The sequence below is a fragment of the Sus scrofa genome, chromosome 9 (genome assembly GCF_000003025.6).
Source record: "Sus scrofa isolate TJ Tabasco breed Duroc chromosome 9, Sscrofa11.1, whole genome shotgun sequence".
Lineage (NCBI taxonomy): Eukaryota > Metazoa > Chordata > Mammalia > Artiodactyla > Suidae > Sus > Sus scrofa.
In genome coordinates, this window is record NC_010451.4 from 64,262,133 (window position 1) to 64,510,785 (window position 248,653).

The window sequence follows — 248,653 nt, forward strand, 5'->3', positions numbered from 1 at the left end:
ATATAGATTGATGCTCTGCTTCACGAATGTGGGAGTTCACTTCTGGCTGGTGTCTGGCAGCTGTGGGCAGAGTAAGTCTCCCTGCCTGTTTGAATCAGGCATTGAAGTGTACTCTCTCCTTAGAAACCCAGTGGGCTGTCGGTTCTAAGGAATTCTATTGGTTGTAAGCCAATGACAGATACGTGTTGGGTCAGACTGCTTCCTCAGTGCTTGACCTAATGGATTGTTTAGAATGAGCACTGCTACTGGCTTGGGGTTCTGTTGCTTAGCAACAACCTGGTCCACACCCAATGCCACCTCTGTTTCTTAGTCTTCCTCAGAGGAGAAAAATGGACCGATATCCTTTCTCATGTTTGCTCTCAAGCTTGACACCCAGGCTTCACTAGACACTCGGCCTGGTCAAAGGATGCATTTTACAGTGGAAAGCAACATGATATAGATTTACAGGTTATGCAGTGGGAAGCTCTTTGCGGGGGCCCAGGCTCCCCACTTCTCAGTTATGCATATTTCCAGTTATCAGGATCCCTTCTTTTCCAATCAAGGCACTAACTTAAGCCACAGAAAGGTAATGGCAGGGAAATCAACTGTTACAATTTGGCAAGATGAAGTAATAATTTCTTGATAGGGCCCCCATCAGCTCAGAATCCCAATACTGGCAGAACAGAAAGGGTACCCCCAAAGGGATAAACTACATATTTGTCCTGTATTCTTGCAACTGGGCAACCTAGGCTGGAGATAGTCCCCTTTTTTGCTGCACTCCATGTAAAGCCTCAATTGAGAAAGACAGCACAGTCACTTAGTCCCAGGTTTTGCAGCTGTACAGTCCCCTTGACCGCAGTGATCCAGACCATGTCTAGGTTCCAGGAGGCTGAGGGTACTAAAGGCCACTGGTCACCTGTCCTGAAAAGAAAACAGCTTCACACCCCATTCCACCACAGCATAAACCCATGTCTCCTCTCAACTCGCCAGCCATGTTTTCTCTGTCAGTCTACTGATTACAAATCCTCTTTCTTATACAGTGTTATGTCTTAGTAAAGTGAAGTTCCCCAGATGCAGTGCCCCAAATGGTCCAAGATTGTGCTGTGCGAGTATTCATGTTTTCTGTCTACTTTGGAAATGTTTTAGAAAGCACGGTAGTAAAGAATCTTTTGCTTGGAAGAAGTAAAATTCACTCAAACTTGTGTTAGCAAAAAAAGAGGGATTTATGGAAAGAATACAGAGGTGTCTCATAAAATCAAAAGGAGGAAACACAACTGGAGCTCAGAAAAGATGGGAACTGGAAACTTCTCACCCTCTCTCCAAAAGCCCTTTTCTGTTTCATTGCTTCTTAAACCAACACAGCTGCCTTAGACCTAAGTTCACATCACTTCCCACTTCCAGAAAGTTTGGGGTTTCTGAGCACCCCCATTTCAAAATCCTGAGACAATTTAATTGACCCAGAGTGATTCAGAAGGGCATTCTAGCCATGCCTGGTACAAAATGCAAAGACAAGGGGCCTGGTGTTTCAGACCCCACTAGCCTCTTGTTGAGGCAATGAAAGGAGACAAAAGGGGTGAGGAGGCCTGGGCAGGACAGACAAACTGACCCACCCATCTGCCAGGAAGTTTTAGGAACCTACCAGATAAGGTCCCCTCCGGGGCCTCAGTGAACTCACCAGGGCAAAGGCTCCTTATGAAGAATCTGGGTAGAGAACAACTGAGCCTGTAATGGAGCAGCGCTCTGTGGGGCTCCTGGGCACAAGAGCCTTTTTTGTCCCCCATTTCTTGATCTTAGGAAATGGGCTTCATTCTGCCACCATAACCTTCCAAGTTCCAAGGGACAGGTTCAGACAGTTGTTGATCAGGGAGGGGAGGGGATGCAAAGACAAGAGGAACAGTCAATCATTATACAACTACAGATGTGATAAATTCATTTGAGTAATAAAAAAATTAATATGCAAAAAAAAAATCTAGGAAGAGGGTGTATAAGAACCCATTCTGTGAGCTCGAAAGCCAAAAAAAAAAAAGAGGAACAGTCAAAAACAATAGTGCAGCCTTGGAGCAGGATCCTGGTTCCCTCTCAAGGGCTACATATAATAATGTAGACATCTTGCACACCTAAGAGAAAAGTTATATTCCTTATACTTCATTTAGAAATGAATACTTTAGGGAGCTCCCATCATAGCTCAGTGGTTAACAAACCTGACTAGCATCCATGAGGACGCAGGTTCGATCCCTGGCCTTGCTCAGTGGGTTAAGAATCCAGCGTTGCTGTGAGCTGTGGTGTAGGTCGCAGAGGCAGCTCAGATCTCATGTTGCTGTGACTGTGGTGTAAGCCGGCAGCTACAGCTCCAATTCAACCCCTAGCCTCCATATGCCGCAGGTGCGGCCCTAAAAAGACAAAAGACAAAAAAAAAAAAAAAAAAAGAATACTTTAAAATCGAACTGCTTGGAGAGTCCTTCCTTGTCCTTCTCCCTGGCTTAATTGCACCCTAAATGCAATCACCCGTAAGCTAAAGATTAGGCACCCTGAGCACAATGCCTGTGGGTTAAAGATTATAAGCACATGAGTTTTTCAAGAACTTTCCTAGTTAGTTGTAATCTCTGATCAATATACCCTTTTCAGAAGTACTGTTATTCGAGGCAATAACCCAGAAGACCACCACTATGACCAGGCTGAGATCTCCTGACGTCAGCTTTGATGCCTAAAATTCCCCCAAAGAAAAAAGAATGTATGTTCGCCCCGCTCCTGATTCCTATCTGAAAACCTGTTTTTCTCCTTCTGACTGTAAAACTCGCCGCAATTCTGCCCAATGGAGGGCGCAGTCTTTAAGGCTTTAGTCTGCTGTGGCCTCTTTTGCTTGGCAAAGCAATAAAAGCTATCTTTTTCTCCTTCACTCATAATTCTGTCTGCATTTCTGTTGTCACCAGGGGACAGAGGCTGAGTTTCAGCAACAATCCTCTGAGGGACTTCTCCCTGAATACCCAAGAGATGAACTCAGTTTTTAAGACTCCAGCCATCCTAATTGTGTCAATGAAGGGTGGAAAAAGGGCAATGACAATTGTTTTAGAAACCCTCTGCTGGAGGTAGGGTAGGGATTAATATTAGTATCTTGATGGCATCAGGACTAAAGCATCCAACAATTTGAGTGTATGCACTTGGGAGAATTTGTTGAAATTCCTTTTGATTTGTCCTGATTCTCTGAATCGCCTCTTTTTTGTTTTGTTTTGTTTTGCTAGGGCCGGACCTGTGGCTTATGGAAGTTCCTAGCCTCAGGGTTGAATCGGAGCTGCAGCTGCTGGCCTACACCACAGCGACAGCAATACCAGACCCAAGTTGCATCTGCATCGATACCACAGCTCACAGCAATGCCAGATCCTTAACCCACTGAGCAAGGCCAGGGATCAAACCCGCATCTTCATGGATACTAATTGGGTTAATTACCACTGAGCCACAAAGGGAACTCCCTGGATATCCTCCTTCTATAGAGCACAACTCTGACATTCACAGACAGGATCAAACATTTTTTTGTGGGAGGAGTGGAAAATGCCTGGATTCTTTTCAAAGGAGTTGTTACAATAATGTCATAGGAATAACTACAGGATCTAAGTTCACCAAGAAACTGGGTGAGAACTACAAACCCAAGGAGTTTCATCAAAGAAAATAACCCAAGGAGTTTCTGTCTTGGCACAGTGGTTAACGAATCCGACTGGGAACCATGAGGTTGCGGGTTCCATCCCTGGCCTTGATCAGCGGGTTAAGGATCCCGCATTGCTGTGGCTGTGGCGTAGGCCAGTGGCTACAACTCCGATGGGACCCCTAGCCTGGGAACCTCCATATGCCATGGGAGAGGCCCTAGAAAAAGCAAAAAGACAAAAAAAAAAAACCATTATCCTAAAAAGGGGTGTATGCCAGATATCTAGCCTCATAATCAACTGAGGTGCTTGTTTAAAACAGTTTCCTTGGTCTGGCCCAAGAGCTACCAAATCAGACTCCCTGGAGTGAGGCAGGGCATCCGCATTTTAACAAGTTCCCTGGGTAATACGCAAGCTCACTGATGTTTGGGAACATGCACTGGGAACACTTCTGTCCTAGAACTTGACCCTAGAATTCCATGGGATAAGCCAACTTGCATCAACACTCAGGGTCTCATAACCATTTGAAAATGTGTTGAAAGCAATGCACCTCTTCCCAAAAACACGTACATGAGTATCCACATATAAGAGGTGCATACCTTTTCAAAAGCTTTTCTGCAAACCCAGATTAAGCCCCCACCCCCCCACCCCCCACCCCGCCCCCCAGCTCTTCAGCTTAAGGGAAGAGAAAGAGGGTAATATACAATTTAAGGAAGTGGATCAGAGAAGGGAGCCAGTTACACAAACACATTAAGATACTGGAGTCAGGAGTTCCTGTCATGGCGCAGCGGAAACAAATCCAACTAGGAACCATAAGGTTTTGGGTTCGATCCCTGTCCTCTTTCAGTGGGTTAAGGATCCGGCATTGTCGTGAGCTGCAGTGTAGGTTGCAGACATGGCTCTGATCTGATGTGGCTGTGGCTGTGGTGTAGGCCAGCAGCTGTAGCTCCAATTCAATCCCTAGCCTGGGAATTTCCATATGCTGTGGGTGTGGCCCTAAAAAAAAAAAAAAAAGATACTGGAGTCAGGAAGGTTTTGACCCCAACCCTGGCTTGGCCATCTACCAGCTGTGTGACATCAGTCAAGTTAATTTCATCAGGGCTTAGTATCTTCATCTGTCAAACAGGAAAATAGTATCTCTTAAGAGGGTTGTAAGGAATTTTAAATGAGATACTATGTCTGAAGCATTAACATAATAACTGATACTAGTTGATGATAAAGAGACATCTGGGAATTCCCACTGTGGCTCAGCAGGTTACAACTCCTACTAGTACCCTTGAGGATGCAGGTCCAATCCTTGGCCTCGCTCAGTGGGTTAAGGATCCAACATTACTGTGGCTGTGGTGTAGGCCGGCAGCTGCAGCTCTGATTCAGCCCCTAGCCTGGGTACTTCCATATGCTGCAGGGGTAACCCTAAAAAGCAAAAAAATAAAAATATAAAAAGTAAAGAAGAAACATCTAATTTATCTGTAGGTCAACAGGTCAGTAAATGATCAAGTTCTCTCCTGGGGAATAAAGATAGCAAGACAAATAACCTAGAAGTTCCCAGCAGGGATATACTTAAAGAGATTTAGCTGTGAGGACATGTCTGCCAGTAACTATTCTGTCCATTGTGCCGGCAACATTTTCATTGGAGAGAGTCTTTCCTCACCATTGACATGAAAATTAGGATGCAAATGTGATGAGCACAGAAGAACAAAGACTGTGGATGAGGAAAAGTAATGAGAACACAGAACCAGGGAAAACAGAACAAACATCGCAGGAAAGAGTCCGTGTCTTTAGAACTTTAGAGCTGAAAGTGGCCTCAGGGATAAGCCAATAAGCCCATTACTAACAAAACCTTCTGATCAGCCTTTTTTCTACATCTCTGTACATTTTGTCAAAGATAGTATTCACTTTGATGTTGCAAAGCCTTAGTTCGCTTTTTGTGCTTTCTCTTTCCATAAGCGAATGTTAGGGCATCCTTTTGTATAGGCAAATTGGCCTGACAAAAAAGAGCATTATAAACTGTGAAAATACAGACAAATTCTCCCAAATCTAAAATTCTCTTCCAAAAAGTAAAATAAAATTGTCTTTCGACTCAAATGTTTGACACACATAATTTAGGGATGATGGAATTCCTCAAGGCTGGAGGGGAGCAGAGTTCATTCTTCCATCATCAGACTTTGGGAGACAGGGGCCACTGCTCTCTGGAGGGCAAGGCCCTCGCTGGTCCCTCCTTCCAGAGAGTTTGGCCCTGGAGCTGAAAGCTGACTCCTCTTTCTTGAAAGTCTTGTTGGGGGAGGTACGGGCCGTGCTTCCAGGTACCCACCTCTGGCAACTAAATTCCGGGCTTTTGAGGGAACTGAGCCAAGGTAAAGGGGCTTGAAGGGTCAGAGCCCAGGCAGGACATTCTGGAACACTGCAGATGTCTGAGTGCTAGTACTCCACACAGCTGTTCCTGATGGCACCACCTGGGCATGCCTTGCAGGTGTTACCCAGGTAACTGGGTTTGCCTCTTGGCCAGTGTCAAGGTAAAAGACAAAAGAAGCCAAAGATCAGGAGAAGGAAGGATTTGTTACTTACAAGAAGTAAGGAGAACACTGGGGATATTTCCTGAAGCAGTGTCTTCTGGAACAGCCAAATGGGGGAAGATTCCACTAAGAATAGAAACATATTCATGAAGGGGATTGAACGGAAGAATTCAGCATAGAATTGGGGCAAAAGTCTACAAGTGTCCAAGCTTTAGTTGACTGAAGTCATAAGAGACAGAAAGGTCAGTATCATCATCTTTAAGGTGCCGGTTGATCTAGTGGTTGAGCCTGTGAGGGGGCTTTAAATTCTGCAAAAGAGCTCAACAAAATGCTTCAGGCTAATCTTTACCATTGAACAAGAACTGGGAATCTTTGCAACTGATAGTTACTTTTCTTGCCTGATAACAGTCATCTGTACTTTTGTTCCCTAAGCTTATTATTACTGAGACCTTTTCAAAGGCATATTGTGGCCAGGCTTAGATGCCAAAAAGGCTTAGGCCTAAAATGGCTTCCCTTATGCCAAGAAAGCCATGGCTAGTTCTCTTTCTCCAGAGGACCCTCTATCTTTCCTGCTTACGTAGGGACTTTTCTCTACACTTCCTGCTGTTAGAATCTCTCCTGGGGGAGTTCCCATCGTGGCTTAGCAGAAACAAATCTGACTAGAACCCATGAGGACGCAGGTTCAATCCCTGGCCTCGCTCAGTGGGTTAAGGATCGGGCATTCCCATGGGAGCTGTGGTATAGGTCACAGACACCGCTCGGCTCTTGTGGGCTGTGGTGTAGGCTAGCAGCTACAGCTCTGATTCGACCCCTAGCCTGGGAACCTCCATATGCCATGGGAGTGGCCCTATAAAAAGACAAAAATAAAGAAAGAAGAAAGAAGGAAGGAAGAAAGAAAGAAAGGAAGAAAGATGGAAAGAAACTGTCCTGGGCATGGACCAGGAGCACCAGGGCCACCTTCCCAGGGCCTCCCTTATTCCATTCTCATCTTTCTAGAAAGGAATTGAAACCACTGTGAAATGCCAGAAGACTAGCTTTTGAAACCAGGTTGTTATTATGAAAGCTCATTACTCTCCACCCTATCCAAAAACACATGACCCAACATAGTCTTGCTTCCAAACAGGCCAGCTGTGTGGGGCAGATGCTCTCGGTTTCAGGGCTAAAAAGTGAGCTGCTAAGAAGAGTTCCTGGTGTCAGTATCTTTATCTCAAGAAATGAAATCCACCAAAAAAAAAAAAAAGAAAAAAAAAAGGAGAAACTATTGGAGTTCTCTTGTGGTGCAGGGGATCAGCAATCTGACTTTGTCATTGCAGCTTATTGGGTCACTGCTGTGGTGGGGGTTTAATCCCTGGCCCAGGAACTTCCACATGCCAAGGAAGTGTGGCCAAAAAAGATAGAAAGAAATGAAATTAAATCTGTCAAATGTGCATTATGCTGCTGTCCTCAGAGCCTCCAGAGTCATTTATTAATTTATTTAAACCATAATTGAGGAGTTTCCACTGGGGTGCAGTGCTTTAAGTACCCGGCATTGTCACAGCTATGGCATAGGCTGCATCTATGGCTCAGATTCGATCTGAGGGTCTTCCATTGAACTTTCATTGCCAAAGAACTTCCATTGCGATGTAGCCAATAACGAAAACAACACCTCCCACCCCCACCTTCAGTAATTAAGCTCCTAGTCTATGCCAGGCGCTGGGTTAGGTGCTCTGGAGGCCAACATGAGTAAGATACAGCTCCTACTCACATCTTGAAAGGATGGGATCTTTTTTTTTTTTTTTTTTTTTGTCTTTTTGCTATTTCTTTGGCCGCTCCCACGGCATATGGAGGTTGCCGGGCTAGGGGTCCATTCGGAGCTGTAGCCACCAGCCTACACCACAGCAACAGCAACACGGGATCCAAGCCATGTCTGTGACCTACACCACAGCTCACGGCAATGCCGGATCGTTAACCCACTGAGCAAGGGCAGGGACCAAACCCGCAACCTCATGGTTCCTAGTCGGATTCATTAACCACTGCACCACAACGGGAACTCTGAAAGGATGGAATCTTAAGAGCTTTCCTCCAATACCATGAAATTAAGGCTGCAACTTGTATTAATTTGGTTTCAACTCAGGCAAAAGAGAATCTGAGAAGGACCAAAATCAAAACATAGCTAAGGCAGGGTGGTCTCAAGAACAGCTGAAACCTGGGATTTGAACACTGTTCGAATTGTGTTCCTCTCTCCTCTCTGTGTCTGCCTGCACATCCAACTCATTCTCTCAGTAGAGACAAGTCCTGTCCATGAGCAAGAAATCAAGGCTGGTGTTAGTCCCTGAGCTTAGTGTTTTCCAAACTCTAACACGTGAGAGTGCTTAATTCTTCCCTACTTCCTATTTGAAAAATTGGGGAGAGGCACCTTAGTCCATTTTGTGTCAGGTACCTAACTTTTGGCCAACCATCTGGTAAACTATATGCCCATTCCTAAAGAAGAAATTTACATGTTGGGGTAAAGAACAGCAGAAAAGCCAAAGGTGGATAAGTGTCTTTAGATCAATCCCAAAAGATGAGCCATCATTTTCTTTCCTGGGTTGGGTTGCCAAATATAATACAAGGTGCCCAAATATTACATAGGACATACTTATCCTAAGATAATTGTCATTCATGTTTATCTGAAATTAAACTTAACTGGGTATTTTATTTATGTATGTGTTTACTTATTTATATTTAAAATCTGATAGCCCTATTCATGGAGCACTTCAGAAAAAAAAGAGCAGAGGGTTCCCGTTGTGGCACAGTGGAAATGAATCTGACTAGTATCCATGAGGATGCGGATTTGATGCCTCGCTCAGTGATGCTGTGAGCTGTGGTGTAGGTCTCAGATACAGCTCAGATCCCGAGTTGCTCTGGCCATGGTGTAGGTCGACAGCTGTAGCTCTGATGATTCAACTCCTAGCCTGGGAATTTTCATATGCCACAGGTGCAGCCCTAAAAAGCAAAAAAAAAAAAAAAAAAAAAAAAAAAAAAGGGAAATAAGTCTAATTGCTGGGGTAGTTAAGAGCTGTTCAGTTGTAGGAGAATGCCTAAAGATTCCAGCTTAGCTTCTTTGGTTGCAACCCTCAGAAACTGACTTGGGCTAACTTAAGCAACAATAAGGATTGTATCAGAAGGCTACATGGTAACACCACTTCTTTGCACAACTCTCAGGATGGCATGTGAAAGGTACCTCCTGAAGTTGTGCAGTGTGGTTGCTTGATTACAGAGGGGCTCCCAGAATGAGAGCGGGACTGGGCAACTATGCCTGAGAAGGACAGGACCTAGGGCCCCCCATCATGCAGCCTTTCTACCTGTTAACTCCAGCATGCTTCTTCCTCTTCAAGAATGTATATTGAAGTATTTCTTTTGTGGTGCATGGGGTTAAGAACCTGACATTGTCTCTGTGGGAATGCAGGTTCTATCCCTGGCCTCACTCAGTGGGTTAAGGATCCTGCATAGGTCTAATCTAATGTTGCTGTAGCTATGGTGTAGGCCAGCAGCTGCAGCTCCCATTCGACCCCTAGCCTGGGAATTTCCATATGCTGTCGGTGTGGTCAGACAAAGAAAAAAGAAAAAAAATATATATATATGTGTAGTCTTTTTAGGGCCACAACCGAGGCAAATGGAGGTTCCCAGGCTAGGGGTCAAATCGGAGCTATAGCTGCCAGCCTACACCACAGCCACAGCCACACCATATCCAAGCCTCCTACGTCTGCAACCTACACCACAGCTCACAGCAACGCCGGATCCTTAACCCACTGAGCGAGGCCAGGGATCGAATCCTCAACCTCATGGTTCCTAGTCATATTCATTTCCTCTGAGCCAGGACAGGAACTCCTGAAAAAGAATAAATATTGAAATGCAGGAGAGAGTGACTGAATTTGCTCTAATTAATTAATTATACAAACTCTGCTCAAAGTAGTGAGAATTCATTCGTCAAGACAATTCAGCCCTACCTGCCATAAATCTTTTTGTCTGGGACACAACATTGGGCTCCCGAGAGAGGAGCACACTTCAAGTTTGGGTCACGTGCCTAATCTTTGAAGAGCGCAGGTGTGGATCTCATGGCAGAGGCAATAGGCACTCCCTGAAGGGAAAGCATGATGCTGTGAGCAGAACAAGGCAGAAGGAATGCTCAGGGGTGAAAACCAGCCGACATCCCTTTTGATGACATCTGTGTGTTCTGTCCACATCGAAGAGCTGGCACCACATGGTCCTTGCCCTGAAGTGCTACAGACCATGGCAGGAAAAGCTGACCTACTGCAGACATGACTGATCACTGAAGCAGTCCCTCAAGCTGGTGAGTCCCCACAACGGTGTCATGACAACTGACCCAGCAGAGTCAAATGTGAAGATAAAGGAAGATTTGTCACTAATACTCCTCAAAACACTTTTGGAGGACTCCACCTTTTAAAAAACAAATTGGAATAAATTCAAGACTACGTCCTCAATAATGTCACTCTGCCTCCCCTGCGTTGCAATAAGCATTCCTGAGTGGGAAGGAAGGGTGGGGGTAGAACCAGTAAACCAATGACCGTGAACACCTGCAGCCATCAAGAAGTGACCACCAGGAGTTCCTGTCGTGGCGCAGCGGAAATGAATCCAACTAGGAACCATGAAGTTGCGGGTTCAATCCCTGGCCTCGCTCAGTGGGTTAAGGATCTGGTGTTGCCGTGAGCTGTGGTGTAGGTTGCAGATGCTGCTCAGATCTGGCGTTGCTGTGGCTCTGGCGTAGGCCGGTGGCTATAGCTCCGATTTGACCCCTAGCCTGGGAACCTGCACAAATAAAATAAAATAAAATAAAATAAAATAAAATAAAATAAAATAAAATAAGTGACCACCACTCTTACCTCAATAAGTGATCCTGATGCTTAATTCCCTGTGAAATCGGGGTGGGTGGGGTGATGTCTTAGAGCTGATTCATAGACATAGGTCCTTCATATGTGCATCATTCATTGAGGATAGGATAGGGAAGGGAGAGGAGACATGTCTGGGATGTTTAGAGGACAGCATGTTACTCACCAACTTTGGGGAACATCAAATTAAATACTACATGTGAAACACTCAGAACAATTATGGATGCATATTAACATCTCAGTAAGTGTTGGCTGTTATCGACAGAGGTAAGGTAACAGTTCAGCTGCTATTAGCAAAGGTCATGATAGGAGTTCCCATCGTGGCTCAGTGGTTAACCAATCAGACTAGGAACCATGAGGTTTTGGGTTCGATCCCTGGCCTGGTGAGCTGTGGTGTAGGTTGCAGACGCCGCTCAGACCCCTTGTTGCTGTGGCTCTGGTGTAGGCTGGTAGTTACAGCTCCAATTCGACCCCTAGCCTGGAAACCTCCATATGCCATGGGTTCAGTCCTAGAAAAGACAAAAAACAAAAACAAAAACCAAAGGTCATGACAATAGTGGCTTCACTAAGACAGAGTCCTAGTATAAGCAGCCCAGGAATGAATTTAGCAGTTTCACAATGCAGGAGACCCAGTCTCATCCTATCTTGTCACTCTACCATCCTCAACATCTGGCTTCCACCTCAAGATCTAAGATGACTGCTCCACCTCCCGCGATCACATCCAGATTCTGGTCAGAGGGAAGAGGGAGGAGGCAAGTGGAGTGTATGCCGTTCCCTTTAGGGTACCTCACTCACATTCCATTAGCTAAAACTTCATCCCAAAGCCACAGCTAGCTGCAAGGGAAGCTGGGAGATGCAGTCTTGAGCTGAAGAGGCAGGTGCTGAAATTTTGAGTTTTATTACTAAAGGGAAAAGGCATGGATACATTTTCTTTTTTTTCTTTTTGGTTTTTAGGGCCATACCCTCAGCACATGGAGGTTCCCAGGTTAGGGGTCCAACTGGAGCTACAGCTGCCACATACACCCCAGCCACAGCAACAAGGGATCTGAGCCGCATGGGTGACCTACAGCACAGCTCACAGCAATGCCAGATCCCCAACCCACTGAGCGAGGCCAGGGGTCAAACCCACATCCTCATAGATCCTATTCAGGTTCGTTAACTGCTGAGCCATGAAGGGAACTCCCTCCCCAGGATGTACTTATCTTATAACTGAGAGTTGTGTATATTTTGACAGGCTTCATCCAATTCCCCTCTCCCCACCCCTGCCTCTGGTAACCACAAACCTGATTTTTTTTCCCATGTGTCTATCTGTCTCTTTGTTTGTTTTTGAAGTATCATTGGCTTACAACTCTGTTTTAGTTGCTGGTATACAACATAGTGATTCATATTTCTGTGTGTTTCAAAATGATCACCATATAAGTCTCCTTCTTTCTCTTCCCGCATGATGTGTTGCCTTCCAGGCCATACCCCCACCCCCATCATACGGCTGGAGAATCCAGGAATCCAAAATGGCCACCCAGATGTTCCTAAGGTAATTTCACAACTGCCCCTTGGAAAGAGAGAGTCTTTTGCAGTTACTGACACATGAAAACTAGACTCCCCCATGGCTGGCCCCAGAGGTCCCCCCAGAGGTACAGGGCCATCCTCTTCAGATCTGCACATGCTTCCCTCCTCTTCTCAGGGAAGAGGAAAGAGGGAGTAATGGCAACATCACTAATTATTAGAGAAATGCAAATCAAAACTACAATGAGGTACCATCTCACACTGGTCAGAATGGCCATCATTAATAAGATAAATGCTGGAGAGGTTGTGGAGAAAAGGGAACCCTCCTATACTGTTGGTGGGAATGTAAATTGGAACAACCACTATGGAAAACAGTATGGAGGTTGCTCAGAAAACTAAATATAGAGCTACCATATGACACAGCAGTCCCACTCCTGGGCATATATCCAGGCAAAACTTTCATTCAAAAATATGCATGCACTCCTATGTTCATTGCAACACTATTCACAATAGTCAAGACATGGAAACAACTTAAATGTCCATGATGGATGACAGATTAAGAAGATATGATACATATACACAATGGAATACTATTCAGCCATTAAAAAGAACAAAATAATGCCATTTGCAGCAACATGGATGCAACTAGAGATTCTCTTACTAAGTGAAGGAAGTCAGAGAGTGAAAAACAAATACCATATGACATAAACAATATGGCACAAATGAACTTATCTATAGGAAGAAAAGGTCTCACAAGCATCAAGAACTGGTTGGTTGTTGCCAAGGGGGAGGAGGGAGGGAGTGAGATGGACTGGGAGTTTGGGGTTAATAGATGCAAACTGTTACATTTAGAATGGATAAGCAATAAGGTCCTACTGTATAGCACAGAGAACTATATCCAATCACTTGTGATAGAATATGATGGAAGATAATATAAGAAGAGTATGTATATATAGTATCATAAAAACAATTTTTTAAATAAAAAGAGGGAGCATTGGGCTTGGCCCCAGCATCTTTCAAGAGACAACTGGCCTGACATGGAACAAGTCAGTCCCCTTTGGCCTTCACTCCTGGCCTGGCCCAACTGGACAGTGACCATTTCACTGCACACACTTCCCTTCCCATGCCTCACCACCAGCTAATAAAACTCTCCCTGCTAAACCACACCCTTTCTGGCTGGGGCCAGCCACAGCTGGGTGACCCCCCCCCCTTCCCAAGCCATGCCTTCTTAATAACACTCTGAAAGAGGAAAGCTAACTAACAACCCCTGTTCTGCTTTGATGAGCTGACCCTGCTTTTTCCAGTCACAAGGACAGTCTGAGGCCAAATTTTCCATCCAGGGAGAGAGGAGGGAGTGAGGGCAAGCTGCGGGGGAGGCGGGTAGCAAGGGGTGGCCACACGGCTAGTCTGCCTCCCACCTTCTTTGGTTTGAATTAATGGGTGCCTTAAGCAACAGCAGATGCAGCCCGGTTCTGAGAGGCCAGGCACAGCTCAGGGAGAAAGGCAGAGGGAGAACACATTTCTGTTTAATGGGAAACAGATTTGAGAAGGGGAAAATGAGAATTATAGAGGAATGAAACCCCAGAAATCCCAGCAGAGTAGCTGGCAGCCTGCCCAGCGGGACCTCCCACGAAGGCCTGTCCACCACCCCACCCGGTCCCCCTCCAGAGGGCTGCATCCCCTCGAGCACAGCCCTCTCACTGCCCATCTTTCCATCTGACTCTCCCAGAGGCTCTGTGAGGCAGGCTGACAGGAATCACTATCTCACTAGGTCAAGGAAAATCCTCAGCCTGAGAGGTTACATGATTGTTCAAGGTCAACAGCAGAAGAGAGGAGGAGCCTGGGGGCCTGAGACTTAACTACAGTGATGGCCTTGCCAGGTCCCCCCAGCCTGCAAGGGATTTGCATGTATTTGCTTAAGTTATGCATCAGTACAAACTCTTTTGCCTATATTTAGATGTAATGAAATAACTTCATCCTTTTTAAAACTGAGATGGGGGCTATTTTAAGGTAGCCAAAGGTTACCTACTCATGTATCATGCATGCAAAGCTGTATGGAGGATTACACAATCACACAAACAATCCTACAACCACACAGGATCCCCAGGAAAATTCTTCTTTACTTTTCCACCACTAGTGGAGAGAGCACCCCTTCCTCACTTTAGATCACTCCCTCTTCCTCCCAACAATTAAACCCTAAGGAGGGGTTAATAGTATTTGCTATTAAGAGAAGCACTGACCCCAGTCTAGCAATGAAGGAAATCAAGCAGGGGAACAAATGCAAACCAGGATTTGAGACTCTTTCTCCTTTTTAGTCTCTTTGCATCAGCTTTTACGGTGTCTGCATGTGAGGGCCTACTGGGTGTCAGGAACTCTGCTGGGTGCAAAGGCTGCAAAGTTCTCAGAACAGAGGCAAAAATTGATTATATCAGTATAAAGTGATATGTGAGAAGACAGAATTATGTACCGGTGCTTGGGAACACCAGGGAGAAGCACTTGGCCCCAGGAATGGGCTGGGAGTTCATGGAGGGTTTCCAGGAGAAAAAAAAAAAAAACAGCTAAGCAAAGTCTTAAAGGATGAGTAAAAACTGGGGGAGACAGCTACAGGAGGGGAGTGGTGAGGGTCTTCTGGTGGAAAGAACAGAGTAAGGATGGTATGGAGGTATGAAATAGCAAGGCAGGACATGGTCCCTGGGCAGGGACCAGGCTGAGGAGGGCCTCGTGTGACTCCTAAAATTTCCCCCCAAACTGGGTTAGCCTCTTGGCGGATTTCCAGCCAAAAGACACAACCAAGACAGAGATGGAGAGAAGGAAGGATTTATTACTTTCAGCAAGTAAGGAGGACGTCAGGGCTCTTTCCCAAAGCAGTGTCCCCCCTAAAACAGCAAAATGGGAGAAGGTTTAAGCTAAGGTTATAAATAGGCATATTCATGAAGGGGCTTAAGCAGAGGAGAATTCAGTATAGAAAGTGGGCAAAGGCTAACAGAGCCAAGCTTTGGTTGATTGGAGTCAGGAAAGGTCAACATCATCATTCCACCTTCCTCCACTTGTTTGGGGGTCTTCGTTCCTGCAGAACAATCCAAAAACATGTATTTGATTGTTGTGCATACCCACTGAGGAAGAACTAGGATTCAGTGTTGCTGAACTATTGTTTCTTTTACTTCTTCTTTTTCTTTTTTCTTTTTTCTTTTTTTTTTTTTTTGCTCTTTTTAAATCAAATGATGTACTTATATATTCTTTTTTTAATTGACATTTAATTGTTTTACACTGTTATGTTAGTTTCTGGTGTACAGCAAAGTGATTCAGATATATAGATAGATATAGATGATACATTCTTTTTCATGTTCTTTTTTGTTATAGGTTGTTACAAGATATTAAATATAGTTCCCTGTGCTATACAGTAGGACCTTGTTTATCTGAACTCTTATTTACTGACTGCTTTTCTTTCATTCCGGCACTCCTTCACTTCTCTTAAGATCATTAATTACTGGAGTTCCCGCTGTGGCTCAGTGGTTAACGAATCCAGCTAGGAACCATGAGGTTTCGAGTTCGATCCCTGGCCTTGCTCAGTGGGTTAAGGATCCGGCGTTGCTGTGAGCTGTGGTGTAGGTCACAGATGCGGCTCGGATCCTGCATTGCTGTGGCTCTGGTGTAGGCCGGCGCCTATAGATCCAATTTGACCCCTAGCCTGGGAACCTCCATATGCCGAGGGAGTGGCCCTAGAAAAGGCAAAAAGACCAAAAAAGAAAAAAAAAAAAAAAAGAAAAAACAATCATTAATTACTAAGACCTGTTCAAGGGCTAGCATTACAGCCAGGCTTAGATCACAAAATGACTTAAGCCAAAAATGGCTTCTCTCATGTCAAGAAAGCCATGCCTGATTCTCATTCTCAGGGGACCTCCCCCCCATCTGGTTACAAAAGAGGACATGGAGGCATCAGGTCCTGCAGACCACCATTGCTCTATAGGCTGGAGTGATCTGGAAGCAGAAAGGATAATACTGCAGTGATATGGAGACCAAAGAAGGGCAGAATCTTTTTCTCCCCCACCTCAGCCCCCTTCTCCTTCTCCCTTCATTGGAGACTCTGTAACGCTAGCTGCTTTCAAGCTCAGGCGACATCCTGCAGCCTCTTAAGGATTTAATTCAATTCAACAAAAGCTCATTGAACAGCTACTCCTTATAAGGGAAAGGGGAAGAGAGGAGATCTAACAATTATTGAGTACTTAAATTGCGTTAGCAGAGTGTTAAGTGCATTCATATGTAATCTCATCTTCAGTCACAGTCCCCTCAGCCCTGAGAGTCTGGGTCATTTACCTCTAGGGCCCTGAGAGGTCAAGGAATTTGTCTGAGCATTCGTTCGTGGTGCGAGGGGTAGTGAAGGATGCAAACCCGGATGTATCACCCTATCTCTAAAACACATCATTCCTCCATGAGCCCAGGAGGTTGAAAGTGATGGATACATAAGCTATTTTAAGCAAAAAGGGAATGCACTGGCTTATTTCACTAAAATGCACATGAGTCAGCTGGCTCCAGGCACAGCTAGATCCAGGAGCTCAAACGATGTCGTCAGCTCTTCCTCGCACTTGCTTGTAAAAGAATAAATCCATCTGTCTCCCATTTAAGTTCATCCTGGCTCATATGTAAGAGCATAGATTAATAGTTTTGGGGGTCCCACAGGCTGGGTTCAATTCTTGGCTCCACCAACTGACTCGCTGGGGACTGAAAACAAGCTGCTTAACCCCTCAGTGCCCTTATTTTCTCATCTGTAAAATGGATATAATAATAGTATCTGCCTCATAAGTTCTAGTGAGGAGTAAATGAGATCATCCACACAATGTGCTTGGAATAGTGTCTGGTGCAAAGTCAGCTCCAAACATGCCAGCTAGTATTTTTTCTGTCCCTGCTTCTTTTTGTGGCAGGCCTCATTCTAGCCTGTGGCCTCCTCCAGGTGGCCCAGAGAGAGGGCCACAGAAAGCCCAATTTACATCATCCCCACAGCTTCTGGTTTCAGAGGAAGAAAGACTTTTCTCAGTGTATATATGTAGCATATCTCAAGGCAGACTCTTTGGTTCTGCTTAAGTCATGTGCCATCTCTAAGCCTGGGAATGGAGTATTTTCACTGGCCAGCCTGCATCTTCATAATTGACAGCCGCACTTGGATCATATAGACATAGAAGGGGGATCTCTTAGAAAGCGGGGCGCTGTGAAGACAAAATAATGTGTAACGGCTAGGTGCTATTATGAAGGGATATGACAAGAAGACAGGCGAGGCACAGCCTCTTCTCCATGAGAACTTATATCAAACTAGAGAAGATGAGGCAAAAACGTAATATTAAAAGGCAAAAACGTAATATTAAAAAGGTTATGGACTGAATATTTGTGTCGTCCCCAAATTCACATGTTGAAACCCTACCCACCCCCCATATGATGGTATTAGAAGGCAGTGGTCTTTGAGGTGTGGTTAGGTCATGAGGGTAGAACCCTCTTGAAGGGGATTGGCGCACACATAAAAAAGACTCAAGAAAGCTCCCTTGCCCGTGTTCTACCATGTGAGGTTTATAGCGAGCAAACTCCATCTGTGAACCAGGAAGCAGGCTCTCACCAGACACAAGGCCTGCCAATGCCATGATTTTAGACTTCCCAGCCTCCAGACCCATGAGCAATAAATTTTATTGTTTAAGCCACCCACTCTACAGAAATTTTGTTATAGCAACCTGAATAGACCAAGACAGAAGACTATGCCAAATTCCATAAAAGGAGGACAACGGAGATTCCCTGCAGTTTTCATGAAAGTGGAGATCACATCTGGTTGGGTGAATCAGCACAAGTCCTGTGAAGGAGGCAGTGTTTAAGTTGGACTATGAAGTATGGATGGAAAAAAAAAAAAATGAAGTATGGATGGGGTGTCGGTTCATTCAACATGAACAATGGTGTTGGGGGACATGGCCACCTAGGTTGACAGTATAGGGTGTAAAAAATAATCTTTAAAAGTAAGGTTAGGAGTTCCCATTGTGGCTCAATGGTAATGAACCCAACTAGTATCCATGAAGATGCAGGTTCGATCCCTGGCCTCACTCAGTGGGTTAAGGATCTGGCGTTGCCATAAGCTGTGGTGTAGGCCAGCAGTCGCAGCTCCAATTCAACCCCTAGCCTGAGAACTTCCAAATGCCACAGGTGTGGCCCTAAAAAGCAAAACAAAACAAAACAAAACAAACGAACAAAAGGCTAGAAAGCTGAGCTATAAACAGACACAAAAAAGCAGGCCAAAGTTAAGAATCATTAGATCAGGGGGCTAGAGAGGAAACAACTACAGATAGACATTGAATTGCTGAGACTGAAAACAAGAGTGTGCATGGCGCAGAAGACTGTGAGTCATTTGGAAAGTCCTGAAGTTACAAGCATCATCAGCTAGGATGTGGAGAAGCAGGATAAGCAGACGGCCAGATGGCAAAGATTTTTAAAGAAGAGTCTTAATTCTTGATCCCAAATGCCCTCCAGAGACTTTTACATGACTCATGTGAATGCCAGTTAATCCAAGTGAAGCTGGCTTTCCAAAAGTAATTTTATATCCATAAGTATGCAACCATTCATTCATTGACTCATTTATTCACTCCTGCACTTAACATTTGGTGGGCATTGAGCTGGGATCCAAGGCACAAATAAATGAGATTTGGTGCCTGAACTCAAGAAGCTTGCTACCACTTCGTTCACCCCTGCCGGTCACACACCATAAACTGATTATCCTTTAAGTGGTTGGTTCCCCACTGGACTGGACATTCTAGTCAATAAATGTTTTTGACTGATTAATTGTATCTCTATCCTCAGCCGCCACTTGGATTGAGAGACTTTAATGAAATAATTTAATTTCCATTATGAACTGTTTTGCACAGAATCTGGAAGTCATGATAGGAAGCAAGGAAGGAAGCTGAGCCCTCTTCATGAGAGAAGCAGCAGGTGTCATTGGAAACTGCCAGTAAAGATCGGGTTCTGTCTGAGGAAAATGTCAATTTCATATGGGGAGAGGAAGGGGAAGGATTATCCAAGATGAACTTCACAATAGAAGAGGATTCACATGACCCTGTGAAAGGGGCTAATAGAGAGGCTGAGAGGGAGGGGCAGGGGCAGGGAAAGAAGGGTGTCCCTGGTGGGTGGTAATTACTGTGCTGGGATAGAGGGCTAGAGACAGAGACCAGAGCAAAGGGTCTGTGCTTGAGGCAGGTGAGAGGAGCGCAGGAGGCAACAGGTTACAAGCAGATAATAGGGGAGTCAGGAAGGAGAGGGCTGAATGGGAGGCACGTGTGGGAGAAGAAAGATGGACCAAGAGTTTTTTGACATTCCACCCATGAAGAAGAAGACCTATCATTACTCTGCCTGCAGCCAGGCTGGCCTGTGACTGCGTGGTCAATAGAATACAGCAAAAGCGATGCTGTGCCAGTGCCAGGCCTAGGCTTTAAGGGGTCTTCCTCTTTGCTCTCCTGGAGCTCTGAGCAGGTCCGTCTTCAACCCTGACCACCTGTAGTCCTAAATAGCCTGCCACCATGGAGATCCCACCATCCCTCAGTGTCGAGCTCAAATTGGTTACCAAAGACCCCAGCACTGGTGTATTTTCCCCTAGTTTCCCAGAGCTGCTGACTTTCTCTGCCAGAGTAGGTTTTACTTTCAAAATACTGCCCAGTGGTGGTTTTCTTGCCTTCCGATTGGGAACCCATTCAGTTCTGCACTTGCCCCTGGTGTCCCATTGAATTTTCTTAATGTAGCCTGAATCCACTTGGTGTTCCTCCCATAGACCTTAACCCCTCCTTGAACAGGTACCTCCAGGACCATGATAGGGTCCCCTGGACCAGTCCTGATGCCTATGGCTGACGATAGGTGACCAGAAGCTACACATCTGCTGTATTTCTTCTGTGCTCTTGTCTGGTTGACACAAGTGACACCTCCCTGGAAATCCACTTGTTGCCCCAATTACTACCACCAGCCTTTAATCTTCCTTCAGCTGCTCTCTTCTCTTTCTCTGTTTATTCATACTCTAGATCTTTCCAAAGGAGCCCTAATCTCTCTGGCAGACCCTATGTCTTCAGTAACAAATGCTCTAGAAATGGGTAAAGTGAAACTGCATGGGGTGATGGGGACAGAGGAGGGACAGAAGGGGACAGATGAGTGCCAGCCTACCTTCCCCTTGCTTCCCTTCTCCTCCGGCAGCTTCCTCAGATGGAAGACAGAAAGGTAACACTCATCATCAACACAGCTCATCATTTTCCCTGATCACAGTCTGGGAGAAAGAAGCCACTAAATCCACAGGTAGGGGAACCTGGGATCAGAGTAGAAATGTACCCTGTCCAAGAGCATAAAAATAGTCACATGCCACCCAAGCCTCCTAGTTCCCAACCCAGTTCACCCTTTTTTTTTTTTTTTTTTTTTTGCTTTTTAGGGCCACACCTGTGGTATATGGAGGTTCCCAGGCTAGGGGTTGAATTGGAGCCATAGCTGCTGGCCTACACCACAGCCACAGCAACACCAGACCCAAGCCATGTGTGCAACTCACACCAAACTCACAGCAATGCCAGATCCTCAACCCACTGAGCGAGGCCAGGGATCAAACCTGCATCCTCATGAATACTAGTCAGGTTCATAACCTGTTGAGCCACAACAGGAACTCCCGTAACCCAGTTCACTCTTAACTGTGCTATTTTTCCATGTCTGACGATGCCACGCATTAGCTCTAAGACAAATAGTTTACAAAGGGTCAGATTCTAAACTTGGTTGAGATGAATGAAATATAGTAAATCTTGCTCTCAAGAAAATAACATCCCAGTGGGAAAGAAGAAGTTAAATCCGACTACTGACAATGTTTTATTAAGCATCAACTATGTATAAGACGTATATTAGGAACTGATGAAGATACAAAATGAGTGAAACATGGTCTCCTATGCTCAAGCAGGACACGTACAAGTATAGATACAACTAGATATAACTAGCCACGTACAACTAACAGTTAAAAAATAGAATGTGGGAGTTCCCATTGTGGCTCAGCCGGTTATGAACCCAACTAATATACATGAGGATACAGGTTTAATTTCTGGCCTCATTTGGTGGGTTAAGGATCTGGTGTTGCCATGAGCTGTGATGTAGGTCACAGATGCAGCTCAGATCCCACGTTGCCGTGGCTGTGGTGTAGGCTGGCAGCTGAAGCTCCAATTTGACTTCTAGCCTGGGAACTTCCATGTGCTGCAGGTGCAGCCCTAAAAAGCAAAAAAAAAAAAAAAAAAAGGAAAAGCATAATGATAAATGTGGGTTGCAGGGAGTACGTGCAAGGAGAAGGTGAAAAGACTGGGGATGCATCTATGCACCATATGGCCTAGGTCCCCATTCCCGCTGTGGAAGAAACACTACTCCCCAGGCCAATAAAAAGATATGCAGGAGTTGCTCACTGCAGCACTGTTACCAGCACCTGGGACAGTAAACATGGTATGTGCATTTGATGGGATACTGTGCTGTAAAAGGTACACATGACAACATGCATAGGTCTTAAATCACTACTATTGAGTGAAAGAAGAAACAGGTTTAGAGCACAAAACTCATGATGCAAATTAAGAATGCACACACAGGAGTTCCCATCCTGGCACAGTGGAAACGAATCCAACTAGGAACCATGAGGTTGCAGGTTCGATCCCTGGCCTCACTCAGTGGGTTAAGGATACGGCATTGCTGTGGCTGTGGTGTAGGCCAGCAGCTACAGCTCCGATTAGACCCCTAGCCTGGGAACCTCCATAGGCTGCGGGTGTGGCCTTAGAAAAGGCAAAAAGACAAAAAAAAAAAAATGTATATATATATATATAGCTCTGGGAGTTCCCTCATGGCTCAGTGGGTTAAGGATCCAGCATTGTCACTCTTGTGTGTGACTCTGGTTATGGTTATGGCCCAGGTTCAATCCCTAGCCCAGGAACTTCTGCATTCCATAGGAGCAGCCAAAAAAAAAAAAAAAAAAGAATACACATATATTTCTATCAGCATATGAAAGGCAGACTGATGACATATAATTTAATGCACTAAAGTGGGTGTCTATGGTGAATGACTTAACAGGAGTGCAGGTAGAAAATGATAAAATAGAATAAAACACACGCCCAGCCTAGAACGATGACTTAAAGGATGTAATTAACTGTGTTTCCAAGGGGGGGCAGAAATAAAGTTATTTAAGAAAAGTAAGAAGCCCTGTTTGGAGATAAATTTGGGCAGAGATCTCAATTAACGAGATGGACCTCACCCAATCAATCACCACCTTATATTTCCTTGCCAAAACCTACATTTCCATTATCTGCCAGTTTCCGATTCCCATGATTTGGCCAGACTCTTCCCCCCCTGCAGAGGTACCAGAACCAGACCCTGTAAGCCTCCTCTTCTGCGTCAGCAAACCTACCCACTCCCCTACCACACTGGCTCCTGTGCAGTCTCCCCTCTTTCCACCTCACAGCTCCAGAGTTCCTCAGCTTGGTCCTTAAATAAGGAGAAAAACGAGCCAGACTGCAAAGTGCTTGTGAATACTTACTGACTGTGAGGAGAGAAAAACCTGAGTTCAAATCCAGGCTCCAGAAACTTACTGTGTGACCTTGGGCAAATTACCTAACCTCTCTGAGCTTCATTTCTCCAAGTAGCAAAAAGTACGTAACTACTGTTACCTCACAGTGGGGTTGTAAGGATTAACTTAGATCACGTGTAAAGCACAAAACAATAGTAGTCCGTTTGTTTGTAGATGAAATTCATAGGTCTGGAAGGGACACACAGCAACTGGGGTCTGGGTCTTCATCCCAGCTTAAATGCTGATCTATGGTGCAACACTTCTAGCTTCCTTTTCTCAAGGTCCTGCTCCAATCGCTTCAGTTTTCACCCATCCTTGGGCTCTGCTTAAGCAGGATCTGTTCTTTTTTTTTAGAGCCGCACCCATGGCACATGGAGGTTTCCAGGCTAGGGGTTAAATCGGAGCTACAGCTGCTGGCCTACACCACAGCCACAGCAACGCAGGATCCAAGCTGGGTCTGTGACCTACATCATAACTCACAGCAATGCTGGATCCTAAACCCACTGAGTGAGACAAGGGATTGAACCTGCATCTTCATGGATGCTAGTCAGAGTCATCTCTTCTGAGCCAGGACAGGAATTCCACAGGATCTGTTCTTATCACCAGACTCCCAAGCTCTCTAACCTTGGCAATGCTATAGTTTGACTGCAGTGAGAGCTGCTCATCCCTCAGACCTCAGTATTCCCTTCCCCTTGACCATTTGCACCCTGTGTGCTGTAGAAGAAAGCCCGATTCTCTTTCCAGTGCTGAAGGGAGATGAACACAGCCCAGCCTCGTGTCTCAGGATGACTTCTCCCATCTGCAGCACTCTTTGTGATGGGAGCTCCAAAGCAATTTATCACAATAATGATTGCTGATTCTACAGCATCAGGGTGACTGATGGCCGTGATCCCTCGAGCTTGTCTTCCCCAGCTTTCTCTTTCACTAGAGAGCAATTGTGCAGAGTGGTGGTGGGTGGGGGTGGCTGAGTGCTTTGAGGAGTGTACACAGTTGCAGCTCAGCTTGTGACCAACCCTGGGGCAGGAGGGACCGAGGTGGGGGGTGCAAAAATAATAGTCAGCTGAGATGGCTCTTGCAGAAAATTCACAGTCTCTGCATTCAGGTGGGTTGTTTCACCTGAGTGCCTCTGATGTACACTCTTCAGGCAAAAACATCCCCCGCTGAAACGGGGAAAGACAGAATGATAAATGTTACCTGAGCATTAGCAGAGAGGTGGATCAGGAAGAGGTTGTTCTCCATGAACCTCAAGGACAGACCAAGAGGAAACATGGTTGAGCTGCTGCAAGACGGATTAAGGGAGGCTTGAGAAAGGTGCTAATCTAGCTAACAGAAAGCAGTTCAGAGTACAATTTTATTTTCTAAAGAGACATTCTGGAGTTCCTGTCATGGCTCAGTGGTTAATGAATCTGACCAGGAACCATGAGGTTGTGGGTTCTATCCCTGGCCTCGCTCAGTGGGTTAAGGATCCGGCGTTGCCGTGAGCTGTGGAGTAGGTCGCAGACGAGGTGCGGATCTGGCATTGTTGTGGCTGTGGTGTAGGCCGGCAGCTACAGCTCCGATCAGACCCCTAGCCTGGGAACCTCCATATGCCGTGGGAGCAGCCCTAGAAAAGGCAAAATAAAGACAAAAATAAATAAAGAAATAAATTAATAAAGAGACATTCTGGACATAATTCTTTTTTTTTTTTTTTTTTTCGCTTTTGCTTTTTGCTGCACAAAAAAAATAAGTTGATTTATAATGCTTATATTAGCTTCAGGATGCTTTTTTTTTTTTTTTTTTTTTTTCTCTTTTTGCCTTTTCTTTGGCCACTTCCGTGGCATATGGAGGTTCCTAGGCTAGGGGTCTAATCAGAGCTACAGCTGCCAGCCACAGCCACAGCCACAGCAGTGAAAGATCTGAGCCGCATCTGCAACCTACATCACAGCTCATGGAAACACCGGATCCTTAACCCACTGAGCGAGGCCAGGGATCAAACCCGCGACCTCATGGTTCCTAGTAGGATTCGTTAACCATGGCACCACAACGGGAACTCCAGGATGCCTTTCTTTTAGATGAAAGAGGATCCTTGCCCAAGGTGGGGATGGGGTTCAATAGTTTATGCTTTGCAACTTTCTTTTCTTTTTCTTTTTTTAAGAGACAACAGAAATTTATTTCTTATAGTTCTGGAGGCCGGAAGTCCAAGACCAAGGCAACAGATTGTGTCTGGTGAGGACCTGCCTCCTCGTTTATGGCCGGATGGCCACCTTCTCCCTGTGTCCTCACGTGGTGGAAGCAGCAAGGGAGTTCTCTGGGTCCCTCTCTGTCCCCCTCTCTCTTTTTTGCCATGCCCACTGCATGTAGAAGATTTGGGGCCAGAGATCAAACCCGTGCCACGGCAGCGATCCAAGCCACTGCAGTTGGTGCCTAAACTCAGCCTCTGTCCACGAGAGCCGAATGAAAATTAGAGAGAGTTTTGGGCGAAGGAGAAAAAAATAGCTTTGTTGCTCTGCCAGGCAAAGGAGGCCACAGCAGGCTGATGCCCTAAAAGACAGCACCTTCCTTTGGGAGAGGACAGAAAGTGGTTTTATAGTTTGGGGAATGCAAAAATAAGACCCCAGAGAAGGGTCAAGGGAGATGCAAGCTTTTACTCTTCTTCAAAGTTGGTATTTAATGGCCCCAGGACTGGTTCTGGTGGTCTTCCTCTCTGGGTTTCCTTTGTTGGGGGAGTTGGTTCCTGTGTCTGAATCCACTGAGGTTCAGATTCTTCATGTCTCTGCACGAGAAGGAATTCAGTGAGAGACAAAGTGATAGGCAAGAAAAAGATTTATTAGGATAGGATGCTTGTGAGAGATGCAAGCAGGCAGGCATGGAAGCTCTGCCTGCTTTGCAACTTTCTGGGAAGCTCAGGATAAGAAGGAGGGAGAGAAGGTAGGTAGGTCTCAGCTTCAGGTCCCAATGTTCTCTGATAACCCCAACCTTGTGACAGCCCAACCAGCAGGATGGCAAACAAGCCTGTGGAGATCTTCTCAGCTCCTCCTGAGCTCTGGTGTAAGGGCATGGAATTAGGAGATGTCATACGTTGAGGAGGGTCCCCCCAACATTCATGACCACTCGAAAACTCACTCAGACGGTGAGTTTATTTGGAAATAAGGTGTTTGCAGGTATAATTCATTAAGGATCTGAAGATGATGTCACGCTGGATTCAGGGAAGGCCCACATCCAATGACAGATGAGAAGACATACAGAGAACACCACATAAAGATGGAGGTAGAGACAGGGGTAATGTGTCTACAAGCCAAGGAAAGCCAGAGATGCCAACAACCACCAGAAGTTAGAAGAAGGACAAGGGACAGATGTTCCCTCAGAGCCTCCAGAAGGAACCAACCCTGCTAACCCCTTGACGTCTTTTTTTTTTTATTTTTGGAAACTCTGTGATAGTCACCATTCATGACCTCAGGTCCACTTTTTAGTAAGTCATTTTCTTTTTTTCTTTTTTTTTTTTTTGCTTTTTAGGGCCACACCCACAGCATACGGAGATTCCCAGGCTATGAGTCGAATCAGAGCTACAGCTGCCAGCCTACACCACAGCCACAGCAACGTAGGATCCGAGCCGAGTCTGTGACATACCCCACAGCTCACGGCAATGCTGGAGCAAGGCCCAGCTGAGCAAGGCTGGGGATCGAACCCACATTCTCATGGATCCTAGTTGGATTCATTTCTGCTGCTCCACAACAGGATCTCCTGACCCCTTGACTTCTGACATTTGTCCTCAGAACGGTGAGAATAAATTTCTGTTGCTTTAAGCTCCATGTTTGTGGTTTCATCAGCCCCAGAAACAATTTCAAGGGAATGGGGGAGAAGGAGTCCAGAGGTGCTCCAAATGACCCCAAAGTGCCCTAAACTTTAGGTGCTCTCGGTAGAGCACCTTCAGAAATTAGAGATTTATTACTCATGTCTCCCAATCTCTGCTTCCTAATGCCTGCCGCAGGCACATGCAAACCCCAACTTGAACTACTCTGCACCCCTGAGCATGGCTGCAGGCCCAGCCTGAGGGCTGCCTCCTCCTCCAGCATATCCCCTCACAGCTTGGGGCCTCAGTTTGCTGGGTCCTCCCACACACAGATTCCTCGGAGGCGCAGGATAAGAGGTGACGGTCCACCCTGGGTCTCTCACCTGTCTGACCTCCAGTGGCCAGCTTCTCACTCTTAGCCAGGGCTGCCAGTCACAGTGGTCCCTCCAGCCTGAGCGAAGCAGGGATCCCCTGGTGTATGGTTGAGGGAAGTCAAAACCAGTAGAACCATGATCCCAGACCTCAAAATAGAGACCTCAGCGAACCACCACCAAAGAAGGCACTTTTTTTTTTTTGTCTTTTTGCCTTTTTCTTGAGCCGCTCCCGCAGCATATGGAGGTTCCCAGGCTAGGGGTCGAATTGGAGCTGTAGCCACTGGCCTACACCAGAGCCACAGCAACGTGGGATCTGAGCCACATCTGTGACCTACACCACAGCTCATGGTAATGCCAGATCCTTAGCCCAATGAGCAAGGCCAGGGATCGAACCTGCAACCTCATGGTTCCCAGTCGGATTCGTTAACCACTGTGCCACGATGAGAACTCCAGAAGGCACTTTTTTAATCCATTGTTTCCTGCCATAAGGATACCTGGGAAAGATCTTTCCTTTAAACAGAGTGTATGTGTACATACGTTTGGGAAGAACATTCCAGAATGGACAAAGGGCCCAACACAGAGGCCTCTGTAATGGCAACCCTCCAGATTGCACTACTGCGTAAGAACAGGCCTGGCGTCCTGAGCCATCCTCGCCTCCTCATTCTGTGCTCATTCCTCGAAGACCCTACCCTCCTCATAAGCAGTTCTCAGCCACCTCCTGGAGTGGCTTAAAATTATCACAGTCTCAGAGATCCTCTGTGGTTGAGGAACCAGTGCTGTCACTGCTGTGGCCAGGGTTCAATCCTGGCCCAGGAGTGAAAGCATGATGAGGGCATGGCCAAAAAAGCAATAAAATGATCACAGTCTCAAAGCTGCCTTACCCTGCTCAGAGCCATGGTGGTTGCCAACTGTCAAGACTCAGCCCTCTCTGTTCTCCTGGGTGGGCTTCCAGAGAGGAGATGGGTGCTGTCTTTCCTTCCCCGGGCTGGGGTGGGGAGATGCGGGGTCTGGGCCATGACACCTGGCTGAGGGTGAGAGAGCTGAGGGTGAGACCACTGAGAGCAAAGGGGCAAGAGATGAGGAGAAGGCAGAGGGAACACACCCCAGAGCCTTTGATTTCCTGGAGGCAGAAAGCCAAGCAGATCTTGACAGATACCTCCTGGGAGCTATGGGCTCCGCAGGCATGGAAACGAGAAAGGCCAGACTCAGGAAGCAAAGGATCATGGTCATGGCAACCACGTGTTTCACTGCAAATCTGCTTCCCTGTCCCTGCCCACCTTCCACACATTTGTCAGTCTGTGTCCCAGTGTTTGGTTTGGGACTGTGGCCACCAGAGGCGTAGCTGTCTTCCACCCACAGCTAGTTGGAATCGGCGCCAGCCCGGAACGCTAGGCTTGGCACCCCCAGCCAGCACCCCTTCTTCCACTCAAGCCCCTGACTAACCCATCAGGGGAGACTGTGAGCACGAAGCCCAGGGGCCCTACAGCCCTTCGGCCCTCTCATCCTGCCTTCTACCTACCTGCTCGCTAAGTACATTTGACATCTCAACAAGGAAGGGCTGCTCCGAGACCCAGAGGAGGCCCCGTGTCTGTTGTCTGGCCACACTGAGGGAGGGCTGAGCTCCCACCACTAATGTTAATTGCAGGACCAGGGCAGTGTCAAGGTTGTTCGGTTTTAAAACTTTATGCAAGGAGTTCCCGCTGTGGCACAATAGGATTGGCAGCATCTTGGGAACGCGGGGATACAGGTTCGATCCCTGGCCCTGTACAGTAGGTTAAGGATCAGGCATTGCCGCAGCTGTCTTAAGTTGCAGCTTCAGCTCAGATCTGATTCCCGGCTATGGTACTCTATATGCCGCAGGGTGGCCAAAAATGAAAAAAAAAAAACAGAAAATTATGCAAAAATATCTTCAGAACCTCCATGATTCTCAAGCAAAGGGACTCTAGTGGCCAAGACAAGGGACCTTAGATCAAAGACGGGGCTAATTCATTCCAGAGGCACCCACTTTGGGAAAGACCAGAGGGCTGTCAAGACTTGCTGGGAATGGGTCTTCCTGGAGCCCTGGAGCGTTGGTTCTGGGAAGACGTTATGAGCACTCCCACTTGCAAGGGGCCCTGCTGTAGGGAGACAGCTTTACTAATTACTAATAAAAGTCTTCTATTCTTAATGAACGGGCTCAGTTTTCTGCCTCCCACCTGGTTGCTTCCCATGCTTTCTAGGAATGGGGGAGTTCCAAGGTTCAGCGGGTGGGAGAGACACCCACCCCTGGCTTTCACCCCTTTTTCCCTGCCCATCTGTTCCTTTCAGGGAAAAACCAAGGAGTCAGGGTTCTGTCTTTTTTTTTTTTTTTTTTTTTTGCCTTTTCTAAGGCTGCTCCCGCAGCATATGGAGGTTCCCAGGCTAGGGGTCTAATCGGAGCTGTAGCCGCAGGCCTACACCACAGCCACAGCAATGCCAGATCCGAGCCGTGTCCTCAACCTACACCACAGCTCATAGCAACGCGGGATCCTTAACCCACTGAGCAAGGCCAGGGATCGAACCTGCAACCTCATGGTTCCTAGTCAGATTCGTTAACCACTGCGCCATGACAAGAATTCTGGAGTCAGGATTCTGGTCTTCTTTGTGTGAGTGTGGGAGGGGAGGGGTCCTTAAAGCTGCCAGGATAAGAAAGCGAAGGAGGTGGAAGGTAGAGGGAAGTTACGCCACCTTTGTTTAAAAAAAAAAAAAAAAAAAAGGAGTTTCCGTAGTGTTGCAGCGGAAACGAATCCAACTAGGAACCATGAGGTTGTGGGTTCCATCCCTGGCCTTGCTCAGTGGGTTAAGGATCCAGCGTTGCCATGCGCTGTGGTATAGGCAGGCAGCTGCAGCTCCAATTTGACCCCTAGCCTGGGAACCTCCATATGTCTCAAGTGCAGCTCTAAAAGGACAAAAGACAAAAAAAAAAAAAAAAAAAAAAAAAAAAAAGGAGAACCAGGGAGTACTAGATTCCTCCAGAAAGCTCTTGCTTCCCTTATCTGAGGGGCACCTCTGTTCCCTCACTGCTGTTCTGAGCTCCCGCCCCGTTTCCCAGGAGAATGTTGGGACCAGCTCAACATTTTATCCTGAGCTATTTTGAGGGGGGAAGAGGGGGGCTGAAGCTGGTGGTGGAGCCAACTCACTCCCTTCTCTCTGGTTCCCACCATCCCCTCCCCCATCCGTGTTTTGGGGTTGCCAAGGAAACCACAGAGCCTATCTGCTGCTTCTGTTCTGTTCCTGTCAAGCCCAGGAAACTTTCTAAGGCCAATTCAGTGGGAGCGCTGTCAGAGCCCGAGCCGGTCGGCAAGGAGAGCCTGCTCCTTCTTGAAGCCTCCTGCATGGATGTCCTCCCACACAGCTGTACACACGCGCGCACACGCACACAGGCTTGCACTGCCCACACACACACACCCGCGGTTCCAATCGCCCAGCCAAACCTAACGGGAGGAGAGAAATGAAAAACAAATAGGAAAAAAATGTCTGCCCCGGCTGCCTCCCAGTGCTTCCATCCTCCTCGGCTCTGAGCCCCGTGGAGCTGGCGAGCCCCCCACTCAGCAGCACCTGCCACCTCAGGCTGGCCAGTCCAGGGAGAGCTAACAAGTCAGGCTACCTGATGGGACAAGTCCTGGGGAATAGGAAGAGGCACCAAGCAGAGAAAGGGATGTGTTGGAATGACCTAGAAACTCCATCATAGGAGTTAGAGTGGAGTGTGACCTCCAGAAGGTCACCTAAATACATCATCTTCTGTCACAGTGTATGTGACCTCAGGCTTTCCAGAGGTTCCAAAAGTGAGGCAGGGAGATCAGCTGAAGAACAGTGAGAGGCAACTGGGTGTAAAGTGGACCATGTTAGCATCTTTCTACAGCTCCTAAATCCCAGAACTAAAGCCAAGGTCATCACCAAAGGACTTTTCCAGTGAGTTGAGCTGTCTTTTTTTTCCACAGGAGGTAAGCAAGCAGAGAATGGGTGCCCATTGACAAAGCTACTACAAAGGAGACTCCCACTTTGAGTGGGAAATGACCTCTGAGGTTCTGGCAGCAGGAAGAGTCCAGAGTCCATGGTTCAGAGTCCCACATGCAACAGGCCCTCTCAATGCATGATGGCTGAGGGCAAGGGGCCAAGCCCTCCTTCCACACTGGCATTCACCAGTGCAGCTGACCTTCCCACTGACCAGCCAAGGGCTTGGTCATTGTTTTTCCTGGAGGGCTTGAGACTGAAGAGAAGATGCCTAAGGAAAAACCCAATGGAAGGTTTCTGGCTGTTGGAATTAAAGAGCCACAACCGCACAGGGTAGAGACCTTGACTATAAAGTCAGTTTCTGCTTGAAATGAAGGTTGTGTCTTGAGAACCAGCTTAGAAAGTGGCTTTGCTTTCTCAAAAACCAGAGGCAGAGAGGCAGTCTCTCTGGTGATAAGGAAAGGAGGTTTATATCAGAAGAAAGCAAAGTTGAGGCGATGCTATAAACTCCTTAGGGCCAGGGATAGCGGTGTGTCCTAAACTCCAAGCTCCTGAGAACTGTTATACCACCTCCGCTCCATGCAAGGATACCCTGCAGAGTGGCGGATACAAAGTCTGTCTGGAAAAAGCAGCTTTTTTTTTTTTTTTTTTTTTTTTTTGTCTTTCCTAGGGCCGCACCCATGGCATATGGAGGTTCCCAGGATAGGGATCTAATTAGAGCTGTAGCCGCTGGCCTGTGCCACAGCCACAGCAATGCCAGATCCGAGCCACGTCTGCAACCTACACCACAGCTCACAGCAACGCCGGATCCTTAACCCACTGAGCAAGGCCAGAGATCAAACCTGCAACCTCATGGTTCCTAGTTGGATTCATTAACCACTGAGCCATGATGGGAACTCTGGAAGAAGCATCTTTTTGCTCAATCTCCCTCCGGCACAGCCATGGCCCTGCTCTAATCCACTCCCATATTGATTTCTGTGATCTTCCTAAAGTCTCACCATGACCCTCCCTACTTAAGCTCTTCAATGGCTGCTCATCTCCTCTGAGGAAAAAGCAACTGTCTTAGCCTGGTTAACAAGCCCTTCTGGGGAGTTCCCATTGTGGCACAGTGGTTAACGAATCCGACTGGGAACCATGAGGTTGCGGGTTCAACCCCTGACCTTGCTCAGTGGGTTAAGGATCCAGTGTTGCTGTGAGCTGTGGTGTACGTTGCAGATGCACCTCGGATCCCGAGTTGCTGTGGCTCTGGCATAGGCCGGTGGCTGCAGCTCCGATTCGACCCCTAACCTGGGAACTTCCATGTGCCGTGGGAGCAGCCCTAAAAAAGACAAAAAGACAAAAAAAAAAAAAGCCTTCCATCATGAACCTCTGCCCCTCTTCCTGTCTTGCGAACCCCTTTCCTTTACATCCCCCTGTGCTCCAGCTGCCTCCCCCTACCCATCTTTCCCCAAACCCTGCCCACGACACTTCTTAGCTTCCTCCAGACTCTTCCCAACCTAGACCAGACAGGAAACTTGGTTGCAAACAACAGAAACAAATTTCATTAGAAACAAATTTCATTAGATGAGGCAGATAAGGAATGTTCTGGAAAGATAAATTCTGGTGGCTCAAGAGTTGAGCAGCCTGGAGCAGCAGCTCCCACCACAAACAGGAACAAAGGGAGGCTAGATGGCAGAGAACACTCCAAGGTCAATGCCACCGGCATCTGGTTGGACATTGCTCCTGGTTCTGCCACTTCCCCACCCACCCTCAATACCCCCTACTCCCCTCTCCCAGACTAGCTACCTGCTGCTAAGACTCTAGACCAGACTGTCATTGCTGTGAGTCCCAATTGTTCCTGCCCCTCCTGTCAAAGTCACAAAGACCCTAGTAGAGGCATGAGATAGGCCTGAGCTCAGATTCCAGGGCCCCCTCTCTCGTCCCTCTACCCTTACTCTGCCCACACCCATGCTGTGTGGGAAGCAGGGAGAGAAAAAACCCTCACCACCGCTCTCCTCCGCCCTACCCAGGCGGAATCCCACCTGCACTGAGACTCATATGGTAGGGAATTCCCTCTGAAATGGAGTGCTCAGACACTGGACAATCAAACACATGACAAATGTCCACTTCACTGTCTCCCTGTCTGCCTCATCAATGCCTGCTCATTCCTAAAACGTCACTTCTATAAAACCTTCCTCCAACCTAGGTGGGCTCAGGGGCTCCCTCCATGTTCCCACGGCACCTGGTACCTGCCTCTACCAAAGCTTTCTTACTTTATTCAGTTTGCAGATTTGTCTTCCTCTGCAGACCGCGAGTTCCTTGGGGGTCTCTGAGCAGGGCACACGCATCCATGACTCCTTGACTGTACCCACTGGGTGGCATTAGTGGGAGCTCAGAAATTGACAAGTCAATGACTAAATGAATATATACCCTGAGGCTCCCCACACGGGAGCAGATCGGCTTCTAACACAGTGAACACCTGGATGCACGCGATGAAGGGATACTTACTATAGAGATGGGGTGCCCAGGAGAACTGAGGAGCAAAGCTAGGTTCCTATGCTTACAGCTATTAGAGAAGATAACCTGTTAGCAAGTGACCTTCTTCCCTAAAGGGCTGTGAAGGTACATTTTCCAAAAGACACTCCAGAGAGGGGCCTGGGAGGATGTGCGTTCCACTGTAAGCATGAAGTCTTGGTTGCTATAAATCCGGAATTGTGTGGGCTGAGATGAAAATGCTTTATAGTCATTAGGCCCCATTGTGAAGGTAATTATATAAAGTCCTACTGCTGACACCTGGGCCAGGAGTGGGCTGGAACTGCCCTGAGTGGCCCCCACAGGGAAGAAGAGTGGGAGAAAAGCATCTGGAAAGATTTGAGAGGGGAGCAAGAGCCACTGGAAATAGAAGAGAAGAAGCAGGAGAACAGAGGAAAGCAGCAGCAGAAGGAGCACGCAGGAGGAAAGCCTGAGGATACGGACAGAGGTGGAAGGTGGAGCAGGGGCTGGGGCCAAGTGCTGGATGATACATACTGACAGAGAAAAAGGCGGCCTGTGATGACGCATGCTGCCGCCTGGAGAAGGGAGCAGAGAGGCGGGTGAGGCCACAGTGAATACCCACCTCAGGTGAGCAAACACTAACTAGTGCCCACTATGCTCCAGGCACTGTGCTAAGGGAAGCAAAAGATTTCTGGAGGATAGAAAGGGATAGAACTGTTGACAAACACATGCCAACCCCTTACCTGCCGGGGTTTAGAGAGCAGTGAGGGAGATGAACACAAAAGCCAAGATTTTAAAAATCAGTAGATGGGTAGATACACATAAGAAAAAGATTGCAGCGGGAGTTGCTGTCGTGGCTCAGTGGTTAATGAATCTGACCAGGAACCATGAGGTTGTGGGTTCGATCCCTGGCCTCACTCAGTGGGTTAAGGATCCAGCGTTGCCGTGAGCTGTGGGGTAGGCCGGTGGCTACAGCTCCGATTGGACCCCTAGCCTGGGAACCTCCATATGCCAAGGGTGCGGCCCTAAAAAGTCAAAAGACAAGACAAAAAAAAAAAAAAGAAGAAGAAGAAGCGGGGCATTGAACCTGAAGGGAGAGATGGTGGCTGGAAATATGTGGGCTTCATTGGCAGAGAGACAGTAGTGCTAATGGATGAAAGGGGATGAGCTCTTCCCACGAAAATGCACACGGCCAAGCAGTGGGCCCAGGCTGGACCCCTGAGAAACTCTACTGTTTAAGGGTGCGGGAAAGGTGGGCCCTAAGGGGGATGCAAAAGGGAAATCAGAGAAGTAGAAGGAGAAACAGAGGAGATTTAGGCCAAGGAACACAACCCTTCAGTAAGGGATGGGACAGCAGGGCCGGAAGCAGGAGATAGGTCCAGAAGGTAAAGACTGAAAAGTGGCCCCTGGAGTTTGCAGAATGGAGGGAACGGATGATCTTTTCACACACATGTGTTTTGTGGGGCAAGATGGAAGCTGGTGAGGCAAAGAGCATAAGAGTTCCTATACTATTCTTTTTTTTTTTTTTAATTGAAGTACAGTTTAATTCCTTTACTCTTTTTTTTTGGCCACACCCACTGCATGTGGATGTTCCCAGGCCAGGGACTGAACCTGTGCCACAACAGTGACAATGCCAGATCTTTAACCACTGCACCACCAGGGAACTCCCTGAATTCCTTTATTCTTCTTACAACTTACATCTTTGTTTGAAATTGCATCAAAATAAAAAGCTTGCTTAAAAAAAAAAAAAAGGATTTTTTAAAAATAATAATGCGGTTCAATGCAAAGATCAAACAATTCTAAAAGGTATAAAACAGAAAATGAAAATCCTGCCTTCTCCCTATTTGTATCCAAATCCCACCCCTCAGTGGTAAGTTTACCATTGTTGGTAGTTCGATGGTTTCCTCCTAGATCTGTTTTGTTTATGTATTTGTTGTTACAAAAATAGAATCATACTATACATCCTGTTTTGCAAATACGTCACAGGCATTTTGTCATGACAAAATATTTCACTTTCATTCTTCAATACTGTACATTTTTCTATTGTATGGATACACAAAAATTCATTATTAATTTTGAAATTTAAAAACTCAAAAGTTGGAGTTCCCTTCATGGCTCTGTGGAAATGAATCTGACTAGCATCCATGAGGATGCAGGTTCAATCCCTGGCCTCGATCAGTGGGTAAGGATCCAGCGTTGCCATGAGCTGTGGTGTAGGTTGCAGATGCAGCTCGGATCTGGCCTTGCTGTGGCTGTGGCGTAGGCCAGCGGCTATAGCTCCTATTCAACCCCTGGCCTGGGAACCTCCATATGCCGAAGGTGAGGCTCTAAAAAGACAAAATAAATAAATAAATAAAAACTCAAAAGTACAGCGTATAATATAACATTCTTCTATGTACATTTTAAATAACTGCTCACAGTTTGACATACATGTTTCAGATTCTTTTTTAGAATATAGTAGGCTTGGCTGATATATGATTGAAAAAACACAGGGTGGTTGGAAGTTGCCTAAAAATGCAAACCTGACCTCATCACATCCCTGATTTAACCCTCTAGGGTCAGGGCAGTCTCTACAGTATGGTGTTCCCAAGCCCTTGGAACCCCAACCTATCTCTGCTTTTGCTCCTGGCCCCCCCACCCTCACCCTCTCCTTAGCCAGGGTAGGCTGTTCAAATTCCAGCACTTTTCTTTTTCTTTCTTTTTCTTTTTTTTTTTCTTTTCTTTTTGTTTGTTTGTTTGTTTGCTTTTTAGGACCACATCCATGGCATATGGAAGTTCTCAGACTAGGGGTCGAATCAGAGCTGCAGCTGCCAGCCTACATCAAGGCCACAGCAATGCCAGATCCAAGCCTCGTCTCTGACCTACAACACCCCTCAGGGCAACACCAGATCCTTAACCCAGTAAGTGGGGCCAGGGCTCAAACGCACATCCTCATGGATGCTAGTTGGGTTTATAACCAGCTGAACCGCAAGGAGAACCCCCCCAGCACTTTTCACAAGGCTTTTTCGCATGTCCTTCCCTCAGACCCATCCCTCTGGCTAAATTGATTTCCCTACTCCATCCTGTTGCCCCGCTACCATTCCACCTGGGGAACACTTAGTCGTCTTGAGGACACAGCTCGAGTCATGTGGGTGCCTTCCCTCACTGCCCTCCACTTCCACCAGATAGGATTGGCCTCTCCCCACTTTGGGCCCCACAATGTCCTCTACTTGTCTCCATCACAGTGATTTTTTTTTTTTTTTTTTTTTGTCTTTTTGCCATTTTTTGGGCTGCTCCCTCGGCATATGGAGGTTCCCAGGCTAGGGGTCAAATCGGAGCTATAGCCCCCGGCCTATACCAGAGCCACAGCAACACAGGATCCGAGCCACATCTGTGACCTACACCACAGCTCACAGCAACACTGGATCCTTAACCCACTGAGCAAGGCCAGGGATCGAACCCGCAACTTCATGGTTCTTAGTCAGATTCATTAACCACTGAGACACAACAGGAACTCCCTCCATTACAATGCTTTTATCTTTTGCTCTCCGCTGTTGACCTGTCGACTGCCCGCCCCCAGACTAAAATCTCTAGAGAACAAGATACATGCCTGATTCATCTCCAACTCTTTAAAGCCTGGCACACTCAGCAAACCCTCTTCCAATAGCCTTGTGGATTCCTGAAGCACTGGTGACACAGAAAAGGATTCAGTGGCCCCAGCCTGACTGTTTCTGGAGGTCTTCAATCATGACAGTGCCCAGGCCCACTCTCGATCTTCCATGGCACCTGCATAAGCCCTGCCCCACCTGCCCTGTATCCTGATGGAGCTGTGCAGTCTCAGGCCTCCCCTGCCCATTCCCAGACTCACCTGTCCACGCTGCCAGCCGGATCCCCTCTCCACAGAGTCACCAGGGAGCACTCAGCGGAGCTCATTACTTAACGGTCAATGGCCCAGGCTCCCATCTCCCCCAAGAGCCCACAGAGGCTGCTTGGAGCCCAGCCCCAATTCTGTAAGTGGAAAGCGATTTGTGCTTATTCCCAAGATGAATCATTTTGTTTTAATTGCCCGTCCTTTTGCTGGCACTGGCACTGGCACTGCCACAGCTGTCTGCTCTGCCTTTTGGCCATCTGTTGGCAGGATGCCCTTCCAGGCCCAGCTAATCACCAAGAAGAGAGGTACAAGGAGGAGGAAGGACAGGGAGCCACCCAGAAGGAGCAGGGGAATGGGCAGCAATGAGCCAAAGCTAATGAAGATGACACCATTGTCCTTCTGGAGCCCAAGCAGAGATTCTAAACAGGCAGAGAGCAGCTCTCAACTTGAGGCTCCATTGGGGGGCTGCTCCAGAGACCAGATGGCTAATGTGGTGGAAGCCCCAGCTTTCAGGAGAGTCTCCCAACCTGGGTGACCTGAGAGGCCAGGGGAGGAGGAGCCTATCAATGATCTGGGAAATTGCAGGAGCCAGAATTAGTTCCCTGAATTTGGGCATGAAATGGGTTGCATGTTTGGAAGAAGCAAATCTATACCTATTTCCTTCTCAGACAGCAATTCCAGGAGAACACATAGAATGGCAGCCATGCTTCCTTCCTATTTAGAGGACTCATTCTATTTTTTTGTTTGTTTGTTTTCTGCTTTCTAGGGCCACACTTGTGGCATATGGAGGTTCCCAGGCTAGGGGTCCAATCGGAGCTGAATTCCTAGTCGAATTCATCTCCGCTGAGCCACAAGGAAACCCCAAGGAGGACTCATTCTAGTTCTGGGGGGAAGAGTCGAGCCTGCAAGATGGAGACATCCTGCCCAGACTCCAGCCTCTGCCCACGATGCTGGCACTGGGCCCCACCAAAGTCCAGGGCTCAGGCTGTAGGCACTCCCTCTGAATGAAGACGAGCCCAGCCACCCAGAGCCTGGGGAGTGCTCACCCTGCCTCCGTGGGATGAACTGTAACCTTGCCCAGGTCCTGAGCTGGCTGGAAGGGGAAGGGAGGGAAATGCTTTGCAAGAGAGGCAGGGAGATGGAATGCCCTGAGGACGCTGATCTCCCTTTCTAACCAGCTCGCCAATCAGGAGGAACCCAGGATGCCTGCGGCAGAGGGATGACTTAGATGACCTCGGGAGGACTCTTCCTGCCCAGGAGGCTCAAGGAGCCTCACAAACATGACCTGAGCAGGGAGAGTGAAGGAACTGTAGTCACTTACTCCCTCTGGGAGAGGTTCTCTCCGCCCCAGCCCAGCCATCTCTAGAGATTCCACGAGGCTGAAGGGAAACGCGTGTGTGATAACACAAAACACCCACTCAGGGAGTTCCCATCGTGGTGCAGTGGTTAATGAATCTGACTAGGAACCATGAGGTTGCGGGTTCGATCCCTGGCCTCGCTCAGTGGGTTAAGGATCCAGCATTGCCGTGAGCTGTAGAGTAGGTCACAGGTGCGGCTTGGATCCTGCGTTGCTGTGGCTCTAGCATAGGCCGGCGGCTACAGCTCTGATCAGACCCCTAGCCTGGGACCCTCCATATGCCGCGGGAGCGGCCCTAGGAAAGGCAAAAAGACAAAAAAAAAAAAAAAAAAAAACAACAAAAAACTCACTCAGTATGGCAGGCTGCTCTTGGTTCTTTTCTGCCTTCTCTCTTTTTTTTTTTTTTTCTCTGACCTTCATTTTTATTTTATTTTATTTTTTAATAATGTTGATTTTTTCCACTGGCTTACCATGTTCTGTCAAGTTTCTACTGTACAGCAGGTAACTCAGTCACACATACATATATACATTCTTGTTTTCACTTTATCATGCTCCATCATAAGTGACTAGATATAGTTCCCAGTGCTATATAGCAGGATCTGCCTTCTCTTCACCTCCCTACCTCTTCAGCCCTGCAACACAATGCCTGGCCCCCCACGTGCCCTTCCTCCTATGACCATGGCGAACTCTGCAGTGCTAAGCCTCGAGTTTGCTGAGAAGAACCCTCTCTTTGACTGTGTTCTGCCTCGACAGAGGAAGGAACAGGCTGATATTTCCACAGCAGGTTACTGAGCCTGCTGGGAAGCCAGGACCTCAAGAAAGTCTCAGGGCAGAGAGATGCGAGCTTCTCTCCAAGGGAAGAAAGGATAGGAGATTCACAATAAATATTTTCCAAGTGCCTACTATGCATCAGGCACTGCTCCAGGCATAATCGGATGTGTGTACAAAACCAGCAAAGTCTCTACCTCTTGGAGCTTCCATTCTACTGCAAGGTCAGTTCTGGAAGGTCAGAATTATTCCAGGCCTCAAGAAACAGCTCCTGAGCTCCCACCAAGCCTTGAGAGGAAAATGGAGTGAGGAGTAAGCCAGGACTAGTCCTGGGGCCTCCACCTCCAATCAGCAGCAGGAGAGGAGAGAATGGGCACCGGCTGTAACTCCAGCCCTGTGTCCTTGTCCTCGCAGAGGACTTGTCAGGGCAAAGGTTACTGTGATGACTGGGGAATCGAAGAGGAGTGTTGAGTCCCCTCCTCTCCCCCCCCACCACCTCAGCCTCTTCCACGAGTGTCCAGCTGACTGCTCCATTCCTGGCTTGGGGTCTTGAGTCAATGATGATCAGGATGCCTTGTAACCTGTCCCTTTGATGCAGCCGCTAGGGACAGAAACTCATAGGGAACACCGATCTGAGTTCCAAAGGTCCAGGTGGAAGGAAAGTAAACAGGAAAAAGCTGTGAGAGCATTAAACTTAAGACTGCAGCTGCCTAGGTTAAACTCCATGGCATAATGGGTGTGAAAGCTCCAAGCAGAAAGCCTGATATGTCAGTACTCAATGAATATTAACTTTCCTTGGAGTTCCTGTCGTGGCTCAGTGGTTAACGAATCCGACTAGGAACCATGAGATTGTGGGTTCGATCCCTGGCCTTGCTCAGTGGGTTAAGGATCCTGTGTTGCCGTGAGCTGTGGTGTAGGTCCCAGACGTGGCTCAGATCCCGTGTTTCTGTGGCTCTGGCATAGGCCAAGCAGCTACAACTGCGATTCAACCCCTAGCCTGGGAACCTCCATATACGCGGGAGCAGCTCCAAGAAATGGCAAAAAGACAGAAAATATATATATATTAACTTTCCTTCCTTCCTCCCTTTTTCCTTTCTTCTCTCCACTGGACAATGCCTCCAATTCAAATCACTTACAGCATCCCTGATAGTAATGAGATTCATAAAATTTCAAATTATAGGAGCTTTGCCCCACCCTTCTGGGTTCAGATCAGAGAGTCACATATCCCACCCTCTGTTAGGAAACAGGGAGCAATAGCCCTTGGAATTCTCCCACCCCCACTGAGGCCTTTCATTCAGATTATCTCACTCCTTTGGATGTCCTCATCGGTGTGTCTCATCTGCCCAGAATGTGGCTGAGATAGGGCTGAATAAGTCAGCCATGCCCAGCCGCCCTTATGCTCGCTTTCCCCTGGCTGCAGTTCCAAGGGCCCAGCTTGGCAGGTGTCAGACAATGCACCAAGGACCTCTCCCTGAGCCCGTGCTGGGTCCTGGCATCAGACCTCAGGCCCTGACCTCTTCTCTGCCTTTTCTACTCTTCATTCACTGCTAATGAATCTCTTCTGCATGAATTCTTAGCACCTGCAGATACATGCATCGATTTGGAAGACACCTTTATGTATCGCCATCAATTTTAAAGATAACCAACAGCAGCAAGCTTAAACTCTAATGTAAAATAACAATAGTTCCAGCTCACAAAACACATTAGCCTCCCAAAGGCATTCTGAGCACTTAAGTTCTTTTCTGTACAGGCAACTGTTGCCCTCAATCTCAAGAGAGTGAGACAAAGTGAAGCCAGTGTTTGTTTTGGAAAGCAGGGTGACAAGGAGATGGGGCGGGCTGTGCTTATTTGAGAATGTGGGAGAGAGGAGCTAGAGTTTGGAAGTAATCCGTAAATGCCTTCTGTTGCATTCTTCCTCGTGGGGCAGGACACAACACACTGGTGAGAAGAGGAAAGCAGACACCCACCCCCACCCCCCACGCCCCGCCATGGCCGTCTTGGTTGTCCTCAGCGCTCAGCTCAGTGCCCCAGAGGACATGGGTACAGACCCCCTCCCTACTCTCCTGCACTCTCCAGGCTTCCAGGAGTCTCCTGCCCGCCTCTGTCTTTTCCCCACCACTCTTCACCATCCTCTTCAGTACCAATTTACTTCTTCCCCTACTCCACCCTAGTCATAAAAGCTTGAGGGGCATCACTCTCAGAAGCTGGAGACAGTGACCATGGACAGATCGGTCCCTTCCCTATCAGCCATCTTGCCCTCTTCAGCCAAGTCGTAGTTCTCTTTTTTTTTGTCTTTTTTTTTTTTTTTTTTTTTTTTTTTTTGTCTTTTTTGCCATTTCTTGCACCACTCCCACAGCATGTGGAGATTCCCAGGCTAGGGGTCTAATCGGAGCTCTAGAAGCCGGCCTACGCCAGAGCCACAGCAACGTGGGATCCGAGCCGTGTCTGCAACCTATACCACAGCTCACGGCAACACCAGATCCTTAAGCCACTGAGCAAGGCCAGGGATCGAACCCACCACCTCATGGTTCCTAGTCAGATTCGTTAACCACTGAGCCACGACGGGAACTCCCAAGTCTTAGTTTCTGAGGAGTTCCCGTCGTGGCTCAGTGGAAATGAATCTGGCTAGCATCCATGAGGACGCAGGTTTGATCCCTGGCCTGGCTCAGGGGGTTAAGGGTCTGGTGTTGCCGTGAGCTGTGGCATAGGTTGCAGACACGGCTCGGATCCCACGTTGCTGTGGCTGCGGTGTAGGCCGGCAGCTAAAGCTCCAATTGGACTCCTAGCCTAGGAACTTCTATGTGCTGCGGGTGCGACCCTAAAAAGACCAAAAAAAAAAAGTCTTAGTTTCTGCCTTGGCCTGGCTCCATCCCTCTCTTCATGCTGGGCTCTGTCCTTGGTCTCAGCAGGAGGTGATCCGTCCTTCCTTAGGCCCAGCTGCCTTCCTACTGGCAGCCCACCCATCACCCTTGCAGACAGGCCTTTCCGCAGCATCCCTCCCTGCCACTCAGTCTCATTCCCCTCTTCTTCTCTTATTCTATGTCTTCATCTCCCTTTATGGTGTGTAGAAACCTGCTTTCAGTCAGACCAGTGGTTCTCTTCTGTATGCGGGTAGCCCCTTGTCTGACCTGACTCACTGTACAGCCAGACAGAATTATTCATTAGCAAGAGCAAGCCAGTGAACTGACTGCATAAACCACGTGGGTTGGGGGAGCTGTTTCAATAGCTCTATGAGCTACCATTCCAACCAATTAACATACATACCATACATATGGTGGGGGTGCGGGGTAGGGGTCTCCGTGGGAGGCAAGCTGAGGACTGGAGAGAGGAGGACACTGCATTTGAAACTCTATTACTCCCAGATGTGTGTGTCTGGCTAAAATGCTTGATTTCTCAGGGGTTCCCTAATCCCATAGGAAAAAATAGTGATTTTTTTTTGTCCCATGGTTTCCCAGGCATCGTAGATCCTCTTCATAAAGTGCTTTGGAGGGTTTTAGAGGAAGAAATTTATTCAATTTTAGATGAATTTGCTCTGCGCTCACTCCACCTTTCCACCAGCCCAGGAACTCCCGGCAGGAGGCAATTTCCTAATCAGTCAAAACCGAGCTCAACCCCTACCCCACCCCCACCCTATATACCCAGAAGGCAGGATACAGGGAAAAGTAAGTAGCTCTCAGGGAGGAGCTCCATGCTGGGGACAAATGGTCTCTGCCCTCAGGAAATTTCCAGTCTGGGGGGGTGGATGAGTAAAGAGAAGAATACATTCGCAAAACGATAATGACACAGGGACCCAGCAATAGCAAACAGTGGTGACATGTCTTCTTCCACTGAGAAGGTATAGGACAGTGATGGGGACAAATGCAGACGATGGGGATAAGATGTCACCACCAAGGCCCACTCACCTGGCCAGCGACCCCCAGCTCTGTCTGGTTTTTCTGATAAGAACCCACAGATAGCATTCCCTTGGGCCACAGCCCCAGATTCAGATCCCTGATATTGCTACTTGCAAAGAACTAAGGATTGCCCGAGGGCAAAGGGCCAGAAGTTTTTCCAGATTACTCTTCTCGTGGGGGCAACCAAAGCCTTCCCTGACAGTCAGAGGGGAAGGCCAGGAGGCTGGTATTTGCTGGCCCAGCTTGCTGTGGCCCATCCACTCCCATTGCAAAGCACTTCAAGAGGCCTGAGGGCCCACTGGGTTCTGTCTGGCCCGGCCTGGGCCTGCTGCAGTAGGCAGGAGAAAGTACTCAAAGAGAAAAATAGCAACATGATGGGAAGATGCCAACCCGGTGATTCCGGTTCTAGGAGCTTCCAGCACAAAAAAAACTCATTAAAATGCATGTTGGGGAGTTCCCACTGTGGCTCAGCAGGTTAAGGACCTGATGTTGTCTCTGTGCGGATGCAGGTTCAATCCCTGCAGATCTGGCTCTGGCATGGGCCTGCGGCTGCGGCTCTAATTGGACCCCTAGCCTGGGAACCTCCATGTGCTGCGGGTGCAGCCCTAGAAAAAAAGGACAAAAGGACAAAACAAACAAACAATGCAACTGGGCTCAAAAACTCCAAGGTCCCAGATCCCCACCCCTGCTCAGCAGGAGGGCTGGATGCGGCCTCGGGCCACAAAAGAGAAAACTTGAGTAGGACCCAAAGGGGCTGTTAATAAAAACCACTAGGGGTGTGGCCCTGGGGCTTGTGTGTGTACATACACATACCCTCTCATTTACATAGATTTACCAAAACTTGCCTTTTTTCAGATACACGCCTAGACTCCTGAAAGCAGAGATACATGATTTTAGATCCTGAAGTACCCCGTAACCTCCCCTCCACCATCCACCAGAAAGTCAAATGAAATCACTCATGATCTACCCCACCCCAACTTGGCTTGCCTCCTGCAGGGTGGACTTCTCCCCAGAAGCAGTCTAGCCAGGGCCCAGGGCTGGGGCATAACCGCACCATGTGCATTTTTCCCGGGAGGGCAGTGGCACCAGCAGCCCAAGACTGCCCTCCCTGGATCTGACCCAGTTGCTCTGGGGAGACCTGTCTGCCCTCTTTCCCTTCTCTACCAGTCTGATTTCATCATGAAGGTTCTTAGCTCTAGCCTGTCAAGCTAGACGTTTGGTCCCTGAGCACAATGCAACCTGGGTACCCTCACCTGCCCCCTAGGAGGACCTGGACCACAATTCCCCCTGGTACCCCTTTCAACCTCTGCCCCATACTCACCTCCTCCAAGAAGTCTTCTCTGATTAAATCCGTTGTGTTCTAAATGGCACGGCTCCTCAGCACTCAGGAAGAAAATTGCTTTCTATTTATTGCTTGTTGTCTGTGCTTGTGTTGGGTCTGACTCATGAGAGCTCCAGCTCCCCCATTAGATGAGAGCTTCCTGATCCTCCAAACAACATCCTCTCCCTCCAGGGCCCTGTAGAAGCCTGTCCTGGGAGTGGACTCAGAAGGAGTCCATTGCCTGGCTCACACAATTTTCAAGGCCTTGCTGTTGGTTTGCAGAGGACCCTGATGGAGACCAGAGGCCTTGGGAACTCGGAGAAATGACATGGGATTAGAGGCATTCAGGTTCTAAGAGTTAAGAGCTTTTCCCAGAAATGACTGTCTAATTATCAAGCATGGCCTCCGTGGAGAGCAGCTCCCTGTCTGATTTCCAAGGTGGGTGATGCTTCCCGCACCTTTCCTTGAATTCTCTAGGGAGAGTCATCTCTGCCTTGAACAGAGCCAGTAAGGTGAGGAGTACAGTCACACAGGGGACCTGGAGGGGAGGAGTCGGACAGGAGAAAAGAAGAGGGAAAGAAAGGAGGCTGGGGAGGATTGGGGTGGAAGATAACAGAAAGAAAGTGTGCTGGAGTTCCTGTCATGCCTCAGCAGTAACACACCCAACTAGTATCCATGAGGACTCGGGATCCATCCCTGGCCCTGCTCATTGGGTTAAGGATCTGGCCTTGCCATTAGCTGTGGTATAGGTTGCAGATGCAACTCAGATCTGCTGGCTGTGGTTAGGCTGGCAGCTGCAGCTCCGATTCAATTCTTAGCCTGGGAACTTCCATATGCTGCAGGTGCAGCCCTAAAAAAGGCAAAAGGAAGGAAGAGAGGAAGGGGGTTGGGAGGAAAGGTAATAAGAAAAGAAACAGAAATAAAAACTGGCCAAAGGCAGGGGGGTGCCTATGACAGAATCAGAAACTAGACTACAACAAGGACAAAGCTATAACCATATCTCCAACAGGAGTTTAAAAAAGTGATGGAGATGGGGGCTGGGAATTTTAGGATTTTAGCACCTATTATGGACCAGTGGCAGTCTGCACATTAGATCATTGAACTTGGAACACCCCATGAGGTTGACACTATCATTAATGTTTTTTTCACAGATCAGGGAACCCCAGAGTAGAGAGGTAACGTGACACCCCCAGGACACAGAGCTGATACATGTCGGGGCTCAGGTTCGAATCCAGGTCCAACTCAAAAGCTTGCACTCTTGGTGTCACGCTTCCCCAGCATGAAAGCGCTCTCACTTGGGCTGATTTTTTTCCCCAGAATTTCAACAAGCATGAAGTAAGTGCCCAGCACTATCATAGGAGGGGTCTCTGCCCTCACAGAATTTACAGTCTGATTGGTGTAACCAGAGTTCCTTTGACTTTTGCTGTCTTAGGCTTGAATCTTCAGGCCAGACAGGATCCCCCTAAAATGGAAATAACTATCCCTTTGCTTCAAGGTCATACCCAAGACATACAAGGAGGGGAGGGACTATAAACCTCTTTCTTGGTCCCAAACCTGAATCCATCAAGTCCTAGATAGGGAAGTTTTCTTTTCTATTTTTGTCCTTTTGCCATTTCTTGGGCTGCTCCTGTGGCATATGGAGGTTCCTAGGCTAGGGGTCTAATTGGAGCTCTAGCCACCAGCCTACGCCAGAGCCACAGCAATGCGGAATCCAAACCACATCTGCAACCTACACCACAGCTCACGGCAATGCCGAATCCTTAACCCACTGAGCAAGGCCAGGGATCGAACCCGCAACCTCATGGTTCCTAGTCGGATTCGTTAACCACTGAGCCACGACGGGAACTCCAGTAGGGAAGTTTTCTTATGGAAATTCTTAGTCTGCTCCAAGTCCTTAGTCCTTTATAAGGGTGTATGTCTTGGGAAATGGAATCAATAAGGAAAAGAGGGTGGTGGAAAGGTTGTCTGGTGCAGAGGTCTCTTCCTGTTGACTGATCAGACAGGGCAGGAGGTGGAGGAGAAGGAGAGAGGCAAGCAGAGAGGACTCTGAAGGGGATTAATGGATTGGGAGGTTACAGGACCACTGCCCTGAGCCCAGAGTGCAGCTCTCTCTCCTCACAGAGTCAGGGCTTTCAGAGAAGGAACGCCTTCCCCAGACCGAGCTGGAGGACACACAGGTAGCAGGACGGGGGCCTGGATTGTGTTGGGGTCTTGGGAATTCCTTCTTTAGAGCTTTCAACTTAGACTAGCACATCATTAGTTTGCAGTGGTTTGCTGCAGTCTTGCCTAGAGGCTGCGGGAAGGATTCAATGAACTCTCAAGGTCACTAGACAAAAATGTATTATGAACTCTTCAGACATAGAGAAAGATACAAAGAACAAGATCATGAACGTAGCCCTTCTTAGCTTCAAAAATCAACCACTACCCATCCCACTGCAGACCCCACTTGTTTTCCCTGGTGACACACTCCTTGTCCTCCCCCAGGTGACCACTCTTCCAAATTGTGGGTGTACCACCCTCCAGAATATTCTCTCCTAGAGGGAGAAGGCCAAAGAGGGCCTTGGTCAGTCCTTGGCATGAGGACCCCATTCATCCAGGGCTGCCCGATAGAGCTCCCCCTCACCCCCGCCCTGCTTCTCTCTCTCCCTTCCCGGATGGCTGAGCAGACAATCAATATTTATGTGAATCCACCAAGGCTGCTGGACAGAGAGGCCCAGTAGACAGAGGCAGAGCCTCCCTCCCCAACGTGGGCAAGATTTAATTCAGACATAAAACAGGTGACCTGGGTGCCGGGTGCCTGGTGTCTCAGCCTGGACTGAGGGCAGTATGAGCCAGGAGCCCACCAGGTCCTGCCACTCCAGTGGCCGGATCTCATAGGGGTCCCTGCCAGATGTTTCCAGCTCCTGTTCACTCCAGTGTTTGGCAGGGTATGATCCCTAGGTGAGGCTGGGGGTGGGGGGTGGAGAATAATACGCAGTTTCTTCCCCCTACAGAGCAAGGCAGCACTACATCGGCAGGGCTGGCGGGAGTTTGGAGCAGGACACATATTGCCCCAGGGCTCCGTCCACCCTCCAGCCCCCTTCTCCCCTCCAGCTCATCACACACCACTCTCCTGAAGGAACACCCCAGTCCCCAAGTTCCACATTGCTGTGCCATGAATGATCTTTCCTGCCACACCATAAACTTCTGAAGAGCAGAGACCATGGCTGGTCCATCCCGGACATCTTTCACAACCGGCTCCATAAATGTTTGTTGAATGACGGATTGATCACTGCCCCTACATCTGCCTCTCCTCAAGGATGGGGCCACCCACGTCTCATCTTTCCTTAGAATCCAGTAGAACCAATAAAGGGATACCCATTCCTGATTGCTGAGTGAGTGGGGTGGGGGTGGGGGGGGACAGAAAAACCTCTGCAATCAGTCCACCCAGCCTACCCACTGCTCACCTCCCCATCCCCTGTCCCTCCCAAGCAGCAGGAACAGAACTAGCATAGCCTTGCCATGTTGTTTTGAAGCCTTGACTAATTCTGTTTTGGTTTGCTAGGTCTGAGGTGAAGCCCATTTACCAGGCTCCGCAAATGTTTGCATCAAAACCATCCTAAGAAAAGACAAGCATACTGCAGACAGCTTTTTTGCTTTCTCGCTAACACAGTGCTTTCACCATATTGTTGATTGTCAAAGGTGCATCTCCCAGAAACAGAGGCTTAGGGAGAGAGAGTGAGGCACCTGAGGCTCACGGTTGGGACAAGATCTTCCGATTCCAGTCTGCCAGGTCACCTGACACCCTCTCCCTCTCTTCCCCCTCTGACGTGAGCTCACACAAAGCACAACCTCCAAAAAGGCATTGCTGCCTTTGAGCTGGAGAGAAAGGTCTTTGAGGACAACTGAAAGCTCTTTGCAAAAAAAGAAGATAGAGATGGGCTTCAAGCCTGAGCAGGGCTGGGGTTGCCCTTAAGGTTTCTGGTCAGACAGAGACTCTTGGTGGGGCCCAGCAGGTCCAGGGGAAGACCTGCTCTCCCCAAGCTGGTGGTGCCTGCAGTTCCGGTCTGGTGAGCTCCATATTTCCTTCCCCCACCTCACCCCCCCACCACCCAGGACACCAGAGAAGATCAAGCAGCACAGAGGCATTCAGGGTGCCCCGAGGCCTTCAAGAGTCAGCAGCATTCTCACTGGAGTTCCCATCGTGGCTCAGTGGTTAATGAATCCAGCTAGGGACCATGAGGTTGTGTGTTCAATCCCTGGCCTTGCTCAGCGGGCTAAGGATCCGGCATTGCCGTGAGCTGTGGTGTAGGTCGAAGATGAGGCTCAGATCCCACATGGCTGTGGCTGTGGTGTAGGCCGGCGGCTACAGCTCTGATCAGACCCCTAGCCTGGGAACTTCCATATGCCATGGGTATGGCCCTAAAAAACCAAAAAAAAGACAAAATAATAAATAAATAAAGGAGTTCCTGTCGTGGCTCAGTGGTTAATGAATCCGATTAGGAACCATGAGGTTGCAGGTTCGATCCCTGGTCTTGCTCAGTGGGTCAAGGATCTGGCATTGCCGTGAGCTGTGGTGTAGGTCGAAGATGTAGCTCAGATCCCGTGTTGCAGTGGCTGTGGTGTAGGCCGGCAGCTACAGCTCAGATTAGACCCCTAGCCTGGGAACCTCCATATGCCGCAGATGTGGCCCTAGAAAAGACCAAGAAAAAGAAAAAGAAAGAAAAAGGACACCTGTAGGATAAATTCCTAGACGTGAAATTGCTGAGTAGGTGGACTCTGGAATTAAACATCCCCAATAGGAAGCAGAAGAGAATAGAATGGCAAGGAGTACACTGATCTCTTGCATCCTGGCTCTGTCACTTAGCAGCTGTGTGATCTCCAGCAAGCTATGTAACCACACTAACCCTTGGTTTCCCGGTCTGTTAAAACATCTCCCTCCTTGTAGGGTAGCTAGGAGGGTTCAAGCAAAAAGTAATGAATGGAAAGTGCCTGGCACAAAGCCTGGTTCGTGGAGGTACAGAGAAGATGGAGCAGTGATCGTTTCCGCTGTTCCCTCATCCTGGGAAAGAGTTTCTCCCGCTGACCTGTCTCTCTCCCCTCCTCCAATGCCCCTCCTCTATCAATTTATCGTGTCCAGTGCCTCCTTGCATTGTCCATCCACCTGGTTTCTCAGGGGGGTTTTGGGGTTTTTTTTTAGGGCCACACTCACAGCATATGGAAGTTCCCAGGCTAAGGGTCCATTTGGAGCTGCAGCTGCCAGCCTACATCACAGCCATAGAAGCAAGGGATCCAAACCGCATCTTCGACCTACACCACAGCTCACGGAAATGCCAGATCCTTAACCCACTGAGTGAGGCCAGGGATTGAACCTACATCATCATGGATACTGGTCGGGTTCGTTACCACCGAGCCATGATGGGAGCTCCCACAGTATCTCAGTTCTTTGTTTAGTTCAGCGTGTCTCTCGCCCATCAGATAATAAGCTCCTGGAGGACAGAAACCCTCTTACTTTTTCTGAAACTTTCTCACGGAGCACACGAGAGGTCCTGGCACATGGTAGAAGCTTGGTAAAGGCCTATTGAACTGAAATCAGCTCTGGAAACTACCCTTCACCATGCAAACTCCCAGATTCTTGGTACTTGAGCAAAGAGAGACAGGAGTCATCTCCAGCTGTCAGGCTGAAGAGGTGGCCAGACTCCCTCCCAGGCACACTGAGGCTTGGTATCAGGAAAGGTTTGGGATTGTGCCATATTTAAAATCCCCCTCGGGATTTCCTGTCGTGGCTCAGTGGTTAACAAACCTGACTAGTATCCATGAGGATGTAGGTTCGATCCCTGGACTTGCTCATTGGGTTAAGGATCCAAAGTTGCTGTGAGCTGTGGTGTAGGTCACAGACATAGCTTGGAGCTAGCGTTGCTGTGGCTGTGGCGTAGGCCAGCAGCTATAGCTCCAATTAGACCCATATCCTGAGAACCTCCATATGCTGCCGGTAAGGCCCTAAAAAGACAAAAAGACCAAAAAAAAAGAAAAAATTGCCCTCTTCTGCACCCCCACCCCCATCTCCCATGCCACCCCCATACCCGGCTCCTGGTATCAAGCATTCTGATATTCCACCTCTGGGAAGGGGGTGGAGAACCCTCGCTGGCCTCCGTCCATCCCCTCCCTGACGTGTCCCTGGTTTGGACTACACACCACAGGGAGATCATCACTAGGGACCGTTGCCCAGAGAGCGTAGGGAGGTGGGAGGAAATCATTTCAATTTCTCTCTGGAAGCATAAATGCTTTTTTAATTGCTGTCAAAGGCGGCTCCTTGGGAATGTATTATTGATGGCAATTGAAATGAAAGGGGGGGGGGAAGCTGCAATCTCTCCTTTGCTGGCTCAAGGCCCTTCCTCCCCTGCCCTCCCACCTACATTCCTCCCTGGGGCCTGAGACATCCCACTCCTCAGAGCTCTCAGGCTTCCTTCTCCCCCTGCACCCCACTTCTCCCCCCACCTGCCCCTCCTTTCCTTTTCCCTGTGGTGCCTGACTTTCTGCTTGCTCCTCAGTCTGTCCCTTTTCCTGCCTTGCAGGAGCTCTGCCACCCTCCCCCTCCATCTCCTCCCTTAGCCTGTCCTCTGGCTCTCCAGCCTCACCTCTTGCCTCTCCTCACCTGGCTGTGGATTGCCCAGCCCACGCCTTTATCCTAAGTCCTGCCATTCAGCCCCGGCTGAGTTGCTGGCACAGTGGTTTAGCAAAGCTGCCTTTTCCAGCCATTGCTTTTTTCTCTCTCCTCCCTTCCTTTCCCATTCCGGTTCCTCTAACCACTACCTGCGCACTTGCCCTTAGCCCCTCATTCTCCCCCTTCTCTGCTTAGGCTCTTTTTCTTGGGATCTTGGACCCTCAGGTATTCTAACAAGGAGAAAGACCAGGCTAAAGGAGTTACAGAAGGAAGAGATCTGCACCCGTTTCCAAGCATCCTGAGCATGCCGTCTGTCGGGGGGAGTTGTTAGGGAACCGATGATGGAAACCACTACCCATAATGACAAGGGCTCGCCTGAGTTTTCTCAAAATAGGAAGTCCCAGTGTGGACCATGATGCTGCCACCGAAAACTAAGTGGGAGAATTCAGGAGGGGCCAAAAGGAGGGAGATGCCATCCCATAATATGTCTTGCCAACCTCTCAGAAACCCTCCCATTGGAATCCATCTTGCCTGAGAGATGTGTGCACCCTAGGAAAGGCCCTGAGTCAGACCAAATATGAGCACGAGCAGGATGATCAGCCAGAGGCAAGCTGGAAACTAACCCCCACCTCCATAAGACCTGAGACAGCCACATGGCAGAGCAGTCCTCCTGGGTTCCTTCACCTTGCTGCTCTCTGCCTGGGCGGCCCTTCCCAATAAAGCCTTTTGCTTTGTTAGTATGCGTGTCTCCTCAGACAATTCATTTCTGAGGATTAGACAAGGGCCCACTCTTGGGCCCCGGAAGGGGTCTTCTTTCCAGTAACCCAGTAATGTAGTGTTTCTCGACCTCCAAACGGAGGATACGAAACATTTTTATTTCCATCCTATTGTACCTAGGCCTCTGCCTCTTCCCCAGATTCCCAGCCTTGAAGCTTTGGTTTGTGCCTGTTGGTGCAGTGAACTTCCATCTATCCTGATGGCTGTGTTTGAGGCCAACATTAGCAGAGCCCATATATGCTGCTCCTGAGGATGCCAGATGCAAAAAACCCCGAGGCTCCTTCCTTTACCCACATGAGTGTCTCCCATCTTTTACCATTGACAGCTTGCCCCTGCAGTAGGTCTGAATTTCAGCTCTCTGCTTTTTCTGGAAGCTGCCCTGGGTTCCAATGTGGGCTAGACCCAGGCCCTCCAGCAAGGGTCTCCTGTGCCTTTAAGAAAGCACCACCAGCTCCTCCCTTCCCCCTTCCCCAGCTGGGGGGAGGGGAGCAAAGATGGATATTCCCGCAGTGCCCCCTCCAGAGGAGCTCATAAATAATGGCTGATCTTCCCCGCAGGGGACAGGAACTGTTCTGCTCTCTTGGAGGCTGGGAGGGGGGGTGACAAGGCTAATTTATCTCTCTCCTCCTGTGCTCACACACCAGTGAGAGACCATGCCACTTTTCCCTCTTCCCCTGCCCATTTCTCCCTCCCAGAATCCATGAGAAAAAGGGAATGGGATGAGGAAGAGGAGAGTTCCTGTCTTGTGCTTCCCCAAGGCTTTGAATATGTCCACCCTTCACCACCACCCCCAAAACTGATCACCAAGCAGCCTCAGAGAAGCCAACACACCCATCTTTCCTCCAGATCCCCTATACCCACTGCATACCCCACAGAGCTAGGCCCCTTGGTCAGAGCCTATCCTGTAACCCAAGCAGCCAGAGCTGTACTCAAAACACTTGTTCGAAAAGCAAATCTAGTTGTATGTGATGTTCACATGGTTTTAGGTTTTAGACCAAAATGCAGTGGATTTCCCAAACCTCTCTGACAGTCTCCCAGTTCCAGCTTCTCCTCCCAGGTGCTGGGGCTTCACTGTCCCCCATATCAGGCTCTCCATGTCCCTGCAGTCCAGCCAGGTCACAGTTGGCTTCAGCTCAGCTGATCTGCCCCCTGACTTGTTTCAGTGCCCAGCCTGTCGTTGCTTTTACCTGCCTTGTACTTCCATGGCCTCTGCAGATGAGGGGTTTGAAACTATGGAAGATTTCTCCCGTGTCTCTTAAGGCTGCACCTTTTCACTGTACTATACTACACTCCCACCTTTACCCTGGCCAGGCCATCCTTGAGTCCTGAGGGGCACCCCACCACCAGCACAACCACCAATCAACACCACGGCCATTATCAAGATTGCTGCCCTCCGCCCCCAATCCAAAGCCAAAGGCAGACTGGCTGGGACCCTAGGCTGGGACCTGGGGCTTAAGGTTGTGCCAGGCCTGGCTACTAATGAAGATGTGAGGAGACAGGCAGGGGTCTGGAGAAGCACTCTGTCCCCGTGCTAATTAGCACTGTAGGAGTTAATCAATGAGCAAGGTATTCGGCAGGTAGCCAGACCAGCGGCCTATCCCGGGCTTCCTCTGTCGTTCCCCATGCTCCCTCCACTAAGCAAGCTTCACCTCAAACAGGACTGCTGATATTTACTGCCATTCCCAGGGACTGGTTGATCTCTGACTCTACTCTCTCTCTTTCTCATCTCTTTGCCTGCAAACTCTTTTCATCTCTATATTTTCTCTTCATTTTTTTTTTTTTTTTTGCAGCTCCCTTTCTCTCTCCCTCCCTCAGACCATTGCTGCCTCCTTTCACTCTCCCTCATTGCGTCCTTTCTCCCATCCTCCTCCAGGCTTCATCCTTCCCTCTCCTTGGTCCATCCCCACCCCCCAAATCCACACCACTTTCCCTTCTGCAATTATATTTAGCTCAGAGCTGGGGGTTTAGAAAGGCGCCGCTGAAGCTGGCGTCTCGTCTTAAAGGGTCTGTCAGTGTTTCCATAAGTGGCTCAGCTGGGATGAGTTTATAAGTGAGCTGTTTCCCTTCCTTACCAGCACCAGGTCCTGGGCTGAGTAGAAGGCTTCTAAGTACCTTAGCGCGTTCTCCCCAGGGGTGGGCAAGCTCTTCAGGAGAGAAGGGAACTACAGGTTAATTCAGAGGGCAGGGGCCAGGGGCCCAGGTGGCCAGGCAATTAGGACTCTGCCATGGGTTAGGGCTTTCAGGAGCCTGAGTGCCACCTCCAGCGCTGCAGGGAAATGGGGAATCCTGGAAGAGGGACGGCACAGTATAACAATATACAGAAGACTCTTGCATTTAGAAAGAACAAAGGTGCCCCTAGGCTTTAGCCCACATGACTTTTATTGAGGAAGGTGATGAGATTATTATTAGTGGGATTAAGGAAGGTGACAAGATTAGTGGGCAGGAAGAGGCATAGGCAATAAACGAGGTTATCTTCTTAGTGATATTGAAGAGGGTATCCTTAGGACATAGTGCAGCTGTTTATAGAATAACATGGTTAATGCATAAGTCCTTTATCTTGTCTTTGAAGGAGACTCCATAGATGTTTGCCTTCTCAGAGTTCAGCTGTTTCATGGTCTCCAGCACCTGAGGATAGAATCCATCCTGTGAGTTAGGACTTTCAGGAGCCTGAGGATAGGACCTATCCTAACCACAGGGTAAGTCACATTACTATGATCTGAGGGGAGGTGGCTCAGATGTCAACTACTCTTGAGTCCCTGGTGTGTGCCCAGCCCTTACTGGTATAAACATCTAGCCATTCATTTCCTCCTGAGAGTTAGGGCATGGTTCGGAATGAGAGGAAGGGCCAGCATTATGATATCCCTTTTATAGATGTGGAAATCAAGATTGGGGGGGGAGTAATCTGCCCAAGGTCACAGCTGATTATTTCATCCATTCACTCATCCCTTCATCAGATATTTAGTGAGTGCCTACTATATACGGATACTGTATTATACATACATGCTCAGGGACAGCTAGAACAGGAACCCAGCATCAGGATACCAAGTCTCATGAGTTCTCTATGACTAGACCGCAGGGCAGCCTTTGGGCCAGAATTATTGGTTCAGCTGATAAGTGGTGGCTGAGCCTCAACAGTGAGTAAAGACACAGCCCTGTATGGACCATCTCCAGCCCTTTGGCTTTTCCTCTCCCTGGCTTGGGCCCCCCTGCAAGGTTTCTCTGAAAGATGGGCAAGGAATAAGAAGAGAGAAAACTAGTAGAGGTCTTGGCCCCTTGGGCCTTGGGGGTACTTTATCTTTCTAAGCCCAACTACAAAGCCATATTGACCATCCCATGGGAAGCTGGTGGCTTAAGACCCAGGGGTCCTGACTCAGTCTAGAGCAAGGCTTCTGCAAATGAGAGGAGATGGGGATCCCATTCCATCCATTCCTCCACCTCCCTGAGACAAAGCAAGTTATCTCCCAGATTCTCTCTCAGGGCTGCATATATTTCTTCCTCCTTGGCTAGGAACCCAGTCATTTATATCATGAGATCATGTGGCTGGAATTAAAGGGAAGGGGATCAGGGAGAGTTGTTCAGAAGTTGTAAGTAGGACCTGAGCTGCAAGTGTTGCTGAGTGGATATGTAACTTATCTAAGTCTTATCCATCCATCAATCTACCCATTCATCCATCCATCCATCTATCCATCCGTCCATCTGCTTAACCAAATTTACTGGGCACATACAGACAAAATGCTGATATGTCATTCCTCTTTCTCTTGCTTCTTTCTCTTCGCAATATCCCCAGGTAGGAGAGGGAGAGACCTTTTAGAGGTCATTTCTTCCATGCATCTACCTCTAGAAAGAGCCATGCTCGTGCCCCAAGCATATAGATTGATTCTCCCAGGTAGGTCACACCTGTACTAAATGATCTTTGCTGCCCGGAAGATTTTATTATGTGGAACCTGAAGCCCTCCAGCAGCATCTAAGCTGTGTTCACCGCCTCCCCTAACTCTTCTGTTTCTCCTCGTTGCTGTCTGGTTTTTCACTTGCTTTCTCATTCTCATGGCTCTGGGAGAGAACTGTGGACTTCAAGTTGGAAAACCTCATTTTGAATTCAAGCTCTGTTACTCACAGTGGAATGACCATAGTTTCAAATTCTTTGAGCCTCAGTTTCTTCATCTGTAAAATGAGTATAACACCCAGTTGCTGTGAGGATCAAATAAGATAATAGATGGGAAGCAGTTTTGTAAACTGTAAAGTTGTATGATGCCTTATCATTAATTTCCTCAGCCACCATGGAAAGAAGAGCTGGGAAAGCAGCAGGACTGCAGGTCAAAGCTGGGGACCACATATCTGAATTGTAACTCTGCCCTCTGGCTCTCCAGGCAAGCGTGGGAAAGTCACATAACCTCCGAGCCTTGGTTTCCCCATCAGTAAAGGAGGCGTCGTTAGAACCATCCTCCCCCAGCTGAGGAGGTGTGTTGCTCATAAACAGTGTTGCTCACTCTCTATTTCAGAGACGCTTTGGAGCTCACCACTGCCAATTACAGTTTATTGAGCACACACGATGCAGTCTCCTGTGCTGGATAAACAGCGCTTTCAAAGGCCTGGGCCTTGTCTGGGATGGGCGGCCAACCTGGCCTAGCCCCACCAAGGAGCAGAGCGAGGTACTTCCTCACCTCTGTTCCTGGATGAACTGACCTTGAGTCTTGCCCCTGGCACAGCACCAAGCACCAGTGAGACATTAATGACCAGAAAGAAGGAAGACTTTCATCATCAGGTCTGGGTTCCCTTGGCTGCCAAGAGCTGCTGATCGCCTCTGCCCAATGTCTCCTGCAATTGTCCTTCCTTTTCTCTTCTGCTGTCCTCCCTGGAGGTGTCTCAAGGTGACATTGTGGCAAAAACCTCCTAACTGGTCCTCACAGCTTTGGCCTTGCTTCTTTCTACTCACTGCTCTTGAATTCATCTTCCTAAAACACTCCTATAGGAGTTCCCGTCATGGCTCAGTGGTTAACGAATCCGACTAGGAACCATGAGGTTGTGGGTTCGATCCCTGGCCTTGCTCAGTGGGTTAAGGATCCAGCGTTGCTGTGAGCTGTGGTGTAGGTTGCAGAAGCGGCTTGGATCCAGAGTTGCTATGGCTCTGGCGTAGGCCGGTGGCTACAGCTCCAATTAGACCCCTAGCCTGGGAATCTCCATATGCCGCAGGAGGGGCCCTAGAAAAGGCAAAAAGACAAAAAATAAATTTAAAAAAATTAAAGAAATAAAAAAAACACTCCTATAGCCCCTCTGTTTCCTGCTTGACACCTTCAGTGATTCCCCATTGCCTAAGAGATAAGGTTCAAGCTGATGAAGTCTGACACAGAGGGAGAAACAACTTCAGAAGCAAGAGAATCCTGGCCCTGAATTTAATGGGCAGGTTACTGCAGCTTCTCTGTGTGTCAGTTTCTTCATCTGTAAAATGAGGCCAATTGTACTGACATTCTACTACTGTGGTTCCACTTTAAGATACATATAAGGCACTGTGCCTTGCCTGTGGAAGTCATTCTGTCTACATTAGCCTCCTTCCGCTTTCCCCGGTGTTACTTCCCTCCACATCTCCTCCCAAGAGGCACCCCCCACCCTAGGGATTCTGGCAGACGGACACTGACAACCAACGCATCACATTTAGATGGGCCAGGAGGGCACGGAGAAGAAGGCAAAGGGGTCTGGGATGATAAGCAGGCTTCTGACACATCAGGCATAAGGCTTCAAGTGCTGTGGGCATGGGGGGCTCTGGAAAGGCAGAAAGCACACCCTGAGATGAGAACACTTGTTCTTGATATAGAAGAAAGGCTTTTTTAGGTAACTGAGCCCATCACTTAAACGGCCTTGGCTCAGACCTTGGGAGACCTAGTCCGTGTTCTTTCAAAGAAGAAACTAAAACCAAAAAACCAACCAACCAAACAACAACAACAACAAAAAACCCAGGCAACATGAGCTCTGGCAGCCAGGAGGCCCAAGGAACACTGGCACATGGGGCCAGTGGGCGCAGCAACATCAAGATGACTTCATTTTCCGAGTTATCAAAAGCCACAATGTCTGCCAAGAAAGAGCATGAGTCACCAGGACCCACAGGAAGGAGGGCCAGGGATGGTGTGGGGTGGGGTGGGCAGCATGACATAAAGAGAAAAGCAAGTGTCTTGAGGATACACAGGTTCAAGTCCTGACATAATTTTGGGGCCTTAAACTCTCTGAGCCTCAACTTCCTTGTCTTTAAAAACCAAGGAGAATCTAAATGCCAATTGCATAACATTTGGGGGGATTAAATGAGTTAATCTGGGTAAAAGACTAGTTATATATGGTTACCTTTTTTTTTTCTTTTGTCTTTTTAGGGCCACACCCTTGGTATATGGAGGTTCCCAGGCTAGGGGTCTATTTGCCAGCCTACACCACAGCCACAGCAATGCCAGATCCGAGCCTCATCTGAGACCTACACCACAGCTCACGGCAACCCCAGATACTTAACCCAGTGAGCGAGGCCAGGGATCAAAGCAGTACCTCACCATTCCTAGTTAGATTCATTTCCACTGTGCCAAGACAGGAACTCCTGGTTCCTTATTTTTGACAGCTGAGTTCTTAATTTCCCCTGAAGTTAGAGAAGGAAGGGTCACATCCTCTCTTCTTCTTCCACTGCCCCTGACAAGGACCCTTGGCTTCAAATCAGATCTTCTCCATGGGGATTTTTACCTGAAGCTCAGGACTCCCTGAGTTCCAGACCCACTTGGTTCAGATCCTTGAAAACTTCAAGACCTGCATCAATGCGGATGGACTTTCCCTAACAACCCCACTGCCCCGTCATCACCCCTTCCTCAGAACACCCACAGCACTTCCCTTCTGATTCAAGCAACAACAAATCAGAGACTGTTCTGGGATATTCCTGTGTCATCCACATCTCATTTTATTATGCTGTTGGGTAATTTTCATGGGCGTAAGTCTTTACACACAACCCCACAATAGCCTTTTCATAATTCTTCCTGAAGCTATAACAAAACTAGGCATGTGCTTGATCCTAAAGCTATGTTGAATGAGCTGAGCTTAGAGCATTAGGCTAATGAGATCAGGGCTTAGGGTCCAGTCTCTTGATGATTCTCAGAGTCCAGGCCGCCCAGGCTGCCCTGTGCTGGTCAATCAGGATGGAAAGAGTGGGTATGAATGAACCTCCCACCCCTGCAGCCAGAACAAAGAAACTTGCCTTGCAGAGGGGGCTCAGAACCTTTTCCACCTTCACCTTACGGCTTTCCGTGATACTGATCTAGTTCAAGATGACTAGGGCCTTGTAGGAGAGGAAATAACGAGATAGAACCAGATGGAGACAGCAATACAGATGCTGCTGCTCAGGCTGGGGCTAGAAAAAACCTCAAGCAGGCTAGGACCAGAGTCCCAAACAAGTGTCTCTGTGCTAATGTGAAAGTTGATGGTGCTGGGTATCTAAGCTGCCTAATAGGGCCCAGCAGTGGGTAATGCAGTGGGCAGTCAGTTATCTGGAGTCCATGAGGGTAGTGGCCACTGGGAGAGAAGTTCAAATACAGGACCTTAGCCAAGGTAGCATCCAGACCTGAGGAGGCTCCTTTAGACTGTGACTTCGGCCACAACAAAGCTGAAGCCAGAAAGGCCCTGGTTCTCTGTCCAATTGGAAAGGGCCCTCAGAGGGGACACCTCCTGATTCCCTCTGGCTGCCTCATTAGTCCTGGGCTGGAATATTCTTCAGCTTCCCTTCCTCAGGCATTTTTAGTTAGGATACTCTTCCTCTCATCACAGCACAGGCCAGAGGGGAAGAATATTGTAGAGATAATTAATTCAAGTCCTGCTCCTCTCAATGGTAATTCAAACACTGGATCTGGCCAGAAGCCAAGATGGGTGCAGGAACCAGGGGGGGGAAAGAGGGAAGGAAGAAACAGAAGGTGTGAATGACAAATCTATCTGCAATACACCAAAGAGTCCTGCTATTCTAATACATTATAACAATATCTCATATGGAGAGAAATCTTCTAATAGGGTGACCTGTCTAATATGTGAACTTTAGGAGTTCCCATCGTGGCTCAGTGGTTAACGAATCCGACTAGGAACCATGAGGTTGTGGGTTCGATCCCTGGCCTTGCTCAGTGGGTTAAGGATCCTGCATTGCCATGAGCTGTGCTGTAGGTCACAGATGCCGCTCATATCCCATGTTGCTGTGGCTCTGGCGTAGGCCAGCAGCTACAACTTCAATTAGACCCCTAGCCTGGGAACCTCCATATGCCTCGAGAGTGGCCCTAGAAAAGGCAAAATAAATAAATAAAGAAAATGTGAACTTTAGATTTGTGTGTGTGTGTGTTTGTGTGTGTCTTTTTGTCTTTTTTAGGGCCACACCTGCAGCATATGGAGGTTCCCAGGCTCGGGGCCTAATCGGAGCTGTAGCCACCGGCCTACGCCAGAGCCACAGCAATGCCAGATCCAAGCAGCATCAGCGACCTATACCATAGCTCATGGCAATGCCAGATCCTTAACCCACTGAGTGAGACCAGCGATTGAACCTGCAACCTCATGGTTCCTTGTTGGATTTATTTCCACAGTGCCATAATGGAAACACCTGAAAATTATATTTGATGCTGCAAAATTTCAGGTCCCTTTGCTCTGGTGGGTAAAATCACCCCCCAGTTGAGTCCCTGACTGGTGGGGCCTTGGATAGAAGAGGATAGAAGCACAACCTCTAGGTATTACGGAGTTTTGAGGCAAAGAGGACAGTTATCTCAGTCTCAGGAATCGGAAGGTGAGTTCCTGTTGTGGTGCAACAGAAATGAATCCAACTAGTATCCATGAGGATGAGGGTTTGATTCCTGGCTCGCTCAGTGTGTTGGGAATCCAGCATTGCAGGGAACTGTGGTGTAGGTTACAGACATGGCTTGGATCCTGCATTGCTGTGGCTGTGGTGTAGGCTGGTGGCTACAGCTCTGATTAGACCCCTAGCCTGGGAACCTCCATATGCCACTGGAAAAAAAGACCAAAAAAAAAAAAAAGAAAAAGGTCAATGTATAGCAAGAGATGGGAAAGGTAGAAGAATCCTTCTTGTTCCCTGGGACTAGTGGGAAGAGGCAACTCTTCTTTTTTTAATGAATATGGGCCTCAAGTCCAATATTCAACACAATTTCTTCCATTTTATTTTATTTTTATTTCTTTATTTATTCATTTATTCATTTATTTTGTCCTCCATATGCTCCCGCGGCATATGGAGGTTCCCAGGCTAGGGGTGGAATCGGAGCTGTAGCCGCCAGCCTATGCCAGAGCCACAGCAACACGGGGATCCGAGCTGCGTGTGCAACCTACACCACAGCTCACAGTAATGCCAGATCCCCAACCCACTGAGCAAGGCCAGGGATCAAACCCACAACCTCATGGTTCCTAGTCGGATTCGTTACCCACTGAGCCTCGACGGGAACTCCAATTTCTTTCATTTTAATGAATAAAAACAAACCCAACTATACCTGGCTTGAGCAAAATCCATGAAGATATCAGGCCTGGCTGCATACAGAGATCTCACAACATGGTCGAGATTGGTTTCCTCCCACCTGAAGCTGGACTTTCATTGGCCCTACTCTCCAGTGGGCGCTCGCAAGACAGTCCTGCAACTCTAGGCATTAACCCTACTGGCTTCAATTCTACAAGAAGGCATTTCAACCAAAGTCCCAGAATTAAGTCTCACTGCCTGGTTTGGAGTCAACTGCTCCCAAAATGCAAGATCTTAGCATGGGGAAGCTGTGACTTTTCAAAGAAAAATCGGAGTGCTGTTACCAGAAGGAGACAAAGATACAAATGACCATTACAGACCCTACCTCGAATCCGTGGGTCAAGTTTTTTAAAAAGAAGACATCCACACTAACCACTATACATTTGCCAGGGCTTAGGTGAGGCGTTTAAACAAATGGATGACATGAAGAACTTCTGACAAATTCCTGGCCCCTAAGAGCCAGAGTCAGCCTTATCCACGTTGGTTTCTTCACTCTTAAAACAGAGGTCAGTGTATTTGACTTAATACCTCCAAGGCATTTTTTTCAAAACTGTGACTTCAAGAAAATGAAAAATGTTTGGCAAAAGTTCATCTCTCCTGGGTGTTCAAAAGGAACAGAAACCACCTGTAAAATTCTGGTTTTCATAATTCAGGGCGTCGGATGATTTTGGATTGAGAGAGCTGTGGGGAAAACCAAGATAACTTGGGTACCCAGACAGAGAAGGTTTTGCTTCCTGTGTGACAGGAGAAGGTAAGAGCAATATTCCTGGCCGTGGACTGGGATGGAAGGAATGGGAATCCAGGGGAGGAACCGGAAATGTGGCTGTGATAGCTGGTGTGTAAGGGAGCCCATGCCAACCTGTCCCAGATGACAGAGACTGTAGACTTGTCTGTTACCTCACTGGGGTTGAGTTCACCCACCAGGATGCCAGAGCCAGTGATAAACTATGTTGCAAACACTAAACTTCTGACTAAATGTTAAGAGAGGGCAAGCAGAGCGATAAAAACAGAGGGAAGTCAGAAACCCAGGAGCCACGGACCTCAGGCTTTAGAAGAGCTTTAGAGTGAGGAAAACAGGTTTGAAACCTAGTACTGCTACATACCAGCTGTGTGACCTTGGATATGTTACTGAACTTCTCTGACCTTCACTTTCCACTTCAATAAAATGAGGATACTGATACTAACCCCTCAAGTTGTCATAAACGCAAAATACAGTAGCCTAACTCAAACCTTTATTTCAGTGTATGATCAATGGTGGGCATAGGCCTCACCCAAGACTTCCTTTTTTTTTTTTTTTTTTTTTTTTTTTTTGTCTTTTTTTGCCATTTCTTGGGCCGCTCTCGCGGCATATGGAGATTCCCAGGCTAGGGGTCAAATCGGAGCTGTAGTCACTGGCCTACGCCAGAGCCACAGCAACGCGGGATCCGAGCCGCTTCTGCAACCTACACCACAGCTCACGGCAACACCGGATCGTTAACCCACTGAGCAAGGGCAGGGACCGAACCCGCAACCTCATGGTTCCTAGTCGGATTCGTTAACCACTGCGCCACGACAGGAACTCCAAGACTTCCTATTTCAAAAGTTTTGGGGGCATTTCAACATTGTCGTGCCACAGGCAGCTTCAGAAACAAATGGAGAGAAAAGGGAGAAGCTGGTGAGTTCCCAAAGGGAAAATCACTTCCTTGCTTAATATCTGTAGGATATTAAGCTTCCAAGAAGGTCAGAGACCTATGTCCCTGTTCCCAGGCCTGGCAAAAGCAAAGAATAGCCCAGAACCGACCCATGGCATGTTGCTCCTTCTTCAAGATCTCCAGGTGGCAGACTTCTTGGCTTGTCTGCCTCTGGAATCTGTTAGGACACTCTTCCTTGTGACTAACACCAAACCCCCCAGCACCAGCCACAGCTTATGTTTATTCATGTATTCATTCAGCTGTTGATTCATTCTTGCTATAATAAATTATTGGGCACCTGTTATGCCAGGCACCATGCCAGCTGCTGGAAATACAAAAATGAGTAAGATGCTTTGCCCTCAAGGAGCCTGGAATCGAGTGGGAAGGAGACACATCCAGAGGCAATCATCATAGCAATCACTGTAAGCGCCTTCATGGAGGACATCCCTGAATACTTTGGAAGCCCAGAGAGACCCTCAACCCAAGGTGGGTAGAGGGAACTCAGGGAAGCTTTCTCAGAGAGGTGACACTTGGGCTGAGTCTTAAGGGACCACTAGCAAGCAGATCTGAGCAACTGTTACTTTGAGAACTATTTCTCAGCCTTTATCACACAAGAAGCCTAAAGGTTGGTTATTGTGGAGCTGATTATCACATGGAGATGATATCATGCTGCCCACACTGGAGTAACTACCAAGCAGAAGTCACAGCCCAATGCCCGTGATTCCAGGGTGATGACAACTTGGGCACTATGGCCTCTTGTGGTGAATGATGCTCTAAAGTCCTAGAAGCAGGTGGTCCCATTGGAATGCACCCCAGGGCTTGTGACAGACTCCATGTTCAATGGAAAATGCAGGAATGGGAGTCTGGTCCTCAGACTGTGTGTGGTGGCCACCGGGGAAGGTGTGTATCCTTTCTCTCTCTCTCTCTCTTTCTTTCTTTCCTTCTTGTCTTTTTAGGCATCTACAGCACATGGACGTTCCCAGGCTAGGGGCTGATTTGGAGCTGTAGCTGCCAGCCTACACCACAGCTCATGGCAACACAGGATCCTTAACATACCGAGCAAGGCCAGGGATAGAACCCAAATTCTCACGGATATTAGTTGGCTTCGTTACCACTGAGCCATGTCAGAAACTCCCCCCACCTCCTTGCTCCCATGCCACAGATGTGCGGAGCCCACAGAGGCCTCCAGAAGTCCAGTTTTCCTTTGTAAAAGGCCACTCAGGGAACCAAACCAAAAATAGAACACTGCAGACACTCATACTGGTCAGAGAGGCCACACCCCTCCACACAATGCAAAGAAAAAGAGCTTTTCCTGCCTACACACTTTCTCTCCACCCCCATCCACCAAATCCCATAAGAAACTGGGCAGATAAACGGAGCCAGCCTGGTGCAGCCAGCTGAAGCAATCTCTCTCTGCCTGTCCATGGCTCTGGTGGACGGCTCTCTCTGACACCCCCACTCTAAGGCAGAACCCCAGATCCCAAATGTCAGTGTAGAGCGGGGTGCTGGGGACGACTCAGCCAAAGTCTTAAAATGCCCCACATCCCAGTTATGGTCCTCTTTCTGTTTGCGGTGGGTGCCCATGAGAATTTGAATAAAGATTCAGGTTGGACCTTCCGAAGAATTTACTTACCTCTAATAGTTAAAAGAACAATGTGTAACCCAAGGAGGCAGCAGAGTCTCCTTCTCCCGGGGCCTTCGAGGAAGAGGGCGCTCTACCTGCTGATCCATTTGCAGGTCTGCTTCCAGGCAGGGAGGTGGGCTGACTTCCCTACAGAAGTCAGGTGGAGACCTGAGACCCGAGGGCATGGGGGCAGAGTGGGGCAGATACCACCCCAGCTCTCAGGAGCCCCCTTCACTTTGGGGTCTGCGTTCCCCTCCCTCTCCCCAGGCCCTCAGGTGTTCTCTGCCCTCTTTTTTCTTTTCTTGACCAAGAATCTTTTCAGTGGGCACAGAAATGTTTGCCATCCTCAGTTCCTGCTTTCTGGAAGCTGTTAAACTGAGATGGACACTCCGACTAGCCAGACATTTTTTTTTTTTTCTTCTTTTTAGGGTCACACCCGCGGTATATGGAAATTCCCAGGCTTAGGGGTCGAATTGGAGCTGCAGCTGCCAGCCTACGCCACAGTCTCAGTAACACAGGATCCAAGCCTTGTATGTGACCTACACTGTAGCTCACAGCAATGTGGATCCTTAACCCACTGAGCGAGGCCAGGGATCAAACCCACCTCCTCGTGGATACTAGTAGGGTTCGTTACCTCTGAGCCACAACGGGAACTCCCTAGCCAGGCATTTAAAACCTCTCTCTTTCTTCCCTGCCCTGGCCCCTGTGGGTTGGTCTGGGCACTGCACTCATGGGTCCGTTCTTTCTTTCAAGGAGCACAGAGGGGTGAGGGCATGGGCTCAGAGTGTCCAGAGAAGACCCAGCTCTGCGGCTTAGCAGTTAGCAGCCCTCTCTGAGCTGCATTTCCCATGACATTAGTGTAATGACACGCACTCCACAGGATGGCCAGAGTGAAAGGAGATAAGGCCAGGGAGGTGGCTTACCCATCATTTGGCACATAAATGTAAGTTGGATGAATGACTGAAAAGTTAAGTGCCCAACCCAAGCCTTTGCCAGGCCCCAGTGGGAAAACTTCAGTGCACTCTGTGCTGGGAAGAGAGTCATGAAGATGGGGGGGACGGGTAAGGAGCTGCCTAAAGAATGAGGGAGGAATTTCCCCTGTGACTCAGCAGTAATGAACCCGACTAGTATCCATGAGGATGCAGGTTCCATCCCTGGCCTCACTCAGTGGGTTAAGGATCTGGTGTTGCTGTGAGCTGTGGTGTAGGTTATAGACACAGCTTGGATCCTGCATTGCTGTGGCTGACAGCTATAGCTCCGATTCGACCCCTAGCCTGGGAACCTCCATACACCACAGGTGTGGCCCTAAAAAGACAAAAAGAGAGAGAGAGAGAATGGGGGAGACTGAAGGAGTAAACAGCCTGAGTTTCCCTTGCTGAGCAAACTCCACTCAGGGTTTCTCTGTGCTCTTCCCTTGGTAAAAACCTGAAGGAAGGAGGATTTTTGGAATCAGGATCCAGTGTCAGCTTGAGAAGAAACCAGAAAGGCTAGAATTCAATTCCTGGGATGGAGGCAGAATCACTGCTGCCTCTGCCTCCCCTTCCTTACAGCCCCTCCCAGCCAGGGCTGCTCTCCCCATGTCTCCCCAGTACCCCCCAAGCCTACAGAGCCTCAAGAACTGGCCCAAGGTAGGCAGGGTGAGAAAGCCTATCGGCTTTCTTATCTCAAGGCAGGGGACAAGAGCCTGAAGCCAGCAGAGAGAAGACCTCGTTATAGTCCTGCCATACCTCAGCTCCCCAACTGTAACATGGGAATAACAGCTCACACCCTAGTCTCCTGACCATATAGGACTATTGCAGAGATTCAATTAATCTACGCAGAAAAAGCACTTTGTAAACTGTAAAAGTACTGTGCAAACACAGAAAAATTATTAAAGGATCCAGAATGGAGGACCTGCAAGATGGGTCAGATTATAAACTCTTCCTGTCCAGCATGAGGGCCAGAAAAGGATGCTTCCAATTGGCTTTTCTTTGATCTTCATTTGAAACTTAATGAGCACTTAAGGCATTGCTGACACTCCAATTAGGTTTAAAAATTAAATTTAAAAGTCATCACTTGTTCCCTTCTGTTCACACTCACTTCCTTAGCTCTATTAAGCACAACCATTAACCAAAAACTATTTTAAATGGCACTAATTTGATGTAGACTGAAACAAATGAAAGACAAATATTCTATTAGAAAAACAAATCATGACACAAACCAAACTGGAGTTTAAAAAAAAAGAGTTAATGAGTTCAAAGTAAAATCAAATCCAAACCACTGCAGCTTCCAAAACAACTGAACCAGAATGAAATTCGAACAGCAAAATATGCTCCCAAGTCAATCAAACGGATTCTACCTATTATCGAAGGCCCTGGATCCAAAAAGGGCTTCTGGCCCTCCCCTTTGCTAATCCTGGTTTTCCAGATGCTGCACTCCTTCTTTTAACAGCATGCCCCAAACATGATAAGTCACCAGGGAGGCAAAGATGAGACAGGCTCCCTCCAGGAGCCTATGGCCCAACACATAGGTTTTTCCTACGCATACGTGCTCCCACTGCCCAGCTCAAATGCCTTCCCATTCTAAATGCTCTTCTGCCTGATATCACAGGGCAAGATGGAACTCTTGGCACCCTCACCAAGCCTCATTACTGCCAGAATCAGAGCATGGAACCGGCAAGACAATAAAACACAGAAAACTCAACAAATGAAATCTCAGCCCCAACAACCTCTGTGGTGACAGAGACCAGTGATCCTGAGACCAGCTCCTCCCAGCCAGCAGAGAAAGCATCCTTTGATTTAATTCTGCATCTCACCCTTACAGATTCAGACAAACTTTCTAATGATCTCAGTAAAGGCTGCCCCATCCAGTCCTCTCCACAGGAATCCCAGGAAGTGGGAAAGATGAAATTGTTGCTTGTCTAACGTAGGTGACCACCCACACTCAGCAAGGGGGTGAGCTGGAAGCCAGGCCTCCTGCGGAGGGCCCAGCAAGGTTCCTGCAGTGGAAAAATAGCCCTGGCTTGCGGCTGCTGCTGCTGCACAGACAGCTGCTGTGATTTGCTTCTGTCTCTTAGGAATACAGCCAGAGCTAGCCATCCTTTTACAGCCCCGGACCCTCCCAGCTGAAATCAGTATTGCCTTCCACGATAGTCCTCCTTATCTGGTTCCTGGCACAAACCTCACCCAGGAGTTCCCGTCGTGGCGCAGTGAAAATGAATCTGACTAGGAACGATGAGGGTGTGGGTTCAATCCCTGGCCTCGCTCAGTGGGTTAAGGATCTGGCGTTGCCCTGAGCTGTGGGGTAGATTGCAGACGCGGCTCGGATCCTGTGTTGCTGGGGCTGTGGTGTAGGCTGGCAGCTGTAGCTCCAATTTGGCCTCTAGCCCGGGAACATCCATATGACACAGGTGCGGCCCTAAAAAGCCAAAAAAAAAAAAGAAAAAGAAAAAGAGAAATAAAGAAAGAGAGAAAGGAAGAAAGAAGGAAAGAAAGAGAGAGAGAGAGAGGGAGAGAGAAAGAAAGAAAGAAAGAAAGAAAGAAAGAAAGAAAGAAAGAAAGAAAGAAAGAAAGAAAGAAAGAAAGAAAGAAAGAAAGAAAAAGAAAAAGAAAGAAAGACCGAACCTCACCACAGACTTGAGAGTTGGTTGAGAGTAGATGATCTTGTCTTGGCTATCTCTGTTCTTATCTAGTTGTAGCCTTCTTTTATCTCCTGTTCTCTTGGCCCAGGCCAATCTCATGGACTTCTGTCTTGATATCTCTGCCTAGCACTCTGATCCCAAGTCGCTAGCAGCTACTCATGCCCCATAGCCTTTAGGGCCAGCCTGCAGCCAATTTAGTTTCCTAAGCTCTGTCTTCCTGGATGCAGTTCCTTCCCCATCAGTAGCTTTGTCCTGGGTTGTATACAAAGACAGACAAAGGAGATGGGGGCAGATGTTGCCTGTGTAAACACCTCAGTCTACCCTGCCTTCAGCTGTCACCAGAATGCTCTGCAGGGGAGTGGGAAGAGAGACACTGGGAAGACTTTCAAATTCCAGCTGGAATCCCACCAACTCTAAGAAGCCCTCCCCCTTTAAAGGCTCCAACCCATCTCCAGCTTTCTCTTCACTAGAACTTCAGTGGATTTGTCATTGGGACCCAAGTTTTAGACTTAATCAAGCTCTTTTTTTGTGTGTGTGATCTGTTTCATGTGTCTCCACAACTAGATCAGAAGCTTCTAGAAGACAGGAATTATGTTATATATAACTATGTTACACAAAATTGCCCAGCATTGCACTAGGTGGGGATTATCCCTGCTTGCCACCAAGGTTTTCAATCTACCAGATACACTGATACCATAGCCAGCTTGCTAAATATAGACCTGAAGAGGCCACTCAGCCCTGACAGTCCAGTCTCAGCCCACCTCCCAGCCTCCATTCCACTCTTTCTACCTCTGGATCTTTGGTCACAACTCCACCCCCTTCACCCCACTCCGACCCTGCCTCCATTCAAAACAGGCCAAAGCTTACGCTTGGAGATGTTCCAGGTGCCTCCAAAAACCAAAGGCTTTTTTTCTAGGGCCTTCTACTAGTCTTGTCAGAAGAATCACTCCCTGGAATTCTTTTTTTTTTTTTTGCTTTTTAGGGCTGCACCCATGGCATATGAGGTTCCCAGGCTAGAGGTCTAATCAGAGCTGTAGCTGCCAGCCTACACCACAGCCACTGCAATGCCAGATTCGAGCCATGTCTTCGACTTACACCACAGCTCACGGCAATGCCAGATCCTTAACCCACTGAGTGAGGCCAGGGGTTCAAACCCACAACCTCATGGTTCCTAGTCGGATTTGTTTCTGCTGCACCAGGATGGGAATTCCACCAGAGAAGTCTTTTCATACTTCATCTTTCTATAGCTAGCATCTAGCATATAGTAAGCACTCAATAAATGTTTAAAACAGTAACTATAATACCTTCTATTGTGGTTATTTATGCTATGAATATTTTTTTTTCCCCCACCAAACTGTAAGTTTTATCATCTCTGTATGCTTCATCTGAGCTCAGGAGATGTTGAAACATCATTCAAAAAAGTACACTGAATTGAATAGAGATATTCAGTAATGTATAAAATGAATGATTAAAATTCACTGAAATGAGTGTATCTAGGTGGTAGGTACCAGTTTAAAATGTTTCTATATTACTTGGTACAAGTGACCAAAAAACCCAAGTGAGACTAGATTACGCCTTCATAATGAGTCACCTAACTAATTCCTTTGTAGGAACAGCATGGGTACAGTGGGATATGAGTACAATTGACTCAAATGCTGCCAGGACTCACTTTTCAGCTTTCTGCCTCTCTCCGCATGTACGTTTTATTCTTTCCAACTGGCAGGCTTCTTTTATGGGGCAGGGAACATAGCCCCTCACACTTTCAGAGCCTCATTCCTCACAGTATCCACGGCTAGAGGGAATCAAGCCTCAGTTTCTCTTTGGTCTTAAAAATCCCGGGAAAAAATATAATTGGCTGAGTTTGCATGAGGCAGGGATGGGGCCTCTAATAAAACGACAGTTCCCTTATGGACAGTGAGGAGAAAGACCATCTTAAAGAAGGACTTGGTCTGGATGTGGGGAGGATGATAGCTGTTCTAGACAGATTAAAAAAAAACAGTAGATATTCATGATGCCGAGAGGTACAGCCTGCATTCAAGAAAGGTGGGGAAAGGAGTTCCCAGTGTGGCTCAGGGGAAATGAACCCAACTAGTATCCATGAAGATGTGGGTTTGATCCCTGGCCTCGCTCAGTGGGTTAAGGATCCAGCATTGCTGTGGTGTAGGCTGGCAGTTATATCTCTGGGAATTTCCATATGCTACAGGTACAGCCCTAAAAAAAAAAAAAAAAAGATGGGGAGAAAGAGCACAGGTGATTTGGAGAGTTCAAGGTGCGGCTCTCAAGAGGCCAGAGGAACGTATACTGTTAAACACCTAAGGGAGAGACAAGGCTGAGTGCATTTTCTTCAGGTAAGAGTTGGCATGGGGATAGGGTCCCCGGTGAAGGAAGCTTGCCAGGTTGACCTGCTCTGGCGAGGCCACGACAGCTAGCTGAGGAGAGCCAGGCTCTAGCTAAAGAAGCAGAGAACCTGAAAAGTCTAGAGCATGGGAGGGATAAGAAGGAAAGGGGTCTAGTGAGAGGCTAGTCAGACAGCCATCCACAGCATCCTAAGCAGGAACTTTCGACACTAGAGACAGTACCCTCCGTCTTGCCATGGTGGGGGAAGGGGCAGGACTCTACTCTCCCACACTTGGTGGTTATTTTTGTGGATAGGTTTATTTTTATCCATTCTAGACTTCTGGGCCACTGCTAGAAGAAACAAGGCACCAAGGCTTCTAGGTTTCCAGAAAACACAGGCTTCAGGGGCTGGCTCAGCTATCGAGATCAGGCTACAGCCATCCACTCTCACGTTCTCTCTCCTGTCTGCAAGGGGCTGGGGCTGAAATGGGGGTGGTTCTCCTTTTCTCATCCCACAACCCCCCACCGGGTGAAGGGGAGCATCAGGCTCTAAGCGAAGGGTGAACTACTAGCAACTTGCCTACTGACCCCAGCCAGAGGTAAGAAAGACATCACAGCCTCTTTGGGCAGCAACCGCCCCCTGCACAGCCTGCCTCCCTGGAATCCAAGGGGTTTGAGGAGAGGATCTTGCCTTGCAGATACTTTCAGGCATCATTTCTCTGCCCCCACAGCCAGGCCACCAGAGTAGACTCCTCCTTTAATGGGACCACACAGCTGGCCTAAACCGTTGCTCCCTCAAGACCAGTTTATGGAACAGTTAGGCAGGACCTCCGCAAAGCCATTGAAGACAAGGTTAAAATACACTTTACTACATTTAGAACACCATTTCAGAGACTGGCTTTCTCCTGATAAAGGTACTACCAACACTCATTGGCTGCTAACAGGTCAAGTTGTTGCAATCCGACAGGGAATGTGACAAGCCACTAAATCTGAACTCTGTTCAGCTGATTCCTTTCCTCTCAACCCTGCGCTTCCCCAACAATTGATCTGGGCTCCTGAAGCTGACATTTTTGGTGAGAGTTTCCAAACTCTAACAAAGTACCATCCCTATCCCTGCCATCAGTTCTCCTATGGAAAATGCCCTGGGGAGTGGGGTGGGATAGACCAGAGGAGTTGGGAGAGAGGCAGAGGGTGAATGAGAGCCTATCTCACCTTTGGGGTCCTCTAAATGCCAAGGAGAAGGCTTTCAATCCCTAGGAAGAAAGGACTGCTTGGAAAACAATCCATGGTGACCCTAACTTCCTCTCCACCCCTGTAACCTTCCATGGCCTGGGCTGGGCTGGGAAGGAGAGACACAAAGACAGACAGGGGCTTATTTTGGATTCAGCTCCCAAGATAGATGGCAGTAGGCAGTCTCTAGCACCACATTAGGAAACTCTGAGTTCTGAGCCCAGCCCAACTACTCTTGGGTTTCTTTACTTTTGTCTGTTTAACTTTCCCTAGCTCAGAAATAGGATATGGATGAGCTATCCAAAAATATTAAGATAGACTCATAAGATGGTTCTTCATCCTGGGGTAGGGAGGATGGATGGCAGAGGAGGACAGGTGTGGTGGGAGGTGTTGGGTTAGGAAAGGAGGATCAAAGAGATCTCCTCCCAAACCCTGAAGCTGTGGCCATTGAGACAGGCAGGGACCTGGGACCTGGGACCCTTTGCTGCGGTGGCTGCAGTGCTTGCACCTGGACAAACATCTCCCAGAGCAACAAAATACAAAGAAACTGTAAGTGTTTAAAAATAGCTTCATACATGCGCAGTTGGGACAGATTATGGGCAAGAAGATACAAAAAAACTAAAAACGCAACTACCACTTCTGAAGAGCAGAGAGTAAAAGCAGGGTAATAGGCCTGCCCCCTGCACACAGTCACCAAAGAGCAGACCACCTAAGCCACTCCTCTGGCCCAACCTCTGGAGCCGCCCCTACACTCACCCCAAATAAGGAGCCAGCTCGTATCCCATCCCCACCCCAGCGAGCCAGCAAGGGAAACCGTTGGAAACTGCTGCAGGGGCCCCAGTAAAGCCTAACCTGAGTTTTCCTGTCTGGCCTCTTATCAATTTCCAATGATTAAGAAAGCTAAGAGCCCAGGATGATAATACTCAGCTTCTCCACATCCTAGTTTACCACTCTAATCTGTGAGGTGTGTCACCCTGCCTTCATTAGCAAGTGAGTGTTTGTGTGTGTGCTGAGGTCTACGGCGTGGGAATTTATCAGTCAATGAAGATATGCAGTGTGAACCAGTCGGGGATGCATGTTTGCACTTGAAAGCCAGAAGGTTTTAGGCGAAATCTATGGGTGGCACTGTTGCACAATGCTGGTGGGTGTGTGGCTGCTGGGGTGTGATTTAACAGTTTACAGTCTGTGTATAAGTGTACCTGGATGTCTGAGTGTGTGCAAATTAAAATGGAAATGTGTACTGTAGCATGATACAAGTGCAGGAAAGTACACAGACTGGCTTTGGAGTCAGTCTGACTTGGGCTTGCATCCTTGCTCTGTTATTATTAAACAGATGTGGAAGCTTGGGCGAGTCACTGATTCTCAATTTCCTGAACTCTGAAATGAAGATAATAAGTACCTTTCAAGATCGCCATGAGCATTAGAAACGAAACCATATATGCAAAGCTTTTGGTGCCATAGCCCACACGTAGTAGGACTGAAAAACAGGCAGCTATTATGCACTGTGGATGTACCTCTGATGGGTACAGAGGCAAGCGGGAGCCAAGTGTGACCCGGGACTGTGTGTGTGAAATCTGGGTGAGGAGTGTCTACTAAGGTGTGTCTATAAGCAAAGCTATGTACTGGTGTGTATGTCTGAGCAATTCCTTTTCCTCCTCCAGGGAGCCCCTCCTTCAGACCAGCGGCAGGTGGGTGGCAGGGAATTGTACAAGTTTTCACAGCCACCTTGGGTTCCCGGGTCCTGGTTCTAAGTGAGTTAAGAGTTTGAGCGGAGCTGCAGGAAACCAACCGCCTGCAAAAGCTTCCTTTTTTTCCCTCCACCCAGCAACGGTTGAATACCGCCACCCACATCCACTCCCACCTCCACCCCCACCCTGCCTTCCTTTTAACGAGGGAGAGCAAGGGCGGGGGGGAAACCCCACAGAAAAGAGGATTCCTCCCCTTCTCCCCCAGTCCCCCTTAAGACAAATCAGGAAGAAGCCGCAGCTCGCCATCGGGCCACCTTAACAGTAGAGTAATGGTCTGGCCTCTCGCCAAGTCCCGCCCTCTTCCAGCCCTCGCTCCTCCCCTTTCTCCTCCCGCCCAGGCCCGGCTGGTGAGCAGGAGTCTGGCCCGAGTTGGCTGGAGCTGTTGCCATGACAAGCATTTTCTTAAGAAAGCTCTGCTGTTGAGACCGTCTGAAGCGGGGGGTTGAAGGGGGGGCACGAACTTCCTGGGGAACGGTCTCCCCGAGGAGGGCAAGCCCAGAGACACCCGCCCAGCTCCCAGCACCCTTTTCTTCCAGGAACCTGAGAGGTCCTTTCCTTTGGGAGGGCTAGGGGAGGAGACCCAGCCCACTCCCCGGTCGTAGCTGGAAAGGCAGGAGAGACCAGCCAGCATCTCCGGCGTGGTTGCCACACGGGGGACACCGGTGGGTCGTCACCCCCCCCTACCTCTGTCCATGGAAACCCGGAGAAAGAGTCCCGCGTGGAGAAGCCTGGATCTCTGCTAGAAAGAAAGGTAGGTTTGCAGAGAATGAATTGAATCTTGATTTGCAAACTTAGTTTCTTTCTTTCCTTTCAGTGGCTGATAAAATTCTCTGAATTTCCTCTTCCTAGCATATTTCTTGCAGCTGGGTTTAGGGGTGTGTGTGTCTGTGCTCGCGCACAGATTTGTCAAATACTATATTTCCTTCCTAGACTCAGTTCTGAGAAACGTATAATCAAACAAGTGATTTCTCTTTTTTTCCTTCGAGTTTTTGTCATTCCTGGGCTGTGGGGCTAGGGAAGTGGAGAGACTGTATTTTTCATACCCAAATGGAGCTTTTGGAAAAAGCATTTATTTTCCCCCATTCGTTCCTGCCCTCCCCTCCCCCTTGGCTTGGGAATGAGACGCAGAATGGAAAACTGTTGCAAAAATATTTTCCGCGTCTGTTCCCTTTCTTGAAAGCCCCAAAGAGAGATGGGAAAAAAAAAAAAAAAAAAAAGAACTGAGTACAAAATGCTCAACAGGAAGGAGGGGCTGCATCGGGGACTGGGAGAGGGGCTCACTGGGGGATGGGTGGAGGTAGGCGCTAGAAGTTGCAAGTGGGGAAGGGCAGTGCACAAATTAAATTTCTTTGGCTTTGTAGGGAAACCTCAGCAGTTTCTCTCTACCGCTCGCAAAACATCCTCAGACTTTCACGTCTATAATTAGCAGTGGAAAAAGCTGGGAGTTCCCTTGTACTGCTGTTGTTTGAGTGTGTGTGGAGCGTCAAGAACCAACTGTATGAGTGTCTCTGAGGGCACCGCCCCGTACATCGCTGGTCAAAAGGGGAGAAAGCAGAAGGGGTGAAGTTTGAAAGTTTGCAGTTTCAAGGCTGGTGACCGTGGGGCTGGTGAGTGTTTGGCGGTTGGGGGTTGCCACAGGCATCCTTGGGAGGGTCCCCGAGCAGCCTGGGCCACTTGCTAAAGAGCTAGAAATTAAGACTGGGATTGTCCCTCCTGCTTGTCGTTCACAAACACACTCACTCAAATACTTGGCTCGCTCTCGTGGTGGAGGAGGCCGGCTGGCATCCTCCCCAGGCAAGTCCAGCCTCACACACTCCTCCATCTCACTGAAGGACCCACCGCTTTTCTCTTGCTGGCTGTGGAGGACCCAGGAGTGTCTGGCCACATCCCGGGAGAGAGTGGGCACTCTGCTGGCCAGAGACACCACCCTCCTGGGCATTCCTGCCTGACTTAGAATAACTTGCAGACGGATGTCGGCGCCAGCCGGCCTGGTAGGGGGGAATCTCAGCTGAAGAAATAGGCGGGCACTCAACTGACACCACTGGGGGAGGGGAAGTAAAATCCCACTGTAGCCTGCCACCTCCTCCTTTGGGTGGGGTGTCTGGCAGGGAGTCTTAAGATCCTCCCGGATGTCCTCTATCTCCTAGTTGCCCCTTCTTGCCCATTCTATCTGGAGGTCATCCCCCACCCCCTCAGCTCCAGGCCCTCTTTACAGGGAAGAAGGGGAAGAGACCAAGGTCATTCTAGGCTGAGACTGGCGAAGGAGAGGGGCCTAGGGTCAGGACGGACTAGGTAGAGAAAGGTTTAGGAGGAGGGCAGAAGGGGGTGGTGCCCTGATGGCTAGTGAGCTAGGTTTCCTGGCTAGGGGCAGTGGCCTGGGGAGTGGGCTCAGCAATGTGGGTCCTGCACCTGAAACTTGGTGGTGGGCCGAATGGCGAAAAAGAAGCACCTGCCATCTGCCCCAGCTAGTTTGGTTGAATGAGTGGTAAAGGCAGAAACTGGAAAGAAGGAAGCAAACGATGTGGAAGAGAGCACAAATGGGGCCGGGATGGATCTGCCTGCACCCCAAGGCCAGACAGCTCCTCTCTCTGGGGAAGGGAATGAGGCCTTACCCAATGGGCAGGGAACCCCGGCCCAGATCCATGCCCTTGTTCTGTAGAGAGGCGGGGAGGGGAATCCGTCTCTTTGCTCCTCTTCGGGAGCCCCATCCTCCCCGCCACCATCTTGCAGAGGTTCAACCCTGAAATCACGCCCCTTCCCCCTCCCCACCCCCCTGCCCTTTGGGGGGCCCATAATCCCACAGTTCCTGTGGCCGACCTTTCCATTTTCAGTGCTTTCACTAAGGGTAGATTCTGGTAGGTTCGGGAGGGCTTCTCCCTTGAGGAGCAGGTCCCTATTTAGCACCGAGGCGCCTGCTCCCTTGGCCTGGAGTCCGGCGTGGTGGGGACGGGGTGGGGGGACGGGGCGCGGGGATTGACCTCCTCTTAGCCCCAGCCCTTCCCTCGGGTCGCGGGGCGGGGTCTGTGCTGCCACTTACCCGCGACCCCTCCCCTCGGCTGCTCTGCGGCCCCGCCCGGTCGCAGCCTCTCCCTCAGCTCCTCTCCAGCCTCGGGCTCTGCCTTCCTCTGAGGATTCCGTGCACCACAGCTCACTGAGCTGGAGCGAAGGTTTCATGCCTCCCGGGCCGTTCAGAGCCTTGGTCCCTTCCACTCCCAGTTACCACCTCTGTGTCCCTGGCTGGATTCAAGATCAGGCCGGAGGACCACAGTTCGTTTTCCTCCTGGGATTCACAGCACCTAGGTGCTTGGTTACTGTTTGAGGGAAGAAGGTGGCATAGGGTGGGGCTGGGGGGTCTGGGAATGCACCTTATCAGGGCTGATTCCTAGCTTGCCCTGTGGTCTTTGGTTTCCCCTCTGCACAGTGGAAAGCACTGTGATGGTGGAAGGGAGTGGCTGAGTCAGATTTGTCAGATTCCTATCATCTTTGGTGTCAGAACAAAGTCAAACGGGGAGGCCTCAGGAGCAGTTAGAGTTTGCCAAGGTGTGAGAGTGCTGGAAGAAGTTAGGTGGCATGGGGGAGGGGTGGCGGTCCTTGAGCAGGGACATCTGGGAGCCACCCCCCCCCCCACTTGACTGCAGCCTCTTGAGAGACAGAGTGAATGGTCCCAGCCCTGACCCAGCTGCCACCTGCCAGCATTTCAAGTATTCCAGAGGAAACTGCCTCTTATTCTAGAATTTCGCTTCTCTTGTCAGTCCCCATGGATCCCTTTCCATTTTTTTCTATTCTCCTGGCCTTGGACCCTGTACCCAGAGACAGATAAGCCCTGCCCATCCATGGTGTTCCAGATCCACCAAGCCTTGGAGGGAGGAAAGGAGGATGTTCGTTCTTGGTCCCAAGACCTTAAGAAGCATCTTTGGCTTAGGGGGACCCAAGTATTTGATTGGACTTGGAAGAGGAATGTCCTCCCCTGGGCCTCCCTGCTTTCCCTGGAGGAATTCTTCCCGCTCTCTGACCTCTCCCCCAGCCCACCCTCAGAAAAGGCTCTCTTCCCAGTCAGTTCCCTGCTCCTCCAACATGCACTGACTTCTCTCATCTCTGATTGGTATTTGGTGGGTAGCAGTGAGCAGGAGAATGGGTGAGAAAGGCAAGGCCTCTGGGCCACAAGGAAGCCGAACTCCTGGGTGGAGGCAACCAGGATGACATCCTTTCTCCATTCATTTCCCCCTTCTGTCAAATGGGTCAGAGGAATAAAGCAGGCCCCGGGGCTGGAGTCCAAAAGCCTTGTGTGGGATGTTTTGTACTCCGCTTCCTCTCTCAACGTCTCTTTGTCTCCTCTTTTCCTCTTTCCCTTGTATAAGCCATTCTTGTTCCACTGACTTATTTCCTCTGCATGTGTTAAAACAGAAATGACAGGGACTTCTACCTCCACCTTAAGCCAGTCCTCTGTGTTCAGCCCACATGCACGTGGGTTGAGGAGGGAAACCAGGCAGGATCTAGTCAGAGCCAGAGTCAAAGACTTCCAGTTCGGGGAGGAGCTGTTGGAGGCAATAGTGTTTGTGGGGGTGGGGGTAGGGTTAGTGGAGAGGCTAAAGGAGAGAAAAGGGAGGTGAGAACACAGGTGTCAAGGGGCAAGGGGACCCGTCCACCCCCCCATCTCCATCGGGACTCTCTAGTTCTTCTCTGGCTGCTGTCTTTAGCATCATCATCTTTCTCTACTGTGGTTTCCCAAGTTAAGTATAGAAATCAGTGGGGTAATTCAGGGAGATGGACTGGACTGAAATCAGTGAGACTCGTTCGCTCTCGCCTTCCTGCCTGATGAGTAGGGCAGAAGGAGCTTAGGGTAGTGTGTTTATTAGTGGGGAGGTTTAAGGACTCTCAGGTAGGCTCAGGGAAGCTCAGCTCAGAACAGCTCATTGCAAGATCCACCTAGGATGCAAAAGCAAGGCCAGGAGTGCAAACCAGTATAGCCCCAATTGGGGGGGGGGGTTAGTTTCTAACAAAACAACATATGCATTTACCCAGCAATCCTAGTTCTAGGATTTATCCAGAAAATGCACATTCACAAATCAAAAGGACCTATGGACAAAGTGATTTTTTTTTTTAATATTTATCACATTTATCTCTCCCCCCGCATTTCCCCTTTGGTAGCCATAAATTTGTTTTTGAAATCTGCGAATCTGTTTCTATTCTGCAAATAATTCTTCTGAATTCTTTTTAAAGATTCCACATGTAGTGATACCATATGATATTTGTCTTTCTCTGACATACTTCACTTAGTACGATAATCTCTAGTTCCATCCATGTCACTGTAAAATGGCTTTATTTCATTCCTTTTTATGGCTTAGTAATATTCCATTGTATACATGTACCACATCTTCTTAATCCATTCCTCTGTCAGTGGACATTGAGCTTGCTTCAATGTCTTAGCTATTGTAATAGCGCTGCAATGAACACTGGGGTGCGTGTATCTTTTTGAATTTGGTTTTCTCTGGATAGATTCCCAGGGGTGAGATTGCTGGATCATATGGTAGTTCTATATTTAGTTTTTTAAGGAATCTCTATGATGTTCTCCATAGTGGCTGTACACAAGGTGATTCTTTAAGGCATATTTGTAATAGGAAAGGAAATCATTGGAAACTATCAATGAATATTTTTAAGACTGGTTGAATAAATAATAGTACATCCACACAGTGGATTATTATACAGCCAAAAACAAAAATAGGAGCTTTATGAACTCACATGATGTGATTTCTAGGCTATGTTATTAAGTAAAAAAGCAGAAGAGTGCATATAGTATGCCACCTTTGGGTTGAGAGGGCCAGAGAAATAGGAATTTTATTGCAAACTTACCTATATATACACATACACACAGGAAGGATAAACCAGAAGTTAATTAAAATTATTACCTACAGGAGTTCCCGTCGTGGTGCAGTGGTTAATGAATCCGACGAGGAACCATGAGGTTGCGGGTTCGGTCCCTGCCCTTGCTCAGTGGGTTAAGGATCCCGTGTTGCTGTGAGCTGTGGTGTAGGTCGGCAGCTACAGCTCCGATTCGACCCCTAGCCTGGGAACCACCATATGCCGAGGGAGTAGACCTAGAAAAGGCAAAACACCAAAAAAAAAAAAAAAAAAAATTACCTACAGAGAGTAGGGAGAAACGGAGTAGAGGGATAGAGATGGGGATGAAGCATTGCCGATTATACCTTTTCAGACTGTTTTGGTTTTTGAGCCAGGTAAATAGTTTACATATTCACACATTAAATTAGATCCAGAGGAAAGAAAAAAGCAAAGCTTAAAATTGACCACAACAGAAACACTGATCTTAACTGAATAGCAATTTGATTACTCTGCAAAGAAAAGAGTTAATTCAAGTAATTTTTGAGTCTAATGCCCTGACTTCTCTATCCTTAGTGGAATGTATATTCTAAAGATTAAAAAGAACTGAAGGAGTTCCCGTTGTAGCTCAGCGGAAACAGATCCGACTAGTATCTCTGAGGATGTGGGTTTGATCCCTGGGTTGGGGATCCAGTGTTGCCATGAGCTGTGGTGTAGGTTGCAGGCAGGGCTCAGATCTGGCGTGTCTGTGGCTGTGGCGTGTAGGCCAGCAGCTGTAACTCCAGTTCGACCCTTAGCCTGGGAACTTCCATATGCCTCAGGTGTGGCGCTAAAAAAGAAAAAAGCAAAAAAATAAAATAAAATAAAATAATAATAAAAAAAAGAACCGAAAAAAATCCCTTGAACTTTACTTTGTAGGTGTGTTATTGGTTGTGGCTATTGGTGCCATAAAATGGAAACTGTTTTTTGTTTTGTAGTATAGATCAAAGGATTAACGATGTTGATACTTTCTGAAAATCAGGGTTTCACTATGGAAGAAGAGAGACAAAAGGGGTAAGGTGAGGCAGAACCCTGCAGTTGTTCATATATCTCCTAGGTCTGTCCCCTGGAAGGGTCTAGAAGCAGTGCTATTGAGTAGCATGGAATACACCTAGTGCCTGGATTTAATTTCTAAGTACCACTCTCCACTAAAAGAAAGCAGTATTCCTTGGAGAAATGGCTGATTCCAAGTGTAGGACATAGAAACTCCAAGTGAACCATGGCATGCCAGAGAGCTAGAGCATGCTCATGAGAAAAGGACACAGGATTTGACTTAAAAGAGCCACTGGACAAATGTGGACACATTGAGCACAAAGAAAGAATGTAATAGGAATAGATTGTGAGACACTGAATAAAAAATTCCCTTCGTCCCAAGTTCCTGTTGTGGCTCAGTGGGTTAAGATCATGATAGGGTATCTGTGAGGATGCAGGTTTAATCCCTGGCCTTGCTCAGTGGTTTAAGGTTCCGGTGTTGCCGCAAGCTGTGGTGTGGGTTGCACTTGCGGTTCAGATCTGGTGTTGCTGTGGCTGTGGCTTTGGCTGTTGTGTAGGCCTGCAGCTGCAGCTTCAGTTCAACTCCTGGCCGTGGGGAATGTGCATATGTGGCAGATGCGGCTGTAAAAAGAAAAAAGGAAAAAAAAAAAAAAAAAGGGGGATTCCCTGAGTCCATTCTAACCATTAAAATGGAGCAGGAAGAGAAAACTCTTAGCAGATAAATGCCAGCTAATGAAGTGTAGAAGTGATGACAGATCTTTAATAGCTAATTCAGCCCTGATGTAATAGCTAATTCAGGCAGCCCTGATGTAATAGCTAATTCAGGCCAGGCTTACTGATGGATGCTAAGACCACAGGGTGAAAGGTTGGACTCAATGTATCACCTCAAATTATTTACCCCTTGCAAAAGGAAACACCTGTCTTTACAGTGGGGCAGGTCAACCCAGACCATTATAATCAAGTAACCAAACATCGGCAATAGTGGGACTACCTGGCATTTGTTCCTTCTGATGTGCTGTAAGAAATTCAATCATATCACCTGTATTCTTTTCAAAAACATCTATCCTGGGAGTTCCCTGGTGGTCTAGTGGGTTAAGGATCTGGTGTTGTCACTGCTGTGGCACAGATTTGATCCCTGGCCCCTGGCCCAGGAACTTCCACATATCTTGGGCACAGCCAAAAAAAAATAAAAATAAAAAGGTTATCCTGAATCTAATCACGAGGAGACAAAAGACAAATCTAGAATGCAAGCCAAAGCCATTCTACATGACAACTGACTGAGACTTCAAAAAGTGAATGTCATTTTAAAAGAACATTGAAATTGTGTGTTTGGGGGATGGAAACCAGTCTAGATTTGAAGAAAATAAAAAGACATTATAGCTAAATACAATGCATTAACCTTAATTGGATCTTGGGTCTTAAAAAAAAAAATCGTAGGACAATTGAGAAACTTTTAATATAGAAATTAGGTGAAATGTAACTATTGCTAATCTTTTTTTTTTTTTTTTTTTGTCTTTTTTGCCATTTCTAGGGCCACTCCCACGGCACATGGAGATTCCCAGGCCAGGGGTTGAATCAGAGTTGTAGCCGCCCGGCCTACTCCAGAGCCACAGCAACTTGGGATCCGAGCCACGTCTGCAACCTACACCACAGCTCACAGCACTGCCAGATCCTTAACCCACTGAGCAAGGCCAGGGATCGAACCCGCAACCTCATGGTTCCTAGTCGGATTTGTTAATCACTGAGCCATGATGGGAACTCCACTATTGTTAATCTTTAAAGGTGTGCTAATGATCATGATAATGGTTTATAAGAGAGTAGCTTTTTTTTTTTTTTTTTTTTTTGGTCTTTTTAGGGCCGCACCCATGGCATATGGAGTTTCCCAGGCTAAGAGTCCAATCAGAGCTACAGCTGCTGGCCTACGCCACAGCCACAGCAATGTCAGATCCGAGCTGTGTCTGCGACCTACACCGCAGCTCACAGCAACACCAGATCCATAACTCACTGAGGGAGGCCAGGGATCAAACCCACGGTCTCATGGATCCTAGTCAGGTTCTGCTGAGCCACGATGGGAACTCCAAGAGAGTATATTTATGCAGAAGAATTTGGGGGCACAGTGTCTGCAGGTGTTTTTCAAATAGTTCCATAAAAAAAGTATGTGTGTGTATGTACATATAGATCAAGAGAGGGGTATTGCAAGATGCTAACAACTGGTAAACAAGTCAAGGGTCTACTGTACTATTTTTTTCACATTTCAGATTTGAAATGTGTCCCAAGATGGGGAGAGAAGCCCATGGCATGAAGGACTCTCAGATTCTTGAATTCCCCACCCTTATTCCCCTGACCCTGGACCAACAGGGAGTCAGCTCCCTAGCCGCCACGCAGCGCCCTCCCCAGGGAGTCTTCCTTCTTGCCCTCACTGCCCTCAGCACTAGGCTTTTCTTTCTGGATGGTAGCAGCTGGGGCGGGATGCACAGGCCAGGCAGGCGAGGAGCAACAGGTGGAAGTAGGCACTTCCCCACCATGCCACGGGCCAGCTGAGGAAGCCTAGGGACTGAGGGCTTCCAGAATCAGCCACCTGCCTTTTGCTTGTCTTTGTTTTTTGTCTTTTCTAGGGCCATGCCGGCAGCATATGGAAGTTTCCAGGCTAGGGGTCTATTCGGAGCTGTAGCCATCGGCCTACGCCACAGTCACAGCAACGTGGGATCCGAGTTGCCTCTGTGACCTACACCACAGTTCACAGCAACACCAGATCCTTAACCCACTGAGGCCAGGGAACGAACCTGCAACCTCATGGTTCCTAGTTGGATTCGTTAACCACTGAGCCACGACTGAACTTGAGCCACCTGCCTTTTGAGGGGGGTCCCAGATTGTAAGAGGAGGAATCCACCCACAGCCCTGTAGTTGACCAACCTTTCCCATCTCTCCTGAATTCTCTAATGAGGTGATTTGGAGAGAACCTGGCTGTGCCTGCCCTGAGCCTTCGTGCAGGGACTACGCAAGGTCTCCTAGGCCTTCCCTTGCTGGAGACTGAAGTGGTCTGACCCAGATCACCATGCTATCCCCCGCTGCCTTCTCTGCTGGTCCAGGGTCTGGAGGGAGATCAGGTTTCCAGGACTGCTTGCATCTCTCTCTCTGCCCCCTCTTTTCTCCCTGGAAACCCTGGGGCTAGGCCCTGCGTGACTCAGGGCTCTTTTCATGTAGGAGAGGGTGCTTGATGCTTTAGTCAATTCCCCTTCTGTCTTGCTTAGGGAGCCTGAAAGAGCAGGAGCCAGGAAGTTGGAAGGGGGCAGACAGGGAGGGGTTTGTTCTGGAGTGCTGCCAGGCCTGCCAGAAGAACATGGGACTGGGAGTCAGAAAACTGGTGATCTGGGCTCTTGACTACTGTGTGACCTTGACAGAGGCAGATGATGTCTCTGGGCCTTCATCTCCCCCACTATAAAATGAAACCAAGCGTGGACAAATAGGCATTTCTGATTCAAGACAAAGGGGCAAAACTCTTAACACCCAAACCAAACTCTTGTCATAGAGTCTAGCACAATGTAACCGCCTGTAGCTAAGTTCCACCCTTCTTCCCGGATGACTGGACACCAGCAGACCTAAAAGGAACTGCCTTGCGGACAGCCACACCCTCAAGGTTTAGGAGTAGAACAGGTTCTCAGATTGTCCATCTCCACCTGTCTGAAAGTTCAATTAAGTACTTACTCAATCAACACCTATCAAGGCCATGGTTCTACTGTGTCCTAAGCCAGAAACTAAGAAAGATTGGCTAGAGATACAGAATCCAAGCCTTCAGGGAGCTTACTATCTCCTGAGGAACATGATCCCCCAAAGTGGGTCCAACTATATGAAATTGCCAAAAAGCAATTGGTTTTGACCTACAAAAGGCAATTTAATATGGTTCAGCCTAATATTAAGATTATTAGACCTTGGAAGTCAGGCACTACCGTCAGTGCTGTGGGATGGAGAAATTAGGTTTTTATCTGCACAATGGATTGGGTTTGGAGAAATTTGGATAAAGCCACCAGCTGCTAGGCTGGCCTGCCTTCCTTCTCAGTCCAGACTTTTGGCTCTGCAAGTAGACACATTGACCAGGCCCTTGTCCAGGCTCTGATGGAGATTTCAGCATTAGCCTTTCTGTTAATTGGCCAAGGCAGCTGCCTGTGGGTAGAGAGGAGAGTGCTGTCCATCCATAGTCCACTATTCCTGTGCCCTGAATGTCCTGCTTCATATCTTGGGAGCTGAGGATGGAGGAAACTAAGAAAGGAATAGGAAATAGCCACCTAATTCTCCCCCCTCCCCGGCTTGTGGCAGCCAAGAGCAGGGACACACACTTGAGATCTCATGGCACAGGAACACATGACCTAGTGATGCTGGGAGCTGAAGGGGTATTCGTGGGAATGCGGACACCAAAATTTGGCAGAGCTCACCTGAAAATTATTCTCGGAGGAGGTGATTGCCAAACAGGATTTGAATGAGGAGAGAAAATCGATCTGATGGGGGAGAGGGTGGGGGAGGGGAGGCGGGCTGGAAGGAAGGGCTGTGTTACAGCATCTGTCTGAGGACACTCGGCGGCGGCGGTGTCATGGAGCATCAGATGCTCTGGCAGGTGAGGGAGGCTGTCTACTCCCTCCCACCAGAATGCCTCCCCCCTTTGTCTGAGCCAGCACCCCGGTCTCAAGCCGGATGGCATCTGGCCTCAGCAGAGCCTGCTGCCTGCCTGCTCTCCTGGTGCTCATGGGCCATTAGGATGATTTTTTGATGTTTCCTCCCCGCCGTCTGTACTACAGGCTTCTTTGTGGGGAGCACTCATAGGACATCTGTTAGGATGCTAAGATAGGCACAGCTGGCATTCACACTTCCAGGGGCTTTCTGACCTTGGTACACGGAAGGTCAGTCGCCAGGCTTTGGGCTGGGGGGGTAGCTCCTTTTACTGAGACAGAGCATTTGAGATGGATAGAGTTGGAGACATAGTCCAATTTCCCTTTATCATAAGTGAGAAAACTGAAACCTAGAGACTTGCCCAAGGACACCAGAGTAGCCGGAGGCCAAGCCCAGGTCTCCCCACTCCACGTCTGTGGCTGGGCCCCCAAACCCTTCAGCATATCACTGCATGAGCCAGATCAATGCCCAGCTGTCTTGGGACCCAATTTCTCTATCCACGTAACAGGGAGAATTATTCCAGCCCCTCCAGGGATGATGTGCAGCATGTGATGAGATCATGTGCTAGAAGCTTTTTGAAAGAAGGATGCTGGAAACCATAAAAGTGCTGGGCCATGATTGCTTTTGTTGCTGCTGTTATTAACAATTAAGGTTGTTAGCGCTAGAGAAAATGCAAAGAAGCAGCACTCTGGCACCACCCTTATCACTGTGTAGTTCCAAATGGACCTGGGTTTCTTCCCTTGGTCTCTAGGCAGCTGGCTGGGCCTTGAGCTGGGAGCAGCAGGGTAATGGAGAGGGGAAGCAGAAGGCTTCCAGAAAGGCGCGGGGAGAGCCTTCCTCCTGCCTGCCCTTGTCTTGGGGTGTCCCCAGCCCTGCCCTTTTCTCAGGGTGTGGTCCCTGGAGGGGAAGTGCTCTGACCTTCCATTTCTTCCTTGGCAGCTGACCAACCCTGAGTGGCTGGGAGCTCTGATTCAGAGGCAGGGTTGGGCCACAGTAGTGGGACAGCACAGGTTGATTTTATTGCCAGAGACAGTCTGTCATTCACTGGCGTGTTCATTTATTCATTTGTTCATTCAGCAAACACAAAGTAAGCCCAAACTGTGTGCCAGGCACTATGTTAGGATTTGGGGAGAAGTGGTGTCCAGAGGCAGGAAGGACTCAGAGTTGCCTACTTTCAGCTCCAGGATGAGTGGTCCTGAGCCTGGGCACTCACAGCAAGCCCTGATTTTGTCCGTGTTCCAGAGAAGTTGCATTCGTGTCTTTGGAGGACACCTTTAACCCCTGACCTCAGGAAGATAGGCAGGGATTCCATACAGGATTGAGCTGAGAGGGGTCTTGGAGACCATTGCAGGGCAGCCCCTGGGTCACCAGTGAGACTGGCCTGTTGGTGAAGACTTGCCCTTGTCCTTTGCCTTCTGGGCCAGGGCCTCGTGCTGAATCTGGGTGTTCATCTAGCCTGATATACCCAGTCCTTGGGCTGGCATCCCAGTGTGGTCTGACTTTATGACCCCCTGCTTAACGTTCCCTGAATCTGATGGGCCAGAGGCATTCTATGCTGGGAGGGGCAGAGGGATCTGAATGGAACCTTGAAATGAAAAAATAAACTTCCAGAGAAACCCTCCCATCCTTCCTCCAAATCTTCCATCTCATTTCAGCCCTTCCACCCTACTTTCTGGAGGTAGTGTGGTATTGAAAGTAAAAGAGTGGATCTAGATTTGGTGGGTACATTGTTATACACATCATTTTTGAGCCTCAGATCTCCCCTTTATAAACTGTGTATAATATCGCCTTTCCTTATCTACCCTATCAAGTGCTGTGATGGACAAGTGAGATACAGTAGATGAAAGCATTGCATAAACACTGAAGTGCTGGATGTATGTAAGGCATGTAACTCCAATGACCCCCTTCTCATTCTCCAGTTTGCACTTCAGTCCCTGTTTTTGTTTGTTTTGTTTTGCTTTATAGGGCCGCATCTGTGGCACATGGAAGTTCCCAGACCAGGGGTCAAAACGGAGCTGCAGCTGCCAGCCTATCCCACAGCCACAGCAACATCAGATCTGAGCCAAGTCTGTGACCTACACCACAGCTCGTGGCAACGCCAGATCCTAAACCCACTGAGCAAGGCCAGGGGTCAAACCCGCATCCTCATGGGTACCAGTTGGGCTCCTCTGAGCCACAACAGGAACTTCTGCATTTCAGTATCTTCTCTCTATTGTCCAGCCCTTATGACGACACTTGCTACTACATCCTTCTGTGTTCTCTCACGGTCCACTCCCGATCCTGCACTCTGTCCTCTCTCCCTGCCTAGACCAAGATCTAAAATAACACTTGTTGCATCTTCAGTAATATCAACAGTAGAAGTAATAGTCTGAGTAACCTCTGTTAATTATATGCTAGATATTATACTTGAATTATCTCATTTAATATTCTTAGCTGACAATAAATTCCATATCAGTACTACCTTCATTTGATAGATTTAATGAAGATGTTCATAAAAATATAAGGCTGGGGTCCAACCCTAGTCAAGCCCATTTTTGAATTTCCTCTTTCCATTGCTGAATGACTGACTGACAAGATCAGGGAGAAATGCAACAGCATTTACTGAATGTCGACTTAATGCCAGCTGCTTTCAAATTATGTCACAACAACCACCTCCTGAGACAGGTGCTCTATTTGTCTTAGAGATCATCTGATTACAGAACAGAAACCAATCCAAAGAAGCAAAAGTGAAGGAAAGGGAGGCTTTATTAGGGTCCAGAGGAACATCACAGAATTTAGCAGCGAGAAGTACAGGCCCTGTGTGACTGTGTCTTTTCTCTGACGCTGGATCCTTAACTCACTGAGCAGGCCCAGGGACTGAACCCGAGCACCCTCTTCTCTGCTTCCTTGTCCACATGCACAGCACCCATCATGGTTCACCATGCAGCAGTTTCAGTCTCCAAATCTATATGACCTTCCTGCCAGGCTCTGTAGAACAGATCAACCCAGTCTCTCAGTCCCAATGTCAAGAGATGCTGATTTCCAGCTTAGGTCTGATGTCCACTCCTGCGAATTGTGGGTGGCCTGCCTGAGAAGATTGTGGACTAATTGAGTCATGACCACCCAGGTCTGTCCCTTTAGCAGGGACTTCGGGTGGGAGCAGATGTTTCAAGAGGGGAAATCCTTGACCTTGGGTGGATGCAAACCCAAGTATGCTCTTTCCCACACCAAACTCTCCCTAAGGACATTGTGGAGATGATGCCCTGTTTGCAGCCCCTAGATAAGAGAGCATGTGGGTTGTCCCAGAGTCTGCCTGTTCAGATGGGCCTGGAAAAATAAGAAAATAATTTTTTTTTTTTTTGGTCGTTTTAGGGCCGCACCTGAGGCATATGGATGTTCCCAGGCTAGGGGTCGAATCAGAGCTGTAGCTGCTGGCCTACACCACAGCCACTGCAATGCAGGATCCAGGCCACATCTGTGACCTACACCACAGGTCACGGCAACGCTGGATCCTTAACTCACTGAGCAGGCCCAGGGACTGAACCCGAGTCCTCATGGATACTAGTTGGGTTCGACGGGAACTCCAAGAAAACAATTTTGAAACCTGTCATCTGCCAGGCATTTTAATACATTTAATAATAATAATAATGTTATCTTTCACCCTTACAACAACATGTCATTTTTCTTACACTCAGCGAGTAGTTTGCCCAGAGGTCCTCTGGCTGATTAGCGCTGGGCCGATACTTCACCCAGGGCTGTCTGACACCAAGACCCTTTCTGTTAACCAAGACTCACCACCAAAAAAAAAAAAAAAAAAAAAAAAAGGACTATTTTATGTTGATTCCGCTGGAATGTATCCTCCATGAAGGCAAGATTTGGTTAGTCTTTTTGTTCACCGAGGTATCCCCAGGATATTACATGGCACTTGATAAGTGCTTAATACCAAAACTGTTGAGTGGATATTGTTTTAGTATCTTTTGCACTCTTGGGTTTCCTATGATCAGAGGAAAAAACAGATAACTGTTGGAGAATGGGCTACTGGAATAACTGGAGTAACCCTCTGGGTGTGCCTCTGAGCCCCCCTCAAGTCCCCCTGTCTCCTTCGATGGGGACATTAGGAACAGTCCCTCAACATGGAGGAGTCTAAAGGAAAGTCTGGCCCTGTATCCATCTGTATCTCCTGTCTTATACATCTGACCTAAGACCCTTAGCCATGTGAAGGGAGCAGGTGAGAGGAGATTTCTCTAACACTGGAAAATCCACTTAGTGGAACAGAAAATAGGTCCTCTATCCCTAGAGAAAAGAACGCTAATTTCCATTGGGTTTTCAGCCCCAGGGCTCAGAGTTTACCAAATCCTGAGTCTCTTCCCATGCCTTTCTCTAGAGTGATGCCCTGTGTCCTCTGTCACCTAGACAGCCTACCGAGTCCCAGATCAGAGTCCGATGGGACTGGCTTCAAATCTGCTTTGCCAGCCATGTGACCGTGGACAAGTTTTCCATGTGACTGGACTCAGTTTTCTCTGGAACGTGGAGATAATCATGCATAAAGAGTGATGCATGTTCTGAGGACTTGGTATAGTAGGTGCTCATCAGGGATTTTAATTTTTTTCTCTCCCATCCCTCCAATTTGCCCTTCCTTCTTCATGGATCCTGGCACCAGCTTGCCCACCTGCTCCATGCTAACCTTTGGGCTGAGTACATTTATAAAAGGGTCAAATCCCATTGTCTCCTAGTAACCGAAAGGCCCAGAGGCCCCAGCTTCTTGCCACTCTTCCACCAAAGGGCTGCAGGGGCCAAAGGGGGACTCCATCATTTCCTCATGGCAGATGACCTTCTCCGTGCCAGTTCCAAGATTGTGCTTGATGCTTACACAACAAGAGACCTGGAAAAAGAAGGCAGAGTAGCAGGTGGAGAGCTGCAGTCACCTCACCTTGTTGGTCTTGCCCCGCGTTCCTCCCCCAGGAGGTAGATACCTAGAGCTGTGCTAGGAAATCTGCTGTTGATACAGGGAGCCAGACTGGGTGACGACAGTTGCTACTTGCTGATAGAAGCTGAGGCCCAAGAATGCCACCGCTCTTTGGTCACGGAGATCATCTGTCAGCTGCTGCTGGAATGGAGCAGGCTACTTAATAAACAGCAGGAGAGTCCCAGTGTGCCATCTCCTCCTCTCTCCCCGGTACACGCCCACACAGAAACTTTAGCTGGTATGAAGTGGCAGCTTGGCAAGGGTACTGCATGAGCCAGACCTTGCCCTCCCTGAGCTGGAAGGAGCTTGGCAATGAGAGGCTGGGTTCTGCTCCTGCTTCCTATGGATTCCTTAAGTGCTCCAGGCTCTCTTGGAGCAGGGGAGATTCTCTAGCCCCCTTCCCAGTTTCTCAGGGAAGGATCCAGTGACTAGAGATGCTTTCAGAAGAAGTGGGTGCGTGAGTATGAGCTGAGTTCGTGTGAGCGGGCCTGTGGCAGCATGGTTGCCGGGATGCGTCAACTCGTCAGCTCTGGCTGCAGCATCAGCCTAGCCCACACACAGCCTGTGAGCTACTTGCAGGGGAGAGTGGTGCCTTAGTCATCTGTGTTTAGCCAGTGTTTAGCACAGTCCTTGGTTCAAGGAATGATCATCAGTAAACGTTGGCTGGATGGATGAATAAATAAACAAATGGAACTTATTCTTTATAGACTCAAAAATCACAGCAAAGTTTACCTTTTTCCCTCCCAGTCCATTCCAGTTTCATCATCCCTGTTCAGCACTTCACCATCTCATGCTGAATAACTGTAAAGGCCTCCTCATGGCAGGCAGGGTGGTCCAGAGGAACAAGTTCAAGATTAGAAGTTGGGAGATTCAAACCATTTAAGTTGCCCTATCGCTTTGGGGAAATCTCTAAATCTGGGCTTCCATTTGTTCATGTGTAAAATGAGTAGTTTGGCCTAAATATACTTCAAGGACATTTCAACTCCCAAATTCTCTACCTCCTCCTACCCAAACAACCTTGCAGATTAATTATAGTTGGTTACCAAATTTTAAAAATAAGATTTCCCATAGAAATCCAAATGTCTTGCTTCTTCTCAAAAATTGGGAGCTTTAACAAAAATCCTACCTTTTTTCCATGGCAACGGTTAGCAGGAACTAAGTAACTGCTGCCCCATTCAGACAAGTGTATGCTTTCGAGTTTGCCGCAGACACCCCCTCGCCCTGCTGCCTGGTGCCCAGCCTGCTTCCCTCATCTTTGTGCCTGCCTGGTCCTGCCAGCATTTGTATTTGTGAAGCTAGATTGGGGAAAACAAAGTTCCTAAGGGTGGAGGGAAGGGCACCTGAGATAGGGTGACAGCCCTCTCTTGCTCAGCTGAACTTAGGTGACAGAGACAGGGATCTTCTTGGGGACCTGGTGACTGGGATATGAAAAGAAACAGTAGCCAGTGCCCCAGGAGACTTTGCTTAGGGACCTGGCCTCCAAGAATTGTTAAACCCCTGTCTGAGGAAGCTGCCCTCGCTTCACCTGTTAACTTTTTCCTGGACCCTCTTGGACCCATGCTGGTAGTTTGTGAGGCTCCCTGGGGCCACCTCTGTATAACTTTACTATGTGGCCACTTACAAGGTGGGGAGGCAGAGGGGTGGGGTGGATGGTGTCTCCATTTTAGAACTTTGGCAACGGTGGTAATTCCCATTTCACTTCTTTCTCTTTTTTTAAAATTAAACTGTAATTGATTTACAGTGGTGTACTAATTTCTGCTGTATAGCACAATGACTCAGTTATATTTATATTTACATATATACACACATCCTTTTTATTTATCTATTTATTTTTTCACCATGGCTGAGTGGAGTTTATTCCAGGGATGCAAAGTTGTTTTAATATTTGAAAATCAATTTAACTCTGCATATTAACAGGATAAAAAAGGTATTTGATCGATCAATACAGGAAAAAGATCTGAAAAATTCAGTATCCAATCATTATAAGAACTCTCAAAAAAACTTCCTTTTTTTAATATCCATTTCCGTCATGGTCTATCCCAGGAGATTGATCTAGTACCCTGTGCTATACAGTAGACCTTGTTGTTGACCCATTCTAAATGAAATCGTTTGCATCTACTAACCCAAACTTCCAGTCCATACATCGCCCTCCCCTCCCCCTCGGCAACCACAAGTTTGTTCTTTATGTCTGTGAGTCTGTTTCACTTTTGTAGATATGTTCGTTTATGTCATATTTTATATTCCACAGATAAGTGATATCATATGGTATGTGTCTTTCTCTTTCTGATTTCCCTTGGTATGATAATCTGTAGTTGCATCCATATGGCTGCAAATGGCATTATTTCATCATTTTTGTGTGGCTGAGTAGTATTCCATTGTATGTACGTATCAGATCTTAATCCATTCATCTGTCAATGGACATTTAGGTTGTTTCCAACTCTTGGCTATTCCCATTTCACTTCTTTCTGTTTTCCAATCTCCACTAGTGTTTTTGGCCCAGAACAGGTCAGGCTGTTGGAATAAATACAAGATGAGGCAATCCGGGATCCCAGCTATATTCAGATCAGTGAAGTGCACATTCTCCAACTAACTTACTCAGCTTAGCTCATGCACCTGTTGCTGTAAACAGCTGCACTTCAGAGCTCCCCCAGGGCTGGCTGTTCCCAAAGTCCCTTGTCTAACTGGGAGGTAACCTGTGCCCCAGTGTAAGTCAGGGCTATTTCTCACCCAACTCCTTAGTCATCCTGTCTGAGTCCTAGGCAGCTTTGCCTCTCTGTACCCTAAGCAGCAGAACATCTCCTGCATTCCCACACACAGAATCTTTTTTTGTACTTTCTGGTTCACATGCTTTTCTTATGGACAAGTAAGGTTTCCATAAATTCAAAGATAATTGTTAACATTTTGGTGTATTCTCTTTTTTTTTTATGTATGTAGATGAGTCTCTACATTTTTAAACAAAATTGGGGAATACATTGAATATCAAGTTTCTGATTTAATTTTTTTCCTACCCAATACTATGCGCATTTTCTTATATCTGAAGAAACTGGCTACAAGTCAGTCATAAATACGGTTCATGGAATCCAATAATAGCAGGCAACCAGGGGAGTTCCCATTGTGGCACAGCAGAAATGAACCTGACTAGTATGGAGTTCCTGTCGTGGTGCAGTGGTTAACGAATCTGACTAGGAACCATGAGGTTGCGGGTTCGGTCCCTGCCCTTGCTCGGTGGGTTGACGATCTGGCGTTGCCGTTGAGCTGTGGTGTAGGTTGCAGATGTGGCTCGGATCCAGCATTGCTGTGGTTCTGGCGCAGGCCGGTGGCTGCAGCTCCGATTAAACCCCTAGCCTGGGAACCTCCATATGCTGCAGGAGTGGCCCAAGAAATAGCAAAAAGACAAAAACAAACAAACAAACAAACAAAAAAAACACACAGTCCAGGATAAAATATACTCAGTCCCTTTGGCACATACAAACATTTAAGACATGAAGGCAGGAAAGCCACTTGGTTCCTGCCAACCAGAGGCTAGTGTGAGAGCACAAACCCAGCCGGTGGAGCCAGCCTCTCTGCCACTAATGAGTAAGTCCACTCACAGCTTTATAGGGGGCTTGATTTAGGGTGTTCCACATCTTCCTCCAGAAAGCCTGGCCCTCGGCTGGGTCTGTGTAAAAGCCACTCTGCATTTGTAACTCTCACTTCAAACACAGTTGGCCTACACCTTCATGTGGCATCCAGACACACTGAGGGAGGGAAGGAAGTTTCAAAGGCAATTCAAGAGTTCCAAGCTTTCTCTCCTCTCTGATCTCTTCATGCTGGGTTCAGACCCCTGTGCCCTACCCAGGCTGGCTCCAGACTGTCAACTCTCAAGGGCAAGCTGGAGAAAGGGCCTTCCAAAGACACCGAGTCAGTATCTTTATTTCACTTCTGAAATCACATCGACTTTCGCTTCTGGTTGCCTATTGTCTTTGCTTTTTAGGGCCATATTCACGGCATATGCAAGCTCCCAGGCTAGGGGCTGAACTGGAGCTACAGCTGCCAGCCTACACCACAGCCACAGCAACAAGATCTGAACCTGCACCATGGCTCACAGCAACGCCAGATCTCTGACCCACTGAGCGAGGCCAAGGATTGAACCTGCATCCTCATGGTTACTAGTCAGATTCATTTCTTTTTTTTTTTTTTTGGTCTTTCTGCCATTTCTTGGGCCTGCACTGTGTTTTTAAAGAAAAGAAAGTTTAAAAAAAATCCTCAGGAATAGATTGGGCGGGGGATGGACAGAGAGAAAGGAGTTAGGAAGAACAAGAGGCTGTCACTATCTGGAAGAGAATTAGCAAATGTAGGTCTGGGGACAAAGACAGGATCTAGTGTATATGATGGAGAGTGTTCCTGTGCTTTTGGTAGGCAACTCAACACTCCTCTTCAGTTGGGATGCTTTGGAATGACCCTGAGATGCCAGCCTCTTAGAGGCTGCACCAACCAGCACTTATAAATCCGAGAGTGACAGAGTTTTGGTGACCTCCATGACAGATATAGGCTTATCCAAAGAATGTTGGCACATATTGAATGCAGGCTCAAGGGCTGGGACATGAAGTCTTGGGCTCATCCATGAGCTGGTATCACCTGTGTGACTCTGAGGAAGCCTTCCACTACTCTGTCCCTTGGACCACAGGCAGGGTTCACCCTTATACCTGCTTCTTCCCTAGGGAGTTTCCACCCCTGTATCTTTCTCCCTCCTAGGCTGTCTTAGGGAGATAGGTGAGAAAAATGAAGGGAGATGCTTTGGTTTCCATTATGAAGACAGAGGAATCTTCATTATTATCCTAGTTACTCCAGAATCTCCTGCCATAACACAGGAAGATCACAGACTGGGTGTTATTGTTGCACATGTCACTCAACTGCTGAACTTCATTCAACCTTTCATTCTCCTTAAAATATCAGGTAATATAATTCTGAGTACCTTACAGGGCATAATGGATGTGAAAGTACTTTGTACAACACAGAACACCTACAAATATAGATTATTAATTTTTTTTAATATTTTTGGTTGGTTGGTTTTCTTCTTTTTTTTTTTTGGTCTTTTCTAGGACCACACCCACGGCATATGGAGGTTCCCAGGCTAGGGGTCGAATTGGAGCTACAGCTGCTGGCCACAGCCACAGCCACAGCAACGCTAGATCTGAGTTGTGCCTGCGACCTACACCACAGCTCACGGCAACGCCTGGATCCTTAACCCACTGATCGAGGCCAGGGATTGAACCCGAAACCTCATGGTTACTAGTCGGGTTCGTTCACCACTGAGCCACAATGGGAACTCCATAAATATATAGATTATGACTTACAAAGCCCTTCTTCCTGACTCCTCTGAGGTTTGGAAGGCCCTTTCTCCAGCTCATCTAAAATCTGAGCCCTCTTTCTTGGGTAGGGTGAGTTCTCACCATGCTGTAGATGGAGGGTGAGTCCCAGAAAGTGAGTGACTTTCTCAAAGTGGGTGAAAGGGTTGGGGCTCTCGCAGCATTAAAATGAGCCTTTTAACTGAGTTTTCTGCTCTTGACTGTGCTACTGGCTATAGCAGCATGACCTTGAGCAAGACCCTTAACCTCTGAACCTGTTTCCTCATCGGTTATGTGTTTCTAACCATGAGGATTGTTAACAGATAGTCTAGGGGGAGGATGTGGAATCTAAATGGAAGTGTTCAGAGAAGTTAAAAGCACTATACTTGTGCGCAAGGACGCTGTTACAGCTCAGAGGTGTTCCTGAAGATGTTGAGATGAGCCGGTGTTTGATCAGACTAAAAAGTCCTAGAATCAATCCTATTCTGTCAGAATGGTAGGGGCAGTAATTCAACCCCCTTAATTTTACACACCAGAAAAATTAAGTCGCAGGAATCCACATGGTCTCCACTTGTACCCTGACCAGGTCACACTCTCTACTCCAGAGCTCAGGTCGATGGGGTGCCCTCCAATTTACTTCTCCCTCATCCCAGTGCTGCTGAGTGAGGACTAATGACATGGTTGGCTCTGTTTATACTGTAATGTCCTGTGCCAAAGCCTCTCAGATTTGCCACGACCTTCTGTGAGGGGTCTTTCATGCTATCCTCTCAGAATCACCCCAGTTTTTGCCATGCCTCCGACATCATGCATCCACTGATAATCCGCATTCGTGAAGTGGGCGCGCTGGGCACAGTAGGGAGCTAGCTCGGCCCTGCGCCCATCCGCCCATCGGTGGAGACTCAGGACAGCGCTCTACGAGGAAACCTGTGTGGAGCGGCCGGCTGTGAGTTGCAGCCACAGAGATGAGCTCTCGGAGTGTGTAGGGAGGGCAGGTGAAGGGCGGGGTGACAGCTGGAAGGGCTCCCGAGGCCTCCCAAGGCTGAAGGGTGGAGATTCCTTCCCGGGGTGTGGCGCGGGGAGGACGAGGGTCCTGGGGGAGGACTGGGGACTGCCGGGCCTGCCGGCGCGGTGAGTCACTGCCCATTCTGAGCAATCGCGGGCTGTGGGGTGGAGCCGCCCGCCTTCTCCCAGGCTTTCGTGCGGAGCCAGACTTAGAAAGGCCAAGGCTTTTGCCGCCCCAGCTCTTCCCGGCCGGGGCCGGGACTGGGACGCGCTGGGAGCCGAGCTGTGCCGACACGTCGGAACCCGGCCGGCCCGGGGCGAGGGCGAGGGTGCGGAGCCGGGCAGCCAGGCGAGCGGAAGGGGAGGCCACGGTGCGCGGCCCAGCTGCCACCCCCGGGCTCCGCCCGCCTGCTCACCGAGCAGAGGCCCGCGCGGCATTGGGAGGGGGCTGGGCAGCTGGTCGCCCGCCTCCTGAGCCCACTGCCTGGAGCTCCCTGTCAGGGCGCGGTTGGTGGCAACGAGTGGATCCAGGAAGTCTCAGCGGGAAGGGGTTGGGGTTCTCCTCGACCTGTTTTACTTTGGATCCAAAAGGAGACTGGCGCTTGGGCCCGTGCCCCATTTGCTGAGAGCCTCCCTCCATGGTGAAATGAAATGCTTCTCCCCACCCAAAGCCTGGGACTCATCCCAGCATCTTCTCCCTCCCACCTTCCTTCTGTGCCCCTCCTGCCTTCTGGCTCTCTGGTCTCCAGAAGAACAATGCAGATCAACCCCCCTGCCCTGCTTCCCTTTACTTTCACTTCTCCCCGCCCTCTCACCCCCCAGATCAGACCCTCTAAGGTATTTGATATATTAGCATTTAATATGGTCAAATGCACGTATTGACTAGGTTGTAACATGACAATTTTAGACCATGAAATTGACAACAGAAGTTCTCATCTAAAAGAGAGTCTTGCTAACTTTTGGTAGTTCCATGACTGTCTTTGATCATGAGAATTGAAAAAATGTTGCTGGCAGAAATAGTAGAAACCTATTTTTCTCTTCTTTCATCCCTAGCACTCTCTTTTTCTTGCTTTGATTTCTCAGGTGCACAAAAAAAGGATAGTTCATGGTACATTTTCTTCACTGGTTTATGAAGAAACCTCTCTTTTGCTGCTAATTTATATAGCTTATTTATGTATTTTAATAACCTGTTCAAGACTCCTGAACTCACCACCCAATCAAAAAATGAGATCTACCGTATTTTGCATTCATCTCTAAGCCTTTTCTATCCTATCCCCCACCTCTTCACCCAACCCAACCACTATCTGGTTACGACTGTTTTGATAAACATATGTATGCCTAAACAAATATATTATTTAATCTTACTTTATAGTCTTTATTAAATTATTAAAAATTTATACTGTGTACAGTCTTCTAGACTTGCTTGTTTTCTTTCAATATTATAACACTAAGATTTGTCCCTGTTGAGTATAGCTGTAGTTCATTCATTTTCACTGTTATATTCTATTAGTGAAGCTATCACCCCTTTTCGCCATAATGAACAGTACTGCCACAAACTTTCCTATTCATGTTTCCTGTGCAAGTCTCTCTTAGGTGTAGATCTCAGAAGCGAATTGCTAGATCTTGGTATGGGAATATTCAGTTTTACAAAATAATTACAGATTGTTTCTTGATATGTTTTTAATGGTTTTGCCCCTACCAGCAAAGTGTATGAGATGCTGTTGGTCCATGTCCTCTCAAGTACCTGGTATCATCAGACTTTAAAACTTTTGCCAACTGAATGCTATAAATAGTATCTTGTAGTGGTCTTGATTTGCATTTCTCTGATTACCAATGAAGTTGAACAGCAGAAATAATACTTCACAGATGAGATTCAAAAATTGCAGACATTGGAGTCAATTGGATATAGAAAAATTTTAAATATATTTAATATATTAAAAGAAATAGGAGGGTATTGAAAGAATGGTGCAGGGACAGGAAACTCGACTGACCAAGAAGATATCCAAAGAGAAATTCTAAAAATGAAAAAAGAAAAAAAATAAAGGGAATTAAAATTTTCATGATTAGGTTAAAATAATAGTTTATAGCTAAAGATAAAATCAGGAGTTGTAAGATATTTCTGAGGAATCTATATAGACAACGGAAGGTGGAGGAGGTAAAGATGGAAAAAGTTATTGAGGCATAGAAAGTAGAGCAGAGATGGACAAATTTTCTATAAAGGGCCAGATAGTAAATATTGCAGGCTTTGTGGCCCAGATGGTCTTTGTCATAACTACTTGACTCTGATGTTAGAACATGAAAGCAGCCACAAACCATATATAAATGAATGGATATGTCTGTGTGCCCATAAAACTGTATTTACAAAAACAGGCAGCAGGCCAGATTTGGCCCAGGTTATGTAGTTTGCCCACCTTGGGAAGAGACTAAAAAAATACAGTTAATTAATGCTCCAGAAGGAGATAATAGAAAAGGAGTACAACAGTGTTTAAAAAAGCAGTAGCCAGGAATTGATAAAGTATAATCATTATATTTGTGAGGCCTAATGAATTCCAAGGGAGATAAATAAAATTCGCCATTAGACATACAATAATGAAACTACAAATCATCAGAGATAAATAATTTTAAAGTAACCCCAAAGATAAACATTCAAGGAAATGACAATTAAGACTGGCAACAGACTTCTCAACCTCAACAATAAAAGCCAGAAGATAGTGGAATAATACTTCAATGTGCTGAAGCAGATACCTACTAACAGAATTCTGTCATCAGTGAAAATTTTCTGAGAATGAGGGCAAAATAAGGTCCTTTGTAGACAAACCAAAACAGATTTCTACCAGAAGGCTTTCCACAAAAGCAATTTCTAAGGGAAATAGTTTAAGAAGAAAAGTTACTCAAAAGGAAGATTGGAGAAGGAATGATGAGCAAAGAAAACTGTAAATATGGTGCTAAATTTAAATCTTGATTACAAAGAAAATAAAGATAAAAGCATCTAACCTATAGTGATAAAGTGAAGCTATAATTAAAATTGCCAGTGACAGGAGTTCCCGTTGTGGCTCAGTGGTAACGAATCTGACCAGTATCCGTGAGGATGCGGGTTTGATCCCTGACCCTGATCAGTGGGTGAAGGATCCAGCATTGCCTGAGCTGTGGTGTAGGTTGCAGACGTGGCTCAGACCTGGCATTGCTATGGCTATGGCTTAGGCCAGCAGCTACAGCTCCAATTTCACCCCTAGCCTGGGAACTTCCATATGCCAAGGGTGTGGCTCTAAAAAGACAATATACGTGTGTGTGTATGTGTGTGTATACACACTCATACACAAATACATTTCTTTTCTTTTCTTTCTTTTTTTTTTTTTTTTTTTTTTTTGTCTTTTTGCCATTTCTTGGGCCGCTCCCTCGGTATATGGAGATTCCCAGGCTAGGAGTCGAATCGGAGCTGTGGCTGCCGGCCTACGCCAGAGCCACAGCAACACCAGATCCGAGCCTCGTCTGCAACCTACACGATTCCCAGGCTAGGAGTCGAATCGGAACTGTGGCTGCCGGCCTACGCCAGAGCCACAGCCACACCAGATCCAAGCATGTCTGCAACCTACACCACAGCTCACGGCAATGCCAGATCCTTAACTCACTGAGCAAGGCCAGGGATCGAACCAGCAACCTCATGGTTCCTAGTCAGATTCATTAACCACTGAGCCACGACGGGAACTCCACATTCTAGGATTCTTAAGATTTCTAGGCTAACACACAAAAAAACGAGGAATAATGTTAACTTCCAAACTAGTGGAGGGGAGGAAAATGGAAAGAAAGAAGAAAAGAATGAAAATAGGAAATGTGGCAGTTAGAAAAAGGTTAAGGCTGTGATATAAAAGAAAATAATAACTATTACCATTTATTGAGTAACTACCATGTTAGTCATTTTGAATGATTAATCTTCATAATTTTGTGTAGTATATGTAGGAGTACCAGACACAAAGTAGGCATTAAAGTTTACAGTTTCTGTTAATACTATATCTCTATGCTTAAAACAAGATTTGGAACTTAGTAAGCACCCACTTATTGAAGAATGAATTAAATGGGAGTATTAATTCCTATCTAAAGATGAGCAAACTGAGGATCTGAGAAACGGCATGATAAAAGGAAAAGCATCAGGCAGCATGAGAATGAAACTCGTCTCTTCCACTTAAGAGCTTTGTGGTTTTGAGCATAAATGGCCCTTAGTTTCCTTAACTGTAAAAATAAGTCAAACAGTGCTTGACACGTGATAATGCTCATTAAATGGTAGGTGCTCACTAAATGATAGACGCTATTGGTAGGGAACTTGTGCAGAGTCACAGAACTTGGATTCCAATCCAGGTATTTGGAAATCAACCATACCTACTTTCTCCTCACCATATGGTAGACTTTCCCTCTCTTCTCTGATGCAGAATATCATGTAATAGCTGAAAGCGTGAGCTTTGGAGTCAGGCAGACGTGGGTTCATGGCCTGGCTTGACCACGGGTTAATTGTAGGACTTTAGGCTTCAGTTTCTTCAATTGTTGAAAGGGGATAAAAGTAGCTATTTTAAAAGGTGGTTGTGGAGTTCCCTGGTGGCTCAGTGGGTAAAGGATCTGGTATGGTTACTGCAGTGGCAAGGTTCAATCCCTGGCCCGGGTGCTTCTGAATGCTACAGGAGGTGCAACCACAAAAGGAAAAAAAAAATGGCTATAAGATTGTGAGGCTGTATGACAATGACTTCGGTGGTGGAGATCACAAATTAGGTCCCAATTCAATATGAGAGTAAGAGCTTTAGGGATTAGTAGAAGAGAACGGTTTCTCCATTGGGAAAGAGATTCATCTGGATGACCTCAAATCCCTTCCAACCTTAAGGTGTTCATTTGTTTTTTATGCAGAAGCAAAAGAAACACTGCAGGGCTTCCCTACTCACCTTCTGGAGCAGGTCATGACTCCAGACCCAACAGTTGAAATGGACTGATTGATAGCCCTAAATGATAACCAAGATAATCTTGCTAGAGTGTTTACTGTGTGGCAGCACTGCATGCTTTTATGTGGATTATTTAAATATCTCAAAATCAGGTGAAATATTTTAAGTGGGGTTACTCTCTCTCTTTTTTTTTTTTTTTTTTTTTTTTTTGTCTTTTTGTGTTTTTTAGGGCTGCACTGGCGGCCTATGGAGAGGTTCCCAGGCTAGGAGTCTAATCGGAGCTGTAGCCACCGGCCTACGCCGCAGTCACGGAAACACGGGATCCGAGCTGCATCTGCAACCTACACCACAGCTCACGGCAACACTGGATCCTTAACCCACTGAGTGAGGCCAGGGATCAAACCTGCAACCTCATGGTTCCTAGTCAGATTCGTTAACCACTGAGCCATGACGGGAACTTGGGGGTTACTATTGTTATCCCCATTTTATCAATGCAAAATGGGAGAACAGAGACATGAACTAAGTTTCCCAAGGTCAAACTAGTAGTAATGGTGGATCTGGGATTTGGGTCTGTCTGCGCATGGAGCACGTGTTTTTGATCACTGCAGTTAGAACTTAGAAGGTGACTGGTCCTGAGAAAAAGAGCCTTCAGGTCTGGAAAGCACCCTTCAAGGCAATATTGTGGGAAAAGTGTAGCCTCTGCCAAACTCAGGTTTGGATTCTGGCTCTGCTTTACTGTATGGCTCTAGACTAGGTATTTAACCCATTCTCTTCTCTGTAATGGAAGGGGTAGTATCCATTCCCCAAGGTTGTTGGGAGGAACAAATGAGATCATATGTGAGGTAGTTAGAAAGACTGCAGACCCTTCATTTCCATTGTGGCTCAGGAAGGCCTTTGCCTAAGCAGATGCCTGTGTGCTCAGAGATGATAATGGGGCGACTTTGGGAGGGCGAATTGATGAAAGCTGACCTTTTTGCTCCTTTAAAAAATGACTTGTGCATTACGCTCAGTGCCCTTCACCACCCACCCACCCCCCAACACGCACATATACACAGAGCATAGTGTTCAGAAAGCCCAGTCTGTGTCCCTTCCCCTTGGCCTTGCCCCTCAGCCTTGCCAGGTCACCTCTTGAGTTGCTTCATGTTGTGCCAGGCCTCCATGGGCTCTCAGCCCTGGGCATGTCTGGGATAACTGACCTCTGTGCCACTGGGCCTCTTCCGCCACTATCAAGATAGGGCTGGGTTCTGGTGACAGCAGCAGTTGGGTTCCATAGTCCTGAACTTGGCTCTGATCTTCTATGCTGATACATAGAATAGTATACCAGCACTATTCTATTTGCTTTCCCATCTTAAAAAAACAAAACAAAAGAAAACAACAACCTTGTATTAAAAAAATAGGACTTGGAGTTCCCGTTGTGGCACAGCCAACAACTAGTTGGGCTGTAACAAACCCATCTAATATCGATGAGGTTGTGGGTTCGATCCCCGGCCTTGCTCAGTGGGTTAAGGATCGAGCATTGCCATGAGCTGTGATGTAGGTCACCCACATGACTTGGATCTTGAATCTTACATTGTGGTGGCTGTGGCATAGGCTGGCAGCTGCAGCTCAGATTCGACCCCTAGCCTGGGAACTTCCATATGTGGCAGGTGTGGCTCCGAAAAGCCAAAACAAAACAAAGCAATACAGAGAACACAAAATGTATCCTTTTATTAACCATTTTGAGGTGTGCGATTGAGTGGGTTTATTACATTCAAATGGTTGTGCTATTATTACCACTATCTATTTCCAGAATTTTTTCATCATCCCAAATAAAAACTGTACCTATTAATCAATTACCCCCATTCATTTGCCCTGCACTGCACCCCCCCCCCCAGCCCCGGCAACCTCTATGCTGCTTTTTTTTTTTTTTGCTTTTTAGGGCCGCACTTGCAGCATATAGAGGTTCCCATGCTAGGGGTCAAATCTGAGATACAGTTGCTGGCCTACACCACAGCCACAGCCACACCAGATCCAAGCATGTCTGCGACCTACACCACAGCTCACGGCAACGCCAGATCCTTAACCCACTGAGCAAGGCCAGGGATTGAACCTGCAACCTCATGGTTCCTAGTCAGATTCATTTCTGCTGTGCCACAACAGGAACCCTTATGCTGCTTCTTGTCTCTGTGAATTTGTGCCTCGAGTAAGCATGTCACATAAGTGAAATCACAAATGGCTGTCCTTTGGTTTTTTGGCTTCTTTCACCAAGCGTAATGTTTTCCAGGTCCACTCATGTTGTGGCATGTGTCAGAATTCCTTTTCAAGGCTGAATAATATTTCATTTTATGGATATACGACATTCATGCATTGATGAATGTTCTCTTTTCTTTGTTTTTATTTCTATTTATTTATTTATTTATTTTGTCTTTTTAGGGCTGCACCTGCAGCATATGGAAGTTCCCAGCAGGGGTTGAATCAGAGCTGCCGCTGCCAGCCTACACCACAGCCACAGCAGTACGGGATCCGAGGTGCATCTGTGACCTATGCCACAGCTTGCAGCAGTGCCAGATCCTTGACCCACTGAGCGAGGCCAGAAATTGAACCGGCGTCTTCATGGATACTAGTTGGGTTTGTAACCCACTGAGCCACAGTGGGAACTCCTGTTCTCTTTTCTTTAATCAAACCTCTTTGGGCATATCATCATTTGCAATCATATGGAAAAAACGGCCTCTTTCCTTGCAGCAGGACATGGAGGAGAATCGCTGTCCCAGATGGTGGGAAGAGTGTAGCCGAGTGTGCTTTTTGTAAGCTCGGTTCTGAAGCCTCTTTTGGGGTTTCGCCCTTCTTGTGTCTCTCTTCCCAACAGATCCTTAAGGGTACTGACATCACCCGAACCCAGAAGTGCTAGTGGGAAAGGCAAGATCGGATTATCTAGGGCTGCAAGCTTACCTTTGCCTGCCTTTCTGGGGACAGCACTTACTCTGCCCCTGGGGTGCCCTGTTTTCAGTGCTATAAGCAGAGGGTCTAGAAACTCTAGAGCAGCTTTGGTTTTCCTGTTTATATTTTTGAGGTTTTGTTTGCATGTTTGTGTTCTGTATATTTCTTCTCGTTGATCTCTGTCATTTCTGGCCTCCTACTTGGACAACAGTATTTCTGTCATATCTCTGTACATACTATATTATAATAGCAGGGTTTTTCTTAATGCAGACATGTCCTATTCTTTATTTGGACTTCTGCGTCTGGGAATTCCCTTAGGGGAAGGGCTCTCTTCGTTCCTCTGAATTTTCCATCCGTTTTTGTTCTCCCTTCTCTGCTTCTCTGCCTTTACCTTCCGTCAGTGCACCAAAGCTGCGTGGCCTCTATCTGGACCACAATCTGTACCCTCAAGGTGTCCATGGCTAAGACGATGACACACACTGTCATCACACATACCCTGAGCCTGTCTCACATTTACGTCTCGGAGGAAGTGGGAGAACCTGTGCTAATCTTCTGAGCTCAATCCTCTGAGCTCATCAGGACCGGAATCTCCCAGCTCCAGTGTCCTGGGTTGGGCTGAAAATTATCTGACTGTTCTATACAAGCTGCTCTCTTATTTTCTTATTCCTGATTCTCTCCACTTTCTTTATAGGAACTTGTCGTATGGAGTGTGTCTTAGCTTCTTCTAGGCTTTTCCTGTGGTTGCATAGCTTTAACTGAATCACCTTTAAGACCACGTGTTATAAAATCAGTGGAAGGAATAGTATCAGTCCTGTTTATCTTAAAAGGCTGTCTCAAAGGGCACACGTCAAAGTGCTTTGAAACTACGAGGCAGTACCCGGATGTGCGTTCTTACCACAATCTTCCTTTGACTCTCATGAACTTTTCTGCCTTTCTCCTCAGTTTCCCTGACACCACTTAATAGAGAACATCATGCAGACAGGTTCCCCAGATACAGCAGCAGAAGTTGGAGATCCGTGAACAGAGAGCACCAGTGTCTTCCTGGCACATAGAGCCAGAATCCAGACCCAGTGCTGGGACAAAGTGGCAGGGCCCTGGGAGCATCTGACAGAGGGGTAGCCTCGGTTGCCTCCACTGTGCAAAAGCTGTTTAATGCAATTGATCTTCATCCAAAGGCAATGGGCGTTTGGATATGAAAGAAGTTATAATCCTCTCAACTTCTGTATGAGGTTAGTTACTCTCATGATCTCCTTTTTTCAGATACAGAAATTAAAGCCTAGGAAGAATGGGTTTGGAGGAGGCTGTACTGAGAGGAAGGCAAGCCCAGTGCTACTTGGGAAGAATGGCTACCGGAGAGCCTGTGAGCTGTAAGGGGAAGGAGTCTGGCCAACAGTGGGCAGATCTGGCCCCCTGGGCAGAGCTCCAGCAGGGCCTGGCTGCTTCTGTTGCATCCTCTGGTCCCCTGGATTAACCTCTGATTTTCTTCCATAGATATCTCTTAGGGTCTAACGACCCAATGCAATGTGCCAGCGTGCTGGCCCACAAGACACCTTTATAAAGATGTCAGCAGGATGCTCCCGTCAGATGAATGTAGCCCTTGGGTGAATCACTATTTGGCAAAACTTAGCATGTTTCTTCTCCCAACGTCTCCTTACCATGTGCTCATATTCAGGGCATGCTCTGCACACTTGTATGAAGCAGCTCTGGCAAGCTGTAAGAAAGCTCCACTTGGGAGTTCCCGTTGTGGCACAGTGGTTAATGAATTTGACTAGGAACCATGAAGTTTCAGGTTCGATCCTTGCTCAGTAGATTAAGGATCCCGCGTTGCTGTGGCTCTGGTGTAGGCTGGTGACTACAGCTCCGATTAGACCCCTAGCCTGGGAACCTCCATAGGCCACCAGTGCTGCCCTAGAAAAAGGCAGAAAGACAAAAAAAAAAGAAAGCTCCACTTTACTCAGGGTGTCGGTTAAGCCCAGAGTTGGGGGATAGTGGTGCCGTGAGTAAGCTCTCCCCCGTGAGTAAGCTCTCCCTCGCTTGATGGCTGCAAGCTGACCTGCAGGGCAGACCCTGGAGGTATTGAATGCCCAAGGGAGGTATTTCCACCCTTTGACACCTGAACCAGATTTCTTTGCATCATCTGCCTCTGTCTATATCCTGCTTTCCCATCTAGATTGTACAGTCTTTTTGTTGCAGTGCTCAGCACAGTGTTTGACTCCTAGGTGCTTCAGTGTAAAATGAGGGGATTTGTATCAGGCTTTCCCCAAACTTCCCTGCAGGGCTGTGATTCTGGGATTCCATGAGATGGGTTTTTTTTGTTTTTTGTTTTTTGTTTTTTGTCTTTTCTAGGGCTGCACACGCGGTATATGGAGGTTCCCAGGCTAGGGGTCTAATTGGAGCTTAGCCACCGGCCTACACCAGAGCCACAGCAACGTGGGATCCGAGCCTCGTCTGCGACCTACACCACAGCTCATGGCAATGCCAGATCCTTAACCCACTGAGAGAGGCCAGGGATCGAACTGCAACCTCATGGTTCCTAGCTGGATTCGTTAACCACTGAGCCACTACAGAACTCCCTCCATGAGATGTTTGATGTGGTTGGTAGGAAAAGCAGAAGATCTGCTCCCCGGAAGGACCAGGAACTTACTTGCTAGTGCAATTACTAGTAATGAAATTGTGATTCGGTCTGGCCTGCCTCCTAGCTTGTGACCAGTCAACCCCTGGCCCCCGCTGCTTTGAAAAGGTAGCGGGGTGAACATGGCACTTAACCTGCGGAGGTACTGCAATTGATGCAGCAGCGGAGTCCTGAGCGGCCCTGTCTCCTTTCCATCTCTCCAGTGTGAGTCAAGCTGGGAACAGCTCTTGAGGAGGCATCCAGGGGGTTCTTGTACAATACAAAGAGCTTCCCATGAGCGCAAAAGGGAATTCCTTGGCCAGGTGGCCCCATGCAGCTGACAGCTCCTGCTGGAAAGACATGATAGCGTGTTGGCACTTGACACTGTTTTGCCCCATCTGGCTCCTTTGGAACGAGAGTGAAAGAGTCCTGACCAGGGGACCTGGGAAGGCCATCTGCTGATGCCAGTGTAGGGACTGGCTGGTGGGCCGGGCCTCGGTTCTGGGCAACACCACCTCTGTGTATCACTTCTGAGAATAGTTGTCTCACCTGACATCTTCAGGCAAAACTCAGAGATCTTGGAGGTCCTCACCTTTCCCAAAGCAGCTCGATTTCAGCCTCTGTTCTCCCTGCCTCCTAGGTTAGGGCGGCTGGGCATTTGATACAGAAGAGAGGCTGCTCATCTTCCCATTTAATTCCTAAGTTTATCTATCTCGCCTTATCATCCTGGTGTTTTTTTGGTTTTTTTGATTTGTTTTTTTTGTCTTTTAGGGCCACACCCACGGCATATGGAGGTTCCCAGGCTAGGGGTCGAATCAAAGCTGTAGCTGCCGGCCTACACCACAGCCACAGCAACGCCAGATGCGAGCCGCATCTTCGACCTACACCACAGCTCACAGCAACGCTGGATCCTTAACCCAGTGAGCGAGGCCAGGAATCGAACCCCCAACCTCATGGTTCCTAGCTGGATTTGTTAACCACTGAGCCATGATGGGAACTCCCTTATCCTGTAAATGGGGCCTTCCCCACTAAGCCTCCCCAGGCAGAAAAGGGACTGTCATCTTTTTTCCCCTTAAAACTTCTGTAAACTTCTCTTCCTTTTACCATATCCCCCTCCTGTCTTGGCTCTTGAAACTGTTCCCATCGAAAGAAAAAGGGAGAGTTCCCGTTGTGGCTCAGCAGACTACAAACCCAACCATACTGTCCATGGGGACGTGGGTTCGATTCCTGCCTTCACTCAGTGGGTTAAGGCTCTGGTGTTGCTGTGAGCTATGGTGGGGGTCACAGACGTGGCACAGATCTGACGTGGCTGTGGCTTTGGCTTAGACCAGCAACTATAGCTCTGATTCGACCTCTAGCCTGGACACTTCTATATGCTGCAGGTGCAGCCCTAAAAAGCAAAAGGGAAGAAAGAAAGGAAGCAAGGAGGGAGGGAGAGAGGAAGGAAGGAAAAAAGGAAGAAAAAGGCATTTTACCCTCTTACCCCTCTTTAGGGCCAAATTTCTCTTTGGCTTCTTGGAAACCATGGCAACCTGGCCTAAGAGGCCATGTATACCATCTTGGAAATTAAAGCTCCAAAGCCTTATACTCAGAGCTGTGAGCTCTGTAGCATTTTTTTTCCAAAGAGGGACAGGAGCCTCTAGATTTTCAGATCTGCTAAAAGGAGAAAGTTTCAAACAAACCAGCCCTGTGTAATCCTTTTACAAGTAGGTTAGGAATGGGAGCGGCGCTCTGTGTAGGATCTGGAGTATGAATGCAGGCAGCATTACCTGGGAATCCTGACGAGTATTCTGGAGTGTGGTCTACAGTTATTTTTCTTATGCTCTTTTTCTCCTTTTCCTTTTCACAGTTACTCAGAAGACTAGGGTTGGAGGTGGTTATCTTTTCGTTTACACTAACTTTCTTTTTCCTTTTCTTCTCTTTGACATGTTTGTACTTCTTGCTCTGGTGCTACCTTTTAAAGCCCCAAGTTGGGAATCCAGGAAGCTGTGATGATTAACTGCAGGAGGCCAGGAGAAGAATTCCACAGCCTTAGACGGCAAAGTTTCCACAGTCTCCCTGCCATGGGACTTCCCCGGTGAAGGAGTCCTCTTTCTTGAGTTGGCTGTTGGGGGAGGGAGGGGACAGAGCGGGCTGGCGTGTCCTCAGCTTCTCTTTGGACTTGGCAGCTTGCAGAGGGAGGGCTCCGTGGCTGAAGCCCCAAAGGGAGGGCACTGACCCCTCTCCCTGCACTGAAAAGGATTGTTCTCTGGTGATGGAGATCTTAGTGACTGGCAACAGCTGGCCAGGGCACATGAGACTGGAGAAGCTGGGAAAAGAATGCTCCTGCAAACTTTTTGCAGAAACAAATGTTAGGCAAATGGTGTGAGATGCCTATGAAGGTCTGGCTCTGCTGAGTTAAGATGTTGCTCCTCCTTCTCTGGTCCTCTCTGCAAATTCTTGACTGCTGAGTAGTGGTGGGGAGAGCTAGAAGGTGGCCATGTCACCAGGGAGTTGGATGTTAGCCTGCCCCCAGTATTCCCAACCCCAGTTTTATAGACTCAGAGTGGAATTCAGATGGGGTGGTGGAGCCATCTTGCAGCTTGTGGTTGGGTAGGACTAGCTCAGGTTCAGTTCTGACTTTTCAGCCTCTGTGGCAGCACTGAGAGGAGCCAGGATCAGACTGTAGCCCCAGGGCTCTTTTGCATCTGTCTAATCTCCCAGCCTCTTCTGCCATGAGGCCACTTCCCTATTTATACTGGATTGGGAACTTGGCCAGGCACACTAAATTCTGGCTTTAGCTTTCTTTTTCTTTTTCTTTTTTTTTTTTTTTGTCTTTTTCTTGCGATTTCTTGGGCTGCTTCCGCGGCATATGGAGGTTCCCAGGATGGGGTCTAATCGGAGCTGTAGCTGCCAGCCTACGCCAGAGCCGCAGCAACACAGGATCCGAGCCGTATCTGTGACCTACACCACAGCTCACAGCAACGCCGGACCGTTAACCCACTGAGCAAGGGCAGGGATCGAACCCGCAGCCTCATGGTTCCTAGTCGGATTCATTAACCACTGCGCCACGACGGGAACTCCTGGCTTTAGCTTTCAATGCATAGGAACAGTCTCCTATCCCTCCTCTCTCCCCATCTCTGTTAGAGCTTCTCACTTCTGAGTCCTCAGTGTTTGCCTCTGATTCAGGCACAGTTAGATACCCCATATTGGACTTAGCTGGCAAGCTCTGAATGCACTGGGGAGAATGCAGATTGGTTCACAGAGTTCATCCTGTGTGCCTTTGGGCCCATCATCCATGACCACAGTGACACGGATTGGTCCTGTGTGGGTGCTAGCTGTGTCCCGGCTTGCTTTTCAGCACTTCTATACCCCTTCATTATTTGGGCCATTGAGAACCAGACAGGGATGTTTGGTTTCAGAAATTACCCAGGTAAGGAGAATGGAATTCTGCCCATTAGGTTGTCCCTAGAGATGTGAAAAAGAGAGAACAAGAGAGATTTGGGGATTTAGATAGATAGATGGATAGATAGATAGATAGATAGATAGACAGACAGACAGACAGACAGACAGACAGATGGACGATGCGAGGAAGCAAGAGAAGGAAGGAGGGAAGAAGAGAGGGAGACAGGAAGAGAGGGAGAGATGAGGAAAGGGATATACAAAGATCTGAAAAAACAAAGCGATAGCTTGGAAATGAGATATAGAGAGAAAAATGAGGAGGTGGAAAGAGCTTGGTACTAGGTATTTTTCCCGTGATTTCTGGCAGCTCAGTGCTTCAGAAATAATCCAGGAAACATCCTCTTTTTTTTTTTTTTTTTTTTTTGCCACTTCCTCCAGACCTTCCCCCCTCATCACCGTCACCATAGTTCTCCTCCCAGGTTTTTCCTTGGAGGTAAGGAAGTGATGTTTAAAATGCTGTGCGTGGGAGTTTAAATCGAATGGGTGCTGGGAGAACTTGAATTCTTTATAGTTTACCTTTGCTTCTGCCCAGAGAGTGGATGATTCCTGCAGTGACGGCTGGTCTCCCATCTATCTGCACCAGAAAAGCCCTGTGACTGTCCTGGAGAACCAGGGCGATGTGCCTCTGGTCCCTTCTGTCCCCCAGCCCCATAGCCCCAGAAGGAGGAGGGGGAGGATGGGGCATGGGCTCAGGGGGAGGTTCTTGGACTATAGACAATTGATTTTCTGTCCAGATTGGGTCCACTTCTGGGCCTTCCATCTTTCTCCCTCCCTTGGAAACAAAAGCACTCGGGGCGGGGGTGGGGGGGGGTGCTTCATGAACATGGTGGGTGTGGGGGTCATTCATGAACACCACACATTAGGCCAGGCTCTGGGGCAGGTGCTGGGAGAGAGAGGTGATACACCCTTTCTGCTCACTCCGAATCTCTCCCATGAGACTTCCATAAACAACCCCCAGCTGGGGCTGACTCACCTCTCTGCCTGCCCTTTGTCTCTTTCAACAATGGGCCCTGTGTCTGTCACCGAGGATCTGCGCCCTTTTGAATAGGTGCTCTTTCTAGCCATGATTTTTTGGAAGCTTACTATACCTAGGGGGTTCTGAGACATACCTGCTTCTTTGTCTTTTTATGTATTCCCGAGTAATGCCTCTCAGCTTGAGTAAATACCCCGTGACTTAGGAACAGCATCCCTGGGGTCTATGACGCTCTCAGCCTACCCCTAACCAGCCAGGACCATCCCCACACTGGACCCTTTCCTCACCGCCTCCCTTCTCCCTTCCTACCCTCCAGGAACAATGGGATGCTGATGACAGCTGGTCTGACAAGCCCAGAAACCATGCCCGCTCTGCTCTTTTGACCCCAAGGTGCTGCCAAGACTGATTTCTGTCCCAAGTTCTGATTTTCCCAGCAAGACTTCAGCAGCTAAGCAGGGCTGTCAGTTAGGACTTTGACCTCTCCTGGGGCAGCAGTGGGTACGTCCCCTGTGGAATCAGCAGCAGCTTCCCCCTTCTTTTTCCTCTCTCCTCCCCATGGGGGCTGTTGATAGCCTTGCTGAGCCATGGTGGCATCTGCCAGACATTCGTTATAATCGGAGATGGAAGGAATTGAACAGTATGGGATTTGTTCTTCTTAACATTGCCCTAACTTTATTTTAAATCTGATTAATGTGCCCATGGGCGTTGGGTTTTTTCCTCCTGCTTAAAGGTGTACCAATCCAAAAGGAACTGGAATAAGGTGGAGACAGAGGGGTGATACTATCCGGCAGCATCTTTTGTATTCCAACCAGCTGTTTCTGGAAGGAGGCTCTCTAGTCCTTAGATATCACTCAGTGACTGGCATGCTTATCAGTTGGCGCACACTTTCAGCTTCGGGGTGTGTGCGATCACCACGCGGGCTAGTTCTTCTACTCTTCTGCCCTCTTGAGCTGTGTTTGACTGACGGCCCAGTTCTTGGTTCTCATTTGTTACTCTGTGTTTGGTGGGGGGAGTTCTAGGTAAGAGGCTATGGTGCCCAGCTGCTGGAGACAGATTTTTTTTTTCTTTTCTTTTTCTTTTTTTTTCTTCTTGTCTTTTTAGGGCCACACCCACAGCACATGGAGGTTCCCAGGCTAGGTGTCTCATCGGAGCTGTAGCCTCTGGCCTACACCACAGCCATAGCAACACCAGATGTGAGCCACGTCTGCGATCTACACCACAGGCTCAGGGCAACACCAGATCCTTAACCCCCTGAGGGAGGCCAGGAATGGAACCCGCAACCTCATGTTTCTTAGTTGGATTCATTTCCACTGCGCCATGACGGGAACTCCCCGGAGACAGATTTCTGATCACTCTCTACTTCTCCCAAAAACTTGTTCTGTGTGCCCAGTGCCCTGGAGGCGTCTGTGTCCCCAGAAGAACCAACCTTACTTTTGACCATCCTTCAGCATCTGAACCTCGAATGCTGACTCCTTGGTGACCACCCTAATGAAAACCTTGAATCTTGTATGAAAACCTTGAATCCCTTCACCCCCAGAGCTCCCTGAGGAGTGAGAATTGGATGAAAGTTCTCTGGACGAGTAGGGGAAACATGTAACCCTTCAGAGGCACCTCAGAGGTCATTTCCGGCAGCCCTTCAGCCATGAGGGGCCAGGCCACATGCTGAGTGGCACTGCACCCCTGGCTCTCTTCCCATGACCCCTTGTGGAAGCCTCAGTGTCTTGATGACATTGGGAGCCAGGGGGGGCCAGTGGGGAGGGGGGTGTTGTTAGGAATGCTGTTGTGAGGTGCCTGGCTTTGAGGGAAGGAAGAGGACAAAGCAGCTTTATCTCTTCTCAGTTATGCAAGTGGTTCAGAGGTGAGAAAACCCTGAGGTGGGGCCTTTGTCCTTGAGGAGCCAAGGCAGAGACATGGTGGGCAAGAAGCCACACATTTCCCCCCCCCCGTTTTTTTTTAAGTTGTCTTTTTAGGGCTGCACCCACGATGTATGGAGGTTCCCAGGCTAGGGGTCTAGTCGGAGTTATAGCTGCTGGCTTACGCCACAGCCACAGCAACATGGGATCCAAGCTGCATCTGCAACCTACACCACAGCTCAGGCAATGCTGCTTGAGCGAGGCCAGGGATCGAACCCGCAACCTCATGGTTCCTAGTCGGATTCGTTAACCACTGAGCTACGACAGGAACTCCCATACATTCCCTTCTTTAAAGGAACTTACCATACTCTTCACTGCAGTTTCGCCCTTGCTGGCTCCAATCTTGAATTCTGTTATCTGACTATACTCTTCGTGCCTGAGAAAGTTGTGGTGGCTCTTTTTTTTTAAAGCTGTTTTAGGGGGTTGGGAAAGGAAAACTTTAAAAGTAAAATAATAAATAGACCACTCTGCCATTACAGGCACATAAATAGCTTCACCATAGCCAGGCTGCACACTCAGTTTGCCATAGCAACCTCAAACAAGTGTTTATAGCAGCCTGTCGCCCCGACTGCAAAACAGCAGCTGCTGCTGCTCCACTGGCTGCACCCGGGCCACTGCCTTGGTGTCAGAGAGCGGGCAGGTACCCCCGGGAGCCGTGGACCCCTTCTGTGGGAGCCGTGGAAAATGGCTGAGCAAAGGCAGTATGGGGTTTGGACATTCCCTTGGGGGTGGGTAATATTTGAGGAGCATGAAGTGACTGATAGGTGTCTTCTGTGTACCACCCCACCTCTTATCTCCTACCGAAGGAAACAGGAGTGCAGAGGGGGCTTTGCTGCACTTGAACCTAACATGTTCCTCTGAACCTCACGAGGTAGCTTGTTTTAACTTTCTGAATAAATCTTGGCTTCTGCAACCCGAACAGGTTTCTTGCAACCTGTTCAGGGAGGTCCTCTCAAGTCTGTTTTCTCTGAGACTCACAGGAGAGGGTGAGGGGGACTTTCCTTGGGAAGATTCTGGGCTGCTCTGAGAAAGGATACTGCCCCTGAGATGAATGGAAGCAGAAGTCAGCATCCTGGAAGGACTAAAGGAGGGAGAGATGTGACAAGACCCTCCTATGCCTCCCCTGTCTGCCTGAACCTGGGAACAGTGTTGGGACTGGGTCCCCATGCAAGGCTCTCAAAGTATTTTTGTTTTTGGCCACCCCACAGCACATGGAGTTTCTGGACCAGGGATCAGATCTGAGCCATAGTTTCAATGTAAGCCACAGCTGCAGCAATGCCAGATCTATAACCTACTGTGCTGGGCCAGGGATCAAACCCATGTCCTAGTGCTCCCAAGACACTGTTGATCCCATTGCACCACAGTGGGAACTCCAGACTCTCAAAGTGCTTTAGGCCTAGTGTTGTTGGAGATTCTCGTGGCATTGTAAACTCCGCATCATTCTCAAAGTGCCGTTCCCCAGACCAGCATCAGCATCTGCCTGTTAGGGAGCTTGTTATAAATGCACATTCCCAAGCCCCACTCCACATTTCCTGAACTAGAAACTCTTTGGGAGCGCTCCGGGGAATCCTGATACACACTCAGATTTCAGAACCACAGCTCCAAGGCACAACACAAGTGCAAGAGAGTCCAATCTGCCCTCTTGCTGAAGACCAGAGCTGACTTGGTGGCTCCTGTCTGTAATGTATGAACAAGGAAGAATGGAACTGGGGCGGTGAAATGCTAGGTTATTAGGGAGTGTGTCTGGTTCTCTTTCCTGATAAATACCATCTTCTTGGCATGGAGCCCTCATCCATTTGCCTGGGACCTCCAAGAAGTAGCTGGGCTGAGAGACGGGCTGGAATAGGCAGAGGTGGCGGTGGCTCTCAGTGCTCTGTACTGTCATGGAGACTGGCCTGCAGGGAGGCAATGGGAGTGCCAGCCAGGATTGGTGTACTGTGTGTGGTACTCTCACTAGTGTCTGGGTCACACAGAAATTCTGTTTGTCTTCCTCTCCTCCTGAGCCCCTGGGACAGCTGCCCACGGCACTCCCTTTCCATGGATGACATGTGGCCTCCTCAGTCTGAGGCCAGGAGGCTTCTTCCCTCTCACCCTGAGGCCTCAACCTGAACCTGAGGCCTGGGAGCAATGAGATCCTGACTCCAGTGGCCAAGGCAGATGGACCCTCCTCTCACTTTCCAAGAGCCTGGCGTGATTCTGCTGAAATATGTTTCTAAAAATAACCCAGGAGCCAATCCAGCGGCTAAAAAGCCCCTTTGTTCCCTTGGAACCAAAATGTGGAAAAACCACCGCAGCCCCAAGAAAGGCAATCCATGTTGCCCAAGGCCATGTGCATACTGGACATTTGAATGCTGCTGCCCAAGGGCCTGCCTTCTGTCTGCTGACCTAGTGGCTGAGTGTCCCAGTTTCGAGGAGCTGCACCTTACCTGGTATGAGAGGCAGATACTCTTGCTAATTCATATCCTGAGCATTTCCCACCCACCAGCCGGCCAGCACTCTTTTCATGAGACAATAGACTTTCGTTTGTTGTGGGGTTTTTTTAGTTATAGTATTTCTCCCTTTTTTATTTCATTTTTTTAATTACTCAATGAATTTTATTACATTTATAGTTGTACAATAATAATCACAACCAAATTTTATAGCATTTCCATCCCAAACCCCCATCCCATCCCCCCACCCCCAACCTGTCTCCTTTGGCAACCATAAGGTCTCTGAGTCAGTATCTCTTCTGCAAAGAAGTTCATTGTGTCCTTTTTTGAGATTCCACATGTAAGTGATAGCATTTGATGTTGGTGTCTCATTGTCTGACTGACTTCACTTAGCATGGTCATTTCTAGGTCCATCCATGCTGCTGCCAATGCCATTCTTTCTTTCCTTTTAATGGCTGAGTAATATTCCACTGTGTGTATGTACCACATCTTCTTGATCCACTCCTCTGTGGTTGGACATTTAGGTTGTTTCTGTGTCTTGGCTATTGTATATAGTGCTGCAGTGAACATTGGAGTACATGATGAGACAGCAGACTTTCTGGATGGTACTCTCACGCCCATTTGAAGTCAGCTCTTGCCCTCCTTAGTCAACGGAAGGAAATGGTCAGTGTTGCTCTTTCATCGTCTGAATTTTTTTGAGCTCTAGCTTGCTACGAACACTCCTTCAACACCCCCTGAGTCACCGGAGGCCACAGAGGTGATCTAGGCCAGTATGACTCAGAGTATTTGGAAAGAGGGAACATGCCCTATGACTCTGGGCCTGAGGGACTGCCCTTTTTTGTCTTGATAAATTGATGTTATTTTAGGATGGACCCAGGGGGGTGACAATACCCTGCTAGGCACTTTACTGCTTCAGTTTCCTGATCCATGGTATGTAGCTTCCTGTCTTCATCTTGATAGCTCCTGGGGTCTCTGACATGGGCCGGATCGACAGGCCAGATGATCAGAAACAGACTGTCATCTGCTTTGGGTCAATTCTTGGTATCACTGTTTAGAGAAAGTTTGTGCTATCTATGGGCCTGACCTTCTCCCTGCCCTTTGAAGGCATCTGGCCAGAACTGATAAATTTTGTCATCATTGTCATGGCGTATCTCACACAGGACAGCATCTCTAGGTCTGAAAGTCGTCACCATCATAATATATTTTATTTTTTAATTTTTTTGAACCTCAAGTGCATACTACTGAGTCAATCATACTATGGATTCATGGTCCAGGATTGTCACTGGTCCATGCAAGGCCCTTCCTGGTCTCTCTGTTTCCCCATATTGCATGTCCTTTCCCTCCCTTGCCTATGAGCAGTGTTCTAATGTGATAATATGTATCTTTTTATTTAAATACATCCCTGGAGTTCCCATCCTGACACAGCAGAAGTGAATCAGACTAGGAACCATGAAGTTTCGGGTTTAATCCCTGGCATTGCTCAGCGGGTTAAGGATCCGGCATTGCCATGAGCTGTGGTATAGGTTGCAGACGCAGCTCGGATCCCGAGTTGCTGTGGCTGTGGCTGTGGTGTAGGCTGGCAGCTGTAACTCTAATTAGACCCCTAGCCTAGGAACCTCCATATGCTGCGGGTGTGGCCTTAAGAAAAAAAGCGAAAATAAGTAAATAAGTACATCCCTTAAAATGTTTAGTATTGCTTTATTTTAACTTTTTTTTGGCCGCTCCCATGGCATACAAAAGTTCCCAGGCCAGGGATGGAACCCACACCACAGCTATTACAGCAGTGACAACACCAGATCCTTAACCCACTGAGCCACCAGGGAACTCTCTCAAATATTGCTCTAGATGCATGTGTTTTTAACTTTTGTTAAAGCACATTTTTACCCCTACTAAGAGCTATTTTTAAGATCAGCAATACTGTTGTGTATACACTTGATCTGTGTTTCTGACTGTTGCATAATATCCTCTGTTATCTAGCTCACATATTTTACCTGTGGGGAGGGGATCCCAGGTTGCCTTCAACTCCATGTCACAAATGTCCCAGTGAACATCCTTACACACGCCTCCTTCTGGACTTACATGAGAATTTCTTTGGGAGATGCACCCAATTGATGACTGGGTCCAGGTTATGCCTAGACTTCATTTGGCCAAGTACAAGGTGGTTCTGAAGAGGAGGGGGAAATTCTGGATTCCTGAGGCCCAGGGGTTGAAGGCAACACATGTTCTCCAGATAGGTACTTTGTTTGATTCTAGCCCATGCAGTGTGCTGCTAAATTGAGGAAGACACGCTTAGGGTAGCAGACTTGGGGAGAAGGGGGGCAAGCAAGGGAGCTTCATGTATGCCACATCCTCACCAACAGGTGATGTTTTCTTTACAAGAGAGAAGTTCCCATCAGAACCCAAGTCCTAGGGGCTGGCTGAGAATTAGCACTGGGCTCCAGGACCAGGACCAGAACCACAGGCCACAGTGTGTCATGCTGTGGTCAGCACCAAGGCCTGGTTTTGGTGCCCTAGCCCTCACCTGGCTTCCTGGCCTGAGCCTGGCTCTTGCTAATGGTGACAGGTGGTGCTGCCCACCACCTGAAATCCAGCCAACATACTCTGCCTCTGACCTTCTCCCCATATGCCTCCAAAGGGCCTCAGTAGACAGAAGAGGGTGTGTGCTCAGATCTGCTCTGCAAGCCAGCAGGCATTAGAGAGCAGTTAGTGCAGGGCAGGCATGGGGAAGGAAAGAACCTAGGACTGTGGTGAGGATGGCTGCTGGACCCGAGCAGCAGGGGCTAGTGAGAGTGGGCTAGACTCTGGGTCCCGGGAGGAAGGGGCCTGTAATGAGGAGGGAGCAGAGCAGCCTCTGTGTGGAGTTTAGTCCTTTAGAGAGAAGGGTTAGCCAGGGACGTTTCATGCCAGGCAAGCTGCCACAATCAGGTGCTTTCCAGCTTGCTTTCTTTCTCTTTCTTTCTTTTTTTCTCTTTTTAAGGCTGCCCCCTGGCATATGGAGGTTCCCAGGCTAGAGGTCTAATTGGAGCTGTAGCTGCTGGCCTATTCCACAGCCACAGCAATGCCAGATCTGAGCCACGTCTGCGACCTACACCACAGCTCTCGGCAATGCCAGATTCTTAACCCACTGAGCAAGGCCAGGGATCAAACCCACAATCTCATTGTTTCTAGTCAGATTCGTTAAACACTGTGCCATGACGGGAACTCCTTTGCCAGTTTTCTTGAAAGGCCTTCTTGGAGGCATGGCAGTGCCAAGAGAGGGTGAAGCTTAAGACACTAGGCAATGGCGCTAGAAGCACCACTGCTGGAGAAGGGAGGGAGGGGATATAGAGCAGGTGCTCTGTGCCTCTCCCCATCACTATGGCTTGCGAGGATGTGGGTATGAGGTGATGGAGTGGAGGGAGCCCTCATCCCCGCTCTTGAGATCTCCAAGTGGGAATTGGATATGCTTGGAATCCTGCCAAGCCAGAGCCAAGGGCCACACTGTGTGGGGGCAGGGATGGAGTGGGGAGCGTCTGTCCCCGATAAGCTGTGCATCTACCCCCACTCTTGCCCAGGAAGCCCAAAGAGGTAAGAAGGTGTTTCCCTGACCTGTTTCAGAGCCTTTAGGGGTCATGGGCCAGAGACAGATAGATTTATATGGGCCTTCTCATCAAGCTTTAGGAAGTAAAACCATAGCTTTGTTTACATTTTCTTTCTTTTCTTTTTTTTTTCTTTTTTTTTTTTTTTTTTTCTTTTTGGGGCCACATCTGCAGCACATGGAAGTTCCCAGGCTAGGGGTTGAATCAGAGCTGCAGCTGCCGGCCTACACCACAGCCACAGCAATGCCAGATCCGAGCCATGTCTGCAAGCTACACCACAGCTCATGGCAATGCCGGATCCTTAACCCACTGAGTAAGGCTAGGGATCAAACCTGCGTCCTCATGGATACTAGTCAGATTCGTAACCCGCTGAGCCACAATGGGAATTCCTGTTTCCATTTTCTTGCAGGATCATCCTTGTACTTGAGGGAGGGTGGCTTTGGATTCAGACTAGAACACAAATCCTAGTTCCCAAATCTGTATTTCCCTGCTCTAAAATGGGGTGCTCATACCGTTAGGAAGATTTGGTGAAATAATATATGTAATAATAGCTACTAAGTATGGACCAACTACCACATACCAGCCACTATGCTAAGCTGCTGCCTGTATAATACACGTGTGTGTGTGTGTGTGTGTACACATACATGACTTCTCTCTAAATGGGGAAGGGTGAGCTTGAAGCAAATTTCATATTTCAAACTGGTGCGTTCTGAGGTGGGACTAGCCTGCTCCCATGACCATCCACCGCCCCCACGCCAGGTCTTCCCTTTTTCACTCACATCTTGCATGCCACTAATACTCTAACCAGAGCTTCTCCAAGTGCTGCCCACTCGCTTCTAAGCAGAGGCTCCCAGCCCAGTGAAGAGGGCAGGGCACGAGGATTGGCCCCACTGAGCAGCCCCCGCCTGCAGCCCAGAGGCCAGTGTTGAGCGTAGCTGCTTATTATTCCAGGCAGGTCCAGCTGCAGTGCTGCTCCAGCCTGAAGCCTGAGGCCCCTGGCCCCTCCTGTTTCCTTTCTCCTGTTTCCATTCATACTTCATTTTCCATGCATCATGCCAGATTCAATAGGAGCCTTTGGCAGGGGAGATTCAGGGGGTGGGTTCCTTTCAGATCCTCAAAATGCCCTGCTCTGTCTCCTACATGGGGAGTTAGGCTTTTTCCTTATAGTCTGGGAATGTATCTCATCTGTAGCACCCCAGGAAAGTTTCTCAGAGTAAGGGATTTCTTGACAACATTGGAGGAAACAGTGACTATTTTTTATGATTTGATGGCCCAGGGCATGAGGTTTTTGTTTTCTCATTTTGGAACTTACTGGGGAGCCTAGCTGCTGGTTGAGTTATCAGAAAGTGTAGGATGGCCTGCTTCTCAGGTATGTGTGGGAACGGGAGGGGCTTCTCTGTCACCCTTATTGCCCGGGATGTGGTGCAGTTAATTCTGAAAGAGAAAAAGCAAGTGTAAGAGTCAGCATTTCCTCTAAGTGAAAATGAGTATTCTCTGTACACTAGAGATTGCCTTTTTTTTTTTTTTTTTTTTTTTTTTTTGGCTTTTTAGGGCGGCACCTGCAGCATATGGGGGATCCCAGGCTAGCGGTCAAATCAGAGCTACAGCTCTGATCCTTAACCACAGCCACAGCAACGCCAGATCCTTAACCCACTGAGCGAGGCCAGGGGTTAAACCCGCAACTCATGGTTCCTAGTCGGATTGGATATTTATTAGAAAATGAGGAGGTCCAGACTTAAGGGAAGGAATAAAGAACAACGAAAAGAGCACCAGGCAGTCAAGGGCACTGACTCCGCAAAAAACACATCACTTTTTATCTCTTTGGGCCTCAGTGTCTTCATCTGTAAGGTGGGGGTCGCAGCTGTCCTACCTAGAATTGATGTGACAGGAGTTCCCATCGTAGCGCAGTGGTTAACGAATCCCACCAGGAACCATGAGGTTGCGGGTTCAATCCCTGGCCTTACTCAGTGGGTTAAGGATCCGGCGTTGCCGTGAGCTGTGGTGTAGGTCATAGATGCGGCTCAGATCTGGCATTGCTGTGGCTCTGGCGTAGGCCGGTGGCTACAGCTCTGATTGGACCCCTAGCCTGGGAACCTCCATATGCCGAGAGTGCGGCCCTGGAAAAGGCAAAAAGACAGAAAAGAAAAAAAAAAATAGAATTGATGTGACAGTGCTTTCACATGTCATTACAAGGTGCAGAACAGATGTCACAGGACTTTAGGAGGAACACAATTTAAATGATTTAATGGTCGTGTAAGTAGTATGATTTCTTGCCCCTGCATGAAGGGATGAGAGGGCTCGCTCTTCCATCCTCTCATCATTAGGCAGGCAAAATGCTAAAAACGGGGAGTGAGAATATACCTTACCCAGAAGGCCCTGAGCCCAGTGACTAATCTAGACCTGACAAGAGGTGGTGCCTCCCAGGCGTCTGAGCCTGAGACAGCATAAGCACTTACAGATTACTCTTTGCCAGTTGCCTAATAAGGTTAGGGGCTAGGCAAGCTCAGCCGTTGCAGAGAACTCTTCTTCTAAGAGCTCAGAGAGAAGTACTGGCACCTGCTATGCCTCTGAACTCTGGAGGAACTTTCACAGAGAGCCCACCTTAAACAGGTCTGCCCCTTTAACTTTGTGCCAGCAGCTTAATGCTTGACCTATAGCTGTGTCTCTAGAGTAACCTGAAGCTGACATAACCTCATTCTTGTCCACTTGTCCCATGTGTTCTAATCCTAAGTGACCTGGTCATCTATGGGAGTGGAAGAGTCGGTCTTCTTTGATACCTTCAGACTGTCCCCACTTCTCTAGAGATCCAAGGCCATAGAGCCTAGTGGTTATTGCTAATGGTTCCAACTTAGCTAGTGGTTATTTCTAATGAAGCTGCCTTGGAACTTTCCATTCTTTGGGGTATAGGAGTATGCCTGGCAAGGAAAGATGAAGAGGTACATGGAGCTTACTGTTCTTCTGCTTAAAGGGCTAGATAACTAAAGTTCATTAAGATCAAATTAAGCTTTTTCCCATCACATGAGTGTCCTCCTATACTGGACACTGGTCATCTTTCTTTCTTTCCTTTTTTTGGGGGGGGGGGCGCCACACCTGCAGCATACAGAGGTTCCCAAGCTAGGAGTCAAGTTGGAGCTACAGTTGCCGGCCTACACCAGAGCCACGGCAACACTGGATCCTTAACCCACTGAGTGAGGCCAGGGATTGAACCCGAATCCTCATGGATACTAGTTGGGCTCGTTACCGCTGAGCCACAACAGGAACTTTCAGACACTGGTCATCTTTCATCTAAGATTTCCAAGCACTCTTCCTATTTATAATCCCATTCCTTTGTTACTTTCTTAGGATGATGTGAAAAGGTGGGGCTGATTCTCCTCCCAGGTAAAGGTGGGAGGAATTGAGCCCTAAGAAAACTAAGCACTAAGAAGGCTAAGTGATTTGCCCAGGGGTTGTCTGGAAAGACAGTAAATCTGGTTCTGAATCTGCTACTGGTTATTCAACCAAAATAGTTAGCTGAATGCCCAGTCTATGCAGATTTTCTTCTAGGCACTGGGGAGAAAGCAGTGAACAAGTGAAAAATCTCTGCCTTCATGGAACAAACGTTGCAGTGGTAGAGATGAAAAAAAAGCCTCTGATTTACAGTTAAACTAGCTATCAGCACTGTTCTCACCATGCTCTTTTTCTTTCTTCCTTTTTTTTTTTTTTTTTTTTTTTTTGCTTTTTAGGGCCACTCCCGTGGCATATGGAGATTCCCAGGCTAGGGGTCCAATCAGCGCTACAGCTGCCAGCCTACACCACAGCCACAGCAACACAGGATCCAGCCGCATCTGTGACCTACACCACAGCTCACGGCAACACCAGATCCTTAACCCACTGAACGAGGGCAGGGATCTAACCCACAACCTCATGGTTCCTAGTTGGATTGTTTCCGCTGTGCCACGACAGGAGCTCCTCAACATGCCTGAAAGGTTAAGTTCTACTTGAGGATCAAACAGGCTTCTTGCTGCTATAGCCCTTCCCACTGCTTCCAGGTTTGGAGAAGAAGCTGAATGGGAGAGAAAGGTCTGTGGTATAGCCTGTCCTTATGCCAGTATGATTGCAGGGAGTTTGACACTCTGCCTCAGCTTCTTTCCTGACCTCTTGTTCTGCAAGGTTCTCTGACATCTAAAGAGAAACAGAGTATGATGTTTGAAAAATACTAGCAACTGGGAGTTCCTTGGTGGTCTAGTGTTTAGGATTCAGTGCTTTCACCGCAGTGGCCTGTGTTCAATCCCTTGGTCTGGGAACCGAAATCTCACATCAAGCCACTGCACGCCGCAGCCAAAATAAATAAATAAAAAATAAGAAACAATAGCAACAACAACAAAACAAAACCCTGCTGGCATAACCTTTCCTAAGTCAGAGTAGCTCTAATAATCTTTAGTAGAATGAGGAGGCACACGGCAGACTGGGAGAGGGAGGGGTGTAACCACCTCCATCCCCGTGGAACCTGCCAAGAACAGGATTGATTCAAATCAGCAGGAACTTTGGCCATATGTGATTTTTAGAAAAGTAATTGAGAAAGAGTCAAGTCCTTATCTGATGGTCCTTGTACTTATTTGTTCACCTTCTAGGAGCAAGAATTTCATCTTTTTTTTTTTTTTTTTTTGTCTTTTAGGGTTGCACCCTAAAAGCATATGGAGGTTCCCAGGCTCGGATTGGAGCTACAGCTGCTGACCTACACCACAGCCATAGCAATGCCAGATCCGAGCCACGTCTGTGGCCTACACCACAGCTCACAGCAACACCGGATCCTTAACCCACTGAGCAAGGCCAGGAATCAAACCTGCGTCCTCATGGATACTATTCAGATTCCTTTCCGCTGAGCCACAATGGGAACGCCCAGGATTTCATCTATTTATTGGAGAGGGCTGTGCTGTGTTCAAGAAGAGCCCCTTCGCCTTTCTTTCTTTCTTTTTTGGGTCATGCCCGACGCATGTGGAAGTTCCCAGGCCAAAAATCAAACCCAAGCCACAGCAGTGACAATGCCGGCTCCTTAACCACTAGGCCACCAGGGAACACCATGGAAGAGCCCTTCCACCTTTAAATAGCTGCTGTGTGGCAGTAGCCTCTGCATTACGCAGGGCAGCCTCTCTCTGAAGCTGAGAAGAGTCCTCAGGATAAGCCTTGTTCTCACCTTCATATTCTCACCTACACATCCTCTGCCACTGCACCCCTCATCAGCATGCGTGAGAGGTAACATATGCCTTCCTGAGAGGAGAAATGCTGATTTGAGACCCTCTGGGGTCACTCACACACAGGCTAACTGCTCCCCTGCTGACCTGGTGATGGCCTAGGCGCTCTCTGAATCCATAGCTGCCACCCCAGAGAAACTTAACTCCTAGGCCCCAAGCTCACTATCTTTCCTCCTCAGAGGTCCTCTGTCCCCCTTTGTGCCCCCTTCCACCCTGTATCACCACCTGCCAGAGCATTTTACTCACCACTTCCCCCAAAAAAGCTTCTTGGAGGAAGGTGGGGCTTAGCTCCGAGATCTGATCTTAAGCACCTGATCTTGACAGCTGTGGCCTGCTGCAGAATTTCCATACAGCATCAGGCTGAGTATTCTGAGGGGCCGCAGAGGATTGGGGCATCTTCTACCAGCCTGTCTTCCTGTTTTGTAAATGCGTGTGTTGGGAGTAGGGGAGGGTGCAGGGCATGGGGGAAGGTGGCAGACAGGCAGGCAACCTTCCAGCTCACTCTGGTCTGGACTCCTTTACTGACCTCTTCTCACCCCTTAGAGGTAAGATCAGACTAAAAGATTCTGCTGCAGGTCCCTAAGATAGACAGACAGGGAGAGCATCAGAGCCATTAGAGGTCATAACCTTTTATTTCCAAGTCTCTGAGGTTGTGGGATTTGTGCTGCCTGGTTTAGAAGAGGTGAGAGAGGAAGACTGGGGTGTATCTGAATTTATTTCTCTACATTGGAGTTTACAAGCTGCTGGGGCCCCCAGGGAAGAAGGGGCCTCTCCTAACTCAGTTCACTCAGCTCAGGCTTCAGCTATCAGTTCAACTCAGACATCAACTGTCACCTAAACCCTTGCGCTAGAATGAATACCTCTTGCCCTTGCAGGTGCTGGTCCCCATGCTGCTCTAATTGTTTCTTTTTGTCTATCTTTGAATCTTTATTCCAGAGATCCAGTTGTCATTGGTATCCAGGGAGCCCTCCTCTTCCTCCTCCTCCTCCTGCCGCCTCTCTACCACTGCAGTTGCTGGTTGTTGCTAAGGTTGCCTCCATGGTAACATGCACATCCTGTTTACACCTCCATCCGGGCAAGTTGGTCTAAGCTAGGAACCTACCTACCCTGGACAATCACTTCCATCACCACCTGGGGACACCAATCATCGTGACACGTGGTCCGCCTTCCACTCAGTCCCCCCATCCTCTTCCTCCTCCTGCTGCCAAGCTTCATATACAAAAAAAAAGATCTGGGCCAGAGACTGCTGCTCTGAAGCTTATTGCACAAGACACAGACGATCTATTTCCCAACCAGGCTCCCAGAGAAGCACGACGTAAAAAGAAGTGAGGCAGAGAAGCAAGAGACTCTGGTCTCTGGAAGGGAAAATTCACATTTCCTCTGGTCGAGGGGCTTGGTAACAACAGGCAAAATGACGAACCCAACAGAACACTCCTTGCCGGCCAACTCGATAGTTGAGACCCAAGAAGGGGAATTTGGCTGCACAGTAATGGACCTGAGGAAGCTCATGGAGCTGCGTTCAACTGATGCAATAAACCAGATCAATGTCCACTATGGAGGAGTAGTGAATCTCTGCAGTAGACTGAAAACCAACCCTGTGGAAGGTAAAGGCCATATCAGGCGTGGGAATTGGAGAAAGGTGGCTAGTATTAAAATATATCCTTCTCCCAGCTTCTAGAGAAGGCATATTTCTGGAAACTTTGCTGGTGGGCACAGTACGGTGTCTCAAACACAGAGAGGAGGTGAGGCTATGGAAGAGAAATATCATTTCCTCCCAGAGATGATGTTTAGGGACTGGGGTATTCTCCAAAGATCATTATTTCTTCTTTTTTCTGTAGTTATGTATAGAGGGAGAATATTTAATAAATGTTTACATTAGAGGTGCTTTTACCAGTAAATCATCATCAAGTCCATTATTCTGTAGCAGTCAGATTGCAAAGGCTTGAAGATATAACTCTTCCCGCACACTGATCTTGCAGTGTAATAAGAAAAAAAGTGGGTAAGTCCCTCTACCCAATGTAGCATTTCCCTATGGTACCCAATTACAAACAGGATGGTAAATCATAAGGTATAGAGTTATACCCACTATATCTTTGGATTATTACCTCTGTTTTCTGTCAGAGAATTATTGATGACTTTTTCAACCCTATCTGATGCATTTTTAATGTAGTTCTTCTTTGGTCTTAGAATGAAAAATCCAGTTTCATGCTTACCTGTCTCAGCCCAGTTTTGCCTCATCAAAATAGAGAAAGAACAAACGGAATCTTACTTGCTCACTTTTGCCTGCTTTCAGCATCTCTGTTACAGGTCCTATTGAGTCAGGCAGGTCATGGTTGAGTAGGCTGAGACAGAACAAAGATCTTGTCCTTTATATGCCTTCAGCCTCTTGAGGTATACCGTTTCTGACCCTTCCTTGGCATATCATATTTCGTGCCAATTCTAAGAAATCTTGGCCAATGCTATAAGTTAGTGACTTGGCGTCCAGACTCTTTAGGATTAATAAAAGGGACAGAGAGATTTTTTTATATAGGTATCCGTATACTGCCCATGTCTTGTTTTCTTTGCAATCAGAGATAGCTGCCCTGTATGTTCTCTGTACTTCTAGAATTTAGTTTCTTATCTCGAAGGCTTTGAATTCAAATACTGCTAGCCCTACCATTTACTAGCTGAATAGCATTGTGCAGTTTGCTCACCCTCTCTGAGTAAACATCATTTTCTTCTTTGAAAATGATACTAATATCTAGCCTATGGAGTTACTGGAAGTAAATAATATTCTATGTACAATGCTCAGTGGGTGTTTAGTAAATTAGTTGTCTTATATTAAAATAGAGTCCAGGTGTCTGAAGATACTTGCCAGAATATGCGTGTCTATGGAGTATGTTATTGTACCTGGAGAGGTTGCTGAACATCTTAACTGCAACCACTGTCCGTTGTCTCCATTCACCTGTTGATGTCAAAAAGATTTCGGTTAAGAGGGCAGTGCTTGGTTGATTTCATATGGTTCAGTCTTTTCCTTCTGTTCAGTATCTAATGACTGCCCTTGGGATAATGCGACCTCCTTGTCTGCTAGATTTCTTTATTCTGCCACTTTCACAATAGTATTGACCTTAAACAGAGGCTATTCCTATTATGTTTTCACTGAGATCATGCAGGCTTTAGAAACACCCGTCAGAAGTTACTTTTTTTTTTTTTTTTAGGGCCGCACCTTCGGCATATGGAAGTTCCCTGGCTAGGAGTCAAATCAAAGCTACAGCTGCTGGCCTATGCCAGAGCCACAGCAACACGGGATCCAAGCTGCATCTGCAACCTATACCACAGCTCACAGCAACACCGGATCCTTAACCCGCTGAGCAAGGCCAGGGATCAAACCTGCAAGCTCATGGATATTAGTCAAATTCGTTTCCACTGCGCCACAACAGGAACTCCCCTTCCTATACTGTTTTTAATCCCTTGAGTCAGCTGTTTCTCTCGCAAAGCCAAACTCAGAAATCCAAATAAGCTGAAATCTGAGAAACTCCTAATAGCAGGGTCCAGATTTTCCTCTCAATTTTCCAAACCCTTTCTCGTAGCTGCTGTTGTTTACTACTTGGTTCCCAGAGAGCTTCCATTCCTAAAAGTCAACATATATATTCTATTTTAATCTCAACATCAAATATCAAATGCTTAGATTCTGTACTCACCTTGGTTTCAGAACTGTAGCCGAAAGCGTTCCTTCTGATGTCAGGTGCCTCTGTTGCTGTAGAGCCCGGCCATGACTATATTCCAGTACCCCTACCATTGGCACAGTTGTCCACTGCCATTCTCCTGCTCCCTTTGAGCACAAATATGTATCCTGGTTTATTTCAATATTACAACTTACTATAGGGCTAGTCCTGGAACTGGAACAGAGGGGCAGGGCATCAGAAAACAACTGTTGCATGAGTAATTTTTAGCCCCAGTGCCAACAGTGACCTCCTCATATGTGAGAAGAATTAAGAGATAGGAAAAGGAGACACAGAAGAGCTATGACACAGGAGTCTCTCCCTGGACAGGAGTGATGCTGAGCTGTTCAGTTGGGCAGGCTGAGAAAAGAGCATCGATATCTAGATGCCATAAAAAGACAGCCCATTCACAGAAGATCACACTGAGGTGCCTGACAGCCTGGCATATCTTTGTCACCTGTGGGAGGCTCCTGCAGGCTAATAATAAGAATACAGAAATTTACCCAGTCCTTGAATTCGGCTGGTTGGAAACCAAGGTGAAGTAAATTTGGGAAGATTGGTTCCTAGAATATGACCCTTCCTTCTCCTTTATTTTCTGTTGGATTAATAGATACTTAGCATAGATTGGTAGATTGTTTTAAGCCACAGTTACTAAGGAACCTTCTAGAACTTGGAGTTTATACATTTTTTAATGTGTTTTTTGTTTTTTAATTTGTATTGTTTGTTTGTTTGTTTGTTTATTCCTGTCTTTTTCGGGCTGCACTCGCAGCATATGGAGCTTCCCAGGCTAGGGGTCAAATCAGAACAGTAGCTACTGGCCCACACCACAACCGTAGGGACACCAGATTCAAGCTGCGTCTGCAACCCACACCACAGCTCATGGCAATGCCAGATCCCTAACCCACTGAGCAAGGCCAGGGATCAAACCTGCGTCCTCATAGATGCTAGCCAGGTTCGTTTCCGCTGAGCCACGATAGAAACTCCTGGAGTTTATAACATTTATAATACTAACATGGTTTTATTGTTCTAGATTTATACAGTTCTAAAGACAGGTGGGACTAGATTTCAGTTCATTCTCTTTGTCTCTCTGTCTCTGTTTCTCTCTCTCAAGAGACTAAAAGGTTTGGAATTCCTATTGTAGCTCATTGGTAACTAAATTTACTAGTATCCATGAGAATACAGGTTTAATCCCTGACCCTGCTCAGTGGGTTCAGGATCCGGTGTTGCTGTGAGCTGTGGTATAGATCGCAGATGTGGCACGGATCTGGTATTGCTGTGGCTGTAGTTTAGGCCGACAGCTGCAGCTCTGATTCCACCCCTAGCATGGGAACTTCCATATGCCATGGATGAGGCCCTAAAAAAGCAAACGAACAAACAAAAGAGACCAAAAGCTTTAAATGACTCGCCTAAAGTCTTGCCATAAGGGAGAACGCGATGGAATAGTTCATGTTTTCCAATGCACAGTCCATTAATGCTGTGCTGCCTCTGCTAGAGCAGCAACATAGAGAATCTCACAAGTACAGATAATTTTAAAATGTGTTTTATATTCTAATGGCTGATAAAATGTCTAACTATAACCTCGAGTTCTCTTTGTGGCTCAGCAGAAACAAACCTGACTAGTTAGTATCCATGAGGATGTGGGTTCCATCCCTGGCCTCGCTCATTGGGTGTTGCCTTGAGCTGTGGTATAGGCCGCAGACACCGTTGGGATCCCACATTGCTGTGGATGCGGCACAGGCCATCAGCTGCAGCTCCAGTTTGACCCCCAGCCTGGGAACTTGCATGTGCCACAGGTTCAGCCCTAAAAAGCAAAAAAAAAAAAAAAAAAAAGTCTAACCTGATGCTAATGTTATCTTAATTTAATATGGGCTTCTAATGCAAGCTAGTTGGAACAAGAGGCGGCGCCCCAGTGACAAGAACTGGTCAGGCTCGAGAAGAGTTGGAGTTGCTCAGCCTCTGCAATATTCAGCAACGACCAGCCACAGGCTGAGTATGAGCGAAAAAAGGGAAGGAAATTTAGGGAAATAGAAAGGGGTGGGGGAGACATGAATGAGGACACATTCTTTCATCTAAGCCACTAAAGAGTTCAGCCTTCATGGCCATGTTCAAAGCAAAGAGGCAGTGTGAGGCTGTAGTTCCAGAATGAGTGGTTGTGTTGCCTGGGCTTTGTCAGTAGGGGAAACCTGAGCATTTTGCACAATGGAATCTTTTCAGTTTGCCTGCTTCTTTCCTCATTTCAATTTCGTCATCCCTCTTTCTCTCTCTCTTTCTTTCTTTCTTTCTTTCTTTCTTTCTTTCTTTCTTTCTTTCTTTCTTTTTTTCTTTCTATTTCGGCCACACCCATAGCATGTGGAAGTTCCTGCGCCAGGAATCAAACAGCTGTGATCTGCTTTGCTGCAGTGACAATGACAAATCCTTAACCTGCTGCAGCACAAGGGAACTCCCATCCTTCTCTTTGTATTGTCTCTTCTTTCCCTGTTCCGTCCCCATCCCAACCAATCTCTCTCCAATCCCCAAAGAGCAGAGAAGTTTGGATGACCCCCACTAGAAAATAGTGTTTTATCTTCTGATCAGTTTTCCATGCCATCTCCTGACTTCCATGTGCAAGAAAAAGCTTTGTGAATCTGGAATGAGAATTACTGTGACTTATGAGGAAGAAAGAAGAGGTGTTTTCCTTAGTCTCAGACTCCTTTGTGTGCAGGAAGAAAAGAGGATCCTAGATAAGATTCTTTGGTCTAGGTAGAAGGCTGTATAAATTCTTCATTCTCCGTAGAACTTTCCACATTAGTCCTCAGCTATGTTACCCTTTTTAGGAGGAAGAATGATGTTTTTTGAGGAGGAGCTAGGCCGACAGTTAGGGGGAAGTCTGGGCCCAGACCAGAAAGGGCAGAGAAGGGGAGCCTTGACTAAACAGTAAATCATTACCTGCAGGCTTCTTTCAGAAAGCTAAAGACAGTGTTGAATTTGGATTTAGATGGTTGTTGGTAGCAATTTCTAGTTCATGCTTCCTTCATTCTCTGCCACTTCTTTTCTCCCCTGCAGAGTTTGGGGGTGGGGGAGGACAGTGGGATACAGAGGGTTTCTGATTTCTTTTCAACCACAGTAAGCAAATATTTGATGTCGAGCAGGTGCTGGGGACACAATGGCGAACATGACAGGGCAGGTTCTGCCTTCCATAGAGCTTACAGGCTATAAGAGGATAAACAAAAATCAAGACAATTTCAGAAATATCATCATAGTGCTATGATAGGAAAAAAGTGTGTTATGGGAACACATAGTATAGGGACCTAAGCTAAAGGGATTGCAGGGATGGGGAAGAGGCTTAGGAGTTGGCAGCAGGACTCCTCAGCCGTGTGATTTCTTGCGGGGGGGGGGGGGGCTCTGGCCTGTCCATACTCGGTGGTATTTGCTACCACTTACTAAGTGTTCCCGACCTAAGATGCAAGCATCTTACAAAAATAAACTCACAGACAGACTTATAGTTAGCAAAGGGCATGGTAGGGTAGAGGGAGAGATAAATCAGGAGTTTGGGATTAACATATACACAGTATGATATATAAAACAGGTAAGCAAGGATCTGCTATATAGCACAGGGAACAATACTTAATAGCTTAGAGTAACCTACAAAGGAAAGGAATCTGAAAATAGATACATAAGATGCGAGCATCTTTACCTTGCATAATTACTTGAGCAGCTCCTAGGTTTGGGGATCTAAGATTCTTTGGGGAGTAAGTAGCAGGAGGGGAATGAATCTGTTTTAAGACGGCCCAGGAGGAGTCCCCATCGTGGCTCAGTGGTTAACGAATCTGAATACCATAAATGAGGATGTAGGTTCGATCCCTGGCCTCAGTGGGTTAAGGATCTGGTGTTGCGTGAGCTGTGGTGTAGGCCACAGATGCAGCTCGGATCTGGTGTGGTTGTGGCTGTGGCTGTGGTGTAGGTCGGCAGCTATAGCTCTGATTCAACCCCTAGCCTGGGAACCTCCTTATGCCACTGGTTCAGCTCTAAAAAAAAAGACAACCCAAATTTTGATTTGGGTTCATTAACTGCAGGATTTAGGTTAGTATCTCCTGCCTTCTTAAGATCCTAAGGGTAAGCTGAGTCCCTGTTGCCTTTTGAGATCGGTAGCATGTTCTACACATTGGCACTAGTTTAAAGTGTGAGAGACTCATGCCAAAAGAGTATCTTGAAGGAGGGGAAGGGGTGGAGTAGGCAGACCAGCTAGAGCAGCCACACAGTGACAGCGATGGTGGCGTGAGTAGTTGAGGCAAGCCCAGTACCTTCATAAAAGAAATAGGAGTTCCCTTCGTGGCTCAGTGGTTAACGAACCAGGCTAGTATCCATGAGGATGCAGGTTCGATCCCTGGCCTTGCTCAGTGGGTTAAGGATCCAGCATTGCCGTGAGCTGTGGTGCAGGTCGCAGACCGACTCAGATCCCGAGTTGCTATGGCTGTGGCATAGGCTGGCAGCTATAGCTCCAATTTGACCCCTAGCCTGGGAACTTCCATATGCTGCAGGTGCGGCCCTTAAGAAAAAAAAAAGCAAAAGCAAAAAAGGAATAGTACTTGGCAGAGGGGTGGGAAAGGTTTTCACAAAACCTGAGGGAAGCAACATCAACAGCGGGCGGTTGGTAGATGATTGAGAAAGACAGGAGAGTGAAACTGCTCTTTAATGGTCCCTCCTCCGCCTGCACAGAATTCCACCCTGCATCCTGGGAGTGCCCTGTCTAGTTCGAGTTATATGCTTAGGGCTGAATTAGGCCAAACGTGTATGACAGCTACAGGCCTTCTCTTTCCCAGGCCAACCCCGGGCTCTGCGAATTTCCTATCCAGGTCCTCCTTGCCTAGAGCTAGGCTTCTGGCTTAGCTGGCAAAATGCTGCCACACCAGGGCTGGAGAATCTGAAGGCAGGCCATCTGAGCCCAAGACCCCTTCCTGCTTTCTCCCCTTCCACCAAGCCCGGAACCTTGGGGGCTGTCTTCTTTTGGCAGCTCAGCAGAAATTCTCATGAATTTTGTTTTGCTTTCAACCTTCTTCTTGTTGCGTTGACCCGTCAGCTTGGGGTGGGAGCATTCCCCCCTCGGCTGAGGCAGATGTTGCTCCTGCCTGCCGTGGAAGTGGGGCTTTCGCTCTTTTTATTTAGCTCCGAGGTGTGAGCACTGGGGAGTGTGACACTGGCGGGGAGCGTGTGCATGCAGCATGGGAGAAGGTGGCCGAGCAGAGGGTGAGGAAGGCACTTTGGGGAGCTTTCTCTTCTCTCTGCCAGAGTCGGAGTGTTCAAAAAAAGGCATTCACCAGATAGGAGTTCCTATCGTGGCACAGCGGAAATGAATCCGACTAGGAACCATGAGGTTGCGGGTTCGATCCCTGGCCTCGCTCAGTGGGTTAAGGATCCGGTGTTGCCATCAGCTGTGGTGTAGGCCACAGATGCGGCTCAGATCTGGCATTGCTGTGACTGTGGTGCAGGCCGGTGGCTACAGCTCCGATTCGACCCCTAGCCTGGGAACCTCCATATGCCACAAGTACGGTCCTAAAGAGACAAAAGACAAAAAAAAAAAAAAAAAAAAAAAGGCGTGCAGCAGATAAACAGACACATTCCCTCAGGAGGCTGCCCACCTCGGCAGGGCTTTGGGACTGAGAGTGAGGAAGGGTGTTCTTTTCTATGTCTGTCATCCTCTGGCTGTGACCTTCAGGTGACTGCGTTTTCTCTAGGGGCTGGAAAGCCAGCAGGTAGAAAGCTATGAGTGTATTCAGTTAGAAGTAGGAAAGCTGTCCGCATCCCCAAGGAGTGCAGTGGGTTAGCAGCAGGAGCTGGCGGAAGTCCATCCGTCCCTGGGTTGATCTTAAGCCACTCTTCCCCTTTGCCCCTAACCCGGGGTTTTTAAGATAGGACTTGAGATGGATTCTCCTGTCTGTTCTTCTCGTGTACCAATAGGAGTGCCTTCAAACCTCTCCCTTGTGCTATCTGTGTGGGAGAAGATTCTGCTGTTCCTTTGGCAAGGTATCATAACTCACACAGCTGGGAAGTCCCTCATAATGTCTAACCTAGCTCCACCCTTTCTGGGCCCAGGCTGGCTCTGATAAGGGGTGCCTCTGGCGCCAGTCCTTGGCCTCCTAGGGAAGCTGGCCCTGGCCCTTCCCTGCTGGACCCAGGCCACTGAGGGCCTTTCCTCCTAAGCCCTGGGTCCCTGCACAGGCTTACTGCAGACACAGATTTTCCATTGCTGCCTCTTCCATCTCCAGCCAGCCGGGGCAGGGGCTGTGTGACTCCCCAGCGTGGGGTGGGGGTGATGACTTCACAGCCTGACATTCTTGTCACCTCTCCCAGCTCATGTGTTCAGTCTGGCTCTTAGGGCCAGAAATCCTCCCAGTTTGGGTGGGGCTTTCTTGCTTATGTTCTTGGGGATAAAGTCTCCTCTCATTTTCTTGATGTATTTCTAGGGAAAATCCTTTTCCCATATTTCCAGCATTCTCTCTCTGCCAAGTCTCCCTTCCCCTCTTCAGGAAGCTGGGTATTGTAAAGCAACTGCAGAGACGAGGGACCAAAACCCCCTCCTGGGCAGGACAAGTATTTATGTGAAATCACAACTGCTGAGATCAAGGCCTGAAAGCCTCTCAGGGGCAGGAAAAGTTGGAATGGAAAGCCCAAAATTGGGGATTGGCCGAGCTCCCAGTCCCACATGGCTTTCCTGTGCCATGCCACATGTCAGAGAGGATTCCCAAGGCCACCATGCCAACAGCCCCAAACTGTGCCTCCCTGCCGCAAGGCAGGCTGGGAACTTGGGGCAGCCACTTGCCTTCTTAAGGTAGCTGTTGTAAGAGCTTAGCATGACTTAAGGTGGAGCAGAAAGAGGAGAGAAAATGGCAAAAAGGAAGTAAATGTGTGACTTAGAGGGCATCTAGTTGAGAGCCTTTTTTTTTTTCCCCATAATGTATCTTGTTTCATTGGCTTGAGTCCAAAAAAGGCCAGTAAGGAAACTTTTTATTTTTTCATTTTTTTTTATTTTATTTTATTTTTTATCTTTTTAAGGCTTTACCTGCAGCAGATGGAGGTTCCCAGGCTAAGGGTCGAATCAGAGCTGAAGCTGCAAGCCTATGCCACAGGCACAGCAACGCCAGATGCGAGCCATGTCTGAGAACTACACCACAGCTCATGGCAATGCCGGATCCTTAACCCACTGAGTGAGGCCAGGAACCGAACCTGTGTCCTCATGGATGCTAGTCAGATTCGTTTCCGCTGAGCCATCATGGGAACTCCTGAACCTTTCATTGAATACAAAATTCGTAAGTTGGATGCTGATAGACCTGGTGTCACCATCCCTGAGGACAGGAGAAAGACAGAACTAATTCACCCCAATTGTAAATAAAGAGTGGGAACAGGATGATTTGCCTAAGAGGTGCCAAGAAAAGTGGCATGTGGACCTGCCCTGAGATGAATAAAGAAGGGTGACCAACCATCCCTGGTCGCTTGGGATGGAGGGGGTGTCCCAGGAGGCAGGAGCTTCAGTGCTAAAATCTGGAGAGTCCCAGGCAAAGCAAGACAAGTTGGCACACTAGAATGAAGCCCTGGCTGAGTGCAGCTGCCTCCACATCCCCAGCCCCCTCTGCGTGGAAGCTGACATCCAGCTGCTTCCTGTGGAGCAGTATAGACTGTGCCACATACTTCCTTGAGTAGTTACAAAACCTCTCCAGGCCTTGGTTTGCTTAGCTGTGAAATGGGGTTAGTAGCAGCTCCCACACAGGACTTTGCAGTGTTTCAGTAAGATGCCTGGTGGAGCGTCTGGCACACTTATAATAGCATAAGTGGTAACCATCTTATTTATTGCTTATTCGTTCAGTTCATTCAACAAATTTGTATGTGTACTGTGGGACAGGCACTGCTCTAGACTTCAGGAACAAAGACAAAAATCCTGCCCTGGTGGAGGGGGACAGGCAAACGTAGGATAAATGGATCATATAATCTATTAGGGAAGAAGACCCGTGGAGGGAAACAGTTGAGCAGGATAAGGGGATCGAATGTGCCAGAGCAGAGAAGTCCGCCTTGAATCCGATGGTCAGGGTGGGCCTCACTAGGAAGGTGGCATTTGTACAAAGATCTGAAGGAGGGGAGAGCCATGAGCCCTGCCTAGTGAGGAGGAATCTGAGAAAAGAAACCACGTGGCAGGGCCCCTGAAATAGAAGTGTGTCTAGTGTGTGAGAGAGACTGGCAAGAAGGCTCGCTTGCTGGGATCCCAGTGAACAAGGGGAAAATGGTATGAGTTAAGGGGTGGGGGACTGGGGGCTCATAAAGGGCCTTGTAGGCCATCATGAGGTCTCCCGGACCCAGTTTCACTCCAAGTAAAAGCCACCAGAGGATTCTGAGTAGAGGAGTGTCATGGCTTGGCTTGAAAGAGATCATTCTGGGAGTTCCCATCGTGGCGCAGCAGAAACGAATCTGACTAGGAACCATGAGGTTGCAGGTTTGATCCCTGGCCTCGCTCAGTGGGTTAAGGATCTGGTGTTGCTGTGAGCTGTGGTGTAGGTCGCAGATGTGGCTTGGATCTGATGTTGCTGTGGCTGTTGTGTAGGCAGGCAGCTATAGCTCCGATTAGACCCCTAGCCTGGGAACCTCCATATGCTGCTGGTGCAGCCCTCAAAAGCAACAAAAAAAGGGGGGGGGGGCGAGATCATTCCAGAAAGAGACCAAGAACAGGAAAGCAAGGGTGGAAGATAGCTGCCAGTAATTCAGGCAAGAGATGACCATGGCTTAGCCAGGATGGTAGCAGTGGAAAGAGAAAGTCAGGACTGCCTCAGATGGGGTGCTTTTAGCTGGATGATGTTGTCGTCGTTTTGGCTGTTAGGATGTCCCTTGCGATCATCTCCATTATCTGATGTCTTGGTTTTCCCTCATAGTCATCTCCTCACCCTGGTTAAGGGGGGAGCAGCATCTCCTCCCTTAACATTGCGAATCCTGCTGCCTTGAGAAACATCCCAGGTAGATTAACAAGTTATCAGAACTACAGTTTTCCTCCCGCAGGCCTGGACCTCCAGCACGGCAGCTCCAAGCTGGCCCAGACATGCTGTCTCGGGGCTCTGAGAGAAAGAACCAGCAAGGCCCTGTCCCCTGGCAGTGCTGCCTCTGCCTGCCTGGGGATCAAGATGCCCTGCCCAGAACTCTGTTTCCAGGGCCTGGCTTTTCTTTCCTGCTGAGAACTGACTTCTCAGAGCAGTGGAGGCCGGCAGCCTCTGGGAAGCAGCCCAATTTGCTTCTTGTGCTTTGGCCAAACCTGCCCCTCTGGGGGCTCTGCTGTGCCTCTCAGCTCTCCTGCACTGGGGTAGTGCTTGGGCATAAGAGCATCAGGTGCCACTCCCCTAGCCAGCTCCCTGTTGCCCTCTCCTGAGCATAGCAAGTGGAAGTGGTCTCTAGTCCCAACTCCACCATCGCGGATGCCAGTTCACACCTCCACTTTACCTGCAGGTGGGGGTCCCCAGGTAGATTCTGAGTACCTCTCCTGATGTTTTTTTGTTTGTTTGTTTGTTTTTTTAATGATTTTTATTTTTTCCATTATAGTTGGTTTACAGTGTTCTGTCATTTTTCTGCTGTACAGCAATATGGCCCAGTCACACATATTTACATTCTTTTTCTCACATTATCCTCCATCATGCTCCATCATAAGTGACCAGATATAGTTGATTTTTGGTTTTAGGAGGGAGAAATGGACTCTGCCAACAATACTCCCTTGGGTACCTGTTTTCCCATTTTCAGCATCTTTGTCTGAGTGTCTTCCTTAGTTCTAACCCAAATCTCTCCCCGTGCCATTTAACACAGCATTCTTGGGTCCTATGCAGTGGACATGGAGAATAGCTGTTTGCCTTTCTGCTACGCCCCCATCTCCACCAGTGGAGTAGCCCTTCATGGACTAAGCCATTAACTAAGGTGTGAAGAAGTCCTCTGGCATCAGTCTCCCCATTTTTTCCTTGCAACTTCCAGTCATCTGCTTTTCTTGTACCTCCATGCGAAGCTGGGTCAAGTGGCCCATACTCTGATTCTAACCATCCTCAGCAGCTGATGTTTTCTCAAGACAAAGGTTGCCTTACCCCGCCCGTGGGGAGCCCATGGAACAGTAGTACAGCCAACAATGTCCAGTGCCAAAACCAGGGCTGATTTGCTACTGTGTGTCAACAACTTGGTAAATGCCACCTGGCTTTTAGTGACAAGCGTTCTCCCCTCTCCTGAAAGGATAACCCTCCTGGGGCCCAGCAGGAAGGCCTAAATATAATGAAGGCACTGAGAATAGTCTTGCCTAACTCTTTTTCTCTCTGGGAACATGGCTGGATACATGTGCATACTCCCACAGCTTGTATAATCATACATGTGTGTTAGTGGGGCATGTGCTGGTGGTAGTCAAGGGCTGAATTCTGTCTAACTCAGTAGTTTCACCTTTATTGTTTTCTTTTTTCTTTCTTTCTTTCTTTCTTTTTTTTTTTTTTTTTTTTTTTTTGGTCTTTTTTGCCATTTCTTGGGCCGCTCCTGTGGCATATGGAGGTTCCCAGGCTAGGGGTCGAATCGGAGCTGTAGCCACCAGCCTACACCAGTCACAGCAATGCCAGATCTGAGCCGCATCTGTGACCTACACCACAGCTCATGGCAACACCAGATCCTTAACCCACTGAGCAAGGCCAGGGATCGAACCCACAATCTCATGGTTCCTAGTCGGATTCGTTAACCACTGAGCCACAACAGGAACTCCCTATTATTTTCTTTTTATTCAACCTGAATAGTATGCTTCTCTTAGTACTTTGTCTAAGTCGTACTTAGTACATCTCTAAGTACATAGTCTGTATAAGCAGTACTACCTCTTAGTGATGTGTGTGCGTGCTTCTGTGTGTGACAGAAAAGGATGGCCATGTGTGCTTAAAGGAGATGCCCAGAGTTAGAGTCTCGAAGCCTCCGCTTTGTTGATCTCCTAAAGCCACTGGAACTTGGAATCAGGACAATTGGTTGGGCTCTGTCTCTTCACCTCCTAATATGACTTTGAGCAGATAGCTTATTCTTTCTGGCCTTTGCGTATGAGCCAGTGGATGGAAGCCAGCTCTGTTTTTAAATCATGACCAGCACTTACATGTTAATGTGAGAGAAAAGTTCTGTATACGTCCCAGGAGATATTTTAATGTCTGTGTTCCTAGAGCTGAAGCCTAGAGCAAACTCAGTGAGGGGGAGATAAAGTTTTAGGCCTGGGTTCGCTTACCCTAGAGACCAAGAAGAGTGAGTGGCCCCTGTGACCAGCTTGTACTGGTTTCACACCCCACTGAGTCCAGGGCAAATTGAAGTTGTTGGTCACCCTACCTGGATCCTCATACTTGCACAGATCAGGAAGCAAGGGATCTTTTTTTTTTCTTTCTTTCTTTTTAGGGCTGCACCTGCTGCATATGGAGGTTCCCAGGCTAGGGGTCGAATTGCAGCTATTGCTGCTGCCAGCCTACACCCCAGCTCACGGCAACGCCAGATCCTTAACCCACTGAGCAAGGCCAGGGATCGAACCTGCAACCTCATGGTTCCTAATCAATTCATTTCCGCTGTGCCATGACGGGAACTCTAAAAGGGATCTTTTTTAAAGTGATCTTTTAACTACCTTCGTCTGTCATTCATCTTTTTGTCTTTTTTCTTGCTCCTTCACCGCACTTCTATCTCTTTTTCAGGTCTATCTGGGAACCCTGCAGATCTGGAGAAACGTAAACAAGTGTTTGGGCAGAACTTTATTCCCCCCAAAAAGCCCAAGACGTTCTTGGAATTAGTGTGGGAAGCCCTTCAAGATGTCACGCTCATCATCCTGGAGATTGCAGCCATCATCTCCCTGGTCCTGTCCTTCTACCGCCCCCCTGGGGAAGAAAATGAACGTGAGTGTCTTGAAGAGCCTAGCACCACCCTGATCTGGGTCCTTTCCATCACCACCCAAAAGCACCTAGTCTTGGTGTTTCAAATTATAACTTAAAAATTTCCCCCGATTATCCAGAGGGGGTTCTCCAAAGGAAACTTAACAAGTAGCGAGTAAGCTAGTCTTCCAACCCATCCCGATTCCAGGGCCTTTTTCCCCTTCTCCCATCAAATCTTTGTTCGTAATGTCATGAATTTTCAACCCTCACTCGACCAACAAAGCCCCGAGTCTGAAAGTCCACCCTCCCCCCAGGTGTGTGACGTCATGGGAAGCAGCCTTGGGAGCTCCCATGCTGGGGGTCCTAAGTTCTTTATATGTGACTAGCCTGCAATGTGCATGGACATGTCTCATGCTATTTTGTCACGTGCTTCATTGGGGGTGAACATATATAGTTATATTGGTGAGGGGATGGTGACCAATCCTGCTGTCCTCAGCATCCTCAGAGGAAAGCCATTCTACCCAAGAGTTTTCTGTTATTCCCTTTCCCTCACTTTCTATCGGGGCAGGGGGCGGGGGAGGGTTGCAGAAGCACAAGCCTCCTTCTTAATGTCAGCAAAAGCCCGTGGTGACCCTTCCTCTCTCTCCTTTCCCTGGGCTAGAGTGTGGTCTACCCGTAAGTAGCCCAGAAGACGAAGGAGAGGCAGAAGCCGGCTGGATTGAGGGGGCAGCCATCCTATTCTCAGTGATCATCGTGGTGCTAGTGACTGCCTTCAATGATTGGAGCAAAGAGAAACAGTTCCGGGGGCTGCAGAACCGCATTGAAAAGGAACAGAAATTCTCCGTTATCCGAAATGGTCACATCATCCAGCTCCCTGTGGCCGAGATCGTGGTGGGTGATATTGCCCAAATCAAATACGGTGAGACCGCTGTTTCTTGTCCCTGTGCCACCCTCCCTATTTGAGGTTTAGGGCCTTTGCCAGTGTGGGGGAGCTGGGAATTGCCGAGGACCCAAAAAGACCCAACGTTGTGTTAGTTTTTAGGTTAGAGTTTGAGGAGGTTGTGGGAAAGAAGTTCAAAGAAAGCAGTAAATAAACCTCTCCCCAAAGATTTAACCTTGTGTGTCTTAGGTTAAAACTATGTAATACTCAGGGAGTTCCCTGTGGCTCACTAGTATCCCTGAGGGTGTGGGTTTGATCCCTGGCCTTACTCAGCAGGTTAAGGATCTAGTGTTGCCATGAGCTGTGGTATAGGTCGCAGATGTGGCTCAGATCTGGCATTGCTATGGCTGTGGTGTAGGCTGGCAACTATGGCTCGGATTTGACCTCTAGCCTGGGAACTTCTATATGCCTCAAGTGTGGCCCTAAAAAATTAAAAAAATTAAAAGTATGTAATATTCAGGCTATGGAAGGTAACTGTTTGAATACATAATACCTGAAGAAGAATGTTATCCCAGATTGTCAGAGCTGAAGTTGTCTTTCAAAGGCTCTGCAGATACTTTGTGGGCCATTGCCCTATAGGTGGGGCCTATGGGAGCAGCCCTGAGATGGGGTTAGATGGTCCTCACCCTCCAGCAGGTTCTAACCTACCCTCTTGCCCTGTTGCTCCTTCCCTTCTGTGTACTAGGTGACCTGCTGCCCGCAGATGGGATCCTGATCCAGGGGAATGATCTCAAGATTGATGAGAGCTCTCTGACTGGTGAATCAGACCATGTCAAGAAATCCTTGGAAAGAGACCCCATGTTGCTCTCAGGTATGGCCCCTGGCTATGCCAGTTCCCATTCTGCCTCCCCCAGACAGACACAGAGATCATATCCAGACCTCGTTCTCTCCTGGCCCTGCCCAATCTCCTGCCCCAAGTTCAATGGGGAAAGCAGCATATTAGTAGGTTGACTATAAGGATATCAGGCAACCTCAAAGAGGTTGTCTGCGAAGCCAGTGCTTTAGGGTCTGGGAAGGGCCCTGCTGGCCAGGCTTGGATGGTGGGAAAAGGAGCCTTACCCTAAAGCAGTTAGACACATTGCTCTCCTCCCCCCTTTTGCTTGCTCTCAAGTTCATGTTTCACACTAAAGTTTGGCTGGGTATAAAAGCCACTTATTGGGAGTTCCCTGGTGGCACAGTGGGTTAAGGATCTGGCGTTGTGATTGGCATGGATTCTATCCCTGCCCTGGGAACTGCTCTATGCTGCAGGTGCAGCCAAAAAAAAAAAAAAAAAAAGACCAACAGTTCTCCCATCTTCTTTCTCATATAGGGACCCATGTCATGGAAGGTTCTGGCCGAATGGTAGTGACTGCTGTGGGTATCAACTCTCAGACTGGAATCATCTTTACCCTCTTGGGGGCCAGTGAAGGGGAAGAAGGGGAGAAGAAGAAGAAAGGTAAAGGGGCTTTCGGGATGAGCATCCCTTTCCTCGCTCCCATCCGCATGGACAAACTAGGGAAGGGAGCAGATGTGGTTGGAGAGGACCTGGGTGGAAGAATCCGCTGGATGACGAGGGCTTGTATCCAAACCCCTTGCCAAGATAAGCTGTGCTCCCCACAGTGCGCTCCTAAAAATCAGATCCTGGCTCTAGGCTCCCAAACCAGGTTGCCTTTGAGCCTCGATTCCTGCATCTGTTGGTGGATTGTAAAGGAATGAGGTGGAGGGCCTGCCCCAAATGAGCTGGTGAGGGGTTCTGGCCCCAGACCCCCTCTGTGGAGTCCTCCGACCCTTCCCCCTTTCTTCCTCAGACATGGAGGATTATAAGCACCATCGAGGCTAAGGGAAAACTATCCGGGAGAAGAAACTGCTGAAACTACAGGCTGTTGGTGGAAGGGAGACGTGGCCAGGAGAGTGGGAATAGAGAGGGAATGTCCATCCAGGAGTTAGCTTTGTCTTTACCGTTCACTTGTTCCTGAAAGAAAAACAGAAGGCAAAAAAGATGCTAAAGCAAATCTACCCCTTTCCCTAAGCATTCCTCTTCCCTTGGCTCGTGGTCCATCTTGGGCAGTTGAGTGGAGGACAGTTAAGGAAAAGGAAACGAAACACATCTGCTCAGGAACTAGACTATTTCTGCAGCTGCTTGCAAGGGAGTCGGGAGGAGGCTTGCCTGGTGCTGGCGAAATGACATGGAGGCACCTTTCAGGGCCTTTGCCATCAGCCAGAAAAAGTCCAAACCTCTCACTTCCTAACCCCCACTGCCGTTCTCCAAGTGATGTGACGCAGGCCAGGAGAAAAGTGATATGACTCAGGCCAGCCGTGCTCCAGGAGAAGGCAGCTCGGAAGTGGGTGTGCGTGCTTGTGGATGAGTGGTCTGGTCCAGATCTCGAGGAGGAGCCCCTTATAGATGTAAACGGAGATGCCAGCTTCCACTGCAGTCCCTGCCCTGCAACTCAGCCCCTTTGCTGTCGCCCGTTTGGGCTCTGAGCAGGACCAGTCAGATTAAGAGATCTGACTGTCTGATCTCTTAATAGTCACTTTGGGTCTCCACCCCACTTTTTTCTTTCTTGTTCAAACAGGTAAAAAACAAGGAGCCCCTGAAAATCGCAACAAAGGTAACCTCTCCACCCACTCATTTACCATTTCTACCTGCCACACTCAAACCAGACCTTTCCAGGCCATCTGCCTTCTCCCTTTTCCTCTCCATAAATCTGTTATCTGCTGCTGTGGCCGGGATCCCTTATCCCGAGGAAGGTGCAGAGATTTGGGGATGGTCGCAAGCTCCCAAACCCAATCGAAGCTGGGACAACAGCACCCTCTGCTGTTGGCTCAAGGAACCTCATGTCAAAGTTTCTCTTGGGGGAGCAAATCTGCTCTTCCCAGGGTACTGAGCTCTTTGCCTCATTGCCCCATACCGGATTTAAACACCACAAGGCATCAATTTCTGGGTTGGAAGGCTTCAGGGTGCATATGGTGGAGGGAGTTGGGATGGGCAGTCCCTGCACCCTCCTCTTGCCAGCTTCCTCATCGGTGTCCTCTTCCGGTCTGGATTCCTTCTCTGCTCGTCTTCTCCAGGGTGGACAGAGCCCTTTCTACGTAACCTCTTTCCCCACCTCTTTCCTTGTTCTCTCCACAGTCTGTTTTCTTCCTCCTAATCTGATGTGTGTTTCTTTTTTGGTGGCCGTGTTTACATCCTGTCTCTGTCTTGTTTGTGAGTGTGACAACAGAGACAATAATATCTCAGGAAGGGCATCTAACCAAAGGGGTCAAGCTCTGCAGGGGTGAAGTTGGAGGGCTGTTGGAAACCAACAAGAACCACTCTCTTGAGACAGCGCCTAGAGATTTTTTTCCTTTTGTAACCCACGTCATGGTAGTCTTCAGAATAAAGTCATCACTTCGGCGAACCCAGGGCTCCACAGAAATAATTCTTTAATTTTAGATTCCTTGAACTCTTCTTTTTAAAGCAAAATGGATTTATGTCTGTCTTTATTCCTGCTTTCTCTTATTCCAGGGAGTCCCTCACACCAGCTTCTTCCCTTTCCCCCAGGTCCCACTCTGTATCCCCCTGCCTTCGTCAGACAGGGGAGATTTCCTTCCCCTGTCGTTCAGTTAACACAAGGGGGAGCTGGGAGATAGCCTGTGTTCTGTGTTTCTTCCATGACAGTCTAGAGAGAGAGAGATGCACCTTTTAAAGAGCTGACTAGGACCCCGATGCTCTGGAAACATCTACAGCGTCCCCCTTCAGCCCCTTTCTGAAGTAAAGACTCATTATTTTAAGCACTGAATTCCAGGAAGGATGGTTGTTGGTAACAGCACTTAGTGGCATGACTAATCCTCTTGCTGGAACAACGAACCTGGCCTGGGGCTCTGACGTAGTGCCAAGAAGCTGCCACTGAAGAGGAAATCCATGCCCCAAAAGTATCCATTTCACCTCTAGTTGTTCAGATATCATTCCCAAGGCCCTTATAGATGGTCGAAAGGCAAGTTCCCTGTCTGGCATGGAGTGAGGGTGGTCAGACCTGAAGTCAAGGCTCCAAGGTATATTCCAGGAATAAGACGGAGGGTTTGTTAGTTTCCACCTACCTGCTACGCAGTGCTACTACCTGGCCTACTCACCTGTTCTGTTTGTGTGTACACCCTAGCAAAGACTCAGGATGGAGTGGCCTTGGAAATTCAGCCACTCAACAGCCAGGAGGGAATCGACAATGAGGAAAAGGAGAAAAAGGCTGCCAAGCTGCCCAAAAAGGAGAAGTCGGTGCTGCAAGGCAAGCTGACGCGCTTGGCTGTTCAGATTGGGAAAGCTGGTAAGTAGGGTGGAGCCCTCTCGATGCTGTTCATCGGTGCTATTTCGGATCCTTGCTGCTTTGATTGTCTTCTTTCTACACCAACCAGGTCTAGGAGAAAGAAGCTGAAAATTGCCAGTGGCTAGTGCAATCTGGGTAGCTAAGTCCCTCCCTGTGACCATGTGGCCGTTCCCTTGGCGTTTGAAGAAAGAGATATTTTCCTATGTGTGAGGGTTAAAGGCCCAAACAAATGGGAAGTAAAGAACTGATAGTCCACAGGGGAGATTTATATCGGCAAGAAGGAAGTCTTTGGAGTTCCCGTCGTGGCTCAGTGGTTAACAAATCCAACTAGGAGGTTGCGGGTTCCATCCCTGGCCTTGCTCAGTGGGTTAAGGATCTGGTGTTGCCGTGAGCTGTGGTGTAGGTTGCAGACGTGGCTTGGATCCCATGTTGCTGTGGCTGTGGCTGTGGCTGGTGGCTGCAGCTCCTATTAGACCCCTAGCCTGGGAACCTCCATATGCCGCAGGAGCAGCCCTAGAAAAGGCAAAAAGACAGGGAAAAAAAAAAAGGAAGTCTTTAATAACTGCTCACCTGTTTCCTGTCTTGCCTCGTAAATTCCTGAAGGTTAGAGAAGGCTGCTGTTGGCTGAGGGCAATTCCCTAGCAAAGTAAGTAGTAGCATCTGGCCAGGCCCAGAGCAGTCAGTTCAAAATAAGGACTAGTGGGAAAAGGAAGGCAGTTGTTAAAGAAGCTCTTTTCAGAGCAGAGGTCACACAGGCACCCCTATGTATTGTCACAGGCAGTGGCTTCTCCATCGCTCTCTTCTGCACTCTCCTCCTCTCTCTCCCTTCTTTCCTTTTTTTTTCCCTCCTTTTTAGGGCTGCACTTGTGACATATGGAAGCTCCTAGAGCAAGGGGTCAAATCGGAGCTCCAGCCTGTGCCACAGCCACAGGAATGCCATATCTAAGCCAAATCTGCAACCTATAGCACAGCTTGTAGCAGGGCCAGATCCTTAACCCACTGAGCAAGGCCAGGGATTGCATCTGCCTCCTCATGGATACTAGTCAGATTCTTTTTTTTTTTTTTTGCTTTTTAAGGCCACACCTACAGCATATGGAGGTTCCCAGGCTAGGGGTCCAATCAGGGCTACAGCTGCTGGCCTACACTACAGCCACAGCAATGTGGGATCTGAGCCATGTCTGCAACCTACACCACAGCTCATGACAATGCTGGATCCTTAACCCACTGAGCAAGGCTAGGGATCGAACCTGCAACCTCAGTGTTCCTAGTCAGGTTCTTAACCCACAGAGCCACAATGGGAATTCCACTAGTCGGGTTCTTAACCCACTGAGCTACAATAGGAACGCCTCTCTTCTTTCATTGGTGGGTTGGGGCAGGGGAATTGCAAGAGGGAACAAAAGGAAGATTGTCCGTTCAGTGAACACATCTCTTAAAGTACAGTCTTTTTGCACTGTGTAATTATTTCCTGACCCCACCTCTGTTATAATCAGAGTTTAGTCCAATACATTTTTCTGTGTGCTATTCACCTGGAATCTTGTTCAAGTGCTGACTCTGACTCCGGAGGTCTGGGGTGGGGCCTGAGATTCTGCATTTCTGACAAACCCCCAGGCTGTGCCAGTGCTGCTGCTCTGCTGAGCACACCTTGAGCAAAAAGCTACCCTGTCCACTACTGCTGCCACTTATCATGTGTGGCCGCTTTGATTTGAATTCATGAAAATTAAATACAATTAAACATTTAGCTCCTCAGTCACATTAGCCTATTCCAGTTGGTCAATAACCACGTGTGGCTAGTGGCTGCCATATTGGATAGTGTGAACAGAGAACATTTTAAGCATCATGGGGAGTTACTGGGCAGCATTAGTGTAACTTACTCATTCAGTTCTCATATAAGCTAATTTTGACCACCATAAAATGATACATGGATCACATGAATTGCAAGTGTGGAATCAAGTTACTGAGCCTGACATGTAGTTTTTTGTTTTTGTTTTTTGTTTTTTTTTTCGTCTTTTTAGGGCTGCATCCACAGCAAATGGAAGTTCCCAGGCTAGGGGCTTAATGGGAGCCATAGCTTCTGGCCTACGCCACAGCCACAGCCACACCAGGTCCGAGCCACTTCTGAGGCCTGCACCACAGTTCACGGCAACGCCTGATCCTTAACCCGCTGAGCAAGACCAGGGATGGAACCCGCAACCTCATGTTTCCTAGTTGGATTCGTTAATCACTGAGCCATGACAGGAACCTGCTCGGCTTCCCCTGAATCACGAGCCCTCAGGAAAAGCAAAGACACAGATCAAACTATGGAAGCAGAACACTCCCCTGATATTGTGCCACAGATCAGTACCAGTGTGCCTGCATATCGATCCCTTCAGCCGAGTAGCCAGGTAGCACCCAAGGCAGTTGGAGCCCCGAGGCCGGTTGACCGTGAGCAGATTCTTCTATTGTAGGATGTGTGGGACAACCAGCTATCCCAGTTTGCTTGAGACTTTCTCGATTTTAGCACTAAAAGGTCCACAGCCCAGGAAACTGCTGAGTCTCAGGCAAACCAGTGTGTCATATAACTCTCTGTGCCTTAGTCTCTTTATGAAAGAGGATGATAGGAGTAACTTATGTAGTTCCCATTGTGGCTCAGCAGGTTAAGAACCTGACTAGTATCCACAAGGATGCATGTTTGATCCCTGGCCTTGCTCAGTGGGTTAAGGATCCGGCATTGTCACAAGCTGTGGTGTAGGTCACAGATGCGGCTCATTTCTCGTTTTGCTGTGTCTGTGGCATAAGTCAGCAGCTGCAGCTTCAGTTCAGCCCCTAGGCTGGAAACTTCCATATACCATAGGTACGGCCCCAAAAAAACAAATAAGAGTACCTTATCTCACAAGGTTATTGTGAGGATTAAATCAACTAGTACCTGTGATGTTCTTGCCTAACTCATGGTAAGCCCTGTATTAATATTCGATAGTGCTATCACCGTCTGTTTATGCCATGTCAGGAGAAAGGTTGGGAAGCACCTTTCCAAGGGTGAGTCACATAGGTGACATGCTAACCCTGTAGGGGCATCACTATGAATAAGTTGTGAATTGCCCTACATTCTCAGGCTACCAGGAAAGAAGTCCAGATTGATAAATTACTGGGATATAGGCAACTACAGTCACTACATCATGATTTGTGGGAAGAAGGTAGTAGAATCATAGAATGTTGTTTTGGAAAACTAGACCAACCCCCTTATTCATTTATGAATGAGGAAATAGGCCCTGAGAGAGTCAAAGACCAGTCCAAAGCCATGAGTCAAGTTAATGCAGTGCTGAGACTGGCACTTTAAAAGGCAAAGCCACGTCTCTCCCCTACACAATAATGTACAAGCATCAGAGAACGAATAGGAGTTTGGGGTATGACTTCCCGAAGATAGTTGTTTTGAAAATTGGTAGCAAAGGCTACAACTTTTTTTTTTTTTTTTTTTTTGGCTGTGCTGATGGCATATGGAAGTTCCCAGGTCACGGATGGAACTCATGCCACATGAGCTGCTACAGTGACAACACCAGATCCCCAACCCGCTGCAACACAAGAGAACTCTGCAAAGGCCACAACTTAGTTATCCCTGGCCCTAAGATGTAATAGCCTTGAGCCTGGATTCATGTGACTTGTATCCTGGACAGGTCTGATCATGTCTGCAATCACAGTTCTCATCCTGATTCTCTACTTCGTGATCGACACCTTTGTGATACACAACAGACCGTGGCTGGCGGAGTGTACCCCCATTTACGTGCAGTACTTTGTCAAGTTCTTCATCATCGGCATTACAGTGCTGGTGGTGGCTGTGCCAGAGGGGCTGCCACTGGCTGTCACCATTTCACTGGCTTACTCTGTGAAGGTGAGACTGGAACGACACTGCTTTTTCTTTCAGAACAGAGACCAGAGGAGAGGGGGCCATGTAGCCTCTAATGAAAGGGTGGGCCACGCTTCATAAACTCTGGGTGATGCCTCCCAAGAGCAGAAGGCTCAGCACTGTAGGAAGGACCATCTGGATCAGTTACATCAACATTTAAGTAATGAGGGAATTACCTTCATGGCTCGGTGGTTAATGAACCTGACCAGTATCCACGAGGATATGGGTTCGATCCCTGCCCTTGCTCAGTGGGTTAAGGATCCGGCGTTGCCGTGAGCTGTGGTATAGGTCACAGACTCGGCTCGGATCCACGTTGCTGTGGCTGTGGTGTAGGCCGGTGGCTATAGCTCTGTTTCAACCCCTAGCCTGGGAACCTCCATATGCCACAAATACGTCCCTAAAAAGCAAAAAAAAAAAATTAGGTAACTAGAAGAATCTAAAAGGAGTTCACAAAAATAGTATCCTGCATTTTTATGTGGGACAAGGGAATTAAATGTGGAGAGATGCTGACTACAAAAGGGCCTTTGACCTATATTTGGGAAGGCTCAGTTGGTCCCCTCTCAATTTTTTTCTCTTCTCCTTGGTAGAAAATGATGAAAGACAATAACCTGGTACGGCACTTGGATGCCTGTGAGACAATGGGCAATGCCACAGCCATTTGCTCTGATAAGACAGGCACCTTGACCATGAACCGCATGACTGTGGTACAGGCTTATATTGGAGACACCCGTTACCATCAGATCCCAAGCCCTGATGTCCTCGTGCCCAAGGTCCTGGACCTTATTGTCAATGGCATTTCTATCAACAGTGCCTATACGTCCAAGATTCTGGTAAGCTCTTCCTTTGCCTAGACACTTACAACCGGTGGTTGGAGGGAACTGTGAATTTCCTCTTGCTTATTCTGCCTGGATTAGCATCCCACATCCCATTTCCCACAGAGAGAAAGTGTTGAAATAAGACCAACATAGGGTAAGACAGCAGCACCAACTCCAGGGCAACTAAAAAAATCCCTAAGCCTGTAGTTTCCTTCGTGGCTCAACGATTAATGAACCCAACTGGGATCCATGAGGACGTGGGTTCAATCCCTGGCCTCGCTCAGTGGGTTAAGGATCCAATGTTGCCGAGAGCTGTGGTGTAGGTCTCAGATGCTGCTCAGATCCCGCATTGTTGTGGCTGTGGTGCAGGCTGGGAGCCGAAGCTCCGATTGGACGCCTTAGCCTGGGAACCTCCATAAGTCACTGGTATAGCCCTAGAAAGACAAAAAAAAAAAAAAAAAAATCCCCAAGCCACAGTCTCCACTGACCTCTGTCTGCCCCCACAGACTCTGGTGTATGTGCGAAAGCTTTCTAGAGGAGATCTTCCCTTCCTAGGTCCTTTCCCCCGCCTTCTGCCCCTTAGTCTATAGTCCCATGTGTGTTTTCTCCTCTCAGCCTCCAGAGAAGGAGGGCGGCCTGCCTCGGCAGGTGGGCAACAAAACCGAGTGTGCTCTGCTGGGCTTTGTCACGGACCTGAAGCAGGATTACCACGCCGTGCGTAGCGAGGTGCCGGAGGAGAAGCTCTACAAGGTGTACACCTTCAACTCCGTGCGCAAGTCCATGAGCACCGTCATTGAGAAGCCCGGCGGCGGCTACCGCATGTACAGCAAGGGTGCTTCTGAGATCATCTTGCGCAAGTGAGTGCCCTTCCCCCACTTCTTCTTTCCGACAGGATCCTCCCCTCGGGAAGGTCTGGGTGCTATGGCCCACGCTGAATCCACCTGGATGATGAACGAGCCCTGCTTCCAGGTGGTGACCTCAGGACTAACCTCTGAGCATTCATCCAGGCCAAGTTCAGTACCTTGGACGGCTGACTGTCTTTATTCTTCACAATACAATTAGATGGATGCTGTCCTTACCCCCGTTTTACAGATGAGAAAACAGAGGGGCAGGAAAGTTAAGGAATTTGCTGAAGGTGGTACAGCTAGCAGTGGCCCAGCCAATATTCAGACTTAGGCAATCTAAGCTTCCATTTCTTACTCAGAATAAGAAATGGAAGCTTAGATTGCACCATCTCATAGGGTTACTCTGATTAAATGATTCAGGGTACGTCAATGCCTTGCACATAGCAAGTACTAGAAATGTTAGTTCTAGAGTTTCTGTCGGGGCTCAGCGGTTAACGAACCCGACTAGGAACCATGAGGATGTGGGTTTGATCCCTGTCCTCACCCAGTGGGTTAAGGATCCAGCATTGCCATGAGCTGTGGTGTAGGTGCAGACATGGCTCAGATCTCACATTGCTGTGGCTCTGGCGTAGGCCAGAGGCTGCAGCTCTGATTGGACCCCTAGCCTAGGAACCTCCGTATGCCGTGGGTATGGCCCTAAAAAGACAGGAAAGAAAGAAAGAAAAAGAGAGAGAGAGAGAGAAAGAAAGAAAGAGAGAAAGAAAGACATGTTAGTTCTATGTTCCCTTTTCCTTTCATTCTCAACGATTTTTTTTTTTTTGTCTTTTTAAGGCTGCACTCGCAGCATATGGAAGTTCCCAGGCCAGGGGTCGAGTTGGAGCTGAGGCTACCAGCCTATGCCAAAGCCACAGCCATGCTGGATCCAAGCCACATCTGCAGCCTACACCACAGCTCACAGCAATGCCTGATCCTTAACCCCTGAGTAAGGCCAGGGATCAAACCTGCATCTTCATGGATACTAATTGGGTTCTTAACCCGCTCAGCCACAACGGGTACTCCCATTCTCAATTCTGATCACAAGAAGTTGCAGAACTTAATCAAAGTGGCTAGACTATCCATGGGTCACTCAAAGTTGACATACATGGATATAGGGACAGTAGCTGAAAACCAGGGCCTTAGCTTGGCTTTAGCCACCTCCTTTCAGTCCACACATTCTTGTGGAGAACACCCTTCACATGGAGCACTCTAGATCCTGGGGATGGAGAAAGTCTCTCTACTTAGAGAAGCTCAAACGAGCAGGTGATCCACAATTGACTCTTGGTATTTCATTCACATAGGGGTAGGGACAGATGTCATGGAAAAATCACATGCTCTACCAGGAGTTCCCGTCATGGCTCAGTGGTTAACGGATCCGACTAGGAACCATGAGGTTGCAGGTTCAATCCCTGGCCTTGCTCAGGGGGTTAATGATCCCGTGTTGCAGTGGCTGCGGTGTAGGTCAGCAGCTATAGCTCCGATTAGACCCCTAGCCTGGGAACCTCCATATGCCTCAGGTGCGGCCCTAGAAAAGACAAAAAGAAAAAGAAAAAAAGGAAAAATCACATGCTTTACCCCCCTAACCTTATTACCTACCCGCCACCCCACCTTGGAAAAGGGACTCAGCTTTGGGTGATGGATAGAGATTTATGGCACCGAAGAATGTCTTTAGGAGCTGTGCAGAGTGGCCAGAATGTCTGTTAGTGACTGTGGAGGTGTGCCGAGTGGGAAGGGGGCTGCTGCTTTCTGACTGTGTGCCTCCCCAGGTGTAATCGAATCCTGGACAAGAAAGGGGAAGCAGTGCCATTCAAGAGTAAGGACCGAGATGAGATGGTACGCACTGTCATTGAGCCCATGGCCTGTGAGGGACTTCGGACCATCTGCTTAGCTTACCGGGATTTCAATGACGTAGAGCCCCTGTGGGACAACGAGAGCGAAATCCTCACTGAGCTGACCTGTATCGCAGTGGTGGGCATTGAGGACCCCGTGCGCCCAGAGGTGAGGCTTTGGCTTGGAAAAGGGGCTAGGAAACATAAATGGAAGTCTTCCAGGGGCCCCAGCCATTGCGCAGGCCCAGTATGACCTCATGAGAAGCCACCCGGGAGTCATGGGAACTGGGGCACTTGTTGTCTTCCCAGCTGTGACCTAAATAACTTAGGCAAGTTACCTAACTGCTTCTCATGTGCAGGGATAGATGTTTCTGTGCGTCCTGCTTCACGGAACTGCTGTGGCGTTCTAGCACTGAATTGGTAGGAAGTGGCATTCCTCTGCTTCACTTTGTCAGAGGAGTGAGTAGCATAGGTTTTACTGGGCTTATTGTTTAGTACTTAAGAATAGTCAGGAGTAGAATTAACTGGGACACCAGCTTTGTTTCTAGCCATCTTCTTTCAGTCAGTGCATTCTTGTCAGGCACCCCTAACAAAGCTGGACACTCCTCTCAATATTAGGGCATTGAAAAAGTCTCTGCTTCTGAGAAGTTCAGGCCAGTGGACTAGCGGTCGTCAAGACCCAGAGGCATGAGAGGGTGTTGTGCATTTGGGAAACTTAAAAAAATTGATGTGGTTGGAGGACTTGTAGGGGGACGGAAGAGGATAAAAACCTCTGCTAGCAAGGAAGGCAGTGGCAAAATCTCAAAAGTCCAGACATGCCCTGCTAAGAAACTGAGATTGTAAGTGGGAGAGTAAGCTTTTACACCTGGCTCCTGAAGCAAGTCTCTCCTTCAATTCATGGCACAGTAAGGTGAATTCAAATGTGAGTGTTGTGGGCCGGACAGAAGCAAGGTGGCACCAAGCAATATCAAAATGACCAGGAGTTCCCGTCGTAGCTCAGTGGTTAATGAATCTGACTAGGAACCATGAGGGTTTGGGTTCGATCCCTGGCCTCGCTCCGTGGGTTAAGGATCTGGTGTTGCTGTGAGCTGTGGTGTAGGTCACAGACATGGCTCAGATCTGGCGTTGCTGTGGCTCTGGCATAGGTCCAATTAGACCCCTAGCCTGGGAACCTCCATATGCTTCGGGTGCAGCCCTAGAAAAGACAAAAATACAAAAAAAAAAAAAAAAAAAAAAAAAAAAGACCAGACTTAGGAGTTCCCCAGTGGCCTCATAGTTAAGGATTCAGTGTTGTCATTGCTGTGGCTTGGGTTCAGTCCCTGCGCAGGGAATTTCTGCATGCCATGGATGCAACAACAAAAAAATGACCACAGTTCCACTTCCAGAGTGCCTCTCTCCTGTCCACAATGAAAGCACAGCTGTCCGGGCCTTACCATCTCCTTCTTTCCTCTTGCCTCACTCTCCACAGGTACCGGAAGCTATTGCCAAATGCAAACGAGCTGGCATTACTGTCAGAATGGTGACAGGGGACAACATCAACACAGCCCGAGCCATTGCCACCAAATGTGGCATCGTAACACCTGGGGATGACTTTCTGTGCCTAGAAGGCAAAGAATTCAATCGACTCATCCGTAATGAGAAGGGCGAGGTGGGTGTTGGGTGGGAGGAATCAGGGCCACGTTTGCTAAGGGGGTGGGGGCTTGGGTGCTGGTTCTTGTGTAAGGCATCTGGGAGACAAGGGAGAAAGTGGGTGGTTTTTAAACTAAAGTCTATTCATAGTGAAATATACCTTTTACCAAAGCTGCTCAGACTGTAAAGTGGGGGGGGGATCTTTCTTCTTGTCATCTTCATTCATAAGCTATCTTTTAAGACAATGCCGCTAACTTTTCACATCTTCCCATCTTTTTCAGTCCTAGGATGATTTTGTCCTGATTTTCCTCTACCTCACCCTTCCTGTGTCACCGTCCTGTGACTGACAGTGGCACAGGTTGGTAGGAGGTCATGGTCTGGGTGTGGAGCAGGCCAGAGCTTCCTGCTCTGTGTAAAAATCAAACCTAAGACCTCAGAAGCACTGCTTTAGCCACCTGAGCCAACAGCTCACCCTGGCCCACCTCAGAAATAGGGAATTGGCTCCCAGGTAGGGAATTGGGAGGAAAAGGAAGACAAGCAGGGCCTGAATGGCCACCACCAATGAATCCAGCCTTGGCGACTGAGTTGGTTGCTTCATCTCCACTGGAGGAATGCAGATCTCCCAGAAGCTCTACATCTGTGCAGTAAGATTGTCCTGCATGGCTATTCTGAGCGAGACTGTCCCCTATGTGCTCTGATGTTGGCAGGTGGAGCAAGAAAAGCTGGACAAGATCTGGCCTAAGCTCCGGGTGCTGGCGCGATCCTCTCCCACTGACAAGCACACGCTGGTGAAAGGTGAGGCCGGTTCCTGAGTAGGTTCCCCCGGGGTAGAGGAAGGCAGGCCAGGGCAAGTGCATTTAAGGACCATCAGCCAAAGCAACTCTCCCATCCCGAATAGGAAAGTCCTAAGAGAGCCTCCCGGCTCATGGGGAGGATATACAGTTTAGCAAACCTCTGAGCCCCTGGTGAGTATAAGATATATAATCAAGTTGTTTTTCATCATTACCGTATCTTGTTTGCCAATAGTACTGTGCATTAGGCAGGACAGGTTAAGCTATTCCCATTTTGCAAAGAAGGAAATTTGAGGCTGCGAAAACACATGCCATACCCAAATTGCCCAACTGATAAGTGGAAGTGGCACCATTCAACCCCCAGGTCTCTGCCTTCAAATCATCCAGTGCTTTTTTCCACTGCTCATAGCTGCCTTAGAACATCGGACAGGATATCTGACAAGGTCGGGCTTTCTTAGCTTAGTGCACCACCCGTGAAATAATTTACTGCCATGGGGTGACACTGCAGAACCTCCAGCATGGGGAAAAAAAGGAGAGAGAGTAGGAAGGGAGGTGTTGGCAGCATCAGAGAGAAAGACCAAAAAAGCGCTTCTCATGGGGAAATGGCCTCAGATGGCCCCTGTGGACTCGCTGTGGTGTGTCTGTTTTTCCCAGGCATCATTGACAGTACTGTCGGGGAACAGCGACAGGTGGTGGCTGTCACTGGTGATGGCACTAATGATGGGCCGGCTCTGAAGAAAGCAGATGTTGGTTTTGCCATGGTAAGCAGCTCAGCGTAGTCTCTCTCTTACTGCAGGCTGCCTCCTCCAGCGGGAAGCCAGGACAGGCATCTGGTTGCCTGCTGCTTCCTATATGTTCACATCCCACCTTGTGCTCTTTTCTTTAACCTACCTGATCAATAATCATATGCATAATGAGGGACCCATCAAGTGTGGAGGCAAGGAGGAGTTCCCATTGCAGCGCGTTGGAAACAAATCCAACTAGGAACCATGAGGTTTCAGGTTCAAACTCTGGCCTCACTCAGTTAAAGATCCAGTGTCTCGGTGGCTGCAGTGTAGGCTGGCAGCTGTAGCTCCCATTCGACCCCTAGCCTGGGAACCTCCATAAGCTGTAGGTACGGCCCTAAAAAGCAAAATCAAAAACAAACAAAAAAATATATATAGAGAGAGAGGTAAGGAAGTCATAAGATACCATACCCAGGAAAGCAAACCCAACTGAGACTTGCCTGTGAACAAACATGGTGATATTACCTGCCTAGGCCCACTGCAGAAAATTCATGTTCCCCATGGGAAATGTCATCAGCACTATTCATTACTCTGCTTTTTCACTGGTGAGACCAGAAGCATTGGAGTCACTTGGATAGTTCGTTTAAAATCACGTAATTCCAAGGTTCCACAGTCGGCTATCTTGATTCAGCAACATCGGGGCTGGGTCCCAGAAATGTTTGGGTTTTCAGAACAGGTGCATTTGTTGATTCTGATGCTTAGGGACATTTAGAAGCCCCTAGATTGCCAAGAACATCCTCGAACTCAAGTAGCTTTTGATTGTAATTTTCCTATATATATATATGATTTTTAAGTAGTGGAGGAGATTTAAGCAGGAAATCTTTAGGGTGCTCTCTTTAACAACAGCAAAAAAGTTTTTATTCTAGGAAATTTCAAGAATATACAAAAGTAGGAGTTCTGTTGTGGCTCAGTGGTAACAAACCCAAATAGTATCCAGTGAGGGTGCGGGTTCGATCTCTGGCCCCCCTCAATGGATTAAGGACCCAGCATTGCTGTAAGCTGTGGTGTAGGTCACAGATGCACCTTGGGTCTCAAGTTGCTGTGCTGTGGCATAGGCCAGCAGCTACAGCTCCAATCCGACCCCTAGCCTGGGAACGTCCATATGCCACGGGTGTGGCCCTAAAAAGACAAATATATATATAGAAGTAGAAAGAACAGTTTATTGAATCCCCATGTACCTGTCACCCAACATCAGATATCAACACTTGGCCAAACTTGTTTCACTGACACCCACACACATACATACTTTCCAAGCTGAATTATTCAAAGCAAATCCAACACATTATGTCATTTCATCTAGTATGTGTCTCTGGAAGATAAGCATGTATCAATAAAATATATCTAAATGAATCATAGTACCATTGCCTCATAACAAAATTGATTTCTTACTATCATCAGATATAGTCAGTGTTCACATTTCCCCAGCTGCTTTACAAATGTTGGTTTAATAGTTTATTTGTCCAAATCAGAATCCAAATAAGATCCACCACTGCAATTGGTTGATGTATCTCTTAAATCTATTCATCTAGCAGTAGTTCTTAACATATGCTCCTTCCAGCTATACCTGGAAACCTATAGAAATGCACATTCCCAGGCCCTACCCCAGATCTACTGAATCAGAAAGCTTGGAATTGGAGTCCAGCAGTCCGTGTTTTAATCACCAGTCCTGGTGATTCTGATACATCCTGAAGTTCAAGAAGCACTGACCCTCTAGGATCTGTGTGTCAGGGGTCCCCAAGACCACCCTTTATGTCGTGAGTTCACTAGAAGGACTCTGGGACTCAGCATATGGTGGTACTCCTGGCTAAAGTGTTAGTACCTTGGTATAGTAAGGATCTAGTAAAGTAGAAAGTCACAAGCAGAGTCTGGAACCCACATGCAGGCTTCCCTATGCTCTCTCCATCTGGAAGGGCTCACAAAGAGCACCCTCTTCCCCAGCACCAAAAACTCAGCAACACATGTGATGTTTCTGCCCAGAGAAATCCATCAGAAACTTGGCACCTAGGGTTTTTATTGGGGTTGGTTGTATAGGCACCTTCTGCCTAGCAGGTGCTAAGATTCCAGACTCCCAGAAGGAAAGCAGGTTTTCAGTGGAAAACCTTATGTCTGGGCACAGTAATCACTGATTAATTTTCAGTTAATTGTTGACTGGTTGCATTCTGAGAGCCACATTCCTAGATGCCAGCCAAGGGCCACCCTTGCAAACAGGACCTTCTCAGGATAATAATCTCAGGCCTGCTACATTAACTCTTTTCTCTACAATCCCCTTCCGTTTTTTTTTCCCCCTAGCTATTTAGTTTTGAAGGAACCAGGTTGTTTTTCTACAGAAAACATGTATTTCCTATAAACTAGTACTCAGTTCTGTGAGCAATCGGATTCTACATCCCATCTTTCATTAGGGACTGCAAAATGACAATGTTCTGATTTTCTTTCTTTATCAATGAATACTTCTGTAAAAAGAAATTTGCCCTTATTCTGAGTTCCCTTCGTGGCGCAGTAGTTAACGAATCCGACTAGGAAGCATGAGTAGTTAACGAATCCGACTAGGAAGCATGAGGTTTTGGGTTCCGTCCCTGGCCTTGCTCAGTGGGTTAAGGATCCGGCGTTGCCGTGAGCTGTGGTGTAGGTCGCAGACGCGGCTCGGATCCTGAGTTGCTGTGGCTCTGGTGTCGGCCAATGGCTAAAGCTCCAATTCGACCCCTAGCCTGGGAACCTCCATATGCCACAGGAGCGGCTCAAGAAAAAGGCAAAAAGACAAAAAAAAAAAAAAAAAGAAAGAAAGAAAGAAAGAAATTTGCCCTTGTTGACTCTTTGTTTACTCTTGAGGTTCAGTTCCTACATGAAAGACACGTTAAATGCTTGATCTTTTCCTTTATTGACCCGTTTTCAAAATAATGAGTTGACTTTTTAGGATCCTCCAAAGGTGACTGACGAATTGTTTATTTTTCAAAATTTACTAAACTACTCTCCTAAAAGTTGAATTTGTTTATTTTTTAAAACATCACTGTGAGCTCATAGATTGAAATATATTTAATGTGTTTTGATCCATTGCCCTTATGATTTTGATATTCATATTAGCCTCTTCTGCACCAATAAGCCTTTGGGTACAACCTTGTTTTTTTTTTTTTTAAGGGCAGCACTTGCAGCATATGGAAGTTTGCAGGCTAGAGGTTAAATCCGAGCTGCAGCTGCCGGCCTATGCCACAGCCACAGCAACTCGGGATCCGAGCTGCATCTGCAACCTACACCATAGCTCACAGCAATGCCGGATCCTTAACCCATGGAGGGAGATCAGGGATCAAACCCGCATCCTCATGGATACTAGTCAGGTTCGTAACCCACTTAGCCACAATGGGAACTTTTTTTTTGTTTGTCTTTTAATAGCTTTCTTGGTTTCTTGCATGATAGGATGTTCCAGATACATCATACATAGTTCTTATCCTAGATCTAGAATCATCCATTTCTCATAAGAATTATACATCTTAGTGAGATGTATTTAGAGAATATATTCTGAATGTCAGAATGTTTCTTACTTCTGGATAACTTATTGTTCTAGAACTTTTTAGTGGACAAAGCTAGGAAATATGTCTTTTACATCTCTTTTTGGTTTTGGGTTTCTTATACACTTACTCTACTAAAAACAGTTAATGATTTTTCTTTTTATCCAGTAAGAATAACCTACTAGGTGTGTACCATTAAGTTACTGTGTTTTTCAGAGTTCCTGTTGTTGTTCAGCAGTTTACAAATCCGACTAGTATACATGAGGATGAGGGTTCATTTCCTGGCCTCGCTCAGTGGTCTAAGGATCCAGATTTCCTGTGGCTGTGGCATAGGCCGACAGCTACAGCTCTGATTCAAGCCTTAGCCTGGGAACTTCCATATGGCACAGATTTGGCCCTAAAAACCAAAAAAAAAAAAAAAAAAAAAAGTTACTGTGGACTTCCCTTGTGGCTCACAACGTAACTACAAGACATTGCTTGTACAGTGGCTGTGGCTCCACCCCTGTGGCTTCACCTCTGGCTCAGCAACTTCCATATGCCATAGATGCAGCCACTGGTTTTAAAAAAAAAAAAAGTTACCTTGCTTTTCAAAAAGTCATTGGCACATTTCCCTTTGTGTGACTGTGCTACCAACTGGTTATACCAGTTCATTTATGGTTTTTTTTTCCCCCCATTTTGGAGATTGCTGAATTTAAACTTAGTTTTATACTTGGACAAATTAGTTTCATAATTCTAAAATCAGATATACAAAACAAGCTCTGTTGACAGAGGTCTAGCTTCTCCACCTTGTTGCCTGCTTAACCCCACAGGTAACTTACCTCTTTGATTTTTGGTTTAGCCTTCTGTTTTCTTCTTAAAATACAAGCAAATGTGTGATATATTTATATTCCACTCTCTTGAGTAAATGGTAGTTATCTGTGTTTATCTAGATACATATTATACAGTCTTTTTTCCTCCTTGCTTGTTTTTGTTTAAATAACCTAACTTGGAGATTATTCCATAGTAGTAGGTATGTGACAATGTAGTTTATTTTTTCTTCTCTTTCTTTGTCTATTTGTCTATTTCTCTCTTTCTTTTTTCAAGCATAGTACAGCATGTGGACCTATTACAAAACTTTTTGATGGAGAAACTGAGTTGTGTAGTCTACCCAACAGATATTCACTGGTTGAAATCTAGATAGGAAAATACTACTACCAGTAAATAGAACAAATAACCGACTAGTAGAGGGCAGATTAATAAACAAGCTTCTCCATAAGTTACAGGGGTGTTAAGACCTGGTGTGGTCTGGGGATGTTAGGGACAGCTTTGCCAAGCAGGTAGGCTTCATTAATTACTTAAATGAGACCTTAGAAATAGATAGGATTTAAATAGATGGGGAAAGAGAATGTTCCAGGCTTGGGGAAAAGAGTGTAAGAAGTCTGGGCTCCAGAAATGAATGAGAGGTGTTCCTGTCGTGGCTCAATGGAAACCAATCTAACTAGTATCCATGAGGACACAAGTTCGATCCCTGGTCTCACTCAGTGGGTTAAGAATCTGGCGTTGCCGTCAGCTGTGGTGCAGATCGCAGACAAGGCTTGAATCTGGCATTGCTGTGGCTGTGGAGTAGATCAGCAGCCATAGCTCCAACTAGACCCTAGCCTGGGAACCTCCATATGCCACAGGTATGGCCCTAAAAAGACAGGAAAAAAAAAAAAATAGAACTGAAAGAGAGATTCAGGGAATTGTGAATAAACCAGTAGGTTTTGAGCAGAAAGATTTTATAAGAGCAGGTTAGAAAATAAGCCAGAGTTGACTTGTTGGGGGCTTTGACTACCAGACTAGAAAGTTTACTGTTTCTAAAGCACTGCCTTCAACCACTGAAGCCTTTAATGGGTCCCCAGCAACCAGGATTTTCATTAAGGATTGAACATCTAAACTGTGCGGCCAGATTACTCCTCCTAGGAAAAAGTGTAGGGTGACTGCAAGGTTTGGGGGAGATGAGGATTTAAATTAAGTAGAGGCAGTGGCAAAAGAAATTTTAAAATTTAGAAATAGAACAGATAGGACTTGTTCCCTTTATTCTAATTATTTTCCAAGGCAGGGAAGGAGGGACAGGAGAAAAGAATAACAGAGATAACTGTAATCTCCAGTCTGAGTTCAAGAGTAGGGTGGTGGCATCAAGAGCTAGCCCTCTTTCCCAGGGAGTGACAGTGAAACATTTTCCCCTCATTTTCTTTAGGAGAAAAGATGCTCAAACTACGTGGCTCAGTCTGTAGAATGTGTGTGGCTAGGGTGCCCCCTGGTGTTGATGCTGAGTTCTGAAGCATTTTGGAGGTCAGGAAACGGCGTCTGGATTCAGAACATAGAGGAACTTAGAGTATTTTCCCCTCCCCTTCTTGCCTCAGGGTATCGCAGGCACAGATGTGGCCAAGGAGGCCTCAGACATCATTCTAACAGATGACAACTTCACCAGCATCGTGAAGGCAGTGATGTGGGGACGAAACGTCTATGACAGCATCTCCAAGTTCCTGCAGTTCCAGCTCACTGTCAACGTGGTAGCTGTGATTGTGGCCTTCACTGGAGCCTGTATCACCCAGGTGAAGGGAGTGTGGGCTGAGCTGAGATGGGAGGGATGACGCTGGCGCTAAGGAACAGGGGGTGTGGGGTACAGTGTGTTGACGGAGGAGTAAGGACCAGCGTTTCCATAGTGGTGTTGGGGCAGGAATTGGCTCTACTAGGTCTCCATCTGCTCGTGTGGGATAATTATAATTTATCTGCCATTAATTTAGCATTTTACATGGTATCCAGTATGATAAGCCCTGACACATAGTCTCTCTGTTCTCCAAAAACAACCTTGCCACGTGGGTGTTATCCTCATTTTACAGGTGACGAACCCAAGGCTCAAAGAGATTAAATAAGTTTCTCAGTGTCACTCGGCTACTAAATGGTGGATAGCAGGAGGGAGGCCATTGCAAGGGCAGAGATGAGGCTGATGAGTGAGGTGGGGGGGCGCTCTCCCAGGGAAGCTAAAAGGAGTGGTTCTTCCCACCAGGATTCCCCGCTGAAAGCCGTGCAGATGTTGTGGGTTAATCTAATCATGGACACTTTCGCCTCCTTGGCCCTGGCCACGGAGCCTCCTACGGACTCTCTGTTGAAGCGTCGCCCCTATGGCCGAAATAAGCCTCTGATCTCACGCACTATGATGAAGAACATCTTAGGCCACGCCGTCTATCAGCTCACGGTCATCTTTTTCCTGGTCTTTGCTGGTGAGGAGGAAGGGGGATGGGGTGGGGAGGGTGGCCCTTGGAGGGCTAGGTGGAGATGGGGGCAGAGGGCGTGGAGGACAGAGTAGAGGGGGCCAGCCGAGCATAAGACGCAGAGTGATAGCAGCTTCACTTACTGTGTCCTTCATTCCCGCTCCATGGTGCATTCTCCCATTTTATTCTCAATGGTGGCTTTATGCTACCTTTTCTTAGACCATGAAACTGAACCTCAGGTGACATATTGAGTAAACAGTGGTGCTACGACGCAAACCTATGTATGCCAGACTCCAGTGCACCTAATTTTACCGCCGTGCAGCACTACAAGAAGGCAGATACCAATGGAGCAAACTGAAAGAGAGGCTCAGAAATGTCAACCAGGGCTAATGTTGAAAATATTTGATGACTGGGGGATGTGCTTGGATTGTGGGATGGAAATCCTATAAAATTGGATTCTGATGATCATTCTACAACTACAGATGTGATAAATTCATTTGAGTAATAAAAAAAAATATATTTGATGACTGTGGTAGCTCAGATACTGATCAGTTAGAATGGACACCAGTCATAAGCAACCAGTAAGGTCATACCCACGTGTTCTGACGCAACCCAAGCCCTCATCGAGAGCATACTCACCCTCCAATGCGTCCCTTCTCCCAACTAGGAGAGAAATTCTTTGACATCGATAGTGGGAGGAAAGCGCCTCTACATTCACCACCCAGCCAGCACTATACCATTATTTTCAACACCTTCGTGCTGATGCAGCTCTTCAATGAAATTAATTCCCGCAAGATCCACGGGGAGAGGAATGTCTTTTCGGGCATCTTTCGCAACCTCATCTTCTGCTCTGTGGTCTTGGGCACATTCATCAGCCAGGTGAGATTCTGGCTGGAATTGGGGTGGGAGCTCAAGGCCAGAAGCTGGGAGTCAGGATTCCCTAAGCGCCCAGAGGGAGTGATGGAAACTCGGGGTTGAACACTTGGGGGTTCCCAACTGGGTTCCATGTGCACATGGCTCTAGAATTGGATCCTGCTGTGTCAATGTTCCAGTGCAAGACAGCATGTTGGTAGCAAATAACATAAGATCTGTAGAGTGTGTATCTTTTTAAAACACAGAAATTTCAAATAACCAGGGCAAGGTCAGTCTTCTAACGCCTTTCCATGCCTCCTGCCAGCATCTTTGAAATGAGCGTGCAGGTGCTGTACGGGTGCTCTCCCTGTCCCTGCCCCTTTGTCTGGAAGGGCTTGTGGTAGAAAGTACAGTGCAATTCAGAGAAAAGGAGCAGAGATGGGACGGCCCGTGTGGAGTGGACAGATAGCCTGATGTGGGCTCCTCCTGTGGAAACTGGGGTGGAGGGCATGGCTGCCCTAGTGGTGAAAGGAAGCCCTTTCCTTCTCAGAGGTACACGGAGGCATCTGCCAATACCGGAGATTATGAGCCTGCTCTATAACAAAAGAGCTTCTGCCTCACCCCACAGTAGGGTAACTTGTTTATTTGCCCTGCTGCTAAATTGCTCTTCTCCATCACTCTGCCTTCTCTTTGTCACCCAGTGGCTTTTGTCACCAGAAGCCTCCAGCTGCCCTTGACCCCCCCAGCCTCGGCATTAATAATGGTCACCATAACCGGGTCTGTCTTCCCTTCTCCCCATCTGGATCTCTTCTTTCTCCATCCCCAACAAGCTGATCAGGGTTTGCACCACAGGGATCCTGGGGTAGGGGGCTGACTCGGCTTTGGTGGCCTTGACTGGAAGGCTGGCTACCTCTGATTCCCCTCTGATGATGGGTTGTCTCTTCCTCCATTCCAGATTCTCATTGTGGAATTTGGAGGGAAGCCCTTCAGCTGCACGAACCTCACCCTGTCCCAGTGGTTCTGGTGTCTCTTCATTGGTATTGGCGAACTGCTGTGGGGCCAGGTGAGTATGGCTGCACCCTCCCTGTGCACTCACACGGCCGGCAGACCTCCTCTCCCCTGGCTGAGGGGGAACAAGCCACTGTGGAGACTCCCAGCTCCTCGTCTTCAGTCTCCTTCCCTCTTCCCTCTACCACCAGGTTTTCAAATTCTTTGCATGTTGTAGGATCCCAAAGTGGAATGAACTGTGCCCACCAATCAGTCAGTGGCTTCTGCTCGCTTCTCTAATCGTGCCTGGAGACAGGCAAATTCCTTAGCTTCTCTGAGATGGAAGTGGAAATGTTCAATGGAATTTTGCTTTGAAAAATTAAGGGTCTTGGAGTTCCCATCGTGGCACAGTGGAAAAGAATCCGACTTGGAACTATGAGGTTGCGGGTTCAATCCCTGGCCTCCCTCAGTGGGTTAAGGATCTGGCATTGCTGTGAGCTGTGGTGTAGGTCGCAGATGTGGCTCGGATCCTGCATTGCTCTGGCTGTGGTGTAGACCGGCAGCTGTAGCTCTGATTTGACCCCTACCCTAGCCTGGGAGCCTCCATATGCCACAGGTGCAGCCCTAAAAAGCCAAAAAAAAAAAAAAAAAAGAAAATTAACGGTCTTAGGGAGTTCCCGTCATGGCTCAGCAGTTAACGAATCTGATTAGCATCCATGAGGACGCAGGTTCAACCCCTGGCCTGGCTCAGTGGGTTAAGGATCCGGTATTGCCATGAGCTGTGATGTAGGTCTCAGATGCAGCTTGGATCCTGCTGGTGCAGCCCTAAAAAGCAAAAAAAAAAAAACAAAAAAAAAACAGTAAATAAATAAGGGTCTTAGAAGTAGAAGAGTTTACAAAGCATATGTCCTCAGTGAAGCAACATTCTGGCACCGTGGGCTGCTGTGCTGTCCCAGTGTAGGGCTCCTTGCCTCTTCTGTGTCTCACTGTGGCCTTATTTGGGGTGAATGCCTGACTGTCACCTAAAATAAATCCAGACACACAAAGTCTGGAGAAGCAGTATAGCATATGGTTCAAAGCACAGTTTGAATCCCAGTTCTTTTTCCAAGTTGCATCATACTGAGCCAGTTTCTTAATAACTCTGCCTCAGTTTCCCCAATTAAGGATAACACAGTCATTGTTAATCGTTGTTAATCAGCAAATCAGTTTCAATACAGAAATGACTTAGAACTAGGTCTAGTATCCTGTAAGTACTCCATAAATGTTAGCTCTTTTTTTTTTCTTTTTTATCTTTTTTGTCTTTTTGCCATTTCTTGAGCCACTTTCGCGGTATATGGAGGTTCCCAGGCTAGGGGTCGAATCGGAGCTATAGCCACCAGCCTACACCAGAGCCACAGCAACTCGGGATCCAAGCCACGTCTGCAACCTACACCTCAGCTCACGGCAATGCTGGATCCTTAACCCACTGAGCAAGGCCAGGGATCGAACCCGCAACCTCATGGTTCCTAGTCAGATTCGTTAACCACTGCGCCACGACAGGAACTCCCATAAATGTTAGCTCTTAATATTATAATAATATGGTCAAGTTTGAGAAGTTTCATCCCTAATACCACTTTGCAAACCCCCTCATCCTCAGCTCTAGCCTGGGCTATACCTCTGTTTTGCAGACCCAGGTCTCTACTGATGGGTGTCTGGTGCGCCTGAGTAAAGGAGGTTTTGCTCCAACTGGCCACAGAGATCCCTCCCTAGGACTGCAGGCTCTCCCCTATAGACCTGCTTGTTGTTTCTTTTGTATCTTCTAGATGCCTCCCTGATTAATCCCTATCCCAGTTCCTAACATGAGTCCTTCCACCTTGTTCTGTTTGCTGAAGTTTATTTACCAGTGGGCCATTGAAGCACTTTTTGTTTGTGTGTTTGTTTGTGTGTTTGTTTAGGGCCACACCCATGGCATATGGAAGTTCCCAGGCTAGGGATTGAATCAGAGCTGTAGCCAACGGCCTACACCACAGCCACAGCAATGCCAGATCCGAGCCACATCTTCGACCCTAAAAAGGTAAAAGACAAAAATTTTTTAAAAAGTGCTTTAGAGGAGTTTCATGGGGACGCAGCTGTAATGAACTCGACTAGTATCCATGAGGATACGGATTTGATCCCTGGCCTCACTCAGTGGGTTAAAGATCTGGCAACCTACATCTCAGCTCATGGCAACGCCAGATCTTCTTTTATCTCTTTAGGGCTGCACCCAAGGCATATGGAGGTTCCCAGGCTAGGGGTCAAATCAGAGGTATAGGTGCCAACCTACACTATAGCCACAGCAACTCGGGATCCTAGCTGCATCTGCGACCTACACCACAACTCACAGCAATGCCGGATCCTTAACCCACTGAGCAAGGCTAGGGATTGAACCTGCGTCCTCATGGATACTAGTTGGGTTTGTTAACCATTGAGCCATGATGGGAACTCCTAAGGCACTTTTATACTTGGGTAAAGCTTGGTTGTTTCCCTCCCTGTTGAAACTCTCACCTGGGTCTAGTCTCACATATGGCCTTGATGCTAGGTAATAACAGCCTTCCTTCTATAGCAGAACATGGGCATTCCTTCTTTTTTTTCTTTTCTTTTTTTTTTTTTCTTCTGTTTTTTTAGGGCTGCACCCATGACATATGGAGGTTCCCAGGCTAGGGGTCGAATCGGAGCTGTAGCCGCCAGCCTACACCATAGCCACAGCAATGCCAGATCCTTAACCCACTGAGCAAGGCTAGGGATCAAACCTGTGTCCTCATGGATGCTAGTCAGATTTGTTTTTGCTGAGCCACAATGGGAACTCCAGACCACTGGACTCCATGTTGGACTGTCCCCCCTCCCAGCTGGGGCCCTGTCTGCCCCTCCTCTCATGTGTAAAGGAGAACTGACTGACAGGTACTAAGTTGACTGAATGGTTTATTTGGGGTTTTTTTGTTTTGTTTTTGTCTTTTTTGTTGCCTTTTCTAGGGCTGTACCTGCAGCATATGGAGGTTCCCAGGCTAGAGGTCTAATTGGAGCTGTAGCTGACAGCCTGCGCCAGGGCCACAGCAATGCAGGATCCAAGCCACATGTGAAACCTCCACCACAGCTCATGGCAACACCGGATCCTTAACCCACTGAGTGAGGCCAGGGATCCAACCCGCAACCTCATGGTTCCTAGTCGGATTCGTTAACCACTGCGCCACAACGGGAACTCCTGAATGGTTTATTTTTTTTTTTTTTTTTTATTTTTTTTTGTCTTTTGTCTTTTGTCTGTTGTTGTTGTTGTTGCTATTTCTTGGGCCGCTCCCTCGGCATATGGAGATTCCCAGGCTAGGGGTTGAATCAGAGCTGTAGCCACCGGCCTACGCCAGAGCCACAGCAACGCGGGATCCGAGCCGTGTCTGCAACCTACACCACAGCTCACGGCAACGCTGGATCGTTAACCCACTGAGCAAGGGCAGGGACCGAACCCGCAACCTCATGGTTCCTAGTCGGATTCGTTAACCACTGCGCCACGACGGGAACTCCTGAATGGTTTATTTTGAACTGCAAGAGCAACCTACTGTTCCATGTCTTCTGATAACACCCATTCGCCCCTTCTTCCATGGGCTCTTCCACCACCCACTTCCTCTCCCTAAGCCCAAGAAAATTTCTAGTACCCTCTCACTATAGTTTAATAAAACAGGAATTACCTAGCATATGGTAACTAAGAAAACGGTCATTCCCCTCTAACAGCCTTCTCTCCCCCTTGCTCATACACCTGTAGTGCAACCACCATGTCCTGGACTTGCTTTCTCCCAGGTCTTTGTCTCTGTCCTGTCCTACTATGGACCATGCATTAGGGTTCTCCTTCCCTTAAAAGGCAGAGGGCAGCATGGAAAGGAAGAACTGGGAGTTCCCATCCTGGCTCAGTGGTTAATGAATCCGACTAGGAACCATGAGTTTGAGGGTTCGATCCCTGGCCTTGCTCAGTGGGTTAAGGATCTGGCGTTGCCGTGAGCTGTGGTGTAGGTCGCATATGCGGCTTGGATCCCACATTGCTGTGGCTCTGGCGTAGGCCAGCAGCTACAGCTCCGATTAGACCCCTAGCCTGGGAACCTCCATATGCTGTGGGAGCGGCCCTAGAAAAGTCAAAAAGACAAAAAAAAAAGAAAGAAAGAAAGGAAGGAAGAACTGAGACAGAAAAAGGAGAATGAAGTATATAATGAGGCAGATGGCTGGTCGAATACTACAATATAAGTTCTCCTTTGTACGTCCACAAATACAGAAACGCTTCCTGAGGGCCTGGCAGCTAGTAGGCACTTGGCAAATGCTGGCCTGAATGGGTTAGCACTTCTCCCACTTCTGAGAGTATCCAACCCAATGTCTGACCCAGAGAAGTTGAGTGACAGCTCTTCTCCCCCTAATCCTGGTGTCTCCCCTTTTGTGCACCTGTTCCCAGGTAATCTCCACAATACCTACCCAATCCCTGAAATTCCTGAAGGAAGCTGGACATGGCACCACCAAGGAGGAGATCACCAAGGATGCTGAGGGGCTGGACGAGATTGACCACGCAGAGATGGAGCTGCGCCGAGGCCAGATCCTCTGGTTCCGGGGCCTGAACCGTATCCAGACTCAGGTACTCTGATAATGCACTGTCCTTGCCCTGGGAGGAGAAATCTCCCCTATCTTTCTTGGGAGGTGTTGGGAGGGCCAATGTCTCTCCCCTTCCTAAGGCTCCCTTACTGGTGGGCAGCCCAAGTGCCCTTGTTTCAGGACAGACAGAGAGGCAGAGGCAGCCTGGGGGCTGCTCTGAGAGGAGAGTGATCATAGGCTAGAGCACAGGACACTAACTGCTAGCATCGTGCTGCAGCTTGGGGTTCGTCTAAAGCCCACTTCCCACCCTCCGTCAGTGGGCAGGCTTCCTGCATAAGGTCTCTTGTAAGCACTAGGCCTAACCTCAGGGTGGGAAGTGTTCAGAGTCTTTCCCAACCCTTCAGAAGGAACGATGTCGACAACATCTCTATGCCAGCATCCCCGGCAGACATTTAATGTCAAGCTGCCATTAGGGTAATGTAGGTGTTATCTGGAGGGATCTTTGTAAAAGGAACACACTCTCTCATATCTTCCCCACTCAAAGTCTAAGGCCCTGATGGAGAATCTGATGTCTAAGTATGTATAAATGACAATGGCCTCTCAGTGCCTCAGTGTCTTTTACAGGATTCAGACTTGCTTCCCAGAAAGGAAGAAGCTATAATTTCTTCAAACCTTTCCCCTTCCTGCAATTTCTGAAATAGGACAGGAGCTGCTCCTGCTGCTCCTGCGTCACCTGCCTGTAGCCCTATAGGAACTTTTTTCCCCCCACTTATCATGCAGCAACTGCAACTCCTATCTCCTGGATGAATGGGCTGGTCTAGGCACTGAGAAGCCTGTCACTTTCCCTGTCTTAGCTCACATACCTCTATTGTGTTAGTCCTGAGATTTCCCATCTCAGGACACTGTAATTCCCCAGGTTCTCAAAGGTGTTCTCCAGAGAACAGGCCTGTTCCTCTCTGCTGATTGGCTAGAAATCCCAGAAGTAAACCAGGAGAGGTGAGAAGTGAAATGGATAGTCTAAGCTAAACACAGCTTATCCACAACTTTGGTTTCAGTTACTTGTTGTCAACCGCAATCTGAAAATATTAAGTGAAGAACTCCAGAAATAAATAATTCATTAGTTTAAAATTGCACACCATTCTGAGTAGCTGATGAAATCTCATACTGTCCTGCTCTATCCTGCCCTGGACATAAATTATCCCATTGTCTGTCATATTCTCACTGTATAATCTGCCCACCCACTAGTCTAGGAAAAAACATGGTATATACAGGGTTCAGTATCTGTGCTTTCAAGCATCCACTGGGGGTCTTAGACTATATCCCCACTGGGGAAGGGAGGACTACTGTGCCAACCAGGAATCTGTCTCCTATAGACAAGACAGTGGGATTCCCCAATGGGAAGTGGGAAAGCAGGCCTCCTCTCCCCTCTCTTGAGTTCCCTCTCCCATAGAGAGAAATCCCCACGGGATATGAACAAACTGCCTTGGCCGGTCCAGAATTTCCATAGCCACCCCACCCTCCAGGCTGCTCAGTCTGTCATGAGCAAGGGGCTCACGTGCCCCGAAAACTCGGCACCTTAGCTTGTGTCTCTGGGGCCTCAGTGCTTTCCTGTAGGTCCGCTCTTTTCAGAATAACCTGTCTGCTTTTCCTCCCTTCAGGATCATCTGCGTCCTCTTCTGCTGTGTAACTTTTTTTTTCTAGCCAGGGCTACCTCGTTCCAGTGTCTCCTGGCTCCTTCCCAGCTTCTCTCCTGGGGGCTGAGATTCATGGACCTTCCTTCCCCTCCACTACCAATTTCCATTCCTTCAGCCATATACCTCTCTGGATTTGCTGCCTACCTAGCTTTAGGTACACTACCTTTCTCTGTTGGAGCAAGAGGCAGTTGGACCAGAACGGCATTAAAGCCTAAACATAGGCAGTAAAGGTAACCTGTTAAAGATGCCATGATGAGGGAGTTCCCATCGTGGCGCAGTGGTTAACAAATCCGACTAGGAACCATGAGGTTGTGGGTTTGATCCCTGACCTTGCTCAGTGGGTTAAGGATCCGGCATTGCCGTGGGCTGTGGTGCAGGCCGCAGATGCAGCTCGGATCTGGCGTGGCTGTGGCTGTGGTGTAGCTGAAGCTCTGATTAGACCCCTAGCTTGGGAGCCTCCATATGCCACAGGAGCGGCCCTAGAAAAGGCAAAAAAAAAAAAGCCAAAAAAAAAAAAAAAATCTGCATGATGAGCCACATGCCATGGTGGTGTGTACCTGACTCTATAGCAGAGGAGGCTGATGGTGCATCTTGGCTCCTAAAGCTCCCTCTGGGTATCAACCCTTCAGCCTAGCAGGGTTCTGCTAAGTTCCCTGCCATCGGATTGTTGGTCCTCATTGCAGCACTTAGGGGTGGGAGGTGTTGCCAAGCTATTGCCCCGCCCTGGTCCCTTGAGTCTGGGGAGAGCTAAAAGCACTTGAAAGCAGAAGTTTGGGAAACTTGAGGACTAGAATCTTGGGAAGGTAAACCGGGCCCAGATTTGTTGTGGAGGTTGGGACCTTGGAACCCTAATATGCACTGAAGAAGGTGACTTCCCAGCCCCTTCTTCCATGTGGCAGAACCCTTCCCAAATGCAGACCTTTTCCTCCTGCAGGATCAGGTCCCATGGAACTGAAAACTGTATCATATGTTGAAGGGTTGTATGTTAGTTCAGACCTAGTCTAATCCAGAAACTAGCCCTAAACATTTCATGGCTTCTTAGGAAGCTTCATAAATAAGAACAACTGTCTAACTTGCTGCTTTGCCACCCCTTCACCTGGGGAAATGAAGTTAGTGTGAGGTTAGCACCTTTCCTACATCCCTGGTAGATGGGCCCTTGGTATTAAGCATGTGGGCATTTTAAAGATGATTCTACCAGGTCCTGAAGGGGACAGATTTCTTTTGATTTGTTCCTTGTTCCTTAGAGGTCAAGGATGAGGATGGTAGGTTTGACTGAGGCCCTGGATCAAGACCAGTGTCGGAAAGCCAATGGCATTCAACTGCCTCTGTCTCTGAGGAGTAGGACGCCGAGAACGAGGGCCAATTTGTGTAGGGCTAGACTTGCAGCTGCTCCCCAATACCACCATCCCCAATACCACCGCCAACCAACAACTTTTCCTCCTCCATCTAAAAGCCAACTTATTGTCTGCACTTTTGCCAGCGATTTCAGGATCTCTAGTACACGAATGTGGCTAGCGGTGTTCTCTCTAAGGAGCCTGGGCACTGCGTTCCTGAGAGCTCCACTTTCAGGGGCCTCATCCACTTCTGCCCAAGGAAAGGATGTCTAGAGAGGAACCCAGAAGAGGGTGAGCCCAGCAACTCGTGGTCCAGGAGCCTTTCTACCATGGCCTGCTATATATGGGCTATACATGCCTCTGTTTAAACACATGAGTTACTTTCCTGGAAAGTCTGCAAAAATATAGTCAATTTAATTGTTTTAGAGGTTCCTGAACCTCAAAACTCAGTAGTCTATACTTTCCTTCTATCTTAAGTTCTGTGCCTTATTTTTTTTTAAGAGAACAGGTCAAAGCAATGAATAAACTGTCACTCTCAGGCGTCATGAAATAGGAAAGTCCCTTAAAATGTTAGATACATTTGGACATCAGCACCCTTTAAATGTCCATCTTAGGGAAGAGAAAACGGAATTCTGGCTGGGTATTTAGACTCTATGGCAAATTGTTCCTAAATGAAGTATGATGTACCATTAACGTTTTTTTCCCCCTTCTCACCGTTGCTTTGTGTGTGAGGGACTCTCTTGCTTTCCGTCTCCTGTCCCCTCTTCCCAACTCTTTCCACCCCCCTCCCTAAGCCTCCTGGACCCTCCCTTCCTCTTTCTTTCCCTCTCTTGACTGTGGAGCAAAGCTGTCTCACTCTCTGATTCTTTGCAGATCGACGTAATTAACACATTCCAGACGGGAGCCTCTTTTAAGGGAGTCCTAAAGCGCCAGACCATGGGTCAACACCTTGATGTAAAACATGTTCCTAGCTCATCCTATGTAACAGTTGCACCAGTCAAATCTCCCCCCACCACTTCTGTTGCTGCTGCTGTTTCATCTCCTACTCTGGGCAGTGAGTGATAGTCTATTACGATGCATGATTTGCTAAAATGACCACAAGAGAGCACGTGGCATCCACTTTAACCGTGGTTATCTTTTCCTTTTGGTTTTTCCCTTTGATCTTTGTCTTAAAGGAAGAAAAGTGGGGCAGAGATCCCACTCCAAAACCAGGCTGGGTGCCCTTTTATTTAATTTTATTATTTCTTTTTTAATGTTGAAAAGCTATTAAACAGTAACCGTTTTCCAGACAATAATCCTGTTTTCTCATTGTTCCTCTGCATTGCTTGTTTCTTCCTTGAGTTTTGTTTGTTTTTTTACTTTTTTTTTTTCCTTTTGGTTCGTTGGTTGGTTTTTGCTTTGTTTGAAGATGTTGTTCCTTTCCTCTCCTTCGCTCCTTTGAGTCTAAAGTCTAGCTCCTAAGGTTAGGTGTAAGCTTAAGCCAAATGAAGACTCAAGAACTCTCTTCATTTGGGGGCAAGTTTGAGATCTCCTGAAAAAAGGCATGACGGGAGCTACTCTTCCCAGGGTGGGTTTTTTTTGTTTTGTTTTTTATTAACAGTAGATCTGTCATAATTGAGTCAGTTGAACTTGACTAATAATAATAGTTCTTTTAGCAGCCCTCTATTGCTAGCTGGCCATGTTGACATCAAAGCTATAGCTGAATGTAAAGAAAAGGTGCTCCCTCAAATGCACAGACCTGAGCCATCCCTGTTTTACTTGCAGGGACTTTAAATGAAACTCTGTTTCAAGAATCAATTTATTCACATCCAGGCAGGGGAAATATATGAAAAGATCAAAATAACTTATTTTTTCTCCACTTGTGAAATTTTTTTTTTTTTTAGGAGTTTCTGAAGAGCAGCTTTGTTTTGTTTTGTTTTTACTTCTTTCTGCTAGTTTGATTGTTTTGCCTATAGCCAGCACTTCGTATCTTATTTTGCACATAAAATTTTAAGAACCCATTTCTCAGCCAGCCTGTCAACTGGAATGCTGTCAAGGCTCAACCTAAGATCTGGTGGATTATTGGTAGATTACTGGATTCTTGCTACTGCTTATGCCTTCCTATTCCTAGTCATTTTACCCTCCCCAGATGGGACACAGAGAGGAGATAGAAGGCTCTTTGCTAATCGTGTTGTTAAGTTATTTGGTGGAGAAGGGATCTCTCTGCATTAAGTATCTTTGGGGCTTAAAATATCTGAGTGTTTAGTCTCTTTCTTCCTCCCCGACCCCAAACCAATGCCATCCCAACCCTGGGATGGAGGTGAAGAAAGAAGAGTTAAATTGTCTGTGGTTCACTTGATCATGGGTGTGCGGGTAAATCAGACTTGAATTGATGTGTTATCTTTTTAGCCAACTCTAATTTCTCACGTGAAATATGTGGGGCAAGGGGAGAAGAGGTTTATCTAGATACATATTCTTTAGGCCCCAAAGCAGTCAAAGAACTAATTAAGTCTTACCCTGCAGATACACAAGAGCCTCTCACTCCAACCCCTCCATATTCCTCTTATTGCTTTTTTTCTTCTAATTTTGCCATGTCCTTCTAACTAGTTTCTGTTCAGGTTTTGTTTTGTTTTTGTCTTTGTTTTTGCTTTTGACCATACACATGACATGTGGAAGTCCCCGGGCAGGGATCAAACCCATGCCACAGCAGTGACCTGAACCACTATAGGTACAACACTGGATCCTTTATGCCCTGAGGTCCAGTTTTCACGGAAGAACTCCAATTTCTGTTCTTTTTTTAACTGTGCATCTGTTAGGAAGGGTTAGTGTCAGCTGCCCTATTTGATTTGGTTTGAATTGAAGGTGGAACTAAGCAGATGATAGAGCCTGTTGGGCTCAGGTAGAGTTGCTGGTAGAGAGGATGGTGAAAACCCTCAAAGACTAGAAAATCAAGAGAGACGGGCCACACCTGCTCTTTCTCCAGCTGTGCCTTCTTACCTGGAGGGCCTAGAAATTACAGTCAAGAATTTTAAACCCCTTTCTCATTCCAAATTTACAAAGGAATTCAATTATTAGATGCTAGTCAGATTCGTTTCCACTGAGCCACAGTGGCAACTCCCAAATTCAATTATTTATCAAACCTTCAGTAGATAAATCTCTGAGATGTCTCTCTATAGGAAGACCCTAGTCCCTTCTTGTCCCCTGGTTTCTGAAAAAAGAGTAGAAACCACAGAATACCAGCTGAGAAAATAGTCTTCATCATCTGCCCATTTCACTGAGCTTCAGAGAGAGGCCCTAGCGCTCCTAGCCAACCTGAAGTCCAGCCTGGATGAGTCATGGGAAAGATGGCCCTTCAGTCATCCACTTTCACCTCTAGGACAGGGGCCACAGAAGAGACATTTCTCAGAGACTTTGCAAAATGATGACTGGGGAAGGAAGGGTTGATTGGCTGAGTGGAGAGTGCCTGAAGCTTTCACAGCACCTGCCTCACTATTGGTGTCTTGCTCCTCATTCACTGCTCATGCACCAGGCACCATGTGTCAGGAAGGAAAGATGCCACCCTCAGGGGTGGGTTGGTGGTGGTGTGGCTGTATGGTTGCTCTTCGGCACATGTTGTAGAGTCTCTGAGGCCAGCGCTGGAGTTGAGTGTTCTGGCACAGCCCCCATGCCTTCTACCCCTCACCCTCCCTCCACCTGCCAGACCACCAGATGGGGCTCCCTGGCTCTCTGACTCCTCTTCTCTTGAGCTTCCCTTACAGGTGGCTGATTTCCCTTTAGATTCCAGAAGTCCTGTAATCTAGCTGGATGACTGTTCCTTCCTCCCCTAAAGAAGAAATGGGCCCTATTTTCCTCATCTACCCACCCCCAGTTCACTTTTATCTCCCTTATTGTTAACCTGTAGCGGCGTTAATGATCACCCCAACAGGTGAGAGGAAAAGTCAGCAAACAGGGCTCCAGACCCTCAATCCAGCCCCAATTTTTTATTAATTTTTAAAATTTTTTTAATTTATTTGTTGTTTTGCTTTTCAGGGCCACACCCACAGCATATGGAAGTTCCCAGCCTAGGGGTCGAATCTGAACTACAGCTGAAGACCTATACCACAGCTCATGGCAATGCCGGATCCCCGACCCACGGAGCGAGGTCAGGGGCCGAACCCACATCTTCATGGATACTTGTTGGATTCATTACGGCTAAGCCACAGTGGGAACTCCCCAACCCCAATTTTTAAAAATCTGTTTTCTAGATTGGACTCCACATGTAATTGTTTTAACAAAGTACTCAATTGCTTCAAAAAAAAAAGTATAGAAGCAGGAAGTTTAAAAATTACTGATGTTGAAGATGATCAACTCCTGGTATAAAGGTACCTGTTCTCTCCTGTAGCACTTCTTAGAAGTGTTGAGATCTCAACAGTGAGTGAAAATTATGGGCTAGATATCACTCCTACACGGGGTGGGATGGCTTTGCGCCCATCTCTTGAGCAGGGTTGGGGAGAAGGCACTGGATTTGGGATTCCTCAATCCGTGTTGCCTTGCTCTAGGATTTGACATGGATCAATTAAAACCTGGGACCTCCTGAAAATCAGATGGAACCTGTGTTCCATCTGATCTCACCCGAGGATGGAAAACTAGGTTCCTACTATCTTGTGCAATGTGGTGAGTGGGTGCCCAGGTCCCTTGATTCTTCTGGCTGAAGTGTCAAGCTGATCCCATTGAGTGACAGAAAGTCCTTTGTCTTCTGAGCTTTGAGCACCCTCCCTCCCAGGTGGGTCTGCCAGTTTGTTGTGGTGTAAGGCAAGATGAGGAAAGTCTTAGCCGGCAGAGACATGGCTTTAATGAACCTTCTTTGTGCTTTCTTTCTGAAGGTTCTATACCGTGATAGGAAACATTGGAACGAGCAATCCAGCCAGTTTATTTACCTGCTTCTTTGTGTGCTCTGCCGTCTCCCGCATTCTTGCCTCTTCTCCAGGAAGATACTCTTTATTCAAGATCAGAGTAATAAAAGATATGCCCTACCGTAACCCCCATCATTTCTCCTTATCTCCCTCCCCAAGTCAATAATTTCTCTGACCTCACTTGCATTTCTTTTCTGAGGGAAGAACTTTTGAACAAGACTAGGATTAGCCACCTCTCAACAACCAAAACTGTCCTCCAACCACTCTCTCTTCCCCTGGCCTCTCTCTCCAACCTCTCGGGATCCAACCTTCTCTTCCTACCCCAATTCTACCAACTCAAGTTCTAAACCATACCTCAGAGAGGCCTACCGTTCAGAAAAGCAGCTGCCAGAAGAGCTGGTGCCTGTGGATAAGACCAAGACTGGGCAGAGGGATAAATTACTGTCGATTTTTTTTTTTTCCTCTTCTCTAAGCTGACTGAATCCCTTCCTTTGCTGTGCAGTAGAACAAAGATTTTGACCCCTACAGAGCAGTGCATTTTCCTTTGCCCAGTCAAACTCCAAATGGTTTCCTTTCCTCTGTCCCCTCAGCCCACCCCATCAGAAAAGCCTTTTGTGGCATTCTCCTGCGGCACAGCAAGTTAAGGATCCGACGTTGTCACTGCAGCAGCTCAGGTCGCTGCTGTGGTGCAGGTTCGATCCCTGGCCTGGGAACTTCCACATGCTGTGGGTGCAGCCAAAAAAAAAAAAGGCGTCTTATTTATAGCATTGCCTCCTGCATGGGGTGGTTCCCCTCCTGGTCCCATCCTTGCCCTTCGGCACGTAAGATCATTCCTCTTCACAATTTACAAACAGCTGGAGAAAGCTGCAAGACTGGGCCCAGCTGCCCCATATCAGAGACGTGGACACGTGTGTCCGGCCTCACCTGAGCTGAGAAGGGGGGGGCCTTCTTTTAGTGTCAGGAGGATGCGTGTCTTTAGATGCGTGTATTTCGTCTACCTCTTCTACCTTCTTTGGTGGAAGAGGACATGGTGGAGGTTGTGGGATATAAATATATGCATGTTTCCTGACTGAAAGGGCCGTCATTAAACCAGAGAGTATAAGAGTTGTCATTTCTTGCATGCTGCTGACACAAATGAAGATTGGTTTGTCTGCCTTGCTGCACGATATTCGTGGTCACTTATCACCCAAAGTGTATTGTGTGCAAATTGATATGTATTTGGCTCTTTGAGGGTCTTAAATGGATAATTAAATGTCCACGTGTAATTTTTCCATTCCACCTACAAAATGTTTGGCCTCGACGCAGAAATCCACGTCTGACTCATCTTTTAAGTTTGGCTATTAATTTGCACCTGGTTCCCACATCCTTGCCCTTCATCCAAAAGAACTAATGAATCTTTTTGTTTTCTGTTTCATTTTAAGAGTGGATTGTTTAGGGGTGCTAACTTTGCTTTGGGTTTTCTACTTTTTTTACGCAGCTTTTGAAATACTCTAGCTGTTTGCCATGACTCACCCTCCCTACCCCACCTCCGTGCTTGATATTTGAGCCACATGATGTTTCTAGTGTCTCATGGTCTCTTCTCATATGTTTGGTTTTGGTTGTTGAGCCGTAGTGTTTTGTTTGGGTTTTGTTTCTCTCCTCAAACCACCCAGTTCCTTGTTCCACAAACCGGTTCTCACCTCCCTATTTTCTCATCCTCCTTTTCCTTCCCCTGGTGTAGATCAAAGTGGTCAAAGCGTTCCATAGTTCCCTCCACGAAAGCATTCAGAAACCCAAGAACCAAAACTCCATCCACAACTTCATGACCCACCCTGAATTCGCCATAGATGAGGAGGGGCCACGAACACCACTCCTGGAAGAACAAGAGGAAAACTTTGAAAAAGTTTCTAAGCCTGGGACTAGGATGCTTCTGTCGGATGGTGAGGTCACAACACATGCCAACAAAAACAACAACGCGGTGGATTGCAGCCAAGTGCAAATCGTTGCCTCCCCGTCGGACAGCCCTCTGCACAGCCTGGAGACGTCAGTTTGAGCTTCGTTCTCTGACTCCCATTCCTGCTTTCCCTATTTCCCTTTTTATCTATCCCGTCAATAAGGTGATGATGGGACTTTTCACTGTCATGTCAGCTGCTCCCAAGTATGTGTGAACCCCCGCCTGACCATAAAGGGGCAAGAGCACAGACCTAGAAGGATTTCGACTCAAACTTGAGTTGGGGTTTGTAGCAGAACCCAGTTAAACCCCAGGCAGGTAATGAATGATAAATCTACTCCTCGGGTGTATCAGTGGTCATTTTTAAAGAAATGACGAGAATCCTCTTGACATCTACCCCAACCCAAGTTCTCCCCAGCATTGATACCTATGTCATCAGTCTCCTGACTTCTGGATTTTTACCCTGTGAGTCTGTACTGTTTACAAGTTCAGTTAAGGGTTCAGAGTGACAAATATCCTCAAACGGAATGTGTTGAGGTAGGAATGGAAGGTATAGAATCAGCCCTTAGAGTGATTGTTAAAACAACTTTTCCATTTTGAAAACTGATACCTAAAGCCCTTTCCCTTTTGCTGCCCAAAGCCTCCCCACCGTCTCTTGGTCTTTCGGGACCATTGTCTTCCTCACCTTCACTCGTTTTAAGTTGTGATGATTAAGAAAATAGAAAGGACACAGATGAATTGAGTCGACTTTGACCCTTTCTCCCTCGTGGTTACTAATGGAACCAACCCTTGACTTAATTCTAGAGGCAGAGAGGTTTCTTTGCTAGAATCGGAGTCCTTTGGAAGCAATTTAGAGCTGGTAAGAATGTATTCCTGCTGTTACCAGGTTATCTATTTCCAAACTGCCATCTTGTCAGGCAATGTGGTTTCTAAGTGCCAGGGAGATCAGCCTTGACCATGAAGTTTGCATATATGTGGTGTGTAGTTTTTACCTGAAGCCTGAGCTTTCTCCTGTTCCTAAAGTGGTGGCAAAGGAATGAATTAAGAATGACCCTGCCTCCTAACTGGACTTGGATATTAAGGACCAGAGGCTGACATGTCTAGGACAAGACAGACCATCAAAGCTAACTCTGTTGAATCCTCCTCGGGTAACCACCTCTGCTTTCAAAGCCATTTGCCAAGGCTCATCCAAGGCAGGACCTGATTTTGGCAGAAGTGAGTATTGAGAGGCCTTGGGAGAGGCCAGAGTGCCGTTCCAGCAGGATATGAGAAAGCTTTCCCCTGAGAAACAGAAACCTTGAGCTTAGGTGGCTGGGGACCAGCTTGGACATTCCCTTCTGTTTTCTAATTCTACTCTTGACCATGTCCCCAACTCATCCAGTCTCTGAAAAGGCCCCAGACTTTCTCAGATACTCTGATTTTGAAAATACGTATCTGAAGTGGGAGGCTCCAGTGACATTTTGCTGACTTAAGGAAGCAAAAGACCCACCCTGAAAAGCTCCCTCCCTCCTCCCTCATGCCTTGCTTGCTCAAGCGCCCTCCAGAATGTGCTCGTGCTCGATGCTGCACAGTAAAGCCCTGTGCCTTCTCTCCCCGAACACTGCCCGAAGCATCCCCTTCCCACCTGCCTCTCAGGATCTGGGGACTTCGTGAGATGTTTAAGTGTTCCTTAATGGGACAAGGTGGAGCCACGTTTGCAGGAGCTCCATTTCTATCCCTGCCCACGTTGACGTAAGCTCTTCTGTGCGGGGTCAGCTCGTGTCTGCCAATTCCTCTCTCCCATTAGATAAAGGAAGCCTGTCCCCCTCTTTCCAGGGTGATGGGAATAAGGAGAAGGGGCTTGAGGCGCTTATGGACTGCCAGATTTCCACTGGGGAGAGTCAGGAGACCTGAACCTCTCCTCTCCAGCCTTTTCTTCTGGGTCCCTCCTCCCTCACCCCTTCCCGTGAGCTGTCCTAGGAAGGAAGAATAAAGCAACAGAACCCCCTACTCATGCCCATTAGCTACATAATCCACTGCATTTGACTTTGGTTTTGTAAAGGCTTCATGCTTCAGTGATCTTTTCTCTGTCTTTAATGCTCATGGGGGAAGAAACAGCTCACCCAAGGTGTTAGGTTTTCAGATACATATTTATTAAGTACATTGGAAGATTTAGTTCTGTCGAGTCTTTTATTACCTCAGATCAGTTTTTAAAACAAACTTTGGAGGCTCTTTTATCATTCCTGCTCCCAAAAGACTCTCATGGTGCCTGACAGGTTACTCTTGAGGGCTTGTGTCTACTTGTTTAAAGTCAATGGGGTTTTTTTGTGTGTATTCTAGTTTCCATAGTAGGAGAGAAAATATAGAAATATTATGCAAAAATATATAGTTTTCTTTAGATCATAAACTGATATTTTTTGAGTCAGCCATATGTATTTTGTTTAAAGGATTTAAAATAAAATGCTGTCATGTAACCCTGTGGAAGGGAGCACATAACCAGCTGTTAGACATGACAAGTGACTTAGTATATTTGTAATTGGTTTGAAACCAATACACCGTACTTCCTTTCTCCAAACAGCCATCTTTATACTTGGGGGGGGGGAAAGAAATCTCTTGAGTTCTAGAATTTTTTAATATAAAATTTGTTGATATGGGATTGAGTAAGTTTAAGTGTTTATGTGCATATATTTTTTATATAAGTTTTTTTTTTCCTGTGTAGTTTCAGTGATCCAACTGGCCATGAATAAATATGGTATAAGTTAATAACGCTTTCCCCCAAAATGGTGCTTTGAAAAGGGTGTGATGGGGAAAATATTATCCCAGATTCCTCTCTCGATAAACCTAGAAAGATGGGCTGTAGATTATGGCTGAGAAGGAAGGCATCCAGGAGGAAGGGACAGCCAGCAGGACAGGGAGATGGGTACCCCCAACTAGCCATCAGGATCAGGGGCCTCCTCGGTTAGATTGGTATTTCGTGAAGGGCAACCAGCAGAGTGGTACCCAAGACACTGGGCTGCGAGGATACTCTGATTTGGGGTTTGCATTTTTATGGTTCTCTCACCTCCTATTGCCCCTGGAGTTTCCCATGGTTCTCTCACCTCCTATTGCCCCTGCAGTTTCCCATTTGTGATTTTTTTGTGCAAGGATCTGATTTAAGACTTCTTTCCCTCCCCTAGAAAAGTTTCATGCATTATATTAGACGGGAGATAGAACTCTAAGTGGAAAACAACAGCTGTTTCTAGCCCTGGGTGACAATCTTAGGACTAGGTCCTTCCCAGAGGTGTCCTCTGCCCTCTGAAGTGACTCCTTCATTTGTAAAAGTGGCAGAGAGACCATCGAGAAACCAGCACCTGTGAGTTCTTTAGAGGTTGGGTTTCTTCTTCTCTTTGAGCTTCAGAGGGGAGAGTTTGCACAGTTCAGTCTGAGTGATTACCTCCCTGCTGAAAACCAGAGGTGTGTGGCAAGCTCACATGTGCCCCGAAACCTCTAAACACGTCACTTCCTTTCTTCCCTGCTTGCCCGGCCTGGTGATTGAAGCAGCCCGCGATGTCATCACAGAGTGCACACTTCCTCGCTCTTCTTATCTGGGGACCACCCCACTGCAGTGGTGGAGGTGGGGCACTTTTAAATGCCCGCTCTTCTCAAGCCATTCCAGCCTCTTCCTCAGAATAGACCAGACACCCTTGCATTCGGCTCAGTGCCATCCTTTACGTCCCCAGCCCTGCTGTTAGACCCGTTGTCCCCTTTCCTCCTAATGAGGAGAGGTGGAGGGAGAAGAGCTCCCCATGACTGAATTGGCCTTTGGCTCATGTTTTCTCCCCATAATGTATATATGCCATATGTGAATATGCCATATATATGTGCCAACAAATCTATCTACGTTGTTCTTTTCAAATCAGCACGCAGATAGGATTTCGAGTTTCTTCTTCTTCTTTTTTTTTTTTCAGTAACTAAGTATAGCAAGCACTGGTATTTTTGTATAAAAGAAAAAAAAACAAACAAAAGATTGACTATTGTGATCTGCATGACATAAACTAACAAATGGTGACATCCAAGCAATGTGTACCCCAGTGTGTGTTGCCATAATTTGCAGGTGAGCTAAACAGTGCACCCAGTCTGTATTTGCATTTTGATATTATTTAAGCTCTCTGTACAATGTTCTGCATGTATTTATATGGTTCTTAGGGAAAAAAATGCTATAAACTGGCAAATCTGAAATTCAGATATGTTGTTCCACTGAGACAGGAAGAATAGAAGGAGAGTTTTAAAAGAAGGGAAAAAAGGGATACTTTTTTTTGGAACCAATAAAGCCGTCGCTGATGAGCAGAAACCGATACTATTGTGCACTGAGAATAAAAACCCATACCCACTTGTAACTGCGCTGTCCTCAATGTGTGTCCACTTGGCGGGTAATGTTGCTGGTTTCAAAATTGAGAAGGGATCAGCCACAGTCAAGTAGAGAACCTGTCTGTGCAAGTCCAGAGCTCAGCTTGTCATTGGATCCTGGCCTGCTTCTCTGCCACCACCTCACAGCCTAGTGCCAGGTTCATTCTCTTGAAGTCTTTCATTCCCTTGGGCTTTGCTCTGCCCATCTTAGTTAGAATCTGCAGTCAGGAAACTATGGAGCTGGAGCGTTTGAAAAAGGTTGAGGAACTCCCGTCATGGCTGAGCAGAAACGAATCTGACTAACACCCATGAGGACACAGGTTTGATCCCTGGCCTCGCTCAGTAGGTTAAGGATCTGGCATTGCCGTGAGCTGTGGTGTAGCTCTGTCTCAGATGCAGCTCAGAACTGGTGTTGCTGTGGCTGTGGTGTAGGCTGGCAGCTATAGCTCTGATTCGACCCCTAGCCTATGAACCTCCATATGCTGCAGGTATGGCCCTAAAATAAAGAAAAAAACAAAAAGGAGGAATATGGAAGAGTAAGAAAGAGGCGTGGCAGTCTTTTTTTTTTTTTTTTTTTTTTTTTTTTTTTGCTTTTTTTGCTTTGCTGTGCTTTATTTTTATTTTTAACAAAATACTTTGGGAAAAATAGTTTCCATTATATTAGCAGCTATTTCCTACCTTCTTTCTGGAGTTTTCCAGTTCCCATCTTCCAAAGTTGGTTTTTTTGTTTTGTTTTGTTTTCCCCTTTTTGGTTTGGAGGTTTTGTTTGTTTGTTTTAGTTCCATTCCCTGGGTCTCTAGCATGACCAATATTAGGCATTAGTTTCAGGTCTAAACAGCTTCCTGGCAGGTCAATTAGGTTCTGAGCTTTTACATCTTAGAACACAACTCATCCAGATGCACAGGAAAGGACATTGTCAGCTCCCCAAGGTCTTTTAGGAAAGGTGTGGTTTTGTTTGTTTTTTTTTTTTTCTTTTTCTTTTATTTATTTATTTATTTATTTATTTTGCTTTTAAGGGCTGCACCCACAGCATATGGAGGTTCTCAGAATAGGGGTCGAATCGGAGTTACAGCTGCCGGCCTACACCATAGCCACAGCAACTCAGGATCTAAGCTGTGTCTGCGACCTACACCAGAGCTCATGGCAACTCCAGATCCTTAACCCACTGAGCGAGGCCAGGGATGGAACCCACAACCTTATGGTTCCTAGTCATATTCATTTCCACTGCACCACAACAGGAAAGTATGATGTTGGGGGACATCAGCTGTTTCAACAGGCTGGTTCTGAAAGCAGAACTGGGAGTTCCCTGGTGGCGTAAGTGGTTAAGGATTCAGCGTTGTCACTGCTGTGGCTCAAGGTCAGTCCCTGGCCTGGGAACTACTGCCTCATGTTCAGCCAAAAGAAAAGAACAGAAAGAAAACAGAACCAGCCCTAGTCGAAAAAGTCTTTTGTAGTGAGACATATTATCCCCACTTTTCCTGCCTGTCCCAGGTTACTCTCCACAGGCTGCCCATTTAGTTTCTTTCAAACATACCGGGGAAAAAATAACCAAACAAAGAGGGGTTGGGACTTATTTGACAACAGTTCTTAGCCTGGGAACTCTATATGCTGTGGATGCAGCCCTTTGGGGAAAAAAAAAAAAAAAAAATTCAAAGGCACAGTGGCACAGTCATATACATTTTTGAGACAAAAGATCCTACATCAAAATGATACGCTGATATTTTCTATGATCACCAAGGATAAATGTCCAGGTAAATATACACAAAGCGAACAGCAAGTCACCATGACCCCCTACAGAGCCGGGAACAAAAAGTTATTCTTTTAAGCAGTTTACATTGCTAGGGTCAGAAAAAAGAAAATAAAATTGACCTTTACGTGGAGCGGGTCCATTTTCGAGGAGTCCTGGTTAATGTGTAAGGCAGAAGCACACAGTACATGAGGGCGGGGGGCCCAAACAAACACAGAATTTGATGTTTAATTTTTTCTTGTCCTGCCTTAAAATATAAACTTCATCACCTGTTACTAACTCTCTGTGTGGTGTCACCAACATTCAGTTGTCCCCAACATGAACCTAAGCCACAAGAGGTAACAACCTGCTGGATTCATAGACCAGAATGCCTTTTAGCTTTGAAAGGCAGTGACTTCAATGCTTGCCCATATCCTGAAGGAATTAATCTTGAGTTCTCTGAAGTGTGTTTCTGGAGTTCCTGTTATGGCTCAGTGGTTAAAGAATCTGACTGGGATCCATGAGGACACAGGTTCTATCCTTGGTCTTGCTCGGTGGGTTAAGGATCCAGCATTGCCATGAGTTGTGGTGTAGGTCAGAGATGCAGCTTGGATCCTGAGTAGCTGTGGCTGTGTAGGCCCACAGCTATAGCTCTGATTGGACCCCTAGCCTGGGAACTTCCATATGCTGCAGTGTGGCCCTAAGAAGACCAAAGACAAAAAAAAAAAAAAATTAATGAAATGTGTTTCAAAGAACACTTCCCAATCCTCAGAAAATACACACATAGAAGAGAGCAGTCTCTTGGGAATGTCCTCCAGTGTCACCCCCTCAGAGGCCAGTGTCAAAACCAGGATGCCACTTCATACTTACCTGAGAAGTTAAATGACCCAGGAGTTCCCTGGTAGCTCAGCAAGTTAGGGGTCTGGAGTTGTCATGGCTGTGGAAAGAGTTAGCCCCTAGCCTGGGAACTTCTACATGCCATGGTCTCAGCCAAAAAAAAAAGTTAAATGACCCACATATTTGGAAATCCAAATTACAATCAGAAGTTTGACTTATGCTCACGAAATACTTGAACTAGTGCCATCACACTTGGAACTGGTTGCATCATCTCTGCTAAGATAGATCTGGCCCGAGTTCAGCCTCAGGGCCACTTGGTTTCCTGCTGTCCCCTGTACTAAAGGCCACCTAGGCCACCCTCCAAACAGCACAATTAATTAGTTTCTTGCTGTGCTAGACCTAAGAATACTATATTGAAAGACTGTGGTTTATTTTTTTTTAACTCCAGATCTTCATATCTTGGTCTTATTTAAAGCAAACATAGGAGTTCCCGTCGTGGCGCAGTGGTTAACGAATCCGACTAGGAACCATGAGGTTGCGGGTTCGGTCCCTGCCCTTGCTCAGTGGGTTAAGGATCCAGAGTTACCGTGAGCTGTGGTGTAGGTTGCAGATGCGGCTCGGATCCCGCGTTGCTGTGGCTCTGGCGTTGGCCGGTGGCTACAGCTCCGATTCGACCCCTAGCCTGGGAACCTCCATATGCCGCGGGAGCGGCCTAAGAAATAGCAAAAAAAAAAAGACAAAAAATAAAAATAAAAAAATAAAGCAAACATATGTGAAACCTTTTTTGGGAGTTGCCATCATGGCTCAGGAGAAATGAATCTGACTAGCATCCATGAGGACATGGGTTTGATCCCTGGCCTTGCTCAGTGGGTTAAGGATCTGGCATTGCCGTGAGCTGTGGTGTAGGTCGCAGACACGGCTTGGATCCTGTGTTGCTGTGGCTGTGGTGTAGGCCAGTGGCTACAGCTCCGATTTGACCCCTAGCCTGGGAACTTCCATATGCTGTGGGTGCGGACCTAAAAAGACAAAACAAAAATAAAACACAAGAAAGCCTAATTTGGTTTTTTGTTTTTTGTGTTTTAGGATCTCTCTGACACTGGTACTGTTTCCACTCTTGCTCTAGTGTCTAAAATTGTGGAGTTCCCGTCGTGGCACAGTGGTTGGCGAATCCGACTATGAACCATGAGGTTTCGGGTTCAATCCCTGGCCTTGTTCAGAGGGTTAAGGATCTGGCATTGCTGTGAGCTGTGGTGTAGGTTGCAGATGTGGCTTGGATCCCGTGTTTCTGTGGCTCTGGTGTAGGCCGGCAGCAACAGCTCCGATTAGACCCCTAGCCTGGGAACCTCCATGTGCCACGAGAGCGGCCCAAGAAATGGCAGAAAGACAAAAAAAAACAAAACAAACAAACAAACAAAAAACCAAAAAAAATTGCTATTAATAACCATTGGACAGTGTCTAGATGGCATTTCTCCTTCATTGCTTTATCTTCCCGGAAAGCAACATTACTGTGTGTGCACTGACCTCTATTGCACACTGGATAATGCCGGCTTCACATGGGGCTCAGACACTTCAACTGCAGCAAAGACAAATTGTTCCACAGTCCATAAGGTACAAGAAATCTGTTTCTCTTCTTTTCTAAATCAAGTCAAATCTAGCACCAAACTAGGTAGCACTGGCCAAGATCTGTGAGAGGCCTCTGCTAGTCTCTTTTTCTTTTTTTTTCTTTTTAGGGCTGCACCTGCAGTATCAAATGGAAGTTCCCAGGCTACGGGTTGAATTGGACCTGCAATGCCAGATCTGAGCTACATCTGCAACCTACACCACAGCTCACGGCAACGCTGGATCTGTAACCCACTGAGCAAGGCCTGGGATGGAACCTGCATCCTCGTGGATATTAGTCAGGTTCATTTCCGCTGCACCACGAAGGGAACCCCCCGTGGTCTCTTTAAATTTAGTCCTGGGGAAGAGAGACAAAAGAAATAAGTAAATATAGAGCATGTCGAATGTTGACAAGAACCTAGGAGAAAAGTAAAGTGGTATAAGGAAAGCAGGGAGTACAAGGCATGAGAACTCTTGCCAAGTGGTCGGGAGGCGGGGGTGGGGGGCGTCTCTGACAAAGAGACATTCATAAAGAGAAGAGAAGGAAGTAAGAGAATGAGCTACATAAATATGTGGAGGAAAGAGATTCTAGGCACAGCAAGTGCAAAGGCCCTGAGGCAGGTGATCTTTCTTTGAGGACATGCAAGGGAGCTTACAATTGAATGACTAAGTGGGAAAGTGAAAAAGATAAGTTCAGAGATGGAGAGTTGGAAATGGACATCAAAACTGTAAGCCAGTATAAAGTTGGCTTTCATGAAACAGGAATTCATTGGAGGAATTTTTTTTCTTTTCTTTTTAGGGTCACACCTGTGGCATATGGAAGTTCCCAGGCTAGGGGTTGAATCAGAGCTGTGGCTGCCCAGCCTACACCACAGCCACAGCAGTGCCCAATCCGACTCCCTGCTGGGACCTATAGCATAGCTCACAGCAATGCTGGATCCTTAACCCACTGAGGGAGGCCAGGGAGTGAACCTGCATCTTCATGGATACTAGTCGAGAGCCACAATGGAAAATCTCATTGGAGTATTTCAAAAGAGGATTGCATCTCACAGTTTAAGGGGATCATTCTAGCTATTGTATGGCTGCAAACTAGGAAAAAATGGAAGAATAATAATGCAGCCTTAGCTAGCACACATGGCACATATGGAGATAGCTTAATACTAAAGGACACAGGTAAAGTCAAACCCCACTGTCATGCTGTTGTCCTATGACACCCAAAATAGTGGAAAGAAAATGCCTATTCGGGGAGTTTCCATAGTGGTTCAGCAGTAACCAACCCAACTAGTATCCATGAGGATGCAGGTTTGATCCCTGGCCTTGCTCAGTAGGTTAAGGATCCAGCATTTCGGTGAACTGTGGTATAGATTGCAGATGCAGCTCAGATCCTGCATTGCTGTGTCTGTGGCGTAAGCCAGCAGCTGCAGCTCCGATTCGACCCCTCGCCTGGGAACTTCCATATGCTGCGGGTACAGCCCTAAAAAGACAAAAAAAATTTTTTAAAGAAAATCCTTGTTCAAAAAAAAAAAAAAAAAAGAATATATATGGTTTGCAACTCCAGCTTGTTCGGGATGCCTTGGTTAATGAAATGATTGAAATGATATTTTGTTCCCTTATGGAAGAAGGGAACAAAAAAAACCCATCTTGACCTGTGCCCTCCCAGTTCCAGGCTCCCGCCCCTGCTGTCATGCAGCTGCCCTGGCCCCAGGTAAGACCTCTGCCCTCTCGCCTCCTCTGATTTGCGCTGTGCTCTCCTCTGATTCCTAAGGTGACTACCCACCCTCTCTCTCTGTTGAGGAATCCCCCTCCTCCTGCCAGAGCTTCTCTGCTTGTGTGGCCTGGGGCGTCAGAAGCCAGCCCTCTCACAGCTCTGGGCCGAGGGAAGACTGGGGTTGGCAAGTGATTGCTCATCCCACATGCCTCATATTTATCCATGCTCCTTAGCTCTGCAGCTGCCAGGACTCAAGAGGAGGCTGCCAAACATCCAGCTCCAGCGGTCTGCCTGCTCTCAGGACAGCAGACCTAAGGAAAGGACTCTCTCACTGTCAGCAGCGCCACCCCACCTGCTCCACCAGGGCTTAGCCCAGGGGACAGAGCTTCCTTCCAATTCCTTGCTTCCAAATTCTCACTCTTCCCAAGGACCTTGGGTGGAGTTGGAGCAGGGGGCAGAGAAGCGAAATAAACATTTCTGTACTCTCTAAATCTTTCTGTCCTCACCCTGCTCTCCCACCAGTTTAACCTAAAAGGAAGACACACAAGAAGTTCTCCCGTGGCACAGTGGATTAAGGATCCCGCATTGTCACGGCACCAGCTTGGGTTGCTGCTGTGGCTCAGGTGTGATCCCTGGCCCGGGACCTTCCACATGCTGTGGATGTGGCCAAACAACAACAACAACAGCAAAAGGAGGGTACTCGCTACCGACACCAGCAAATGAGTAAGGAGGTGTGGGGTTCCTGCCATTAAGGCTCCAGCTTTATCCTGCATGGCTGTCTCAGTTCCCAGACCTTCAAGTGCAGAGCCTGGCAGCTGTTTATCCTTCACACAGGGCAGTTTTAGAATTTGGGGGAGCCTAGAAATACAATAGCCAACACAGCACATCAGGTTGCCTTTCCTTTTTTCGTTTTTTTTTTTTTTTTTTTTTTTTCTTTTTTGGCTGCCCTGCTGTATATGGAGCTCCCGGGCCAGGGATCAGATCTGAGCCACAGTTGTGACCTAAGCCATAGCTGCAGCAATGCCAGATCCTTAACCCACTGTTCTGGGCCAAGGGTCAAACTTGCGTCCTGGTGTTCCACAATGCCCACTGCAGCAGGAGCTCCAGGTTGCCTTTCTTTTGCGCGCAGGGAAGGCAGTGCAGATTGCTTCTTCCTTTTTAATTTTATCTCTTTTTTTTAGGTCTGCACCTGTGGCATGGTTCCCAGGCTAGAGGTCGAATCGGAGCTATAGCCACTAGTCTACACTACAACCAGAGCAACACAGGATCCGAGCTGTATCTATGACCTACACCACAGCTCCTGGCAATACTGGATCCTTAACCCACTGAGCAAGGCCAGGGATTGAACCTGCATCCTCATGGATGCCAGTCAGATTCATTTCCACTGAACCACGACAGGAACTCCAGATTGCCTCTTCCTATAGCCCATGAGTATGCAGCAGAAAAAAGACTAGGACACAGATTTCTTTCTCAGTATCTCACCCTATTAGGTCATAAATACACACTTAGGTCATAAATTCACAGTAGAAATAAGCACCTGAGAGAACTCAGAGGGCGCAGTTAACTCTTAAGCTCAGGCCCTGTGCCAAATGCCAGAGATGAAATAAATAAAATACAGACCCTGCCCTGAGGCGGTTCAAAGTCTACTTGGGGAGACAAACTTTTTTTCTTTTTTTTAAGGGCCAAACCCACAGCATATGGAAGTTCCCAGGCTAGGGGTCGAATCAGATCTACGGCTGCCAGCCTACACCACAGCCACAGCAATTCAGGATCCAAGCCACGTCTGCAACCTACACCACAGCTCACAGCAATGCTGGATCCTTAACCCACTGAGCAAGGCCAGAGATTGAACCCACATCCTCATGGATCCTAGTCGGGTTCATTAACCGCAGAGCCACAAAGAGAACTCCAAGGAGACAAACATTTAAACAACTAATCCCAACCCCAATTGAGAAGCACTATTATACATGGTTCCCTGGAGACAAAAGAACAAGAATCCAGTTCCAGAGCCAAAGGGCTTCGCATACATGCTTAGGGTACATTTATTTATTTATTTATTTGCTTGCTTTATAAGGCCATACCTGCAGCATAAAGAAGTTCCCAGCTAGGGATCTCATCAGAGCTGCAGCTGCCTACCTACATCACAGCCACAGCAACGTCAGATCCTTAACCCACTGAGCGGTGCTAGGGATCAAATCCAAGTCCTCCTGTATACTAGTCAGATTGATTACCACTGAGCCATGATGGGAACTCTAGGGCAAAGTTTTTTATTTCATATTTATTTATTTATTCATTTATTTATTTATTTATTTACTTTTTAGGGCCGCACCCAAAGCATGCAGAGGCTCCCAGGCTAGGGATCCAATTGGAGCTATAGATCCTGGCCTATGCCACAGCCGCAGCAACACCAGATCTGAGCCAAGTCTGCAACCTACACCAGACCCTTAACCCACCGAGTGAGGCCAGGGATCAAACCTGCGTCCTCATGGATGCTAGTCGGGTTCATTAACCACTGAGCCACGACAGGAACTCCTAAAAATAACACGTGATCTTTGCAGTAGTTCAAACAATGGATCCAAAGAAGTAAGCATTGACTAAAAAAAAATTATGCAACCTGAAAATTAAGTTTTATTTGGGGTAAATAAAATTTAACTCTGGAGCCCTGAGAAACTACTCCAAGGAAGCGAGGGGGGAATCTAGGATCTATAGTTTTTGCAACAAAGGGAAGAGAGTAGTAACAAAATGTTTACAGATAACTGGATTTACAGAAAAAAGATTTATGGAAAACCAGTTTCTATGGAAAGACGTAAAGGTCTGGGCTTACGGGAATCGCTCTTTTGATGCGCAACTTACCTGTGGGCTGTTATTCTTTCTTTCTTTCCCAAGTTCCCTCGGGGCTCACTGGCCCACCCTTGGGAGTGGCTGTTCTCACAGATGACCCTGACATCTTTTATTTTGTCACTTAACTACAGCTCAGAAGGTAGTATTTCAGAGCTGTCTGAAATACTGCCTCGAAGAGGAAGGGGGAGTTCCCATCGTGGCGCAGCAGAAACAAATCTGACGAGGAACCATGAGGTGGCAGGTTCGATCCCTGGCCTCGTTCAATGGGTTGAGGATCTGGTGTTGCCGTGAGCTGTGGTGTAGATCGCAGACACAGCTCAGATCCCACGTTGCTGTGGCTGTGGTGTAGGCTGGCGGCTAAGCTCCGATTAGACCCCTAACCTGGGACCCTCCACATGCCATGGGTGTGGCCCTGAAAAGACAAAAGACCAAAAAAAGGGGGGGAGAGGGGAAGTATTAAGATATAGGTCATAAAGGTGAAGGGGTAGGTGCCTGCAGCCCTGCACACATTTTCCAGAATTTGCTGCTGGGCTTGTGAAGATGACTCCTAGTCACAGACATCAGTCAGCACTAAAAGGATTATCGTGCTTTTTCTAGATATAAGGAGATGCAAGAATCGGGCTCCTGAGATATTCTCCTAAAAATATCTAACTGGGGAGTTACTGTTGTGGCACACTTGAAACGAATCCAACTAGTATCCATGAGCATGCAGGTTCGATCCCTGGCCTTGCTTAGCGGGTTGGGGATCCACAGCATTGCTCTGAGCTGTGGTGTAGGTCGCAGATGCGGTTCATATCTGGCATTGCTGTGGCAGTGGCATAGGCCAGCAGCTCTAGCTCTGATTGGACCCCTAGCCTGGGAACTTCCATATGCCACAGATGTGGCCCTAAAAAAAGCAAAAAACAAAAAAACAAAAAACAAAACTATCTGAAGATTTGTTCTTCCAGTTTCCCCAAGGCTCAGAGTGCCTCCCTCCTTGTCTCCACCATGAGCTCCACTCAGGGGTTGCTGGGGGTGGGCAGCTTCAGTGGCTCATATTTTACTCCATGTAGAGGCTGATGGCAAGTGACAAGCTTCCGTTTACAAAAGTAACAAAATACCTCAAACCTCACAACCCAGAAATAACCAGTACAAATTCTTAAAATGTGATTTTATTGGAATTTTACAAGAGAAAAAGAAACTTATTGAAATGAAAGAACTATGACAAAACCTAGGTTTGGCCACTCACCACTCATAATAATTCAAGAGGCTGGTGTCAGTAGAAGGAAGTTACTTTAATCAGAAAAGCTGGCAATCTGGGGAGATGATGGACTCATATCCATAGACCAACTCCAAAGATTCTGCTCAGCTGTGACAGTTTTCTTTGTTTTTGCTTTTTTCGGTTTTCTGGGGGGGTTGTCCTTTTGTTTTGTTTCGTTTTTTGCTTTTTAGAGCTGCATCTGTGGCATATGGAGGTTCCCAGGCTAGGGATCCAATCAGAGCTACAGCCTACATCCTACTCCGCAGCCACAGCAACTCAGGATCAGAGTCGCGTCTGTGACCTGCACCACAGCTCAGGGCAACGCCTGATCCTTAACCCAGTGAGCAAGGCCAGGGATTGAACCTGCAACCTCACATTTCCTAGTCAGATTCGTTTTTGCTGCAACATGACGGGAACTCCAGCCGTGACAGTTTTTAAAGGGAAAAAACTGGGGGGAAGAATCTCTATGAGTTGTTGAGGCAGGGGGTGAGGTTCTGCTTCATTCTCCTTTGTGTGCAGACTATCTGGCTCTTTCTTCAGAAGTTATCTTTCCTGCATGATCTGCCCGCAGGGTTGCTAAGGGGCTGGTTGGGGGAGAAAGCTAGTCTCTTTTTTTTTGGCTCTTTAGTTCCCAGGCTGAGGGTGGAATCAGAGCTGTAGCTGCTGGCCTACACCACAGCCACAGCAACTTGGGATCCAAGCCAGTCTGTCACCTACACCACAGCTCACGGCAGTACCAGATCCTTAACCCACTGAGCAAGGCCAGGGATCGTTCCTGAGTCCTCATGGAGACTAGTTGGGTTTGTTACCGCTGAGCCACCCTGGGAACTCAGAGCTAGTCATTTTTTAACTGCTTAATTCCTCATTCTTTCTTCTTTTTATCTAGGAAAAGATTCAACAGGTTAAACAAGGCGTAAGGTGCATTCGGGAGAGCCTAAGTTAGGAGTCAGTTTCAAGCAGTGATCTCATTCCTATAATTAGGTTCTTTTAAGGTTAGAGGGGAACAGAAATGGGCAAACAGGAAAGAGGCCAAAGAGCTGCTTTCAGAACTAGCGCAAAGGCCCAGAGTAGGAAAGCGACAATGACCCGGGCCTGCCTGGAGTGCAGAGTGCCTGCATGGGGGTGGCCATCTGAGCCTGACCACTGCGGGGAAGGCCGGGACTGTCTCTGCTTTCTGTGCAAAGCCAGTGCTTAGTGCCGTGTGGTGGAAGATGGCCGAGAGATATGTGCTTAAAGAATAAAGGAGCACACGGAATGTAGGCAGGCTAAGCATAGAGAGAGGAAGAAGGGAAGGTCTGAAGGAGTAGGCCACTAAGTGTAAAGAAATGAGCCTAATGCATAGAAGATGATAATATAATAGCAGCCCCCACTTAATAAGCTCTTGCATATGCCAGGTCCTAAGCCAAGCATGTTTTACTGTTCTACCAATTAATTCCCACAACAGCACTACCTAAATACTAGTATTATCATCATTTTACATCCAAGGAAACATCCAAACAGATGAGAGGACCTGTGCCAGATCACCCAGGTAGTAATTTAAGACCTGATACCCTTAACCTAGTGTTTCCAAAGAAGATTTTGAAAGGTTTCCAGTGTCAGCAAAAAAGCTTAGCATGTAGCCCTGCCCCCTCAAATGGCTTTGCTCATTTGGGTGCTTAAATTCTGTCTTTTTTAAACTAATCTTGGGAGTTCCCATCGTGGCACAGTGTAAACAAATCTGACTAGCATCAATGAGGATGCAGGCGTGATCCCTGCCCTCGCTCAGTGGGTTGGGACCCAGCGTTGTTGTGAGCTGTGGTATAGGTCACAGACACGGCTCAGATCCTGGGTTGCTGTAGCTGTGGCTGAGAGGTGTAGCTCTGATTTGACCCTTAGCCTGGGAACTTCCATATTTTAGGTATAACCCTAAAAAGACAAAGGCAAACAAACAAAAAACTAATCTTGGAGGAGTTCCTGCTGTGGCTCAGCTAGTATCCATGAAGATAGAGATTCAATCCCTGGCTTCACTCAGTGGATTAAGGATCCACTGTTGTGTCACAGTTGAGGCTTGAGTCTGGCATTGCTGTGGCTGTGGTGTAGGCTGGCAGCTGCAGCTCCAATTTGACCCCTAGCCTGGGAACTTCTATATGCCATGAGTGCAGCCCTAAAAAACAAACAAACAAAAAAAACACCACTAATCTTGGGAGTTCCCTCAGTGGCTCAGTGGGTTAAGGATCTGGCATTGATTGCCACTACTGTAGCACAGGGTCAATCCCTGGCCCAGGAGCTTCCTCATGCTGAGGATGCAGCAGAAGAAAAAACCAAAACCAAAAACAAAAACCCAATCCTAATACTTTACAATCGTATGTCATATTCAACCCCTGAAGTAATTAAAAGCAATTAAAATGTTGGAGTTCTTGTGCCTCAGCTGGTTAAGAATCCAACTAGTATCCATGAGGATATGGGTTCGATCATATCCTGGCTCATATCATAGCTTGGCTCGGTGGGTTAAGGTTCCACTGTTGTCAGGAGCTGTGGTGTAGGTGGCAAATACTTCTTGGATCTGGCATTGCTGTGGCTGTGGTGTAGGCTAGCAGCTGCATCTCCAATTAGACCCCTAGCCTGGGAATTTCCATATGCCTTGGGTGCAGCCCTAAAAAGACGCACCCGCCCCCCAAAGGAAACACTTGAGCCATCAGTTTTAAAACATATACCCTGTCACCCAGGAATGAATTCCACTATTAAGGTATCTATTTTGTGGTGGTTTGGTTTGGTTTGGTTTTTCGTTTTTTGTTTGTCCTCAACTGTGGCATGCAGAAGTTCCCAGGCCAGGGATGGAATCCATGCCCAAACAGTGACCCAAGTCACAGCAGTTGCAACACCAGATCCTTAACCCACTAGGCCATCAGGGAACTCCTCTATTTTGTGTTTTGATTGGTTGGTGGGGAAGGGAAGGAGAGCAGGAAAAGGGATACAGCTGGGCCTGGAAACACAGAACTCAGTCTGAAGCCTGGGAGCCCCCTCAGAGGAGGCCGTTCCCCTCAAGTGTGGGGGCAGGAGAAAATCAGAAGACCGGAGGGAAGATTAGTCTGACTCAAGCCGACTGAGTAGATAAGATAACGTAAGACCTGAAAATGATCACAGGCTGGGGGAAGTTCTTGAAAAACAACTTTTCGAAGGACAGTCAGGGTTCTGAGTTTAGCCATGAGAGATGCAGCTAAGGATCTTTTTCCCCAGGAGTCCCAGTTCTTTGACCTATCAAAGGAGAAACGGGCAGGGACCCAGGTTCTAGTTCTGGAACCAGCTGCTTCTGAGTCACCTTCACTTCCTGCCAGGTTGGGCTACTTGGAAGGAAGGCAGTGAAGGCCTGGGCTGCTAGAGCCCAGGGGAGAGCAGGCCAGGGCCAACCTACAGCCCTCCTCCCCTGAGGACCTGGAAGAGCTGGATGCAGGGCAGGGGCTGACATCTCAGGGAAGCCGGGCTGTCAGTGTCCACAGAGAAGATAAAAGAGGCAGATGACAGGGCATGGGCTGGCTTCCCTGCCGTCCAGCTGGGAATCCACTTCCTTGTGGAAAGTGAAGTCAGAGGATCTTCCTTCCTTCCTTCCTTCCTTCCTTTCTTTCTTTCTTTTTTTTTCTTCATAGTGCCATATCTGCGGCATATGAAGGTTCCCAGGCTAGGGGTCTAATAGCAGCTATAGCTGCCAGCCACAGCCACAGCCATGCCAGATCTGAGCCACGTCTGGTACCTACACCACAGCTCATAGCAACACCGGATCCTTAACCCACTGAGCGAGGCCAGGGATCAAACTCACAACCTCATCGTTTCTAGTCAGATTTGTTTCCGCTTCATCACGATGGAACTCCATCTTCTTCTTATTTTAATGGCCGTGCCAATGGCATATGGAAGTTGCTGGGCCAAGGTTTGAATCTGAGCCTCAGCTGTGACCTAAGCCACAACCGCAGCAATCCTGGATCCCTTAACCCACTTTACGGGACTGGGGATTGAAGCCATTGCTGCAGTCAGATACTTAACCCCCTGTGTCACAGCGGAAACTCCTAGAGGCTCTTCTCACCCCCTCAAAATAGTCTTTTCACACCCTTCTCCTTGGACTCTCCCAAGATGAAAGAGAGTGTCAGGAAATTGGTAAAAGGAAGAGGGGGAGGAAGCTAGAAAAAAGCTTTGAACAATCTTCAAAGTTTGGAGCACTTTGTGTAGACATAGCGTGGGGGCGGTGAATTTTCCAGCTTCTGAGACAGGTGCACAACCACCATCCTGGGATGGATCTTCTCTGAAAGAGCTCTGTGAGCAAGATGGCAGCAGCTACGGGCACGAGGGAGGCCCCCAAGGGCCCTGCTACCCCCATAGGAGCTCCATTGTGGCTCAGCAGTAACAAACCCGACTAATATCCACGAGGATGCTGGTTCAATCTCTGGCCCTGCTCAGTGGGTTAAGGATCCGGCATTGCTCTGAGCTGTGTAGGTCACAGAGGCAGCTTGTATCATGCATTGCTATGGCTGTAGCGTAGGCCGGCAGCTGTAGCTCTGATTAGACCCCTATGCCAGGGGTGCACCCCTAAAAAGACAAAGAAAGGAAGGAAGAAGGAGAGAGAGAGAGAGAAAGAAAGAAAAAGGAAAGGAAAAGAAAGGGAAGGGAAGGGAAGGGAAGGAAAGGAAAGGAAAGGAAAGGAAAGGAAAGGAAAGGAAAAGAAGCAGACCAGCTCGGTCAAAATCACCTGCGGTGTGTTTATGAAAACCACCCATCCCCCTCTGCACCCTCTACCCATGAATCAGCAGCAGGTGCCAGGGATCTGCGTTTGTTTCTAAAAAACACCTCCCAGTGCTCCTTAGACCTGCTTAAAGCACACAATGCAAATCTGGAGGCTTATAAAGCGCATAAATTCTCAGCAACCCCAGGTGAACAAATCGCAAACCCCACCACCTTGCCCCATCTTGAATCATGCTCCCCACAGACCACAGCCACCGGGAAGATGGGGCAGGCAAGTTTGCTTCTATCTTATTAAGAGCTGAGCAGCATTTCCTGGGCCCCAGGCTTCATTAGCACGTTGGTGGTGTTGCTTCCTGTAGCTGACTCTCTGTTTCCATTCTGGCAAACTGTTTGTTCTCTTCTCTTTGCTTTGGGGGTTGGGGGAAGATGAGCTTCTCACGGAACCTCTCTCCAGCTTCTCTTTCCCCCGCGGCACCCCTCATGCTCTGACGAGGCAGGGAACCCGGCTTCTCCCTGAGCAGCTGTGCTGGGGAGTCCACACCCGGATGAGCTCTCCCCTCTGGCATCGAAGACACATCCAGGTAGAACCAAACCTGTTTTGTATTTTGGGTCAGCTCAGCCTGACATTTCAGGAACAGACTCATGGTAAGGAGTTTGTTGGGGGAGAGAAAGTTCTAGATTGGAAGCTTTAGAAAGGAAGAAATAAAAACTAGTAGACTTTTTCTTGTGAGGGACTTTGATGAAGAAAATTTTAAGAAGAAATTTTGAGAGTAAAAAGTTGTACATTAGGGAGTGGGGTTTGTTTTGTTTTATTTTGTTGTGTCTTTTTAGGGCCGCAACCCCAGCATATGAGCCTCCCAGGCTAGGGGTCAAATCGGAGGTGTAGCTGCCAGCCTGCACCACAGCCACAGCAACACAGCATCTGAGCCGCATCTGCAAATTACACCACAGCTCACGTCAACACCGGATCCTCAAACGCACTGAGCGAGGCCAGGGATCTAACCCACATCCTCATGGATACTAGTTGGGTTTGTTTCCACTGAGCCGCAATGGAAACTCCTGCCATGCTTATCTACTAAAAATAAGTGGTTATACCACACAGGTATGTATGGAAAACACAAACCAATTCTGCCTTTTGTCCTGGGAGTCAGCAATTAAGGAAGAGCCAGGAAACGGGCAGACAGGCTGGCGAGCTAATGATGGTTGAGAGAAGGCTTGGAAGGAGAAGCTGAAGCCAGAGAGGGTCCGGGGATAATGGGCATGACCACGCCGGCCATCTCAGAGGTCAGAGGGAGGACCTCACAGCCCAGCACTCTACAGGGAACCCTCAGCACCCTGGACAGGTGAGTGGCCACGGTGGTGAGTGCTCCCCTCCGCTGATGTAGACAGAATGCCCTGCTTTACCCCAGCAGCGTGGCCAGCCTCACAACCAGGCTCGGGTCCCCAGAGACCACTTAATTCTAGGCTCAGCGGAGTTTGCTCAAAACCGCGGGGAGGAAAGGAATGGGCATTGAGGAGAAAAAGGCGTTGTTGGGGGAGAGGAACTGCGATAAGGCGGCGCTTCCTTAGAGCTGGCAGCCCTGGTTGAATTTCTCATGCTCAGAGGCCCGATGGCTGTCCTCTGTCTTCCTGCCCCAGGTCCCACCCATCACTCCTCAGAGAAACAAAAACAAAAACTAGTTCCCACCACGATGGACACAAAAGGCCCACTTTTTCCACAGATGTGTCTCTCGGTTCTAACATCTTGCTGTGACAGATGAAGCTATCTACAGAAAAAAAAACAAACTCATGGACACAGAGAACAGGCTTGGGGTTGCCAAGAGGGAGGAGGAGGGAGTGGGGTGGACTGCCAGCTTGGGGTGAGTAGATACAAAGTATTGCATTTGGAGTGGATACGCAATGAGATCCTGCTGTACAGCACAGGGAACTATATCCGATCACGTGTAGTAGAAGGTGACAGAGGGTAATATGAGAAAAAAAAAAATGTTTTTATACATATGACTGGGTCACTTTGCTGGACAGCAGACATTGACAGAACATTGTAAATCAACTATAACAAGATTTTTAAATAAAGAAAAACTTGCCATGAATAAACATGTAATCATAGGTATGCTAAAGATAGGTCTTTAGGACCTAGAATCTCACAGAACTCATTGTAGATATAAATTTTTATTGCCAAAGGCTTCCACACCGTATTAGCAAAAATAAAAAGTCCATCAGCTGCTGAAACTTTCACACTGGGAGGTATACATTTCTGCACTATGATAAGAGTACAATTTCTGTGCTATGATGAGAATACAGCAATAATATGTAATAATGTGATTTTAAATCACTGTCGTTTGGGGAGGTAATGTTATGACCCATGACAAACAAATACCCGTCACTGGCAGGTGGACAGGGGCACTGATGGGGAATGAATTCATAAAGTGTCAGAACCCTGCAGCGCCCCCCCCAGCTGTATTTTGTTATTCATTAATTTTTTTGCTAATTCATTCCTTCATTCAGTTAACAAATACTCATCAGGCCCCTACTGGCACTGCTCCAGGCACCAGATGAATAGGACAGACAAGTCCATGACCTCCTAGAGCTTACAGTCAAGTGGAAGAGTCAGATAGGAACAAAGGAACCCATGCACGGATCACATAATGTCAGCCAGCCATAAGTGCTATGAAGAAAAACCAAAGCAGACACAAGGGACTGAGAGTAGTAGGGTGTGGCCAGGGAGGATCAGTCTGAGGAGATGGCATTTCAGAAGAGACCTGAATGAAATGAGGGACTGAGCCATGGGAGAGGGAGTGGCAGGTCTGAGAGAGGACCGTGCTCTGCCAGGAAGAGCACGGAGGCCTGACCTTCGGGATCAGAGGGAAAGTGATAGGAAACAAGGCCAAAGGCAGCCAGAGGCCAGAACAGAAGATGCCATGATGTCCTCCTTGGGTAGGGACCATGGATGCCATCCCAAGTGTGACAGGCAATCATGGAAGTTTGCAAACAGAGGAGGAGCTCAATCTGGTTTACCATTTAGAGGCTCATGCTGGCTTGTGTGTGAAGATAGTTTGGGGCCAAGAATGAAAGCAGGGAGACCCATTAGGAAGAGTCTTGCAAAGGACCATGTGGAACTGGCCGTGGCTTAGACCTGGTTGGTGGCAGTGGAGGTACAAGAGGTGATTGGTTTGGGAGAGATGCCCAAGGTTGAGCAGATGGAATCTGCTGGTTAACTGGAAGTGGGGTGTGAAAGAAAGAAAACATTCAAGGATGGCTCCAAGGCTTTTGGTGGAGTCAGTAGATGATGGGAAATACCAGAGGTGTGGGTTTATGCAGGGAGAACAGGAGTTCTGTTTTAGGCATAATTGATTTGAGATGTCTATTAGACGACCTCGTGGAAATGTCCAGTAAAAAGTTGGGTAAACAAGCCTAGAACTCAGGGAGTTCCCGTTGTAGCTCAGTGGAAAGGAATCCAACTAGTATCCATGAGGATGCAGGTTCAATCCCTGGCCTCACTCAGTGGGTTAAGGATCTGGCATTGCCATGAGCTGTGGTGGAGGTCATGGCACGACTAGAATCCCATGTTGCTGTGACTGTGGCATAGGCTGGCAGCTGCAGCTCCTATTCAACCCCTTGCCTGGGAACTTCCATATGCCACAACGGTGGCCCTAAAAAGCAAAAAAATAAAATAAAAAAGAAAGAAAAGAAAAAAAGTCTAGAACTAGGGAGGACAAAATCCTTCCCTAATGGATGATCTGACTTTTAGAATTGGGGGCAGCAAGTCTGCTAGTGATTCCTTTATAACCTCAGTTGGCTGCTTCCTGTGGGCAAAGCAGAGCAGTAACTACGGCCCTGCCTAGGAATTGCAAGTAGCCCAGAACTTCCTGGATGCATTCACATTGGTTAATTACACAGAACAGCAGAGTGTTGCTCAGAGACCAGCTCCACAAGTTGGTGCTGTGGGGGTTATTCAAGCGCAGGCAACGTGGGAGTTCCCTTCATGGCTCAGTGATTAACGAACCCTGCTAGGAACCATGAGGATGAGGGTTTGCTCCCTGGCCTTGATCAGTGGGTTAAGGATCCGGCATTGCTGTGAGCTGTGGTATAGGTAGCAGATGCAGCTTGGATCCTGAATTGCTGTGGTTGTGGCTATGGCTGTGGCTATGGCTGTGTCTGTGGCCAGCAGCTGTAGCTCCAATTAGACCCCTAGCCTGAGAACTTCCACATGCCTTGGGTGCAGCCCTAAAAAGCAAAAAAAGAAAAGAAAAGAAAGAAGAAGTTCAGGCAATCTGGACTGTTGTCCCAGAGCCACTCCCTGATTGTAAGCTGGGTCATCTTCTCTGAGCAAGACAGGAAGCCCAGGAGCAGAGGCCAAGGGGAAGTGGGAGCAGAAGGACTTGACTTTACAAGTCTGGAAGACAGTGTGAAGCCCTGGAAAGAGTCGTTGGGCCCAAACAGACCTAGACTCACAGTCCATCTTTGTCCCTTCTTATCTATGTGATCTTTGACATGTTACTCTCTATTTTCTGAGTCTAATTCTCAGATTCCTTGGCCGCAACAAGAGATGAGGTTGTTGTAAAGATGAACTAAGGTTCAAACCACTGGCATCCAGCAGGGCTTCACATGGGATAGGTCCCTTCTTCCACATCCTATTTTTTTCTCTCCATGAGGAGATGAGCCTCTTTCCCACCACACAGCCCACCCCACCTTAGCTTTCCTTTACCAGGCCCCCACTCCAACTCCTGGGGCCCTACCTCGTGAAGGACGCATCTTCTCCAGCCTCCCCTTCCCCCTGCGGCTGGGCCATGGCACTTGGTTTTCCTTGCAGAGCTAAAGACCAGAACAGCAGCATCTTTTCTGGGTTTGCGGGACTCCTCTCCATCCTCCTCGTTGTTGCAGTGTTTTGTGTCCTGTGGAACTGGAATAAATGGAAGAAACGTGAGTTCCTTGTTTGTTCAAAGTTGTGACACACGAGGGAGTTCCTGTCATGGCTCGGCGGTAACAAATCCGACTAGTATCCGTGAGGATAGGGGCACGATCCCTGGCCTTGCTCAGTGGGTTAAGGATCTGTGAGCTGTGGTGTAGACTGCAGATGCCGCTTGGATCTGGTGTTGCTATGGCTGTGGTATAGGCAGGCAGCTACAGCTCCGATTTGACCCCTAGCGCCTGGGAACTTCCATATACCACACCTGCAGCCCTAAAATAAATAAATAAAGTTGTGACACACTAGGATTAATAATTTAGACTGGGGGAGTTCCCGCGGTGATGCAACAGGATCGGCAGTGTCTCTGCAGTGCCAGGATACAGGTTCAATTCCCAGCCCGGCACAGTGGTTTTAATGATCTGGTGTCACAGCAGCTTTGGCGTAGGTTGCAACTGCAGCTTGGATCTGATCCTTCACCCGGGAACTCCCTATGCCATTGGCCAGCCAAAAAAGAGAGAAAACAAAAACAAAAACAAAAAAAACCCTAGCCTGGCATTTAAAGCCCAATTTATCCCCAGAGATAAACTGTTACACTGGGGAGCCCGCTGTCCTTTCCTGACCCATGAGTCACTGCCTCGCTCAGGATCCTAAGCGATGACTCTGAAAGGCTCAGTGCTGAGTGGAGTTGGTTTCGAAAGTCTTTGCCCTGGTACCCCTGTGCTCCTGTTTCTTCTTCCTGCTTTTGGCCACCACATCCCCTGTTCGTCTAGCTCAAAGGGAATTGGTCAAGTCTGAAAATGCATTTTGTATGATACCTGGTGAGGGAGGGGAATATTTGGGGGGGAATCTCATCCCCAAGAGTCCCCCTATTCTGTGCAGCAGGACCCTGCCATGACCCCTGTGTCTCCCACTGCCTTGCAGGGCAAGTTCCTTACCTCCAGGTTACCGTCATGCCCTTGCTGACTCTGCCTCGACCCAGACAGCGAGCCAAAAACATTTATGACCTCTTGCCTCGAAGACAAGAAGAGCGGGGTAGGTTTTTTTCCTTCTAATCCAAGGAAATTCTGCCCCCGAAAGGGTGTACCTCTCCCTACCCAGAAGCCACTTTCTCTAAACCTGAAGATCTTCCTGCCCTTCGGGGAGCATGGCAGAAAATGGGGCAGATAGGCTGCAAGACACAACTCCAGTGGGAGCTGGAGAGCTTTAAGGGGAGAGGAGGGGGTCATCTGGGTTGGGTTTTTGTTTTCTTATTTGCAGTTTCTTTGAGAAATAATTGATACCTATCCCCTTATACATTTATGGAGTACAACACGATGGTTTGATTTACATATATTGCAGTTTGGATTTTTCTTGATGTCCATTAGCTGGCTATGTCCAGGGATGGGAAAGACATAGGCAGGGAACATGGTCTCCAACCTCACAGACAAGGAGGGTTCACCCCGGAGCCTCCTTCCCAGCGTCCTCAACTCCTTGGCGGGTGTCCTTTTGTCCTCAGCCACCTGAGGAGGGTTTCCAGGTCTCCAAGCCCATCATCCCTGTAGCTCTGACCCTCTAACGTCAGAACACCGAGCCCCAAATAACAGACAACATAGAAACCTGCTTCTCCCAGAAGGCAGGCATCTCTCAGGCTGAAGCCCTCAGAGGACTGGCTGACTCGGTTCAGGGTTTGTTCTCTGTCCTTTCAGGAAGACATCCTTCAAGGAGTATCCGTGTTTTCAGTACCGAGAGCCTCCTCTCCAGAACTTCTGACAGCCCTCCCTCTGATCATATGGTAAGAGTCAAGGGAAATGACAACCCCCTTGGGAGCAATGACATGTCTCTGGCAGAAGAGCCGAAGTGCAAGAATTCTTGGTCTTGGCTCTTGTTTCACCACAAACAGCATGTCCTTTTGGCATTCCGCCTGAGGCCCTATTAATAAACTGGGAAGACTAGCCTTAGGACCTGCCTATCACCCAAGGCAAAAACTTTAGAAAGATGGGAGTGGAGGTCCTCTTGCAGGGCAGCGGAACTGAATCCGACTAGAAATCTTGAGGTTGTGGGTTTGATCCCTGGCCTCCCTCAGTGGGTTAATGCCCCGGTGTTGCCATGAGTCACGGTGTAGATTGCAGATGCGGCTCAGATCCTGCATTGCTGTGGCTGTGGTGCAGGCAGGCAGCTGTGGCACCAATTTGACCCCTAGCCTGGGAACTTTCATATGCTGTGGGTGGGGCCCTGAAAAAGCAAAAAATAAATAATTTTTTTAAAAAGACAAAATTTATTTAAAAAAAAAAAGAAAAAGATGAGAGCAAGCGCTTAGGATTTTAAGAAAGGTATCAGGGCACAGATATTCAAAGACATAATGTTAGTAATGAAATGGATGGTTTTAACAAAGACTTGATAGGAGTTCCCGTCATGGCACAGTGGTTAAGGAATCCGACTGGGAACCATGAGTTTGCGGGTTCGATCCCTGGCCTTGCTCAGTGGGTTAAGGATCTGGTGTTGCCGTGAGCTGTGGCATAGGCCATCGGCTACAGCTCCAGTTAGACCCCTAGTCTGGGAACCTCCATATGCCACGGGAAGCAGCCCTGGAAAAGGCAAAAAAGACAAAAAAAAAAAAAAAAATTCCAACAGTGCTGTTGGTGCTTAAAACACCTTAAAGCCTTGCTTTGGGAATTATTTTTGGGGCCTATGTCAAATTGTTTCAATTCCCCTCTGCAGCAAAAACACTCATCAATCATTCAGCACTGTAGCTGGTACAGAAAGTGTTTGATCACGTGAGCCACGTGCTTTGAGGTTACAAGGGGAGTATAACAATTAACAACCATGTGGAGCTCCTGATGTACCTCAGTGGGTTAAGAACCCAACTAGTGGAGTTCCCGTCATGGCACAGCGGAAAACGAATCCGACTAGGAAGCATGAGGTTGTGGGTTCAATCCCTGGCCTCGCTCAGTGGGTTAAGGATCTGGTGTTGCTGTGTGCTGTGGTATAGGTTGCAGGTGTGGCTCGGATCTGGCATTGCGTGGCTGTGGTGTAGGCCAGCAGCAACAGCTCCGATTCGACCCCTAACCTGGAACCTCCATGTGCTGCGGGTGCGGCCCTAAAAAGCAAAAAAAAACAAAACCCCAACTAGTGTCTGTTAACATGCAGGTTGGATCCCTGGTCTCCCTCAGTAGGTTAAGGATCTGGTGTTGCCACAAAGTGTGACATAGGTGGCAAACGCGGCTCAGATCCTATGTGTTGCTGTGGCTGTGGCACAGGCCTCAGATGCAGTTCAGATTTGACCTCTAGCTGGGAACCTCCATATGCCACAGGTTCGGACCTAATAATAATAGTAATAATAATAGTAACAACAACAACAGTTAACAACAATGTGACCCCGTTCGTCTTATAATCTGGCTCAGAAGGCAGCTCCCAGGGAGGAGTCACACAACTGTGTGAAGCAAAGACCCCAGGGACAGTGGAGGGGGAGTTTTTTGTGCTCATTTCTATAAATAAGTTCTCATCTGCTTGTTCAAAGAACCAGTTCTTTTGGTTTTATGGCCATCCTCAGGCAAGTACAGCCATGCTGCTGATGATGATGATGGGTATTACCCAGACTTTCTTTTTATTTTTTATTTTTATTTTTTTCTTTTTAGGGCTGTACCTGCAGCACATGGAAGTTCCCGGGCTAGGGGTCGAATCAGAGCTGCAGCTGCTGGCCTAAGCCACAGCCACAGCAATGCCTGATCCGAGCCAGGTCTGCAACCTACACCACAGCTCACAGCAATGCCAGATCCTTAGCCAAGTAAATGGGGCTAAGGATCACACCTGGTGGATACTAGTCAGGTTCATAACCCACTGAGCCACAACAGGAAGTCCTAGCCAGCCTTTCTTTACTCAGAGGCTTAGTTTCGATTTCCATGAGGCCACCTCCACATTGCCATCTTTGCTTCCTCCTCCCCTGGCCTGTGCCATCCTTGGGTTCTACTCTTGCCTCTAACACTTCCTGGGGCAGCAACCCTAAGCTGTTGATAAAAGGAAGGGCAGAGGAAACTCCAGGGCTAAAGCTAGTTCCAGGACTCAAGTGGGTCTAGACTTTAGATCCTAAACTGAGTTTAGCCCACAAACATGTTTGGCTTGCCCTCTGTAGTGTTTGAAGGACGCTTTGAACCAGTTGTCAACATTTACAAATCTAAAAGATTTCAGGAGTTCCCTGGTGGCCTAGCATTTAAAGATTCAGCATTGTTACTACTATGGATCATTGTCAACTCAGGTTCATCCCTGGACCAGGAACTTCTGCAGCCAAAAAAACCAAAACCAAACCCAAACAAACAAAAAAACTAAAAGATTTCAGGTTAAAGTCCAGAGGTCCAGCTTTTCTTGAAAAATCAGAATTTCTGAAAACATCAGACCAGTATCCCTAATGGCCATTACAAGCTAAGTTGGTGTGTTAGCCGCACCTTCACTAAGAAACGCTTTTTTTTTTTTTTTTTTTTTTTTTTGGTCTTTTTAGGGCTGTACCCTCAGCATTTGGAGGATCCCAGGCTAGGGATCTAATCGGAGCTGTAACCACTGGCCACAGCCACAGCCACAGCAACACCAGATCCGAGACGTGTCTGTAACCTACACCACAGCTTATGGCAACTCCGGACGCTTAACCCACTGAGTGAGACCAGGGATCGAACTTGTGTCCTCATTAATGCTAGTCAGATTTGTTTCCGCTGAGCCACAACAGGAACTCCATAAGCATTTTTTAGTGTTTTCTTTGTGCCAGGAGCTTTTCTAAACACGTTACAAGCAGCAATCCATTTATTCCTCAAAACTTATGATGTAGATATTATTATGATCACTATAAATTAGGAAACTAAGCATAGTGAGATGAGCATGGATCTGCACCTTCGGTCTGAGGCTAAGCCTCTACCTTTAGCCACTATGCCACTGCTGTCAATGTACTCTGGGGAGCCAGGCTCTCTCCAGTTCATAACACTGCCCTCCACTCCCCAGTTAATCCCCACAGTGTGGCCAAAAGCCAGTTGCAATTTGCTGTCACATTTACACTGGTGCTTTGCTTAAATTCAGCCCACATCACTCATACCGACCTAGCATCTGAAGCCTTGTGGTTTGAGACCCTGGATTTAGAGCTCTTGTCTAAAGTGAAGAACTGGGTGAAGGAACTGTTAGATACAGCACAACTGCTGGGAAGATGAAAGGCTTTGGCCATATCCCTACCTCTATCATGTCCCTGGCTTTCTCTTCTTACAGCCCTCCGGAGCAGGCGATGCCCTCCAATTGCACAGAACCCACACTCTTGCCATGGGGTACGCAGTGGGCATCTATGACAATGCCGTTGGTTCCCAGATGTGTGGGAACCTTGCACCCTCAGCACACTACGTCAATGTCAGAGCTTCCAGAGACTGCTCGAGCACTTCTTCAGAGGATTCAAGAGACTACGTCAATGTCCCCACCGCAAAAGAGATTGCTGAGAGTTTAGCTTCTACCAACAGCCCTCCTGGGAACCTCTTTGGCCCCCCAAGTGCTGAGGAGCTGGAGTTTACAGAAGAAAGAGATGAGGGCTGTGGGAATGCCAGTGACTGTACCAGTTTGGGGGCTCCAGGAACTGAGAGCGGTGATCCACTCAGCGATGGGGAAAGGTCTTCTCAGACCTCAAATGACTACGTCAACATGGCAGGGTTGGATCTTGAGGCCACCCAAGGAAAGCAGCCCTGCGGGGCTTTTCGGGGCTGCAGAGATTATGAAAATGTACCACCAGAACCCAATGAGAACCAGCAGCAAGAGGAGGAAGAAGTGATAGCCTCAAACTCAGACCATGAAGAGGGCATGACAGATGGTTCGGGAACGCACGTCCCACCTGTCATGCAGTCTGGGAGTCTCCTGGCTTTAAAGGATTGTGTGGCCTCTCAGTCATCTGCACAGAGTGAGAACAGTGAGATGAAACATGGAGAAGAGATGTCAAATGAGGACTCTCATGACTACGAGAATGTGTGAGCTGCCAACGTGGGCAGCAGGGACTCTGAGCAAGGGCCCGACACGCAGCTCCTTCCAGATGAATTAGGACCCAGTCACCCAGTTGGGAAGCCACCATGGTCTATCCTCCTGGATCCACAGCCACTACAGGGTCTAGTGAAGACCTCTGACCACCCTTGTACTTCATCGGGTCCATTCGATTAGGTTAAAAGGAGGCTGAAATGAGTAGAGCGCTAAGAGGAGGACCTCACAGCAGCAGAAGTTTGAGAAAGCCAGAAAGGAATCCTTCTCAGGCAGGGCGATGTTATCTCTCATACCAGCTTAATGTTTGCAGAAACTGCCTTTCAGGACTGTTAGGAAGGAGTTCACGTCATAGCTCAGTGGTTAACGAATCCAACTAGGAACCATGAGGTTGCCGGTTTGATCCCTGGCCTTGCTCAGTGGGTTAGGGATCTGGCATGGCCGTGAGCTGTGGTATAGGTGGTAGATGTGGCTCGGATCCTGCGTTACTGTGGCTCTGGCGTAGGCCTGCGGCTGCAGCTCCAATTAAACCCCTAGACTGGGAACCTCCATATGCTGGGGGAGCGGACCAAGAAATGGCAAAAAGAAAACAAAAACAAAAAACAAACAAAAAAAAGGACTGTTAGGAGGTTAAAAATGGGACAGTGCCTTAGTGCACCAAAGGACCATGGAGTAGTCTAAATCAGTAGCTTCACTGATATCAGCAGGCTGCAAAGCAGGAATACAGATTATTTTGAAATCTAGGCCGAGGCCAAAAAGAATGAAGTTGGAGTGAGGTAGGAAGCACAGTTTCCTCTTTAAAATGAATGTGGACAACCACATGCTGAAGAAAATGCAGAATAGGAACTCTCACTCATCGCAGAAGGGATTGCAAGGCATAATATTCACCCTGGAAAACTGGCAGTTTCTTATAAACATACACTTAATATATGACCCATTTATTACACTATTAGGTATTTATTCAAATGAATGGAAAACCTGTGTTCACACAAAAAACCATACATGACTGTTTATGGCAGCTTTATTCATAATTACCAAAACCTAGAAATAACCTAGATGTCCTTCAACAGGTGACAGGATAAACAAGCTGTCCTATATTCATACTCAACAGTAAAAGGGAGGAAAGTATTGGTTCACTTACCAACATGGACAAATATTAAATGCATTTTGCTAACTGAAAGATGCTAGTCTTAAAAATCTACATATCGAGAAGTCCCCTGGTAGCCTAGTGGTAAGGACTTGGCATTGTCATTGCAGTGGCTCAGATTTCATCCCTGGCCTGGGAACTCCCACATGCCATGGGTGTGGTAAAAACAAAACAAAAACCTACCCTATATATTGCATATTACCATTTATATGACACTCTGGAAAAGGCAATTAACTATAGGGTAGAAAACAGATCACTGGTTGGCAGGTTTGGGGAAAGCAGGGGGGTTTACAAAAATGGAGCTGACAAGGGAATTTTTAGGATAATGGAGCTATGCTGTATGATACTATGGTGACAGATACCTGACTGTATGCATTTGTCAAAATACACCTACACAAAAACTGTATAGCACAAAAACTGACTTTCGTATGCAAATTTTTTTTTTTGCTTTTTGGTCTTTTTAGGGCCACACCTGCAGCATATGGAGGTTCCCAAGCTAGGGGTCAAATCGGAGCTGTAGCTGCTGGCCTACACCACAGCCACAGCAACCCCAGATCCAAGCCGCATCTGCAACCTACACCACAGCTCAAGGCAACACCCGATCCTTAACGCACGAGTGAGGCCAGGAATCAAACTTGTGTCCTCATGGATATTAGCTGCATTTTCACTGAGTCCCGATGGGAACTCCTGTATGCAAATTTTTAAAAATTCACTCACAATAAAATATAGATTGTAAAAAATGAATCTAACTATTTTACAAGTGTATGACATAATCTTACTGAAGGGAGTGGGGGGGAAATAACCTGTGCTAATTATCTTTGGAAAACAGTGTTTTTACTTAAAACTGTAAATAAAGACACAAAGAACTGAACAAGAAGGCTTCAGTCTAGTTGGTAAATTTGTATCTAATAGTATAGTTTAGTAATTCTGGAACTACTTTAAATGTATACTCCAGTTGAACAAATAAATAAATGTATTATAGGTAAGGAGAGACAGGTTTCCTACTATCAGAGAAAGAAGTCACCAATAAGCAAGTAGGAAAGGAAATAGAGGTATGTAGACAGAGGCTAGTATATATATGTATTTCCTAGCTCTGTCCACTGGACAGTCTAGAAGCAATGATGGCTCCAGTAGTAAGGAACATACTTAGTTGTCAGATCTTGGTTTAGAAGTATCACTGTTCAGGAAAAGGAATCAGGGCCCCTTGGAGAAATGTCTGGTTCTAGAGCTGAGGCAGGAAAAATACAGGATGAGCTTGATCATTTTTCACAAAAGGAAAGAAAAGAAAGGAAAAAAAAAAGGGCAGGGGGGACAGAGAAGAAAAGAGAGGGCATATCAAAAGGAGTCAATTGAGAGAGCTCCCAAAGGCAAAGCGAGAATAATTTGAGCAATACAAATAATTATTATATGGATTTATAATCCAAAGAATAAAATAAATATCCCTAAGTCCGTACTATAATTTAAGCCTCAGGCAAGTCCTGATGAATGCTAAAATTAGCAGTAGCACTTCAAGAAGAAATAAGATGATTTCATAGCCTCAAAGACACTCAGCCCAAAATTTATTCGCTGCTGTGACTTTTTTTTTTTTTTTCTTTTCATTTTTGGCTGCTCTTGCGGCATATGGAGCTCCTATGCTGGATCCCTTCCCTAACCTACTGCACCTCACGGGGGATCGAACCCACGTCCCAGTACTCCTAAAACACTGCCAATTCTATTGAGCCACAGCTGGAGCTACACTACTGTGACATTTTTCACACATGTTGACACATTATTTGATACTTCCCTTGGAACTTAATTCCCCTCACCTAGGAGTTCCTATTGTGGCACAGTGGAAATAATCCAACTAGGAACATGAGGTTTCGGGTTTGATCCCTCGTCTTGCTCAGTGGGTTAAGGATCTGGCGTTGCCGTGAGCTGTGATGTAGGTCGTAGATGCAGCTCAGAATCTGCTTTGCTGTAGCTGTCTTGTAGGCTGGCAGCTGTAGCTCTGATTGGACCCCTAGACTGGGAATCTCCATATGCGTGGCTGTGGCCCTAAAAAGCAAAAATATATATATATATATATATATATATATATATATATATAATTCCCTCACTTTTAGTGTGGGCTGGATTTAGTGACTCTTTTCTAATGAAAAGAACATGGAAGACTTCCCGTTGCTGCTCAGCAGTAACGATCCCAACTGGTTTCCATGAGGACGCAGGTTGGATCCCTGGCCCCGCTCAATGGGTTCCCATGATCCTGCGTTGCTGTGAGCTGTGGTGTAGGTCGCAGACACGGCTGGGATCTAGTGTTGCTTTGGCTGTGGCTGTGGCGGAGGCAAGCAGCTACAGTTCTGATTTGACCCCTAGCCTGAGAACCTCGGCCCTAAAAAAAGACCAAAAAATATGTATATTGAGTATAACTCCCTGTGCTATATAGTAAGTAGGTCCTTGAGGGTTATCCCATATTTTAGTTAATAGTATCAATATTAATTTCTTGGTTTTTTTAAATGTACCGTGGTTTTATAGTTAATACTGGGGGAAGCTGGGTGAAAGGTATACAGGAACTCACTGTACTAACTTTGCAACTCTTCTGTAAGTTATTTCAAAACAAAAAATAATTTTAAAGCATGGACAAATCTGGGAGTGAAGACATCTAGGCTCATGCCACTTAAATAAATGTGCTTTTTTTCCTTTTTCTGCAAAATGGACTTAATATAGAGCACATGGTACTGTAATTGTTCTGTATATTTGTTTTCTGCACTGTTCTGTTAACATATGTACTCAGTCTCTCCTTTCAATCTGTAATCAGTTTGCCTGTTGGAAAATATAATTAAATCCTTTGTATTCACTCTAGTTTTTTTTTTTTTTTCCTTGTTTTAGGGCCATGCTCATGGCATGTAGAGGTTCCCAGGCTGGAGTCAAAATGGAGCTATAGCTGCCGGCCTACATCACGGCAACACCAGCTCCTTAACCCACTGAGTGAGGCCAGGGATCAAACCTGCCACCTCGTGGTTCCTAGTCGTATTCGTTTCCACTGCACCACAATGGAAACTCCTATATTCACTCTAGTTCTTAGCACAGGGCCTAAGATGAAGTAGATTATCAATAATTAATGGTTGATAATGTGGTTTCAATGCATGTCCTCATAAAATGTTGAGTGAGGTTTTTTCCTGCAGTTCAGGAGTAGAGGCTAAGGCTAAAAGCTAAGTATCGAAGGTGTGAAACACCCCATATTCTGAGCACCACCAGCTATTAGGGGTCACTCTAACAGCCCTCAGGGCCTACTGAGAGCAGGAAAATTAGTCCTACCATATACTGCTCTCCACCACGCTGCATCCCTGCTCCACAGGAGACCACTGAGAGGTGATTAAGGCTAGCCTTGAAAGTCTATTCATGGAGTTTCCATCATGGCTCGGTGGTTAACGAATCCGACTAGGAACCATGAGGTTGCAGGTTTGATCCCTGGCCTCACTCAGTGGGTTAAGGAGCTGGTGTTGCCATGAGCTGAGCTGTAGGTCACAGACGTGGCTCGGATCCCGTGTGGCTGTGGCTGTGGTGTAGGGCTGGCGGCTACAGCTCCGATTCGACCCCTAGCCTGGGAGCCTCCATATGCCACGGAAGCAGCCCTAAAGGCAAAAAGACAAAAAAAAAAAAAGAAAGTCTATTCAGCAAGAATTGCTGGGACACCTGGACGGCTGCATGCAAAGCAATGAAATTAGAACATACCCTCACACCATGCACAAAAATAAACTCAAAATAGCTGAAAGACTTAAATAAGACACCATCAAAGACTTAAATAAGACACCATCAAACTCCTGGAAGAGAACATAGGCAAAACATTCTCTGACATCAACCTTGTGAATATTTTCTCAGGTCATTCTCCCAAGGCAACAGAAATAAGAGCGAAAATAAACCAAAGGAACCTAATCAAAAAAGGCTGGCCTTGAGGATATTCTGGTGAGGAAGAGAGAGTCTTTCTTCCTTTACTGCTCCCAGCCCCAGGGATGGTAACCACCTCTTCTGCAGAGAACCTGATGCCCCAAGAAGGGGAGAAAGAAGAGTGTGTTGTCAGAGCTGAGAGGAAAGGCTGGGAGCAGCTGGGCCTCCCACTATTGGGCATGGCAGCAATGAGTGTCACCAGGGGAAGGCGACTGGACCTGGGCCTTTTTAGTTGACACCACCTCAACAGGTTGCCAAGGCAAGTGGCCTCTAGCATAAATCTGTGAGGAAGGGAATATCTGAGGTGGCTTCACAAGCCCTGAACTTTTGTGTGCCCCCCAAATTCATATGTTGAAACCTAATTTCCTTTGTGAGAGCATTAGAAGGTGGGTCTTGGAGTTTCCCTCAAGGCGCTGTGGTTAATGAATCCAACTAGGAACCATGAGGTTGCAGGTTCGATCCCTGGCCTTGCTCAATGGGTTAAGGATTGGGCGTTGCCATGAGCTGTGGTGTAGGTCTCAGACACGGCTTGGATCCCGCATTGCTTGGCCTCAGCGTAGGCCGGCAGCAACAGCTCCGATTAGACCCCTAGCCTGGGAAACTCCATATGCTGTGGGTGCAGCCCTAAAAAAGAAAAAAAAAAAAAAAAAAAAAAAAAGAAGAAGAAGAAGAAGAAGGTAGGTCTTCGGGAGTGATTTAGTCATAATGGTGGAGCTCTCATGATGAGATTTGTACTCCTGTAAAAGAGGGCCCGGAGGGGTCCTTCACCCCTTCTGCCCCACGAGGACACAGTTCATAGGAGATGGCTGTCTATGAACCAGGAATCAGGCTCTCACCAGACACTGAATCTGTGAGCACTTTGACTTTGGACTTCCCAGCCTCCAGAACAGTGAGAAATGAATGTTTGTGGTGTAAGTCACCCAGTCTATGTCATTGTTGTTATAAGCGGCCTGAGTGGACTAAAACACTGGGATGACAGTGGAATTTTACAGGAGCTAGCTCTCTCATTTCTGGTGGCTATGTTTTGGCTAGAGCTCTTCTTCTGTCTCAGCTTCTTGCTGTAAGCAACCAGCATTTAAATTCCTGCCACACATGGGCACCAGTTCAGTCTAATATTGATGACCTATAAAGCTTAGCTTGGTAAGTGACAATAAGCACACACAGAGAGAAGATGCAACCTCACTAGTCAGGTAGGGAGAGATGTGTAGCAGATGTGAGATGAAGATTCATACAGAATTAAATCTTATACCCTGACACAACTGGAGTTCCTATTGTGGCACAGTGGAAATAATCCAACTAGGAACATGAGGTTTCGGGTTTGATCCCTCGTCTTGCTCAGTGGGTTAAGGATCTGGCGTTGCCGTGAGCTGTGATGTAGGTCGTAGATGCAGCTCAGAATCTGCTTTGCTGTAGCTGTCTTGTAGGCTGGCAGCTGTAGCTCTGATTGGACCCCTAGACTGGGAATCTCCATATGCGTGGCTGTGGCCCTAAAAAGCAAAAATATATATATATATATATATATATATATATATATATATATATAATTCCCTCACTTTTAGTGTGGGCTGGATTTAGTGACTCTTTTCTAATGAAAAGAACATGGAAGACTTCCCGTTGCTGCTCAGCAGTAACGATCCCAACTGGTTTCCATGAGGACGCAGGTTGGATCCCTGGCCCCGCTCAATGGGTTCCCATGATCCTGCGTTGCTGTGAGCTGTGGTGTAGGTCGCAGACACGGCTGGGATCTAGTGTTGCTTTGGCTGTGGCTGTGGCGGAGGCAAGCAGCTACAGTTCTGATTTGACCCCTAGCCTGAGAACCTCGGCCCTAAAAAAAGACCAAAAAATATGTATATTGAGTATAACTCCCTGTGCTATATAGTAAGTAGGTCCTTGAGGGTTATCCCATATTTTAGTTAATAGTATCAATATTAATTTCTTGGTTTTTTTAAATGTACCGTGGTTTTATAGTTAATACTGGGGGAAGCTGGGTGAAAGGTATACAGGAACTCACTGTACTAACTTTGCAACTCTTCTGTAAGTTATTTCAAAACAAAAAATAATTTTAAAGCATGGACAAATCTGGGAGTGAAGACATCTAGGCTCATGCCACTTAAATAAATGTGCTTTTTTTCCTTTTTCTGCAAAATGGACTTAATATAGAGCACATGGTACTGTAATTGTTCTGTATATTTGTTTTCTGCACTGTTCTGTTAACATATGTACTCAGTCTCTCCTTTCAATCTGTAATCAGTTTGCCTGTTGGAAAATATAATTAAATCCTTTGTATTCACTCTAGTTTTTTTTTTTTTTTCCTTGTTTTAGGGCCATGCTCATGGCATGTAGAGGTTCCCAGGCTGGAGTCAAAATGGAGCTATAGCTGCCGGCCTACATCACGGCAACACCAGCTCCTTAACCCACTGAGTGAGGCCAGGGATCAAACCTGCCACCTCGTGGTTCCTAGTCGTATTCGTTTCCACTGCACCACAATGGAAACTCCTATATTCACTCTAGTTCTTAGCACAGGGCCTAAGATGAAGTAGATTATCAATAATTAATGGTTGATAATGTGGTTTCAATGCATGTCCTCATAAAATGTTGAGTGAGGTTTTTTCCTGCAGTTCAGGAGTAGAGGCTAAGGCTAAAAGCTAAGTATCGAAGGTGTGAAACACCCCATATTCTGAGCACCACCAGCTATTAGGGGTCACTCTAACAGCCCTCAGGGCCTACTGAGAGCAGGAAAATTAGTCCTACCATATACTGCTCTCCACCACGCTGCATCCCTGCTCCACAGGAGACCACTGAGAGGTGATTAAGGCTAGCCTTGAAAGTCTATTCATGGAGTTTCCATCATGGCTCGGTGGTTAACGAATCCGACTAGGAACCATGAGGTTGCAGGTTTGATCCCTGGCCTCACTCAGTGGGTTAAGGAGCTGGTGTTGCCATGAGCTGAGCTGTAGGTCACAGACGTGGCTCGGATCCCGTGTGGCTGTGGCTGTGGTGTAGGGCTGGCGGCTACAGCTCCGATTCGACCCCTAGCCTGGGAGCCTCCATATGCCACGGAAGCAGCCCTAAAGGCAAAAAGACAAAAAAAAAAAAAGAAAGTCTATTCAGCAAGAATTGCTGGGACACCTGGACGGCTGCATGCAAAGCAATGAAATTAGAACATACCCTCACACCATGCACAAAAATAAACTCAAAATAGCTGAAAGACTTAAATAAGACACCATCAAAGACTTAAATAAGACACCATCAAACTCCTGGAAGAGAACATAGGCAAAACATTCTCTGACATCAACCTTGTGAATATTTTCTCAGGTCATTCTCCCAAGGCAACAGAAATAAGAGCGAAAATAAACCAAAGGAACCTAATCAAAAAAGGCTGGCCTTGAGGATATTCTGGTGAGGAAGAGAGAGTCTTTCTTCCTTTACTGCTCCCAGCCCCAGGGATGGTAACCACCTCTTCTGCAGAGAACCTGATGCCCCAAGAAGGGGAGAAAGAAGAGTGTGTTGTCAGAGCTGAGAGGAAAGGCTGGGAGCAGCTGGGCCTCCCACTATTGGGCATGGCAGCAATGAGTGTCACCAGGGGAAGGCGACTGGACCTGGGCCTTTTTAGTTGACACCACCTCAACAGGTTGCCAAGGCAAGTGGCCTCTAGCATAAATCTGTGAGGAAGGGAATATCTGAGGTGGCTTCACAAGCCCTGAACTTTTGTGTGCCCCCCAAATTCATATGTTGAAACCTAATTTCCTTTGTGAGAGCATTAGAAGGTGGGTCTTGGAGTTTCCCTCAAGGCGCTGTGGTTAATGAATCCAACTAGGAACCATGAGGTTGCAGGTTCGATCCCTGGCCTTGCTCAATGGGTTAAGGATTGGGCGTTGCCATGAGCTGTGGTGTAGGTCTCAGACACGGCTTGGATCCCGCATTGCTTGGCCTCAGCGTAGGCCGGCAGCAACAGCTCCGATTAGACCCCTAGCCTGGGAAACTCCATATGCTGTGGGTGCAGCCCTAAAAAAGACAAAAAAAAAAAAAAAAAAAAAAAGAAGAAGAAGAAGAAGAAGGTAGGTCTTCGGGAGTGATTTAGTCATAATGGTGGAGCTCTCATGATGAGATTTGTACTCCTGTAAAAGAGGGCCCGGAGGGGTCCTTCACCCCTTCTGCCCCACGAGGACACAGTTCATAGGAGATGGCTGTCTATGAACCAGGAATCAGGCTCTCACCAGACACTGAATCTGTGAGCACTTTGACTTTGGACTTCCCAGCCTCCAGAACAGTGAGAAATGAATGTTTGTGGTGTAAGTCACCCAGTCTATGTCATTGTTGTTATAAGCGGCCTGAGTGGACTAAAACACTGGGATGACAGTGGAATTTTACAGGAGCTAGCTCTCTCATTTCTGGTGGCTATGTTTTGGCTAGAGCTCTTCTTCTGTCTCAGCTTCTTGCTGTAAGCAACCAGCATTTAAATTCCTGCCACACATGGGCACCAGTTCAGTCTAATATTGATGACCTATAAAGCTTAGCTTGGTAAGTGACAATAAGCACACACAGAGAGAAGATGCAACCTCACTAGTCAGGTAGGGAGAGATGTGTAGCAGATGTGAGATGAAGATTCATACAGAATTAAATCTTATACCCTGACACAACTGGAGTTCCTATTGTGGCTCGGCAGGTTAAGAAGCAGACTAGTGTCCATGACTTTGCAGGTTTAATCCCTGGCCTTGATCAGTGGGTTAAAGAGTCTGCCTTTACTGCAAGCTGTGGTGTAGGTCGTAGCCTCAGTTCAGATCTTGCATTGTCATGGCTGTGGTGTAGGCCTGCAGCTGCAGCTCTGATTAGACCCCAAGTCTTCCATATGCTTCCATGTATTTCCATATGGTATGGGTGAAGTCCTAAAAAGGAAAAAAAAAAAAAAGTTTTGGATAGAGAGGTTAATCATAAACTTAAGAGGTTAATCATAAACTCAACACAGCAGTTCCCTTGTGGTCCAGTGGGTTAAAGATCTGGCATTGGGAGTTCCCACGGTGGCTCACTGGTTAACGAACCTAACTAGCATCCATGAGGACTCAGGTTCCATCCCATGCCTCGCTCATTGGGTTAAGGATCCTATGTTGCTCTGAGCTGTGATGTAGGCTGGCAGCTACAGCTCCAATTCGACCGCTAGCCTGAGAACCTCCATATGCCTTGAGTGTGGACCTAATAAGACAAAAAAAAAAAAAAAAAAAAGATCTGGCATTGTGACTGAAATGGCTTGGGTCACTGCTGTGGCTAGTGTTTGATCCCTGGCCTGGGATCAAGGCATAAACTTAGCAGAGAAACTTAGTTTTAGGGAGCTAGGATATAGTTATTGTAAGCAGCAAAAAAAGCTTTCTGCAGGAGGCCCCTTTTGTTACTAACCTCAAGCCAACCGCCCCCATACTCTACTCATCTCTGGCCCTAGCACACCTTTTTCAAATCTTTTGATCACACAATACCTTGACTAATCTGTTGGTTTTTTCTTTCCATAAATCAAATTAGTAGAAATGAAGAATATGTAATTAACTGATGACCAGATCTCTTTGCTATCTTGCCCTTCAGGTAATATTGTTAACAAACTGTGAGAACAAGGTAGCATCTAAAGAAAAATCACAAGAAATCAACAAGCCTACACACAGTGGGTGATGGCAAGGACTCTGATTATTAACTGAGATTACGTCCCCTTTTCCCTTTAAACATTTCATGGCCAAGCAGAATCTTCAGAGGTGATTTTTGGGGGACACTGAGTCCACCATCTCCCCAGATTTCAGGCATTCTGATTAAAAGCAACTTTCCTTTCTACCAACATTGCCTCTCTCAAGTATTGATTTTTTTTTTTTCTTTTTCTTTTTAGGGCCACCTCTGAAGCATATGGAAGTTCCTGGGCTAAGGGTCTAATAGGAACTGCAACTGCTGGCCACAGCCACAGCCACAGCAAACCAGATCCAAGCCTCATCTGCACCCTACACTGTGGCTTGCGGCAACTCGGGATCCTTAACCCAGTGGGCAAAGCCAAGGATCGAACCCACATCCTCATGGAGACTAGTCGGGTTCTTAATCCCTGAGCCACAATGGGAACTCCCATGGGTTTTGTTTTGTTTTGTTCTGTCTTGTTCTGTTTTGGCCTCAACCACAGCATGAAGAAGTTCTCAGGCCAGGGATTGAACCTGAGCCACAGCAGTGACAATGCCAAAACCTTAACCGATAGGCCACCAGGGAAATCCTGAATTTTGTTTTTTAAACACCAATTACAGTTATATACATTCTCCCACATGAAGAATAATTAATAAATTATATTCTCAGATAGGTATACTTTAGGTTTATTCCCCCCCCCCAAGAATAAGGTGACTGATTTATTTATTTACTTTTTGATTTTTAGGGCCACACCGTGGCATATGGAAGTTCCCAGGCTAGGAGTCGAATGGGAGCTGTCGCTGCTGGCCTACGCCACAGCCATAGCAACTCAGAATCTGAGCGGTGTCTGCAACCTACACCACAGCTCGCGGCAACGCCAGATCCTTAACCCACTGAGCAAGGCCAGGGATTGAACCTGCAACCTCATGGTTCCTAGTCAGATTCATTAACCACTGAGCCATGATGGGAACTCCAGAGGTTTATTTCTTGTTCTAAGAATTTTTACAAATGAATGGACTTTATTATAATTCTTTCCTTCCCCTTATGGTTTTATTTTCTCACATTAGTGCCAGGAAATTTTGAATTAAATGCCCAGGTACAATAACTGACCCATCTCATAAGTCTGATAATGCTAAATATGAAGACATTTTTTCAAGATCAAGATGAGAAAGTATATATAATGATAACTATTCATTATGATTTCTTAATTAGTTAAATATAGTAAATTAATTATGCAAGTTTGTAGTATACAGATTGTGACCTCATTCAGAGTACTCTAAGTATCAAATGCAAAAGTTGGCTAAGTCTCCTCCTTCTCCCTGTATTATTCAGCCTCTAATGGTGAGCAGAGGACAAGAGTTTGCTGCCTTTCTGTCATGTCTCCTTCCTGAACACCCCATTAATATCCCCCTGCTTTATCATCACGTCTGGTTCTCCTGAGGGCTGAGAGCCCGTACTGAATTACAAATACTTTCAGAAACTGAGTCTTAGAGCAGTCAATAAACTGGTGTCACTGAAAGAAGACAATGGTTCTAGGAAGCACAATCCAGGAAATCTATCATAGCCTTTCTTACTTCTGTTACTGCTATCCAAAGACTGCGTTCACCTCTTCGTGGGTGTCAGGCCGAAAGACACAACCAAGCCTAAGAGAAGGAAGGGTTTATTACTTGCAGCAAGTAAGAAGAACACCAGGGATTATTTCCCAAAGAAGTGTCTCCCCAGACAGCAAAATTGGGGAAGTTTTAAGTTAAGGGGATATGTATATTCATGAAGGGGCTTGAGCAGAGAGGAAGTCAACATAGAATTGGGGAAAAGTTTATAGAGTTCAAGCTTTCGCTTTCATTGATTGAAGTCATGAGGGCCAGAAGAGGTCAACATCATCGTCCCTGAGGTTCCAGTCATTCCGGGGTCTGTGCAAGTATTTACCATCCTCCCCCTGGATGGGGGCCTTTGTTCCTACGGAACAGCTCAAAGATATGTATCAGGTTGTTATGTACTTGCCTTGAGGAGGAACTAGGACTTGATTTTATTGCTGAACTGTTGTTTCTTGCCTGCTTTTTCTCTGTTTCCTCAGGATCATTAATTACTGAGACCTGTTCAAGGACAAGCGCTGTGGCCAGGCTTAACATCGCAAAATGGCCTAGGCCAAAATGGCTTCTCTGATGTCAGAAAACTATATCTGGGAGTTCCCGTTGTGGCTCAGCGGTTAACAAATCTGACCAGCATCCATGAGGACGTAGGTTCTATCAGTGGGTTAAGGATCTGGTGTTGCCGTGAGCTCTGGTGTACATTGAAGATGTGGCTCCGATTGGGCATTGCTGTGGCTGTGGTATAGGCTAGTGGCTACAGCTCCTATTCAACCCCTAGCCTTGGAACCTCCATTTGCCATGGGTACAGCCCTTAAAAAAAAAAAAAAAAAAAAAAAAAGAACGCTATGTCTGGTTCTTTTCCTCCTGGGAGCCCCTACCCTATCTGCATATATTGCATTATTATATTGCAGTAATACACATATACTCATTATTTATTGGTTAACCACTTATGCCTATAGAGGAGCAAAATTTTGCCACCCCAAAATCTGCCTTTTGGATATCAGAATTGTTTTAAACTAGTTCATTTATTTATTTTTTACTTTATTTATTTTATTATTTATTTATTTATTTTTGTCTTTTTTAGGGCCGCACCCAAGGCAAAAGGGGCTAGGGGTCCAATCAGAGCTGCAGCCGCCAGCCTACCCCAGAGCCACAACAACACAGGATCCAAGCTGTGTCCTTGACCTACACCACAGCTCACAGCAACACCGGATCCCTAACCCACTGGGCGAGGCCAGGGATCGAACCTGTGTCCTCATGGATGCTAGTTGGATTTGTTAACCGCTGCGCCACAATGGGGACTGCTTAAACTAGTTATCTTAAAGAAATAGCAGGTGAAGAAGCTCCAAAAACTGAGTAAAAGTTACCTTTCGTAAGAGACATTTACATTTATAAGGGAAATCTCCATTCGTGAGGGTGTCTTTCCCTCACTGTACCAGTAAGAAGGAGATGACTAAATCTTTAGGAACTCTTATCTTTGGAGGAGGCTGCATCTTAAATCTGGTTAACAACCTTCCCCTTGTTTACTGTGCTTTTCTGAGTAACTGCCATCCCCATGTCATTTGTCTTTAGTTGAAGATAGTATTTAAGGTGCCAGTTTGCTTCATTTGAGGGAATTACTCAGTTTTCCTAGGTTTCTCCCAAGTACACACGTTATTAAACTTTTGTGTTTTCTTCTGTTAATCTGTCTCATGTCAATTTGGCCAGCCAAAGAAACTAGATGGAGAGAAGGAAAATCCTCCTCCAACTACATGCTGAAAAATTGAAACCACACAAGTTTAAGTCTCAGCACAGAAGGAATTCAGCAGGAGACAAAGCGATAGATGAGAAGTAGATTTATTGAAAGAGATACACATTCATAGGCAGAGAAGGCTAGAGGCCGTGAAGAATGGGGTAATGAGTTTTTATGGGCTGGGTAAATTCATGGGCTAGTGAGTGGGAGGATTATTCCAACAATTTCAGGGAAAGGGCGGGGATTTCTGGAAACTGGGCCACCACCCACGTTTTGGTCTTTTAAGGTCAGCCTTGGAACTGTCACGGCACCTGTGGGTGTGTCATGTAGCTAATGTATTACAATGAGCTCAAGGTCCAGGAAGTCAAACTATCCAGCTATTTTGGGCTTAATCAGTTCTAACCAGTTTTTATCATATGCTCCATGGCGCTGTCATTCTTTCAAAGGTTGTGCCCTGCCCCCTTTCCTCCTATTTCAAAATGACAGAGCTGGAAAGGAAAAAATAGAGGAATCTATAGTTTGTTTTTCTGTTTTCCCTTCCTCATCAGTAAGTCAAATGTAGACAGGGTTCGTAAGATGCATATCTGTTGAGCAGTGCACTTAATCATTCTGATCACCAATTCTAACTTGTGAGGAGTTTGCACACCACCAGGCAATCTCCAAAACAGTTGGGTGTCTTACAGTTCAACTCAATTCTGATACCATCTACCCTGAGATAGCATCTGATTTCATGGTTTAAGGGCTCAGTCCTACAAGACTAACTTTCATTTCTTTCCTTTTTTTTTTTTTTTTTTTTTTTGTCTTTTTAGGGCCACGCACACATATGGAGGTTCCCAGGGTAGGAGTCTAATCAGAGCTACAGCCGCCAGCCTACGCCAGAGCTGAGCAACATCAGATCTGAGCCACCTCTGCGACCTACACCACAGCTCACTGCAACACCGGATCCTTAACCCACTAAGTGAGGCCAGGGATCAAACCTGCAACCTCATGGTTCCCAGTGGGATTCATTTCTGCTGCGCCACGACGGGAACTCCCTGACTTCCATTTCTGATGCCTGTCACACGTCTGGTTGTTACCCGTGCTTTGACCTACTGGGTATAAATCAAAGGTTCTCACCACCCCTTTCTTGGGTTCCATTAATTTGCTAGAGCCTGTTCAGAAGACTCAAGAAACAAGTTTACTCACTAGATTACCAATTTATTAAAAAGGGTATTAAAGGATATGAATCAATAATCAGATAAAGAGATACGCCAACTAAAGAAGGTCACTTAATACCCAGTCCTACAAGAATGAAGTCATTAGCCATGCAGTCGCTGACCTTTAACACATCTTGTAAGGGATTCGGGGTGGAGATCAGGAAATGGGCACTCGGTGCTCTGGGAAAACTAGCAAAACAGGCCAATTGGATATTTTCAGAATTTTTTCTGAATCTGCGTTCTTGCATCTTCCTACTTAGAAAAAGGCACTGAAACTGTTAACTAAGCTTTCTGTTCCTTGTGACCAGAAGCAACCTTCTACTGAGATGTGTACTTGACTACACATACACCCCTCACTAAAATCACACATAAGCTTGAGGCAGGATAATAACTCAGGTAGTTAGTGTAGGAGCATGGGCCTCATGGCATTCTTTTTTTTTTTTTCCTGTCTTTTCTAGGACCACACCCTCAGCGTATGGAGGTTCCCGGGCTGGGGTCTAATCAGAGTTGTAGCCACCGGCCTACACCAGAGCCACAGCAACTTGGGATCCGAGCCTTGTCTGCAACCTACACCACAGCTCACAGCAATGCCAGATCCTTAACCCACTGAGCAAGGCCAGGAACGAACCCGCAACCTCATGGTTCCTAGTCGGATTCGTTAACCACTCAGCCACAACGGGAACTCCTTCACTGCATTCTTCGATATGGCTATTGATTAACATCTGTGGCTTAAGGGTTCCAGGGAGTAACATCCCCACAGGCCTTGTTTACTCTAGGGAGTTTTATGCCTAGATAGACATTAATTTCTCTCTCTCGCTCTCTCTCTTTTTTTTTTTTTTTTTTTTTTTTTTGCTTTTTGGGACCATACTCTTGGCATATAGAGATTCCCAGGTTAGGGGTTGAATCAGAGCTGTAGCCGACAGCCTACACCACAGCTCACAGCAACGCCAGATCCTGAACACACTGTGTGAGGCCAGGGATCACTCTGGTAATCATGGTTACTAGTAAAGTTTGTTTCTGCCGTGCCACAGCAGGAACTCCCCAGATGGACATTAATCTCTAACTCACTCCTCAACTGATGGAAAAGGAATGAAAGGAATGGCAACCCTCAGTCTAAGGAAGAGAAGAGCAAAGAAACCGTAAAACTTAATGGGGCATTTCCACCTTTAAGACCCCTAGTGGACAAGGACTGATATAGGTAACTGAGCAAGGCCAATGCAAGAAAACCACATCTTTCTGGACCCCATGTTGGTACCCCCCCATCTTTAAGGGATAAAACCCCCTATAGGACAATTGGGGGGGGCTTTTCTTCCCCCTCCCAGCTGTCTTGGGAGCTATTTGCTTTCCTGTAATAGAGACTTTGTTTGGAGTTCCCATCATGGCTCAGTGGTTAACAGATCCTAATAGGAACCAAGAGGTGGCGGGTTCAATCCCTGGCCTCGCTCAGTGGGTTAAGGATCTGGCGTTGCCGTGAGCTGTGGTGTAGGTCACAGACGTGGCTTGGATCCCACGTTGCTGTGGCTGTGGTGTAGGCCGGCAGCTACAGCTCCAATTAGACCTCTAGCCTGGGAACCTCCATATGCCGCAGATGCGGCCCTAAAAACCCAAAAAAAAAAAAAAAAAAAAAGACTTCGCTTGCTTGCTGCCTGTGTGTTCCCAGAGTTCATTCTTCAACTATATGAAGGACCCAGATTCCGGCAACATCCTTCCGGTATCACTAGGATATACGAGTTTTTGCAATAAAAGGGAGGTAGTAGGAACAAAAGATTTACAGAAGATTTATAGAAAACCGGTTTCTATGGAAAGACATAAAGATCTGGGCTCACTGGAATCACTTTCCTTTGATATACTTTCCTGCGTTCTATCAGGGTTTGCTGGCCTCACCTTGGGAGTGGCTGGTCTCACAGACAACACCTTTTGTCCACTCATTGCAGCCCAGGAGGCAGTATTTCAGCTGAAATACTGCCCAAGGAGGAAAGGGGGAAATATCAAGATCATGTCATAAAGGTGAAGGGGTTGGCGCATGCAGCCAGGCATACATTTTACAGAAGTTTGCTGCTGGTCTCATGAAGGTGACTACTAGTCACAGACATCAGTCACCGTTGATGGAGTCTAGTGTTTTTGTGGATATGAGGAGATGCAAGAATTGGGCTCATAAAATCTTCTCCTGAAAATATCTAACTATCTGAAGGCCTGTTCTCTCAGTTTTCCCAGAGCACAGAGCGCCTCGCTCTTGGTCTCCACTCCGAGCTTTGCTCAGTGGGTGCTCTGGATCGATAGCTGCAGTGACGGCTCATGGGAAGTGCTTAACTTCAGTTCACAACATCATTGATTTATTAATATTTGAACTCACGATCAACAGCGCTATTGCTCATGCCCCATACCTATCTTTCCATAAGGTATATAACAGTTTTCTTGCCCTTCAAACACTAGATAGCACTTCAGCACTACACTTGGGGTGTCTTTTTCCCTTTTTTTTTTTTGGTCGTGGTGTGCAGGGGCTTGATATGAAATCTCATTTCCTAGACCAGGGATCGAACCAGGCTGCAGTGGTGAAAGCGCCAAGTCCCAACCACTAGATCACCAAGGAACTTCATGGGGAAGGGGCAGGGGAATGGCAGTCATTTAAAACAGTGAAATCATGAAAAATAAAATCACAAAAATCAAAAAATGTAGCATTAGGGAGTTCCCATCATGGTTCAGCAGAAACAAATCCGACTAGTAACCATGAGGTTGCGTGTTCGATCCCTGGCCTTGCTCAGTGGGTTAAGGATCCAGTATTGCCATGAGCTGTGGTGTAGGTCACAGACATGGCTCGGATCCAGTGTTGCTGTGGCTGTGGTGTAGGCCAGCGGCTGTAGCTCTGATTTGACCCCTAGCTTGGGAACCTCCATATGCCGTGGGTGCGGCCCTAAAAAGCAAAAAAAAAAAAAAAAAGAAAAAGAAAGGCACTAAATAGACCACAAAAAAGACATTTGTTTACAGTTTGAAACTTCACCTCCTTCAACCTGTAAAAAAATTAACAAACTGAAACCTCACTTGAATAGAGTGGGAGACCAGAATGGGAGCCCTCACCACCTGGGAGGACAGCAGAAAGGCTCCTTTCCTGACAAGGACTCAGCCAGGGAAAAGCCGTGGACTCTTGACTAGAGCCCTCCCAACTTCCTTTTCTTCCCGGTAAAGTATCCTCCCCTTGCCATGCTGGGACTTGCACGTGGCTCCCCACATTTGTAGATCTCGAATTGCAATTCTCTGCTAATTCTGAATAAACCCCTCTTTGCTGAAGAAATATCTGGCAGTCTATTTGTTTCAGGTCAACAAACCTCAGGAGGGAATATTCGTGTTGTCCAATTCCATTTTTTCCTGCTCTGGAGTTCCTGTTGTGGCTCAGCACGTTAAGAACCCCACTAATATCCATGAGAATGTGGATTCGATCCCTGGCCTTGCTTGGTGTGTTAAGGATCTGACATTGCCATGAGCTGCTGCAGAGGTCACAGATATGGCTCAGATCTAACGTTGCTGTGGCTGTGGTGTAGGCCAGCAGCTGCAGCTCCCATTTGACCCCTACGTCAAGAAATTCTCTATGCTGCAGGTGCAGCCCTTAAAGGAAGAAAAACAAAACAATTTTTCCCGCTCTGTGCACACACATGTCCATGAATGACCAAAATTACTGAGAGTATTGATTTTGGGGTTCCAAATAAATTTTAGCTAGTAGGCAAATTCACAAACACAGAATCTACAAATAGTGAGGATCAACTGTACGTATGCTTATACAATTATTACAATTACAATAATGTAATTTTGATGATTCTGAAGTAGGATGGAAGGCTTCAGGGCCCAAGCTTCAAAAGAATGACATAGACATTGAGGATATGACAAAAACTGGTTAGGGATGTTCCCGTGTGGTGCAATGGGATCCAGTGTTGCCGCAGCTGTGGCACAGGTTACAACTGTGCTGCCATAGGTTCAGTCCCTGGCCCGGGAACTTTCACATGCCCCAGGTGTGGCCAAAAAAAAAAAAAATATATATATATATATATAATATATTATATATACTTTTATATTATATATGTAATATAGTATTTATATATTATATAAATATAATATATAATTCTATATCATACTATATTTAATACATTAATATTATATAATTATTTACTATTATATATGTAATATAGTATTTATATATTATATAAATATAATATATAATTCTATATCATACTCTTTTTAATACATTAATATTATATAAGTATTATATATTATATATTTGATTATATGTATATACAATTTAATTTATTATATTAATTATAATATTTAAAATATTAATATAATATATAATTATATATTATATATTATACATATAATTAATGTATTAAATGCAATACATTAAATATAATATATTATATTTAACTATATATTGTATTCTATTCATATATTTTTCATATATATACTTCTTACCTATCACTTTGCCTCTCACTGGATTCCTTCTGCACTGAGACATAAAGAAGCTGAACTTCAGATAAGTCCTAAGACCGGGTATATGATTTCAATTAAAAGACAGTGAGTTCTGGAGTTCTCGTTGTGGTGCAGCAGAAACAAATCTGACTAGTATCCATGAGGACATGGGTTTGATCCCTAGCCTTGCTCAGTGGGTTGGGGATCAGGCGTTGCTGTGAGCTCTAGTGTAGGTCGCAGACTTGGCTCGGATCCCACATTGCTATAGCTTTGGCATAGGCCGGCAGCTGCAGCTCTGATTGAACTCCTAGCCTGGAATTTCCATATGCCTGGGGTGCAGCCCTAAAGAAAAGAAAAAAATAAATAAATAACATAAAATTTTGGTTATTTTAAATTTCAAACTTCACTCAGAATGACATTAAGTAATAAGTACAAAACACAAGTCAAAAGACAAGAAGACATGACAATTTTTGTATTTTAGCACTTCCAACATCATTTTTTCCCCTAACTTTTGTATAAGAGGTTCCACTCTTTCATTTTGCACTGGACCTCACAGTTTACCTATCTGGCTCTCTTCCCTGGGGCCTTCCTTCCCTGTCCTCCAGTTTATGTGCTTGCCCCAGTGTTGTGTATTGGTTTGATATGATTTCAAATCCACATGTTTAAGACTTAAGTGAAGTTGTTTTAATTCACTTATTTATGGCTAAGGCAAAAAGAGTTGTTTTTAGAAGTAATATTGTGGTTTGGGGTTTCTTTTGGGGGGGGCGCAACACCTATGGCATGTGGAAATGCCCAGGCCTGGAATGAAATCATACCCATGCCCCAGCAGTGACCCAAGTCCCTTCAGTGACAATGCTGCATCATTAATCCACTGTGCCACAAGGGAGTTCCATAAGTAAATGTTTTTTTCTTTTTCTATTTAGGGCTGTACCTGGGGCATATGGAAGTTCCTGGGCTAGAGGGTAAATCAGAGCTGCAGCTGCTGGCCTATGCCACAGCCACAGAAACATCAGATCTGAGCCGCGTCTTTAACCTATGCCACAGCTTGCAGCAATGCTGGATCCTTGACGCACCGAGTGAGGCCAGGGATCAAACCCGCATCCTCATGGATACGACTCAGGTTCTCAACACACGGAGTCACAATGGGAACTGCAGAAGTAAAGCTGTTTTGAAATGAGAATGGAGTAAGCTGTGTCAAAATGTCATCATCTCATCTGTTGTTGATAAGCACTTAGTGGCTTAGCTGTTGGGGGACCTGGAAGGGGGCTTATTCTTAAGAACATGCGGAGAAGTAACTATGGTGAGGGGACATTTAGACTATAAGATTTTTGTCTGGGCAAAGCTACCCTTTACTAACCTACCTCTCCAAAGACCTTAGGTACTTAGCTCCTCCTTTAGTAAAGGCAATTTCTTTGTGGCAGTGGAGACCAAGGGCTGGGAGATCAGCCAGCCCACCAACACAGTTGCTATCATTCCCTAGCAACAAGAGACTTTTATTTTTCCACTGGGAGCTGGATATCCACTCTCCCAAGGAACCAAAATTCATAGAAAAGTTATTCAACTAAATTTGGACTTTATTCCTTTCACCTCCCCTTCCTGGAGCAATAGCGTGATTAATATAATCTTGGTTTGGAATATATTGTCTCTTCATTCCTTTTTTTTTTTTTTTTTTTTTTTTTTGGCTATGGCATCCACTGGCTTGATGTGGGATCTCAGTTTCCTGACCAGGGATTGAACTCACACCACAGTAGTGACTGGAGCCACAGCAGTGATAATGCTGGATCCTTAACCTGCTAGGCCCCCAGGGAACTCCTTGAATTTCTAAATTGTGGGAAAAGGCTCCATCTTCAGCACAAAGTTCTCCAGGAAACCTCTGCCTTTGGCAGAGACTATATTCTCAACAGTTTTCCTAGCATACTGATATATCTGCTCTATAAGGAAAAACATAAAATGCAAAGCCCAATAAAGGAGATTTCTATATCTATGCCATATTGTCATCAAGTCCTGCTATAGAGTGTTCAGCTAAAACTCATGCGTTAAAATCTAGTCCCCAGTGTAACGGTATTAGGAGGTGATTAGGTCATGAAGGTGGAGCCCTCATGAAAAGAGACTAGGTGATAATAAGAACAAATATAAACAAATGAGACTTAATTAAATTTAAAAGTTTCTGCACAGCAAAGGAAACCCTAAACAAAATGAAAAGACAACCCACAGAATGGGAGAAAATATTTGCAAATGGAGCGACCGACAAGGGATTAACCTCCAAAATTTATAAACACCTTCTGCAGCTCAATTCCCCCCAAAAAACAAACAACCCCATCCAAAAAAAAAATGGACAGAAGGGCTAAACAGACAATTCTCCAAGGAAGACATACAGCTGGACAAAAAAACACATGAAAAGATGTTCAACACCACTCATTATTAGAGAAATGCAAATCAAAACCACTCTGAGGTACCACCTTACACCAGCCAGAATGGCCTTCATCCAAAAGTCTACAAACAATAAATGCTGGAGAGGGTGTGGAGAAAAAGGAACCCTATTACACCGATGGTGGGAATGTAAATTGGTGCAACCACTGTGGAAAACAGTATGGAGATTCCTCAGAAAACTAAACCTAGAACTACCATTTGATCCAGCAATCCCACTCCTGCGCATCTATCCAGAGAAAACCGGGACTCGAAAAGACACATGTACTCCCGTGTTCATTGCAGCACTATTTGCAATAGCCAAGACATGGAAACAACCTAAATGTCCATCAACAGAGGAGTGGATCAAGAAGATGTGGTACATGCACACACTGGAATATTACTCAGTCATTAAAAGAAAGAAATAATGGCATTTTTAGCAACATGGATGGACCTAGAAATTATCATGCTAAGTGAAGTCAGCCAGCAAGACACCAACATTAAATGTTGTCACTTATATGTGGAGTTTTAAAAAAGGGCACAATGAACTTCTTTGCAGAACAGATACTGACTCACAGACTTTGAAAAACTTATGGTTTCCAAAGGAGACAGGTTGGGGGGTGGGGGATGTGCTGGGGGTTTGGGTTGGAAATGCCATAACATTTGGTCGCAATGATTGTTGTACAACTATAAATGTAATTGAGTAATAAAAAAATGCTATAAATTTGAAAAAAGGAAAGAGCCTAGGGAGTTCCCATTATTGTTCAGCAGAAAAAAATCTGACTAGCATCCATGAGGACGCAGGTTCGATACCTGGCCTTGCTCAGCGGGTTAAGGATCTGATATTGCCATGAGCTGTGATGTAGGTCACAGACTTGGCTCAGATCTGGCCTTGCTGTGGCTCTGGTGTAGGATGGCGGCTACAGCTCTGATTTGAACCCTAGCCTGGGAGCTTCCATATGCGGCCCTGGGAAAAAAAAATTTTTTCTTAGATAAAAGAGGCTATAGAGGAGTTCCCCTTGTGGCTCAGCAGGTTAAGGACCTGATGTTGTCTCTGTGAGGGTGTGGGTTCGATCCCTAGTCTCACTCAGTAGGTTAAGGATCTAGCATTGCTGCAAGCTGCATTGTACCATATGCCGTAGGTATGGCTGTAAAAAGAAAAAAGAGAGAGAGAGACTACAGAGAACCCCTTCACTCTCCCGGGAGGATACAATGGGAAGATAGTCACCAGTGAACTAGGAAGCAGGCCCTTACCAGACACCAAATCTGCTGGGGCCTTGATCTTGGACTTCCCAGCCTCCAGAACTGTGAGAAATATGGGTTTGTTGTTTATAAGCTGCCAATCTACGGTATTTTTGTTACCATAATACAGCCTGACCTGACTATGGCAAATATTCAAAACAAGGCCTTGGAACACAGATGCTCAGAACCCTCTTCTTTCTCCCACATGGCTGATGTCTTCTCAATAACTGTGCTACAGAACTGGGGTGTGAAAGCCACCTAACCTTTCCAGTCCCTCAGCAAGTTCTTACAGGGTGCACTTGCTGCATACTTTCCTAGGCCCTGGGGATGAAACTGCGAATAAAACAAAAAAATGCCCTTATGGAGCATACAGTCCAGTGGGGAGTCAGATCACCAAGACACAAATAGGGTAATTATGGGTTGTGACAAGTGCTATAGTACTAGAAGGGAAAGGGACAGAATCGTGAGAGGGTCACTAGGGAAGCCACTTCAGATAGAGCAGTCCCTCTCTAAGGGAATGGACTCTGAGCTAAGGCCTGAAGGATGAGAATGTTCCAGAAGAAGTCACAAGTACAAAGGACTTTCTGGAAGCCAAAAGGGTCTCAGTGTGCTGGAGGACCAGAAAGGAGGCCGGTGTGTCTGAAGTGTGGTGATTGATGGGAGAACAATGGGAAAGGAGAATGGAGATGTGGGCCAGTAGCACATTTCAGGCCACAAAAAGACATCCAGGTTTGGGTTTTATTCTAAATTGCCACAGGGAGCCATTTAAGGGTTTTAAGTGGGAGGCTGATGGGAATCTGAGTTCTGTTTTATTATTACTATCACTGTTTTGTCTTTTTTATCTATCTTTTTGTCTGTTTTTATCTTTTTTTAGGGCCTCACCCATGGCAATGGAGGTTCTTGGGCTAGGGGTCCAAACAGAGCGGTAGCTGCTGGTCTATGCTAGAGCCACAGCCATGCCAGATCTGAGCCTCGTCTGTGAGGCAATGCTGGGCCTCGTCTGTGAGGCAATGCTGGATCCCCAACCCACTGAGTGAGGCCAGGGATCGAACCTGCATCTTCATGGAGGCTAGCATTGTTCGTGAACCACTGAGCCACAACAGGAACTCCTGAGTTCTATTTTAAAAGCTGCTCTGCAGAGAGTATACATAAAGAGGCAAGAATAGAAAGAAGCAGGGGAACCAGTAAGGAGGCCTTAGCCATGTCAGGAGGGACATGATGATGGCTTGGAGTGGGCTTGAGACTGGATGTGGAGAGAATTCGGTTGGTTTGAGATGTATTTTAGAGGTAGAACTGATAAGCCTTAGAGGCTATGAGGGATGACTCCCGGGTTTGGGACCTAAGCAAGTGGATGCTGAGTAGATGGTGCGTTATTTACTGGGGGCAGGGGGGATGGAGACTGAGGAAAAACAGTTTGGGAGTGGGGAATTAGAGTTCTGGTTTAGATCGGTCATGTTTGAGATACAATTAGAGAGCCGAGTAAAGATGTCAAGTAGGTAATTAGACAGTAGTTTGGAGTTTAGGGAGTCACAAGCCCATAGACAATATTAAAAGCCATGGAAGGGGAAGAGGTCCCTTAGGGAGAAAATCAGGGTAGAGGACAGAAAGTCCCAGCTCTGGAGTTCTACCATTTGAAAGTTGGAGGGAAGAGCCGGGAAAAGAGATTAAGTCCCTAATGCTGTAGGAGGAAGAGCGCAAGCATGTCACAGAAGCCACACAAAGAAAGTATTTCCAGGAAGGAGTTGTCATCCATGGACAATGAGGCTGAGGTCAAGTGAGAAGGGCATGGACATGTTCTTTGGATTTGACAACTAGAGGATATAGTGACCTCAGTTTCTCCATCAATAAAATGGGTTGTTCTGAGGATTTTTTTTTTTTTTTGGTCTTTTCTAGTGCTGTACCTGTGGCATATGGAGGTTCCCAGGCTAGGGGTCTAATTGGAGCTGTAGCCACTGGCCTGCGCCACAGCCACAGCAATGTGGGATCTGAGCCGCGTCTGCAGTCTACACCACAGCTCACGGCAATGCCGGATCCTTAACCCACTGAGCAAGGCCAGAGATCAAACCTGAAACCTCATTGTTCCTAGTTGGATTCATTAACAATTGCGCCACAATAGGAACTCCGAAGATTTTATTTTTGTTTTTACTTTGATTGCCTTGGGTGACTGATCCAAGAAAACATTTGTACGGTTGATTCCAGAGAACGTTTGGCCTATGCTCTTTTCTAGGAGTTTTATGGTATCTTGTCTCATGTTTAAGTCTTTAAGCTATTTTGAGTTTATTTTTGTGCATGGTGTGAGGGTGTTCTGAGGATTTTAAATTATAGAGAGTCTATATCTAAAATGTCATTAGCGTGAGTTGAAATGTTTTTACTTTTTCTAAAAAATTGAAGTAAAGGAGTTTCCATTGTGACTTGGAGGGTTAAGAAGCCAACTAATATCCATGAGGATGCAGATTCGATCCCTGACCTCACTCAGGGGGTTAAGGATCTGGCATTGCCATGAGCTGTGGTGTAGGTCCCAGATGAGGCTCGGATCCTGTGTGGCTATCTATGGTTGTGATGTAGGCTGGCAGCTGTAGCTTCAATTCAGGCCATAGCCTGGGAACCTCTGTATGCTGCAGGTGTGGCCCTAAAAAGAAAAAAATAAACAAATCTAGGTACAATATTACATCATGTAATATTACAATATTATGCATAAATATTACATAAGTTTCAGGTGTACAACATAGTGCGTCCCAATTTTTAAGGTTATAGTCCTTTTATAGTTATTGCAAAGTATTGGCTATATTTGCTGTGTTGTATGATATATCCTTGTAGCTTATTTAGTTTATACATAGTAGTTTGTACCTCTCCTATTTTGTTCCTCCTCCCTTTCCTCTCCCTACTAGTAACTACTAGTTTGTTCTCTATACCTGTGAGTTTGTTTCTTTTCAGTTATAATCACTGGTTTGTTTTATTTTTTAGCTTCCAAACATAAGTGATAGTCATACACTGTGGACAAAGAATATCATCTACCATTTCAGTAAACAAAAGATGTTGTAGGCATAAAGTCATCAGCCACTGTAGCAGCCCCTGATGTTGTACCTTGAGGGGAATTTGGGATGGAGAAAAATAGGTTATTGGTCCTTAGATCGATACGATGCATATCAAAGGAATCATTTCAGTGAGCCCAGAATCTTGCATCTTCCCATACTTAGAAAGTCACAAAAGTCATTAACTTGAGACGTCTGAGAGGTTTTTTGGGTTTGTTTTTTTTTTTGTGATTAGTAGTCATCTTTTTTCCCAGAGGTTACTTTCTGCTCTTGCTTTTGAGAATCCCCTTTTTTGGTATATCCCCTGTATTTTGGCACCTGTATGTCCATAAATATGTCTGGCTCCTGGCTTGCTACTTCAACCCATTGGTGAAAAGAAGATTAAAATACACTTCGAGCTAAGCCATACAATTCCTGGTCCCTAAGAGCCCCTCAGAGATACCACTCTGACCGAGTCACGCATGCCTGCTGGCCTCTGCCCCAGCATGAGTAGCCAAGCACCTGCTGCCACTGCTAATAATGGAACCACAGATCCACCACTCAGTAGGGCTAGAAATCTGTCAACAGCAGCGGTATCAGTTTCTTGGCTTAAATCGCAGAAGTCCTGAAGGAATAAAACTAGTCTACCAACTCCTCAAGGCCTTAGTTTAGACCTCTGTATGTGTCCCCAGACAGTAAAATTTGAGTGAAATGGAAGGGAACGTACTTCATCTTCACTAAACCCAAGAAAGCTGCCTGGCTCTTCAAATGGTAAGCTCATTCAATTCACATGCATACACTCCTCCAGAGTCACCTCTACTTAATGTACTGTTAAAGGAGCTCCTCTTTGGCCTTTGAATTGAATTTAGGTCACCAGCCCCAAGTCCATTTTGCCTTGTCATGATTTCCCTTTTGGGAACCCAATTGTCCTTTCCTGAAACCATACTGGCTGGATCCTCCAGTCCATCAGTCATATTTTTGTAGCCCTAAAACTCAATTGCGGAAGTTCCCTTCATAGCTGCAGTTAATAAACCCAAATAGCATCCATGAGGATGCAGATTTGATCCCTAGCCTCACTCAGAGGGTTAAGGATCTGGCATCGCTGTGAGCTATGTTGTAGGTCACAGATGTGGCTCGGATCCTGCATTGCTGTGGCTGGGGCTGGGACTGGGGCTGTGGCCGTCAGCTGTAGCTCGGATTCGACCCCTAGCCTGGAAACTTCCATATGCCGCTGGTATGGCCCTAAAAAGCAAAAAAACAAAAAACAAAAAACTCAATGGGGTCAGGGTTCCTATTTCCTCTGTTTTGTGGGATGAATCAGTTTCTGAATAAATTTGTGGCTGCAGAAAGATACAAGGGATTCCACCAGAATCCACCAAACACAGCAATCAAATCCCAAAAGCAAATAGATGCACTGGGGCAGAGGCATTGTTAACTCTCAACAGGAGCTCAAGATCCACCCAGGTCTTTGAAACACTGAGCATGTACATGGGAAGTTGTTCAACAAATGGTAGCTATTACAATTATTGCCTATTTCTGCCTATAAACCCATCTTTCTCCTTAGGTCTTCCCTACCCATCCCAGGGCCACAGCCCTAATTTTAGTCTTCATTGCTTCATACCAATGTTGCTCCCAACATCTGATTATCTAATCTCTCTCCGTCTAGTATCCCTCTTCCCCAGTCTATTTTGTCATGTCATTTCCTTTCACAAAAAAAGAGCAGTTCCTTATTTGTACTTACACAAACTCCTCTCCCCAGCCTTCAAACCCTAGTCCCCTGTTGACACAATCTTAGTGTTTATAGCCCCAAACGCACTCAAACACATACGTAATGCCTTCGGGCACTGGGGCTATGAAGATGAGCAAGATGTTGCTGTTCTCAAGGAGCTTACAGTGTATAGAATGAAGCAATTGAGCACTAAACCAATTCCTAAACCATGTGACAAACACAGGCTACTGGAACCCAGAGAAAACCAATCAGTAGCTTTATTGAGGGTAGAAAAAAAGGAATTTGGGGGTACAAGAAACTACATGTATAGGGGCTTGAGAAGTAGGGTACATTCAGTTTGCTGTTGTTCAACAAGACAGCAAAGAACTGGAGGAGGGTGGATTGGTAAGTTTTCAGGATGAATAGGTATGCAGGAATAAGATTTTTATCCCAAAGTCAATGAACAGGATCTGAAGGGTTTTGTTTGTTTGTTTGTTTTTTGTCTTTTTAGTGCTGCATACAGATGTTCCCAGGCTAGGGGTCGAACCAGAGATGCAGCTGCTGACCAACACCACAGCTCATGACACCTCCAGATCCTTAACCCACTGAGTGAGGCCAGGGATCAAACCTGTGTCCTCATGGATACTAGTCAGATTCTTTTCCGCTAAGCCATGATGGGAACTCCAGAAGAATTTTCAATAGGAGAGTAGTATACAGGTTGGAATTGTTTTGATTCATAGATAAGTCCAAATTAAGGGACATATTTATGTGTCTTAAAGGTCCTACAATACAGAGAGAACATGTGTGAACATAAAAGAGAAATTCAGAGGACTGACTGGTAGAAGATGGCAGATAGAAGGACTGGAGCTCAACTTCTCTCCTAAAAACAAAAAATTTACAACCAAATATTGAGCAATCTTCAAGCAAATGGACCAGAAACTTTCAAAAAGATATCCTACCCCAGAAGACAAAAAGGAGGCCACATCAAGAGGTAAGAGCGGCGATTATGTGATATAAACAACCCAATACCTCCTGGGTAGGAAGCCCCACAGACTGGAAAGTAACTATATCACAGAGACACCTATAGGAGTGAGAGTTCTAAGGCCCGCATCAAACTTCCACATGTGGGGATCTGGCACTGGGAGAAAGAGCCCCCAGAGCATCTGACATTGAAGGCCATTGGGCATGTGCACAAGACCTCCACGGGACTCGGGGGAACAGAGACCCCATTCTTAGAAGGGGCACACAGACTTTCATGTGCACTGGGTCCCAGGGCAAAGCAAAGTCTCCATAGGAATCTGGGTCAAACCTGACCTCCTGGGAAAACAGAGGTGAATGTGGCTTGTGGGGGAAGGACACTGGAAGCAAAGATCTCAGGAATATTCAGCAGTGTGCCTTTCTCTGGAGGTGGCCATTTTGGGAAAATCTGGCCCCATCCTTCAGCACTGAGAACCCCCAGGCAAAACAACAATCCAGGTGGGATCACACCCCCACCTATCAGTAAACAAGCTGCCTAAAGACCCCCAAGCACATAGCCAGCCTCTAATCTCACCCAGAGACAAGGCCCCACCCACCAGAGGGATAGGAATCAGCACCACCTACCAGTGGGCAGGCATCAGTCCCTCCCATCAGGAAGCCTACATCAAGCCCCCATACCAACCTTAGCCACAAGGGGGCGCAGACAACAGAAGTAAGAGAGGCTACAACTCTACTCTGTAAAAAGGATAAAAATGAAAAGACAGAACTATAACTCAGATGAGGGAGAAAGGAAAAAAACCCAGAAAAACAGCTAGATGATCAGGAGATTCTCAGCCTCCAGGAAAAAGACAGTTGATGCTGAAGATAATGGAAGACATTGGAAATAAATTGGAGGCAAAGATGGATAATTTGCAGGAAACACTGAGCAAAAAGATACAAGATATAAAACTTAAAAAAGGAGTTCCTGTTGTGGCTCAGTGGTTAACAAATCTGACCAGGAACCATGAGGTTGCGGGTTCGATCCCTGGCCTTGGTTGTGGGTTTGATCCCTGGCCTTGCTCAGTGGGTTGAGGATCTGGCATTGCTGTGAGCTGTGGTGTAGGTCACAGACACGGCTCAGATCCTGTGTTGCTGTTGCTCTGGCATAGGCCAGCAGCTACAGCTCCAATTAGACCCCTAGCCTGGGAATCTCTATATGCTGCAGGTGCAGCCTTAGAAAAGACAAAAAAAAAAAAAAAAAAGAAAGAAAGAAAAAGAAAAAACTTAAACAAGAAGAGATGCAAAATGCAATAACTGAAATAAAAAATTCATTAGAAGCAGCTAACAGCAGAGTACAGGAGGCAGAAGAACAAATAAACGAGGTGGAGGACAGATTAGTGGAAATTATGGATGTGGAATAGAAAAGAGAAAAAAGATTGAAAACAAATAAAGACAGTCTCAGAGAACTCTGGGACAATGTTAAACGCACCAACATCCTTATTATATGGGTGCCAGAAGGAGAAGAGAGAGAGAAGGGGACAGAAAAAATACTTGAGGAGATTATAGCTGAAAACTTCCCTAACATGGGAAAGGAACCACTCACTCAAATCCAGGAAGCATGAGTACCATATAAAATAAACCCAAGGAAGAATACCCCAAGACACATATTAATCAAACTGACCAAAATTAAAGACAAAAAGAAAATCTTGAAGGCAGCTAGGGAAAAGAAACAAGTAACATACAAGGGAACCCCAATAAGGTTATTGGCAGATTTTTCAGCAGAAACTCTGCAGGCCAGAAAGGAATGCCATGATAATGTGATGAAAGGGAAAAAACCTCCAACCAAGATTACTTTACCCAGCAAGGCTCTCATTCAGATTTGAAGGAAAAATCAAAAGCTTCTCAGACAAGCAAAAGCTAAGAGAATTTAGCAACACTAAACCAGCCTTACAACAAATACTAAAGGAACTTCTCCAGGCAGAAAAGAAAAGGCCAAAACCAGAAACAAAAATACCACAAATAACAAGGCTCGCCAGTAAAGGTATATATACAATAAAGATACGAAATCATCCATGCTCAATTATGCCACCAAAATCAGCAATTGTGAGAATAGGAGGGCACAAATGCAGGACACTGGAGATGCACTTGCAATTAAGAGACCAATAACTTAAAACAATTTTGTAAACATATAGACTCTTATATCAAAACTTCAGAATAACTGCAAACCAAAAATCTGCAATTAATACACAAAAGAATAAGAAAAATCAATTTAATACAACACTAAAGATAGTCATCAAACCAGAAGAGGAGAGAACAAGAGAAGAAGGGAAGAAAAAAGAGCAACAAAAACAAATCCAAAGTAATTAATAAAATGGCAATAACATATATACCAATAATTACCTTAAATGTTAATGGACTAAATGCCCCAACCAAAAGACATAGAGTGGCTGAATGGATACAAAAACAAGACCCACATATATGCTGTCTTCAAGAGATCCATTTCACTTCAAGGGACACATACAAATTGACAGTGAGAGGATGGAAGAAAATATTCCATGCAAATGGAAATCAAAAGAAATCTGGAGTAGCAGTACTCATATAAGACAAAATAAACTTTAAAATGAAGACTATTTTAAGGGATAAGGAAAGTCACTACATAATGATCAAAGGATCAATCCAAGAAGAGGATATAACAGTTTTAAATATCTACACACCCAACCTAGTTCACCACAATATAGAAGGCAACTGCTAACAACCTTAAAAGGACAAATCAAAAATAACATAATGACAGTGAGGGACTTTAACACCCCACTTAAAGCAATGGACAGATCATCCAGACAGAAAATCAATAAGGAAACACAGGCCCTGATAAAGCATTAGACCAGATGGACTTAATAGATATTTGCAGACATTCCATCCAAAAGCAGCAGAAAACACATTCTTCTCAAGTGCACATGGAATACTCTCTAAGATTGATCACATCCTGGGCTACAAATCAAACCTCGGTAACTTTAAGAAAATTGAAATTATGTCAAGCATCTTTTCCGAACACAATGCTATATGACTGGAATTCAACAACAAGAAAAAACTGGAAAAAACACAAACAACAAGCTACTAAACAACCAATGGATCACTGAAGAAATCAAAGAGGAAATTTAAAAATGCCTAGAAGCAAATGACAACAAAGATACAATATTCCAAAATCTGTGGGATACAGCAAAAGCCGTTCTAAGAGGAAAGTTTATAGCAATACAAGCCTACCTCAGAAAACAAGAAAAAGCTCAAATAAACAAGTTAACTTTACATCTAAAGCAGCTAGAAAGAGAAGAACAGACAAGACCTAAAGTTAGCAGAAGGAAAGAAATCATAAAGATCAGAGCAGAAATCAATGAAATAGAAATGAAGAAAACCATAGAAAATACCAATGAAACTAAAAGCTGGTTCTTTAAAAAGATCAATAAAATTGACCTATCAGACTTACCAAGAAAAAAAGAGAGAGGACTCAAATCAGTAAAATTAGAAATGAAAAAGGAGAAGTAACAACAGACATCACAGAAATACAAAGGATCATAAGAGACTACTATATGCAACTATATGCCAATAAATAGGAAAACCTAGAAAAAATGGACAAATTCTTAGAAAGGTACAATCTTCCAAAACTAAACCAAGATGTAATAGAAAAGATGAATGGGCCCATCACAAGTACTAAAATTGAAACTGTGATTTAAAAACTTCCAACAAACAAAAATCTAGGACCAGATGGCTTCACAGGTGAATTCTATCAAACATTTAGAGAAGAGCGAACATCTATCCTTCTGAAACTATTCCAGAAGATCGCAGAGGAAGGGACACTCCCAAACTCATTCTATGAGGACACCATCACCCTGATACCAAAACCAGACAAAGATAACACAAAAAAAAAACTACAGGCCAATTTCACTGATGAACATCAGTGCAAAAATCCTCAACAAAATACTAGCAAACTGCATCCAATAATACATTAAAAGGATTATACATCATGATCAAGTGGGATTTATCCCAGGGATGCAAGGGTTCTTCAATATCTGCAAATCCATCAGTGCAATACACCACATTAACAAACTGAAGAATAAAAACTATATGATCCTCTCAATAGATGCAGAAAAAGCCTTTGACAAAATCCAACACCCATTTCTGATTAAAAAAAAAAAAACCCTTCTAAAAGTGGGCATAGAGGGAACCTACCTCAAAATAATAAAGGCCGTATATGACAAACCCACAGCAAACATCATTCTCAATGGTGAAAAGCTGAAAGAATTCCTGCTGAGATCAGGAACAAGACAAGGATGTCCGCTCTCACCGTTACTATTCAACATATTTTTGGAAGTCCTAGCCACAGCAATCAGAGAAATAAAAGAGATAAAAGGAATCCAAATTGGAAAGGAAGTGAAACTATCACTATTTGCAGATGACATGATAGTATACCTAGAAAATCCTAAAGACTCTGCCAGAAAATTGTTAGAGCTCATCTATGAATTTGGCAAAGTCACAGGATACAAAATTAATGCACAGAAATCACATTTCTATATACTAACAATGAAAGGTCAGAAAGAGAAATTAGAGAAGCAATCCCATTTACCATCACATCCAAAATAATAAAATACCTAGGAGTAAACCCACCTAAAGAGACAAAAGACCTGTACTCTGAAAACTATAAGACACTGATGAAAGAAATCAAAGATGACACAACTAGATGGAAAGACATACCATACTCTTGGATTGGAGGAGTCAATATGATCAAAATGACTATACAACACAAAGCAATCTACAGATTCAATGCAATCCCTATCAAATTACCAAGGACATTTTTCACAGAACCCAAACACAATATTTTAAAGTTTGGAAGCACAAAAGACCCAGAATAGCCAAAGATACCCTGAAAAAGAAAAATGGAGCTGGAGAAATCAGGCTCCCTGACTTCAGACTATACTACAAACAACAGTTATTAAAACCATATGGTACTGGAACAAAGACAGAAATATAGATCATTGGAACAGGATAGAAAGCCCAGAATTATACCCACACACCTACAGCCAACTAATCTATGACAAAGGAGACAAGAACATACAATGGAGAAAAGAAAGCCTGTTCAATAAGTGGTGCTGGGAAAACTGGACAGTCATATGTAAAAGAATGAAATGAGAACACTCTCTAACACCATACACAAAAATAAACTCCAAATGGATTAAAGACCTAGATATAAGACAAGATACCATAAAACTCTTAGAGGAAAACATAGGCCATTCTCCAACATAAAAGACAGCAACATCTTCTCAGATCCACCTCTTAGAGTAATGACAGTAAAAACAAATATAAATAATGGAACTTAATTAAACTTAAAAGTTTATGAACAGCAAAGGAAACCCTAAACAAAATGAAAAGACAACCCACAGAATGGGAGAAAGTATTTGCAAATGGAGCGACCGACAAGGGATTAATCTCCAAAATTACAAACACCTCCTAGAGCTCAATACCGAAAAAACAAACAACCCCACCAAAAAATGGGCAGAAGGGCTAAACAGACAATTCTCCAAGGAAGACATACAGCTGGACAAAAAACACATGAAAAGATGTTCAACACCACTCATTATTAGAGAAATGCAAATCAAAACCACTCTGAGGTACCACCTTACACCAGCCAGAATGGCCTTCATCCAAAAGTCTACAAACAATAAATGCTGGAGAGGGTGTGGAGAAAAAGGAACCCTATTACACCACTGGTGGGAATGTAAATTTGTGCAACCACTGTGGAAAACAGTATGGAGATTCCTCAGAAAACTAAACATAGAACTACCATTTGATCCAGCAATCCCACTCCTGGGCATCTATCCAGAGAAAACCGGGACTCGAAAAGACACATGTACTCCCGTGTTCATTGTAGCACTATTTGCAATAGCCAAGACATGGAAACAACCTAAATGTCCATCAACAGAGGAGTGGATCAAGAAGAAGTGGTACGTATACCCAATGTAATATTACTCAGCCATTAAAAGGAACGAAATACCGGCATTTGTAGGAACATGGACCTAGAAATCATCATGCTAAGTGAAGTCAGCCAGCCAGTGAAACACCAACGTCAAATGCTTTCACTGACGTGGAATTTTTAAAAAGGACAGAACAGATAGTGACTCACAGACTTTGAAAAACTTATGTTTTCCAAAGGAGATGGTTTGGAGGGTAGGGGAGGTGCACTGGGGTCATGGGATGGAAATCCTATAAAACTGGATTGTGATGATCATTGTACAAGTATAAATGTAATAAATTCATTGAACAATTTTTTTAAAAGCTAAAAAAAAAAGAGGAGTGACCAGTACAGCTTCAGTTACATCATGTATATCAAGGACTATCCTATATAAAACAATATTAGGCAGCCTATCAGGGAATGCAAAACTAAAACCATTACTGGTATAACCTTCCTTTGTAAAACTGTATATCTGCAAAGAATGCCAAAGAAGCTTGGAGAAACAAGATAGCTTCCAGTCAGTATAGGACAATCCAAGTGAATTCTGCCTCTTCTCATGAAATGGTTTTTACTACCTATTACATTATATGCATTGGAAAAATTTTGAGTAGATTAATACATAAACATGCTATAAAAGTCAAACACAATAAGCCAGTGAAAGTAAGCTTCTTCCCATGATACGTAACAGGTTTCTTATCTCTCCCTAGAGGCAACTACTGTTTAGGTCTCTTATACTTTCAGAGATGTTCTGTGATGTACAAATGATAACATTTACAATGCTCTTTTGCATGTTCATACATATGAATATACAGAAGCACATAGTACAAATCTATCATTCTTCATGACAGCATAGAACTTCATTGTATGGTTATACTAATTTGCATTTAGCCATAATAGTATTTATAGGCATTTGGTTTATATCTTATCCATGTACATATGTCATGTTTGCTTATGTGTATATACAGGCACGGGTTAAACTTCTAGATGTGAATTTGCTGGGTCAAAGTGTAGAGAAGTCAATTTTTTTTTTTTTTTTTTGTGGCCACACCTGTAGTACGCGGAAGTTCCCAGGCCAGGGATTGAATCTGAGTCACAGCTATGATAGAGCCCCTGCAGTTGGAATACCTTTTTTTTTTTTTTTCTTTTTGGGGCTACATGTGCAGCACATGAAAGTTTCCAGTCTAGGGGTTGAATTAGAGCTACAGCTACCAGCCTACACCACAGCTACAGCAACGTGGGATCTAAGCCTCGTCTGTGACCTACACCACAGCTCAGGGCAACACCGGGTCCTTAACCCACTAAGTGGGGCCAGGGATCAAACCTGTGTCTTCATGGATACTAGGTGGATTCCTTACCACTGAGACACAACCAGAACTCCCTGCAGTTGGATTCTTAGCTCACTGCGCCACAGTGGGAATGCCAAGAAGGTTTTTTTTTTTTTTTTTCGGTTTTTTTGTGGCATATGGAGGTTCCCAGACTAGGGGTCAGTTGGAGCTGCAGTTGCTGGCCTGTGCCACAGCCACACCACTTGGGATCTGAGCCCCATCTGAAACCCACACCACAGTTCACAGCAACACCAGATCTAAGGATCTGTGCTGGGCCAAGGATTGAATGAGCATTCCAGTGCTCCCAAGACACTGCCAATCCCATTGCACCACAGCTGGAATTCCAAGAAGAATTTTATTTTTTCATTTTTCATTTTTTATTTTTATTTTATTTTATTTTATTTTATTTTATTTTATTTTATTTTATTTTATTTTATTTTATTTTATTTTTGTCTTTTCTAGGGCCATACCCGTGGCATATGGAGGTTCCCAGGCTAGGGGTCTAATCGGAACTGTAGCTGCCAGCCTATGCCACAGCCACAGCAACACTAGATCTGAGCCGAATCTGTGACCTACACCACAGCTCACGGCAACACCAGATCCTTGACTCACTGAGCGAAGCCAGGGATTGAACTTGCATCCTCATGAATACTAGTTGTATTTGTTTCCACTGGGCCACAATGGGAACTCCAAGAAGTCTTTTTTAAAAATTAGTTTTTATGTGTTAAAAGTAACACATAGGAGTTCCCTGGTGGCTCAGTGGGTTAAGGATCCAGCATTGTCACTGCTGTGGCTGGGGTCATTGCTATGGTACATGTTTGATCCCTGGTCCCAGAACTTCCACATGTTTTGGGCATGCCCCCCAAAAAGTAACACATATATAGTAAAAATAAAATTTTAATCAATACAAAAAATGCAATCAAAGTTTTCTTTCAACCTCAGACATTCAGCTCCTCTCTCTTCAATTAACCACCATGACTAGATTCTTACAGAAATTTTCTATGCAAAATCAAGTGTATGTGTGTTTGTGTGTATGTGTGGTGTTTAGATTATACATGCATCTTAGAAAGAGAAATTCTGTGGCAGTTTGGAAGAGACACTAAAGAGAGGGCAAGATGGTGAGGCAGCAGAAGCAGTGAAAAGGCTGTGCCAGCAATCTGGAAAACGAGCAACAAGTGATAAAAGCCTAAGCTCAGCAGAAGCAATGGGAATGGACAAGAAAAAGGAAGATTCGAGAGATTTTTAGGAAGTAATGTCATTAGTACTTCCTAAGTATTTGGACATGGGAGGTGAGAAAAAGAGAGAAGTCTCAGATTTCTGACCTTAATAAGTGGGTGGATGGTTGAAGTGAACCTGTGAACCTGTCCACTAAGACAAAGACTGGGAGGGAAGAGTAGGTGTTGGGGAAGAGGTGATGACTCGTTTTTCATTTGGAATTTAAAGAGCCGCTGAAACATCTTTTTTTTCTTTTTGTCTTTTCTAGGGCCACACCCACAGGGAGGTTCCCAGGCAAGGAGTCTAATCAGTGCTGTAGTCTCTGGCCTACGCCACAGCCACAGCAACGCGGGATCTGAGCCGCGTCTGCAACCTACACATCACAGCTCACAGCAACTCCAGATCCTTAACCTACTGACCGAGGCCAGGTATCAAACCTGCAACCTCATGGTTCCCAGTCAGATTCGTTAACCACTGAGCCACGACAGGAACTCCATTTTTTTTTTTTTTCCTGCTGAAACATCTGACTGAAGATTCCTATAACCAGTTGGGGAGAGATCTGGGTCAGAGATGCAGATCTGAGAATCAACAGATATAATTAATTCATAGTCAAAACCAAGGTAATGGATAAAATAACCCATGGAGAGAATGCAGACTGAAAAAAGATTAGGGCTCAGGACTGAATTCCGAGGAAGAGCAAAAACTAAGTGAGGGACAGAGAAGGAGAAATCTACAAAGGAACTAGAGAACAGCCAGAGAATTTGGAAGGAAACTGAAATAGAATTTTGTCCTTTAAAACATGGGAGAGGGAGTTAAAAAAATAAGAGAGAGAGAAAAGAGTGAAGTCAAATGATTGCAAAATGATCTGGAGTTAGACAGACCTGGGTATAAATTCTGGCTCTGATACTTACCAGAAATGATACCCTAGACACATCACCAGAACCTTATAAGTATTTGCATAAAGAGATCAATAGTATTACTTATCTAATAGAGTTAGTGTGAGCCTGAAATTGAATAATGTATAAAGCTGTAAGCACAGAATCTGGCACATAATAAACTATCGATAAATGCTGACTAAGAAGAAGAAGAAAAATAAGCACTGAAAAGGATCCATTCAATTAATTTTATTTTTTTTAAGGGAACTGAAATAGACTGGTGTGTTTATTCCCCAGAGTTCCCTTTGTTTCTGTCAAAGGTAATGCATTTTAATATACAATTAAATATTATGATAAAAAATACATAAGCATATAATTCTGAACTTTCCTACAGCTGTCTTTTGAGGGCTGCACCCGCAGCATATGAAGTTTTCCAGGCTAGGGGTCATATTGGAGCTGTAGCTGCTGGCCTATGCCACAGCCACAGCAACTCCAGATCCGAGTCACATCTGTGACCTACACCACAGCTCACGGCTACACCAGATCCTTAACCCACTGAGTGAGGCCAGGGCTGGAACCTGCAACCTCATGTTTCCTAGTTGGATTAGTTTCCCTGTGCCACGACAGGAACTCCTCAATTAATTTCTTTGTTTATTGCCTTTTTAGGGCCACACCTGCAGCATGTGGAAGTCCCCAGGCTAGGGGTCAAATCAGAGCTATAGCAACACTGGATCCTTAACACGCTGAGCAAGGCCAGGGATCAAACCCATGTCCTCATGTATACTAGTTGGGTTTGTTACTGCTGAGCCACGATGGGAACTCCTGGATCCATTCAATTCAAAACTGGTGACCCTACAACAGTAATTTCATTTCATTTCCAAGGAATGATATTCAAATGCCTTCCCAACACTGAAGGCCCTCCATAATCTTGCTCCAACCTACTTTTTTTTTTTTTTTTTTTTTTTTTTTTTTTTTTGCTTTTTAGGGCTGTACCTGTGGCATATGGAGGTTCCCAGACTAGGGGTCCAATCGGAGCTACAGCTGTCAGCCACAGACACAGTCACAGCAATGCAGGATCTGAGCCACATCTGTGACCTACACCACAGCTCACAGCAACACTGGATCCTTAACCCACTGAGTGAGGCTAGGGAT

The 248,653-nt window shown here is 46.8% G+C and overlaps 2 protein-coding genes across 13 annotated transcripts; both read left to right on the forward strand.

The window, feature by feature from the left end:
• On the forward strand, positions 74,222-183,537 carry ATP2B4 (ATPase plasma membrane Ca2+ transporting 4). 7 transcript variants are annotated; one of them, XM_021063200.1, is made up of 22 exons: positions 74,332-74,754; positions 125,757-126,424; positions 140,200-140,397; positions 141,035-141,292; positions 141,999-142,124; positions 142,623-142,748; positions 143,869-143,904; positions 145,432-145,593; positions 149,241-149,455; positions 150,058-150,300; positions 150,901-151,142; positions 152,933-153,164; positions 154,464-154,643; positions 155,332-155,419; positions 156,070-156,176; positions 162,085-162,276; positions 162,732-162,945; positions 163,604-163,815; positions 164,744-164,851; positions 169,220-169,396; positions 173,255-173,362; positions 178,973-183,537. In XM_021063200.1, the coding sequence occupies exons 2-22, from the start codon at positions 126,232-126,234 to the stop codon at positions 179,282-179,284; spliced, it is 3,729 nt and encodes a 1,242-aa protein (XP_020918859.1). In that variant the 5' UTR covers positions 74,332-74,754; positions 125,757-126,231; the 3' UTR covers positions 179,285-183,537. The 7 variants fall into 7 exon arrangements, with proteins under 7 accessions (XP_020918853.1, XP_020918859.1, XP_020918856.1 ...); XM_021063197.1 differs by having other exon boundaries at positions 173,255-173,435; positions 178,973-183,495; XM_021063195.1 differs by lacking the exon at positions 173,255-173,362 and adding an exon at positions 75,365-75,610 and having other exon boundaries at positions 74,336-74,754.
• Positions 198,416-211,100, forward strand: LAX1 (lymphocyte transmembrane adaptor 1). Of its 6 annotated transcripts, none has more exons than XM_021063203.1 (6): positions 198,421-198,850; positions 199,357-199,548; positions 203,016-203,125; positions 204,033-204,143; positions 204,797-204,882; positions 208,332-211,100. In XM_021063203.1, the coding sequence occupies exons 2-6, from the start codon at positions 199,460-199,462 to the stop codon at positions 209,073-209,075; spliced, it is 1,140 nt and encodes a 379-aa protein (XP_020918862.1). In that variant the 5' UTR covers positions 198,421-198,850; positions 199,357-199,459; the 3' UTR covers positions 209,076-211,100. The 6 variants fall into 6 exon arrangements, with proteins under 6 accessions (XP_013844992.1, XP_013844994.1, XP_020918863.1 ...); XM_021063202.1 differs by having other exon boundaries at positions 198,421-198,786; positions 199,308-199,548; XM_021063201.1 differs by having other exon boundaries at positions 198,422-198,786.

What these genes read in the sequence shown, in the direction of transcription:
- ATP2B4 (XM_021063200.1), top strand. Translation starts at nt 126,232, where the DNA reads ATGACGAACCCAACAGAACACTCCTTGCCGGCCAACTCGATAGTTGAG. An exon ending in TATTGCCCAAATCAAATACG is followed by an intron (nt 141,293 to 141,998) that starts GTGAGACCGCTG and finishes TCTGTGTACTAG; the next exon opens with GTGACCTGCTGCCCGCAGAT. An exon ending in CCCTGAAAATCGCAACAAAG is followed by an intron (nt 143,905 to 145,431) that starts GTAACCTCTCCA and finishes TGTACACCCTAG; the next exon opens with CAAAGACTCAGGATGGAGTG.
- LAX1 (XM_021063203.1), top strand. Translation starts at nt 199,460, where the DNA reads ATGGGCATGACCACGCCGGCCATCTCAGAGGTCAGAGGGAGGACCTCA. An exon ending in ACCCTCAGCACCCTGGACAG is followed by an intron (nt 199,549 to 203,015) that starts GTGAGTGGCCAC and finishes TTTTCCTTGCAG; the next exon opens with AGCTAAAGACCAGAACAGCA. An exon ending in TCGAAGACAAGAAGAGCGGG is followed by an intron (nt 204,144 to 204,796) that starts GTAGGTTTTTTT and finishes CTGTCCTTTCAG; the next exon opens with GAAGACATCCTTCAAGGAGT.